A 288,358-nucleotide genomic window follows, 5' to 3' on the forward strand; every position below is an offset into this window, starting at 1 on the left:
CCGCGGTGGTCTCGCGGTTCTAGGCGCGCAGTCCGGAACCGTGCGACTGCTACGGTCGCAGGTTCGAATACTGCCTCGGGCATGGATGTGTGTGATGTTCTTAGGTTAGTTAGGTTTAAGTAGTTCTAAGTTCTAGGGGACTAATGACCACAGCAGTTGAGTCCCATAGTGCTGAGAATTTACTTGCTAACTGTCGCTCTTGCACGGAACATCACTCTGCTCTCTGTCAGCGCTTATTTGCGTGGCCGACTCCTACTGCGCCTTGGAAGCGCGTTCACATTGATTTTGCGGGTCCTTTCTGGGACACCCGCTGGTTGATAGTTATTTATGCGTACAGCAACTTTACTTTTGTTGTCCCAATGTCATCTAATAAATCTACAGCACTATTTGGGGTTTGACGTCTATTTTTTGCATTGAGGGCCTTCCTGAATTTATTGTCTCCGCCAATGGCCCCCAATTCATGTCCGCAGAGTTTGAAGCGTTCTGTGCTGGTAATGGCATTCGCCATCTGACCTCAGCCCCGTTCCACCCCCAGCCGAACGGCGAGGCTGAACGATTTGTGCGTATGTTTAAGTCGCAGATAAGCAAGGTGCGCGCCATGCACTCTCTCAAGCGCACACTCTGGCCTTTCCTTGCTTCCCATCGCTCTCAGCCGTGCGGCAACCATTCCCCAGCGGAATTGCTACATGCCCACGCCCATCGGTCGCTCCTGAAGCTATTGCACCCGCCGCCGCTCTCTCCCGCTACTTCGCGTCGTTCTGGCTTGGCGCCGCACGATTTGGTGTTGTATTGCGTTTTCTCTGGCAGGCAGCGCCGGGAGCAGGGGGGCATTCTTCGTCAGCTTGGCAGCGCCTTATTTCTCATTCCTGGACCCTCCGGCACCGTCAAGCGACACTCGAACCAGATTCGTTTGTGTCATACTCGGTTTCCTGCCGCTGGTTGTTTTCCGGCAGAATTGGAGGCTTCGCGGCTTCCGCCGCCTCAGCCCACGCCTCCACCGACGGCGCCTCCGACGCTCGCGCCTCCGTGAGCGCGCCTGCCGTCGTCGCAGCTGCCGCTCTGTTCACCGGCTCCGAACAGGCGCCTCCCGCTGCCGGCACGGCCCCACCTCCGGCCACCGCCGTGCCACCGCCGCCGTGTCCCTCCGCGGTGCTGGAGCTGATGGACGCTGAGGCTGCTGTCACGCCGCCGCCACTGCCGCCGCCATCGCCCATGGAGGTCGTTGCTCCGCCTCCTCCTCTGAGCATACCCAGTAGTGGGGGTGGCCTGGGCAGGTTTACCACGGGGTGTTTTCCTCGCCCCCTCGCGAGCAATTCGGGGTCGCGGGTGGACAGCGCAGCCCGGCAGTTCCGCTGACCGCCCCCTCAGCTGCTGCCCCCCTGGGCCCTCCACCCACCGTCGGAAGCCATACTCGACGAAGGTGTGTCGTTTCAGGGAGGAGGGATGTGGTATCGATAGCTAGCATGCCATGGTGTAGCTGCCAGTTAAGTTTGCCCTCTAGCAGGCGCTGTTCAGCTCTACGAGCACCACTGTAGATTCAGCCCATTTGATCAACAGCAGATGGCCGGGACACTTAGCTTCAGCTTGAGACTATGCTCATCTGTACAAGTTATGTATGCCTCTGTATATATATTCAGGCTGCAGTAAACCGCATTTATTTACATGCAGTACCTGCGTATTTTTCCTGCTCCTGCTCCTACCCCCGTGGCGCCTTCCAGGTGGGATACAAAAGAGACTAATACCACCCTCTGGAGTTATCTCACCATTAGGCTGGTCCAGGGCAGTAGCATATGAGTTGAGGACATTGTCAGCATCACTCTGCAAGTGTACATGTATGATACTAGGGCATCTTCCATCAAGGCATGGATCCTCTCATGGAAGTCAAGTAGCTTCTATCCGATTAATGGGGGTCCAATAGCTTGTATCCAATTCACGACAACCCGTTTACTGTAAACCTCTCTACATTCACTGACGATGCAACACAGAATTTTCGTAGTGATTGAAAACTACAGGCTGTATGCCGACATTTCTCCAAACGACTAATGCAGCTAAGGTCACCCTGTGGAACTTCTTCTGGGAGTCAAGTAGCTTGTTTCCGATATACCACTGCCAGTTTACTGTAACCCTAGCATTGATGGCTTAACACAGAAATTGCGTCGCGATTCAGTACTACACACTCCATGCCGATTTCTTTTCAAGAGACGCATACCACCCTCAGGAGTTATCTCGCCATTAGGCAGGTCCAGAGCTACAGCACATGAGTAGAGGACATTATTTGCGTCACTCTGCTAGTGTACATCTGTGATACTGGGGCGGATACGGTCAATGCATGGAACCACTCATGGCAGTCAAGTTGTTCATATCCAATTAATGTGAGTCGAGTTGCTTGTATCCGATTCATGACTGCTGGTTTACTGTACCCCTCCCTATAAGACACTGACGATGCAACACAGAAATTCCATCGCCGTTGAATACTACAGTTTACTGTAACACACGCACCCTCACATTGACGATGCAGCACAGAATTTTCTTCGTGATAGAATATTACAGGCTCTATGCTACTTCGCTCCAAGTAACTAACACGGAAACAGACACCGTATGGAACTTCTCTTGGGAGTCAAGTAACTTGTTTCCGATGCACCACTGCCAAATTATTGTAGCCCACGCGTCCTCACACTGACATGCTACACAGAAATTGCGTCGAGGTATAATACTACAGATACCATCACCTGTTCTCTCCAAGCTACTAACGGTGCTACGGACAACGTATGGAGCCGGCCGCGGTGGTCTCGCGGTTCTAGGCGCGCAGTCCGGAACCGTGCGACTGCTACGGTCGCAGGTTCGAATCCTGCCTCGGGCATGGATGTGTGTGACGTCCTTAGGTTAGTTAGGTTTAAGTAGTTCTAAGTTCTAGGGGACTGATGACCACAGCAGTTGAGTCCCATAGTGCTCAGAGCCATTTTATTTTAACATCTTATGGAACTTTTCCGGAGAGTCAAGTAGCTTCTTTCCGATGCACCAATGCCAGTTGCTGTAACCCTCGCACCTTCACATGGACGATGCAATACAGAAATTTCGTAGCGGAGTAATATTACCGGCTCCATGCCGATTTCTGTCGAAGCGAGTAATGAGGCTACGGACACGCTATTGAATTTCTCCTGGGAGTCAAGTAGCTTCTTTCCGATTCACCACTGCTAGTATACTGTAACCCTCGCACCCTCAGATTGACGATTTAACACAGAAACTGCGTCGCGATAGAATACTACACACTCTATGCCGATTTATTTTCTAGAGACTACACTCCTGGAAATTGAAATAAGAACACAGTGAATTCATTGTCCCACGAAGGGGAAACTTTATTGACACATTCCTGGGGTCAGATACATCACATGATCACACCGACAGAACCACAGGCACATAGACACAGGCAACAGAGCATGCACAATGTCGGCACTAGTACAGTGCTGGATGTAGTCCTGTGGAACGGCTTGCCATGCCATTTCCACCTGGCGCCTCAGTTATACCAGCGTTCGTGCTGGACGTGCAGACCGCGTGAGACGACGTTTCATCCAGTCCCAAACATGCTCAATGGGGGACAGATCCGCAGATCTTGCTGGCCAGGGTAGTTGACTTACACCTTCTAGAGCACGTTGGGTGGCACGGGATACATGCGGACGTGCATTGTCCTGTTGGAACAGCAAGTTCCCTTGCCGGTCTAGGAATGGTAGAACGATGGGTTCGATGACGGTTTGGATGTACCGTGCACTATTCAGTGTCCCCTCGACGATCACCAGAGGTGTACGGCCAGTGTAGGAGACCGCTCCCCACACCATGATGCCGGGTGTTGGCCCTGTGTGCCTCGGTCGTATGCAGTCCTGATTGTGGCGCTCACCTGCACGGCACCAAACACTCATACGACCATCATTGGCACCAAGGCAGAAGCGACTCTCATCGCTGAAGACGACACGTCTCCATTCGTCCCTCCATTCACGCCTGTCGCGACACCACTGGAGGCGGGCTGCACGATGTTGGGGCGTGAGCGGAAGACGGCCCAACGGTGTGCGGGACCGTAGCCCAGCTTCATGGAGACGGTTGCGAATGGTCCTCGCCGATACCCCAGGAGCAACAGTGTCCCTAATTTGCTGGGAAGTGGCGGTGCGGTCCCCTACGGCACTGCGTAGGATCCTACGGTCTTGGCGTGCATCCGTGCGTCGCTGCGGTCCGGTCCCAGGTCGACGGGCACGTGCACCTTCCGCCGACCACTGGCGACAACATCGATGTACTGTGGAGACCTCACGCCCCACGTGTTGAGCAATTCGGCGGTACGTCCACCCGGCCTCCCGCATGCCCACTATACGCCCTCGCTCAAAGTCCATCAACTGCACATACGGTTCACGTCCACGCTGTCGCGGCATGCTACCAGTGTTAAAGACTGCGATGGAGCTCCGTATGCCACGGCAAACTGGCTGATACTGACGGCGGCGGTGCACAAATGCTGCGCAGCTAGCGCCATTCGACGGCCAACACCGCGGTTCCTGGTGTGTCCACTGTGCCGTGCGTGTGATCATTGCTTGTACAGCCCTCTCGCAGTGTCCGGAGCAAGTATGGTGGGTCTGACACACCGGTGTCAATGTGTTCTTTTTTCCATTTCCAGGAGTGTAGATGTCTAACGGAGTCAGTTTCCATTTGTCCATAACAGGTTGTTTTCACGGGTAAGGGGTCATGTGAGATCCAGTTAGTTAGGGCAGAAGCAGAAGCTTCGAAGTGTCAGAGAATAATAGTGAAGTCTACGCCACATTTTCAGCAAGTTGTGAGGCATTGGTTGTATTCAGTATTCGCTACGGAGAGGATATCAGCCAAGTGTTATGACAATGGGAATTTGTCAGCAACCATGGAGATGGAATTACGGGACAGTGCTTTGCTAATCAACGGGACAAATTGCGAAATAGTAGGGGATCATTTCAGCTTACCAGCAACAGTCCGGGAGTCACCAAAGTTACAGGTATTCATCTGACGTTGTACTGGCCAGATGCGTCACTCAGCATTGCTCCAGGAGAAAATTTGATGTATATTAACAACACCTTGGATGCTACACTATTGCAAATGATAGATAACCTAGTAGACTCGGAGAAAGGTCAAATTTAAATGCAGAAATTATTGAGGCATGTGGAGGGGTACAATACCAGGTGGAAACGTAGCATAGTGACCATTGGTATTTCAACCAGTACTACTACCATGTTGATTGTATTTATCGGTGTGGTATATTAAAACGGAGAATTCAGCATGTTAATGCAAGACCGCTCCATGTGTTCCCTGTAGAATGGATTACCAGTAGGGCATGAGTCAGGGCAACCTGGATGTATATAGGGAAGAAGTAGAATATAGGATAGAACTAGAGTTAGCGTATAGAGTAAATTCGAGGATGAATTTAATTTTTAGGAGGAAGTAGTGTTGCGGCCACATGTAGCAAGTGTTACTTCACGCAGTAGAGAATGGCAAAACAGAGGCAGCCGGCGACTGAGGCAATGCGAAGTAAGCGTGGCACAGATAGCCTTGCTGACAGAAACAGTCTACCAACCGGCTGACGTAAGGACTCATACAGACCGAGCTCCGAGCGAAGCCTGGAGAGTGCTGAGTAAGGGGAAGTGAGGCCAGCACGCTAAGTTACGGTGCAATATACTGCGGGAGTAATAACAAAAAGCTAAAAAAACGTCCTCCTGCCAGATATAAATAGTGGAGCGCAGGCAGCAACAGACAGAAGCCATTAGGAAGCAGTTCTGATCTGAGGACGGACATGGTCGATGTCCAAATGTTCAATCTTTGTAGGTGATGATTCCGGAAGCCTATTCCAGCTCACAGGAGTCATCCGTTCACTGCCAGATGTCAACTTCAGCTCTGGAGGTCGCCCTGCGTTCGGTCCGCACCATTGCTGACTAACTACAGTGAGAACTTCCAGCAGGACCGGCTGCAGCGCGGTCTTGGACAAGGACGCCACCGAGGACTGACGCCTGGACTTCACAGCAACCCGGCCCACGGCGCATGGTCCGTCCATGACAGAACCTCGCGGACATCGCCACTGACGGCTTCCCACCAGCCAGTGCCGCAGACATCGGCAGCTGACCTCACGATGACGCGGCTCCATGGCCGTGCCGTTCCGGTCTCTCCAAGCGGCGACGAGTTCATCTCAACCACAGGGCATCCTGGCTTCAGCGGAGCACTGGTGGCCTGAGGCTTCCGAGTGCGATCAGTGGCGCGCATTGTCGGAGAATCTACACAGCAGCAGCCAGGCGGAGGGATCCGCAGGGCTGCGCAGCGATGACGAGGGAGAAATTGTAAAGAAAGTTCAATAAATAACTGTAAAACTCCACGCCGTCTCAGTCTTCGGCGCACCCACTGTGTCTGCTGCTAACAAATTGTGCAGAAGTCGTAACAAGTATCAAATGGCCATAACATTACTGTGGCTCTCGCTCCCTTACATTGACGATGTAACATAGAAGTTGCGTCACGATTCAATAATACAGGCTCCATGTCGACTTCTCTCCATGCGTCTCATGCGGCTGCAGTAATGGTATTGAACTTCTAATGGGTGTCGTGAAGTTTGTTTCCGATGCACCACTGCCAGTTTACTGTAACCCTCGCACACTCTCATTGACGGTATAACATGGAAATTTCTTCGCAATTGAATACTACACCCTCCATTCATACTTCTCTCCAGCGCACTAAGACGGTTACGGAAACTGTATGGAACTTCTCGTGGGAGGGGAGTAGCATTTTTCTGATGCACTGCTGCCAGTTTACTGTAACACTCTCACCCAATCATTGACTATGCAACATAGAAATTGAGTCACAATTGCATACTACAGGCTTCATACTGCCTTCTCTCAAAGCGACTAACGCGGCTTGCGTTAACCTTATATAACTTCTCCTGGGTGTGACGTAATTAGTTTCCGATGCACCATAGCCAGTTCCAAAATGGCTGTGAGCACTATGGGACTTGACTTCTGAGGTCATCAGTGCCCTAGAACTTAGAACTACTTAAACCTAACTAACCTAAGGATATCACACACATCCCTGCCCGAAGCAGGATTCGAACCTGCGACCGTAGCGGTCGCGCGGCTCCAGACTAGAACCGCTTGGCCACTCTGGCCAGCCCACAGCCAGTCTACTCAACGCTTGCAACATAGAAATTGCGTCTCGATTCAATACTACAGGCTCCATGCTGACATCTCTCGAAGGAACTTACGCGGCTGTTGTTATTATATGAAACTTCTCCTTGTAGTCACGTAGCTTGTTACCGATGTTAAACTGCATGTTTACTGTAATGCTCACACCCTAACTTTGACGATGCAAAATATAAATTGCCTTGCCATTGAATACTAAATGCTTAATTCCGACTTCTCTCCAAGGGAATAACTCTTCTGCAGTAACTGTATATAACTTATCCTGGGAGTCAAGTAGATTTATACCGTTGCACCACTGCTAATTTACTGTATCAATCGCACCGTCACATAGACGATGCAACATAAAAATTGCATCGCGATTGAATAAAAGAGGTTCCATGTCGACTTCTGTTAAAGCAACTTTTGCAGCTGTGGTAACCGCGTGGAATTACTCCTGGGAGTCAAGTAGCGTGTTTCCGATGCATCACTGCTAATTTACTGGAACCCTGGCACCCTCACATTGACGACGCAACATGAAATTTCTTCATGATTGAATACTACATGCTAAATGCCGACTTCTCTCCAAGCAACTAATGCGGCTGCGGTAACCAAATGTAACTTCTCCTGGGAGTAGAGTAGCATGTTTCTGAACACCACTGCCAGTTTAGTGTAACGCTCGCACCCTAACATTGTCGATGCAACACAGGAATTTCGTCGCAATTGAATACTACAGGTTCCATGCCCACTTCTCTCCAAGCGACTAACGTGGCTACGGTAACCGTATGAAACATCTCCTGGTAGACAAGAAGTTTTTATCTGATGCACCACTGCCACTTTACTGTAACCCTCGCACCCTCTCATTGACGATAAGAAATAGAAGTTTCCTCCCGATTGAATACTACATGCTGCATTCACACTTCTCTCCAAGCGACTAACACGAAATGTAACAGTATGTAACTTCTCGTAGGAGTCTCGTAGCTTTTTTCCGATGCACGACTGCCAAATTACTGTAGCGCTCGCACCCTGTTATTGGCGGTGCAACATAGAAATTGAGTCGCGAATGATTAATACAGGCTCCATGACGACTTCTCTCCAAGCGACTAACACCGGTGAGGTATTCAAATGGAACTTCTCCATCAATTCAAGTAGCTTTTTTCCAACGTACAACTGCCTGTTTACTGTCACGTTCGCACCCATTTATTGACGATGCATCATAGAAATTGCGTCGCGATTGAATACTAGACGCTCTATGCCGACTGCTCTCCAAGCAACTAATTCTGTTGCGGTTACTGTATGGAACTTCTCCTGTTAGTCAAGTAGCATGTTTCAGTTGCACCACTACCAGTTTACTGTAACACTCGCACACTACCATTGACGATGCAACATAGAATTTGCGTCGCTATTGAACATTACAAGGGCATTTCGAAAAGTAAAGATACAGTCCTTAAATAGAACATTTATTTAGAAAACGTCAGTTACATCTTACTAACTGGATTATTTTTTATTTTTCGACATAATCACCCCCGTCATCCAAACATTTGTTAAGTCGGTGCACAAGCTTTTGTATCCCACAGTCATCTTTGATCTCTTTATCGTCATGGAATGATTTTCCACCAAGATGTGACTTCAGGTAACGGAAGACATGGAAGTCGGTGGGTGCAAGGTCCGGGCTGTATGGCAGATGGTCATACATCCCATTTGAATTGTTTGAGTAGTGCTTTGGTTATGACCGCTGTGTGAGGCCGAGCGTTGTCATGAAGCAAGGGGACTCGACTTGTCAGCATTCCCCTGTGTTTGTTTTGAATTGCCCTTCAAATACGTTTCAAAGTCTGGCAATACGCAGCAGCATTAATTGTCGTTCCAGGAAGCATAAATTCCAACAGAAGAATGCCTTGTTTGTCCCAAAAAACAGAAGTCATGATTTTCTGCGCTGAAATTGACGTTTTGCATTTCTTGGCTTTTGGGAATTCGAATGGCCATTGCACTGATTGTTGCTTGGATTCAGGTGTATGGTGATGAACCCACGTCTCGTCGCCTGTCACAATGTAATCAAGGAACTCATCACCTGCTTCAGTATAGCACGTGAGGAAGTCGAATGCAAAGCCCATCCTTTTCTTTTTGCGTTCTTCTGTTAACAGTTTTGGAACCCACCGAACCCACTGTTTGATAATTTTGTCCAAGATCATGTTAAATAAAAAAAGTGAGAGCCCATTTTCTTGTCTGACACTTGCAAATATCTTGAATGGTTCTGGATTTTCTCCCAAAAATTGGATTTTGGATGTTGTACCTGTGAGTGTCTGTAGTATGTGTGCCCTAGTTTTTCTGTCTGTTCCATATTCTTCTAGAGTGTCCAACAGAGTCTGCCTGTCCATGTAGTTGTAGACCTTCTTAAAGTCCACAAATGTGACTACAGCATAGTTTATCTGCCTGGTCATCAGGAGTGTTTACAGGTTTCAAATTTGTTCAATACAGGATCTTCCTTTTCTGAAATCGGTTTAGTATTCACCTATCTTTGTATCAACTCATGGTTCTAGACTGCTGGGTAATGCCTACACACACACACACACACACACACACACACACACACACACACACATTCCCACAAACATTGACTGCTGGGTAATGCCTACACACACACACACACACACACACACACACACACACACACATTCCCACAAACATTGTCTCTGGCTGTCAGTGCCAGACTCCAAGCAACTGTGCATGATGGAGAAGCAATTTGAGTGGTGGAGGTAACTGGGGCAGGAAGGGGAGGGAGAGCAGGGTACAGGTGGGGGACAGTAAAGTGCTATCTGTTAGAGCATAGAAGGATGTGATGGAGAGATGGCAGGGCAGCTAGGTGAAGTTCGGGGGTTAACCGACAGAAAGGAGGGATAGGGGGGCAGTTTTAGTATAACAGACTCTCTCACATTAAACCTATTCATCCCTACATTGGTGCCCACCCTCCTCTCACCACTCCACCCCACCTACACTCCCTGCTCTTAATTCCCCCTGCTCCATTTTATAATTTTACTGTTTCGTTCCACTGTTTACACTTTAGCATTTTAATGAGAATTTGTAGGCAATATAACTTCTAGAAATTTTTAGCAAGACCACTACACCACTTCCCCTCCTTGCCTCCTTGTAAAATATTAGTCAGTACATACCTGGCTTTACTTTGTTTTAGATCTGAAGATGATCTAGAGTGATTAAACACATCATGCAATTACAAATTTGGGACTCAGACTGAAATTTAAATGAGAATTACTTTAAAACATAAGTGCTTAAAATCAAGTATTTGTTTAATACTTGTGAGGGCCATCAAGGCCATCTATAAGGTTAGTAAACCTTGTCAGATGCTAGGGGGCCGGGGTTTTGGGTGACCTGTGCAAAAAGTTATGTCTCTATTTGTACATTTCTTCTTTATTCCATTGTGATTCTTTGAAGATTGAAATTTTGCTGAACTGTCTGTACTGGACTATTGTACAAGCCAATGTTAATAGCAATGCTTTTGTTAGATTATAAATTTAAAATAACAGTTAATATACTGACACAACAAAGAGATTTTTATGAGATGTCAGGCTTTTCTTGGGGCAATGACACCTAATACTGCTTTGCATTCATTGACAGAATTCAGTTTTGTGATACTTGCCACTGCTGACAATCTGTTTGAGCTAACCCTTAGTGGCACTGCAGTAGCTATTATGAAGTACTTTGCTTATTGTTTGAACTTGAGCCGTGACCTTAATTTACCTTAATATCACTTTCATAGCTACAAATAGATACCACATGTCCAGATTAATGTCATTTTAATTTGCTTTCATGAAACCTCATTACTTCCATCCATCATTTCCTTTCAACAAGTGATCAGAATGTAGTGTGAGCTTCAAATGTTGTCAGTACTCCTGGACATATTTCTTGTCCAACATTCCTCACACTGAAGCCATCATAAAGATTTCCCCTTTGTGCCCCATACTGCCCACTGACATGACTCAACAGAATCTGGACAAGCTAAAGCCGTCAACTGGTCAAAATCAATTTTACAACACATATTGATAACCAATTGCATGGGTGACTGAACACCAATATCGCCAAAATAAAATGATGAGTTCTCACATCCAGCATTTGGCATGTTTGTCTGTGACTAATGGTCATATCTATTTGAGAGATTAAATATATTAAAAACAAAGACTCCAAGACTTACCAAGCGGGAAAACGCCGGCAGACAGGCACAAGAACAAAACACACAAACACACACACAGAATTACTAGCTTTCGCAACCGATGGTTGCTTCTTCAGGAAGGAGAGGGAAAGACGAAAGGATGTGGGTTTTAAGGGAGAGGGTAAGGAGTCATTCCAATCCCGGGAGCGGAAAGACTTCCCTTAGGGGGAAAAAAGGAAAGGTGTACACTCGCGCACACACACACACACACACACACACATATCCATCTGCACATACACAGCAAATATATTTAAATATATTTAAATATGGATTGAGTTACTTTCTACAGCCCCTATGGTGACAACAATAGCATTTATTCCATTGATAACAGGCCTACAGGCATTTAGAGACTCTAGCATTATGACTTTGTTATTTTCATAAAAATGTCATTGACAGCAACACTCTGTCTTCACACTTGGATCATTGTCAGTGTGCTGGTGTTTTGCATGTGGTATGTTTCAAATTAAAGTACTGTTCTTATTTTCATTTATTCAATTAGCATTAGGAGTGTTGGTAGTGTGGAAGTTTTCATGAAAATTATGCTTCTTAGCTTGGGCAGGTATTAGCAGTATCTGTGAATCTGCCTAGCTATTTCCTTTATATTGTTTTTAATCTGAGGTACGTTACAAAACTTAATACTACGACTTTGTCACTGTTGTTTAAAGCTTTTCTTATTTGCGTAAAAATATTTTTGTAGGTATTTTAATTATTTACTTTCAGAATAGTGTCAGGTTACGCACATAAATCTGGTGCCCAGAAGTGATCAGAAAAACGTAAATGGAATGAAAAATTTGTGAAAGACCTGCAGAAAAAAAGATAGGTACCTACTTTTTGCTGAAAGATAATGCAGTGTCAAATGTTTTTTGCATCTGATCAAGGACAGATAAGCAAACAGAAGTTGGAGTCTGATGGATGTAGTTACTATCACTGTAATCCACATGACCGTTGGCAATTGTCATATTCATTTAAGAACAGTGACAGAGACATAACTGTTCGAAAGGGTGTTTCAAATATTGATCTTCAAACACTTCAATGGTCTGTGGACAAACAAAGGAGAAATTTTGTCAAGCATCATTTCTACTCCAAATGCTCTAACAACAAATCTTAAGAAAAAAGAGATTGGTTAGTCTGGACTGACAGCTAGCAAAAACTCTGCTCTTGGCCATGCCTTTTATTTCAGAGTGATCCCATACAGCCTATTTGATCTATGTTATCGAAACTAGATGATGGATTTGACTGCATGAAAATAACTTGGAAAGAGCTAACTCTATTCTACTCGACCGCAAGAATAGTTTGCTGCATAAAAATGATTATTTAACATGGAGATGTTATGAACAAATCCTGAATGTAGCAGTGTGCGCTCCATATTACAGAAACTATCACAGAAAGAAAGAGATTTTTATGTAAGTTGTTAAACATAATTTTAGATGTTATTACCTTTTTATCCTCAGGAGTTACCCCCTGTTAGGTGAAGTAGTCACCAGTTAAGAGAGTTAGATACTGTTAACCTCTTGGGGTTAATTGAGTTAGTGGCTAAATGTGATCCATTTTTAAGACTGCATACAATTTATGTTAGAAGCTGTGAAGAGAAACATGAAAAGATAGTGCACTATTTACCTTGGACAGCATAGAATGAATCTTTTTGTGGGGACAATACATTAAAAAAACCTTAGAAGAAAGGAAAAATTGGCTTTTTCCCATTTATTTGCAATTCTACTCTAGATCTGTCTAAGACTGAAGTGAGTGCAGTTACTTCTCCAGATATGACAAAGCCAGCAAAAAGCAAAGGGCTTCCATTGCTTCTTCTAAATGAAATTTATAAGTTGAAGTTATAAATTTATAAGTCATAAATTTATAAATTGAAGTTGTAAATTTATAATTTAAAGTTACAATGTGTTGTGACTCCCTGATCTTTCAAAGTGCCGCCACACAGCTACGCGCAACCTCTACATACGGCGCTGGTTGCCAGACATGCAGCAGCAGCACCACCACCTAAGCGGCCAGCCAGCCAGCGGCCGCTAGACTCGGACTCAGTTATGATTTGACTGTTAAAGTGACACACGTATTACTCTGTTTAATTAATCTGTGACTTTCATGTATTGCGTTGTCCTTGAAATATATTTGTTCAACTTGAAGTAATAACACAATGTATGTTTCCTGAACTTTGCATTGCACTCAGGATTTTCATTATCTTACAAATAACTATTGCTTCAGATGAAAGAGTATTCAGCATATTAGCATTTATGAAAGTCATTTAAGGTCAACTTTAGTCCATAGAAAAATGTAATATTGGTACACTGTTATCATAGAACATAAACTTGTTTCTAAAATGAGCTTCAACAATGTAGTGGATAATTTCATAAGCTGCAAGCATAGATGATTCAGTGTTCTATCTATCATTGTCTGAAACTGTTCAGCTGACATAGTGACAGTTTCAACCAGACTTTTAAAATCAAGATAAAGAAATATGCTGCAAAGGTTGTGCACTAAATGTTAGGTTTGGTTCTTTTAGCAGCTAATAATTATTATTGTTATTCTTTGTACTAATATTTGTATCTCTTCAAATATTGTACATTCAGTCAATAAATAAATTACTGACAGTACACTGTGCGGGCATGTGTGAAACAACATACTAAAGAATCAGTATTTGTGATTGTTGACTCCCATGGACTGAGAGGGCTTGTGGACCCTCACAAAAGTTTGACTAGGGCCCACGAAATCTATGGGTGAACCTTTTGCCATTATGAGGTTGGTCTGAGATTGTAAATTTCCATGAAAGAATTGAAATTTTTGTTGCTCCTTCGTGCTTGGTAAGCTTGATTATTGCAAGGATCATATAAAGAATTTCAACAATATACAGTGTACAGCTCATTTTTGGCAGCTGTCTCAGTTGGTCAGTTTGTTGAATCCAACTGAAAATGGAGGAAAAACAAGTTTTGTGTTTCTGTTAAATATTTTCAATTGAAAGATTTTACTGCTGCACAAATCCAAACAGAACTAGACAAAGTTCACACAGACTCTGCACCATCATTGAAGACCATTTACTTTTGGATTAATGAATTTAAATGTGGTCAACAAGCACTGAAATTGGAATGTGCTCTGGTCATCTAGGTCCAGTCACCACAAGGGAAATCACTATCAAAAACCGTGATACATTAATTCAAGAACAGAATAAAAATTTGTGAGATTTCTGAGACTGTAGGCACCTCCAATAGGTGCCTGCATAATATCCTGCAAGGAGAATTGGCTGAGAAGGAGCCGTGTACTAACTGGGTGACACAATTGCTCACAGTCAACCAAAAGTACATCCAGCACAACATTTCAACACAATGTCTGATGATGTTCAATCACAATCCACAAGACTGTGCTGATTTGTGGCAGCTGATAAAACCTCAATCCATTATTATATGTCAGACTGAAAATGGCGGTCAGCTAGTTACGTGATGGCCACTGCGTTTTGGGATCCCCAGGGAATTACCCTAATAGATAACTTGGAAAAAAACCAGAACCACGACTGGACTCTATTATGCTTCATTGTTCGCTCATCTGAAATGTGGTTGGCTGAAAAAAAGACCAAGGTTGGATTGAAAACAGGAACTCTTTCACCAGGATAATGCAACATCCCACACATCAGCAATATCCATGGCAGACGTGCATGGATCTGCTTTGAACTGGTTCCACACCAACCCTGTTCACTAGGCTTAGCCCCACACGACTTCTTCCTGTTCCATAACTTGAAACTTTGGCTATCTGGGAAGAAATTTTCATTAAATAAGAAAATGCTAGTTGCAGCCAACGAGTATTTTCCAAAGTATAACAGAAACTATTTCACGAATGCAATGAAAAAGCTGGAGGATGACTGGACCAAGTGTATTTTCCTCAGAGGAAACTACATTAAGGAGTAAGGCAAGTTGTTTAAAAAACTAACATTTTTTTCCTTGATTTTTTTATCAGATTTATCAAACAGTATATGTATAATTTCTGAAATATTAGCTTTCTGTGCTGCTTTGAATGTTACTGACACTGTATCATATGTCATGCAAAAGTATAAAAATGTGTGCTTAAAAAGTTCTTTCTTTCTCCCAAATACTCTGTGTCAAAGCCGTTCTGAAACCATTTTCTCTTCCTTAATACATTGGTACAAGGCAAAGTTTTGGATTCAGAACCATACAGAAAAAATAAATATAAAACAACAGTAAACACACATCAATAAAAAAAGAAGACAATTCTCTCAAGAGATTTTAGTCACGATTTGTTACAAACATTATTGTCAAATACAAATACATTATATACAACACAGTTTACATAGACATTCATTGTACCTGAGATGGGAAAACACTATTATACAATGTCTTAATTACAATACACAACTCATTAAAAATATTATTCATGAAAAGGCACTTAATAAATTGTATAACAAATTTCCTGTAGCGGCAATAATGCATAATGCTCCATGATACTGAGAGGGTTGGCCACTAGTATCTATGAGCCTGGTACAAATTATGAAGTGGTATCCACTCAGGTCCTTCATTACTACACTGTGAATTCTCTTGGATTTTTGAATATGTCAATTCTGTACAACAGTCAGGCTGAAAAAATAAAATGAATGATGAGTTAATTTGGCTGCCATATTATCTTCCTGTAAAATGAAAATTGAGGTTAAATTATTGCTCTTCAGAAATGATAACACTAGGTCAGCAACAAAAATCTCTTGGAAACACTGTAACTGCAGGTACACAATTGATAAGTTATGTGACTTACAGCTTCCTATTGTACATATTTAATGAACCCGATTTTACATGATCCCACTACTCACTCCTCAGGGCATGAATAATTCCATCACATCAAGGTTTTTCATATTTGCTGGTGTGATTGTTTTGTCATACTTGTTTTCCTGTTTAGAACAACTCATTGTCACACTTGTAGTCACACTTATTTGATTTTGTAACTTCCCCAGACAAGGGATCTGGTCTTGAATGCCCTAGTTTTTTCTGGCTAACTTTTTCTGCTAATTTTGTTTTCTGTTAGCACTTAATATGGGTTTGGTAGAGCTCATGTTGACACTTTGCAGGAAAGTCAATTCCTGCACAGTAGACAGCCAACGCCAAACACAAACTGCTGTTTACAGAAATGATTAAATAAGTAGCACTATCTACCAATGAGTTAACTTCATTAGAATGCAAATGAGGCACTGAGGGCCATAAGGGCCAAATCCACACCATCTTCAACCCCCTATATTTAAGTGAATATCAGAGAAACCAGTGAGACACTTTTTCGTGAATGTTCAGATATATCTGCAATGTGGGCCTACAGTACAGATAAACCTGACCCATCAGAAGATCAACAGATGTCATAAGCATGTCTCAGAATCAATAATGATGTGCTTTATGGTTTTCGGTGCCTCAGATGACTTACTTTAGGATAAAATCCAAAACTTAATGTACTATATTTCACTCATAATTCCAAAAAAATACGTTATTTCATCGGTATAACTACAATATACACTGACATCTGATCTAATTTTACTATATAGAGAATGCATTCGCATAACTGGTGTGTGCTACCGCCTAGCAGGATTTATTCAAGCAAACATAGATAAAAGTATGCTGCAGTGTACTACCACCTGTTGGCATTGATGTAAACTTGTATTTGAGTGGTAAGGGCTAACAGTGCACACAGTGAACCATGCACATTGTTTATCAAATCCGTATGTATTTGGCAATTATGTCACACCAGTTGCACATGTGCAGAAGCTCCTTAAAATGTGCACAACTGAAGATGTGCTTGTAACCTTGGTGCCAAGGAGCAACATGTTGCACAGTGTAGTAGATTTAGTGCCATGTATTTCAGATTACCACAGCTACATTATGTTTAACTGCATTCAAAGAAAAATAGCCAATAAATCTGCAAGGTGACAAAAGTTAGGGTGTTCACATACTCTCGTGCTCTTACATAGCAGCTGCCACTGCTATTATGTTCTTTGTATCATGTTTTAAAATTCCTGTATGTCATGCTTATGGATATTGTATCACAACTTTGACATTCAAGTTTATATATTCCTGATCCCTGGAATTTACCCTCTTGGTTGTTGGATGCCATAAGTTTGACTGGAGGGTATGCACAGTTTTATATGCTATTTGGAAGCCCTGTTTCTTTAGTATGTTTGCCATTCTGTGTGTTAATTTATGTGTGTAAGTCATAGTGTGTCATCTGCTTCTTTTCTGTGTGATGTTGTCATTGTGTGTGTCAAGTGTGTTTGTGAGTTTGCAACTTGTGAGCTATCTTGTATTCGGGAAAGATTGTGTTTGTTTTTTATTTGTGTTTCTGTTTTTTGGATGTGTCTGTGTACTGCAGGTATGTCATACCCTCTGTTCCTTGCTATTTGTAGATAGAAACAAGGAAAAAGATAAATTGAGAATAAACAACCATGACAAATACCTTATACAATTGCAAGAAAACTTCCACATTCAGAAATCCATTGCTGAAAACAAACATGTGATAAATTAGCAAACAAACATCAGTACAGACTTCCTACTACATTTAATAACAGAAGTGACAAGATGAAAATCATCCCTTTTGCAAGTGCAGCCACATTAAAACAAGTACTGCCTTCCGCCCCCCTCCCCCCTCCCCCCCTCTCTCTCTTTCTCTCTCTCTATCTCTCTCCCTCCTGCCTTCTGGTTGCCGCCTCCCCCTCCCTCCCTCCATCCCTCTCTCCCTCCCTCCCTCCCTCCCTCCCTCCCTCCCTCCCTGCCTCCCCCCCCCACACACACTGTCCCAAAATGTAAACCAAATCGTAAAAATATGTACATAATCCAGGCCACTGAAGATTCCTTGCAGAGAATAATGGTGAAATGCATACGGCACAAAAATTGTGTTTCATTCAGTTGTAGTTAGATGGTCAATAAGTAAAACTTAACAGTATATCATAATATTACACATAACTGAGAAAGACAGGACTACAAAAGTTGAAGACTGATTCAACAGTTTGCTGTCCTGCTCTCACAAACTATGTCGAAAGGGAGGCGGCAGACAACCTCCACTCCAGTGACCACTTTCCTATTAACAAAAAACCACCCAAGTTCATACTATGTGAAGAAAACTGGATGCTCTATAGCCAGTTTGCTGTGCTTGAGCATAGAGACAGTGTCCACGACTGGGTAGGTCACATTACCAATGTGTTCCACTCTGCTGCTGATGCATGTATATCTAAATCATCGGGCCATCACAAAAGGCAACCTGTTCCTTGGTGGAAAGAGCATTGTTATTGTGCTACACAGGACAGGTGGACAGCATCGTGCAGCTTCAAGTATAGTCCAACAGCAGAGGACCTTCAAGCCTTTTGGTTAGCAAAAGCAAAAGCCAGACGAACAGAGAAGGAGAGCAAGAAGTAATCATGCCACAAGTTTCTGAAGTTCATTAATTGGTCCGCTTCCACCACTGCAGTATGGGAATCTATAAGGAAGATATCTGGGAAAAGGATGTCATGTCCATTAGCTCCCATACAGGACAAAGGAGTCCTAAAAGTCGCACTTGCAGATATTGCTCAGACAATGGCATGGACCTTTTCCAGTGTCACATCACCCATGAGTCTGGTTGCAGGTCTCCACACCTATCATTAAATTCAAGAGAGGAGATGTCTTCCTTTTGCCTCAAACAATGCAGACGCATATAACCTTCCATTCTCCATGTGGGAATTGGACACAGCATTATCCAAAGCTCACAAAACCAGCCCAGGGACACAGTTAATAACTTATGTAATGCTGCAGCACCTTAATCCTGAATCCAAAGAAATCTTTCTTAATTTCTTTAATAAGATATGGAGAGATAGGGAATATCTTGTCCCCTGGAGGGAGTCAATAATAATCCCCATTCTTAAGCCAGGGAAGGACCACAGACTCCCAAGCAGCTATCAGCTGTGTACGAAAGACATTAGAGCAGATGATCAACTCCTGACTAGTTTGGACTCTGGAATCTAGAAATCTCCTCAGTCATTTACATTGTGGATTTGGAAGATACTGTTCCCACTTTTGATATCCTCACCCTACAGGAAGCAGCTATGCATGAAGCATTCCTAGGAAAGCAGCATGTAATATCCATCTTTTCTGACATTGAAAAGTCATACAACACTACATGGAGATGCAATATACTTTGTCAGCTACTTCAATGGGGTTTCATGGCCACCTCCCCGTTTTATGTGGTCTTCTCTTGTTGAACACTATTTTCAGTATAGAATATGGAATACACTTTCCGACAGATTTTTCTCAAGTTCATGGTATACCACAGGGGAGTGTTTTAAGCATAACTGTTTGTAACTGCAATCAGTGGCATATTGTCTGCAGTGAGAAGTCCTGTGCAGTGCTCATTGTTTTTGGAGGATTTTTCCATATTCTGTTCCATTTCTAATCCCGTATATTCCTCTTGTCAGTTACAGCTTACTGCTTGAACAGGTTTTAATTTATCTCCATAAAAAAGCAGCATGTATTGATTTTAATCATGATCATTCCCTTTTTACACTCCCAGAACTAAGGTTGTGGGACACTGTTTTACATTTTAAGGAGATGGTGTGGTTTTTAGGTATCTTATTTGATAGCAAATTTACTTGGCTGTCACTTCTGAAGAAGCTTAAAATAAGAGCCCTGAAAGTGATGGATATCATGAAGTGCTTGAATGGGAAGAACTGGACTGCAGATAGATCCTGCTTCCTGCAGCTTCATATGATCTCTTCTTCAGTATGGTTGAACAGCCTATGGCTCAGGATGACCAACATATTTAAAGATGCTGGACTCCATACACCATGAGGGTATCAGATTGGCCACAGGAGCTGATAGGATAAGCCCATACTGAGCTTGTCTGCAGAGGCAGGTGTGCTGCCATTAGCTGCTTGGTGGCTGTTTCTTGTGGCTAAACAGGCGTTCAACCTCTGATTTGTTTCCAACTTCACTGCTTTCCTTGCAACTATTAATTTCCACAAAACCTAGAACAACTCTGTAGCACTTGTCCATGAGGGATGAAAGCTTTGGGTATATAGACAAAACAGCATTTATTGGATATAGGAATGTTTCCAACAAACATACAGAGGGAGGTTTGGTGCAAAGTACTGCCCTGGTTGTTACTGAAGCCTAGAACAATTTTAGATTTGACAAACAACAAATTGTTCACTTCCAACTATGTTATTAAGAATAAATTAATTAACATTTTAACTGAGTACCAGGACTCTAGCATAATATACACTGAAGCAACAGAGAAACTGGTATAGGAATATATATTCAAATACAGAGATATGTAAACAAGCAGAATATGATGCTGTGGTTGACAACACCTTTATAAGACAACAAGTATCTGGCACATGTGTTAGATAAGTTACTGTTGCTACAGTGGCACGTTATCAAGATTTAAGTGAGTTTGAATGTGGTGTTGTAATCGGTGCACGAGCGATGGAACACAGCATCTCTGAGGTAGCGATGAAGTGGGGATTTTCCCATACGACCAATTCATAAGTGTACTGTGAATATCAAGAATCTGGTAAAACATCAAATCTCCATCATCTCTCAGGCCAGAAAAAGATCCTACAAGAACAGGACCAATGATGACTGAAGAGAATTGTTCAATATGACAAAAGTGCAACCCTCCTGCAAATTTCTGAAAATTTCAGTGCTGGGCCATCAACAAGTGTCTGCATGCAAACCATTCACCAAAACATCATTGATATGGGCCTTTGGAGCTGAAGGTCCACTTGTGCACCCTTAATGACTGCATGAGACAAACCTTTACATCTCAACTGGGCCCATCAACACTGACATTGGACTGTTGATGACTGGTCGGATGAGTCTTGTTTCAAATTGTATTTGGCAGATGGACATGTACAGATATGGAGACAACCTCATGAATCCATGGACCCTGGAGGTCAGCAAGGTACTGTTCAAGATGGTGGAAGCTCTGTAATGGTGTGGGGCATGTGCAATTGGAGTAATATGGAACCCCTGATATGTCTAGATATGACTCTGGCAGGTGGTACATACATAAGCATCCTGTCTGATCACCTGAATCCATTCATGTCCATTGTGCACTCCGATGGACTTGACAAATCCAGCAGGTCAATGTGACACCCTACATGTCCAGAATTGCTATAGAGTGGCTCCAGGAACACTCTTCTCGTAAGTTTAAACATTTTTTTCTGACAAACAAACTCCCCAGACATGAACATTATTGAGCATATCTGAGATGCCTTGCAACATTCTATCCAGAAGAGATATTCACCCTCTCATACTCTTATGGATTTATGGACAGCCCTGAATGATTCATAGTGTCAATACCCTTCAGCACTACTTCAGACATTAGTCATGCCAATGCCAGATTGTGTTGTGGCACTTCGGTGTGCTCACGGGTACCTACATGATGTTAGGCAGGTGTACCAGTTTCTTTGGCTCTTCAGTGTATATGCAGATGGTCCAAACAGTAGGATGCTATCAGTTGTTCTGTCATTTTTCGTGCCTGTCTTCAGGTTCTGCCTGCCTAGGGTTTTTTTTACCTTTGATGCTGAGCTCTATGCGATTCTTCAAGCTGTGGACCAGATGAAACGTGATCATGGATCTAAATTTCTCATCTGCTCTTATTCACTTAGTGTCCTGCAGACAACCCAGTATATGTTCCCGGTAGATAGAACTGTTCAGAACATCCATGATGCCATTCTGCACTTACAGGGACAAAGAAAGGAGGTCTCATTCTGCTGGGTACCAGGAAACATGGGTATCCATTGGAATGAGTTAGCCAGTACCACAACCAAGGAGGTATGTACCCTTCCCAACATAACACACTGTCCTATCCCTTGGCGTGCTCCACTGTCATTTCTGCGTAGGTCTATCATGCATATTTGGGAGGAAGAGTGGCTGGACGTGACGGATAAGAAGTTGCGATCAGTAAAAGAGACTGTGAGCCATGACCCATCTCCTTCTGGGCAGTTAGAATTGATGAAATCCATTTAACATGACTTTGAATAGGACACAGTTCAGTGACCCATCACTTCCTTTCCAGATGTGAAGAGCCACCTTTCAGAATTTACTGTACTGGTCTTGCAGTTTGCAAAGTAATTGTGTCAAATGTAATTGTTGGCTTGGACATACCAATGCCTACTGAAATCAGAATGACTTTATTTCCACCCATTGGGCACTTTTCCTCTGCAGACTACAACATTTATGTCGCAAATGGCTAAAGTTAATAAGTATTGTACATTAAACCTTCGACCTGTATATGCTGGGCAAGGTTGTGATAGATGGCAAACACATGCAGTGGTTTAAAACTCCTGTTGGAAAGGTGGTGCAAAAGCAAAGAGAGCTTCATCACCAATTTACATGAATTCATAGACTTGCTTATGAATGAAACCTGCAGAAAGCCAAAAAGAGAGTGAGAAGAGCAATGTGAGTAGTGTGCGATGAACTCTAAAGTAAAATATTACTGAAAAATCAGTGTAAAATTCCTAAGGATTTACAGTCTTATTTAAAATTACTAAGCAGGTCAAAATCAATTATTGAGCCTCTCAGTGACTATACTAGCACCAAAATGGAAGATGACAGAAAGAGGACCTAAATACTCAATTCATTGTTCCAAAATTGGCTCACTAAGGAAGACTGTCATATGTTGTTTTTTTTTTCTATGAACCATCACAAAAATGTCAAGATAGTGGATATTGAGATAAGTGATCACAGAAAACTAAACTGACTAAAATTTCTGAACAGTGGGAGATGACCTGGACCATATAAGCTACCTGCAATATTCTGCATTATGCGAAAGAAATTGTTCTCATAGTAGCAGTTTATTGTATACAGCTGCAGCAATGGATGATAACAGGTGATGGGACAGATCACAGATCACTCACATTTTTAAGAAGGGTCATCAGACAGATGCTCAAAACTATAGGCCTGTACCATTGACACCAATATGTTGTAGAATTATGTTCATGCAATATGATCTTTTATGTCTCTTGTACAAAAATCAACACTGATTGAGCAAACAGGGATAATGTGAAACTCATTTTGCTCTGTTAGTAGCTGGCCTGAGAATGCCATAGGCAACAGCATGCATCTTGATTTCCACAAGACACTCGGCACAATTCTCCATTGTCATTTAGTGAACAAAATACAACCTTATCATGGATTGGACCAGATTTATGACTTGTGTTAGGACTTTGTAGCAGATGGAAGTCAACATGTAATTTTTAACAGGGCAAAATGGACAGTTGTGAGGGGGTGTTGGAAGCTCTGTGAGACTGATCATGGAACATACTACTGCCTACAGCAGGGAAACACAGACCACAGCCCACATGGGGGCCACCATTGTTCTGATGACTCGCCTCTCACTGTTCATTCTTATAAAGTCTTGTTTTGCTCTTCTTTCATTTCCTCCCAGAAAGGAGAGGGCAGGCCTTTGTAGAACTTTGTGTAATGAGCCATTCCATTCTATTTGACACTGAAGCAGGGAGATCCAAATTTGGAATAATAACTCATCTAAAGGCACAAAAGTTTTGAAGTTGTGGAACAATGCAGTTGCAGCAAAAAAAGCTGCATCTGAGCCTGCAGAACATGACATCGTATAGTTGTCAGTGTTTCATGTATTCTACAGACAATATCTTACATTAATGATTTTCATCAGTCTACTCACTAGCATATGGTCCTTTTTTTTGGCCCTTACCTAATCACAGTGAGGGGTTTATGGCCCACAGTACTAACAAGTTTGTACACCCCTGGTCTACAGTAATGGTTCCCAACCTGGACGTGACTATACCCCAAGTGGGGAAGATTTAGTGACCATTCTAAATTAATTTGTTAAAAGTAGTCTCTATCATCAAATCTTCACTACACTCTAACACATTTCATCACCATCGTCATCATTGTCGTCATCATAACCATCATCATCAGCCATCTGAAATCCACTGCTGGACAAGAGCTTCCTCTAGATGTTTGCATGCGCTATCAGCTTCAGCAATATGAATCAGTGTTGCACCTGCATATCTTCTCATGCCATCTACATACCTCCCATGAGTATTTCTTCTCAGTATTTTCTTATTTCTTGGAATCCTGAAAATAGTTTTCTTTGGAATGCTGCTTTCCACCTTCATGAGAATTGTCCAGCTAACCTCTATTTTTCTTTTATCACTGTCATAATTATGTTCCCCATGCTAATTTGTTCCCTGATTCATTTATTTGCCATCCTGTCTCTCCCAGTAATTTGTAACATGTATCTCTCCATATGTTTAATGTTCACATCTCACTCTCACGAGAAAAAATTGCTTACACAAAGTGTTTGTTAATGTTCAATTCCATTGACATTAAAAGTCTCATTTTCAAAATTTATTTACTTTAACAAGGTCAGTTTTACTCTTGTATTTACAGCTTTTGGTAGTCATCCAGTAGCAGCAATCACTTTCCATCAGTAATAGATTTTAATAGCAACTATTTTTTCAGATTTGTAAAACTGTATTGGGCTTCTAAGATCAGTTTCAGAGGATAAAGGAATATTTTCAGGTAATGAAATTTGAGCCAAAGTACAATTTCCTGGATACTGTACAGGCTTTGTTTAGGATATTGCATGACATCTGATAATGTTAAGGGGTAATGGTCTCAGCAATGTCAGGAACCACTGGCTTTAATACCAGAAGACTGTAGTGAAATGCAGGAAGACCTGTACAGGATCGATGACTGGTGCAGAGACTGGCAGTTGACCTTGTGTATAAACAAAAGTAATGAACTGCATGTAAATAGATGGAAACAGTACCACCTGTAAAATACCTATCCATAACAACCTGTTATAACGACATAAAACTAATTACAGGAAATCAGATACCATATAGAGATTCACTGGGAGAATATCAACCAAAAGTAATTCATCTATGGAAGAAGTTGCTTACAAAACATTCATTTGACCAGTTCTTTAGTACTGACATCAGTCTGTGATTCTTACCATGGTGGACTAACAAAAAGACAGGGACGATTCAAACAAGGGAAGTATGGCATCATTTAGTACAAGAGCATTATGCTCAGAAAACTGCAGAGGAAAATGCTATAAGAGTGATATTGTGAATCATGAAGAGATCTGCTGTTGAGAGTCTGAGAGCTGATGTTTCAATAGGAGTCAGCCAACATATTACTTCTTCCCACATATGTCCCACAAAATGACCACAATGAGATAATCAGTGAAATTAGAACTTGTATGGGGGTTTACCAACGATCATTCCTCCTGTGCACCATTCTCAAATGGAAGAAGAAAGTGGGAAATAATAGTGCTACCTCCACCATACACTATAAAGTGACTTATGGAGTACAGATACCGTCACTGAAAAGATCTTTGTCACTAGGACCTGCACTGCCGACCCCAAAATCATCTACATCTACATCTACATCTGTACTCAAAAAGCAGCGATAGTGTTTGTACCAGAGAATATTTGTTGTACTATATTTATTTATTTCTCCTTACTATTACACGGGAAGAAAGACTGCTGGAACTCCTTCGCATGAGCCCAAACTCTGTAATTTTGTCATTATGATAATTAGAACATTTTGAAGAAGTAATATGTTTCATGCCCTGTTTCTTAATATGGGCTCTTGGAATCATGTCAGTAAGGCTCATTATGACAAACAGCCCATTTCTTGAAATGTCACCCACAGCAGTTTCTTGACCATTTTTGTGACACTCTCATGATGACTAAATGAATCCATGATGAACTGCAAGGCTCTGCTTTCAATCTTTCTATTGTCTCTGTTAATCCAGCTTAGTAAGGGTCCCAGACTGAGAAATAATACTCAAGAATGCAGCGTGGTGACATCAAAAACCACTGATATTTTGACAATGTCACCTGGCTGCATTCCTGTGAGTTATTTGAACACTGTATACACCAGAAGAAACTCAGGTCTCACATTACTCAGGAAATCATCAAAAACGTATTTTGTGAGAGATCTCTTTTAGCATGAATTACACTTTCTTTGGACTCTTCCAATAAATCCAAGTCTGGTATTTGCCTTCTACATTTATAGTGCTCTGGGTACACACACACACACACACACACACACACACACACACACACACACACACGTGTGATTTCAGTGACTGATGTGCATATGTGCATTCAGCAAGACCAAATATGAAGGATTTCTATGGGAAGATATACTGATTCAGTGTCACAGAAACTTTTAATGAATTACATTTGAAACTATTTCCCTGTTCCATATTCTAATGTTGAGATAGCCATTCATTTGGCAGTAACAGGAGCAAGTTTCTCTGACCCTGGGGTGTGAGGGATCTACCAATTGAGAGGACAGGAGGTCTTGTCATTACAGCACCATTAGGTAATTTTCAGACAGAAACATTATAGCTATTTCAGTAAATGATACCTTAACAAATAAGAAAAACTCACAAAGAACACATTCATTTCCTATTGTCCAAAAATATACTTACCTTTTCTGAGATCTTAACATGTCCAGTGTACTGAACAGATCCAGATGACACACATGACTCGATATTTTCAGCATTTTTCATTGATCCTTCTAAAGGAACTCGAAATGTTGCATAGGGGCTTATGCCTTTTCTATGAGAATGTGAAACTTGTAGTGGTGTAGGCAGGTACACAGACTCCTGTGGTGTTGTACTTAGTGCGACCAGTCCATCATCACTGTCATAAATGGGTGCAACAGTCCTCTTATCTGCTTCTGACATTAAATCCTTCTTCAATGGTTTATCTGGAAGACATGAAATATAATTGTCATTAATCTGTTCCTAAAAACAACACATCGTAGACATATTTTTCTCACTGATATGTAAAGGATTGCCCAGTTATACTCTGATTATGATTATTACAACAAAAATAATATTAATTGTTGTTAATATGTTTGTTTTCCAGTTGCCATTTTTCTTTAATTTTGACATATTGGTATGATTTATGTTTTATGGTTAACCATCATAAAATTTCATACAAGACCTTATGACAGGTTGGACTGTACAGCATGACATTTATAGACCACCAATGAGAAAATATCAACATATTTATATACAACAAAATGAATTAGGATAGACTGCTTCTGAGCACATAGAAGAGGCATCGAGGGGCTGAGAGGCACATTTAAAATGTGTCCGTCCGTCATTCAATGCCTCTATGAGGGTGAGTAGCAATCTATCAAATTCGTATTGTTGCTATTCACCCCCAGATTTTCTGTTGTTCATTATATTATATTAATTATTTTTAGGTTATGTTTGTCAGTGCATAGTTGATAAATGTAGTTTTCAATTACATACATGTGATCCAGTTTACTTTATTGAGGCATCTTCAGTGGCCTGAAACTTCAGTGGGGAGTTGAAGTGACTAGACTACAAAGGCCATCAGTCCCTCCATGATCATGAAACACCCACAAGGAAGAAAAACAAGCAACATAGATGACACAGAACATGAAAGACACAGAAAAAAGGAATTAAAAGCACACAGAGTGTTAGAGTGGTAGGCCAACCAAGGAAACATAAACGGAAAAGCCGACCACCAAGAGACACACTAAAAATACCAATGTAAAACAGTAGGCCAAAGGCAAGACACAATGCACAAAAGAGACACGCCCTCAGATTGTTGAAAAAAGCCCCCTGCTCGAATAAAACTCAAAACTCAGCCTGCCATTGCAGCGTCATCCTTTAAAAGTGCAGGGAGCATATCAGGCAGTGGAAACGTCTGCCTGAGCACAGTTAAAAGCGGACAGTCCAACAAAATGTGGACCACTGTCAACATTGGATCACAACAACAGAGAGGTGGGTCCTTGCGGCACAATAAATAGCTGTGTGTCAGCCACGTGTGGCCAATATTTAGCTGGCAGAGAACAACATAGTTCTTGTGAGAGGCCTGCAAGGAGGAGCACAGCACACTGGTAGTCTCCTTGATGTCCCAAAGTTTGTTGGGTGAAGGCAGGGTGCATCATTCATCACTCCAGGTACCAATGACCTTCTGCCACAAAACTGACTGGAGATCACACTCCCAAAGGCCAATCGCCAGGGCCAGTGCATCGACAGCCTGTTTGGCCAGCGTGTCAACCCATTCATTACCAGGGATACCACCATGACCCAGGGTCCACACAATGGGCAAGAGTATTGAGGGAGTCCTGGATAGCCATCACCAGATGAGAGTGAGGAAAACACTGGTTGATAGCTCATAAACCACTCAGGGAGTAAACTAGAGATAACAAAGGAATCACCTGAACAAGAGCAGATATACTCCAGTACGTGAGAGATGGCGATGAGCTCTGCACTGAAAACACTGCAATCATCCAGCAACGTGCATTGTTCAGATTGTTCCCTAAGAATAAAAGCATACTTAACTCGACCAGGAACCATTGAACTGTTGGTATAGACTATGGCAGAGCCAGGAAACATGGCAAGGATGGAAATAAAGCAACAGCAGAGGGCCTCAGGAAGGACTGAGTCTTTCGGGCCATGTGCCAAATCCAGCTGAAGGCATGGACGGGGCACACACCATGGGGGTAGACGTAGATGGGCCCATGAAAGAGATGGGAGAGGGAAAAACTCAAGCCCAGAGAGAAGAGCCTGGATGTGAACTGCGATCATACACCCTGACCAGGGCCGCCATTCTGGAAGATGGATGACTGAGGTGAGGAACATGAGATGGTAATTTGGATATCCGGGAAAGCTACAAACATATGCAGCATAAGCGGCTAGTATTCACTGGCACTGGATCTGCAATGGAGGGACACCAGCCTCCGTAAGGGTGCTGTTTATAGGGCTTGTGCGGAAAGTGCCATTTGTGAGTCAGAGCCCACAGTGAAGTATGGGGTCAAGCAACCGCATCACAGAAGGCGATGCCAAATCTAAGCCAGGCTCCCATAAACAAGACATCACTGAATCAACACCTGATAAAGTCGTAAAAGGGTAGACCAATCGGCACCCTAGCTGGTGTGACTCAAGCAACATAGAGCGTTAAGATGCCGCCAGCATGTTTGTTTAAGCTGCTGAATGTGAAGGAGCTAAGTCAACTGGGAGCAGGCCCCTAAGACCCCATCCATGAAGTGTAGTGAGGGTATGATGTCCCCATGTTGTATCATATGCCTTCCGCATGTCAAAAAAGATGGCAACCAGATGCCAATGGAAGGCAAATGCCGTACAGATGGCAGACTCCAGGCAGACCAGATTATCGGTAGCAGAGCGGCCCTTACAGAACCCAGCCTAGGACGGAGCCAGATGGCCCCGAGACTCAAGTAGCCAACTCAACCTCCAGCTCACCATGCGTGCAAGCAACTTGCACACAATGTTGGTGAGGCTAATGGGGCGGTAGCTGTCCACCTCCAGTGGGTTCTTGCCAGATTTCAACATGGGGATGATGATGCTCTCCCGCCACTACGATGGGAACTCACCCTCAAACCCAGATACGGTTGAAAAGGTTGAGGATGGGTCGCTGGCAGTTCACCGAGAGGTGTTCCAGCATCTGATAGTGGATGCAATCCGGCCCATATCAGGGCAAGCGGCTTGGGCACTTTGGAATTCCCATTCACTGAATGAAGAATTGTATGATTCAGGGTGGCTCATATGGAATAAAAGGCTCCGATGTTCCAAATGCCCTTGCAGGGAGTGAGAGGCTAGTGGGTAATTTGTGAAAGCGGAACTCTGAGCATAATGCTCCGCTAAGAGTTCGGCAATCATGTCGGAGTCAGTACAGACTGCTCGATTCAGGGAAAGACCAGGTACACTGACGGGGGTCCGATAGCCATACAGTCACCTAATCTTGGTCCAAACCTGCAATGGAGAGGTATGGATGCCAATGGTGCAGACATACCTTTCCCAGCACTCCTGCTTCTGCTGGCAAATAAGGCACTGGGCTCAGGGACAGAGTTGCTTAAAGGCAATGAGGTGGTCCACTGACGGGTGCTGCTTGTGACGTTGAAGGGCTTGCCTGCGATCGCGAATCGCCTCAGTGATCTCTGGTGACCACCAAGGCACAGTCCTCTGCCATGGGAACCCATAAGAACAGGTAATTCCAGATTCTGCTGCAAAAACAATGCCGGTGGTGACCGTGTGAACCACTACATCAGTGTCATTATGACAAAGAGGCTCAATAGTGGCAATGGAGGTGAACGAGTCCCTATCAGCATTCATTCGAAGCCGTTCTGGGGAGGCACCTAGAAGAGTGATGTTGTGGCAGTGACAGAAAGCTCAGAAAGTGGTCACTACTGCACAAGTCATCATGCACATGCCAGTGGACGAATGGTAGAAGTCCAGGGCTGCAGACCAAAAGATTGATGGCTGAGTATGTGCCATGTGCCACACTGTAATGTGAGGAGGCGCCATTATTTAAGAGAGAAAGGTCAAGCTGTGCCAGCACTTGCTCAATGACAGTGCCTCAGCCAGTTGCCACCAATCCACCCCAACAAGGGTTATGGGCGTTGAAGTCGCCCAGTAACAGAAAAGATGGTGGCAGTTGGGCTATCAGTGCAACCAATACATGCTGTGGGACAAAACCATCCAGTGGGAGATAGACACTGCAGACAGTAACAGCCCGAGGTATCCACACCCAAACAGTGACAGCCTCTAAACGTGTTTGAAGAGGGACAGACAGGCTGTAACGAGAGTTAAGGACGTAGACGCACACTCCACCCGATACCCTCTCATAAGCTGCCTCATTCTTATAATAACTCTAATAACCACAGAGGGTGGGGGTTCACATTGCCGAAACCAAGTTTTCTGGAGAGCAATGCAGTCCGGAACCGTACAACTGCTACGGTCGCAGGTTCGAATCCTGCCTCGGGCATGGATGTGTGTGATGTCCTTAGGATAGTTAGGTTTAAGTAGTTCTAAGTTCTAGGGGACTAATGACCACAGCAGTTGAGTCCCATAGTGCTCAGAGCCATTTGAACCATTTGAGAGCAATGCAGAAGAAAGGGTGAAGGCTGATAAGTTGGCAGAGCTCAGCAAGGTGGTGGAAAAAACTGCCACTATTCCACTGGAGGATGATATTATTATTAGGCTCTAAAGCCATGAAGTGCTCAATGAGGCAGGTTACACCTCAGGGTCACCTGCTGCCACTGAGTGAGGATCTGTGTGAGCAACATCCGTTGTGTCTAAGGGTCTGTTGAGATCTAGGTCGTCAGCGGACGCCAGAATCTTCACCTTATCCTCAGATGCAGAGCTTGTAGGGAGTGGAGGTATGGGCACCACCGCAAGGTCGGTATTCTTTGGTTCTTTCTTCGTTTTTGGTTTCTCCCACTGTTCTTTCGGTGCTTCCGGCTGGGTGGGCTTCACTGGGTCAGTCGCAGGGACTGAGGAGGACCATGAAGCCCTACGACCAGCTACCTGTTGTTGCTTCAGCCACCGGCAGGCATTCACTTTTTCACTAGTCAGAACCTGGGAAGGGAGTGACCCAAGGGACCCCTTCCTGGTGAGAGGAGCCAAAGAAGACATATGCTTCTCCGGATGAGAGATGGGGACTGGTGTCCCTGATGGATGAGGGGGGGAGGAGGGGGGGAGGGGGAGGGGAAGGTGTTGCTCCTGAAGTAAGTAGTGCACGAGCAACAGAGAGGGAAGTGACCCTCACCATCAAGGCGGCAGGTAGAGTCTGACGGCTCAGAGAGCCAACTGTACACAACGAAATGGGAGACGGTAGAACCGTTGTCACAGCAGTGGCATAGGTAGATGTCATATGCACAGGATGGAGGCTCTCATATTTTTGCTTAGTCTCAGTGTGGGTCAGGGAGTCCAGGGTCTTACATTCCATTATCTTCTGTTCTTCCTGTAGAATCCTACAGTCCGGTGAGCAAGGGGAATGGTGCTCTCTGCAGTTAACACAGATGAGTGGGGGTCACATGGAGTATTGGGATGCAAAGGATGTCCACAATCTCCACACGTGATGTTGAAAGTACACCGGGAGGGCGTATAGTAAAACTTCCAGTATTTAAAACACCGCATTGGGAGGGGGGGGGGGGGGATACATGGCTTCATATCATAGCAGTAAACCATCACCATAACCTTTTCCGGTAATGCGTCACCATCAAAGGCCAAGATGAAGGCACTGGTGGCAACCTGATTATCCCTCAGACCCCGATGGATGCGCCAGAAGAAGTGAATACCTTGTCATTCTAGGTTGGTGCACAGTTCAACGTCAGACTCCAAAAACAGGTCCCTGTGGAATATAGGACCCTGAACCATATTCAAGCTCTTATGGAGTGTGATGGAAACAGAAACATCTCCCAGCTTGTCACAGGTAATGCGCACCCATTACTGGGCAGAGGATGCTGTTTTGATAAAGACTGACACAAAGCACATTTTGGACAAGCACTCCATCACTCAAACTTGGCCTCTAGATGCTCCACAAAAAACTGAGGCTTTGTGGACATGAATGATTCCCCATCAAATCACGTGCAGATGAGGTACTGGGGGGAATAAGCTTCACTGTCATCCTTAGCCCTGTGTTCCTCCCATGGTGTGGCCAGAGAGGGGAATGATCTTATGTCATATTTTCTTGCATTGAGGTTAGATCTCGATTGCTTAGAGACTGCTGGCAGCTGGCCACCAGCAAGAGAAGATGTGTCATGCTGCACTGCGTGTCATCCGCCCTGATGCCACCCACTCCGAACAAGGGCCCTCCCTACGGCGCCACCCAGCCGCAGCAAGAGCCACTTGGCAGAATGGCCATTGCCGGGAGTCTTGATGCCCCAGGTAGACAGGCATCTACTCCTTGGCATATGTGGGGAGTTAACAGTGCAGGCATCAGCAGAGCGATCCCTGTGTTAGGGGGCTACACCCAACAGGGTACATTGTGGCCCCACCAAAATGGGCTGGCTACCATGCAGAGAAGTCTATGGTCGTCATCAGCGCAGAAAGCAACACGGCATAGCGCATGGGAGGAACCAAGGTATCCTCACACAAGAGATGGAGAATGAACGGGACTGCAATGTCACAATGAGAAAGGGGCCTAAAGATCTTAACGCACTATGGACATGGTGCACCATGTAAGGTGCCCTTCCCCAATTGGCTTGCTCTTCAGAAAAATGTAGAAGAATGGAGGTCAAACCCTACAGTGGTCAACATAGAAAGGCTGAAACATGTGAGACTTCTTTTAGTCACCTCTTATGACAGGCAGGAATACCTTGGGCCTACTCTTAACCCCAAACCCGCAGGGGGGAAACAGATATAGATTCTCACTTAAATGCAGCACTTTTGATTCACATATCATGTTATTGTGTTTATAAGCCACAACTTGTGCATGTTAAGTTGACAGTTCATGAGGTGGCTGTGAGGAGTGGCAGGAAGTGTACCTTGCTCCCAAACTACAATTGCCGAGGTCAGAGGAACAGTGAGAAGAAACCAGTGCCAGCTGTTTGCAGCAGTGCTGACATTATTACATGTGTTTATTGCCTTTCAGTGTGTATAGTAATACTCAATGTCTAAGGCAGCTTAAATTTGGCAGCACTCAGAGAAAAATGGATATCTTTCAACTAGTGCAAATTTCCTCTGTTTCTGGCAGCACTAGGAAAATCATCCAGTTATTGTGGATAAACTGTACACACAGTTTTGGTCCTGAAATTTTACTGATTTGTCTGTGCTGATACGATTTCTTAGTGTTGAAAGTGTAAGATTAGCTTCACCAGAAGAACAGCAAGACACATGTGAAAGACAACAACTCATATTGTAAGTAATAAGCATACATATTGATTTATATAGTGTTTGTAGCTTATAAACAATGTAGCACAATACAAAAAGTTGAAGTACTGTGTTTAAGTGAACACACATAAATTATCTCAAATGACTGAAGACACCTTGCTAAAGTAAGGCAAAATGAGCCTGGTAGCACAAAATTACATTTATCAGTAGCACAGAGACCAATATAACATAAAAATCATTAATGTGTTACTAATAACTTAGGTATCCACACAAACAAATATTACAGATTAGCATAGTGACATGTCATTATGTCACTGGTCTCATGAGCATGGAGAGTTTACAAAATAGACAGATAGAATGGATGTAGACATTTAGCTCCCACTCATTTTCTATCTTTTTTCCATTCACTCTTTCTTTGTTCTCACAGTGGGAAAGAATCCTCAAGGATGTGGAGTAAGTCTCATTCTAGTCTCTAGTACTGTATAATTAGCAGAAAACATTATTGTGATAATATAAATTACACTCATTTTTAAGAAGTTTTTTTAACCAGTCACACATTTCATTAAGAAGTAAACTAAGTGGGAAGGGGACGTAAGAATGTAAGATTTTCTGTAGAGGCCTTTGCACAATGCAGATTTACTGACATTGCATGAGACTTCTGCAATCCAGTTTTGCAGAATAATTATGTCATTCATAATAGCTGCATTATTCTAATATAGTGCCACTCATGGCAGTCAGTGAAGTTCGGGATTTTATAAGAAAATAGTTTACAACTGAACATATTAGGTGGTTTTCACAGTCGTACTTCATTGCCAAAAATCAGTTGCAATTGCAATGTTATCCTTAAATCACAGAGTTCAGCAAATGAAAGAACAAAACAAGTCTGAATTATTATTGGTCTACAAACACTGTGAAGTACTTCACTATCAACTCTTCCACTGGCCAGGTCACTTGCAGAGGTTGCCAGCTTAAACCATGAGATCTGCTGCCAATCTACATACTATGGTAGGGAGGGCCTTTGCAGGTAGAGACTGCAGTACCCCATCAAAAGAGTTGAAAAGATGTAGACAGGCCAGATAGCAGGCAGTCTTGGTTCAGTCTTGGGGTCATCTACTTTCAGTTATATAGGCCTGCTAATCAGTTGTCATTACTTGAACTTCTGTGACCTCCACCTGAATGGATTGGATTTGAGTTGCTTTACTGAACACTTTGCTTGTATTGCGGCTTGCTGTGTATATGTCCACTGCATCTAATGAAGTTAAGAAATATCAAACTGTTGCTTACTAAGTGGTGTTTGTCTCACTACCCTTTTGTGTTCAAGTGCCACCTCATGCTCATCACTTACTGCTTAGATGACACAACACATCAGGTGATGACAGATCTTTAAAGGTTAGCTGCTTTCTTGGTGTCAACACAACAGGATTCAAAATTTCTGCTTGTTACATGTCACTGTTGCTTTTTGCTTGCTCTCACTGCTTACATTGATTTACTATTTGTTTTTGTGTGTATTTGTGCTTGCTTTTGCTGCTGCATTTATTGCAACTATCTTGTTCTACAGGTTGCACACACTCACACTGCTAACCTTGTTCTTTTAGCTAATTTCTTTTACATTCTTTGTTCTTGTTATTGTGTAATGATGGCTAGCAATTTGCAAAACACAATCCAAGAACCCCCTTTAACTCAAGTATTCCAGTTTAAGGCCCAGAAAAGGCAACAATTAATACAAATAATGACCCTGATCCTGTCAAATCAAGCAGCAGCAGCACCAACCTCCCCAAACTACAGCTCATCCACAACAACTCCAAGAGCTAAAATTTGTGCTTGAGCAAACATGGAGGACTGGACTGAGTATCACACTCAGCTCAATGTGCATTTTGCAAAGCATCAGGTGCAAGGTACATTGATACCTTCTTACTTTCTGGCTATGGTTGGTGTGTTCACTTATGGTCTTACTATTCCCCACCATGCACATTTAAAGTGTTGCCTATAAAGATCTGATAACTGTGCTAGACAACTACGATAATTCTCAGGTTGATGTGGCTGTGGTGAGGTATAAGTTTTTGCACCTCTGTTGACAACCATATCAGACCTATAAGCAGTGGGTAGCAGAACTGCAAGGCTTAACCTCCCACTGTAAGTTTAACTGTGAGTGTGGTCAGTACTTTAGAAATGGAATGATTAGAGAAGCTGTCACACAAAATGTGTCTGACTCTCGCATTTAGGATCAGATTTTAAACTACCCCACCCCCACCCCCAAACAACTGCTTAATTTGATTGAACATCAGGACTCATGTTACATTGCAGTGGCTAGTTTTGATTCCACACCAATTTTTGGTGTACAGAACACTCGTAAACAGTGTGTGCCCATTAACAGCCAGCCGAAGCACACTAAGTCTCAGTCAGTGCAACAAGCACATACATGCCAATTCCATGACACTAAGTGCTTCCACTGTGGAAAACATGTACTCATACAGGTAGTTTTCTTGCAAAGAAATGAAGTTGAAAAACATTCACTGTATTCAGTCAATACAGTTTCTTCAAAGTCTTGTTGTGATTCTCCAGTACCCCAGCCAGATTCTAGTGAACCACAGAAAAATTCATATGCTTCTTCCATTCAAAATCATTTGTTACATTGCAAATTGCCAAACACAAAATTTGCTTGCAATTGAACACTGGTGCTACAGTTACTTTCCTCAATAAAAAGGCATATAAACTGCTAGGCAAGCCACAATTATGTCAGTCTCAGTCTATGTTTGTTTGCCAACAATGAAAATGACATTCTGGCATTAGGTGTGTGCAGCCTCCCCACTACTTTTCACAATGTCACAAAAACAGTTTCATTTATAGTTTTGTGTTCATGTGACTGTAAATATACTTTTGGAATGGATTCTTTTGACTTGTTTGGCTTTAAAGTACAAGACATGTTTCATTTGTTAACTTGTTTGTGACTGCCACTCCAGTAACTGAACTTTGCGAGAAATTTAATGGCTTATTTCAAGATGCTTTAGGCAGGGCTAACAATTCTGAGGCCCATATCCATATGAAAGACAATGCTCAGCCTTGCTTTGTTCCCACTTACAATGTTCTCCACACCATTTGGAACCAAGTTGCTCAAGAACTATCAGCTTGTCATCAAAGTGGAGCGGTTGCATCCATTGCAGCCAGCCAATGAGCATCGTCATTAGTCATCATAAGGAAGCCATCAGGAAAACAACAGACTTTAAGTCAACAGTGAACCCACAAACTGTGAGTGACTCGTTTCATTTGTCATGTCCTGAAGAATTAATGGACAAAATGGCTGCTGGTCACTTTTATTCAAAGACTGATCTGTGAGATGCTTACTTGTGCAGTTACCTCTAGATGAACAGTCCCAGTGCATTCTGGCTATCAGCACCCATCAAGGGTTACTCAAATTTTTGCATTCGCCATTTTGAAGTGCTTCCACACCTGCTATCTTTCAATGATACTTTTAACAGTTAACAGCCCAGATACTAGTTTGTACAAATTACTTAGGCAATATTGTTGTTTCTGTATGTACTTCTGACAAGCAGTTACATGGAAATCCCAGCAACAACACAAATAATGTACCAGGCATTAGATCATTAAATTAGATTAAGAATACAAAATTACTTTAAAAATAAAAATTAGAAGAAAATAATGATTACAAGAGAGAATTGCTAGCCAGTTATCATCTTCAGAAGAAAAAATGCTTAGTGTTAATGACAAATGCATGTAACAGTCAAAGTGACAACACTGTCGAAGAATGAGAAATACCTACTTCTGATGGGTGGGCCCTTCACAACCTAGGATCGCAGTGACTTGTGTTTCCTTTTTAGCCTTCCCAATCTACATTTACATGGATAACCTGCAAGCTACTGTATGATGTGTGGCAGAGAATACCATGTACCTATGCCTCTCTCCTCCTCGATGGAGGTACTAATAGTTCCAAAAGCTATGATAATGTCATCACTTTTAGATGTTTAGGTTTCCATCATCAGTACATAACATTTTAGTGCATGAAGGTAACCAACAGCCAGCAAATCTGTCTTATAATTTATTATATTTATCAAATAATTTTTCCTTTCATATCATTAAGATGAAAATAATGTCTGATATGATGAACACAATAGGATTGTATTCTGTGCAGAAATATGAATAGAGACAATAGCATTTCAGATTTCATCTATTTAAACACATGAAAGCTTACACAGACACAAGCAGACATATTTAAAGGCAAAGAGTTAAGGGCAAGGATGTCAGTCGAGGCGGAAGTACAGAGGCAAAGAAGTTGTTGAAAGACAGGTGAGGTATGAGCGGCGGCAACTTGAAATTAGCGGAGGTTGAGGCCTGGCGGATATCGAGAAGACAGGATATACTGAAGGGTGAGTTCCCATCTCCGGAGTTTGGATAGGTTGGTGTTGGTGGGAAGTATCCAGATAACTCGGACGGTGTAACACTGTGCCAAGATGTGCTGGCCGTGCATCAAGGCATGTTTAGCCACAGGGTGATCCTCATTACCAACAAACACTGTCTGCCTGTGTCCATTCATGCGAATGGACAGTTGGTTGCTGGTCATTCCCACATAGAAAGCATCACAGTGCAGGCAGGTCAGTTGGTAAATCACGTGGGTGCTTTCACATGTGGCTCTCCCTTTGATCGTGTACACCTTCCGGGTTACAGGACTGGAGTAGGTGGTGGTGGGAGGGTGCATAGGACAGGTTTTACACCGGGGGCGGTTGCAAGGGTAGGAGCCAGAGGGTAGGGGAGGTGGTTTGGGGATTTCATAGGGATGAACCAAGAGGTTACGAAGGTTAGGTGGACGGCGGAAAGACATTCTTGGTGGAGTGGGGAGGATTTCATGAAGGATGGATCTCATTTCGGGGCAGGATTTTAGGAAGTCGTATCCCTGCTGGAGAGCCACATTCAAGGTCTGATCCAGTCCCGGGAAGTATTCTGTTACAAGTGGGGCACTTTTGGGGTTCTTCTGTGAGAGGTTCTGGGTTTGAGGGGATGAGGAAGTGGCTCTGGTTATCTGCTTCTGTACCAGGTTGGGAGGGTAGTTGCGGGATGCGAAAGCTGTTTTCAGGTTGTTGGTGTAATGGTCGAGAGATTCAGGACTGGAGCAGATTCGTTTGCCACGAAGGCCTAGGCTGTAGGGAAGGGACCGTTTGATATGGAATGGGTGGCAGCTGTCATAATGGAGGTACTGTTGCTTGTTGGTGGGTTTGATGTGGACGGATGTGTGCAGCTGGCCATTGGACAGATGGAGGTCAACATCTAGGAAAGTGGCATGGGATTTGGAGTAGGACCAGGTGAATCTGATGGAACCAAAGGAGTTGAGGTTGGAGAGGAAATTCTGGAGTTGTTCTTCACTGTGAGTCCAGATCATGAAGATGTCATCAATAAATCTGTACCAGACTTTGGGTTGGCAGGCTTGGGTAACCAAGAAGGCTTCCTCTAAGCGACCCATAAATAGGTTGGCATACGAGGGGGCCATCCTGGTACCCATGGCTGTTCCCTTTAATTGTTGGTATGTCTGGCCTTCAAAAGTGAAGAAGTTGTGGGTCAGGATGAAGCTGGCTAAGGTGACGAGGAAAGAGGTTTTAGGTAGGGTGGCAGGTGATCGGCGTGAAAGGAAGTGCTCCATTGCAGCGAGGCCCTGGACGTGCGGGATATTTGTGTATAGGGAAGTGGCATCAATGGTTACCAGGATGGTTTCTGGGGGTAACAGACTGGGTACGGATTCCAGGCGTTCGAGAAAGTGATTGGTGTCTTTGATGAAGGATGGGAGACTGCATGTAATGGGTTGAAGGTGTTGATCTACGTAGGCAGAGATACGTTCTGTGGGGGCTTGGTAACCAGCTACAATGGGGCGGCCAGGATGTTTGGGTTTGTGATTTTTAGGAAGTAGGTAGAAGGTAGGAGTGCGAGGTGACGGTGGGGTGAGGAGTTTGATGGAGTCAGGTGAAAGGTTTTGTAGGGGGCCTAAGGTTCTGAGGATTCCTTGAAGCTCCGCCTGGACATCAGGAATGGGATTACGTCACCTTCTTGGTTATCCAAGCCTGCCAACCCAAAGTCTGGTACAGATTTATTGATGACATCTTCATGATCTGGACTCACAGTGAAGAACAACTCCAGAATTTCCTCTCCAACCTCAACTCCTTTGGTTCCATCAGATTCACCTGGTCCTACTCCAAATCCCATGCCACTTTCCTAGATGTTGACCTCCATCTGTCCAATGGCCAGCTGCACACATCCGTCCACATCAAACCCACCAACAAGCAACAGTACCTCCATTATGACAGCTGCCACCCATTCCATATCAAACGGTCCCTTCCCTACAGCCTAGGCCTTCGTGGCAAACGAATCTGCTCCAGTCCTGAATCTCTCGACCATTACACCAACAACCTGAAAACAGCTTTCGCATCCCGCAACTACCCTCCCAACCTGGTACAGAAGCAGATAACCAGAGCCACTTCCTCATCCCCTCAAACCCAGAACCTCTCACAGAAGAACCCCAAAAGTGCCCCACTTGTAACAGAATACTTCCCGGGACTGGATCAGACCTTGAATGTGGCTCTCCAGCAGGGATACGACTTCCTAAAATCCTGCCCCGAAATGAGATCCATCCTTCATGAAATCCTCCCCACTCCACCAAGAATGTCTTTCCGCCGTCCACCTAACCTTCGTAACCTCTTGGTTCATCCCTATGAAATCCCCAAACCACCTCCCCTACCCTCTGGCTCCTACCCTTGCAACCGCCCCCGGTGTAAAACCTGTCCTATGCACCCTCCCACCACCACCTACTCCAGTCCTGTAACCCGGAAGGTGTACACGATCAAAGGGAGAGCCACATGTGAAAGCACCCACGTGATTTACCAACTGACCTGCCTGCACTGTGATGCTTTCTATGTGGGAATGACCAGCAACAAACTGTCCATTCGCATGAATGGACACAGGCAGACAGTGTTTGTTGGTAATGAGGATCACCCTGTGGCTAAACATGCCTTGATGCACGGCCCAGCACATCTTGGCACAGTGTTACACCGTCCGAGTTATCTGGATACTTCCCACCAACACCAACCTATCCGAACTCCGGAGATGGGAACTCGCCCTTCAGTATATCCTCTCTTCTCGATATCCGCCAGGCCTCAACCTCCGCTAATTTCAAGTTGCCGCCGCTCATACCTCACCTGTCTTTCAACAACTTCTTTGCCTCTGTACTTCCGCCTCGACTGACATCTCTGCCCTTAACTCTTTGCCTTTAAATATGTCTGCTTGTGTCTGTGTATGTGCGGATGGATATGTGTGTGTGTGTGCTAGTGTACACCTGTCCTTTTTTTCCCCTAAGGGAAGTCTTTCCGCTCCCGGGATTGGAATGACTCCTTACCCTCTCCCTTAAAACCCACATCCTTTCATTTTTCCCTCTCCTTCCCTCTTTCCTGACGAAGCAACTGCCAGTTGCGAAAGCTCGTAATTCTGTGTGTGTGTTTGTGTGTTTTGTTCATGTGCCTGTCTGCCGGCGCTTTCCCGCTTGGTAAGTCTTGGAATCTTTGTTTTTAATATATTTTTCCCATGTGGAAGTTTCTTTCTGTTTTATAAACACATGAAAGACTAGATATAACTATAAATATGTAAGTTTCTTTTTATTTATAATATAACAATATAAGAATCCAAGAATGTTACTCGCCATGTAAAAATTTTGAATCAATATAAATATTTTCAATTTACATGTACAATACTTGACGTTTTGCTTTTTTAAATTTAATTTGATGAATTATTTTACACTCATATTTCAACATTTAGAACATTTTCGTGTAAAAAGTTGTTCTGCAATCAAAGATTTATAGGTCCACATGATGTTTGATTTTATAATTAAGAAAAGACTGTTTAATGTTAATGAGCTGTCTTTGTCCCATAAGTAGAAGGAATATAATATCATAAATGTACAGAGGGGTAGAGTCAAAATACCAAACATTCTGAAGTGCTGTTGACATGGTTAGTTTCATCTCAGGTATTATTAATTGACACTTATGTGTAGCTGTTTGATAACAATACCTCCAAATGGACTTGATGAGAACATCTCTTGATTTTTCCTGAGATACATGAAAAGACCAGTGGCAGCTGCGAGAAGAACAATAACTGCTGATGCTGTTGGTCCTATTATCAAAAGATCACTATAAAATGTTTTGTCCCCAGATACTGAATGCTCTGCTGTATCGGGTGAAATTGTGGCTGAAAGTAAATTTGACAACAATTAAGAAAATATATAAACTGGATTTGTAAAAATACCTTATTTCTGGAGACTCTGCACAAGTTAGAAACATGGCTAAACTAAAACTGTGTAAACAGAAATATTAGCTCTAATACAGAAGTAGCCATTAATGTTAACCTGCCATCATAATGATTCATTTCCACTGTTTCCATCAATGGTTTCCTTATACACAATTTGAAACTCTTAACAATCCCTGTTTTTTTTCAGTTTATCCATTTCCTCAATTTCTTGCCTTTCTACAATTTTTCACAAAATGATTCAAATGGCTCTAAGCACTATGGGACTTAACATCTGAGGTCATCAGACCCCTAGACTTAGATCTACTTAAACCTAACTAACCTAAGGACATAACACACAACCATGCCCAAGGCAGGATTCGAACCCACAACCGTAACAGCAATGTGGTTCTGAACTGAAGCACCTAGAATTTTTCAGTTTTAACAGGCAAATCATAAGTAAAGTCAGAGTCTACATCTGCCCCTGGATATATTTTGCGCAGTTTAAAATTTGGTTTTGGAATATCTCTCTCTCTCTCTCTCTCTCTCTCTCTCTCTCTCTCTCTCTCTCTCTCTCTCTATCTCTCTCACTCTCTCTCTTTCTCTCTATTATCATTAAATAATCTCTCTGAAAACTTCTGATGTCTCCACTACTCTTCTGCATATATGATATTCACTCATAATTCTTAATCCAAGTGATACCAATGATTAAATTATTCTCTGTACAAAAGTCAACAATATGGCTTTTCGTTCATTCCTTTCCCCTAGTTCTTGCAGTCCTACATTTTTTCTTTCTCTCCGTTTTCTTATTATCAAATTACAGTCCCCATCACAATAAAATTGTCTTCTCCATTCATACATTCATTTATTTAGTCACACATTATGTTCAGCAAAACCCATCCTGAAAGAGAGCCTTCAGAAATGTGGAACAATCCAGATTATACATAAATAGGCAGAAACAATCATTGAAGGCTATTTCTAATAGGTATACTGTACTAACACCAACATATGTCTCTTCCTTAACTATGTGAATAATTTCTTTATCTCATCATTGAATGCAATTGACAAAAAGAGAAAATACAAAAGCATAACAAGCTAAGCAGTCAAAAGGCAATAAGGACATGTAGAAAATGAGACTGACAGGAAATGCAAAATGGCAAAGCAGGAATGGCTAGAGGAAAAATGCCATATATATGAGGTTCATTCAAATGAAACCTGGTCAGTGTATCGACATTTGCCTTACATGTAATGTGGCACCACATAACTGCAGGTATGGTGGTGCCATCTATTGGTACAAAGACTGATGTGTGCGGACCATTTGATGTTGCATGGCGCCAGTGTGGTTTCACACCGACGAGAAGGTGGTCACACAAGTTATAGTCCGCTGCTGAACATGCAGGCAAATAAGCAGGAACAATGAGGAATAATTTGATTTTTGGTGGCAGAGGGAGTACAGTGTGAGTCATTCAACTGTAGTGGAATGACACAAACGATTCCTTGACCACGGTTTCGGAATATCTAAGTATACCTTTATCAGAATCAAAAATACACCTGAACAGGAAGACACCTTCATTAGCAAAAAACTTAGCAACATAACTGAGATAGAAAAAAAACAAGCACTTATACCTTTAAGTAACCATGAAAATTACCAAAGTATCATGAGCACAAAAACTTTTAGTCACTTACTACAATCAAATCCTGCAATGGAGATGCGTAAAACAATCGTGCAAAAGGTATCATCAGTAGTTAAAATTAAAATATCACCTTCATTTGTACAGCAAAATTATGATGAGATAGGCAATGCGAACATGGCATACTATCAGTACTTAGCCTGTGAAGAGGGTGTGGAAGCACTAGGGCAGACAGTTTCAACAAGAGAGGCACTTGTGGTATGTATGAGACATTCACATACATTAAAACCCGGGATACATACACATGCACATAAATTTTTTAAATGTTGTGTTAATTCAAACCCTCTGTTTTAATAAATAAAACATATCATAACCAATTAAAAATATGAACACCAATTTTCTATGTCCTAATGTCAAGCAGGTGAAGTTTGCACTAAGGAACATATCCAATGAGAGAGGGCACTAGTGTTATGTGCGAGAATCTCATGTATATTAAAGACTAGGATACATACTAGCAAAAACAAACAAAATGTTGTAGTAAATTGAAACCATTGGTTGTCATGAATAAAAACCTAACACATCATTTAAACAACATATACACATGGAAAACTGTGAACAACAATCATCAAAAATACATCAAATCCCAACAAGACAGGAAAGGAGCATTTCACCAGCATCAACAGACAAGAAAACTAGCTTCTAGTCAGCCAGACTATATTACTTTAGAGCAAGAAGGGATTTGAAACAATCCAGAAAATTTTTGTTTCCAAGCTGCACCTGTTTGTTAAGAATAAATCCATCTTTTTGAGATAGATGTTTGAAAATTTCTAATTCCTCAAACAAGTCCAGGTTTAACACTTACTCAGTTCATGAAGCAATTCTACATCATCCAGTATATGTGGTGTATGATGTAAGAGCATTAGATGTCTAGCAAACGTGAAATTGTACATGTTTTCCCCATTTTTACCTAGCATGTGTTCTTTATATCTTACTTTAATGGTTCCACCTGTCTGTTCAACATAATAGTTGGGGCAGTCGTTACAAGTAATTTTGTAAACTCCGGATTTACTGTCAAGTTCTTCCCGTGTCCCAATAGTATGAAGCACTCTTTGTTTTAAGCTATTGATTATGGAAAAGCCAACTCTGTAACCATATTGCTTCTGTAGAAGTCTCCTTATCTTGTATGATCCATTCCCCAAAAAATGCAATAAAAATAAAGTTATTACCCTCACTCTTTATTGCCTTGTTATCTCCTAAGGATGAACATTTTACAGCTGTTTTTTTTCCCCTAACAATGTGGTCAATTAACATAGGGTCTTATCCATTGTTCATAGCTATGGATTTTACTAAATATATTTCTTTTTCTAAACAATCCTGTTCTAAAGGTGTGTTCATGGTACGATGGACTGCAGAGTGAACAAAGGCAATTTTGTGAGTGTAGTAAAATCCATAGCTATTAATAATGGATACGACCCTATGTTAATTGACCAAATTGTTAGGGAAAAAAAGCAGCTGTAAAATGTTCATCATTAGGAGATAACTTGGCGATAAAGAGTTAGTGTAATAACTTTATTTGTGAGTTTCATTTTTGGAACACAACCTACGACCAGCTTAGAGACAGAAGTGATGACACTTTGTGCAGGACCTGACCATTATTTTGCAGGACAATGCTCAAGCACTTACAGTGCAAGTGGTAACTGATTTGTTTCACTGATGGGGCTGCTAATTGCTATGTCATATACTGCTCTCCCCTGACGTAAGCCCTCGTAAGTTCAACTCAATTTCTAAACTGAAGGAAACACTTCACGGCATTTGATTCAGAACAGCTACAGATTTGTTGGGCAATGGATTGTTCCACTCTAACTGTCACCACAACTGACACTGCTACGAGTATCCTACAACTTCCACATCACTAGCAATGGGTTATACACAATGCTGGTGACTACTTTGATGGCCAGTAAAACTTTGAAACATGTATCTATTTTGTACAAGCTATTAAAGTTCCAACCCTCATATTATTCCAAATTAGGACGCCCCTGCTCCAATGTCTAAGCATATCTTCAATGAATACTACACCACGCCTTGTCTGGAGCTACCTGTGGGCCTGGAAGGCTGAAATTCCACAAGAGATTCTTGAGCAGAGAACTCACTGAGCCTCCAAATGACTATTCTCCACTACAGAGGATACCAACTGGTGAGAACTTGAGATGGAAGATTAAGAGTAGCCTCAATCATGTCAAGACGGGAGTAGCACCAGTGAAGGCAAACCTGAGCAAGTGGGGCCTCACAAATGAACATGATGACAGATGTGATTGTGGTGAATATCTGGATATGGATTTGTTGTAACTGTTCCAGTTGATGAATTAAGGAAGAGAAGTGAAGAAGCATTGGCCACAGTTCCTATTTTGGGTTGAAAAATTTTGATCTCTGGACATAAAAAAATTAAAATAATGTAAGTCAATAACTGGAAATTTTCATGGTAGTTAACACCATGTATTACAAATGGATTTATTAAATTGATTGTTGCAAATATGAATGCATATAATATGCAGTAGAGTAACTGATCAACCAATTTGGAGAACAGCACATTGAATGTAAGAGCTATTTTGAGCTTGATGTATTTAAAGGTTTCAAATACATTAAGTATTTTACAAGTCTACAGGTTTAGACATTATAATTTGTGATGACAGCTACTGTGCTGCACTATCACCTCCTGTCACCAACCACACCGGCAATTTCTTTCTGCTTCATTATAAAACAGCATGCCCATTTCTGTTGTACAGACACAACAAGTACAACTTTCTGTCCCATCCTCGATGTTTATAGGTCTAAAACACCTGTACAACTCTCCATTTGACTAGGGATGAAATGGTGACTGTGTAAAAATACTGAATATCACTATGTTTATAGAACTGTTTGAACAGTGGAGATGAGAACTGAGCACCAATGTCTGCAAAAATGGTTTGAGGTAGACCTTTAATGTCCAAAATTTTTGTCAGTGCCTGGATAGTGGTCTCTGGTGCAGTAAATGCATTTTTACAACATAAGGGACAGATGGACATCACATCCACCACCAATGATTATGTGGAATAGATCCGTAAATCCACTGTGGAACCTGTACCATTGTTTCATGGTGTAGGCCAAGTTTCCAAAATATTACTAAGAGTTACTACTTGATTTTTTGCATATCATCCTCAGCCAAGGGCCGCACTTTTGATGTCCCTATCTACACTGATACGCCAAAACATTATGACTCCTGTTTAATACCACATTTGTCTACCTTTGGAATGTAATAGAGCTGCAATTCTGTGTGGCACAGATTCAAAAAGACCTTGGTATGTTTCCAGAACTATGTGTCACCAAATGTCTGCACATGAGACATGTAATCCCTGTAAATTATGGGCCATTTGTTAGTAGGCTTGAAGCTTGCACCCAATAGCATCCAAGATGTGTGCCATTGGGTTTTGATCAGGTGAATTTCCTAGCCAAGACATCACTGTGAGTTCACTATGATGCTCCTCAAACCACTGTAGCACAATTTCACCTTGTGACATGGACAGCTATTCTGCTGGAAGAAGCAACTGTCATCATGGAGGACATCAAATATGAAGGGACACAGGTGGTCTACAGTAATGTTCATGTGGTTCACAATTGCCATGGTGCCTTTTATTACTATGACAGGCCCCATTTAAGCCCAGTTGAATGTCTCCTAAGATGTAATACTGTCACTATCAGCTTGCATCTGCAGTATGATGCATCCTTCAAGTAACTGTTCATCTTAATGATGGCATACTGGACAAGACAAAACCTGATTCATCAAGCCAGGCAATACCTTTCCATTGATTCAGCAGCCAGTCACAATGATCTTGTGTCCACTTCAAACATAACTGACTATGTCATTGGGACAGCAACCTGTTGGAAAGACTCCATGCTAGGACAAATATCAGTGGCCTGTCAGACATGTTTTCCACTAACTATGATGTTGGAAAAGCTGCTGCTTTAATTTTATATATACAATCCAATTTAGACAGGGTGCTTTACTTCTGTAGTTGTTTGAAGGAGGGTGAGAGGGATGAAAAATTTCCACATCATTCATAACTGAAATTATTATTTCCTGAAAAGCAACTGAAGTTATTTCAGTGTCTTAGGCACACTCAATTTGTCAAAGCATACTAAATACTGATGTGTCATATGCATAACTTCTTGCTTAGATAAGCCCCAGATTTCCAACACCTTGTATTGGAAAAGCTTACACTAAAGGTTGCACTCCTGCAGTTTGTGGAACAGTGTATGGAGATTAACAAGATATTCCTATGCCATAGACCTGGTGGCATACATGACACACTAGGGGGCAGACCAAATAAGCTGTTTGACTTTGAAATTGCCACAGAGGCATAAATTCCTCATTGGTTTCATTGATGACGACAAGTGGGATGACCTATTGCTTGATGAGACTAGTCCAGTGGCTCATTCTTCAAGACAGACTGCCTTGGATTTCTAGGCCTCCTTAAATGCACATGAACTTTTTATTACCACAAAGGGCTTTAGTATTATTTGAGCCTCATAATTTGTTGCACAACCCAAACCTAGAGGAGAAGGGAGGGTAAATTCTTGGCAAACAAACAGGATTGATGAAGTAGGTTTATGTACACTCAAACACATTACACAGTAACAGACAGCATGTGCACACTCACTGGCAAGAACAGTAACAAGAAGATCAGTAAAAATAATGTTAACATCCAAGCAAGAAGAAACTTTAGAGTTTCATGCAACCATACAGGACATCAGAGTTACTTATCAAACTGCTGAAAGGGATTCCTTATTCTTAAACAAGAATCTTTGTACCTGACTGCAAATCAACACCTCTTCTATTAGTGAATAGCAATCTGTCCTCTCTGAATTGTTATAATTATACAAAGAAAATACTACTATAAATATTTAAGTTATCCTCAGAAGTAGAGCTCTCACACAACAAACTTCCACCACACGTGCGCCCATGCGCAGACACACGCACACACATACACATTCACACACACACACACACACACACACACACACACACACACACACACACACACACACACACACAAGCTCATGGCTCTGGGTACTACAGTCAGTCAGTCCTTGGCACCTGGAGCCATGGACATGAGATATTGTAGTGTAAATGTGTGAGAATTCAACCTCTGAGGAAGGACTTCATCTGAAAGCTTAAATGTTTCTTGTATTATTTTCAGTGTGCCTATCTGCGACTCAACATCTCTCCTGCATGGTGAGTAGCAATCTATACTTTCCATATTGTTGTTATTTCACCTAGAACTTTACATTCTTTAATATTTAAGAAAGCAATATTCACACGGAATATATTGTCATTTTTTACTGTAATTAGCTATTCATTGTACTAGATTTTTATTATGAGGCACACATAATGATACAAAGAGGTCTTTAAGGAACCTCTGATATTCAGTTGTCTACTTTTTATACAATGTTCTTCATTTTTCTATAACAAATTCTATGTCACCTTTAGCTATATTTACCACACATTGTGATTTTTCAAGAAATTAAATAATGTAACATGAGCTAGCATTTGTATCAAGACACCTGAGTTCCTTTTCAGATCTATAGTGCAGATTTTTTATGAGACCATTGCATCCCGTTTTTAGGGGAGGCTGCATAAACAAAAGTAGTTGACTTAATGACATAATATTTTAGTTTCCCCTAGCAGAATTGTCTCCACAAAAATCAAAGCCTTGAAAAGTTTGTGGAAAAGCCAATAAGACAATATAGTTTTCTATATTCTAAAAACAACTGTACAAATGTTTGACTTACATCACCTTTATATATACATTGCTGAAGACAAAAAAAGATGCTCATGACCATTGCCACAGCTACAGACTTAAGTGTAGGAAATAACCAACATTAGGTATATTTGATCAATACTGACAGAAAGTCAATATCAATATGTCTGAAAACTATGGCTTTCCAGTTAATTCTGCATGATGTTATTAATTCATTCTCATAATGCTTTTTGAGTTTTAAAATATGTTACATTTAAAATAGGTTATTTTGGTGGCTTATATTCGATATTTTGGTTACCCACTATAGTAGCACAGAATAGTGCTGCCAAGCATTATAGTCACCAAGCTGTAGGAAATGGATGCACAGACTATGACTTGTCTGCCATTGATATGGTGATGGCTTGCCTCTCACCTTTCAGTTCTTGTAATTTTGTTTGCTTTTTTATTCTCTTCTTCCATCTCCTGCCAGAAAGTAAGAGTGTAGGCCCTTGTAGGAACTATTTTAAAAAAATATATTGTGCTGTCCTGTGCTGTGCTGTGAAAACACGTGGGTTCATTTTCTTTCTCTCATTCAGTTTTACTTATGACTGCAAGGCATTTAAATTATTACACCAACTGTTTCTGCAAATATTTTCTCCTTACATATCATTCTATGCAAAAACTGTATACACAAGAATGTGCTGTTTTGTTTTCATCCTCACAGTCAGCTTTAATAGAAAGCATGAAAGTTGTATTTATGGATTATCAGCTCATGATTAGTATACTGCTATGGTATATGAATCATCCATCCAGATTGGAACTGTGCGAAATACTATAATTGAAACTACAGTCAGTTTTAACAGAAAACCTGTACATTTTCATTTAAAAAATATACAGTCTCTGTCTGTCTGGATGTTTATTAGAATATTGTTTAAAAATTTGAAGTACATTAGTCAAAAACTTGCTGAAATTTTTGCTAACAAAGTTTTCCCACTGTATATTACTAGCTTAGTGCCCACTGCTTCACTTGTGTAGATTGTATGGGCTGCACAGAGTGTTTTTTTTCTTCATTCATATTTCTATGTTGTTTGCAAATTGCAGTTCCTTCTAAGCATTTCTCAGTAATTAAGGCCATGGAAGCATGGTCTATCCTGAATATATTTCTGGCCAAAAAGAGATTCTTTTGGCTGGATTCCAAGGTTTTTGTTAAGCATGACTTTTGCATTCTAGTGGTGATACTTCCATAGAAACTCTTATCTGTTGACACATATTTCTTTGTATCTAACTGAGAATTGAAATACAAATTTTCATAGGTTTAGCTTTAAATTCTTTTTTCAATGTAAAGAAATATTTTCTTAAAAACTTTAATTCCCTATCCCACTTCCATAGAGGTTAACTTTCCAGAAACATTGAAACACATATTTTTTTATTTCTAACCAAGACGCTAAATACAAATTTTTATTTATTTAGCTCTGAATATTCTTCCATAATGAAATAATTTCATATAATGCATAAGGCGACATATTCTTCAAGAATGTATTCTGAACTGATAATATTGTGAATCATGTACCGTCAAGAGCGACGTTCAGCATTAATTGATTAAAGTTAAGTATCAAACTAATTACGTCCACTTTCTGAATTCTAATTCCTTGTCATGTTCCAGATCTCACATCAATATAGTCCTTCCCTCCTCATACCAGCCTGGGTGAGCTAAAACGCTTGCATTTCGGCCTCCTCTAGTAACACGGTGTTGGCTCTTCTGCCAACAAAACAAATTTACTTGCTCTTACCTCATTAATGATTGATTTTGCAAAAATGCTTAAACACATGTTATTTCTGACTGAGAAAGCAAACACTAATTTTCGTAGTTTTAGCTTCAAATTTGCCTTAGTAGCAACACATTTTCAAAAAAACCTTTTATCTCCTACTCCAATCCCTTAGAGACGGAATTTAAAAAAACCCTTTGTAAACAATGCTTACAGTGTAAGATCAACTTCTCCAAATTTCAAGTTTCTGTTCTTAGTGTTTTGAATTGGATGATGATGAGTCAGTGGATCAGTCAGGCCCTATTTCACCCCTTTAGGGATTAATTTTCAAAAACCCTGAAATATGTATTTTTTTTATTTATAATACCAGTTTTCATAAATGTAGCTTTAAAATACTTTAGTTGTTCTTTAATAATGATTTATTTTAAAAAATAAAATAAAACTTTCACTCCCATACACGTAAAAGCTCCCAAAATGAACATGCATTTCCTTATTTCTGACCAAGTAACCAAATACCAGTTTTTGTAGGTCTTGCTTTAAAATTGCCTTAATAGTAATATATATTTTCATCTCCTACTCACCTCCTTAGGGAAGGAAGTTCAAAAAATCTCTTCTTAAATCATGCCTACAGTATAAGATTAACACCCTCTCCAAATTTCAGGTTTGTTTCCTTAGTGGTTTAGGCTGGGTGATGATGAGTGAGTCAGTCAGACAGGACATTGCCTTTTATATCCAAACATTTATTAAAGTACCACATAAAAATCTGAAGTAAATTGGTCAATTTCTTTATGTTCAGCATGAACAGTCCAGTGGGAAAGAACTTCAGATTAAGTAAAACTGATTTTGGCTATTAAAGATGGAATTTCCATCTTGGAAAACTTTGCATTCAATATCTATATTTTCATGCTATGTTCACATATAACACATGTGTGTGTTTTTTCCTGCAGATTTGGTCTTGACTGCTAAATTTTATGACTCTCACGCAAAATTTGTGACAAGTGGATGTAGCAGTAACATAATGTAAAAAATGTCTTTGTTTTTCAACAAATAATGCATGTTTTAATGCTGCTGATCACATCTAAATACGCACTGCTGCCACATCCATTTATAATTCATGCGATCACTTACAATATAGCTAACATGTATGTAAGAGCTTAATGTCTACATACCTCCTCCATATGTAAGTGTTACGAAGTTGTATTCCTCTGCAGTTGATCCAGCACTATTATGAGCTGTAATGCGTAATGTGTACCAGGTTTCTGGATCCAAATCCAGTACTAAGAATTCTGCTTTTTCTACTTTGATATTATTCGAAACAAGTGTCCATGTTATTGCTTTCTTTTGTTTATACTCTACAACAAGTGATGTTATTGGACATCCACCATCATTCCAAGAAGTCAAGTTCAAAGATATCGAGGTAGAGTTCACTTTGATCAAGTCTGCACTGCTTGGAGCCACTGGAGCTGAAATTTATTTATTCATTTACTAATCCAGAGATCATCTGATAATGATACAGGATTTATCAACAAAAAACAATGGAAATAGATAGTTGAAACACACAAACACATTGAATATACAGCCTGAGTCACTACCTATTGCCACCTAGAATAACTCTGAAAGTATGATAGTATCTGTAAAGTTTGTGGGACAAATGTTACATGAGACAATGAGGAGAGGGGGAGGAGGGGGGGTATAATATGACATTGGGTTTTTGTTGCTGTGTGGAGTCGTGTCAGAGATATGAAGGTCAACTTTGTTTTTTTAAATGCCATGCTATAGATTGGTACTTATTTTCTATTAGTGGCTATTGAAATGAATCCAATGATGTGTAACAGTAAAGTCTTTGGAGGTCAGCAAAGGTCAAGAAGGTGCCATGAATGTCCATTTACAGAAGATATTCGAAGTGATGACCATTGGTATCAATGCAGTGCTGCAATCTTCTTATCATGGATTGAGAGGCATTTCTTATCACTTTGGCACTTATCAAAGCACATACCCTGACAATTCTCTCTCATATTACATGCAAATAGTAAATATTTGCCAAATACATCGTATCCATCTAATGTGCCATTGACATGTAAACATCATTCAACAGTTTCGCAATACAACACTAATTGGAATAGTAAGACTAGTATTGTCAAGTCAAGTGAATGTGAATGATGTATTCCTTCAAAGAATAAGTTGATATGCTTCTCATTTATGGAGAATGCCAACGAAATTCAGTGAGAGCTAGAGACATATATGTTGAAAGATGTCCTCACCTTACATGTCATACATTTAAAGGTGTGTATGATAAATTGAGGACAACTGGATGTTTAACGCATCAGAAACATATCTGGCAAAGGAAAGTTACTAATGAAGAAATGGAAATTGGTACTCTTGCCACTGTGGTTTGAGATCCTTGTGTTAGTTCGCATCAAATTGCAAGGGAATCTGGCATGAGCCAGAGTAGTATTGTCCATGTTCTGTATCACCATAAATATCATCCTTACCATATCAGTCTCCACCAAGAATTAACAGGTGTGGATTGTATGCGTCACATTGAATTCTGCTGATGGGCCCAACTTCAGATTCAGAGGGATGACACATTTATTAATTTGATTTTATTTACTGATGAGGCTACATTCACAAACTGTGGAACTGATTAATTTGCATAACATGCACCATCGGGCAACTGAAAATCCATGTTGGCTGCAGAGAGTTGCACACCAGAAACTGAGGTTGGTGAATGTATGGTGTGGGATTCTGGAGGACAGAATTATAGGCCCCTACTTCATCAAAGGAAATCTTAATAGTAGGAAGAACACCACATCCTGCAAGAAACATTAGGTCTCTTATTGGAAGAAATACCTTCAGGAACAAGGAACAGAATGTGGTATCAACACAATGGGTGTGTGGCACATTTTTCACTGATGGATAGAAATGAGTTGCAGAGACAATTCCGAAAACATTGGATTGGACACAAAGGAGATGTGTCATGGCCATCTTTGGATTTTTTCTTTTGGGGATTCGTAAAAGACATTGTTTATAAAGATGTTCCAACTACATCTGAAGATATGGGAGAGAGAATTGTCAGAGTATGTGCTTCAATAAGTGCTGATGTGATAAGGAATACCACTCAATTCATGATAAGAAGATTGCAGCACTGCATTGATACCAATGGTCAACACTTTGAACAACTTCTGTAAATGGACATTTGTGCCACCTTTGTGACCTTCATTGATTTACTCTTACTCATCACTGGATACATCTTGATAGCCACTATCAGAAAATAAATACCCAACCATAGCAGGGCATTTGAAAAAGCAAAGTTGACCTTCATATCTCTGAAGCAACCCCACCTAGCAACAAAAAACCATCATATTATGGCACCTGTTGTGCCATGCAACTTTTGTGCCACAAACTTTTCTTCAGCTCCTATCATACGTTCAGAGTTATTCTTGGTGGCAATAGTTAGTGACTCACCCTGTATAAGGCTACTTTTATGAGGCTAGGACGGGCAGTCTGCTGTGGCCTTCCTGTGAAAACTACGATCTATACCAGCATTTGCTTGAAATTATATTTAAAAACATAATCAGGGTGGCTAGACAGAGCAAATTCAGTGCTCCCAAATATGAAGTCATTGTCTTAGCAACTGCACTGTCTCATGTGGTCGATCCATATTGTACAATGTTCTTTTGTTCCTATATGGTTTGCACAAACTAACTTACAATATAAGTTTTGCACTGTTTCTTCACATCTCTCTACACTACCACTGCACACACTAGGAATACCCATTGATGACTCCAAGAACATGAACATACTGTTATGCCTCTTGCACTCTCTTCTGTATGCCCAGAAAACTGACTCCAAGACCATAAATTTGCTACTATACAGATGCTGAGATCAGGAGAATGAAAATGCATTAATATTATGCACTAAGGATCTTGAATTCATGATTTTCTTGTAAAAATAATTACAATATGATCAAGCATTTTAATGTGACAGGGCGTTGTATCTGCCCCTTCCACACTTAACCCATACTCGAAGTGTTATCTACTACTGGGTCACAATAGGAAGAGCCTCTTTACTGGTGCTGCCTGTAGTGGACGAAATTGACACTACACCGAGGGGGCTCACCATTTTTGGTGAGTTCATGCATGGCTGACACAAGGCCCTAGCCTTTGCAGCATCTTCTCCTTTTTACGCCGCATGTCTATCCTCTTGCTACTGCTTTCCTCCTCCCTTTGGGAACATAGCTGGGATGTTTTTGGGAATGAATTCTGCATTATCAGTAGAATGACATCAGAACAGTTCCTTGACTGTCTTTATTGTTCTTTTTTTCTTTCTTTGTTTCTCTTCTCCTATCCTTCCTCCGATCTGGTGTTAAAGGTTTCTTTTTTTCTCCTTCCTCCCCGTGAACTCCTGAGGGCTGGACCAAGTGTCTTACATGTAACAGGTGACTGGGTAATGTGTGATTCCCAGCCCCAGGTTGACAGGTAATGTTCGCACATTCCCCTGGTACAGGCCAGGCCCAGGAAGGAGCGACTGCCTTCCCAAATTGCCAATTGGTCCCTCTGTCAGGTGTTTGGGAGGTGTGACCTGAGGTATGAACAGTCACCTAAGACAGGTGAGACCCGCTCTGAGTGGACCCCCTCTTGGATGGAGCATGCCATCAGAGATGCTGACAATCATGGTGGATTCTTTCACAATGAGCAAAACATCATCTTCACATTCTAGGTCTAGAAAATATAAGTGGAATGAGGCTAACAAATCAAAGACCCTCCCAGCTGCACCTTGGTTCCTCATAGTTTCGTGTACTGAAGATGGTCAGATCTTTGCTACGGTTAATCCATTTATTATGTAGAAAGGTGTTGATGTCATTGCTGGCCCTGTGAAATCCCATTCTTGTTTACACAATGGCACTTTGCCTTTGGAGACTATTTGTGATTCCAAAGCACAACAACTGCTTGCTACTTTGCTCCTCCATGGCTATCATGTTCTTGTTGAGGCCCATCGAACACTGTATTCCTTGCATGGCACTATTTACACTAGACTGCTCAATGGTCTGATTTAGTCAGAAATCCAAACTTACTTCTCTCATCAGGGTATCACTGCAATCGATAAGGTGATGAGAAAGGTAGTATGTCATTGTGTCCACACATACTCTTTTTTTCACGTTTGATAGAGTAGTGCTCCCATCCAAGATGAAAGCAGTCTATGAAGTTATCACAGTGCAACCATACCGTGCAAACTTCATGTGCTGCTCTCAGTGTCATTGTTACAACCATACTTGAATGTCCTGTCAACACCCAATCAAATGTGTAGCTTCTGGTAGGAATGCTCACTAGGGCGATTGTCCACCTCCTCCTCCCTTCTGTATGAATTGCAGTAGCGGCCGTGCAGCCTCCTCCCAAGATTGTCCCATATAATTTGATGAGCTGGCCATCCAGGAGACTCAGATGAAGAAGAAAGTGCCTTACCCTGTTGCTTGCAAGTTGTTGTGTAATCAGAAAGCCTGCTTTTTAGCATATGGTGCTTGCAGTACCATTCTTGCTAGGCCTTGCTCTGTGAAGGACATGGCCACACAGAAATGTGGTCGCAAATTCAGCACTGCAGTTGTAAAATTGCTCATTGTAATGGTAGCATGTCCATCTCCTCCTCCTCCGGCTGCACAAAAAGCAACTAAATTTTCACCCCACATGGTGAAACAACGTGTTACACAATCAGCAGGCCAGAAATGGCAGAAGGAATACTCCCATGAAGACTTTTTGCGTCCCTCCAGCCAACAAACATCTGAATCATCATCTGACAACCACAAAGGCTCCAAGAAATCAAACAAAGGCACTTATTCACCAACTTGGAGATCCTCTTCAACTGCATCATACCCTCACCTGGCTGACCTCCGTGTTGCCAGTGTGCACTGTCAACCATTTTTATGCCCTGTACTCTGAAGACCAACCAAAGGAGAATGCTGATGCCTCTGTATATTTCAAGGAGCAAGATCCTCCAGCCTCTGTATCCTGTAGCAGAGAGTCTTTGAAGACTGTCACTCAGCAGTCACCAAGGTGACACCCCTTCAGTTATTCCCACTTCCCTTTCCTCATCATGACTCTCCTCCAATGGAACATTTGCAGCCTTAGATTCAACCAGGAAGAATTATGGCTGCTCTTGGAATCATTGCGTCCACTTGTTCTCTGCTTCAGAAAACAAAATTCCACCCTCATGACTGCTTTGACCTCTCACATTTCTATCTGGTCCATTTTGATCTCCCACCCCCCTCATGCCCCATCCCCAGAGGACGGCATTGCATCTAATGATGGAGTCCTGCTGCTCATCCGGAATGATGTTCATAGTCACACCATCTCCCTGAATACCTGGCTGCAACACCAGTTCTCTTTGTACCATTTATATGTCTCCGTCATTCAGTGTCACCAGAGCAGACTTCCTCTGGCTTAAGGGCAGCTCCCTTGCCCCTTTATCATTGCTCGGTGACTTTAATGTACACCATCCATTTTGGGGCTCTTAGAGAATTTTTCCAAGAGGTGCCTTCTTGGCTGACCTTTGCAATCAATTCAACCTCATCTACCTTAACACTGGAGCACCCATGTTCCTTTCAGACTCCACATACACCGATTCCCATTCACATTTGGACCACTGCCCAGATTGCCCATCGCCTTGAGTGGTCCATTCTCTCTGTCATGTACTTGAGCAACCATTTCCTGTGAGCTATCCATTTGCTGACTCCTACTCCACCTATGTGCAAACCCAAATGGCTGCTTTCTAAGGTCAACTAGTGCCTTTATTTCTCCATGGTGACCTTTTATGAATGACATTTCCACAGTTGTGATGACCAGATGGAATACCTTACCAACATTATCCTTACCATCACAGGACATTCCATTCCTTGCACTTCATCATACCGCGCCATGTTCCAGTCCCTTGATGGACTGAGGCATGCTGTGATGCGGTTCATGCATGGAAAAGTGCTCTCTGCATTTTTAACTGTCATCCTAAGATGGCAAACTGCATTCATTATAAACAGTTGTGTAACTAGCATAGTCGCATTCTTCAGGATAGCAAAAATCTAGCTGGATTTCATTTACTAGTTCTTTTAACACTTCTACTCCCTCTTCTATTATGTGGACCAACCATCGACAATTCTCTGGGGCCAATGTCCATTCTGCCATTTTCATCCTGACTGTAGCAGATGATGTCATAGTGGATCCTATTGCTATCTCCAGCACCTTGGGCTATTTTGTGGAGATTTCGAGCTCCACCCACTGTCTCCCTGTCTTTGTCCATTGGAAATGAGTGAAGGACACTCGAGTGATACTCTTATCTTCTCAGAATTGTTAGTGCTACAATACTGTTCTTACAGTGAGGGAACAAGATAATGTTCTTACTTCATCCTGATCCTCTGCCCTACGGCTGAACGATGTACAAATTCAGATTTTGCAGAACCTTTGTCTTGTGGGCAAGCACTTTTTCCTTCATATGTACAATGGCATCTCAACAAATCTCATATTTCCCAGACGTTGGTGTGAAGCCATGGTCATATTTATAGTTATTGCCATGATGGAATGTATGATATGTGCCAAGCTGGTATGGTGGCTTGAGTCTCACAATTTACTAACCACTGCACAATGTGGATTTTTAACATGCCTTTCTACAGTTGACCACCTTGACACATTGTCAACCCATGCCATGAATGGTTTTCTGCAGAAATTCCAGACTATGGCTGTGGTTTTCTATTTGGAGAAAGTTTACCACACCTGCTGGAGGACTGGTATCCTTCATACTCTTTACATGTAGGACTTATGAGGCTGCATGCTCCATTTCCTTCAAGAATTTTTAAAAGACAGAGTTTTCAAGGTACATGTAGGTTTTGTCTTATCAGACACCTTTATCCAGGAAAACGGTGTGCCTCAGGGCTCCATCCTAAGGGTCATCCTCTTTGCTATCGCCATTAACCTTATTATGCCCTGTCTCCCACTGGGCATCTCTGGCTCCCTTTTTGTTGATGATTTTGTGATTTATTACAGCTCTCCACAGGCTTGTCACCCTGAAGGGCATCTTCAGCAATATCTCAATCATCTTTATTCATTGAGCATCGACAATGGCTTTCACGTTTCCACTGTTGCTCTTCTGTTCATTGAAACTACGAATTTCCTGGGGCTCATGCTCAATAGGAAACTTTCTTGGTCCTCCCACATGTCTTCCCTGGTCACTCGCTGTATGTGTTCCCTCGATGTCATACACGTCCTCAGTGGTACATCCTGCAGAGTTGATCAGATCATCCTCCTCTGTCTGTACCAGTCCCTTGCCCATTCAAAACTAGACTATGGCTGTTTCATTTATGCACCTCCACATCCATCCATCTTATGCATTCACACTACAATCCATTATTGTGGCATCCTTTGAGCACTGGTGCCTTTTACACTAACCTGGTTGAGAGTCTGTATGCAGGAGCTGCTGAACTACTGCTGCCATACCAACATGATGTTCTCCTCAGCAGATGCACATTCCATTTGCTTGCTGTGCCTCGTCACCCATCCTATGCCTCCTTCTTCGATGACTCCTTTGACTGCCAGGATGGGGCACATCCCTCTTCTCTGTTACTTCCTCGAGTTCACTTTCAGCTACTACTCTGGCAGCTTAACTTCATGCTACGTGCCATTTTCCCAATGGGTGTGAATCCTTCACCACCTTGGTTTCATGCAGCGGCTTGTTTTCACCTTGGAATTCATTCGCTTCCTAAGCACACTACTCCTGACTTGCTATATTGATGTAAGTTTTTTGACCTTTGCACGGAACTTCACGATAGTACAGCTGTGTACACTGATGGCTCTTGGACTGACCTTGGTGTCGGGTGTGCCTTCATCAATGGCATCTATGATTTTCAGTACTGGCTTCCGAGACATTAACAGTTGAGCTTACCCCCCCCCCCCCCCTCCACCCTGCCCCCCCCCCCCCCCCTGCCATCAGGCCATGCATTTTGAGCTGTGTCATTTGCACTGACTCTCTCAGTGCCCGTCTGAGCCTGTGTGTGCTATACACCAACCATCCCTTAGTGCAACAGATCCAGAAAAGCTTTCACTTGCTCATTCTTGATAGAGCCACTGTGATGTTTATGTGGGTCCCTGGTCACATTGACCTGACAGGAAACGATGTCACTGATGCTGCTGCCAAGGCTGCAATCCTCCTACGTCAGCCCACTAGCTCTTTCATTCCCTCTGATGATCTCTGTTTTGCTGCCTGTCAGCAGGTGATGTCACTTTAACACCACCACTCGTCTTTCCTTGATGGGAACAAGCTCCAGGGAATTAAACCTTTCCCAGCAGCTTGGCCGACCTCCTTCGGCCCTTGCCACAAGGAGATCATTTCAGCTAGGTTGTGTATTGGGCACTGTCTTTTCAGCCATCGCCACCTGTTAAGTGCTGATCCCCCACCACTTTGTGCTCACTGTCCTCAACCTTTGATGGTTCACCATTTACTGACTGAATGCCCCTTTTGTTGACCACTTTTGTTCTAATTTATGTGTGCCATCTAAGTTATCAACCATTTTAGCTAACAACACCCAGGCTGTCAACAGCCTTTTACTTTATATCCATCATAGAAATATGGTGAAGGGCATTTAATCTTTCATTCAGGACTTCCATTGTCTTTATGGTGTTATTTATGGTGCTTTCTCCAAGAGAAAAAAATTGTTTTTAGCTGTCTTCCATCCATCAATTGGGCTTAACCTGCAGTCACTTTTAACTCCTTTTTTGTCTTCTATGGTTCTGAGATGGGCATGTATGACCAAAAGTTGTTTTTGTGCTCAAAAAATAATTGTCACTAGTCGGAAGATATTCATTTGTTTCTGAATGCTGCCAGTATGTCTGCATGTTTCATCTCTGCTTTCATATAAGCATAATACATGAGTAATGGAGCCTGCACTGCAGGAAGGTGTCAGTGCTACTCATATGGCCAAACAAAAATAAATCTTTAATTTTGTAGAATGCATCGCTTGTAAAGTATGTTTTAACTGCCATTTTAAATATGTCTGTTTTAGTAATTTTCTTCATAAGGAATTTGTGTAAGTAGAGAAACACTGAGACAGTTCTAAGATTTTCAAACAGAAATTACACGAGACATAAACACCCCGTGGATAGGCAAGGTTACATTTTCCTCATACGTTTACAGTGAATGGAGCACAAGATGCCCTCTATCTGTCCTCTAGTCACATCAGGACTTCAATAAACTAACAAAATATAAATATATGCCATATATTCCACCTTTAAACTCTCAGGTGTTCAAATCACACCCAATTCAGTTCCCAACAATCAGTCTTTTCTTCCATCCTATCCAGTAAGTCTCCCCTGACCCAGGGGTCTGGACAACTTTTCTGAACTCTACCCCTTTTCCTAAACGTCACCAGTCCATTTCCTTCACCATTCTCCCTTCTACTTCAATCCTTCTGGCAGAAGAAGGAGTCACTGGCTCCAGAAGATAGCAAACTCTAATATCTTTCACATGCGTGTACTCCAGCCGTCACTTGGTGAGTAGATTTTTTATCTATCCAGTTACATATATTTTTCAAAAATTGATAGGTTTTGATGATATAAAAAAATATTTAGTTGTATGGTCATGTCAATGCCAAAATGTTTAGAGTACGTAATGCTGCAAAACTTCAGTTTCAATACGTATTGCGTCCAAGACAAGAAGAGCATCATGCCTAGCATCTTGATTGACGATATTCCTAAGCATGTAAATGTAAAAGTAGGAGACAAATTTTACTCTACTATGATTCATCTTTCTGTGGAATATTAAAAACTTTGAAAGATAGGGACATAAAATTGTTTGGGGTAGTAACTGAGGTTAAGGAGAGTAATAAATTATGTCATACAGGTGCTGAAGATGTAAGTACTGGTCTTCTTTCACATTAAGACTGTGAATACAGTGGTTAACAGCATTTATATAAAAATTTTACCTGTAACTATCATGATTTTTTGTCTTTGAGACAAAGAGACATCATTTTAAAATTGAAAGAAAGGAGAAAGAAAAGAAAAGAAAAAATAATAATGAATGTAGAGCACTGAAGCAGATATTTTCTGTCTTGGTCTGCTGTCTGTGCACTGCTACCATCACAACCAACACAATCACATTTCATTACTTTGAGCCTTTTGGGCAAAAATGGGAGAAGCAGAAGAATTTTATGAGGATGGTTTTAGAAATCTTCTTTCATGGCATGAAAGATGGTTGGAAAAATCAATCTAGGATGTACATATATTGGACTACTTATATATAATTTATTAACTTCTTGTCTATTTTTTAATAACTGACTAGTCCCAGATTTTGAAAAGCAGCCAGTTGCAAGCATTAAACCTCTCTGGCTCTAATGGACCTGAGACTGTCTCCCCATTATCACATTTTCGTTGTCTTTGTAATTGTATGACTTTTTACTTGTTATTAATGCTGTACCCAGCACACCCAGTGATTACTCTGGAATGCCCATAGTCAACTCAGCACAGTGGTGCTGCATGCACTATCAATGCCAAGAGTGTGGTGCTGCAAGCGGTTCCATGCCTCCCACTGCTAACCAGATATCAACAATCTGCCACCAATATTTGTGCTTTGGCAGCCTTTGACAGGTAGTTCCAGTCAGCCTATAAGCCACCAACTCCGTCTACCTTCAGCCATCAATCCCAGATGTCACCACACCTTGTAATTTTAGACTTTGCTTTATACTGTGATTTAGACTACTTTTGGCAGGTGTTGATGCTCTTGCTTATTATTGTGTGTGCTTGAGCAAAAAATGTAATTTCATTCACTCTCCAAGTGGGACTATTTGAGTGCTCTGTATATGTGCATTTATTGTGTTCAATAATTTAAGCCTGTCCCAATATAATATTGGTGAAGAGAACTTCTGGACATTCAGTGAGCTCGTGGTTGCAAAACTATTCCATAGCTTGCAACCTCAGTTGCAGCAGATTACTTCTTAAGTAATAGAACCCAGTATGTTGTCCTCGATGGTGAGTGTTCATTGGAGGTGAGGGTATCATCTGGAGTGCCCCAGGGCAGTGTGATAGGTCCGCTGTTGTTTACTATCTACATAAATGATTTTTTTGGATAGGATGGATAGCAATGTGCGGCTGTTTGCTGATGATCCTGTGATGTACGGGAAGGTGTCATCATTGAGTGACTGTAGGAGGATACAAGATGACTTGGACAGGATTTGTGGTTGGTGTAAAGAATGGCAGCTACCTATAAATATAGATAAATGTAAATTAATGCAGATAACTAGGAAAAAGAATCCTGTAATGTTTGAATACTCCATTAGTAGTGTAGCGCTTGACACACTCATGTCGATTAAATATTTGGGCGTAACATTGCAGAGCGATATGAAGTGCGACAAGCATGTAATGACAGTTGTGGGGAAGGCGGATAGTCGTCTTCGGTTCATTGGTAGAATTTTGAGATGTCGTTCATCTGTAAAGCAGACTGCTTATAAAACACTAATACAACCTATTCTTGAGTACTGTTTGAGCATTTGGGTTCCCTATCAGGTTGAATTGAGGGAGGACATAGAAGCAATTCAGAGGTGGGGTGCTAAATTTGTTACTGGTAGGCTTGATCATCATGTGAGTGTTATGGAAATGCTTCAGGAACTCAGGTGGGAGTCTCTAGAGGAAAGGAGGCATTCTTTTCATGAATCACTACTGCGGAAATTTAGAGAACCAGCTCATACAGAGGCATATAGGCATTAATTTTCCCTCGTTCTGTTTGGGAGTGGAACAGGGACAGAAGATGCTAGTTGTAGTATGAGGTACCCTCCGCCAAACACCATATGGTGGATTGCAGAGTATGTATGTAGATGTAGATGTAGATTCAGCAACAGGTGCAGAGTTGGCAGATACACTTATGGTGTCAATAGGTCACATCGACTACGTAAAGCATGATCTTTGAACTCTAACTGCTCTGACGAGCCACCATATTAATGTTCCAGTCAGCCTTTGTACCTTGTACAGTGTACACGTGTATCTTTCTTTGTTCTGAAATATATGTATGTATAGACATTTATTGGAACAGTTTGTTGCATATACAGTAATTCATATTCCCGTTTCCTATACTGGTGGCCCCGAATTTTCTATATCTTCCATGACTTCTGTGCCAGCTGTGTGGAATCAACAGGTTTTATGTTCGACACCATGGCTGCCTTTCTCAATGTTTTATACAAGGATCTGAAGGCTCAGCTACTACTACAAGGCCGCTCCAATCCACTGCCAATGGTTGTTTCACCGTTAATGAACAGTGATTTGTGATCTTCAGTGAAGTTAACCTCAAACTTTGCAGCTCTACAACGGCCGAGTGTTATGCGGGTACCTCAAATAATGGACTCAGGTTTTGCACACCAACATGTGAAAGTTTAAGTGGACGATTTCCAGAATCATGTAAAGATTGATTGCGTAGCGTTCAAAGGCACCCAAATTCGCACTCTATGCGCTGCAATTTAGGTTATAATAGTTCCATGTGCAATGCCGTCATTCATGCAAAATGCACACATGGTCAACTGCTATCAAGCTATGCCAGTTTTGCCTTCCTCACAATTTAATAAGAGACATTTTTATACATCAAATTCGCCAGGCTCAACCACCAGATCTGTCTCCCAGTTTCTTGACCACGTGGGTTCAAGCACACCCGACGGCACTTCGCCATCCAGTAATGTTGTACCATGACAATGTGACCACCAGCAGGTTTCACCAGTGATTTATTGTCCTACCACATGGGGTGCGTCTCTGATGTGCACAGAAAACTCTCGCTGTAACTACACCAAGTACCAAACTAACCCCCCCCCCCCCCCCCCCCCCCCAACCACCTCTCGCTCAAGGGGGGCCTCGATTCCCACCATACAGCCGCTCGTTCCTTCCACAGTACTGTCTGCACCTGCCGTGCTGGACTTCCTTTTTATTTCCAAAGTGGCCAATTTTATTATTGTGCCTTTCACCTCCGGTCCAGTATACAGCCCTACCTCACGCACCATTCACCCGTTCATTGCCACGGTACGGACCATGCCTGCAGCATCAAAAAATGTGTGTGATATCTTATGGGACTTAACTGCTAAGTTCATCAGTCCCTAAGCTTACACACTATTTAACCTAAATTATCCTAAGGACAAACACACAAACCCATGCCAGAGGGAGGACTCAAACCTCTGCAGGGACCAGCCACACAGTCCATGAGAGCAGCGCCTTAGACCCTGCTGCATCATGCTTCTGTGACTCATCAGGGACATGGCAACCAGCCATTGTTCAGGACGTGTTTGCTAGTAACATGCCCACACCAGTAGTGCTGGGTTACAGGACAGCCTATCCTACCATTGGACAGCAGGCGCACCGTCTGAAAGGGCAGAGAAGCCATAGCAAATTACATCTACACACCATGTGAAAATGTGGAGCTAAAAAAGTGGTCAATGGACAATGTTCATTCATTGAAACTAACAAGGGCATCACAAACATTTGTGGCTGATATGACTATGAAGACTTTCGCAATGGAGTCCTTTCATAAAAAGTTCTCGGTTTACTTGTTGCATCAAATTTGGATAAAATCTCGAGCTTTCAATGACTACCTCTGTCATCTTCATCAGGGGTAAAACTGACTGTCGTGGACTGGTGAGGCTTCCACTTTTATAAGCAGTGGATGGTTTCTCATTGGCTGGATGATGTCACGGTGAAAACGGCGCATATGGAGGTGGCAACCTCTATGTCCATAGATTTTGTTAGCACGTTTTATCCAGTATTGATTGCAGTGCTATCCATCGCAACAGGTGAAGAACTGCAAGGAATGTAAGAAGTCTCCCTCTGCACTCTTTCTGTAGCAACTGTGCACTTGTATGCATTGCTGAGTGCATATCCGGAGTCTCTGTTTAAATTATTTTTACATAGTATAATTTCAACTGCTTCCCTGATGACAGAGTCCCAATAGTTTGAAACGTGAGCAAGTATTCTTGTTTCATTAACAAACTATGCTCATCCACCACCGTTTTTTGTAGATACCTGTATTTCAGGTGACACTGATGTTCCACACAGTGATCGGCAACAGTTCTTATAGACTGGCCCACATAATTTTTGCCACAATTGCAAGGAATGTTCTAAATTCCTGGCACTCTCAGGCTGAGATTATCTTTCATGTGTTGCAACGTTTCCTTAATCTTCCTGGATGGCCAGATGACTGGTCTGATTAACTGCCGGTTCAAGACTACTGATCTTGCTGGTCGTTGCACCGCAAAGTGGTAGCCACACAATGTGTTGGTCCTCTTGATCTGTTTGAACAGCATCCTTCCTAGGTTTCTTCGCCAGAGTAGATATGATAGCAGGTTCAGAATATCCATTTTTTCTGAATACCATCGTCAGATGGTTAATCTCAGAGACGAGATGATCCTTGTCTGAAATAGTCCTAGCTCTGTGTACCAAGGTATTCAGCATAGCTCTCTTCTAAGCTAGGTGGTGAAAACTATGTGTGTTTGGATATAAATCTGTATGTGTCAGTTTTCTGTACACAGAATGTCCGAGATGTCCATCTGATTTTCACTCCACCAGCACATCTAAGAAGGGTAACTTCCCAACCTTCTCCACCTCCACGGTAAATCTTATGTTCTGGTGTATACCATTCAAATGATCAACAAACTTCTGCAGTGCCTCATTGCCATGTGGCCAGATTAAAAATGTATCGTCAGCATACCTGAAGAAGAAGGATGGACATAAGGGAGCACTGTTCAACCCTCATTCTTTGAAATCCTCCATGAAAATGTTAACTATGGCTGGTGACAGTGGCGAACCCATGGCTGTTCCATCAGTCATTTCATAATGTTTTCCACTGTACAAAAAAATAGGTGGTCGTCAAAGTGTGTCAAAATAACTTCTGTATTTCAGGATAGAAATGAGCAGCCAACAGTTTTAACATATTTTCCACAAAGAGACCACATCTAGGCTGATCATGATGTCATTCGGACCTATCCTCATCTGCTTTATGATATCAACAAACATTTTTGAGTTATGATGGCTACAGTGTCCGACTATAAGTGCTAATAATTTGGTTAAGTATTTTGCCAACAGATATGTAGGAGACCCAATAGCACTAACAATAGGTCTCAATGGGGCCCCATCCTTATGGACCTTTTGTAATGGAAGCCATGTGCTCAAAAGTATCTGGACACCTGGCTGAAAATGACTTACAAGTTCATGGCACCCCCTATCGGTAATGCTGGAATTCGATACGGTGTTGGCCCAACCTTAGCCTTGATGACAGCTTCCATTCTCGCAGGCATATGTTCAATCTGGTGCTGGAAGGTTGCTTGGGGAATGGTAGCCCATTCTTCACGGAGTGCTGCACTGAGGAGAATTATCAATGTAACCATGCTGCTAAAGGCTGTGCATTATGAACAGGTTCTCGATTGTGTTGAAAAATGCAATCTCTATCCGCAAATTGCTCTTCAATGGTGGGAAGCAAGAAGGTGCTTGAAACATCAATGCAAGCATATGCTGTGATTGTCCCATCCAAAACAACAAGGGGTGCAAGCCCCCTCCATGAGAAACAGAACCACACCATAACACCACCACCTCCGAATTTTACTGTTGGCACACAACACGTTGACAGACGATGTTCACCAGGCTTTTGCCATACCCACATTCTGGCATTGGAACGCCACATTATGTACCATGATTTGTCACTCCACACAATGTTTTTCCACTGTTTAATTGTCCCATGTTTACGCTCCTTACACCAAACAAGGCATTGTTAGGCATTTACTGGCATGATGTGTAGCTTATGAGCAGCTGCTCGACCATGAAATCCAAGTTTTATCACCTCCTGCCTATCTGTCATAGCATTTGCAATGGATCCTGATGCAGTTTGGAATTCCTGTGTGATAGTCCAAATAGATGTCTGCCTATTACACATTACAAACCTCTTCAACTGTTGGCGGTCTCTGTCAGTCAACAGACAAGGTCTGCCTGTAGGCTTTTGTGTTGTATGTGTCCCTTCACGTTTCCAATTCACTACCACATCAAAAAATGTTTAGGAGTGTGGAAATCTCACGTACAGACATATGACACAATGACACCCAATCACCTGACCATGTTCAAAGTCCATGAGTTCCGCAGAGTGTCCCATTCTGCTCTCTCACAATGTCTAATGACTACTGAGGTCGCTGATATGAAATATATGGCAGTTGGTGGCGGCACAATGCTCTTAATATGACAAATGTATGTTTCTGATGTGTGTTCGGATACTTTTGATCACATAGTGTATATTCATTTGAAGCACATATACAATTGTTCCCCTCAGCTTGGCCATGCTTTATTTATTTTATGGTAGGTTGCCCAGTGCCACACTTGTTTAAGGAGGACGCAAAGGGTGAACTAGACCAACTGAAGGAGTTAGATGTTATTGACCCAGTAGCTGCTAGTCCACGGGCCACACCACTAGTCATAATTCACAAAAGTAATGGCAGACTAGGCCTCTTAGGTGATTTCAAGGCCACAGTGAACTTACAGTTAGTTGTGGACTCCTATCCATTGCAACAGCCAGAGGACTTGTTTGGCAGACTGAAAGGTTATACCTGCTTTTCTCACTTAGACATATCAGATGCTTATCAGCAATTGCCCTTGATGATGAGTCACAAATTTACTTGTGATTAACATGCCTTTTCATTTATATGAATACAGTCAATTGCCATTAGGAATTACCTGGGTTCAGGCAATATTTCATCATTTCTCGAACAGGTAGTTCTTCTGGATCCTTTTTTGCACCATCTACACTGGTGACAGAGCTTTAGGAGCAAACAATCAATAACACATTCAGAACCTGTGAACTTTTTTCATCATGTTCAGCAGACAGATTTAAAATGTAATCTTAGATTGAAATAGAAGCCCTAGCAACTTTTTTAGCAATGAAAAGTTCCATGTTTATCTTTATGGTGCAAAGTTCATCTTACTTACACAACCATTAGCCTTGAATTCCACTTTTGGCCCAAAAGCCATGCTCCCTGAGAGAACAGTTCAAATACTGCAGGGATGGACATTACTGTTAAATCAGTACCATTACCAAATCATGTACCAGCCAACATGTTAATGCTAAAATGTTATCTAGGGTGCCATTGTAGTTAATCGCAAATTTTGACTATCAAGAAGTCACTTGCTTTCAATTTGACAAAAAATTCATTCAATTGGTGCAAGATTTCTTGGTCACTGCATCATGGGTCCCCACTTTTACAGCTAATTATCCACTTCAGTCCCCACAATGCTGTATGTTAAAGGGGGGCCAGAACAACTGCGCATCATGACTGATCCAACATTGCTGGCATTCTTCACTGTCTGCCACCACTTGTAGAAAAAGGTCAGGGAATGGTCATGCTGCCACTGCTCTACCCCCACATTCTTCAGTTTCTTCACCAAAGCCATTAGGGAGTTGCCAGAATGATGCCATTAGCCTGGCGACGTGTCTACACTCAGGGTTGACAGCCACACACCTTGCTGCAAGTCTTCAGAACAGCATCCCACCTGCCTGCTGAGCAACACAGCAGGTGGATATGTAGAGAAGCTCCAGTCTTGACCCCAACCTTTGGTTAAAAAGACCCAGGTTAGCAGGAAAAGATTATCTCACAAATTCATGAGCAGCACCTCTTCACTACTGAGAGAGAGTAGGACTTGGAGACACAATCAAAATCAGCTCAGGCCCCAAATGATGAGGATTTGCATGCTGAATCCACTGCTGACTCTTGGGCTTCAGCAGCTGTCACCTTTATCATCAGCAGTCCTGCAGCCACGTTGCTAGCCTGTTACAAGTCCTGGCCAAGACCACTCACAGCCTCTACACAGCCACTGCTGTCTCACATCTCACCAGAAGCATCATCACTCTTGGGCACTTGTGAAGGTTGACATCACACTGCCTGTATACAGACATTATCTGAATACATAAATAATTCAAAAACTTTTATTTGTAAATAAATTATTTACAGATAAAGGACCACTGTGATCTCTTTGCATATGAGTAATTATTTGTTATTCATTATTAATTGCTTAATAATGAACAACAGGAGATTGAAAACATATTTTCTATGTTTATTTATCAATCAACACTGATTCATATAACCAGTGTTTGTTCCTGAGGAACAGTAAACTTTCTTTTCGGAAATACTTAATTGATGTTCATTGTAAGTGTTAGAGAAATGTCCTTTCAGTGACACTGTAAATATCACAGGTCACAATATCCAATACCCAGCACACTTTTGAATCACTGAACATACACTAAATTTGTGCACCTCAAGCGATAGCTAATCACTTTTATCAGAACCCTGATGAAAATGGAGAATACATAGCATTTCTGGAGTGTGTCAGAAAACAATACACAAATATAATGCTTTATAGAATGCAGCTGGATCTCCAAAGCTATTTAAAATATCTGAAAGTAGGATTAACTCTGATTAGGCCTGGTGTTGAATGGCAGAATACTTTTTAGAATGCAGTGAAACAAAATTATTTGATATAGAATAAGTGATCCAGTTACATAGGCTTGAAAAATTTCATAAGACACACTGAGTTCAAATACATGAAAGAGTTTGTAACTTGTTTGGCGGCTATTGCTGAAGTACTGGATATACAGAAAGGTGGGAAAAAAGTATTATGGACTTTTAGTTCCATGCTTGACAGCTGTACTAAAAATGATGCAAAAATTGGAAGATAGTCCCTTAAATATTGCAGCACATTGGCAACTTCCTACTGAGAAAGTGTTGAGAGACAATTTGAGGATTTTTTTGCCTTTCTGCACTAAGGGAAGAACATGCAGCTAATGCAGTACTGCCTTACCAGCATGTGCATGGTCCATCTGCATTGCTTTCTATGATCAAGGGAGACTTAACAACAAAACACAGGTATACATTAGTCACAAAAATGTCACAGAAATTGTGTGTCGAGTCTGAAAATGAAGTTGTGACAGGAAAATAAAATGTATATTTTTTATTCTGAATTAGATTTTGTAGGAGAAACTGACAAGAAACCATAAAAAAGTTCTTTACCAAAACTAGAGCAGTGTTGATGAGTTCTCAAGAGAAGATAGTGATCTTAATGTCGTAGATTGTTATCCTGAAATACAGGAGATTTTTAGAAAATATAACATGCCATTGCCTTCTTCAGCATCTGTATAATATGTTTCTTGATGTGGCACAATGGGAAATCATACAAAGCCAAATAAACTGTCTGATGAAATATTTGAAAAACAAATTGTTCTGAAAAGTAACATAAAAGAAGAATCAAGTTCATCTGTGTTATAAATGACAGAGAAGTAGAGCAATTAATATTCATGGATTTGAAAATTACATTTTATTCACAAATAACAAACAAGTACTTTCAGTCAAGCAAATTAATGCTCACCTGAATAAATATTTTTATTTGTTATTTATGAAAAATGAACATTAATTTTTATCTGTATTTATTATTCAGAAAAAAATTGCCCAATTCTGTCTGCTTTGTGGATACCACTAGATCTGTTCTGCTATATCTCTTCTGTGAAAAATGCAAGTGCGGGCACAATTGAGTCACTACCAGTCTTAATGATGCTGCAATCTACAACAGGCTGCCCCAGTCATGCCTGTATGCCTTCAATCTCGCATGCCTTTAGTCATCGATCTTGGACTTTTACATGCTGTTATTTTGAACTTCTGCTTTGGATTGCGATTTGGACTTAGTTTTCCAGCAGCTGACTTGTTTGCTAGTTATTGTGTGTTCCCAAGTGGATGGTCTAATTTTGTTTATACTCCTAGCAGAGACTAGTCCTATGCTATTGTCACTGTGCATTCATTGAGTTCACTAAATTTGAACTGCAATGATATAACAATTAATATAGTACAAGCTTATGTTTTTGTGTATGCCTGCTTTAAAGTGTAAGAAATCTGAACTCTGTGACTGATCACAGACAGAGTAAAAGTTTTTGTCATAACCAGTCACAGCATCAGTCTTCATTCTTCCTCATATAGTGTGACAGAGACATTTTCACCAGTATGTTAACCCCGAGTAATTTTACGCTCTTATTCCCATTTTACAAACAAAGGTATAAAAAATAGTGCATGGTATTTAATCTGGATTTGCTTCTCCTATTATAACTTCATTCCTCAGGTAAATTTTTGCTTCCTTTATTTAAATAAACATGTACCTCAAAAGTTATATGCTACAGTAAGCTCTCATTCACATTATGGGGCAGAATCTTCATGTAGGCATTCTTGCTGCAGGCAGTCATATCAGTCTGTATCACACTCACGGTATGCATTCTGTTATTAAATTAACTGTGCCCAGGTATGTCTTATACATGAGGTAAAAGTTTAAATACCAAAACGTGAAAGGTGCTGAAAACTGACACACAGTTTACACAGGTACTGATAAAAGTGACGTGAACTTTGTGCCTAATCGTGATATAAAGTTAGAGAATGAAGTAAGGCTCACACATATCATCACCAATTTCTCATGATAGTTGCATTTATCATGTGTATAATACTTCTATCCATACAAGAATTGGATAGGAAAAATAGTAAATTAATTACTCATATTAGATACGATTTAAAAAACCAAATAACTTCAAAGTGGCTCAGAGGGTACAATACCAGTCAGAGATCAATAGAAACATGTCGTACACAAGCCTGAAAGAGAGGAATAAGCATATGGTAAAATGCAGATGGGGGAGGAAGACAAAATAACCAAATAAATAGAAAGAAAAATGGAAATAGATGATAAAAGAAGGAATATGAACACCAAAAAAATTGGCATACATCGAGGCTATGAGCACAGTGGGAACCAAGTGCATGCCATGGAACGATTTCCCATTGCCAATATTTTGAGGAAGTTATATTAAGAGGGAGAATAATGGCAACTGTTGTGGCAAAATAAGAACCAAAGCATGACTAGTGTCTTGCACTGGATGCTTTGCGTTCGAGTAATGCATTTTGCCAGCATAAATTTTCTGTTGTACCAATTCATCAAATTTTAGTCAAGCTTGGTGAGCAGATTTTCTTTGTCTATATTACATAAATTTTCACTTTAAATATCATTTTTAGAGCAAACAGAAATGACTTTAGGATGGCCTTGAATAAATTGCAAATGCCAAAACTCACAATCAGTAACGCTCACAGTGATGTGGATGTGATACAACTGCTTTCAACGTAACACAGTGTAGCCATTACAGCACACTGATTATATTATAAACCAGCCGTTCCACTTTATTACACTGCCTCTGTAACTTTTAGTTGGGCCAGATTTTGAGGCGGTGCCACTGTGCTGTGGCACCATTTGCATGAAAAACAGAGAAATCTAAATGAATTGTGCTTAAAACATTGTTTCGGAGTATCTATTTTCTGATTTGAATAGGTATGTTTTGCCACGTGCGCTCTCGTGGTAGTCTTCTGAAGCTTGTAGCATACAGCAGATTGGCACCATCTGCTCTCATAAACATTGTGTGAAAGGCTCAGCCATTGGTTTCTACACACTTCTTACGGTGGAGATGGAACCACAGCTGGTCTGACTCAGAGCTTTATGTTTCTTCTGTCAGAAAGCAGTTAAGTGCAGAATCTATAGAAGCACAATCTGCCATCTACCAGTCATGTTAGAATACATCAGGGCACAAATTTCTTGTAAGCCAGTACACAATCTTTCTGCAAGTTAATGCTAATGCATTCATAAACACAAATTAATGCTTAATTAAATTGACTACATAAATAACACACTTAAACAGCATATAAATAGCTATATATAATTTGAATATAATTATGCCCTTAGATTTTGAAACTAACAGGCATTATTTCAGTACTGGTATATTTCACAACAGTGGTTGTATTGCTACAGAACAAAAAACTAATGTATTCACCACCTGTGGAGCATCTGTTTTCCGAACAACACTGTCATATTTATGTTTATACTCATTACATTTGTGTAATGCAGTTCTGTACAAATACATTGTAGTTATTGTGAGGTCAGGTAATTGACCATATATAGCTGTGTGCACGGTGTTATCTGCAAAGGAAAATTCAGCTGACTGTGAAATTAACAAACATGGACAAAATAAATGAATGATTAAAAATGCCATTTAGTGACAGGACTCACAATGAAAAAATTCAATAAAAAACACTATGTAGGCCACTCTTGTATCTGAATATGCAGCAGCAAAAAAAAAAAAAAAAAAAAAAAATAAAAAAAAAACCATAAGTTCAATCTAGAAATTTTACAAAAGAACAAATGTATTTGTGGCTGAGAAGAAAGCAACACCTTGTTTTCCTTGTGTGTTATTTGGGAGAGATGTTCATTGGCATAAGACCGGAATAACTGATATTGGGCATATTTGGTTTAAAGTGAAAGTATATGAAATACCAAAGCCTTACATGAATATTGTGCTTAGTCTTTCATTTCTAGGCAAAACCAACGTTCAGCAGAAATTAGATTTCCAATATTGACAAACAATTGACAGCTGTGACAAATGAGTAGAAAAGAATAGATATACATTGAATTTAATTGTAAATGGTATATGGTTCTGTGATGGTTGGTTGGTTTAAAGGTGAGAAAAGGGACCAAACTACGAGGTCATTGGTCCCTTGTTCCTAATAAAAAATTGCCACAAATGTGAGAATAAAATGGACGAAAGATATAACACAAAACGAAAAGAAAGGAAAAGCCACAAGAATGAAGGGAAGGCAGCTAACACCAAAAGGAACAAAATAGGACAAGAAAACAACACAGACACACTGAAAACAGAAGAGAATAAAACATGAAAGCAGATTACAGTGACTGGCCAACCATGAGAATAAAAAGGAAAAGACAGCCACTCTGCAACACATTCCAACCTCCACCTTAAAAGCACAAGAGGGAGAAAGGACGTGCACTAAAACCTACATAGAAGTATAAAACCCACTCTCACAGATAAAACGTACAACTAAAGCTGCTGTGGAGGCATTGTCACCCAACACCAAAAGCAGGGTGCTGGGAAAGTTAAAAGTCTGCCGCAGAGCGGCTAAAAGTGGGCAGTCCAGTAAGAGGTAGGCGACTGTCATTTGGGAGCCACAGTGACACTGAGGTGGGTCCTCGCGATGGAGTAGGTAACCATGCATTAGCTACATATGGCCAATGCGGCACCGGCAGAGGACAACTGATTCTCTGCGAGAGGCCTGCATGGAAGTCTTACCTATCTCCAGAAGCGGTTTCCATGTCTCCTGTTTGGCCAGCCTGTTGGCAAGTTCATTGCCAGGGATTCTGACATGTCCTGGGGTCCACAAAAATACCAAGGGCATACATGGACTCCTGAATGGACGCTACCAGAGGGTGGCAAGGATAACACTGTTCGATAGCTTGTAGGTTGCTCAATGAGTCAGCACAGAGGAGAAGTGACTTGCCAGAGCGAATCCTACATGATCATCAGCCATTGAGCCGTCAGTGTAAACCATTTCAGAGCCCCCGGAACATGTAAAGAATCGAGAGGAATTGACAGTGTAGAGTGGTGGGGTTAACGGAGTCCTTAGGGCCATGCAAAAGGTCCAGATGTAGCTGCAGCACAGGTGTACACCATGGAGGCATACGTGAACGGACTGCAAGTAGAGGTGGTCAAGGGAATGACTCCAGTTCAGAGAGAAGGGACTGTACGCGAACCACAATCGTTAGCACTGATCTGGGCCACTGAGGCAGAAGGTGGACTGCTGTGGGCAGGAAAAAGAGATGGTTATTCGGATGCTCAGGGGAACTATGAATGTGTGCTGCATAACTGGTGAGAAGTTGCACATGTCTGATCTGTAGTAGAGGGACACCAGCCTCCACCATTACACTCGCCACTGGACTCATCCTAAAAGCTCCTGTCACTAATCGAACCCCACAGTGGTGCACAGGGTTGAGTAAATGCAATGCCCAAGGAGCTGCTGAACCATAAACCACACTCCCACAGTCAATTCAGGATTGGATAAGGGCTCTGTAGAGCTGCAGCAGCGTGCAGCCATCTGCACCCCAACTGGTGTTGCTCAGGCAACAGAGGGCATTGAGGTCCTGCCAGCACTTCTGCTTAAGCTGACGAAGGTGACGGAGCCAAGTCAATTGAGTGTGGAAAACCAGGCCTAGGAATTTATATGTCTCCACTAAAGTGAGTGGATTGCCATTAAGGTAAAGTGTGGGTTCTGGATGAATGGTACGATGCTGACAGAAGTACATGACACACGACTTTGTGGCTGAAAACTGGAAGCCGTGGGCTAGAGCCCATGACTGCGCCTTGTGGATGGCTCCCTGGAGGTGTCGCTCAGCAACAACAGTACTGGAGCAGCAGTACGAAATGCAGGAGTCATCTGCATACAGAGAAGCTGAGACGGAGGGCCCAACAGCTGATGCTAGATCGTTAATGGCCACTAAAAATATAGATACACTAAATACAGAGCCCTGCAGGACTCCATTCTCATGGATATGGATGGAACTATGGAAGTCACCAACTTGGACACAGGAGCGACAGGAAGTTTTGGATAAAAATCGGGAGTGGCTCTGGAGACCCCACTCATACAATATGGCAAGGATATGATGTTGCCAAGTCATGTTATATGCTTTACGTAAGTCAAAACAGACTGCAATCAGATGTTGCCATCTGGAGAACGCTGTTCGGATGGCAGACTCGATGGACACAAGATTATCAGTGGTAGAGGGACCCTGGTAGAAGCCGATCTGAGATGGAACTGGCAAGCCACGTGACTCCAGGACCCAACCCAACCGCCGACATACCATATGTTCCAGCAGCTTAGAAAGAATGTTGGTGAGGCTGATGGGCTGATAGCTATCCACATCAAGCGGGTTTTTAGCGGGTTTGAGCACCTGAATGATGGTGCTCTCCCACCATTGTGATGGAAAGATGGCATCGCACCAGATTAGGTTGAAGATGATGAATGAGAAGATGTCGCATTTAGTCACATGACAGATGTTTAATCATCTGGCTGTGGATGCAAGGGCACTGAGGAGCTGCCACTCTGTAAATGAGACATTATAGGATTCACTGCAGCATGTAGTGAAGGAGAGGACTTTTCCTTCCAGCAGCTGTTTGAGTGTGTGAAAGGCTGGGGGATAATTCTCCCACACTGAGGCTCAAGCAAAGTGCTCAGCAACATACAAGGTACCAAGGCAAATAAGATTCGCTGCCATCCTTATCCTGATGTTCCTCCCATGGTATGGCCAGGAAGGGGAACAATTTGGAGTCATACTTTTGTGCACTGAATTGAGCTCGTGATCACTTAGAGACTGCTGGTGTTTTACCACCAGCAATAGATGATGGACTGCCCTTCATCGTTTGTCATCCACCCTGATGCCACTCACTCGGATCAGGGGTCCTCCCCACAGGTGCCACCCAGCCGCAGCAAAGGCCACCTGGCAGGATGGCCATTGCTGGGAGTCCCGATGCCCCAGGGGAATAGGCACCTACCCCTTGGAATATGTGGGGAGTTAATGGCACAGGCATCAGTAGGGCGATCTCTGTGTGGTCAGGGGGCTACAACCAAAAAGGTTCATGGTGGCCCCACCACAACGGACTGGCTACCATGCTGGATATCAGGTGCAAAGATGTCCATGGTCATCTTCAATGCGGAAATCAATTCTGCATAGTGCATGATGGAAAAGACACCTAGGAAGGTGTCCTTGCCCAAGAGATGGAGAATGGGCAGGACTGCAATGTGATGACGAGAAAGTGGACTAAAGATCTCAATGCATGATGGGCATGATGCACCTTGTATGGTGCTTTTCCCCAATTGGCTTGCTCTTCAGGAAAATTTTGAAGAATGGAGATCAAACCCTTCAGGGGACCATCACATAAAGGCCAAAATGTGTGAACCTCCTTTTAATCACCTCAAATGACAGGCAGGAATACCTCAGACCTATTCTAACCCCCAGACCCACAGGGAGGGTGGTTCTGTAGTGCTTTGGAACTAGCTCTCTAGTGGCCACGATGAATCTGGTGCCTCTCAAAAAATGGGGGTTTTTGTGAACTAATTCAGTTCAGCACAGAATTGTGAGCTTCAAGTCTTTTATGCTAGGCCTCAGTTGTGAGCAGTTTCTGGTGCAGTTCCATTTCTTACACTGATTCTAGAGGATGAACTTTGCGCCACACTTGATGGACTAGTTTTGAAACTGCTAATCACAATTTCTATCTTGAAATCAGAAGCTGAGCGGTGCCTTTCAATGCTCAAGACAATTAAAACATTCCTATGAAACACCATGAAAGAAGAACAACTGATTGCATTAGGGATGGTATCCTGTGAAAAGTCACTCATCTGTAAAACTGAAGATTTCAATTTTAGAGTGACAGATTTATTTGCTAACATGGGTTTCCAATACCATTCTTGCTAATTATTTTGAAGCCATCTTCCCAAAGTCTTGGAGTTGCTGCTTTTGGTGAGGATAATGCTTTTAGTTTAAAATGCTGGTAATTTTATTAAATTTCATTTCCAAAATCCATACTATATGTCTGAATAATTTATACATGGTCTATTACATTTGTATTTGCACTGATGTTGTAGCAGACACTTTTCTGGCAGTCGGCCATGAACACAAAACAAACAAGGAGCGATGGATGTCAAGGGGAGAAGGGCGAAGTGGGGTCACAAGCCACATCTCCCTCTCACATTGTTGGCAGCCTACATCCATGTTCTGTGCTCCTGGGAAGGCAGAACGAAAGTAATAATGGACATATTGATCACTGATTCTGTCTTGTGTTGTGAGAGTCATATTCAAACTCTCTGACAGAGCAAGATTGCTCTCTGCACTCATTTCAAAATAAGAAATGGGAACAACCAGCATTCACAACTCATAGCAAAGTGGAGCATATAAATCATTCGGTAATGGCTAAAGCACAATAATTAGCTGAGGTTGGCAGTGTCATTAATGTGGTGGTTGAGGCCCAATCTCCAGTGGTATCCATAAGCAACCATACATCAAAACACCTCCTACTTATGACTGCCACATAAAAGTGACCGCACATACTCTGTGAGCAGTAAAAAAGTGTGCTGTGCACACTCATCCATTTGTGTGTGCTAGAGAGATTTTCGGCGTTAGTGTTACTATTTATATCTCATGCAGACATGCAAAAAAGATGGCTAAAGCAGCCCCCCCACCCTTCCTTCTCTCTCTCTCTCTCTCTCTCTCTCTCTCTCTCTCTCTCTCTCTCTCTCTCTCTCTCTCTATCTCTATCTCTCTCTGTTATACAAAGCTTTGCTATCATGTTCTCCATGAACATATCAAAATCTTACTGTTCATAACAAGGACGCTATTGTAATAAATGTTTATTTCTGTTTCCCTATACATTTTGTTTGATACAATATCTTATGAAATATATGAATCACTACCAAAATTCTGTAATATTTTCAATGCTACCAGACTATTATTATTATTATTATTATTATTATTATTATTTGCACTGTCAGCGGAATGCCTCAGCAGCAGCCACTGCTTTTAGTATCATACTCAAGGATAAAAACACAAGGGAAGTATTGTCAATGTACTTATATATTCCACTACTTAGAAAATGAGAAATGTTTCAAATGATGACTTTACAAGAATAAACATAAATAACACAACATGACAGTTTACCTGAGCCTTGAGTGCGTGTCATGATTGTGGGTGTAGGTGAACTTTGCCCCAGTTGGTTGAATGTCTGCAGATACAAATAATATCTGGTTCCACATTGGAGATTACTCAATAAATAACTCAGATCATCTGCTGTTAATACTATTTTTTCCCATTCTCCAAATTCCCTTTTGAAATGCAAAGAAAACCCTACAGAGAAAAAATTCACATACATTTGGTAATGGTACTTTTAGGCATGTAGGTCAATACATTTTTAAGACTGTCTCTACACATTTTTAAATATATATATAGTATTTCAAAATGTTAAGAGCATTCATGAAAGAAAAATATAAGGAGCAATCAGATGAAATGAATCAAATGAAAAAAAGTAATTAAACTGTTTATTATTTCAGAAATAATTGGCATAAGTAATTAATATATTTAATCCACTGTAGGACATATTCTTGTAGCTCTCAAAAGCTTTTGATAGAGTAAATCAAGACATGCTCTTATCAAAAATAGAGGTGGTGGTGTCACTGGAGAACTCACTCAATTACCGGAAACATTTTTGAAAGGTAGACAATAGTGTACAGAAATTATATACGATAATGGTTAAATATTGGAAGGGAGATAGTCAAGAATATGAGATATACATTATGGTGTTCCTCAGGGCTCTATTGTAGGTCCATTCCTACTTATGTCTTATGCAAAAGATTTCTCTAGGTAACAAGCACTTGATCAGTATGTATGCTGATGACACACCTGGTGGCTGTTGTGCAACCAGTGAGCTTAGCCCAATAGAAGAGGTTCAAAAATTCACTGAAAGAGCCGGAGTCCACTTTGAAAGAGATTACTTAAAAGTAGACACAGAAAAAATAAACATTATTTACTTTAAAACGAGTGGTCCAAATAGGTAAAATATGTTGATTGATGAAGTTCAGTCAAAAATCTGTTTGGAATGCAAATTTTTGGGTTTATACATAGATGACCAATTTTCACAAAAGCAGCAGGTTGACCAGTCTGAAAAAAATCCAGTCTATAGGTGTTTATGAGACTATTACCATACCTTAACTCTGAAAACATAACCACTGGATATTTTGGAATAGTATACCCTTTCTTGTCTTATGGAATAGTACTATGGGGTAGCACTTGCCACACCGATATGAAAAGGGTTTTCATATTGCAGAAGAGGGCCTTCAAGATCATAACAAAAGTAGGCTTTTGCATGATTTTTCCTGCTTTTATTCAGTAGTTTCAATATTCGAACAGCTTATGCCATGTAACTGATGAGGAAACACTGAATAGCGAAAAAATAAATTGGTTTCACAACTTGACTACAGGAAGGAATCAGTTGATAGGAGAAATTCTGAGACATCAAGGATCACTGATTTAGTACTGGAGGGAAATTTACGTGGAAAGAAGGGAGGAGGGGGACAGGCTTCAAATCATAGAGGGAGACCAATAGATGAATACAATAAACAGATTTAGAAGACTTTTAAGTTACAGTATTTATTTGGAGATGATGAAGCTAGCACAGGATAGAGTAAGTAGCATGAAGAGCTGCATCACACCAGTCTTTGGATTAAAGACCACAACAACAACAATGTCATGTATATGCTGGACACCATTACACTAGTGAAAGATGATACTATGGTCACCAAGAGGAAAATGAAATTCACTACCATGAATATGAAATTCACTACCATGATACAAGGCACAAGAAATACTTTCACATGGTTAAAAGAAGATTAACTTTCACAGCATTGAAGGAGTTGTCTTTCATAATTCATTACCAAATGAAGCTAATATGTTGACAGGGATACTTTCATAAAGTGACTATAGCAGAGGCTTAACAAAAATTGCCCATGTGATTTGGATTTAACATGAATAATAATATAAGAAACAATACTCTATTAGAAACAAGTTTAGTAACTGTAGAATATTGTAAAATATTTGTAATTTGCAATTGCAAGAAGTTTATACATTTTTAACAATGTCATGCATTTAAAATTATGTGTTACCAGCAGATAACAAATAAATAAAAGATGGTAAATGCCTTCATGGAAAAATTTTTGCACTTGCCAAGGAACCTTGACTGTACATAGGCATCCACCTCTTCACTCAAAGCAAATGTCTTTTTTCAGGGCTCAAAAATATGGGTATCACATGGGAGAGATTGGAACAGTATGAAGGATGTGCAAGGGCTTCCTAGAGGAAGTGACGCAGTGTAGTTGAAACAACAAGAATGCCAGTTTCAAGAAAGTCATGATGACCTTTTTCTTTGACTGCAAGGGCCCACTGCTTGTTGAGTTTCTGAAACATAGTGCACATTTAATACACAGCAGTACATGGACACTTTGCAAACCTTAAAGCACGCCATCTAGTTCAAATGCCCAGGACATTGATGGACAGAATCATTCTGTTGTGGGATGGTGCCTGCCCATCTGTTGCTAAGATTGTTTTCACTATGCTGTGAAATTTCACTGGGAAGCAGTTACACATCCTCCACACTGTCCCAATCGCTTCCAATGTGATTTCCATATTTCTGGAGGCATGAAGAAAGACATTCGTGGTTGTCAATTTGCTTCAGACAAAAAGGTGCACATCTGGGTACAGTCTTGTTTATGTCAGCAACTACAAACATTTTTCCATGAAGGCACTGATAATTTGTCTCACAGTGGCATAAATGCATTAACAGTTATGATGATTACTTTTGAAATGATAGACTGTTTACATACTTATTTCCATCTTTCTCAGTTTCATTTGACTGCCTCTTACATGTAAAACACTTCAACATTAGATACAAATACAGAATATTTATAAGATTTAGACGCTGCATGTCAGTATATTACCAGATTTAAAGAGCAGATACTTTTTTTTCATTACCTTTATTGTATAATTTGTCATCTCAGCTATGCTCCAGTTTAGCCAAACCATCAGTTATAGCTATGCATGGGAAACTAATACAATAATTATCACAGCAGAAATGAGTAACTGCATAGACCCCACTGTTATCTAGTAATGATGTCTGATCTTTGCTGTTTTATAGTTTATCAAGCATAGGTATATTGATTGAACTTGGGTATGGCTGCAGATTCTCCTCATCTAAATTTCATCTAATTTTTTTATCACCAAATATCCATCTTCTGGCAGACATTGGGACAATATATGTTATATTTATGATCAATAATGATAAATGATATATTTGCTGTATCTAAGGACTTGAATATGGTGGAGTGTACCATCAAAACACATCAAAAATAACTAAAAACTAATACACATAGCTGATACTGTTATTATTATTGCACAAAATTTCCTTATTTCTTCAAGCTTCTCTTGCTGCTCCATTGTATTAATCCACTTTCTTACAATTTTCAATTTTTCATATATTTCAAATTTCTGAGCAGTCTGCTCTTTTGCCATATGAAGAGTGGAAGTGTCACACGTTCCAGAGCTATTTTTTCATAAAATGTGTTTTCAGTAATGTTGTGTTCTTGGTTCTCTGTTGCATGTTCCTAGACTTATTCCAAGTGTCAACTCAATGAGAGAACACGTAAAATATTTGTTACTAGATGGTGCATGGTCTTTTTGCCAAACTGTGCTTATGTTTGGACTTCTAAGCATCATGTATCAAGTTCTTATCCATTTAGTTGATGCGCAGTTTGTGTGCTAATCAGAGTACATGTAATCTTTTTTTTGTATCAATAAAACATATTTGTAGTGGAAAGAGAGAATGTGATTTTCAGAAACAGTAAAAAAAGTGGAGAAGTGAAGAGACAAAGTAATTTCTTCCTCAATAGTACGGACAGTTCTACATAAAAACTTTGCAACATTTGATCCTGGGACTGGAGATGTGTAAGAAGTAAAAGACAATACTGCAAGATTTTTCTTTTTGAATTTAATTTTGTTTTTCTCTTGTAAAAAAATTAACAGATATGGTAATGCTTTTACTGACTACAGTTCTACTAGTTAAGACATAACTGCTATATTCCCGTACTTGTATTACCACAAATAAAATGTAGTGCCTTAGTGTTAATGGCACTTGGAATAAAAAGTTTCTTATTGGCACTTAGAACCAGACAGTTCCATGGTATGGCATCTAGATTGCTCTTAATACATTATTTGTTTTCTAATTTGCCTCTTTACTTTTTGCAGTGATGAGGTGAGCACCATAATTCTGTGGTATCAGAATATCATCTCAATTTTTTGGAAACAAATAAGCTATTTAGGAAAAGGGATGGACTGTTTTCTCACTATCTTCACCAATGTGCCATTTGGCCCGTGGAACATTTCACATTTGCAGTCTTCATGTGTGTATCTATTGTGCAGTAATGCGGAACTCTGTTTCCTTAGGCTACTCTACATAAATAAACACACACTGTAAACAGCCCAGGTGGAATAACAGTATAGGGCACTGATATTTGTAGATATAATGAAATGTTTTAGTACAATAGAAAATTTGACATGGAGGGAATGAATGGGTGCTATTATACAAATTAATGTAACACAGTTCTGGTAAAGATCAATCTTTTCTGGATTTTTTCTTTGCAGGGAAACACTGTTCAAAGCTGTTCTCATAGATAAATGTTAATCACTTTCACAGTCAAACTACACTAGTCTACTGAATGCTCATTTTTGTGCATAATCACAATGTTCTCAATTCAGTGAATGTGTCACAGGAGATGTATACAAATACCAGTTTATAATATGGACCAATCAGCTTAATGTTTGCACTGAATATGTTGTCTGCACTATTACACAGCACACAAGTTCGCACACTACCAAGAATTGTCTTTTACCACATAATTCACCTTCTGCCTTTGCACAGCAACTGCCACCACTAGTGCACTAGAGAACCAAATTCAATGCTTACATTGGACTATCAGTATATATGATATGCAGCTTACAACATCTCTATCTTTAATTTACCAAACCACCAGTATTTTATAAGGATAGAATCAAAGTAAGGTGACAAAAGCCATGGTATAGTGATATGCACATACAGTGTGAATAAAAAGGACTTCACAAATTTATTTATTTATTCACACATCAAGTTCTGTAGGACCAAATTGAAGAGCAAATCTCCAAGGTTATGAAATGTGTCAGTACATCAAATTACAACATAAACGTACTAACAGATAAAAATAAAATTTTTATTAAGCCAAAAAGAGTCAATCCATAAGTTTAAATAATCACAATCAACAATATAACATCATCTTAATTTTTCAAGGAACTCCTTGACAGAATAGAAGGAGTGACTCGTGAGAAAACTCTCCAGTTTTGATTTGAAAGTGCATGGGTTACTGCAAATATTTTTGAATTCTTGTGGTAGCTTATTGAAAATGGATACAGCAAGATACTGCACACCTTTCTGCACAATAGTTAAGGAAGTCCGATCAAAATGCAGGTTGGATTTGTGCCAAGTATTAACTGAGTGGAAGCTGCTTATTGTTTGGAATAAGCTAATATTGTTAACAAGAAATAACAATAAACAATATATGTATTTAGGGGCCAGTGTCAAAATAACCAGAGTAGTGAACAGGGTTCGACAAGAAGTTCACAAATTTACACCACTTATTGCCTGAACCACCCATTTATGAGCCAAAAGTATCCTTTTAGAATGGGAAGAGTTACCCCAAACTATAATTTGATATGACATAAGCAATTGAAAATAAGCAAAGTATACTAATTTTTGGCTTGAACAATCACTTACTTCAGATACCATTCGAATAGTAAAAATGGCAACATTAAGTCTTTGAACAAGATCCTGAACATGGATTTTCCATGACAGTTTACTGTCTATCTGAACACCTAGAAATTTGAACTCTTCAGTTTCACTAATCATAAACCCATTCTGTGAAATTCAAACATCAGGTTTTGTTGAACTGTGTGTTAGAAACTGTAAAAAATGAGTCTTACTCTGATTTAGCATTAGTTTATTTTCTACAAGCCATGAACTTATGTCATTAACTGCACTATATTACACTGAGCTAATGCTGCACACAACATCCTTTACTACCAATCTAGTCTCATCAGCAAACATAAATATTTTAGAGTTACCTGTAACACTAGATGGCATATCATTTATATAAATAAGGAACAGGAATGGCCCCAACACTAATCCCTGGGGCACCTCCCCCCCCCCCCCCTCCTCACCACCCATTTGACCATACCCCACTCAGACCCCACATCACAGCCATTCTCAACACTATAAATAATGACCTTTTGCTGTCTGTTGTTAAAGTAAGAAAATGCACCAATTGTGAGCTACTCCCCGCATTCCATAATGGTCCAACTTCTGGAGCAATATTTTGTGATTGACACAATCAAAAAATATGCCTAGCATTTGAAACTCCAGTTGTTAAATGACTTCTAAAGCCGAACTGCGCATTTGATAGTAAATATTGTGATATAAAATGATCAATTAACCTGACATACACAGCCTTTTCTATAACTTTAACAAACACTGATGGCATAGAAATAGGTCTAAAATTGTCTACATTATCACTTTTTCCCTTTTTGTAAAGCAGTTTTACTGCTGAGTACTTTAATCTTTCAGGAAACTGACAATTCCTAAAAGAAAAATTACAAATGTGGCTAAGTACAGGGCTAACATGTGCACCACAGTACTTTACCATTCTGCTTGGCACTCCATCATATCCATGAAAAACCTGTCTTCAGTGACTTAATTATTGGCTCAATCTCCCCGTTATCTGTATCACAGAGGAGGATTTGATACATCAATCTCGGAAAGGCATCTGCCAAGAGAGTTATATGATCCCCTGTAGAAACTAAATTTTTGTTTAATTCACCAGCTATGCTCAGAAAATGATTGTTAACTACTGTACATATATCTGATTTATCAGTAACAGAATTATTTTTGCTATGCACTGACTTTATATTGTCGTGCTTGTGCTACTGGCCAGACACTTCCTTCACCACTGACCATGTGGTTTTAATTTTATCCTATGAATTAACTATTATATTTGTGTACCACATACTCTTTGCCTCCCTAATAACATTTTAAGCACCTCAAAATACTGTTTGTAATGTGCTACAATAGCTTGATTGTGACTACTTCTAACATTCTGACATAATTCCTTCTTTGTTCTACATGATATCCTTACCCACTAGTCAGCCACCCAGGCTGCATTTCACTGCTAGTATCTTATTTAGAACATTCTAATGGAAAGCATCTCTCAAACAGCATGATACATGTGTTAAGGAAAGCATTGTATTTGACACCTATGTTATCGGCACTATAAACATCCTGCCACTCTTGTTCCTTGACAAGTTTTAAAAACTCTCTGTTGCCAATGGATTAGCTTTCCTACATAGTTTGTTATTATATGTGGCATTTGTTTGAGTACAAATGCCTTTTAGTGTTAAAATTTGTGCATCATGGTCTGAAAGGCCATTCACTGTTTTACTAACTGAATGCCAATCTAGTAATGAAGAATGAATAAAAATACTGTTTATGTATGTAACTAATTTCTGGTACTTCCTATAAAGTGAATCAAGAACCCTATCTAGCCTGAGCAGAAATGCTCTTAAGTCAGAGTTAGGGGACCTATAAATAACAACAATTAGAAGTTTAGGTTCACTAAATTCAAATGCCAACATTCAAATATCTGTTCAGTGCAGTGCCATGATATGTCTATGGACTCAAACAGAATACTGTTTTTTACATACATGACCATTCCACCACTCCATAAGGAACTCCTTGAAAAATAGACAACTAATCGGTATTCTGGTAAAGAAAGCCTCTGAATTGTCAAATTATTTAAGTGGTGCTCCAATATACCAATAATTTCAGAGTCAACATCTATAAGCAGTTCACTAACTTTATCTCTAATACCTCTTATATTTTGATGAAATATGATATTACCTTCTCTACTTGAAAACATGATGTCCTCTGAAGGTAATTCCTTAGTTAGAGGGACTGCCTTTAAGCAGGAAAACCTGTCAACTGACTCCAATCTAAAAAAGGTGCAGCTCTAACATCAAATACTACAGGAATTTTTCCGTGAGTGATCCCACCACCATGCACAACATTTTCACCTATAAGCTTTGCCATCCTCCCTTTCCTATACCTACTGAGGTGCAGGCCATGCCAAGTGAAATCTGATCTACTAATAGACTCAACTGGCACCACTGCAATGTGACCCATGTCCTCTACCATCAGTGCCTTCTCCAGCCCCATGTTAACACACCTAACAGTCACATTAAGATGAGGCCGATCATGATGCTGAAATAATTGCATGAAATGCACATTAGTGTCACCAGTTTGGGTAACTATCATTACCAGGTCACCACCTGCATCATATTCCTCATCCGTATCAAGACTATTCCCTGATTCACAGACTATAACTACCTGATCCTCCTCCATAAAATTCCTACATAACTCCCCTATGCTCTCAGTCACCTGAGCCAACCCTGCACTAGGCTTCACAATGCTGGCGACATGGTACTCACTCCCCACCACTTCCTGCAACTGCTGGTCCACACCTCTACCATGTGAACTACCTAGCAGCAGAACCTTTTTTTTCTGTTACACTTTGAAATGACTTAGGCCTAACTATTGAGGACTGCTGCATGTTTCCAACACCTACATGTGTCATTGAGATAACTTACAGAATTGGTAGATGTCTCACTTTGGAGGAAAAAATCTCAAATTTCACATAAAAATGTCAAATGTCATTTTGGTCTGGTGTGACTACACCACTCATGATGTACCAAACATCCCACCAGTAATCAATTTCTTACCACACCCATTGCAGCAAATAGGGTTAACTTGTGCAACAGCACTGTAGATTTGATTGTTTAGGTTAGCTAAATTATTAGGTTTTGGAGGTACATACACACAGTCTTCAACGAATCCCCCTAGAAAGAAATCCAGAGATGTGAAGTGGCTGTGACTGAGGTGGCCATGCAATTGGCCCTTCGCATCTCTGACCCTACATGTCACAGTGAACAACCCATCTCAATAAAGTTCTTGTGCCAAGAAAAAATTATACGCCTGCCTGGAGATTATTTAGCATATTCCGTGCAAAATTTACACTGAAAAGTTGTTGAAGAGTTCATTTTATGAAATCAAAACACAGAGCAAGCATGCTCTGCTCCAGTGAAAGCAACCTTTTAATTGTGCACTAAGCTGGCACTCCTGGTTGCACAATGTGGTACTGATGCACCATGCGAATCAAACTTGAAGTTGTTTGCTGAAGAATGGCAGATCTACCAATACTGTAAGCTACCTCAATAAATTTCTATATCATTTCAAAGTTGTAAAATCCTCTTTGACTAGTATTGCACACATGAAGTGTAAAAGGCCATTACATTGAAAAAGCTGTCATTCGTACTCAGGTGATTTATGTGAACAGGTATCTGACATGATTATGGCAGCATGACAGAAATTAACAGACTTTGAACGTGAAGTGGTAGTTGGTGTTAGATACATGGGACATTCTATTTTCAAAATAATTAGGAAATTCAGTTTTCCATGATCCATATTGTCAAGAGTGTGCTGTGGTAACCAAAGTTCAGGCATTACCTCTCACCACAGACAACGTAGGGGCCAATGTGTTTATGTAAAGATGTCTGTGCTAACAGACAAGCAAACCTGCATGAAATAAGCACAGAAATTGATTAGAGAAGTATGATGAATGTATCTTCTACCACAGTGCAGTGAAATTTGGTGTTAAGAGACTATGACAGCAGACAACTGATGCGAATACCTTTGCTAACAGCATGACATCCCTGCAGTTCCTATCTTGAGATCGTCTCCATATTGGTTGTACTCCAGATGACTGGAAAACTGTGGCCTGGTCAGATGAGTCCCAATTTCAGCACTTTCAATTGGTAAGAGCTGATGGTAGGGTTCAAGTGGGGTGAAGCCATGGACCCAAACTGTCAACAAGGCACGGTGCAAGCTGGTGGTGTCTTCATAGTGGTGTGGGCTATATTTACATGGAATGGACTGGATTCCCTGGTCCAACTGAACTGATCATTGACTGGAAGTGGTTATGTTCAGTTACTTGGAGAACATCTCCAGCCATTCATGGACTTCATGATCCCAAACAATAACAAAATTTTTTTGGGTGACAATGTGCTATGTCACTGGGTCACGATTGTTCATGTTTGGTTTGAAAAACATTTTGGACAGTTCATGCACATTTTTTGGTCACCTAGACTGCCCAACATGAATCCCACTGAACATTTATGGGATATAATCAAGATTAAGTTGCTTTCCATTAGGATTGTGGAATGCACTCAATGAATGTGATACGACTTTCAAAATGATGGAACACAGCAGTCAGTTGTCCTTTCCTTTCAGGTTTTATTAAAGGAAATCTAGATTTTAGCTAGTGACTAGCCATTATCAATGCTCTGTTTCATAGTTCCAATATGTCTCCTAGTACATCAGTCCCCTGTTGTTTGGCCTTCTGTCACAGTTCATTCAAGACTGAATGAACTGTGACAGAACCCTGAAAACAGGGGACTGATGTCCTAGAACATGTGTTGAAAATATGAAATAGTGCAATGCTAATGCCTAGGCACTAGCCAGAATCTAGATTTTCTTTAATAAGGCCTGGAAGGTTGGTTGGTTGGTTTGTGGGATTGAAGGGACAAGACTACTAGGGCTATCGGTCCCTTTTTTCACGAACTTTAAACACCGACAAAGAATGGAGATGAGAAGAGATGACACAGGACAAGAAAGACACAGACAGAAACCAGACAAAAGGAATTAAAATCACACAGAGTGTGACAGTGGTTGGCTGACCATAGAAACAAAAAAGGTAAAGCCAACTACCAAGAAATGCACTACAAGCCCCAGTCGAAAATCGTAGTCCAAAGGTCAGACTCAACACAAAAAAGACAAACACTAAAATGAAGTGATAAAAACTCCCTGCATGAATAAAACTCAAAACTAAGTCTACCATTGCAACATCATCTGATAAAAGTTCGGGAAGCGCATCAGGGAGCGCAAATATCTGCCTGAGTGGAGTTAAAAGCAGGCAGTCCAACAAGATGTGGACCACCGTCAAAGCTGACCCGCAGTGACAAAAAGGTGGGTCCTCACAGCAGCCAGCAAAGGGCAACTGAGTCCTTGCGAGAGACCCGCAAGGAGCATCGCCACGCACCGGTAGTCTCCTTGGTGGCCTGAAGTTTGTTGGGTGAAGGCAGGGTGCAACATTCTTCACCCCAGGTGCCAAGTACCTTCTGCTGTAAAAATGACCTGAGGTCAATCTCCAAAAGGAGAATCTCCAAGGCTGGTGCAGCGACAGCCTGTTTGGCCAGCATGTCAACATGTTCATTTCCTGGGATGCCGACATGACCTAGGGTCCACACAAAGTCCACAAAGTGGCCGCAAGAGTATAAATGGTCTCCTGGATAGCCATCACCAGATGAGAGTGAGGAAAAGACTGATTGATAGCTCATAAACCGCTCAGGGAGTCACTACAGATAACGAAGGACTCAGCTAAGCAGGAGCAGATATGCTCTAGGGTGCGAGAGATAGTAACCAGCTCTGCAGTGAAAACACTGCAGCCAGCCGGCAATGAGCATTGTTCATAATGATCCCCCAGAGTAAGAGAATAACCGATGCGACCAGCAACGATTGCACCATTGGTATAGAGCACGTCAGATCCTTGAAACGCGACAAGTATTGAAAGAAGGAGATAGCAGAGGGCCTCAGGAGGGACTGAGTCCTTCAGGCCCTGTGCCAGATCGAACCAAAGGCATGGGCGGGCACACACCACGGGGGTTGACATAGAGGAGCCCACAAAAGAGGCAGAAGAGGGAAAACCTCAAGCCCAGAGAGAAGTACCCTGATGCAAACCGCGATCGTACACCCTGGCCGGGGCCGCCATCCGGAAGATGGACGACCGAGTTGGGGAACAGCAGACGCTAATTGGGATGCCCAGGCAAGCTGCAAACTTGTGCAGCATGAGTGGCAAGCATTTGATGGCCCCGGATCTGCAATGGAGGGACACCAGCCTCCACAAGGGTGCTGCTGACAGGGCTTCTGCAGAAAGCTCGAGTGGAGAGTTGAATCCTGCCGTGAAAGAGCAACTGCAACACAGAAGGTGATGCCGAACTGTAAGCCAGGCTACCACAATCAAGACATGACTGAATTAACACCTGGTACAGCCATAGACGGGTAGACTGAGTGACACCCCAGCTGGTGTGACTCAAGCAACATAGAGCGTTAAGATGCCGCCAGCATATTTGTTTAAGCTGCCGAATATGAAGGAGCCAAATCAACCAGGCATCGAAATGCAAACCCAAAAACTGAAGCATCTCCTCCACAGCAAGAGGTATGCCATCAAGATAAAGACATGACTCAGGGTGAACAGTGCGACGCTGGCAAACATGCATGACACAAGTCTTGGCAACCAAAAATTGGAAGCTGCACGATACGGCCCAAAACTGGGATAGCACCCTGTAGCTACCATTCAGCAACTGAAATGCCAATGGAGCCATAGTACAGGCAAAAGTCATCAGCATACAAAGAAGGTGATACAGATGTTCCCACAGCTGCAGCGAGCCCATTGATAGCATCTAAAAAGAGGCAGGCACTCAAGACAGAGCCTAACGGGACCACATTCTCCAGGACTTGGGAGGAACTATTGGAGGCCGCAACTTGCATGCAGAAGGAACGAAGTGACAGAAAATTTTGTATGAAAATAGGGAGCGGACCGTGAAGACTCCCAACCATGAAGCGTGGAGAGGATGTGATGTCACCATGTCATATTGTACATCTTCCACATGTCAAAAAGACGGCAACCAGATGCTGATGGTGGGCAAAGGCCATACGGATGGCAGACTCCAGGCACACCAGATTATTGACAGCAGAGCAGCTCTTACAGAACCCACCCAGAGACGGAGCCAGAAGGCCCCGAGACTCAAGTATCCAACTCAACCTCCGGCTCACCATGTGTTTGAGCAACTTGCAAAGAATGTGGTTGAGGCTAATGGGGTGGTAGCTGTCTACCTCCAGGAGGTTCTTGCCGTGTTTCAACATAGGGACTATGATGCTTTCCCACCACTCTGATGGGAACTCACCCTCAACACAGATTTGGTTGAAAAGGTCTAGGAGGCATCGCTGGCAGTCCACCAAAAGGTGTTTGAGCATCTGACAGTGGATGTGATCTGGCCCGGGAGCCATATCAGGGCAAGCAGCTAGGGCACTTTGGAATTCCCACTCACTAAATGGAGCATTGTACGATTCAGGGTGGCGCATGTTAAAATGAAAAACTCCGACGTTTCAACCACTCTTTCAGGGAGCAGAAAGCCAGCGGGTAATTTGCAGAAGCAGAACTCTGAGTAAAATACTCTGTTAAGTGGTTTGAAATTGTGTCAGAGTCAGTACAGGTCGCTCCTTTCAGTGAAAGCGCAGGTACACTGATGGGGTCCAATAGCAATAGAGACGCTTAATCTTTGCCCAAACCTGCAATGGAGAGGTACAGAGGCCAAAGGTGGAGACGCACCATTCCCAGCACTCCTGCTTGCATTGGCGAATGAAGCGTCAGACTCACACACGGAGCCGTTTAAAGGCGATGAGTTGTTCCAATGAGGGATGCTGCTTGTGACGCTGGAGGGCCCGCCTGCGATCTTTAATCGCCTCAGCAATCTAGGGTGACCACCAAGGCACAGTCCGCCACTGAGGGGAGCCAGAAGAACAGGGAATGGAAGATTCTGCCTCAGTAATGATGCTGGTGGCGACCGAGTGAACCACCACATCAATGGTGTCAGTGGAAAGAGGCCCAATAGTGGCAATGGAGGTGAACAAGTCCCAGTCAGCCTTATTCATAGCCCATTGACAGGGGTGCCCAGAAGTGCGATGCTGTGGCAGTGACAGAAAGATCAGAAAGAGGTCACTACTGCACAAGTTGTCATGCATACTCCATTGGACAGATGGTAATAGGCTAGGGCTGCAGATCGAAAGGTCGATGGCTGAGTTTGTGCCATGCGCCACACTGAAATATGTGAAGGCACCATTATTTAAAAGAGAATTGAGCTGTGCCAACACTTGTTCAACAGTGCTGCTTTGGCCTGTTGTCACTGGTCTACCTCACAGAGGGTTATGGGCGTTGGAGTCACCCAGTAACAGAAAAGGTGGCGGCAGTTGCGCTATCAGTGCAGCCAAGACATGCTGTGGGGCATCACCATCCAGTGGAAGATAGAGACTCCAGACAGTAACACCCTGAGGCGTCCACACCCAAACAGCAACAGCCTCTAAAGGTGTTTGTAGAGGGACACACTCACTGTAAAGAGAATGGACATAGATGCAGACTCCACCAGACACTCTATCATATGCTGCCCAGTTCTTATAATAACCCCGATAGCCATGGAGGGAAGGGGTTTGCATCGCCGAAAACAAAGTTTCCTGAAGAGCAATGCAGAGGAAAGAGTGAAGTAGTCAGAGGTCAGCAAGACGGTGGAAAAAACCGCTGCAGTTCCACTGGAGGATGGCATTGTTCATTGCCAAGAAAGGTGTGAAGGGACCAAGGATGCAGATTACGCTGCTGGGTCACCTGCTGCCACCGATTGAGTACCTGTGCGAGTGACATCCATTGAGTCTGAGGGTCCACCACAATCTAGGTGCTCAGCGGACACCAGAATCTCTACCTTGTCCTCAGATGCAGTGCCTGTAGGTTGTGGTGGGGTGGTTGCCATCACAAGTTCCTTGGCCTTAGAGGTCTTCTTCTTGGACTTTTCTCACTGCTTCTTGGGTTTCACCGGCCAGTAGGCCTTCACTGATTCAGTCTCCAGGAAGGAGGAGGATTGTGAAGCCCTACAACCAGCTGCTTGTGGGCACTTATGCCACTGTCGAATGTCATTCTTCCCACTTGTGGAATCCTGGGAAGGAAAGGGCCCAAGGGACCCCTTGTGAGCGAGAGGAGCCAAAGAAGTTGGACACTTCTCTGGCTTAGAAGCAGGGACAGACGTCCCCGATGGGACGGCGGTAGAAGGGGGGGGGGGGGTATTGCTCCCAAGGTAGGTGGCGCAGGAGCAACATGGTGGGTAGTGTCCCCCACGGTTAAGGGGGCATGTGGAGTCGTACAGCTCAGGGAGCCGGTTTGAATTCGCTGAACTGATGGGGCTATCATGTTTGTCATAACGGCAGCATATGAGGAAGTCATTCGCGCAGGACGGAGTCATTCGTATTTCCTCATAGCCTCAGTATAGGTCAGTCGGTCCAGGGTCTTATATTCCATGATTTTTCCGCTCTTTCTGTAAGATCCTGCAGTCTGGCGAGCAAGGTGAATGATGCTCTCTGCAGTTGACACAGATGGCAGGCGGGGCACATGGAGTATTGGGATGTGATGGGCGTCTGCAATTTCAACATGTGAGGCTGGAAGTACAGCTTAAACCACCACGTCGGGGGAGCGATATAGGGCTTGACATCACAGAAGCAGACCATCACCTTGACCTTCTCTGGTATGTATCACCCTCGAAGTCCAAGATGAATGCACTGGTAGTAATGTGATTATCCTTCGGAACCCGATTAATGTGCTGGACAAAATGAACACCTCTACACTCTAAATAGGCGCTCAGCTCGTCATCAGACTGCAAAAGAAGGTTCTTATGGAAAATAATACCCTGGATGATATTTAAACTCTTATGGGGTGTGATGGTGACTGAAACATCTCCTAATTGTCACAAGCAAGTAACCTTCGTGACTGGGCAGAGGACGTATTTTTGTCAATACTGACCCAGAGTGCATTTTGGACAAGGCCTCCATCTCTCTAAACTTGTCCTCTAAATGCTCTACAAAGAACTGAGGCTTCGTTGACATGCAAGACTCCCCATCTCCTCTCATACAAACTAGGAAACAGGGTGAATAAGTGTCGCTGCCGTCCTGGGCCTTTCACTCCTCCCACGGTGTGACCAGGGAGGGGAACGATTTGGGATCATATTCTGAGCATTGAATTGAGCCCGAGAACATTTAGAGACTGCTGGTGGCTGGCCACCAGCAAGAAATGATGTAACACGCTTCATTGCAGGTCATCCGCCCTGATGCCACCCACTCCAACCAAGTGCCCTCCCCACGGGTGCCACCCAGCCTCAGCAAGAGCCACCTGGCAGGATGGCCACTGCCAGGAGTCCTGATGCTCCAGGGTGATATGCATCTACTTTTTGGCATATGTGGGGAGTTAATGACACAAGCATCAGCAGGGCGATCCCTGTGTTGTCAGGGGGCTACAGCCAACATTGTACATGGTGGCCCCATCACAACCGACTGGCTACTGTGCTGGATATTAGGTGCAAGGAAGTCCGTGGTCGTCGTCTCTGCAGAAAGCAACACTGCACAGTGCATGGTGGAAATCACACCCAGGAATGTATCCTCACCCAAGAGATGGAGAATGAGCGGGACTGCAATGCGATGATGAGAAAGCTGGCTAAAGGTCTCAATGCACGATTAACCCAATGCACCATGTACGGCACCCTTCCCCAGTTGGCTCACTCTTCAGAAGAATTTTGAAAGATGGAGGTCAAATCCAAGAGGGAACCATCACATAAAAGCCAAAATGTGTGAGACTCCTTTTAGTCACACCCTACAACAGGCAGGAATACTGCAGGCCTATTCTTATCACAACAGGCAGGAATACTGCTGGCCTATTCTTATCACAACAGGCAGGAATACTGCTGGCCTATTCTTATCTCTGAACTTGCAGGGGGGGGGGGGGGCTGAAAGGAAAGGATGACTGATTGCTGTGCTCCATCATTTTGGAAACATAACAAAGAGGTCCGTTGTGTACAAAATCCTGCACGTGCAACACTTTCACAATAATGATCAGCTATAGAGGGAGCATGGCTCAATATTTCTGCAGGAGACTTCCTACAACTTACAGAGTCCATGCCACATTGAGTTGCTGCACTATACTGGGCAAAAGGAGTCTGACACAATATTAGGAGGTATCCCACAACTTCTGTCACCTCAGTGTATATATCCTAATGTGACATGTTTCTCACAGACTCATGGTTCATCTGTACACAGTGTGTATGTTGGTGTTGGATCACCTGAGACATCTGATGATTGCCTCTGTCACAATGGCAATGCTTTTAAGTCCCTACTTCTTTACCAGGACATTCCAGCTTCTTTTTAAGAATGTTGCCTATTGGTCTGAAAGCTGTAGCCCATCATAGTATCATATTGTGGTTGTGAGCTGTGTAATTAAAATGAAGATGAAATATATGCCATGTTGGCTCAAGAGCACACAGCATTTATGACAAAGGATCTGTATGTGAACATGCAACATTCTACAGTTCACTGTTCTATTGCTAATGGAATGGTGTTCAGTCTCAACATGAATGACATATGATAGATATATGATAGAGATGGCATGCATCTCTATCCCAACACTGACAATAGTATACTAGTCAAAAAAGTCTGCTTCCTGTAGGCCACCATGTAAAAACCTGTGTCATTATTTGTAAATTAGAGGAATAAATAATTCTTTCATCAGATATTTGAATTTAACTGCAGCAACATTTGTAAGTATGGTCTAGTTTGGTGAAACTTCTGACACCTCACACCACCACTCTCCCTTTGCATTCATTTACCACTTTGTTTAGACTTTTTTGTCATAAGTCCTCAACACTATAGCAAGTGTTGTTTATTATGCAAGTTCTTACAACACATCTTCTAATGTATGCTTTCAATATACAAAAACCCCAGTGAACAAGATTAATAAATACTGTAAATAATTAATAATCTTAGTTTTCATAAGTAAAGAGCATCATAATGCTTATCATAACCAATTCAATATGTAACATTTTTTTAGTCTGATTTAAGTTTGTTAGTTGTGTGTCAGAGAGAAATCTTCACTGCAAAAACTAGTTATAAGTACTTCTGGTTTAGATACATTTTAATAAAACTGTGTGATTTTACTTACCTTGAATAATGTTATTAATTTCCAAAGAAATGTTCCAATGAAGCAGAATGCTTGAAATGCTTCTGGAAGTAACTCGTAGATCACTTGGTGTGGGCGGAACTGAGAAAAACATGTCATGCTTACTGACAGCTTCGCATGTAAAGATCCTTACAACAAAAATTAGAGATTGTAATTATGAAGCATGAGTGTATTATGGCAACTGTATCTTTAATTTGATTAAAAATAGTTTATTCATTATTCATGTACCTTGTGAATGTCTCACAATTGAGATTTTTTCATATTACACATGCATTTCTTGTAAGCTAATAGCGTGAGAGCGGGTAATTGATTATTTCCATTATTGCACACAGTGTGCAATCTACCTCTTGACATCTTGATTGCATTCACAACCTTTCAGAGAGTGGTCCTTTCCTGGGCTTTCCTGTATGTTACGGTCCCTTTTTTTGTCAGATTTAGCACAAAGACCAAGTATTAACAGTTTTTTCTGGGGATTCAGAGAGTATGAGAAAGCCTTAAACTCAAGTTCAACAAAATCTGTACTAACACCTTTCAAGAAAAAGGACACTGATTCAACCTACATTAGCATGCTAAAAAATGCAGGTATGATCACTGCCACTTCCAACACACTTTATCAAGAGCACTTTGCCTTCAGGCCACAAGTGGCAAATTGGGACCATCCAAGTGCCGTGTCATCCTCAGTTGAGGATGTGGATACAATAGTACAAAATTCAGAATTGAAAAAGGAATTTGTCAGAGAGAGTCTATGTCACCAAAAAAGTTCTCAGAAACCCCAGAAGTAGTTTTTGGATCCCTGAAGCGAGGAATTGAAAAGACAAACTGTTGTAATGGAATATTCCTGAACCTTCATCTTGCTGAAGACTGCTCCTGCTGTAGATAAATGTGAAAACTGAATGTAAGGGTTTGACAGATCAAGATTGAATGTAGGCCTGAAAATCAATTACAAAAATACTATAACAGTTTATAACAACCATAGATGAGGGCACAAATAGAATTTCCCAGAAGGTTGCAATATTTACTTGCAACTGGGAATCCTCTGTGCAATGGCCAAAATTCTATAAAATTACCAACTGACTCTTTCAATACAAAAACATCCGCTGTAATGAAAGATAATCTTCCAGTTAAACTTCAGCCTTTGTCAGGGTCAAAATCACAACAGAAGGCTCACCTCCAAGCAAAGCAGGTTTGTTGAAGCAGCTATGCCTCGATCAGAAATGTGATGTCATGTGTATCCAAGACACACACAGAGAAAACTGTTAACTATGCCCCGGGATCATTGGTTTGTCTCTCATTGCTGAGAGCTCCTGTTGACAATGCAGGAGTTCAGTGTTCCCACAACCGGATATTAAGATTATACTCACTGATGTCAGAGAAGGAAACAACTTACAGATCACCACTGTTGAACTTTGTGTTATTTCCTCTTTATAAAAATCTCCAGGTAACATATTCGGTTTTGATGAGCCTGAGCACTTTCATACAGGAAAAGATAGGTCCTTAAATGAAAATTTCAACAGTCATAGTACTGTATGGGATTATAATGATGACAATGAAAACTGTGAACATGTTCGCCATTGGGCAGATGCCTATTAATTAACATTAATTCATGGCAACAAACGATCTGCATTGTTAAATTTGCAGCAGACAGATGTGCAACTACAATCCTGACCTTTAATTTGGTGATGATAATATTGCTGAACAATATGATAAGTCCATATGCACTTCCATCCCAAATACCCAACATCAGGCAATAATATGTCCATGTATATTGGAAACAGACCACAGGTAGCACCATTGTACCTAAGGTTTAACTTCAGAATGACTAATGAGGAGAAACTGAAAGTCATATTGGATCAGAAGATAATTGAACTAGACCCCACACCTGAGTCCCATGATTAACTTGTTGAAATAATACAGAGATATTCACACATGCGTATTCTTGAGTTTGCAAAATCCGTTATATATAGGGACTTCTTAAGCTGTTGCCTTGTGCTTGGAGTATCTTAAACCTTTCAAGGAAACAATTATAGGTGACCAACACCTTAACAAACTTAGTCACTAAGGTCAAGTTAGAGAAGTGAATAGAGCTAATGGAAGAACTCGAGATACCCAGAAGCAGTAAAAAAACATAGGGACTGCTGAAGAGATAAAATAATGGTCCGGCTAAGAAATTTGTACACACCAACATTTCTGCTGATCAGATTGCTATTACTTTGCTTAAAAATGGTAAATGAGACAGTCATATGCATAAGTCTTCAACTAAAATATGTAGACCTCTGGAGGAGGAACTGAGTGATCTTTCTAAACCATTAGCCCAAGAAGAACTGAAGAGGGCAATATCAGGTGCTAAAAGTGGTAAAGCTGCTGGATTAGATGACACAAGAGTCAAACAAATAAAACATTTTGGTTCAAAAACATATTATAGCTCCTATGTGTCTTCAACATTTGTCTCAGTTACGAAAGTTTTATGTAGTTGCCATTCTGAAACTTGGCAAGTGTGTTGAAGAAACAAGTAGTTACAGATTAATGTCTCCTCTACATCACATCTGCAATATCTGCAAGATTTTTGAACTAATGACCCATAATGGACTCTTAGATGCAGCTGAACCCTTCTTAATCCCACAGCATGCTGGATTTAGTCTGGGTAATGACTGTACACCACAGGTATCAAATCTAAATGACTTTGAGACAAGAAAGGTCACTAGGATAGCATTTATTGATCTAACAGTACCTTGCAACACAAACAACCGTCAACTGCTCCTGGAAAATGTACATGGAATAGCTAAAGATTACAACCTTACATGAATGAGTCAAGATCTCTTTCAAAATAGAAGGTTTACCATACAATTTAAAGGTCTGCACACTCAATGGATTACCATAGGGCAATGTTTTGGCTTATCTGTTATTTTAATATTTATATCAATGATCAACCCCAGCATAATAACAAATGAACTTACATCTATGTTGATAATCTCATCCTCCCTTCTCACCATGACACCTTTAAACAGGTGGAAACAAATCTAAACACTGTGTTGGAGAAGTTAGATAAATGCCAATGTAAGAACCTGTGAAAGCCAAATCCAACCAAGGCATAAGTGTGAACATTCCATCTGAGTAACAGACATGTCTTCCAAAATCTCTGAGTGCTTAGAGAGCAGTGCAGCTGGAACACAGTTTCTCACACACATATCGTGGCATCGCTATTGACTGTACATTGACTTTCAGGCAGCAGTGTTTGAATGTAAAAGAAAAGGAATTGCAAGAAACAATAAACTGCACAAAATTATGGGAACATCCTGGGGTGCAGCACCAAAAGCAATGAAGACTACAGCTTTACGTTTCGTCCCACAGCAGGTAAATATGTTAGTCCTATTGGGTATTTTAGGGTCTGCACTGGTGTGGCAACACTGCTTCACTACACTTTCATCATGGGCACTTCACGGGCCAATGACAGCTTCGAACAGAACCTCATGACAGGAAACAACAACTCACCATGTGAGTCAGTCTATGGGAAGCACAAAATCTTAACCCTCATAGAGATGGGCACAGGAATAGCTCAGCACACACCAAGTGTGGGCAGCTGTTGACTGACCTCTCAGTAACAACACTCAACATGATGCACAAGGTGGGATCTGCAGTAGCTGAACTTGGTGTCAGCTCTAGCCAGCTTGGCTTACTGTCACCTACCTCTACCAGTGGGTCTGCCCATACTAGGCACTATGTGCAAACCCATGGCAGGCTTCTGCACTATTCCACAGAACCACTCAGACCAACTCATTTGACTCCATTGGGATGTCCACTGGTGGGGTACTAAAGGTACAATCCTGAACATGCTAAACAAGAGGATATCATTCTTAATGAGTCATTTAGGCTTGTTATCAGATGTCTGAACCTACATCATCAGATAAAGTCAGCCATTTAGTTAGAACTCACTGCAGACATCAATGTGAAGTAGTTGCAGGCAGACAAAGGTATACAATATCCACCTCTGATAAACACCCATTATACAGTCACCATTCTACTCCTTCAAGACTGACATCCAGGGAAAGTTTCATAAGGCTAACAGACAATGCTCGCCAAAAGATGTGTTATCAATTATCTATCAGGAATATGAGGTCTGAAAAACATTGGATTACAACTTTGGAAAATTTATCTGCTGGTTTTTATGAATAATGGCTCTTGTGGAAAACTGAACAAGCTAAGAACAGGGGTTGCAAGGTCAAAAAACAATTTACAGAAATGAGGTTATTCCACATAATCACACTTTGTGACTACGGAGTTCAACAAACTATGGAGCACTTACGCCAATGTACACTATGTCCTGCAAGAATTTCCATTGTTGACTTGATGTCTGCAAGCTCTTAAGACATAGTGATTGCCAAACAATGAGCTAAAGTTGATTACACAAACACCTTCATCTTATGTGTCAACATTCCTTTACTATATTCTTCAAAGTCCATAGTAGTATTACTTTATATGTGACTGTGACTGGAGTTCAACAAACTATACCAGTCAAGACTACACCCTGCAAAATGAATTACTGTCTTCAAATTTTAAATTAGCAGTTACTGTATTGGTGCTATTTCTACATCTACACCCACATTCTGCAAAACACTGTAAGGAGCATAGCAGAGGGTATGTCCCATTGCACCAGTTATTAGGTCTTCTTGTTCCATTCATGTATGTAGCATGGGGCCAATGACTCAATGACTATTTAAATGCCCCTTTGTGAACTTTAATTAATCTAATCTTATCCTCATGACCCCTAAAGGAGTGATACATAGGGAATTATATTATATCCATAGAGTAATCACTTAAGCTTCTTATTGAAACTTTGGAAGTAGGCTTTCTCTCGATAGTATTTCATCTATCTTCAAGTGTCAGCAAGTTTAGTTTTTTCAGCATCTCTGTGACACTCTCCCATTGGTTTAAGAAACCTGTGACCATTTGTATTTCTGTTCTCTGTATATGTTCAGTATCCCCTTTAGTCCTATTTTCTACCATTCCCATGAGTGATTTGTAAGCCATTTCCTTTGTAGACTGTTTGCAGTATCTTAATAAACTTGCTGGATTATTTTGTTTCTGAAATTGTGCCAATAAAACAATGTGATCATTTATCTTTACCAAGTGTTGTATATGTATTTGTATGTGCCTTACATGCTGAAGTTGGATGATTTTGATACAAATAAATAAATACCAACATATCAAAAGAAATTGTATAGATTATAATACTTTAGGCTGAGCACTGATCATTTCAATGAGGCAACTGCTCAGGTATCACACTATACACTGCCTGTTACTGTGGATTGGGTTGTTTACTAGCATTTTTTATACTCAGATGACATCATATATAATTTTTAATTTGAATATACTCATTGATATCTATACTTGCACAATATTATAATATTTGTTTGTATTATTATCGTTAGAAAAGAAAAGAAGCAGTTTTAGCAAACCATGATTACAACCACATTTGCCATATCCAAATGTTCAAAACTAATACAGTGTACTGCAAAGCAATTTAAGTATGAATAGTATTCAGTATACTTTGATAATGACCAGAACTTCCAGAGGAAATCTAAAAAGCCACATTAGCAGTTCCAGTATATTAATGAAATGTAATTTAATGAAATAAATAACTTACAAATTTGCTTATTTACAAAAAGCAACTACCTTCTTTGAATTTATAGCTCCTCAGAAAGTTTAGGTGATGGAGTATGCTGAATGCATTTTATATCTTATTAAACTTGCTGGATTATTTTGTTTCTGAAATATGAAATATTTAAATTGTGTCATAATTCAGAATTTATAAAATTGTTGATATCCGAATTCTGGTTGGATTTTTTACACTATTATTATAACACCAACACTTAATAAATCATGTTCAGAGAAAAACAAACTTATAACATAAATTTCACATGTAAGGGGTGATCAAAAGGTTTCTGTCTGAAGTCTGTACAGTCCATAATTGATATGCCAATCAGGCAAAATTGCCAACAGCACTAAGGAAACCTTCTCACAGATACACCTGGTTGAAGCTACCTGCTTGGTAAAACAAAGTGGAATGCCACATGAAGAAGTCCAAACCTGCCTGCTGCACATCCGTGTCAGGCAAGAATCAACAATCCTTTGAGGCTGTTCTTAAGGAACTGAAGGGGTTAGTGTCAGGCAAGAATCAACAATCCTTTGAGGCTATTCTTAAGGAACTGAAGGGGTTAAATCACATGGGGAGAGATCAGGTCTATAAGGTGGGTGCTCAAGCATCTCCTACTTGATCAATAGATAGGCTGGCCTTTGAGATCAACCCGTGTCTTGCATCGAACCGCGACCAGTGTAGAATTTGGCACACCATTCCACAATGGTAGTATAAGACAGACTTGCTATCCCATATGCATACTTCATTCTCTGATTGACGTATACCATTTTTTTTTAAGTCAAGGAAATAATAACAGCACATTGGTTCTATTTGGACATATTTGGTAATAATGTTGCCATAAGAAACTCCCTGGCAGATTAAAACTGTGTACCTGACCGAAACTCGAACGCGAGACCTTTGCCTTTCATGGGCAAGTGCTGTACCATCTGAGCTACCAAAGCACGACTCACGCCCGGTCCTCACAGCTTTACTTCTGCCAGTATCTCGTCTCCTACCTTCCAAACTTTACAGAAGCTCTACTGCAAACCTTGCAGAACTAGCACTCCTGAAAGAAAGGATACTGCGGAGACATGACTTAGCCACAACCTGGGGGATGTTTCCAGAATGAGATTTTCACTCTGCAGTGGAGTGTGTGCTGATATGAAACTTCCTGGAAGATTAAAACTGTGTGCCCGACCGAGACTCAAACTCGGGACCTTTGCCTTTCGCGGGCAAGTGCTCTACCATCTGAGCTACCGAAGTACGACTCACGCCAGGTCCTCACAGCTTTACTTCTGCCAGTATCTTGTCTCCTACATTCCAAACTTTACAGAAGCTCTCCTGCAAACCTTGCAGAACTAGCCTAGCTACCAATAGCGTGCCCTGCCATCGCATCGCTTGCCACAGTTTCCCATTGTGACTGCTGGCAGTGCATGGCATTGCCACTGACTGAAAACGTTGCATCATTGCTGAGCTGGGGCCTACAGCACCCTCTGGCTACACGATATAACAGGAGTGCTGGCCCCAAGTCAGCAGTTTTGCAGACAGCCATGAATCAGCAATATTCTTTGGACACTAATTGGAACTGTATCTATGGTACACTCTTCACTGTCAATAAAGCTAAGTAACTGTTTTATACTAGCTGGCACTTATTTCTCACTAATCGTTTTCCTGCCACCAGATGTTAGTCACAGGCTGTTCACGTCCTACTCCATATCAAAATTATGGTTGCCACACCTGGGCAGCCATAAAACTTGGTTCTTCCCTCAAATTTGAAGTCTGTTGTGCTGACCTCACACACAGCGTGAGAGCTCTTGCTGACTTCAGTTGAGATTTCTGAGTGCCTTTTCAAGATTAACAATGAAATTATAGAAATAGTTGATTTTTTTGTATTTAGGGCAATTGGAAACCATGATGGGATGGTCAGCAAAAGAAATAAATATACCATTAACATTTGATAAACCAAACAGAGTTTGAAAAACTAAGCTTACATTATGTCTGGAAAAGAAACTAATTGGAAAACTGAGAAAGATTCCTATGACTTAACTGAACTTTGTACCACATAACATACAGAATAGCACACAGCACTGTACATGATATCTGACTGAAAGTTTAGGCACTGCAATCAGAACCTGTCAATGTAGTGATGTTAAAATAGAAAAACCTGGGACAAACACTCTACATGATTTGTATACATGTCCACAAATCATCTACAATGTTTGCTTGAGGACTGTAAGGAAACAGGTTCATGATCAATCATATCCCACATATTTAAGGAGCAACATCTTGACTGTATGTAGGAAAAAATGGACTTACACACACAGTTTTACTTACACATTTCTCCTCACATTTGTCCAGGAATTGCTGTTTCGACATGAGATAGGTGGGTTTGCTTGAAGGAGTGGCAGTATCTGGGGTTACGTTCAAAACTGGTTCAAAGGGTTCTAAGCACTATAGGACTTAACATCTGAGGCCATCAGTCCCCTAGACTTAGAACTACTTAAACCTAACTAACCTAAGGACATCACACTCATCCATGCCCAAGGCAGGATTCGAACCTGCAACCGTAGCAGCAGCACGGTTCTAGACTGAAGTGCCTAGAACCATTTGGCCACAGCAGCTGGCATATCTTGGGTTATGTAGCCTCCTTGATGTAATGGTTCCTAATCATAGTTTCTCAGCAAATAAAGGTTGAAACAAATGTTGCATATAATTTTTCTGCAAATCACTACAACAGGCACTTGCCAGCTTTTGGCACCCAATAAATCAGGCTGATATTGTGGTCAGCATAGCAGCATCAAGCTATAGGTGGCTGAAATGGGACTTCTGGATAAAGTACATGATGGCCCTAAAGTCACAAGTGCTAACATTCTGCAGGGCCATCCAAGGTGAAATGGATTGACAAAATCATCTTTTGTTATCATGGGCATGATAGTATCACACTGAAGCTACATTTCAGAAGTTTAGTAAGAGTCGAGATACTGCAGGAAGCCATATTTTAAAATTTCTGGACTGTGCCCTTCTCTCATAATGGAGCATCAAAGCATGTGGCAGGTAAATTGTGTACCTTTGTCTCAAGCAGTGGAATTTCATTATTAACCACTCCAAGTAGGGGCTGTGCTTTGTTGGTGCTCCAAGATTTTCAAAAAGACACCATGGTTTTCATTTTTGGCATGCTAGTGTAGAAGGTGTCACAAATTCATTTATATAAAAATCTGTGGACTCTACACATTTTTTTACATATATGAACCAATGTTTGGCTTTCCGTATACAAGGCAGTTCCTGGATTTTCCTTTATGTGAGATCACATATGCCAGATAGATTCTAGAATTTCTCAAATCTAGAAACAACTGTTATTCTTATTGTTATTGTTTGTGTCTTTTCTGATAATCTTTCACGGACTGTGTCAAGGCATATATATATCATGATATATTGTGTATCTGTGAACATCTCCGAAAGTCATGCAAAATTCATATTACATTGTCAATTGTAAACTATTCTTATAAACATTTGGCAACAGTATCCTTGTTGCAAAAAGGTAGATTTTTGAGAAGTTTGAGACACTTATGAGTGTTGTGTGTAACATATTTCATAGCATATTGAAAACTATAGTTTTGCACTCAGAAAATTTTGTCTTCTATGCATTTTCAAAACATCAGTTCACCTTATACCAGTCCATTTAATTACATGATTACTGTAATATTTCCACTTTTTCTGCTCGTTTACCTGATTCTTTTCAGTCAGTGTTTGAAGTTCTATGATTACAGTATGAATTCATCTGCTGTAGTGTTTTGTGCTCATTGTAGCCATGATATGTCACATTTAGTTTCCCCTTCAACAGTAGTGCACACTGACAACATTTGTCATACATTTGCACTGTTATTGACATTGTTACCAATTGTTACACAACTCTGTTATTGAATGTAGCCTCAACAAAAGTACAGCATACAGTTATCTTTAAGAAATGTGTAAATTTGATGCCACATTTTTCTCTTGTTATTTACACAAACCATATCATTGGGTGTTGTTTGCCTCAGGTCTTGAAAGGAATTTGCATTCCTTTCAGTGCAACAGATCGTGAAACTGAAACAATGCCAGTGAGGCTAATTTAAAGTTATTTATTTAGTGTTCAGATACAAACTGCACTAGTAAAAATGCAGCCCCACTCTGAGAGCTGTTGTTGGGCATGGGATGAGCTGGTTCCTTTTCATAAGCTGCTGGAAATTCCTCCAACTACTCTTGATGAAGTGGCGGCTGCTTCAAATAGGGGTGTTGGGCGAGCTGCCCAGGATCATGCATCAGAGATACCAAAGGTACTTCAAATACTTCCCTCTTCAATGGATGCTGTTTCCTCTGCAGCATGTGGGGCATCTATCAGTGCTTTTCCATTTGACTGTGAGTGATGCATTGGTGACAGGTCTAGGGGCACTGTACAGAGGAGGCAGGGACCAGGATGTTACATTCATCTCTCTAATCAACAAGTTCAAGGTACTGTCTGCCGCAGAAACTTAAAATGCGCCAATGAAACACACTTCACCTATTGGGTAGCCTGCTGTGTCATGTACCACAGAAAGTAAAGCAAAAAAGTGTACAGGTCTGTTAACTACCAGAATTTACAGTGAATAATGATATTCCCTATGGAAACTAAAGCAAGGGATCAGAAGGATCACCTTTTGCACTAGCTGTGTATGAATGGAAGCCAAATTGAATATGTTGGAGTGACTGTTCCAGCAGCCATTGAGGGACCAGGATGCAACCAACTGCAGTCTGTACTCTCTCTCGTACTTGGAATAAATGATGCCCGTCATCTGGGTTCTGAAGTAATGCTTCAACACTATAAGGAAAAGTTGGATTGCTAATCACCATAAAGACATATTGAGTTGCAGAGAGGCACAACGAGAAGACACTTATGCATTAGCTTTCAGCCAAAGCCTTTTTTAGAAATAAAAGACACACAATTCATTCACACAAGCAAGGACACCTCACACAGACATGGCCACCATCTCTAGCAGCTTGTACAGGAATGCAACTGACATGTAGAATGGAAGCAACAATGTGGAAGGGGAAGTGATAACAGGGCACAGGTGGGGGGAAAGAAGAGTACTGTCTGGTGAAGTGTGAAGGGACTAGACTGCCAACAGGCACAGCATCAGGAGGCCATGGGGACGGGGGAAGGGGAATGGATAGCAAAACTGAAGAGCACGAGGGAATATGAAAGAGGGTGGAGGGGGGATTTGGGGGGGGGGGGTTCATTGGCAAGGGTGGCACATAAAGAGGATGTGAACATAATTGTTTGATTTCAATTGCTGCTTCACTACCTGAGCCATATAGACCCTCTCCTCCATCATCAGCTTTTCTCAACTGCACAGGTGGGAGTCATCATTACAACCCAATAGTTTTCACCCCCTCTGTCTCATCACCTCCACCCTATTCTTGCCTCTCACCTACTATGTGTGCTACCCTCTGCCAGTGCACCCATCTGTCTTTCCCCTTCCCTGCTCCTCTCTTTTTGCACCCTGTTTTCCCCTCCCTCAGTCCCTGTCCCGCAGATGCTGCTCTTGTTGGTGGCCTAGTCCCTGCACACCCCACCACATAGTGCTCTTCTCCCCCCCACCCCCACCCCCCCCCCCCCAAACCCTGCTATTCCTTCCCCTTCCCCACCCTCTCCAGACTGCTGCTTCCATTCTACATGACAGCTGCATTCTGTTCTGAGCTGATGAAGATGGTGATCTGGAGTGCACAAGTTATGCTTCCTCGTGTGAATGAATATATATGTGTGTGTTACCTTTTCTGAAGAAGGCTTCCACCAAAAGCTAATGTGTAAGTGTCTTTTTGTTGTTCCTGTCTGCAACTCAATGTGTCATCTTCATAGTGAGCAGCAATCTACCTTTTCCTTATATTGTTTATATTCCAAACTGGATTTTGCACTGTTTGAAGTAATACTTTAAACATTCCTGCAACTGACAGAGAAGATTGAGAAGACAAGCTTTGCTCAGAGAATTTCAAAGCAGCTCATTATCCACAGCTTTTTCCCAAGAATTTATTAGGGGTATCTGGTTCTGAGCAGAGTGGAAAGTTGGAAGCAGAGACTTCAGAGGTTCTATGACAAACTACTCTGCCACTTCCTAGACTTTTGATGCAGGTCTGAAAACTGTAGGGTTGAAAACTGTAGTGTCTCTGAATGGTTCAGGAGTGAGCTACACATGAGTAGTTGCTACCCATGTAGCTGATTGTGTGTGGGGTGCACACAAGGGCTTTTTAGGTTAGTTGACTCTTTGATCACTCCAGATAAAGATAGCTGTAAAAGGCCCAGAGATTTCTGTGTATGATCCAATGTAATGCTCACAACAGGCAATAGTACAAAAATCTTAGTATTTAACTGCTGAAGCATTCTCAATGAAGTGCCCAGATTTGAAGTGCTCTAGAAAGCAACAGAGCTTATAATAGGAGATACAGAAAGCTGACTAAAATGACAGCAGTTAGATATTTGCGGTAAATCTAAGTGTATATGGAAAGGGCATTCTAATGGGAAATGGAGGTGGTGTATTTGTTGCATTAGAGAAAAACCTGAGATTCACAAGTGTAGAAACAGATGCTGCATGTGATATTGTATGGGCAAGACATAGTTTCAAGGGTGAGTAAAAAATTGTAACTGGATCTTTCCAGCAGACTCACCCAAGATGTTACTGTAAATTTTAGAAATAAAACTCAGTTTGCTAGTATTTGTGTTCCCCAATGATACTGTCATCACTAATAATTTTAATTATCCAATAATTGATTGGTGTAATTTCAGTACTGTAAGTGGTGGTGGTGGCTAGATATCCTCCAGAATGTTACTAAATGTATTCTGTGAAAACTATCTAGATCGATGGGCAGAAGCCCATTCACATCCGAAATATTTTACACTTAAAGGCAACAAAAATAAATCTGATCTCTCCAAAATGTCTATACTGAAACTGGCATCAGTGACCAAGAGGCAGCTGTAGTGACAATGATTTCTAAAGTACAAAGGGCAGCAAAAAATGTAGGAAGAATTACATGTTCCGTAGGCCAGGTACAGAGGCAGTCAAGTCATAACTTAAAGAAGAAGTCAAAATATTTTCCTCAGGGTAGGGGTATGTAGACGAATTAATCTCAAATTTATAAGAGTAGCTGATCACGCACTGGACCGATATGGATGTAGCAGAACAGTTCATGACATGGGAGACACACTGTGGTATACAGTCACTGTAAAGAAACAGGGATTACAGCACAGAAGCATAAAATAAAGAATAGGGTTACAGGAAGAGAAGTGCTAAATGAAACACTTTTGGTTCTTCAAAGGAAATATGTGAAGCTTTTATAACTATACTAGCAGAATCTTATCAAAAGACATGTCATGAAATCTAAAGAAAGTCTGGTCATTTCTCCAGCTTGTCTGTCACACCACAGTTGGTGTCCAGACACTCACTGATTGACATGGGAACTACAGTATAAATGCTGAACTCCATTTTCCAGTGTTCCTTTATTAAGTAAGTTATGTATTACTGCCCCAGTTTTTCTACTCATGGCATCAAAAATATGAATGATGTAGATATTAATATTAGTGGCTTCAAATTAGCTAAAAAATGCTGAAATTAAACAAGCCCCAGTTTATGACTGAAACCAATACTGTACAGAATTTTCAGGTCAGTTAGCATTCATTTTAACTATAATATACAATATTTTCTTTGAACAAAAATCTGTGCCCAGTAATAGAAAGCAAACATGGGTCACATCAGTCAACAACAAGGATAGCAGAAGTGATCCACAAGACTGCCTTCTAATCCCATGTGTTGATGAATCCCAGAATATATTCTGACATCAGACAAATGAAGTGTCTTGAACAGAATGACATCCATGCCAGCCGGCATGAATTACAAGTGATACTCAACTCTCACTTTTCTCACATGACATCCTGAAAGCCATGGGTCAAGACACTCATGTGGATGCGGTATTTAATGCCTTAGAAAAGTGAGATTATATGAGCTACCAAAAGAATTTGTGAATGGACTGATGATTTCCTGGTAGGAGACACAACGTGTCATTGTAAGAAATAGTAGCAATTTCAAGCATTTCTTACTGTATTGGACCCTTGTTGTTCATGTTGCATTGTAATGATCTGGCAGACAGTTTTAATAGTAACCCTAACAGTTTGAAATTGATGCAGTTGTCTATAATAAAGTGAAGTGTGGAAAAATTTGCAGAGTTATCCAATCTTTTAAATGTTGAAAAATGCATAACTGTGTACATTGTCACTTGCATAGCCAAAAAGACATGTCTTGTGAACAATCTTAAGAATTAGTAAGCATATGGATGGAACTTTGAGTGCGGCATGAAGAGCCAGAAGGACTGCACGTATTGGGCAACTGGAGCTGGCTTGTGCAGCCTACTGTGAAAAAGAAGTAGGCTGGGCTGGCTATATGGGTCAGGAGAGTGACACAGGAGGCATATAGAGATAAGGGGCAGAATTAATGAGGCAACAATCTTAGCCAGTTAATATTAATTAGATGATAGAACTAATGAAACAAATGCAATAATTGCAAGAGTGCGAACTAAGCTGTGAAAGAAAAAGAGAGTGAGTTTTGTGGTGGAGGTAACAATACACCATGTGAACTCAATGGAAGGCCTAGGATGAACTTGGTGGACTTAGAGCGAAAAGCTTCCTAACTCCCCCACAAAAAGTGATATAGCCAATGAAGCCTCAGATGCTAAGTCATGTCAGGGAGCGGTGGGGTCTATAGGGAAATGTGAGCAAAATTCTAGGACTGAGGGTCCAGTGGAGATTCATAGCAGGCAGTAACAGAGAGAAACAAACAGCTTCAGTGAAGACAGGTGGGGACAGAGGCAGCCAGAGTGTTAGGCTGATGTTGCTGGGCTGGAATTAGATAGCTGCAAGGCTCTGTTGATCCCATATAGAGACAAGGGTTTCAGTTACTAGATGGAAAAGTGACAGACAATTACTGTCTCTGTGAAAGGACTAGCAGGGAAGCACCTCAGCTAGGGAAGTCAGTTTGTACAAAGATTCAATATTAATTATTTGTTTTGAGTGCTTATTCTCCTCATCATCCTCCCATCTCCTATGTCCACGTCAAGGAAATTATGTTACACAATCAAGCCTCCCTCTCAGTTTGGTAAACTGAATGAATTCCCTGTAGCAACAATCCCTGTTGCTCAGTCCCAGGCAAAAAACATGCTCAGGACACAAAAACTTCACAGTATGCAGAAAAGTAGTATCCTATGAGTATAGTAGCAGTGAGTCACAACTGGAAGCAGTCAAATCATACAAATACCTTGGTTTAACACTTTGTAGGGATATGGAAAGGCATGCTCACATAGGCTCAACCAGAAGTAAGGTAGGTGGGACACTTTCTTTTCATTAGCAAGATACTTGGAAAATACAATTAGTCTACAAAGGAGACTAGATAAAAATCATCTTTGCATCCCCCCTCAGAAAACTGGGAAGTGTGAGGGGCCAAAAAAAAGTTACATAAATGAAACCACCTGGTTATATTGAATGTATATAAATAAAGGTGGTGCAAAAACTCATAGGTTTGTCTGACCTAAGGAAGAGCATCTTGGAAGTGTTGAAAAACATAACTGGCAGTTGCCTGAATATAAATATGACAATTATCCCATAAAGCCTATTTTTAAAGTTTCAAGAACCAGCATTAAGAGACAACTGAAACACTTTGGTAAGTCTTGGCCACATTATTTATTTGTGCACTATACCTTACACATTTTGGATATTGCCATTTTCAAAGGCTACAAAAATACATAAACTGGTATTAGTGAAGGAATATTGTGGTAGTACCATAAGATGTAAATTACAGAGTAAAATAAAGCACTCACCAGAAACATATAATATCACTCATGCATATTAACTTGAATGGATTTCTCCAACATGAATATGAACTATCTAGTCAACATTAAGCAACAACAAGCACATGCAAATTGATTTTACAGTACAGTGATGGTGTAAAGTGAAGAAAGCTGCTAGGTTGCATTGTGATACAACACAATTTTTGAAATAGAAAAGTAATGCATAATTAATGAAATACTAAGCATTAACAAACATTTTCCAAGTGTTCATCTGTCAATTAAATTAACATTACACCACAAAGAAGTTAATTGGAGTCTGTTTTATATTGTCTATTGAAGGTTTCACTTGTTTCAAAGTATTTCTCGAAAAAAACAAAAACATATCCTAAGGGCCATTACCCGCGTACTTTAGACATTGGTTTACATCAAATTTAAGACATTTCTTTAAGAATTAAGTGAAGAATTTAGTTTCTTTCCATTACACATATATTTAGTAGTGGCGTAGCTACTCAAGGAATTGAAGGTTTTAAGTTATATCTTTTATTTCCCTTCAAAACGTGTAAAGTACATATCACGCATACACGATCTTAGCCCTAATTTTTCCGGTATACAAGTTTTGATTTTTGACGTTAGTTTAACTGCATTACATTACTATATTAATAGTATACATGTATATTAGTGCTCCACATAACTTTAGTGACTCTTGTGACCTGTAGTTAATAGAGTATTACTGTTATTGCCTAGATAAATTTTGTAAAAATATTGTAAACAACCATGAGCAAGAAGTGTTTGAGCTGCTGTAGAAAATTCAGTTCTGGGGTTCTGTGCAGCTGTTGTAGCAGATGGTTACATTGGGGTGAATGTAGTGGCATGGGAATTGGGGAAGTAAAGGGGTCTCTTCCATGGTATTGCAGGTTATGTTCAAGGGATAGGAAAATAGCGGAAGATTAGAGCTCTTCAGGCGGAACTGCATAGTGCTAGGGAGGAACGGATGAGGTTAAGGGGGAGTGGGAGCAAGGAACAGGTGTCACGAAAGAGAACAGTATCTGGCAGTCTCATCATTGGCACAAACAATAGATTTACCTTGATACCTCAGTCAACTAAGGAAGAGGCTCAAGTAGATGTAAGTGTAGTTAGCACTCAACAGACTTTTACTAGGAAACCAACTGTTGCAAAAAAGTAGAAAGTAGAAGGAAAGTTCTGTTGTTAGTTAGTAGCCATGGAAGAGGTATGGGCCACATCATTCAGGAAAAATTGCATGACAGGTACCAGGTCAAAAGTATTTTCAAGTCCAGTGCATATCTTAGCCAAGTGATAGAGGATGTAGGATCATTGTGCAAGGGTTTTACAAAGCAGGATCATGTTGTGGTTGTGGGTGGAGCAGGAAACAGTATTGATAGGAATCAGGGCTACAATATTGTGACCTGGTAAAAATGGCATCTGCAACAAACCATACAAATGTTGGCTTGGTTCCCTGCTTTCATGCAGTATGATCGGCCCCAATTGAAGAGCTCTATCAGGAGGATCAATATGGAGCTAGATCAGCTGATGTTGATAATTCTTCCAGGTTATATGGCCGTGGTCCATGGAATTCTTGTATTCCTTATGTTAAACTTCCAGAAGTCTAACTGATTTCAAGACATTCTCCCCGTAGAGTCTTCTAATCTAACAATGAAGGCTTTCACGAGTGGATGGTACTGTTGTTGATAATTCTTCTGGGTTATATGGCCATGGTCCATGGAATTCTTATATTCCTTACGTTAAACTTCCAGAAGTCTAACTGATTTCGAGACATTCTCCCCGTAGAGTCTTCTAATCATTCAATGAAGGCTTTCACGACTGAATGGTACTGTTGTTGATAATTCTTCTGGGTTATATGGCCGTGGTACTTTATTGACACATTCCTGGGGTCAGATACATCACATGATCACACTGACAGAACCACAGGCACATAGACACAGGCAACAGAGCATGCACAATGTCGGCACTAGTACAGTGTATATCCACCTTTCGCAGCAATGCAGGCTGCTATTCTCCCATGGAGACGATCGTAGAGATGCTGGATGTAGTCCTGTGGAATGGCTTGCCATGCCATTTCCACGTGGCGCCTCAGTTGGACCAGCGTTCGTGCTGGACGTGCAGACCACGTGAGACGACGCTTCATCCAGTCCCAAACATGCTCAATGGGGGACAGATCCGAAGATCTTGCTGGCCAGGGTAGTTGACTTACACTGTCTAGAGCATATTGGGTGGCATGGGATACATGCGGACGTGCATTGTCCTGTTGGAACAGCAAGTTCCCTTGCTGGTCTAGGAATGGTAGAATGATGGGTTCGATTACGGTTTGGATGTACCGTGCACTATTCAGTGTCCCCTCGATGATCACCAGAGGTGTACGGCCAGTGTAGGAGATCGCTCCCCACACCATGATGCCGGGTGTTGGCCCTGTGTGCCTCGGTCGTATGCAGTCCTGATTGTGGCGCTCACCTGCACAGCGCCAAACACGCATACGACCATCATTGGCACCAAGGCAGAAGCGACTCTCATCGCTGAAGACGACACGTCTCCATTCGTCCCTCCATTCACGCCTGTCGCGACACCACTGGAGGCAGGCTACACGATGTTGGGGCGTGAGCGGAAGACGGCCTAACGGTGTGCGGGACCGTAGCCCAGCTTCATGGAGATGGTTGCGAATGGTCCTCGCCGATACCCCAGGAGCAACAGTGTCCCTAATTTGCTGGGAAGTGGCGGTGCGGTCCCCTACGGCACTGCGTAGGATCCTACGGTCTTGGCGTGCATCCGTGCCTCGCTGCGGTCCGGTCCCAGGTCGACGGGCACGTGCACCTTCCGCCGACCACTGGCGACAACATCGATGTACTGTGGATACCTCACGCCCCACGTGTTGAGCAATTCGGCGGTACGTCCACCCGGCCTCCCGCACCCACTATACGCCCTCGCTCAAAGTCCGTCAACTGCACATACGGGTCACGTCCACGCTGTCGCGGCATGTTACCAGAGTTAAAGACTGCGCTGGAGCTCCGTATGCCACGGCCAACTGGCTGACACTGACGGCGGCGGTGCACAAATGCTGCGCAGCTAGCGTCATTCGACGGCCAACACTGCGGTTCCTGGTGTGTCCGCTGTGCCGTGCGTGTGATCATTGCTTGTACAGCCCTCTCGCAGTGTCCGGAGCAAGTAAGGTGGGTCTGACACACCGGTGTCAATGTGTTCTTTTTTCCATTTCCAGGAGTGTACATATTTACATTTACTAGAGTTTTCTGTCTCTGTACTTGAACTTTCTGTTGTTTCGTCATTGTTTTACCTTATGTTTCTGATTAGGTTTTACTGCACGTGTCCCTATTATATTTTTACACATTTTTCAAATTACAAGGTTTTATAAAAAGGTATGGCCAAACTTTCAGGAAACATTCCTCACACACAAATAAAGAAAAGATGTTATGTTGACATGTGTCCGGAAACACTTAATTTCCATGTTAGAGCTTATTTTAGTTTCGTCAGTATGTACTGTACTTCCTCGATTCACCGCCAGTTGGCTCAATTGAAGGAAGGTAATGCTGACTTCAGTGCTTGTGTTGAGATGCGACTCATTGTTCTACAGTACTAGCATCAAGCACATCAGTACATAGCATCAACAGGTTAGTGTTCATCATGAATGTGGTTTTGGAGTCAGTGCAATGTTTACAAATGCAGAGTTGGCAGATGCCCGTTTGATGTACGGATTAGCACAGGGCAATAGCCGTGGTGTGGCACATTTGTATCGATTTCCAGGACGAAGGTGTCCTGACAAAAAGATGTTCGAAGCAATTGATCGGCGTCTTAGGGAGCACTGAACATTCTGGCCTATGACTCACGACTGGGGAAGATCTAGAACAATGAGGACACCTGCAATGGATGAGGCAATTCTTCGTGCAGTTGACGATAACACTGATGTCAGCGTCAAAGAAGTTGCTGCTGTACAAGGTAACATTGACCACGTCACTGTATGGAGAGTGCTATGGGAGAACCAGTTGTTTCCGTACCATGTAAAACGTGTGCAGGCACTATCAGCAGCTGATTGGCCTCCACGGGTACACTTCTGCAAATGGATCATCCAACAATGTGTCAATCCTCATTTCAGTGCAAATGTTCTCTTTACGGATGAGGCTTCGTTCCAACGTGATCAAATTGTAAATTTTCACAATCAACATGTGTGGGCTGACGAGATGCTGCACGCAATTGTGTAATCACGTGATCAACACAGATTTTCTCTGAAAGTTTGGGCAGGCATATTTAGTGATGTCTTGATTGGCCCCCATGTTCTTCCACCTACTCTCAATGGAGCATGTTATCATGATTTCATATGGGATACTCTTCCTGTGCTGCTAGAACATGTGCCTTTACAAGTACGACACAACATGTGGTTCATGCATGATGGAGCTCCTGCACATTTCAGTCAAAGTGTTCGTACGCTTCTCAACAACAGATTTGGTGACCGATGGATTGGTAGAGGCGGACGAATTCCATGGCCTCCACCCTCTCCTGACCTCAACCCTCTTGAATTTCATTTATGAGGGGCATTTGAAAGCTCTTGTCTACACAACCTCGATACCACATGTAGAGACTCTTTGTGCTCGTATTGTGGATGGCTGCGCTACAATACACCATTCTTCAGGGCTGCATCAGCGCATCAAGAATTCCATGCGATGGAGGGTGGATGCATGTATGCTAGCTAACGAAGGACATTTTGAACATTTCCTGTAACAAAGTGTTTGAAGTCACGCTGGTACGTTCTGTTGCTGTGTGTTTCCATTTCATGATTAATGTGATTTGAAGAGAAGTAATAAAATGAGCTCTAACATGGAAAGAAAGCATTTCCGGACAAATGTCCACATACATTTTCTTTCTTTGTGTGTGAGGAATATTTCCTAAAAGTTTGGCCGTACCTTTTTGTAACACCCTGTATGTATGCTTTCTGAGTTGCATATAACACCATAATTTGTTTTACATTTACTTATATATTCTCAGCAATGTTTTTGGTCTCAGATACCTTCTTTTTAGAAACTGGTTTGTATATCATTCACAGTTCATAGTTTTGTAATAACTGTCCATTATGTCACACATAATTATACAATAGCATCACATAGTTCTGATCATATGCACTGAATTCCTACATTGTTTTATACACTCCTGGAAATTGAAATAAGAACACCGTGAATTCATTGTCCCAGGAAGGGGAAACTTTATTGACACATTCCTGGGGTCAGATACATCACATGATCACACTGACAGAACCACAGGCACATAGACACAGGCAACAGAGCATGCACAATGTCGGCACTAGTACAGTGTATATCCACCTTTCGCAGCAATGTAGGCTGCTATTCTCCCATGGAGACGATCGTAGAGATGCTGGATGTAGTCCTGTGGAACGGCTTGCCATGCCATTTCCACCTGGCGCCTCAGTTGGACCAGCGTTCGTGCTGGACGTGCAGACCGTGTGAGACGACGCTTCATCCAGTAGCAAACATGCTCAATGGGGGACAGATCCGGAGATCTTGCTGGCCAGGGTAGTTGACTTACACCTTCTAGAGCACGTTGGGTGGCACGGGATACATGCGGACGTGCATTGTCCTGTTGGAACAGCAAGTTCCCTTGCCGGTCTAGGAATGGTAGAACGATGGGTTTGATGACGGTTTGGATGTACCATGCACTATTCAGTGTCCCCTCGACGATCACCAGAGGTGTACGGCCAGCGTAGGAGATCGCTCCCCACACCATGATGCCGGGTGTTGGCCCTGTGTGCCTCGGTCGTATGCAGTCCTGATTGTGGCGCTCACCTGCACAGCGCCAAACACGCATACGACCATCATTGGCACCAAGGCAGAAGCGACTCTCATCGCTGAAGACGACACGTCTCCATTCGTCCCTCCATTCATGCCTGTCGCGACACCACTGGAGGCGGGCTACACAATGTTGGGGCGTGAGCGGAAGACGGCCTAACAGTGTGCGGGACCGTAGCCCAGCTTCATGGAGACGGTTGCGAATGGTCCTCGCCGATACCCCAGGAGCAACAGTGTCATTAATTTGCTGGGAAGTGGCGGTGCGGTCCCCTACGGCACTGCGTAGGATCCTACGGTCTTGGCGTGCATCCGTGTGTTGTTGCGCTCCGGTCCCAGGTCGACGGGCACGTGCACCTTCCGCCGACCACTGGCGACAACATCGATGTACTGTGGAGACCTCACGCCCCACGTGTTGAGCAATTCGGCGGTACGTCCACCCGGCCTCCCGCATGCACACTATACGCCCTCGCTCAAAGTCCGTCAACTGCACATACGGTTCACGTCCACGCTGTCGCGGCATGCTACCAGTGTTAAAGACTGCGATGGAGCTCCGTATGCCACGGCAAACTGGCTGACACTGACGGCGGCGGTGCACAAATGCTGCGCAGCTAGCGCCATTCGACGGCCAACACCGCGGTTCCTGGTGTGTCCGCTGTGCCGTGCGTGTGATCATTGCTTGTACAGCCCTCTCGCAGTGTCCGGAGCAAGTGTGGTGGGTCTGACACACCGGTGTCAATTTGTTCTTTTTTCCATTTCCATGAGTGTATAACGTAAAATTAGCTCTATTATGTAATAGCTGAACCAAAGAAAAAATTATTTTCTGTTAATGCTTAGTATTTTCATTAATTGTACATTTCAAAATCGTTGCTGCAATGCAACCTAGCAGCTTTCTTCGCTTCACACTATCATTGTAGTATAAAAATCACTTTGCACTTGCTTGCATAAGGTTGTATTCAAACTGGACAGATCTATTTGGTTTATTACACATGAATGATATTATGTATTTCTGATGACTGCTTTATTTCACTGTGTAATGTTCATCCTTTGGTTTTACTTCACTGATAGCCATTTATGTATTTTTGTAGCTTTTGAAAATGGTTAAAGCCACAATGTGGAAGCAAAAAATACTGTGGCTGAGACACATAATATTGTTTTAGTGCAATCAATGGCCACACCATTTCACAGTGCATTTATGCAAATTATAGCTGTTATTAATGAAGAACTGAGAGAATTTTATAATCCCCTATACATAATTCTCTTAAGAACTACAAAGATGAAGTTAGAGCAATTACTTAGCACACAGTGACATTTAACCAGTGATTCTTTCCATGATCCATATGCAGTTGGATTGGGATGCTATTCTAACATGTGGTACAATGTTAAGTACCCTCTGGCATGCATTTCACTGTGGTTTGTAGAGTATATACATAGATGTAGACGGTGACAGCAGTGATGATCACTGCATATCTTATGCTTCTTGTACCTTTATGTTTTTTATCCAGTTGATAAACCAGAAAAATGACAGCAGTTAAAATTCAGTCAGAAAGCCTGTATTCTCATATTAGCTAACAATCATTTCTCTGTTCGTGAAGCTGAATATACAAATAATTCCATATCAATGGTGTCTGCTAAGAATGACATATATTTTCAGGTTGCCATTTAGCACCTGGAATGTGTGTTCAAAGGGTTAGATAACCAACAGAAACAGCAACAAAATCAGAGATGTGACAAGCTACACAAAGGATGCTATTGGCACACTGCACACACCTGGAGTCTACAAAGACAGCTTGAAGTATGGGCAGATAAAACAGAAAGTTATTAGTGAAGAACATCATAATGAGTGCAGGAAAAATATACACTTCTGAGAAATTTGCTTACTAACTAGAAAGCCATATCCTATCAAGAGAAAAACATGAGAGGTGATTGAAACTGTGAAGCAGTCTGCCAACATAAAAGGTGAGCAGTAGCTGGCTTATTAAGCCAACAGTCCCTCAGTCCTTATGAAGTCTTGATACACATAATGAATGATATTGTGCCCCAAAAGCCAGTTAGGGTAATCTTTCTATTCTCAGACTGATTTCAGCCAAATGACCATTTTCAGTCTTTATGAAGTCTTGATACGCACAATGAATGACATTTTGCCCCAAAAACCAGTTAGGGTAATCTTTTTATTCTCAGACTGATTTCAGCCATATGACCATCTTCTAGCAAGCAAACATCCTAAAACATTAACAGTTTACATTCAAGTTTTTGTATGGACATTGACACAGTGAAATATCATAGGTTTAAGGAATAGGTCAAAAGTTGAACTATTTGTAGTATATTATAACTGTAGTGAACAATTGTTTATATGTATAATATCCAATAACTATTTCTGTTTCAAAATGGTGGTAGGAAGAAAGATTAGGGTATAATGATCCACCGATAAAGATGTTATTAGGGGTGGAACACAACTCAGGACATGAATTTTCTCTCAGTCTTTTCTCAATAGGAATTTCAGCCTTCAATTTAAGGAATCTAGGAAACCTAAATCTTAATCTGCATATGTGGATTTGTAACTCACTTCTTCCTAGGGTTAACTTCACTTTCCAGTAACAAAATTTAACCAAGTGTGGAGTTCTTTTCTCCTAAATGTGTGCCTTGTCTTTCTCTATGATAAAGCTGTGCTACATAATACCTTTTTCTCCATCATTCTTGCAGTCAAAACTGTGTGACTGTAAATGTTCTTTACTATATTCAGTGTCTTATGAAGAGATCATTAAAAAAAAGATTACTGAATGTTCATTATCCAGAAAACAGTATCCATAACTGTTTAGGAGTTAATCTTCCTGTGAGAAAGGTCACTTGTGATTTTTTGGACATTCACATCACCCTGACAACCTCACAAATAACTTTATCCAGTTGCATTAGTTCTCATCTGCTGTGCAGTGTCCATAAATTTCAGCTAGAGTTCCCAAAAAAGGCGAACATCGTATGTTGAAACTAACATTGCTATCTGATCGAAAAGTCCACAGATTTACTGCTAGTCCATTATTATGCACACTGTTTTGATGAAAAGACATGCTGCTATAATTAGGTAAGCTGACAGACTGACTTGGGTGTGAATGGCCACCTTACATTACATACCCAGCCCTTACTGGCCACTCCCTATGCAATCAACATCCAAAGGCTTACATTGGAGACCAACGAGGTGACTGTGTTGGCAGCTGTTGTTGATGACACTCAGTGTGGAGCCCTGGCTCTAGAAACATGGATGTAGGCACTTCATCTTCCCTGGCTGCCAGCTAGTTATGTTTGCTGGATGACTTCTTAATTGGACCCACTGCTGGATATCGAGCCTTGGTGGGACTACAGCTGCAGTTCCAGTTGACGAAACTTCCCTGGTGTGTGTCTGTAACAATGCTGTATTAGTATTTCAATATTTGTGCTAAAATTCTGGTGCTGTAGTTATGTGAGTCCCAGACAAACAGTGTTTTGTGACTACAGACTTGGCAAGATACATCAGCCAAGTGTGAAAATCACTGTCAAGAAGACCAGCAACAATAATGCACACTGTTTGTTCAACATATGTCTTGCCACAATGGCACAGAATCTGGTGTGCCCTAGCCATTTGAAAGCCAGAAACTGAGGTTCAATTGACACTATTAACTAACAGTACACCTGTGGACTGTGCAACCAATTAATATGCCAAGAGAAACTTAAGAACCACTGTGTTGCCAGTGCTTCCCAGGCAAATGCCTAACAAATGTTCATTTTCCACTTAAGTTATAGTACCGGTGAGCCCTGAAGATTTTAGATGAGATATTACTTATAAGTAATGATGCCAGACAAGCTGTACAATAGACAGTCAATAGCAGAAGTAATAAAAACTGCAGGTTCATTGGAAAAGAAAAATACTTACTTCCTTTATTTCTGTTTCCTGATGTGCATGAAAAAGAGATCAAGATATACCATTATTCAAGCAAACAGAAAAGAAATTACTATTCTCCAAGATATTTTAAAATGATGTGTTAAGTTTCTACACACACAAAAATGTGGTTTTTCAATTTACCTTGAACTTTCACATAATATGTTATCTCATCTTTCCCAAATCTGTTTTCCACAGAGCATGTGTAGTTTCCAGCATGTGAAGGTCTTACTGAGCTGATGTAAAGCTGCCATTCATCATTAATTTTCACACTGCTGTCTTGCACTGGTTTGTCACTGATTGGCAGAGAGTTACATTTTATCGTTAGTAGTAATGTTCTTACAACTAATGCAAAGTCATATACTTTGTCTTACATGGTAATATAAACTATTATGTCAAATTTGCAGTTAAAAAATATAACACTGGGTGATTGTAATAGGTTTGGAATGGTAATTCTATAGCCACATCATGTTCCTGATGTTTTTCTTTCTGTTTGAAGCTCATGGTCTGTGAGCACCTCATTACAAGCTCATTTTATCAAAAAGTTATTGAGACATAACGACAAATTACAGCAACAGAAACTAACAAAAATTGCAGTGAAACAGGTAAAACACATGCAAGAGAGGTCCAATATGTAGCTGACTATTATAAATTAATCACTATGAAAGTCACAGATAGGCACAACAAAAAGACTGTAACAAAATACGATTTCAGCCAACAAAGCCTTTGTCACAAACAGACAATAGACACACATACACTCACTAGCACACAAATGCAACTCACCCACACATGACCATAGCCTCTGGCAGCAGAAGTCACACTATAAGCAGCAACAGCAATGGATGATGGGAGAGGCAACTGGGTAAGGGTAAGGAGGAGGCTGGGGCAGGGAGGGGGAGGGATAGCAGGGTAGAAGTGGGGGACGATGAAGTGCTGCTGGGGAGCATGCAGGGACAAGGTGGAGAGAGGGTAGAGCTGTTAGGTGCAGTCGAGAGGTTAGACGGTATGTGGAGGAGTGGTAGGATGGGGGAGGGGGTAGCGGGAAAGGAGAGAAGTAAAAAGACTGTCTGTGTTATTGGAATAGAGGGATATATATTGCTGGAATGGGAATATCGTTACATTCTATCCTGGATTTTCCATTGTTTTATAAATTAATCACTCTTTGTTTCTACAGGAGTTCACATTCATTTCTGTAGTTGACGTAGCTCTTTCCAAAGAATAGATGGATTTGACATGATCTGGGTCCCTACAAGTATAAATGTGAACAATAACATGGAAGAAGAACTCTACACGTACCTATTAACAGTGAAAACCGCAGAAAGATACTTGAGAAACAAGTGTACATGATACCTTAAAACTAGAAATGTGATTTGTAAAATAAAGAGATTTCAGTACTCCATCAAAATAATAAATCTTATGTTAAAAAGTCAAACATTGAAACAACTGACAAATTAGGTAGTCAAGTTTTGCTCTCACACTCTAACACTTGGATCTTTTATGCATTAATTTATTAATTCCTCTACTAAAGAAATCAATATGTGGTGTTGACTATGGACAATTGCAAAGAATTTAAAACTAATAACATTCACACTCAGTGAAGAATTTCTTCATACTAGCAGAAGATAATTAGTATAATCATTCAGAAAGTTCAGAAATACATCAGGTCATTCTTGAGAACAAAAGTTTTATTCTAAAAGTCAGTTAATAAACTATAATACAACCATGAGAATCAATAAGGGAGAAAAGGGTGTACTTTCTCCTCAAGTTTCTGGGATACAGACGTTTTATCCTCAGGAGGATGACGGTTCAATCCCACATCCCACCATCCTGATTTAGGTTTTCCGTGGTTTCGCTAAATCGCTTCAGTCAAATGCTGTGATGGTTCCTTTGAAAGGGCACAGCTGACTTTCTTCCTCATCCATCCCTAATCCGATGAGACCGATGACTTCGCAGCTTGGTCTCCTCTCCCAAATCAACCCAATTCAACCTTTTATTCATTACAAAATTCTTATTCCTTTCCAAAAATAGCTGTCAAATATACAGATTCATCATTGGTGAATGCAACATAAAACATTGTGAGTTTAGTTAATATTAAAAAACTTGACTTTGCTTGATTGCCAATCTTTCCATGGGAGATCATGCCATTCCCTACATGTGGCAGAGATTTTGGCACTGTTTTGCAGTCATCACAGTTGGTAACATTGTCAAGATTAACCTTTAACTAATGTAGTGGCAAACATGGGACACTAACACCGTGGTGCAGTCAATCTGACCTCTTAATTATAGGTGGATGTTATGTTAACAATTTCAATCCCTTTGAAATTCTCTGTTTTGCATATGACAGAGTCTTTAATACATTGCAAATAAACACGAAAATACAAAACATTAACATTAAATAATTACTGATAAACTGGCATTCCGATATGTTTACTGCACATCTTGTAAACAATACATTTATATGTTAATCATTGGCAAATAACGAAATTAATGCTTTGATAGATTTTGTATTTCTTCTTAAAGAACTAATGAAACAAAAAATGTAACATTTTTAACCTGAAAAAGTACCTCATGAAAAATCAGAGCCCTCCAAATCACAATTTTTCACAACAGTGCTTGGAGACCTGGGAACAGTACTGCATGCACATTGGTCTCTTGCAGATGTAGCAAACATGCAAACTCTTCCTTATCTTACTGGTTAGGCAGATTCTGTACATTTTCCTATTCCTAGGACCTAATTCTGCTTCCACTACTTCTTCTGTTGGAGCATCGGGCCTATAATCCGGCAGGTCATTAGTTGTAACTCCTGAGGAAGTTGTGGGTTCTGAGCTTGTTTTTGCATATATTTCAGCACAAGACTACAGGCCAGCTATTTCAAGAAGATACCTCTGTTGACAGGAGCTTCATCTGATCCACTCTTCTGAAGAACAAATGCAATTACTGTAGAATAAATACTTTGGTCAACGTTGAGTTCTTTGACAGCAGGAGTTCATGGGGCACTTTTTGTCCAGTTCATCGACACCTCCTTTAGTGGCATTTTAGTATGATATCATTTCTGGTTTCTGAGAAGTCAAATCCTCAGTGGGGCTATAATGCATGGAAGAGACATGAAGAACTGCTTTGTTTGTCTTTGGCACAGGCAACAACAGAGTGGTACCTTGCGTAAAACCGTACAAATACAAACCAACTGGTCTATGCTTTTTTGGTTGTAAGGCTTGTGGAATCTCTCTCTTATTCTTTTTTAGAGTTACAACAAAAGTCAATTGTCTTTTCCTTAACTAACTATAGCCTGTATTGAGCTGAAAAAATTGTCAGCAGTAATGTTGCGATTACAGTTTCTTATCATTGTCTGGCAAAGTATCGCCATCAGAGCCTTTTCCAGTGTACATATACCCATTATAAAAGTGACTGGTTCTTGCATCACACAAGAACATTATTTTTAAACCATATTTACCAGGCTTCTTTGGCATGTAATCCAAAAATGAGCATTTACCATGGAAGGAAACTAGTTGCTCATTTAAAGTAGCACATGTGCCTATATTGAAATATTTTTGGGAATATTCAAAAATTTTTTTACAGTGAAATGAGACTGCTGTCATTTTGTCAACTTTGAGACCCTCTTTTCTGGTTCAAAATTCATCAAACCATAAGCAGTTCAACAGCATTAGGAAATGGTTTCTAGACATGACACGTCTGAAATTTCCCAACCTGAACCATCAGTTGCAAATATATAATTTACATTTTCGTGATTGGATTTAAAGACAGAAGAACATATCAGAAATCCTAGCAAAGTCAAAAGTTCATCCAAATCCAGGTTCTGAAGTTCAGCTTCGCTTTTGTCATATCACTTCCACCTGATGCAATCTATTTTAGCATTTGTCCATAGTAGGATGTAATTGAGAACTTTGCCATCAAAATAGAAATGTCATAATGAAAATGGGACTTTTGGATCCCCTGTAGTCAACATGGTGGATGGAAATTTCATGATGATGTTATGATGAGGAGTTCCAACAGCTCGGATCGGAAGTGCTTTGGCCCATTTGTACTGATTCTTGCTTCTCTGTTGCTCAGCACATTGATCACTACTTTCACTACTTTCATCAGAGTAATTTTCTGTTGCACTTTGTTCTGACAGTGTGTCATGCTCCCTCACAATGGGTTCAGTTTCTTCAGGATTATCATCATAGTCACTACTGTCTGATTTCTCCAACCATCTGCTCACAGTTTCCTCAATGTTTCAATCTGAAGCATTCACGCATTGTCTGCTACTTGCATCAGGTTCTTTACCTTTAGAATTACTAGGTTCTGCCATATTTCAAAAGCTGTGAAATGGAATATATTGAGAATATGTAAGGAAAGAAATTGTAGAAGAAATTACACAAACAACGTAGTATGGTCACAATGACTGTGAGCGATTTTCAGAAGGATGTCACTCACAGTCTAGAAGCTCTGGGATAACACCACATGCACTGCCAGTCCACTCACAATTAAACTCAAAGCTAACAAGCCGACAGCCATGATAATGGGTAGGGAACTGGCTAAATTGCAAACGTTCACAAAAGTGCAAGGTCAAATAGACTGCACCATGTTAGTTAAAGGTTAAGTCCCCACCTGTCCTCTGTCCCTTCCTTACAAAGCCATTAGCAATATGTCAGCCAGCACAAAGTAAAATATAGTTACAGTATACCTGCCCTGACACCCTTCCTAAAATCCCACAAGGATAGTCCCTTCATATGGTGTACAACACTGTCATCAAGTAGCTTAACTTTTGTCTGAGGACAAAGAAGACAACCAAAGCTTGCCCAGATTACTTTGTATAAGATTCTGAAGAAAATGGCTAGTTTATTTATTTTTGGTATGTTCATTTATGCATCATTTATCATCACAAAGCAACATGCAGCTATTGAGCTATGATTTCTGCAGTCCAGTTTCCAAGAATGCACAATAATTTGCCAAGCTGGTAAGATCTGACATTACTGGTGCAGTCACATCTGCTCTAAAGGCCAATTTCATGGCTATTTTGGAAGGAGTTGCATGTTCATGCTGTCAAATTTAAACCTTGGGTTACCCTTGCAAATATAGCTGCCAAAACATATTTTGTTCAAATTTTATGATATGCTCCAGCATAAAAAAATAAAAGCTGTTAAAATATTCATTTAATTAATCAACATCAGATATTAAATTTCATACCCAATAAAAGTGTTATTCTTGACATCACAGTTAAACAAACATTTATTTTTTATTTTTTAACATTTATTCTCTTACTTCACTTTAATGACTATGAATCTGTGGCATTTGTCACTAATTTTTTATTTATTTCTTTTTATTTCCAAAAGGATTTCCTGAATGAATCTGATTTTTATGTCTATTTCAGATGTTTAATTTTCAGTACATGAATAATATTTATGAATATCTTCTAGCTTTATTTCCTAACTTGCTAGGAGGAACATCAGGGCTTATTATCTTGTCAGTAACAGTTTCACTAGAGATAGAGTATGAATTCTAGCTGGGGAAGCATGGGGACTTAAATTGGCTATGTCTTTTCAAAGGAAATGTCCCATCATTCACATCAGTTGATTTAGAGAAATTACAGAAAACCCAACTCTGGGTAGGTGGATGGGGTTTGAACAACCATGAAATGGATTACCACTGCACCACTTTTCTCAGTAAACTCGTTGGATACCCTTGATTTAATTACATGAGAATGCAAAATGGCTCTGATCACTATGGGACTTAACAGCTGAGGTCATCAGTCCCCTAGAACTTAGAACTACTTAAACCTAACTAACCTAAGGACATCACATACATCCATGCCCGAGGAAGGATTCGAACCTGTGACCATAGTGGTCACGCGGTTCCAGACTGAAGCGTCCTAAAACCGCTTGGCCACACTGGCCGGCTGAGAATGCAATTTCAGATGGTTAAATTAGACTTTTATATTCCCACTAATAATGTAACAACATGTACTCTGCACAGACCAATGAGAGAAGCTTATTCTTTTAGTATCATACTAATCTACCTTTGAAGAAATACTGAATGGTAACTGTCAAATATTTGAGTATTGTGTAATTCTGTTTATATTTAGTTTGTGAGGCACAAAATGTATGAAACTTACCAAATCAGTTAAATCTAAACTGACAGTTTTTGAATCTTGTCCTCTCTTGGATAAGTGTCAGCAGACATCCATTATTACAAGTATTCTCATTTCTTTTGTTTGTCAAATGATTCAATACATTCTGAAACATATGTTACTCACAGAAACAAATACTTACTTCTTTCTCCAGTGGCGAAGTGGTGCCGGTTCTCCAACATAATTGCAAGACAGGTGCAAGTCTTCATGAAGTACAGCTATCACCTGTTGTGTGAAAGATGCTATTTGTGCAGGTACATGACTTGCTGGAGCCTGCACGATATGTCTGGACCCAGCACTTTCTCCAACTGCTGTAAATGCTGACACCCAGAATTCATAACGGTGGTGCAACTCTAAATGAGTGATAGTGTAAAAGGTCTGCTCAGCAGGAATGTCAAAGCTGTCCTTGTCCTAGAGTGTAAGATTACATATTAATCAATAAACAAATAGATATCATATCCATAAGACAAATGGTACTCAGAGTACTAGATAGAAAGGAGAGAAACTAAGTTTCTTCTTGATACCATAAATATAAAAATACAATTAACATGCTTTCTAATGAGTGATGCACACAATAATAAATTTGTAAGAAGGAGGATACTGTTCAAATCCTGCCCCAACATTTCTGATTTAAGGCTCCCACAACATTTCCAAATAAAAATCACAATGATTCTTTTTAAATCCTACAACAGCTTTTTGCCTCACTTTTCTTTTTTTCATAATTTTTCAATTTCTTTCAATTATTGCTCTATAGTTAATGACCTTAAAGTCAAATGATGTAAATTATAAGATGTAAATAACTGTAATTAAGATGCTGCTTTTGGCTTAACATTTCAAGAATAAATGGGTGATATTTGTTATCATGGATACAGATTTAATGAATGGAGGATATTGCAGTTTGATGCCCATTTACTACAGTCCTTTCATGCAACAAGGAATAATTCAGCATGAGCTATTTAGAGTAATGCACATATTGCAAATTTTTATGAGAAATATGATGACCTTTTAGGTCAGGAACCAGTGCCACAATTTTGACCACTCAGATATACATTCTCTTGTTTCGAGTTGGATAAAAACTGTCAAAAATGGTGATTATATTCAAAGCTGAAAAATGAATTCCGAATGTTGTAGCTGTCATCCTATGTATATGGTATATACTTTTCTTGTAAAACAAATACAAAATGTGTGACAAGTGTTAAATGCTAATGCACAACTTCCACTGGTTAAAAAAGTAGTTGTAGAATAAAATCTGTAAGTAATCATAGAGAGGATTCAACTTTGAATTAAATAACAATGCAATTACAAATGTAGCAACAGACAGAAATACAGAATGTAAATCTGAAAAATTTTGAGTATCACTCAGAAAGCAACAAAACTGACTTCATTATGTTACTGGTGTGAGCAGGTTTGATAGTCAATTTCTGGTGTACATAGTATAAGCTATGTCAGCAAAAATATTTATACTTCAGTGAAATCAAATTGCACCATACTAACCAAACCTATTCCATCCAGTGATCTCACATACACTTTGTACTTCTGGATTCTGCCATTTGGGTAGTTTGGAGGTCTCCAAGAGACTAGAATTGTTCTTGAATCCATTATAAGAGCCTTTATGTCTGCAGGTTCACTGGGTACTGTAACATATTTGACAAGGATGGTCAGTACTGCCACATTTGTAAAATTTATTTTACATATTGGTTGAAAGGTTGAAGGGAAAGGAGGAGAGATGAAGGGAATAAGACTTGCAGAGTTTAGTAAATGGAGATAGTCACAGACAAGTTGCTCAGAACCATGGGTCTGGGAAGACTTACTGGACAGGATCAGAAGGAAAACTGATTGTTGGTGGCTGCACCAGACAAGATTTGAAACTTGAGATCTTCAACGTACGGTGTAGGGTAATAAGTAAGACACAGGTTACTACAAAACATTGCACAACCTGCTCTATGTGTGGTGGACAAAATGTCAACACAATGGATCTCATTTCAGGGCACAGTTTTAGGCAGTCATAGCCTTGTCAAAGCAGCTGATGAATACATTTAAGAACAGGATAGTACTGACTGACAAGAGGTGAAATCCTATGTTGTTTTCTTGGAGGGATCAGTGGTAACAGTATTGGATGTGATGACCTGGGAAACTTGATTTTCAACTAGGCTGACTGGCCCCTACCCATGTGACATCTCTTATACAAGACTTGTCAAATGCAGCCTGCTACCACCATCTGTAGCAGCCCTATAACTGACAAATGAATACTACCAAAGGGAGAGTCACCTGTGAATTGACACATGTTGTGTACCAGCTATTATGTAAACACTGTTTGCCCTTACATACTGGTATGACTACCATGACGTTATCAGCTAAGGTGAATGGTACAGACAGAGGATGTATAATGGTAAAAAACTCTGTTGTGGAGCACACTTTACAACATAACAATCATGACCTTGATACCTGTTTTACCTCACATACTATCTAGATTCTCTCTCCTGACAGCAGTTTCTCAAAACTCCATAGGTGGGGACTGGCATTACAACATGAACTTGTTTCTCATCACTGACCTGGCATAAATTTAGATTAATTTCTATGGACTCAGCATTTTTTCAGTAACTATTCCTTTCCATCACTCCTTTTTATTTTTCTATATCTCTTATTTTCCAACCAATCAAATTAACCCTATCTCCCTCACCTGTTTACCACATACAATGCACTTAGCTTTCCACTCTTATTGACTCTTGCACAATGATTTTTCAGTAATCTGTGTCTTGCTTATGATCCTACTGTCAACCTCTAAATTTCCAGGTTTTCAAATCTTATCTGGTGCAGACACCAACAATCACTCATTCCTTCTCATCCCTTCCAGTAAGTCTCCCTTGACCTGACATTGTGGGCTACTTTTCCACAACTCTCTCGATCTCCTGAACATTGCTAACTACTTCTTTCATCCCTCTTCCTTTCCCTTCAACCCTCTGGCCAGGAGGAGCCACTAGCCCTGAAAACTTGTGCATTTCAATATCTTTTATATGTGTTTTTTTCCTACCACCACATGGCAAGTATATTTTTAAATTTATCCATTCTATTTTACATTTTCAAAGACTGATTATTTTTGTTTATTTATTTTACATATTGTTTCATAACAATACAAATACATCTACAAAGATCATCAACATGACGGTGGAAGGATCCTCACAAATTATTTACGCAAAATAAGCATAAGGTGAATGATTTCAAACTTAAAAATCACCTGGTAGTGAAAAAAGGTAGTGAACTTCCCTCATTTACCCTTATGGAGATTTTAAGGACATTATGTATTGAAAGATCCATATACCTCACTTGCTAACTGACATTGTATTGTATGGAACTGGGCAGGTAGAAATGACAAAGAGGCTTCATCCCCACTGTAGCCCTCAGTGGTTTATAAACCCACAACAGGCTACCACCCCACAACGTCTCACACCAGTCAAGTGTAACCCCAATGTTAATGTGGTAGAGTAATTATGGTGTACATGTACATGGAGAAATTGTTTGCGTAGTAATCGCCGACATAATCTAACTGAGGCGGAATACAGGGAAACAGCCCACATTCACTGAGGCAGACGGAAAACCACCCACAGACTGGCCAGCACACCAGACCTTGACACTCATCTGCCAGGCAGATTTGTGCGGGGGACTGGCACTCCTTCCTGCCAGGAAAGCAGTGTGTTAGACTGCACAGTTAACTGGGTGGACCTAACTGACATTACATTAATTTGGTAATTCCTGTTCTAAGATAATTATAATTTTTGTTATTTCTTTGGGTCAACAGTTTGTTACTTGAAGATGTGACTATAACATCATGATACTAGTTGTGATTAATAAATCATTTTGAAGCAGGTGTTGCAGTTTTCACCATTTCAAACTTATCTAAATCCACTGGTTTTCAAAGAATCATGTAAACATTTATGGTGTACACTTAAGGATAAACAGAGGATGAGGTCAATGTGTGTGATTCCTCTAACACACAGAAACAGATAGATACACACACACACACACACACACACACACACACACACACACACACAGAGAGAGAGAGAGAGAGAGAGAGAGAGAGAGAGAGAGAGAGAGAGAGAGAGGGAGGGAGGGAGGGAGGGAGGGAGAGAGAAAACTTGTTGTCAACAACACACAACTTAATTTAGGAATGCTTGTACATCTGCATCTACATCTACCTCTATACTCTGCAAACCTCTGTGAGGTGCACGGCAGTGTTTACGTCACATGGCACCAGTTATTACATTTCTTCCCTTTTCATTCACATGTGGAGTATGGGAAGACTGATAGTTTGAATGCCTCTGAGTGAGCAGTAATTATTCTAATCTTATCCTCATGGTTCCTATGTCAGCAATATGTAGGGGGTTGTAGTAAATTCCTACAGTCATTGCTCAAAGCTGGTTCTTGAAACCTTGTTAACAAACTTTCTTAGGACAATTTGCTTCTATCTTCAAGAGTCTTCCAGTTCAGTTCCTTCAGTATCTCTGTGACACTCTCCCAGAGATCAAACAAACCTGTGACCATATGTTCTGCCCTTCTCTGTATATGTTCAATATCCCTTTTAGGCCTATTTGACATGAGTCCCACACACTTTATCAATATTCTAGACCTGGTCACATGAGTGATTCCTAAATTCTAGAACTGGTTACATGAGTGATTCGTAAACAATGTCCTATGTAGACTAACTGCACTTCCAGAGTATTCTACCAATTAACCGAAGTCTACCACCTGCTTTAATTACAACTGAACTTATCCCTACAAAGTGTTCCACCCAGATATTCATATGAGTTGGGCAATTCCAACAGTGACAATATATTTCTGAAAATTTAAAGCAGGATGCCAATCTTTGCACCACTTTGAAATCTTATCAATATCTGATGGAATATTTAAGCAGCTTCTGTCAGACATTACTTCATCACAAATAACTGTCTCATCTACAAACAGTTTGAGGTTACTTTTAATATTGTCTGCAAGGTTATTGATACACAACATACACAGAAAGGGTCCCAACACTTCCTCAGGAGACTGCTGAAGTTACTTCTACATCTGACACTGGCAATGACTTCCATAGTAAATTCCAACTTCTTGCTATGTTTAAGAAGCAGCTTATAATATTTAGCTGATTCACTATTTATAATACTCAGTCAGAGAGGTAAGCATTTAAACCTTTTTTTCCAAATTTTATTTGCATTTTTGATGATTTTATTTCCCATCTCAATATGTGGAAAACACAGATGTTACAATGGAGCATCCACATAGTCTTAATGGTTCAACAAGGTTTCTCCTGCCTCTTTCACATTCTTGAGTCTTTCATTTCACTACATATTTCTGCCATTATTGTTTTCAGTGCCTATAACTGTATTTCTAGAAAGTCTAACTCAATTCCCATTATCCCCTATTTACACTATGTGATCAAAATTATCTGAACACATGGCTGAAAATGACTTACAATTTCATGGCACCCTCCATTGGCAATGCTGGAATTCAGTGTGGTGTTTGCATACCCTGAGCCTTGAGGACAACTTCCATTCTTGCAGGCATACATTCAATCAGATGATGGAAGGTTTCTTGGGGAATGGCAGCCCATTCTTCATGGAGTGCTGCACTAAGGAGAGGTATTAATCTTGGTTGGCAAGGCCTGGCACAAAGTCGGCATTGCAAAACAACCCAAAGGTGTTCTATAGCATTCAGGTCAGAGCTCTGTGCAGGCCAGTCCATTACAGGGATGTTATTGTCATCTAATCCCTCCGCCACAGGCCATGCATTATGAACAGGTGCTTGATCATGTTGAAAGATGCAGTCACAATCCCCGAATTGCTCTTCAACAGTGGGAAGCAAGAAGGTGCTTAAAACATCATTGTAGGCCTGTGCTGTGATAGTCCCATGCAAAACAACAAGGGGTGCAAGCCCCGTATACGGAAAAAAAAAAAAAAAAAAAAAAAAAAAAAAAAAAAAAAAAAAAAAAAAACGACGCCACCGTAACACCATCACCTCCGAATTTTACTGTTGGCACTACACATGCTGGCAGATGATGTTCACCGGGCAATCACCATACCACACTCTGCCATCAGATCACCACATTGTGTACTATGATTTGTCACTACACACAATGTTTTTTGACTGTTCAATCTTCCAATGTTTATGCTCCTTACACCAGCAAGGCGTTGTTTGGCATTTACTGGCACAATGTGTGACTTATGAGCAGCTGCATGAGAATGAAATCCAAGTTTGCTCACCTCCCACCTATCTGTCATAGGACTTTCAGTGGATCCTGATGCAGTTTGGGATTGCTGTATGATGTTCTGGATAGATGTCTGCCTATTACACTTTACGACCCTCTTCAGCTGTTGGCGGTCTCCGTCAGCCAACAGATGAGGTCAGCCTGTTCACTTTTGTGTTTTGTGTGTCCCTTCACATTTCCACTTCACTATCACATGAGGAACAGTGGACCTAGGGATGTTTGGGGGTATGGAAATCTCACACTCAGACATATGACACAAGTGACACCCAATCACCTGGCCACATTTGAAGTCCATGAGTTCCGCAAAACACCCCATTCTGCTGTCTCACAATGGAAAATGACTACTCTGGTCACTGATGTGGATTACCTGGTGGTAGGTGGCATCACAATTCACCTAATATTAAAAACTTATTTTTCCAGATATGTATGTCAATCAATTATTTGATTCTTGGTTTATTTTGGAAAATGGTAGAAATAAAATTTTATATCAAATACAACTTTTTTCCTATAGTGTTTGCCACATGATGTTATTTAACATTTTTGTGATGCTATCACTGTAGAAAAATAAACTTCTGGTGAACTGCATAGCAGTTTTTCAAACTGTTCCTATCTCCTCTAGTAAGTTCAAATGTTCAAATGTGTGTGAAATCTTATGGGACTTAACTGCTAAGGTCATCAGTCCCTAAGCTTACACACTACTTAACCTAAATTATCCTAAGGACAAACACACACACCCATGCCCAAGGGAGGACTCGAACCTCTGCCGGGACCAGCCGCACAGTCCATGACTGCAGCGTCTTAGACTGCTCGGCTAATCCCGCGCGGCCTCTAGTAAGTCCTCCTGGTGATGCTTCTACACTGATGAACAATACCCACGTTTCATCCTAACTCATTCTGAAATAATATGCATAGATACTTACAATGTAGGAAAAGACAGACTGCTACTTACAGTAAAGATGCCACATTAAGTTGCTGACAGGCACTATTAAAAGATGCTTATACATAAGCTTTCAGCCATAGCCCTCATCAAAAAAAGAAAGAGAAACACACACCACTCATTCACACAAGCAAGTACACCTCATGCACACATCACCACCAACTGGTATGTGTTTCTCTTTCTTTTTTTGATGAAGGCAGTGGTCAAAAGATTATGTGTAAGTGTCTTTTCATTCTGCCTGTCTGCAACTTAATGTGTCATCTTTAGAGTAATAACCAATCTATCTTTTCCTAATTGTTAATATTTCATAGTTTGACAAATAGATTTTTGATGCTTGTAGCTGATTTAATTGTGTTGTTCCAGTGAAAGTTTGATAAAACAATGTTGGGTCTGCTCACCTATTCACTAAAATTAAATCCACATGGCTGGTCAGCTGCCAGTCTGCACCAGCAGCTAATCATCTGAAGTTTTCCTCAATTTTGCAATTATTATCTAATGATAGAACCTTCAGTTTATAAATATTTGCAATCGTGGAACAGCTCCTGAAAGCTATTAATGTTATTATATGTGACAATATCCACAAAACTCTACTATGAATCATAAATCCACATTTTTCCTTTATTGTGTGCTCTCACACTATTTCACCTAAGAAGCTATTTTCTGTGAACTGGAAGTCTCTAGCTTTAGTGTGTACTATTACTCTGACAACAGATTCTGCTGATTGTCTTGAAAATCAAATTACACATCTGCCTGCATGTGTAGGGTCATTAACATTAGCAACACCACTCACTACACAGTTTCCATGGTGGTGTGAAGTATCTTTGAGCAGTGCTAGCAAGATAGTTTGGTGTATAATCTAGTATAATCCTGGTATAATGTGGTTGTGGTGTGCAATACTTTGTAGACACTGACCTACAAAGGGAGAAATGATCATCGCAGTAAAATAAGGGAAATCAGAGCTTGCATATAAATATGTACCGGTAGATGTTTGTTTTTTCTGCGTGCTGTTCGAGACTGGAATAATAGTGAACTATTGTGAAGGTTCTTTGATGAACCCTCTGCCAGGTACTTAAATGTGATTTGCAGAGTATCAATGTGGATGTAGGTGTAGATGTAGTGCTCTCTGTATCAATAAAAGTGTTTGCAGAGTATCAATGTGGATATAGGTGTAGATGTAGTTCTCTCTGTATCAATAAAAGTATATCACACTACGTCATGTCAGCTACATTAATGGTACATCCCTGTATACCAGTTAGGGAAATCCATCACATTGTGACCCACAATTAGCATGACAGCCTCAGCAAGGGAACTTTTCATTCTATTCCAAGTTGCTATGCACTGAAAGTGCAGACACCTTGTACTGTGCCTATATATTATACCAACTGCCTCACACGACTGTGCCTCAAGGATTCCATCAAGTGATGTGTATCTCCTGTGTTCCTAATGCCTTAACTGACAAACAGTGCTGAAATCTAAACCATGTAACATACTTACACAATGTTACTTACCCTGGCATGCTACAACAATGGCCACCACTGATTTACCTATTACAGGACTTGGTGCAACATTCATCCATGTACTTTAGTTTCAGAGTCTGGTGCTTGGCTCGCACTCATTATGACTAATCCCATGAACTGCTATTTGACAATGCAACCACCATGAATAATGTAAAGCACCAGTCTGTGCACTACTCAGATGCCATAATGGTGCCTGTAACCATGCCGTGAGTACTTCATGACACCTCCTCTGCTGTATTGCTTTGCAGCTTGTTTTGTCCACATTTGACCTGCACGTCACTTTGAGAGACTGTTCCTCATCCCAAGGTGCCACTTTTCAACCAGAACAATTGGCCCTGTGGTCTGAAAAAGTTGAATGTGTATTTTGATCACTAGGAATTTTGGGCAACAACTCTACGTTTGTGGTGTTGATTAGCCACACACTAAGCATACTGACATCAAATATGCAATGGCCAAATCTGCCTTGTTTCAGCTCTTATCTTGCATCCCTGAATAACAATTTCAACAAGCAGTCTATGATGAACACCTCACCAATAAAACACTGTCTCAGCTGTAGTGCCAGCTATGAACATTACTGGGCAAAAATTTGATGCCAGACACCGCATTATGGACACTTTGGACTGTTAAACTTTTACCTCAGCTGCAGTTTGCTATGATTGTATGTGAAGCAGAACTGCCTGCCAAGAAACTCAGCATCATCAATAGGATGTTTACTGTACTGCAACATAGGCAGCACATTAATTCCAAGGACACAATATCCCTGCACAATGTTAGATCTCTGCCACCGAGCAGCCCCAACCTGAGCCATGATGGTGATGCTGCCATTTCCAACCTAGGTGCAATCCTGTGAGCTGCATGCAGCACTACTCTCTTGGTTGATAACATCACACTGCCTGCCACCATCACCTCAAGTTTTGCTGGTATCATGCTCAGTTTGGTGATCTGCCATTCTCCGTGTGGCTTCCCAGACTACCAAATGTGGGCTACCACGGGCACTCTAGCTCGTGCTGTATGTCAAGTCGTGTTGATACAGGATACAATGTCAGCACAGTACTGAAGGACATCTTTCCAGTGCTCCCTGGCACAACAGAGTCACAGCTCCATGGCACCAACAATTCTCAGATCTCCATGTACAGAACAGCACATCATGTTTTACAGTGCAGCATGGATTTGCAGTGGCTATGGACATCAGCAAACCTGTGGTGGGGGTTCACTTCCTCCAATATTTTCATCATTCACTGACATTGGAGCACACTGCTCTTTTCACCACAAAACCCATTGTCTCATCTTGTGGCTTTCTGGTCTGATGCCACCACATAGTGCACACACCACTGACATTCCTCCTTATTTCCTAGCCACAACAATGACACATACTCAGTCATGTTAAGAGTGCATTGTGACTGTATGCTATCATATCAACATACCAGCTTTATCTGGAAGCACATAAGGCTTCTGAGATGCTCATGCCCCACACTGAAAATGCAAGCCTGTACCAACATATTCATGGCATATCTGCTGCATTTGCACGAGCTGAATGAGGGGCTCCCGTTTGTAGCTGCCATGACCTCTATGTCTATGACTCTAACCATGGCCCTGTAACATTGCCTTGATCTCAGGCAATTCTACCACTGGTGCTTTTGGCCACACCACAATCACACTCAGGTTAGTATGGCACTTTCTCCATGGTAACCAGTGCATTGCCTGAGTGTCCCACCCTCTCTCCCTTGCAAGTAAATGCTCAGTAATGAGACATCCACAACAGTATAATGCACTGCATTCTCACGACCTCTGGCTCACCCACCTGCCACAAAGTATCCCACATCACCCTAGTTCCTCTATGGGCAGTGAAAGTGGCAGTCAGGGAACTGCTGTAATCAAGTATAGTTTGCCCCTCTGACAACTCCTGGGTCTCCCCTATCAAACTAGGACCAAAGAAGGACTGCTCTTTTAGACTTGGTGGTAATCACAAGCTCTCAATGCTCAAACAAAACATGACAGTTAACTCTCCCGAACATTCAAGATCTTACACATTCCCTTGTAGATGCAACTGTCTTTAGTGTTTTTGACTGTAGAAAGGCCTACCTTCAAATACCTATGCATTGGAACAATGTTTCTAAGACTGCTAGTAACACACCTTTTGGCCCCTTCACGTTTATTTTCATTGAAAAATACAGCTTGAACCTGCCTTATTCCATAGTGATGCCTCTAATGTTTGAATCAACTGGCAAGTGACTCATGACACTCATGCCTGCATCCTCTGTGAAGTCTTACAAAACAGAATCCCCATGTCCACATGTGTCACCCAATCTTCAACCAACTTTACAACCTAGTGTTCGACAAATGGGGGATCAACCAATGGTATGGCTTGTAACTGAATGATTTGCTTGACTGAACATCAAACGTGAATGGTCACCGGCCTGTTTGGTCTGCCAGCGTAGCAAGGTCTGTCACCATACACAGCTTCCTCTCAGTTGCTTTGACATACCATGCACATGATTTCTACTTGTGCAACTCAATCTCATCGGCCCCCTCCCAAATTCGGTAGGCAACAAATACCTACTGCCAATAACTCATTGTATCTCATGCTGGTTTGAAACTATGCCTCTGAAAGATATCACAGTGGAGCCCACTGCTTGAGCTTTCATCAATGCATGGATATCTCACTTTGGTTGCCTGGAAACAATTACCATAGACCAAGGGAGACAGTTCGAATCCTCTCTATTTGATATAGTCTGCCACCTCTGTGGAATTTCCTGCAATTGTACAATGGCATACCACCCGCAGAGTAATGGGCTTGTAGTGCAGCAGCATCACACTTTGAACACTATGCTCATGTGTCATCACACACTGTGGACAGAGGCATTTCCATGGGTGCTGCTCTGCATTTGTGTGGTATTTAAGAAGGAGATATGGGCTTTTCATGAAAAAGTTCTGTATGATGAACTCCTTATACTCCCAGCAGGGTTCATCCTTCTGACACCACCTTCCAGCCTGGTAGACCTGGCATGATTAGTGCAGTGGATGAAGCACCATATCCACAATTTGATGATGCCACCACCTACCACACCCACTGCCCCAAAAACCTCAGTACACAAGGTGCTGTCAGATTGTGATTATGTGACACAATGTGATGCCATGCTTCAGCCAGCACTACAACTGCCCATTTCCGGTCTGCTTCCCATTGTCAAGTGCAGGTTCATACCTTCGACATCTTGCTCAATGGGAAAACAATGGTGGCCTCCTTGCACAGGCTCAAACTGGCATGGGTCCTCTGTGACTCTGTCACTCCAAGCCCCATGAATTCTGACCCCATCAGAGGCCAGGACTCTGGTGAAAGCAGTCATATCACATCCAGTCTCTGCTGCAGTCAATGCATATTTTTTATGTTCATATAAATAGCAACCAGCTGTCCATCAGGATGAATGGTCACTGCCAAACTGTTCTCAAGAGTAAAGTGGACCACCCTGTGGTACATCAGCTGAACACAGCATGCTTGATTACGATGATTGAATCACAGCCCAGGCTATCTAGATCCTCCCCTCCACTAGTACCTTTTCTGAACTGTACAGATGAGAGTTATCCTTACATTGTATTTCCTGCTCCTGAAATAATCTGGGCCTCAACCTAAGGTAGCCTCTTCTCCTCACACAATCCACCCAATTGTTTCTGCCCGCAATGTCCTATTACCTCCTTCCAAGTCATGTCCCCTCCCTCTCATTGTGTGTCACTCTCTGTCAAAGCACCCACCAGTCATTTCCCCTTCTCTGCTCTTCCTATTTTCTGCTCCCTGTTTCCCCACCCTCTCCATCCCTCACTGCCTCCTCATGTCGCACACAGCAGCCTTGCCTTGCCACCATCTAGTCCCTGCACACTGCACCAGGCAGTGCTGATTTCTTTCCCCCCACCCCCCACCAATACCCTGGTATCCACCCCATTTCCCACCCCACTCCAGAATGCTGCTTCCATTCAATGCAGTTGCATTCTGGTCAGAGTAGCCAGAGACAGTGGTCATATGTGCTTGAGGAGTGCTTGCTTTTGTGAAAGTGTGTGTGTTTCCTTTCTGAAGAAGGCTTTGGCAAAAGCTCAATCGATAACAGTATTTTAGTTGTGGCTGTCTGCAACACAACATATCATCTTTATGGTGATTAGCACTTTATCCTTTTCATAATATAGTTTATAAAGTAACTGTTTTTTGATTTTTTGCAGTGGTTTATATTTGCTTCATAATTTTAGGTTCTGTTTTCCAGCACGTATTATACCACTCCCTATAGCTTCTTTTATATCTTCTTTGACTGCTTACAATAAACTATATGTGCGCAGTTTTTGTTGCAAAGTACAATTTAATTTCGTTGTCTAGATGTCATTCTTTGGTTCATTGGTAGGATACCAATAAAATACAGTCACTCTGCAGTGGAGATTGCTTATGGTAGGATACCAAGAAAATACAGTCACTCTACAGTGGAGATTGCTTATATTACACAGGTGCATCTCACTTTAGAATAGTGATCAGGTGTGTAAGGCTAATACCAAACAGTATTACCTCAGGATTTTTAATGTATTTAAAGACAGGCAGCACTAATGGTCACAAGTTTGTCTGTCTCTTAGGAGAGCATCACAGAAATGATGAAAGACCTGAACTGTCAGATGCTTGAATATAGATGCCAATTATCCCTTAAAAGCTGACTCACAGAGTTTCAAGTATCACTAATATGTGAAGAATATGCATCAGACCCTTACATATCACTCCTGTAGGCACTGCAGAGATAAGAGTAGACTAATTACAGAACTTACAGAGGCATTTAAGCACTAACTGCTCACATACTCCATACCTAAATATAATGGAAAGAAACCCTAATATGTGGTACAATGCTGAATAACATCTGCCATGCACCAGACAGTAGTTTGCAGAGATGTAGGAAAATAAAATTTTCTTGTAGTTCACTACCTATCAAAAGTATGTGGACACATTGTATAATGCAGAACTGCCCACTATAAATCACAAGATGCAGACCTGTCAGTATAAAAGTAGGTGGGGAATATTTTGTTGTCAGTAGAGAAACAGTAATAGCAGAATGGGTTGGTCACGTCAGCTCAGTGACTTCAGACAAGGACTAGTCTTTTATGTCACCTAACAAAACCATCAGGGATGTTTCAAGTCTTGTAAAGCTCTGCAAGTTGGCTGTTGGTGATGTGATTGTGACTTGGAAATGTGAAGGAATATTCACAGCTACTGAAGGACACGAGTTATCGAGCATAGCAGAGTGTAGTTATAAAAAATTGCATGAAATCAGAAGGAGGAATCAGTCCACCGATGACTGTACGTAGGTAGTTTAAAGGAATTGGTTGCAAAGGTTGAGCAATGAATATTGAGATACTAGTAAGTTACTCAGGAGCCACGCATCTCTGTAGCCAGTGGTGAGTCTCACTTGAGTTAGTGCACAAAGCAGCATCAATGGATAGTGGATGACTGAAAATGAGCAACTTGGGGTCCTCCTAGTGCCTTGGGACAATGGTCATGTGTGTCTGAAGGCTGTTGTTGTGTGAATGTGTGGGATTTCTAGCTCTGAAGAAAGACCTTCTCTGAAAGCTGAAAATATTTCTAACATAATTTTTCATTGTGCCCACCTATCTGAGACTCAACACCAGCTATTTGTGGTAAACAGCAATCTATCCTTTCCATATTGTTGTTATTCAGTCTTGGGATTTCTATTGTTTAATTTATTATTTATTTATCTTTAATACCAAGATTTCAGAATCAAGCACCACCATATGACTGTAAATATCCCCTGTATTAGACATCTCTTGTATCAGTGAATTATTTTTGAGATTTATTTTTAATAAGTTATAAAGTAAGTAATACTATATTAACATTTGTACTCAAAACACTCCTGTTCTGTTGTTCACTGGCATGTGACAAAAGCTGTCAAGAATCGACCCCACATGGCAACACACTGCCATCAGGTTGGTTGCCAGCTGAGCCCCTGTGACTACACAATTTTCTGGTTCAACCATTCACAGCATGACCTGCAGAGCGGCTTTGTGTGCACCAGACCAAAGTACAGCAGGTGTGTAAATCAGCAAGAGAAGTCTCTCCTGCCATGAACCTTTTGCTGCATCCACCAAAGTCACATGCAGCCAATCAGGAGGAAGTATACCTCCATCGTGTGGAGATGCCAACCAGAGACAGTGGTCATGAGTGTGTGCGTAAGTTATGTTTGTGTGTGTTTAAGTAATGTTTGTTTTTTGTGTGTGTGTGTGTGTGTGTGTGTGTGTGTGTGTGTGTGTGTGTGTGTGTGAGAGAGAGAGAGAGAGAGAGAGAGAGAGAGAGAGAAAGAGAGAGAGAGAGACAGAGAGATCTAATTTGGAAGAAGGCAGTTTTGGCCGAAACCTTACTTGTTTGACAGTTTTTGTCATACCTATCTGTGAGTCAACATCTCCATTATATGGTGATTAGCACTCTATTCTTTTCATAATATTGTCTTTAGTCTTTATTCCATCCTGGATTTTCCATTGTTTCATTTTGCCTTAAATATTTTGTGTAGTTCATAGGCAGCTCTCTGTTGGCATTTTTCACTGTTCTCTTTATGAAAGAAGACTGGCTGTATACAAACTCATAGTGTACAATACTGTTTCCAGAAAAGCTAAAAATGACATAGGGTATGAAGGTATGACTAAATGAGGATTAATCGAAGAAGCATCATATATATTTCAAGGAGAGTGGAAGATGGTTGTCCAGTTGTTTTATTCTCCAACACCTACAGAGGACAGAATTGAAATGTCAACATGAGCACCATGATTCTTCATGCTGTAGAAACACTGAACCTCATCAATACTTCTTTGAGCTTTGCCATTCTTTAATGGAGTATGATTCAGTCCATGAAAGTATAGAAAGAGCTGCAAGAAATGTTAATATCTATGACCCTTCAGGGCAGTATACTGTGTTAAGACTGCTGCAAAATGAAGACTAGGAGGACCTCCTGGATTCTAGTGCTATGCAGAAGGAAAAGTTGAAAAATACTAAAATTGACAGTGAAGAAAATCAAATACAATGGATTAAAGTGACACAACTTTAATATCTTTTTCACACATTTCCATCAACAACAATTGAAAAGTTTAACAGTTCCCAGAAAATCCTGAAATTAAAATACAATCATCCAGTTTGGACCAAAATACTGTCGAGTACTAAAACTTCAGGAATAGAAGGTAAAAGACCTTCTGGATCCGTGCTGCACTGGCATTATCAAGGAACAGTATCACACATTTTACAAGAGTCTACAAGAAGAGAAAGCTGGATATTCGGACTGTGGTGGCAACAGATGTGATGAAGTTAGCTAGAAAGTGAACATTTACTGGTGAAGTTGGTACAAACATCCACTAATTTGCTGTTATTTGAACTGCAACTGATCCATTTTTAATGAGTTTATTAAATTTTTATATTATATTTTGGCAAACTGAGTGGGTATCTCCAAAGTGTGAAACCTCTATGTAGATTGATTCACTTAGAACAGTAGTGACGTATCTCCTTAGCACTATATTAAGCAATTACTAACAGTAAATCAGTAAGGATTATTTTTATAGGTATATTACCATCTAATAGGTTTTTAACCGTATTTTTGCAGTGTAGAAATTTTTCAATGATGTTTGTATTACATCAGTGAAACACGAAATTTACATCTTAAAATACTTTTTTTCATCTCTCCTGTAAAGTAACTAAAATGGAGCTAAATTCCTTTGATCCTCATACAGTGAAAAATTTACAGTGCATACATATGTAAATTTCTAGTAATGTTCCTCTTCTCAGTGTGCTGCTTATTTTTGTACAAAATGCTTTTTTATTTTTCTTAAAAATTTGTGTGTGCAACTTATATGTAGTGGTGCCTTATTATCAGGCTAATGAGGTATGTAGAAAGGGTTTTAGGAAACAGACAAAAATGGATATCCCATCTGTTGTGAGTGCAGAAGTCAAGATTACCGCAACATTTTTGCAATACATTCTGCAAAGTAAAAGATGCACTGGATGACCAGCAACAAGATGGAAGAGCCAAATGCAGCTGAAACAGGTCAAGCAAGGTCTAATCAATGACAGAAGAAGTAGAAAACCAATTGTAGGTTATTTTGTTTAAATATACACCAGCAAAACTAAAGCTACTCTGCAAGAGACCCTGCTCTTCCTCGCATTACTCAGTTAATGTTTTTATCTAATACTTCATATAAAAGGTTTATGTAACTTAACAAAGAATGCTATCACCTATTTACAGCATACATTAAAACATATTTCATATGAAATTTGTTGTAGAAAAGTTCACATAGAATGAAAATACTTTTGGATTAAAGGAGATCACTCATTGAAAAGCAGGAGTGCTGAGTCATCGATAGGCACACACAAAAGAAAGAAAACTTACCTGCCAGAGTTATCTGTTGATGAAACAGAGCAAAATAGGGGTATAGGAATATATCTGTGTGTGTTTGTGTGTGTGTGTGTGTGTGTGTGTGTGTGTGTGTGTGTGTGTGCACCCACACATGCATTTTAGTGTAGCTCATCAAAGGATAACTCCAAAAGCCAGCAAGTTTCTTTATTTTGTTTGTATCTGTCTACAAGTCAATGTTTCTATTTTTGGTACATGGTCTCCTTTGACCCAAAAGTATTTAATATGAAACTGTAATATTAATTATGATAGATTGTTGCTCACCATATAGAGCAATCATGAGAATGAGCACAGAGGCATTCAAGCAATCATTCTTCCTGCACTAAATACTTGAATGGAATGGGAGGAAACTCTAATAACTGGTATAATGTGATGAACCCTCTGCTGTGCACTTCATGGTGGTTTGCAGAGTATGAATGTAGATATTGGATGAAAGATAAACAAAGATGACAACGACAGCAGCAGCAATTCCTGTGTAGTTTGTGTATGGAGATGGTACCCAGTTGTGTCCCAGGTGTGTTCAATTGGGATCATATTGGGCAAATTTTGTGGCCTAGACATCAATGCCAGTTCATTATCATGCTCCACAGACCATTGATGATTCTAGTGTTGTAACATGGACAATTATTCTTCTATAGTAGGCCTCCTCTGTTAAGCACAAAAGGATGTAGGTGATCCAGAGTAACATTCACATAGTCCATGCTTGTCATGTTGTCTTTGATTACTACCAGAAGTCCCATGTAAGGACAGGTGATTTCCCCCATAGCATAATACAGCTCGCACAAGCATACATGCTCAATGCTGTGCATGTTTCAAACAGCTGTTCACCTGGATGGCAACATCAGGCATATTTAAAAGCAGACTACGCTACTGGACAAAGTCCTTCAGTTCAAGAAAACACAAACACATTCATAGTTACCATTGTCTCCTGGCAATGAGGCCTGAATACAGTGAGTAGCACTTTCAATTGGGGTGGGTAGTGGGGTTAAGGAAGGGACATGGCACAGGGATGGAAAAGGATAGCAGGATAGGACCACCTGTGAAAGCAGCCATGTATTCTGCCAACTTAGCTGCAAACACTGTATGGTATTCCATGTCTACATCTACATCTACATACATATTCCAAGAGCCACTTTATGGCATGTGGCAGAGGTTAGCCAGTACCATTACTAGTCATTTCTTTTCCTCGTCCAATTGCAGACAGAGCAAGGGAAAAACAACTGTCTATGTGCCCCCATATGAGCCCTAAATTCTCATATCTTATCTTCATGGCCCTTACATGAAATGTATGTTGGCAGCAGTAGTATTGTTCTGCAGACAGCTTCAAATGCCACTTGTCTAAATTTTCTCAATAATGTTCCTCTGAAAGAACATTGCCTTCCCTCCAGTGATTTCCATTTGAGTTCCTGAAATATTTCCATAACATTTGTGTGTTGCTTAAACCTACCAGTAACAAATCTAGCAGCCCACAATCTCTTCCTTTAATCTGACCTAGTGTGGATCCTAAACACACAAACAGTTTTCAAGAATAGGTCACACTAGCATCCTGTATGTGGTCTCCTTTACAGATGAGTAACATTTTCCTAAAATTATCTCAATAAACCGAAGTAGACCATTCGCCTTCCCTACAACAATACTCACATGTTCGTTACATTTCATATCACAATGCAACAGTATGCCCATATATTTTAGTGATGTGACTTTGTTAAGCAGCCACAATAACTTAGATTTTTCTGCATTTAAAGCTAGCTTCTATTCACTGCATAAACTAGAAATTTTGTCAAAGTCATCTTGTATCATCCTACAGCTGCTCACCTTTGACACCTTCCTGTATGCTTCAGCATTTTCAGCAAACAACCACAGATTGAAACTTCCTGGCAGATTAAAACTGTGTGCCAGACCGAGACTTGAACTTGGGAACTTTGCCTTTCGCGGGCAAGTGCTGTACCAACTGAGCTACCCAAGCACAACTCACGCCCTAGCCTGACAGCTTTAATTCTGCCAGTACCTCATCTTCTACCTTTCAAACCACCCACCCACCCACCAAATCATTTAGGTATATGGCAAATAATAGTGGTCTTATCACACTTCTCTGGGGCTTGCCCACTAACAAGCTCTCTACCTGCTTGAACAACCATGGAAAAACTGACCAACACCTTTCTGAACCACACAGGTACTGAGCATGCCAATTGATGTGGAGCACTTGACTTCAGTGACTCACTGCCTGTATCACCTGAAGTCTTACAATCACCATTAGCTTTTCAGAATTGCACTGTTTTGAACTTTTCCTGCAAAATATCATTCATTCAAGTAAACCTTCTGACCTCAACCTTTGCTAGCCCCTCGCTCACCCACATGCCTCCATCCTCTTCCCTCCTCCCATTCCAGTGTCATGAACACCTTCTGTCTCCCCAACTCACCTGCACAGTCTTTTCCCTTTCTCTGCTTGCCCCATTCAGCACAGCTCTAATGCTGCAACTAGCTGCCATGTCAGCCTGGTAAATATTTAGAAACACATCATTATGAGCAAAATTCATGGCCCAAAAATGAGTCGGTATATGAGGTGATCAAAAAGTTTCCATTCAACGGCTGTACAGTGCAGAGGCAGCGTGCAAATCAGGTAAAATTGTCATGATCATTGAGGCAATCTTCCCACCGAAGCACCAGGTTGAAGATACCCATTTTGTAAAACACCATGTCCTACAATGTGGAGAAGCCTGTAACTGCCTGCTGCACATTCTTGTCCAGCATGAACTGTCAACAGCTCAAGGCCTTTTTAAGGTATGAAATGCACAATAATCACATGGCGAGAGTTCAAGACTATAGAGTGGGTGCTCTCATATTTGAGTTGGCTGTGGTTTGGGACATGCATCATCATAAAGCAGCACCACACACTGACGCAGTTTTCCTGGACATTTCGCCTTACTTGCACACCATAAATTCTCCAGCGTTGTGCAGTACCATTCTCCAGTGATGTACAAACCAGATTCCTTGAAATCAATAAGCAGTCCAACCTGGCAATCAATGACCAGGGTGAGCACCACCTTTCCAGCAGATGGCTGGCTCTTGAACTTCTTGGGACAATGGGATGATGGATGAAACCACTGCACTGTCAAGCCTTTCGATTCTGGTTACCAGTGGTGGGACCAATTTTCATCACCTGCAACTACATGCTGAAGGAATGTGTTGCCTTCAACATTGAAGGCAAACAGGCATCTGGTTTGCTTTTTGATAGGCATTCAATGCCTGAGGTATCCACTGGGTGCAGACCTTACAGCAGCCTACCTCCTGCTGGTATGTGTGTTGCACACTATTGAGACTGATGTTGAGACCTTTTGCTAGAGCATGTATGATTGCAATTCTATTGATGCCAATGTACATTTCACATAAGGACAATGAAGATAAAATCAGAGATATTAGGGCTCGTATGGAGGTATACAGACAGCTGTTTTCCATTATCCTTTTTGTGAGTGGAATATAAAAGGAAATGACTAGTAGTGGTACAGGGTAACTTCCACCACACACCATAGAGTGGCTTGCAAAGTATGTACAGCGATGTAGAGGTAAGTGTGCCAGCTACCCTAATTGCATCAACAACAATATACTCACTGTTGTTGTGCATAATGGATGAGGTTGGCCTCCCAGATCAACCAGCATCTTGTGTCAAACTGTGACCAGCATGGAACTTCACACATCATTTCACAATGGTGGTTTTTGACAGTTATGCTGTCATATACACATTCTTCATTCCTCAATGAATGTCTAACAGTGTTTCTCCTTCAGCAGCCAAGAAAAGAGTAACAGCACTGCAGACCTGTTCACATACATTTGGTAACAACGTCATCATAGTTCACATTTTCATATTTACCACACACACATGATGGAAAGACATGAGTGCCACACTAATCCCTTGCCTACATGTTGATGCTTATACACCTGCAGTGGAGAGCTATGTTGCAGACACTGATCAGCCAGAACATTATGACCACTGACCTAGTATTGATATAAACACATCCAGGAGATAGCAATGTCACCTGGTGAAGAATGACTGCTACTCAGACATAAGCACAGTGCATTTAGTATCAGTTAGAAGGCTGTCCATGTGTAGAACAGAGAAGGTGCGCAATCTGTCTGAGTTTGACCAAGGGCAGATTGTGTTAACACGGATACTGCAGACGACATTTTGGAAACTGCAAGACTTGTTGAGTGTTTGATGAGTGCTGTGGTGAGTGTCTTCAATGTGTAGGAAAACCAAGGTGAAACCCCATCCAGACATCGTGGGGTTGGCCAACCACCTCTTACTACAGATGTTGGGCGTCCTAGGCTGGGTAGATTGACAAAACAGGTCATCCAGAGAACTGTGGTGGAAGTAACATCAGACTTTAATGCTGGCTAGAGTACAAGTGTTTCTGGACACACCATGCACTGAAAACTCCTAACAACGGGCCTCTGCAGACAATGACCCATGCATGTACCACCACAACTTGAGCAACTACACCACAACACCAGCAACTACAACTGAAATGGGCAAGTGACCATCGGCACAGCACACTGGTGCAATGTCAGAGCACTGCATGGTCTGATGAATTTTAATACCTTCTTCATCATGTTGATTGGAGGATGTGAATCCATCACCTTCAAGGGGAACAGCTCTTTGACACCTGTACTGCAGGATGGAGACAAGCTGGCAGTGGCTCCATTACGCTCTGTGGAACAGTCATGTGGGCATCCATTGGTCCAGTGGAGCTCATGCAAGGCAATATGATGACCAAGGGGTATAATACACTGGTTCTAGACCATGTACACCCATTCATGATGCTCATGTTTCCCGACAGCAACTGCATTTCTCAGCAAGGTAATGCACCATGTCACAAGGCCAGGAATGTGATGGAGTGGTTCGAGGAACACAGAAGCGAGATCCAATTGATGTGTGGCCCCCACAGCTCACCAGATCTGAACCCCATCAAACACATCTGGGATGTGATGCCAGAGCTCATCACCCACCTTCCAGTAATTTATGGGAAATAGGTGATGTCTGTGCAGATGTGGTCCCAACTCCCTCCAATGACCTACCAAGGCCTCACTGTTTTCACACCATTATGTGTCGCCACTGTTAGCTGCGTCAAAGGTGGACATACTGACTATTAGATAGGTGGTCATAATGTTCTGTCTGATCAGTGTATATGCTGCAGCAACGCCCTCAAATGGGAACATTTTGACCACTGCTTACATATTTAATTTTGTCACAAAGATGATGGGGAATTCTTTGAATGTTTAGCTACTTGCTATACAGAGCATCAACTGAAGATATCTACAGTATTCATGAGTGCATATTATTTGAGGTATGAAATTATGGTTTAACTTTTAGCCAAATGTTTAAATACTGCAGATATATGGTCATAAAAGACTAAAGCACTCCATATTGCTGACTTGAATCCACCACTGCTGAAGAACCTCAAGGTCCTTATTCTTATGAAGAATGTGTGAGAGACAGTGTCACATTTGATTAGTAACAGTCTTTGAAATGTAAGTTAAACCTAAAAGCACCTTGTCAGACAAGGGAAAAGCAGTACTGTACTGGATGAACATAGATGGTAAAATATCCACACATTACGATTGTTAAAAAAGAAAATTCAATTTGTCCATTCTGAATGTGAAATATAGGCTGAAAAATGGAACTGCAGTAAGACATAAGAGTTCACCAGAAATAACATCAGTCTTAAAAGCATCTATCTTTGAGCTTTTTTCTGAAGCCAGACAAAAGTTGTTTAGTGTCAGTAATAGCACATTTCATGACAATGCTTTAGATATACTGGTAGCTAATGATATAGGAGTAAAAGAATTTATAGTTTCCCTAACTTGGATTACTTGCTACAAGAAATCACATAAAATTTCATCCCGCTCCAGACAGGATAAGGTATGTCTCCGACATACTAGATTCCTGTCGGGGGGGGGGGGGGGGGGGGGGGGGGGGGATAGGAAAAAGAAACTAAAACAAAAATTTAAATTTATTTCTGAAATTAGACTACTCTCATAGTCCATGTACCTAATCTCTTCTTTTTTTTGGCATGCCTGAAGGAGCGTTAAAAACAACAATTCCAGTGGTCAGTCTGTATTGTTCAGTGTTATCTCTGCAATATGGTTCTCTTCAAAAATACATCACCTGTGGAAAGGTGAATACTACTCAAGGAAAATCTTGCATTAGTCTCACTGAAGAATAAAAAGGAGGGAAAGAAAAATGTTGCAGTTTTTATGTGTCACTCTTATCTTCCATTCTGCATAGTTATATCCCTTCTCTTTGTACATGAGAATTCTGAACCACTGTTGGTTGCATTTAGAAGTCACACTGAAAAAGGAATAAAGATTCCACTTCAACCATTAGACCAAAAATTTTTTGTTGGTGCAGTTTTCAGTCTACCAGTAAGACAACATTCTAAAGTCACAATTGCAACTGCCAGTTCACTATCAGTCTTCCTCTCCTCCATTTCAAAAACTAATTAAATATGGCACTCATCAAAATATACCAATATTAGGTCACACTCATTCCTATTCTCAGCTCAGTTTTATTTAAAAAAAGAAAAAAAAAAAGAAAGATAAAAGTCTGCTGTGATTCACAGCACTCTAAATGTCGTCCTTAATTTATGTTCATGGTGCACAAATAATTTATGTTTGGGGCAATTTATCAATATTTTGCAGTATCACAACGGTTATAGAAAATAAAATTAATGTTAGCATCTTGAAAATCTTGTATTTATTTGCATTTACTCTTTATGCCTTTGGAAAGAACGTTATGAATAAAATGTAAGTTGTATTAGTCCTCAAATATTAGCCCTTTAAATGCTCTGGACATGTTAACGTGTGCAGCACATGCCTTTGTACCTGTCCCTGTGTGCTCTGAACGTGTTTACGCGTGCCACCCGTCCTTCTATCTGGTACTCTGAACGTGTCTATGTGTAGACACATTCAGAGTACTAGGTAGAAGGACTGGTGGTGCGTGTAAACATGTTCAGAGCACACAGGGACAGGTACAAAGGTGTGGGCATTAACATGTCCAGAGCAGTTAAAGGGTTAAGTGTTAAGTCATGTTTCACTCACTTATGATCTGTGATTCAGTCCTTGTCTCAAAAACATATGGAAGCAGTGACAGAGCAATGCTCATAAAATGCAAGAAATCAAGGCTGTACTCCAGACAGTTTCAAGCACTGAAATAATGCAAAAAAAATTGAAAATTCAAATTTTTTTCAGTAAAATTCAGTTCATGTTAGCAACTAAAATTTAGTACAAGGTATTTTTAAAAGTTCTGGTAATGTGTCATGACAGATGTTACCACTCTACAGTTTTTAAAATATTTATTCTAACAGTCTCTGTTGCAGTCTGTCATGCAAGATATCTAGTTTTAATAACATAATGATCATCTTTAGATGTGATTAATCAAGAGTTGTCAAAAGCCAATTTTTTTATAAAACAACACAGTCATTAGCTGTAAAATAAAATGATGGACCCACTGACTCACGTTACAAATCTGCTTTTTCTTTTGTCATGTTGACAACTTCAGTTCCTCTTCTTCCTTTGTTGTTGTTTGCTATTTTTCCAGTATTCCCTCATTTTCTCCCCACGAAGTCTCTTCCTTTCTTCTGTCCATTTTGATCCAAATTTTTTATTTCTTCTACTTTGAAAGCCTTCCAAATTTAGTATTTTATTTTTAAAATGGTTTCTTTCTGCTATTTCTGATTCTTTGATGTCGTTTCTTTCTACATCTTTCCTTACTTCTGTAATCCATACTACTGTCAATTTCTTCTTCTAGATAATAGGAGTATTTGTTTTGTTAGTCTATTTCCATCCATTCAGTAAAAGTGACTAAAAAGGTTAATCTTCATTTGGCCACTACTTTACATATTTTCTCTATATTTTTGTAGATCTCCTCATTACTTCTTATTTTCCAACCATCTGCATTTTTATTGTGCCCATTGTTTTTCTAATAATCCTTCTTTCCAGTACCTCCAGTTTGTCCATCTTATAGTTCAGTTTTAGGCATTCAGATCAATATAAACATTCTTTTTGTACCACTGTGGTGTAGTGTTTTAGTTTTGTTTTTCTAGATATACATTTATTGTAAATATTTTTGGTCAAGACCATATGCTCTTTCCATTTTGTTAATTCTTAAATCTATTGCAGATTTTTCTAGTCCATTCTGTTGTATAGTTTCTCCAAGATATTTAAATTTATTTACTCACTCTATTTTACCTATTTGTGTTTCCATGAATTTTGGTGCATTATTTTATATTTGTCATGAATTTTGCATTTTCAGCTGAAATTTTGAGACCAGTTCTGTTTGCTATTTTTTCCAGAAGGTTGATTTGAATAATTGCTTCTGTCATGTTTTCTGAAAGTATTGCAAAATCATCTGCAAAAGTCAAGCAGTTTACCTTAATTCCATTTGTTTTCCTTCCCAGAGTTATTGCTTCAATTTTGTGATTTTTTGGCTTCAAATTCCGGATCCTTACAATTTTTTATAGAACACAATTAAACAGTAAAGGTGATAAACCATCACCTAATCTAACACCAGTTTTTATTTCAAATGGCTGCAATACTCTTCCCATAAATTTGACTTCAGATATTGTACCTGTTAGCATTTCACAAATTATATTTTCTAATTTTTGCTTTAACACCAAATTCTCTAATGACCTTTTCTAGTGTTTCTCGGTCTATACAATCAAATGATTTCTTGAAATCAATAAATGACACTATTATTGGTTTGCTGGTTAATATTCTATGGCAAATTATTGACTTTAAGTTAAAAATCTGATCTGCACAGTATCTTCTGTTTCAAAACCACCCTGATATTCTCTCAGTTGTTTGTTGACTGTGCATTTATTTAAAAAATCTAACTTTTCACAACTGGCGAGTAATCAGATCTGAAGATGATGTTTAGGTGATTGAAACTAGTTATCATGTGTGACCAATTGCAACTGAGACTGTTAGAATAAATGTTTAAAATTTTTTTTAAAAGCTGACTGACAATGAGAAATAAATTAAAACAACATTTGACATAGCTTGTCTGATTATTCTCTTATCAGTAGATGGTTTGCAATTGAACTGTTTCAAAGCCACATACCTGAGCCTAATTGTGGAGTGACACTCATTGTTACACAATAATACATGATGCCTCTAAAGCTAGCCTGAGAACTTTGTTACAGATGCATCAACAGAATTGCTGATCATACATGTAATGTGATCCACCCACTTCAGGACAATGTCTTTGTGTTCAAAACAGCTAGTTGGGTGTACTACATGTAGTTTTCTCTGTTGAGGATCCATCATGGTGGTTCCCTCTGAGGTACTGCTCTATGTCAGATTGCTGATGGAACTTTTTGCCATCTAGGAACCCTCAGCTACATTAACTGGTTCCAAAGTTAGTTTCACTGTCTGATTCTTTGGTGTTACTGTTACCTGATATATTCACTTTATTATCTGAGCACTTTCCAATAAAATGCATGTGGTAGCAAAAAAGCTAGGATTCTTACATCATCACAAGTCAGCTGCTGTAAGTTATGCATCTTGGACTGTGGATGTGCAGATGTTGTGTCAGAAATGTAAATTCACATGTGAGTGTAGTGAATCATACACAAAAAGCTTACTTCATGATATAGTGATTTGTTTAGCCCCAGATAAGGAGGTCTGTCTTCTCCCTGGCTGAAGTGTTGCGAATTGAGCATGCATTTCAAATAATACAAGTGTTACAACAAACATTTTGGCAGATATGTGATCTAGTTTCCCAGCATATTTCTAATTTGTGGAATTCTTGGATGACTGGTTGACTCATGTTTTAATTACTACATGATATTTCAGCAAACAGACTTGTCACCATCTTCAGGTTGTCTTGATATTTCACAGGTGGACAAGAGCTATGTGATACAGTGCAGCAGGTTTCAGTCACAGATTCTGAAGTGGTAAACAAGTTCTCTTCACCAGTAGCCATCTCTCCGTTTTCTCTGCAATTCCAGGCTTGTACCAGGTATTGTTTGCAGCAATTCTCTTTGTTTCAAATTTTCTCAAACTGGTTTTCTCTGGAATGTCTGCATTTTGAGGACAAGTGCTATAAATGTTTATGTAGAGGTCACATTGCAAAAGTATGCTGCAGCACAGCAGGCACTAGACCACCCCAGCCAACGCAAAATAACATTTCAGGCTGTGACCAAGTGCTGGCACTGTCTAAAATTTCATCATTACTGGCAACAGTGTAAGACAGTCTAGTGGAGGTGCCACTTTTACATTGTGTGTAACTGATGGTAACATATGATCATGTATTGCAGACAATGGCATCATTGGTTGTGGCAGGTCCTTCAGGTGAGAAGATATTTGACCTCAACGCATACCCCACTTTTGGATTTTCATTACTCCATGCAGTGCTTTCCCTCAGCTTGTCATTACCCTGTGCTGCCATTGATACACTTCATTTGTACCACTGCCTGGGCCTGGATTGGGCAAAGTAGTTGACTATCAGATATACATTGTCTTAAAGTGGAAAGCAAGTCCTAGACTTTATAACACCCATTCAAGTCTGTTGACTGTTAAGGATGGGATTAAGATGGAACTAAATGAACTAGAACACCAAAAAGTTCTTGCCACCCACTTCAAAAGTCAGTGGGCTTCACTGTTAGTAGTGGTCAGGAAACCTGGGAGCTCTCAACAGTTGTGTTGAGACTTTAAGGAAACCATTAGTGCTCAAGTGGACATTGATTCATAACCCTTGCCTCGTTACAGATTAAATCTTTTCTAAACATTAAGGAGGTAAACTGTTCTCCAAAATCAATGTTACAGATGCATATATACAGTTGGCCCTTGATGAAGATTTGCAGAAGGTATTACTCTTGCAAACACCATTCTATCTTCATCAAAATTAATAGGTTGCTTTCTGATGTGGCTAGCGCCTCCATCATATTGCAGTAGCTAGTTCAACAGAATATTACTGATATTCTATATTATGTAAGTGAATTTGACAATATTCTGATCACTTGTCATACAACAGGCAGACATTTGCTCAGTCTCTACCAGGTTTAAAAGCTTTACTTTGTTATCTACCATTTACAGCAAGAATTGCTGTCTAATAATAGTACAGCATCATGAGGTACATAGCTAATATTTAAACACAAATAAAACAGTTTTTTATGTCAATCGTTTATTTATTATACCATTAAGCACTGAATGGTCAACACCGTAGCTATAAGATTATGCAGTTATATCCCTAGTATTAGTGAGAAGCATAGGCATGTTTTTGCAGCAGCAGACGAAGTGGACGACAGGTTATGTTTCTTCTTTTTAGCTAAAGGAAAATTTAAAACAGATGTTGCACATTGCTAGGTGCTGAATGCATTCTTCACTGAACATGAGGTTACATCAGTGAGTACTACCAGGAATATAACTGCGTAATATTGCACCTGATGATGATGATGGTGTGAACCACTGAAATGCTTAGTGGTATAAAAAATGACTGGTGCAGAAAATTGTTTTACTTGCATCAGGAACTGTTTATAAAAGTTAAAAAGAAATATCTTGGTGAATGTAAAACTGTTGTGAAAACTAACATATGCCATACCATCCTCCAACGTCCTACAAAATATTGGCCGGCTTTTAACACCATCACCTTTGTTGGTAAATGCACAAACTTCTATACTGTAGTTACAGAATCGATCAAGATTAGCTAATTCCAATTTATTGTCTCTTGTTATTTGTTCCACAGGATGTGAGAAGTCTGGAAATAAAATTTCAACAAAATGTTACAAATTACTGGAATATTTCACAGTTAAGGTTAATAAGTCCAGATTTGTAAAAAAACTAGTTACAGATATTGTGCTCTATCAGACCATACTTTAAAAAAAGAATGGGTATTTTCATATGCTGTTACTTATTAAGATTTTAAGAATTTCAAAGTGATAGCTGACAGTCCTTCAGTGTGAAACTTACATTACTGGTCTTTAATTTTCCAAAAGTATACACTGACAAATGAGGTGATGCATAAGCCTGCTACATCAGCTTGCATAAGCACACAAAACAGAATGAAGCTTGTGGTTCCTGCTTGCAACGATGCACATCAGTTAATGACTCTGCATAGGTCAATATGAGTTGAAGGTACATGCTTTGCCTATGAAAGCTGATGTTTAGCACAAAAAATTATGCACTTCACAAAAAAAAGTATCTTATGCCCATAACAGCAATGAACTACAATTAGAATCAGACACCTCACACAAATACTTGATGTAACTATTTGTAGGGACATGAAATGGAATGATACCATAAGCTCAGTCATGGGTAAAGTAGGTGACAGACTTTGGTTTATTGGTAGAATACTCCGTAAATTCAATAAGTGTAAAAAGGAGTTTGTTTACAAATAACTCATGTGATCCATTCTAAAATAGTGTTCAAGTGTGTGGGACCCATACCACATAGTACTAACAGGTGACACTGAACATACACAAAGAACAGAAGCACGAAAGCTGACAGGTTTGTGTGATCAATGGGAGAGTGTCACAGAGATGCTGAAGAAACAGAACTGGCAGACTCTTCAGGGTAGACACAATCTAAACTGGGAAAGCCAACTTACAAAGTTTCAAAAACTGGCTTTCATTGATGACTCTTGGAATGTAGTACAGCCCCCTATGTATTGCTCACATTGGGGTCATGAGGAGAATATAAGATTAATTACAGCAAACACCGAGGCATGTAAACAATCATTCTTCCAACACTCAGTATGTGAATGGAACATGAGAAAGCCTTAATAAATGGTACAGTGGGGGATTTGCTCTGCCACACACTTCACAATGGTTTGCTGTTTTTATGTGCAGATTCCAGGTTATGGGCCCATTATCACTGATCCTCAGCAACAGGAACCTCCATGTTTGATACACAGCAACGTAACGAGCGTCTCTGGCCCACAATCTCACAGCAGAGTGAAATATGTTTTCATATTAGTTGATGATTGTTCACGATATGCAGTAACATGTTTGCTAAAAGTCAAAAGTGAAGTATTTCAGTCATTCAAAGAATACAAAGTGTATGCAGAAAATTTCCATCAGTGGTAAGTTACATCATCTTTGCTTTTAGATATATTTTTCCCACGTGGAATGTTTCCCTCTATTATATTCATATAATTATATAAAAAATTATACAGTAAATTCTTTGGGTAGCAATACAGAAAAAGAAAATACATATTTTCTTAGAATCATTAAAGCACTACAGAAAACAGATACAGAGCACACACAGACACAGAGCTTAGGATAAATAACATTCTTAGCAATACTAGTTTTCCAGCCTTACAAAAATATGCAAACGATGAATTCAAAACTAGTGAACAGAAGTTACTAGTTGGCCACAGACAAGTTAGAAAGATCAGACACATAAAAACATTTAGGGGCAGTCCACAAAAGGGACAATGGGGAGAAGTTCACCACAAAAGCATAGCAAATGACAAATTTATTGACCTCTTTTCTTTTAAATATCTTCAAACCAAATTCATCATAAAAGAGCTCAATGAAAGAAAGAATGGCACAGGAAAAGGGATACTGTATACTTATGAACTTGGGCTATGTTCTTATAATGGGCCATCCAGAAAAACACCAATGGAACTTACTTAGAATTAACATCTTATTCCATACTATGACTCAAGAAATAATAACCAAAAGTATATCTGGCTATAGCTTTTTCAATAAACAACATAAAATCATTATACAAATCCACAATCACAGTATCACTAATTAAAATAATGTTCTGTTTTGATGACTTTTTTCCATAGTCTGATGCAAGTTGTAAAGTCTATTAAAATGAAATGAAAACAAGGCAGAACATTAAATTAGTTATTGCTAAAAACAACTACCATACTTTCTACACCAAAAAGTCCATCCACTAAGGCTTTAACTGTCTCTCAACATGTGTTGAAATGAACAATATCCTCCCAAAACCCTTACTACCTCTCCCAAAGTAGCAGCCTCCTGTCCACTCAACCTATGAAATACTGTGGACAATTCATGTTCAGCTCCTTCTTTGAGCCCTTTGATATGAAATACTTGTCACATGCATACACCCAACATGTCCTGCTCTAGTATATTTCATCTTATTAAATGCAGTGCTACAACGGAAAAGCACCTTCCATAGACTTCCATGGTCAGTTTCAATTTGGAAAGAAAGAAAAAAAAATCATTTTGGGTATTAGGCCACCTTGCTATGAAAAACTAAAAACAAAGAAAATACCAACATTTTGAACATCTTTGCAGTGACCCAGAAGAGGAGAGGAAGGCCAAACCATTATGAAACACTAAAAACAGCTGAAATATCAACATTCCATCCTGAAGAGGACCATTGCAAGTATGATCAAAACATCAGTATTTTAAACAATGGAAAATCCAAGGTGGAATAATGATAACATTGTGAAAAAGATAAATTGCTACTCATTTCCGCAACCTATCCTTTTCATAAATTGCCATTTTTTGTAGTGTTTCATAATGATGTGGCCTAATACCAAAAATGATTTTAGTCAAATATCAATTTGTTTTCAATTATTTTATGGCTTTTATGTGGGCCTGAGGATCAACCAGCTATTTTCAGTACATATGAATGGCCACTGCTAAAAGGTTGCCTAATGCGAATTTGATTACCTAGTGGTAATGTACACATTTGACCACAAGATAACTTACTCCAGTTACTGCTTCACTACATGTATCATCTGGATTAACCTGGCCAAGAAAATTCTCAAACGAAATAATATTCAAGAATCATAAATAAAATTAATAAATTTCACTAGGAAAAGATATGAAACAGCCATATTCCAAGGCAGGGAACACAAGATCGTTATGGATAGAAGGAAGAAAGTTATATGCAGAGGTGAGGGATTTCTGGAAGAACTTGTAATGACAGAAAAAGAAAATTAATTGAAGCTTGAATGTGGCCACAGTTGGTCAATATGAAACAAAAATAAATTTGTAGTAACAAATAAAATTTTGATCAATTCATTCCAAATTTATGAATGCATTATTACCTTTTAACTTTTGGTCCACAAAATGCTAATAACTCTGTACTGTTATTCAGTAGACTAAGAAGAGACTAATTGGAAGAAGTTATGCCAGGACTACATGAAATGATGATCCAACACTGTAAGTCTTATATCTGCACTCTATTGTTTTTTTGTCACATTACAGCATTATTAGAATATTGAAGAAAATTACCACTAGTTAACAAACATATAATTATGTTTTTCTGGGACAATGTCTGACTGAGCCTTCCACCACTAATGAAATTACCATGTTTTAGCAATATCAACTGATGCAATAGCTGAGAACCTCTTTGGAGTGAAACATTTATTTACTACTTGGCTGGATACATGGAAAAATATCAAAAGTAAGCAACACAATCAGTAGCTCTAGAAAACTTTATTTCCTTCCTCTGGCAAAACAGAGAACAACAGAAAGATGTGACAAAGCTACAATCCATTACCTCATTCTAGAATGACTGAAGAAAAACTTCTAAAACTAAACTATGAATCTGTCAAAAACCTGTGCTACAAGAAATAAGCAACCACTTTATCATTCACTGCCTTTCTGAAAATTTTTGAGCAGACAAGTAACAAAAATATTCATTTATCAATCATGCATGACGGAGTCTGCTTTTACTGTACACACTGCCATCATATCCTAACCTGTGTTACAGTTGCTCATGTCTGCCATCATTTTTTTCCTTTAATTTTGGTCATCATTATCTACACTTCCTAGAAGAAAATATTCCTGCATTTGCTCATTTGCACTTGTTGTGACTTGGAACACACCGAAAAACACAATTACAAGAATTCCACAGTTTATTATGTCACAAATGGACAGGTCTACAGAACAGGTGCAGACTAGAGATGGTAACAGATTTGCAGATGCATAGGGATTATTGGGGGCAAAAGAGTGCATGGGGAAATTTCTTTAACCAACCTAAATTGGAAAATGAAGAAATAAGAGAAAAAGAAAATCCTCAGAATAGTACTCGTATACTCATGAGCAGAACGAAATCCAAGAATCTTGTTCTTTAGAAGCATTGTATTTTATGTTGTTTAATTACTATACAATACTGTTAGAATTAGCATACACATTAAAAGGAGGGTAAAAATTATAGAAAGAATAACTCTAGTTTATAAAACAACTTTTTTTTACCTTCAAAGTCTGCCAGTGAGCGGTAGAGTACTTTGTAACCCTTCAGTATTCCATTGATAGCAGATTCTGGAGGACTAGACCACAGCACTAAAATTCTCTGTGAAGACAATGCTGTGCACTGAACATCACTAGGTGGTGCTCCTGGCACTGAAACAGAAGCCCAGACAAAATTCAGATTAAAATAATAATAATAATAAATTAGCTGTACAAAACATAGTCTCATGAACTTAAAAGTGTGTAGGCCAGTATCAATAAACTCAGCAGTTTTGTCATCCTGAAGAGGAACACTGTAAAGATAGTCAAAATTTCAATTTTGTTTCATTGTTGTTTTTAACATTATGATTTGGTTTAATAACCAACAGGATTTTATTTGACTGTACACTGAATGTCGAAACCTATGCACACACTCATATATTAGTGATCTGTAGGGGCAGGAAGTTTATATTGATATGTGTACATTGAAGTAGCAGAGGAAGACAAAGGAGAAACTGTTTGAGGATCTCATCTTTCTGATGAGATGATATCATACTAAAATTTCTTTAGCTGTCATCACACTTTGGAACAAGAGAAGTAAATAACTTCTATAAACTTGCAATACATCTATTACTTAAGGAAAGAATCCAGCACCTATGTGGTACAATAGAATTTTTCAACAGCACATGAATAGGGTGATATCTATGGCTGGCCTCCGAGTTATTGGCAATTTACTCGGACCAACACATAGACATGCTTGCATGTGAAACAAACAGTATAAAACCACCAAATGAAGCAGTTTAACACACTCACTCCAGAGAAAGGAAATGCTCTGCCCAAACAGGAAACATTTTGGATAGTGGCGAATCCATCACTGCAGATGACTGACAATGCAAGAATTTAAATTATTCAATGACACTCCAGTACATGTTAGCAGAGGACATCATAAAATGTGTCAAAGTGTTGTTACCTTCACTGAAGGCATGGTCAAAATATCAAAATATCAGAACTTCGAGTGAGACAACACAGCTAAAATGCAGGAAGTGCAGGAAACCTTAAAATGGAGATGGAAAGGAGTAACACTAATTTTGCAAGAGTTTTTGAAATAAAATAGTATGGCTGTGGAGAGTTGCAGGCAGATTAGATTAATACTTGTTCCATAGTTCATGAATACGAGTTTTCAGAATGATGTGTAACATGTCAGTTTAACAAAAGGTTTCTTTACATGCTGTAATTTACGAGGTTTTTTTTAAGATTACTATTTATAGCTAAACATTCATCTACCAAGTACAAGGAGTTGTCATTCAGACATGATTATAATTTGTTTTTAAGTTTTGGCTGGCTGGCTTTCAGACTTTTGATGCTATTTTGTAGGTGATCAAAGATTTTTGTGGCAGTATAATTCACCCCTTTCTGTGCCAAAGTTAGATTTAACCCAACGTGGTGAAGATCAGCCTCATTCACTGGGCTCCAGCTATTATTCTGATTACATGCTTTTGGGAAATGAATAATTTTTCCCTTAATGATGAATTACCCCAAAATATGATTCCATACAAAAGTCGGGAATGAAAGTAGTCATAGTAAGCTAATTTACTACACTGCCAAAATTTGCAATAACCCTAACAGCATAAGTAGCTGAACTCAAACGTTATGTCTTTCTTGCAACTCAATCTCTCATCAATGCACAAATCCAAATATTTGAAATACTTTTCCTTAGCTGTAGATGCCCGTTCAAACTCTATATTTATCAATGGTGTTGTGCCATTTATTGTACAAATTTGTATATGCAGTGTTTAATCAAAATTTAATGAGAGTCCCGCAATGTAGGAAAAGAAGGATTGCTTTCTGGCCTGAGCTGCCAGAGTTGGTGGTCATATGTGTGTGAGGTGTGTTTGCTTGTGTGTACAAATGGTGCGTGTATCTCTCTGACTGAGGCTGAAAGCTTTGTGTAAGTGTCTTTTAATTGTGCCTGTTTGCAACTTAACATGTCTTCTTAATGGTAAGTAGCACTCAGTCTTTTCCTACATTGCTGCTATTCTTACATGGCATTCCAATTATTTGAAATTAAAGAGAGTTCATTTGCAGAGAACCACTTAATAATTTTCTGAAAGGTATTATTTACAATTTCCCCACCTTGTTTGTTGGGTGTGAGTCCCATGCTTGTATCATCAGGAAAAATAACTAGCTTTGCATCTTGGTGAATATAGACTGGTAAGTCATAAATATAAATTAAATACAATAAAAGACCCAAAACTGAACATTAAGAGACCCTAGTCTTTGCATTTTCTCAGTTTGAGGAATCTGCTGATTTTTGCATGTTATGTGAACTGTTCATTTCAACCTTCTGTCCTCTTCCAGTTAAATGCAAATTAAACTATTTGCACAGTGCCCTACTCATACAGCAATACTTAAGTTCATCTAGAATAACTCCATCTTTACACAATCAAAAGCCTTTGAGCGATGACAGAAAATCTCAGTTGGTGATGTTCAGTTATTCAGTGCATATAATATTTGATTAGAGAAATCATATATAGTATTTTCTATTGGAAAGCTTTTCTGAAAACTAAACTGGCATTTTGTTAGTATTTTACTTTTACAAATATATAAAGCTACTCTTGAATACATTCCTCTTTCAAGAATTTTGGACAAAGCTGTCAAAGGTGAGATTGAGCAATAGTTGTTGACATCAGACCTATCCCCTTTTTATACAATGGTTTAACAATAGCATATTTCAGTGCATCAGAAAAATGTCCAGTTTCAGTGGGCTATTTCATATGTGGCTGAGAATCTTAGTTGCCTGTTGGGAACAAGCTTTCAGTACTTTGCAGGAGATGCCATCAATTCCATATTAGCAACTACTTTTCAGTGAGTTTATTATTTTCCAAACATCAGAAAGAGAGGTGGGCAGAATTTCAATTTTATCAACCTGCCTAGGTATTGCCTCTTCCATAGATAGATTTGCCTTTTCTAATGAACATCTGGATCCTATTTTCCCCACAACATTTAAAAAATGATTATTAAAAATATTTTCTACCTCTGACTTCTTGTTAATAAACTTTTCATTCAATTTGATGGTAATCTAGTCTTCCTGTGCTGTTAGTTGCCCTGTTTCCCTTTCAACACTATTCAAATTGTTTTAATTTTGTTATTGGAGTTGCTAACCTCATACATGATACACTTACTTCAGGACTTTGCAATAACTTTGATTAATGTAGTGCAACAGTTTTTACTTTGGGTCATTACTTTTTCTTGCTATTAGATACATTTCCCTTTTCTAGTTACAAGATATTTTTATTCCTTTAGTAACACATGGTATTTTACATGATTTCTTATGGTTATATTTCATGTTTTCTTAGGATAACCTGTTTTCAGAAATCCTCACTAACATATCATGAAACATGTTATATTTTAAATTAGCATCAGGTTGCCGGTGCACCTCATCCCAGTCTAACTGCTGCCAGCTTTCCCTAAAATTTGTAGTCATTAAATTGTTAATTGGATATATCATTCTGGAGGACTGTTTTGCATTACTGTATGAAGCTTTGTCATATAATGTAACTAGCTGTGCATCCTGATTAGAAAGACCATTCTTCACAGGATAAATGTTTATTTGATTAAATTTATCTTAGTCTATGAAAATATTATCTATCAGTGTTCTGCTTTCCTGTACAACCCAAGTAGGAAAATCAATAACTGATGTCAAATTGAAAGAACCAAGTAGTACTTCAAGACCATTCTTGCTATCATACTCTTTCAGGAAATCGACATTGAAAGCCCCATAAATATTAATTTGCTTCTCTCTGTCTGACAGATAGCGCAACAATAAAACCAAGTTTTTCAGAAAGTGTTCAAAATCTCCAAGTGGGGAACTATACAGGGTGGTCCTTTGATAGTGACTGGGCCAAATATCTCACGAAATAAGCACCAAAATAAAATAAAAAAAACTACAAAGAATGAAACTTGTCTAGCTCAAAGGGGGAAACCAGATGGCATTATGGCTGGCCCACTAGATGGGCTGCCATAGATCAAACAGATATCAACTGCATTTTTTAAAAATAGGAACCCCCATTTTTTATTACGTATTCGTGTAGTACGTAAATATATATGAATGTTTTAGTTGAACCACTTTTTTCACTTTGTGACAGATGTTGCTGTAATAGTCATAAACACAATGTATGCTATTTCCTATGTAATGTTCTACTAATGTTACTACAAGATGTTTCACTACATGACAGAATGGCGATGTACTTCCAACATCATGGATGTCCGGCACATAGCTCACATGGAGTTGAAGCAGTATTCAAAAGCATATTTCATGACAGGTGGATTGGTCATCGAAGCACCATACCATGGCCCGCACATTCACCGGATCTCACGTCCCCGGATTTGTTTCTGTGGGTAAAGTTGAAGTATATTTTCTATCATGATCCACCAACACTGCCTGAAACATGAGTCAGCACACTGTCATTGCATGTGTGAATATTACATAAGGTGAACTACTCGCTGTTGAGAGGAATGTCGTTACACGTATTGCCAAATGCATTGAGGGTGACGGACATCATTTTGAGCATTTATTGCATTAATGTGGTATTTACAGGTAATCACGCTCTAACAGCATGTGTTCTCAAAAATGGTAAGTTCACAAAGGTACATGTATCACATTGAACAACTGAAATAAAATGTTCAAAAGTACCTATGTTCTATATTTTAATTTAAAAAACCTACCTGTTACTAACTGTTTGTCTTAAATTGTGAGCCATATGTTTGTGACTATTACAGCACCATCATAAGGAACCACCTAATAATGTACATGGGGCTGAAGCATATTAAAGATGGAATCACAAAATCTGGGCAGGAAAGTATGGGATATTTGATATGGAAAAAAAGGGGAAATGATTTCACAGATGGAAGAGAAAAGAGAATTCAGAAACAAGAACAATGAAACTGAATGAAAGATGTACAAGAGGTTGAACAATGAATTGTATCAAAAACAGAATAAGCTATGAAAAATGGCTAAAAGAAGAGTCTGACACAACTGAAGACTTGGAGAGGAACTGAAGATATGATTTACTGTACCCACAACAGAGAAAAGTGACAACATGGCATTTGTTGTTATTTGAGCTCTAAATGAAAATGTGCTTATGCAGATTGTTGCATAAAATCATGATCTATGTAAACTGCTACAATGGATATATCCCTTCCTTAATTACTGTATTAAACACAGAGGCCAGCTGAAATTAAAACATAGTATAGCTTAATCCATTTTGATGTTCCAACAGCAACTTCCCTATTTCAGTCTGTAGACTGCTTTCTTAAGTCTTTTAATGACTTCATCTTTGAATGTTTTTGTAATGTAGCCAACCATGGGAATTTACACATAAATTTCTTCTTTCAACTTGCCTTCTAAAGAAGCTTTCACTATATCAATGTGCAAAGGATATTTAGGAACTAGACTAAATAAATATCTGAGTTAATTGTCTCATATTATTGGTGTGCATGTTTCTTCATAGTCAAAACCTCTGACTTGTGCATAGCTGTTAATTAACAGATGAGCTTTATGGTGAATTATTAGCCCTTTAAAGCCTCTTTTTAGCTGAAGAAAACACTTGGTATCAATTGTTTTTTGCTTGGAGTCAAGACTGCTGATTCCCAACTTTGATTTTCTAGGTAAGATTTTAATTCATCCTGATTTGCTTGAAGCCATTTCTTCAACTCACTAGATTGCAGTCCCTCTTCCAGTGCTGATGGTTCTGACTCTTCTGAATCTTTTGTATGATAGGACATGAAATCATCCTTTTTCTTTGACCCTGGTATTTGAAATATCTTCTGAGCACTTGTTGAGATGTTTCAGAATATTCTTTTATTTTGACTGAGGCTGATTCTTCTGAAATTCTGTTATCCAGTGTGGCATCCCTCGAATCATCTTGCACCTCAGAGCTTTCCTCCTTACCCTTGTTGGTGGAATGAATACCTGGTTTGGTTCCAGAAAATGATCAGATGTTTGTGGCTTGTCATTAATCTTATGAATTATTTTTTCTTTAAAGATTACACATCTTGCTTTTATAATTCTTTGATGAACAGGATGGAACAATCAGTATGCCTTGCTATCTTCCCAATATCTGACAAGAACGCACTGAACACATTTCTTGTACCATTTGTGCCTATTGACTCTTGGTAAGTGAACATACGCCTTACTGACAAATAATTTCAGATGTTGAAGGTCAGGTTTCTTCCCCAAGAAAGCTTTCTCTGGGATTATGTTGTTAAAAGCATTTATCAGGACTCTGTTAATAAGACAAACTGTGGTGGAGGTTGCTACTTCCCCAAATTTCATAGATAATTTTACATCGAACAGCACACATCTTGCCTCCTCCATGATCGCACTATTATATCTCTCTGCTACACTATTTTGTTCTGGAGTGTAGGGAACCATGGTTGGATGTCTAACTCCTTCATCCCTTAAGAATTTTGTCACCCTTTTACTTACATATTCATTTGCATTATCAGTTCACAAGACACAAATTCTTTCACCTGTATGATTCTCTGCAGTTTTTTTAATTGTGAATAATCTCAATACTTGGTACTTATACAAAAAAAATCTCAAAAAATTATCAATTAGAGTTAGAAAATATTTAGCTCTACAAGTTGATGTGGATTGCATTGAACCACCCAAATCTGAATGAACCAACTCTAGAATCCTTTATCTCTAGAAGCATAATGTGGGAAGGAAAATCTGGTTTGTTTATCTTCTAGGCATGCAGTTCAGAGAATGTCAATGCCTCCTTTGCATCCAATGCCATTAACCAAACCTTTTTGTAATTATTCTGTTGCATGTGAGTGCAGGTGTCCTAATATTTTATACTATAATTTTTGCATCATTAGACAAGGATACACACTTTGCTTCAAAACAGTGATCACTTGGTTGCTCCAGTCTATACATTTCATTGATTAATGATGCTGTGGCTATTAATTTCTTCTCTGCATCATGAATGCAACAGACCCTATAATAAAAAACGATAGGGTAGCCCTGTTGTGCTTAAATAAAGTAAATTTGCACTAAACTGAGGCACATAGAGCTCATCTATCACTCTAACATCTGTTGTCTCTCTGCCTGCTAGTGCTACAATGTGTGTGTTCAGCCTGTCCCTTTAATCAATAAGTTTTCATTGTTAGTCACAACCATTTGTGAATTGGGCACTGACACTGTGAAACTGATATCACCAGAAGCACCAGAATCCACATATCACCATTCTTTACATATAGCTTTAGCTGATGCTTATGTTTTTAAGAATGTCTTATAACTTGTTTCCTTCATGGCAGATTTTTCACTTGCTTTGTTTTTGTTTTGTTGCAGTTGTAACACCTCTGATCTCTGGTGCTGTAATGTGGGTTTATTGCAGCTCCACTTTTTATTTTCTTGAAGGGCTGCATCATTAAAACATGAACTGCCAGTTTCATCATCCTTTGCTTTCAGTACAAAACTGTTTTTATTGGAATATCCATTATCAACATTTTGGAGTTCTCTAAAATCATTATCACTGGATTTTACTCTTTAGGCAGCCCATATAACCAAATACATACTACCCACTCATCTTGCACTTAGAAGTTAAGATCATTTAATTTGTTTGATAGTGTAATTATTATTGACATTTATTCTTCCACAGACAAACAGTTCTACAGCCTTGTTGTTAAAATTTTTCTCAACAGTCCCATTCTTCAGTAAAGTCCTGACTCCTCATAAATTTGTTTTAGTCTTTCCCATACTTCTTATGTAGTTGGGGGTGTTTTGTACATGCCACAAACAGTGGAGTGAACCGATAATTTCATTTTAGTCCTTGCGGTACATATCTCAATCTCATCTTTGATCTCTCCCACTACACACTGCCACAATTGTTCCTGTTGCAAATAAGTTTTCATTGCAAATTGCCATGTGTTGTAGTTTCATCTTCTTTGTAATTTTTTGATTAATGGAAACACATTAGCAGTGCCAGAATTCATTATGTCGGCATTCTATGTTTATGTGTTGAAATGAACTTTCTTGGCATTATGGAGACACACACAGTTTCTGTTTGTTTCAAATAATCTACTGTTTTTATGATATACTGACAGAGTGGGTAGATGGACCCACAACCTGTTGTTATTTAAGCACTAAATTAAAATGCAGTTATGGTTTGGAACTGAAGAATAAACTTTAACTTTACACGGAATGAATGTACATGATCAATGACAAGCCCAAATTAAGGAAGCAAACATACATAAAAAGTGCCCATTGTAGCAACACCAAAGATGAATTTTCTAGTAGGGTGATTGATTATAAATGACACCTTCCAACACTATCAAAATAGACCAAGAAGTTCTAGTAAGGAAATTCTCAGTAAAACAGAAAACATAGTATACAAAGATCAAAAGAAAGACCTTAAAGGATGGGAAGACAATTGGAAAGTGCTATATGACAAAGGTCACAAACTGAGAACTCTGTAACTTGAATCCTTGAATGATGTGGATGATGGTTACCTGTTTTCATTACATTTGTAATGTTTGACTCTTTGATCACATTTTACTGCCATATGCACACATATCCTGGCTGTATGCAGTCAAGAGCAGAGATTTCCATACCCTCTGTCTTCCCTACTGTCTTATAAATGTACACTGCCCCACATATCTCTCCTTCAGAGCAAAATCCTTTATGTTGCACTCCATCATTCAACCGCTTTCTCAAAGTCCTTCTCAGTAAGTATCCATCTCTGTAATGACCTCCCACATTCTCTTAGAGGACTGAATGCCATCTTCAGCTTCAGAAGACTGTGAATGAGATATCTACTAAAGCAACAATGATGATCACCATTTATGCAGTCATTATCCCTGTACGTCTGGATTTCCACACTGACCTTTCTTATTTCCCAATATTCTTAGCTCGTGCAGTCTCCTTAACCCTTTATGATCTACTATCAGACAATGCCTGACACTACGATTTTCTGCTATGGCTCTGATGTTGACTGATATGTGATGCTTTTCCATTATTGTGCCTTCTATATCTTCCATTGTTGGAATTCAGTAGGCACATGGCAGCACTTGGTATGATCTGACTACCCAAAGAATATTGTATTCACACATTTCTAGAACGATAATGGGTGGTAGAAAACATGTAAGTGATAATGCTATTGTCAGTTTGGCAAGTACATTGGAAGTTTTATCATGATGGCAGTGGTGATCTCATGAAGTTTCCTTTTCTTTCATGCAGTGAGGTTTCAGCATTCCTCATGGTTTTCAACCAAAATCTGGACTTGAATATTTCCAACTCTTCTTCACTGATGATATTAGTGTAATTGTGAGTGCTACAAATATTTATAAGGAGTCACTCCACTTACGAAACACTTGTTGTGGTATTCATGGAGAGATATTTCATTAGAAGAACTGAAGGCTTACCTTGGTGTAATATTCAACATGGCCTTGAATTTAAAGACAGAATTAGTTGAATATTTTATAGAATACTCAATAGAATGAACACAATTTTAATGATGTTTTATTCTTGTCTTCTTTTTTCCTAAATATTTTGAATGCTGCATTTAGTTCCTCCTGTCACAGCTCAATGGTGTCAATGTATAAGAGGGAGCACGGTGAAGAATGTTAATGAGTACACTGACAGTAAACCCAAAGAACTTTACATACCAAAAAGAAAGGCAGCAATAGATGAGAGCGAAGTAGGATTCAAAGGAAGAATTAAATTCAAGTGCTACAATCCAAAGAAGCCTATGAAGTGTGATTTATGAATTTTCTCTCTATGCGCTCCAGAAAATGGTTATGTTTCTCTTGCATTCCATACTGTGGAAAGACAGCTACAAAAATTCCAATTTGTTCTTATTTACATTAAGCAACCCAAGTAGTCCTTCATATCACATCTTTACTGACAGTATCTGCACAAGCCATCAACTTGCTCAGGAACTGCACAAATGAAATTTCATCTGTCAGAAGGATTCAGTTTGAAGAAGATGAAAGTTGCTTAACATGAGTTACATGCATATAAATTGTGTCTTCCATTCCATGACAAGAGGTTAGTGACCATGCTGAGTGCATTCTTTGGTCCTTACTACCCAATTGGTTACAGGAAGAAAGAGCCTGTGCAGTTCCTAAAACTGACTGTCATTTTGGAATACAATGGTCATCATATAAGGGATGGTAAAAATTCTCCTTCTGGCTGATTGAATTTGCTGCAGTGAACTGATGTATTCTTTAGTCAATAAACAACAATGAATGTGGAGAACAATTGCAGATTCACCTTTCCCATGGAAGAAATCTAACCAGATAGCTAGTCAGTCAGGTGAGAGATACAAATTCAAAGGAACGAAGAAGACCAACATCATCTGACATCAAGGAAAGACTAAATGAGGAGATTCATGTTATAATGCAAAATGAAAACCAAATCAGCAGAGGTTTGCATGTTTTACAGCAAATGCAAGGAGAAATGAGGGAACAGAGAAACAATTTTCTACTGTGAAATATGCAAGAGGAAGCCTTGACTACAACCTGAAGAATGCTTTAAGAAGCACCATACACAAAAAATTATAAACAAACATCAACATAGTTTCAAAACTAGTCTAAGAGAAAATAAAGTTGTCAAGTGACCTTATATTGCACTTTATTTTTTAAACAGCAGCATTATAACCTATAATGCCTTACATCTTTACCTGCATAAAATAAATAACAGTTGAGGAGAATGCAGTGATCAGAAAAACTGGACTGGAAAGGATTAAATTTCCTTCCCTCAAAACTTGCTATATCAGAAAACATCTATTTTACACCCCGATAAGATCTTTTTTATATATGCCACTATCACTATTGTTGTTATAGTTATCATCACTGTCATTATTATTATTATTATTATTATTATCATCATCATCATCATCATCATCATAATCATCATTCATGGCAGCAGCAGCACAAGAAGAAGCACTGCAAGTTTTAACTTTATTAGTTAAAAGTCAGTATTATTAATTCACATTGTCACTACAGACACTCAAATTATTTCAGCAGTATTTGTCATATTAAAATTGATATATATTAGGTAAATATGACATACTGTGTGTGATAAACCCTGGTCTGATTTAGGAGATTGTCTGATGGGTCTAATGAGATCAAGTTAAATAAATAGATCAAATTAATGAGAAAAAAGCACAAACCATATGAAAAGACATGTGGAATAGCTGCAATGAAAAATAAGTTTCACTGAAGTATAAGAACCAAGAAGGAATACGGAAAATACTCAGATTATGTAACAAATATATGACAGGAGGAATTTTGACAGTGGTAATGATTCCAGTATCAAATAGAAAAGTAGTGTGAACACTGGACAAATAGTCTGACTTCAAACACACTCAAATTTCTGTTAATAATCACAAATAAAACACTGGAGAAGATAAAAGGAGGAAAATTTGGCTGAGAAGTAGTGTGGTTTGAGAAGGAATACAGGCACAAGGGATGCAATAGGACTCTTTGTCTAAAAGGTTTATCAGGAATGAAAGAGATTTACATATGTATTTTATAGAGCTGGAAAATTCATTTGACAATGTGGCTTGGAATAAGCTTGCAACTATATTGAGAACTGGAGAATGAGACAATATATAAATTCATTATATACAAACTGAAAAACATCAAAGTGACAGAAGGAAGAACAAACTGTACTGAACTAGGAAGAGGACTAACAAGGCCACTATCTGTCTCCTACTTTTTTCAGTCTGTATTTAGAGTGTATGACTGAACGCTGCCCACCAGATGACACAGGGATACCAACTACAGGAAGAAAAATATGGTGCCGGTGGTACACAGATGACATGGGCCTTTTACCAAACAGCTGACAAATAGCTGCAAGAAATAGTGGATGTCATTGAAGCTAAAGTAAATACCTACGAAATGAAAATCAACATGAAGAAAATGAAAGTGATGGCACTAGGAGGAAGAAAAGGAAATATGTAGAGCTGAAAGGAGAATTAGTAGCACTTTTGCAAAATTTTAAATACCTAGGAAACAGAATAGAAAGTGACTGGAAGCGTAGCACAGAAATTAAAAACATAAAGTAATGGCAAAATAGGTTTTCTGTAATAAGAGACTTTTTTGCAGTACCACTAATGAACATTTGAGGAAATGACTGATAAAGCATTTTGTACAGAGCATCCCCTGTATGGTGCTGAAATTTGAACAAGAAAGAAAGACAGAGCAAAGCTGGGGCTTTTGAGATGTGGATGTGGCAGAGGATAGAAAGAATAAGTTGGATGGACAGCATAACAAATGAGGTGGTACTGAGAAGAGTGGGAGAGCAGAGATAGTTACTGAATGTAACAATAAGAAGGAAAAGAAACTGGATAGACATATGCTAAGAAAGAAGGAGTGGCTCATAAAAGCAGCCTTAGTGTGCTAGACAACAGAAAATACAACAGCATTAAGGAAATGATGGACCATGAGAAATGTTTACGTTGTTATAAAAGGCTGGAAAGCAATGGATCACTGACAATGTAGATGCAAAGAACCTGCTAACACAACAGAAATCTGATGATGTTGTCATGTGTGGGTGATATAAGGTCTGCAATTTGGTTTCATGTTGACCTTCTCAGTATTTGAAACACACACACAGTGGTGTTGTCATGCATTGTTTTTCAGCTGATGGTGCAGTTACTATGAAACCAAGTGGTAGATGCAGTTTAATCTGTCAAGAACAATACTGATTAAGTAATTCTTGAAGACAGTTATCTTACACATGTTATATTTAACCAAGTGTGATTGGTTATAATGTCTTCTCCATGTACAAAACTCTGGAAAGATACAACCACAGACTCAGCTTAGCCACTCACAAAGGTTATGATTTGTGTTGTAATGATTAGAATGAAATATCTTACAAATACTTTTTGTTAATAATGCATAAATGTCTAGAGAGATGAAAGAAATGAGAAAAGACAAAGTAAAAGTTCTATTCTTTTTAAAAACAAATAGTTCCTGTGGTTTAGTTAATGATCTGAATAGCTTATTTGTTTTTCAAAAGAACAAATGCATTTCACATTTTTAAAGATACATGGCAAGTTCTTCATTCTGTTATCAAAACCTCTAAGCACGGTCACAATGTACGAAAATAACACCTAGCATTATATTACCATCTTCCTCTGTTGTAGCAGTGACTTCTTTACTGTGCGGGCCAGCACCAGCTCTGTTATATGCTTGAACTAAGACACTGTACTCTGTAAATTTCTGCAATTCATTCAATGTATTTCGCAGTTCCATTCCAGGGGTTACTTCAAAAGTTTTGTAATGGAATGGCTCTGATGAATTACTGATCTTATACCCGATATAATATCCCAATATTTCTCCATTTTGTAGGCTTTCATCAGGTGGCTGTAATTAAAAAAAAACCGTTATTCAGTTTCTCTATACAGTTTATCCCAATATTTCTCCATTTTTAGGCTTTCATCAGGTGGCTGTAATTAAAAAAACAGTTATTCAGTTTCTCTATACAGTTTCACACAGCATTTTTTTTATATATGTTTCAAATATAAGTTATGCCTAAATTCATGTATGGTATTACATTTGTAAACAAAAAATTCAATTGCAAACAAATTATATTTTTTGCAGTGTTACATTCAGTGAACAGAACTTAAACAAAAAATACTGATATAATTGAGATAATCATCTATGACAGTCTGTTTTAAGAACTGTTGATTGAATAGCTTCTAGACAATGCTGCTATGGCATGTTTTTTATCTCTATTCTATGTGTATTGAATGTGATATGTTGTCTTATTGTGAGATGAAGCACTGATTAGTAATGGATCATGGAAAAATTAAATAATCATCCTTTAAAATCATGTAATAAACTAGGTGATTTGTTGGTTTGTTTGTTTATTTAAAATGATAAATGTAATTTATCAGACTGTGAACATATTAATGTATAAAATAACATTATAGAAAACAATGTTTGGTATAATTCTAAATTTCAAAAATATTTGTACATATACCAGACTGATGTAAACACTTTACAAACCACAAAATAAATACAACTTAACAGTTTCATAATAATCTCACCAGAGAAATTAATGTGCCAATACATCAGCAACCCATTTTGATTAAAATGTGATGGTGGGAACCCCTTACAGAGACATAAACCTTTGATTCCCCAACATGCAGGTGGGAGTTGTGGCCCAGCCCATGGAAACTGAGAATGCAGGATGTGAGGGAGGGAGTTCTGTGAAATGAAAACAAAATACTGAGCAGAGTAGGGCAAGAGGGAAAACAAGGATGATGAAGTGGGGGGGGGGGGGGGCAAGAAGTAGGGGGCAGAGGGTAAAATACCAAAATGATAGTTCCCAAAAGTGACCAATAGAAAAATGTGAAAGTGATAGGACTGGACCTAAAAAATAGCAACAGTGTCATAATAAAATAAACTTCCCCTCAAGAAAATCTGACAATATATTCAAAATCATATATGCCTTTTGATTCAGTCACTTTTATTAAACTAAATTGTTTAGCATGATCTATATGTGACCACATATTCTCAGTACATTATGCTGTATAGAGCACAATTGTCTGAAGTATTGGTTCACCTCTTACTTTAGCAACAGACAGCAAAAGGTCATTCAGAATGGCTGTAATGTGGGGTGTGAGTGAGGTAAAGTCAATGGGGGGGGGGGGGGGGGGGAGGTGCCTGGGATCAGTGTTGGGTCCGCGACTGTTTCTTATTTATATAAATGATATTCCCTCTAGTATTACGGGTAACTAAAATATTTCTGTTTGCTTATGACACTACCTTTGTAGTAAAGGATGCTGTGCACAACATTGGCTCAATTTCAATTAGTGTAGTTGATGATCTAAGTTTATGTCTTGTAGAAAATAAACTAATGCTAAATCACAGTAAGACTCAGTTTTTACAGTTTGTAGTGCACAATTCAACAAAACTGATGTTTTAATTTCACAAAATGGGCATATGGTTAGCAAAACTGAACAGTTCAAATTTCTAGGTGTTCAGATAAGATACTAAACTGTTGTGGAAAGTCCATGTTCAGGATCTTGTTCAAAGACTTAAAGCTGCCATTCTTACTATTCAAATGGTATCTGAAGTGAGTGACCATTTGACATGAAAATTAGTCTAATTTGTTTATTTTCATTTGCTTATGTTGCAGGGTATTATATTTTGGGGTAACTCTTCCCATTCTAAAAGGACATTTTTGGCTCATAAATGGGTGGCTCGGGCGATAAGTGGTGTAAGTTCATGAAACTCTTATCAACCCCTGTTGGTGAGGCTGGGTATTTTGACATTGGCCCTTCAATATATATATCCCTTACTGTAATTTCTTGTTAACAGTATTAGCTGATTCCCAAGAATAAGCAGCTTTTCACTCAGTTAATACTCCTCAGAAATCAAACCTGCATTTGGATCGAACTCCCTTAACTCTTGTGCAGAAAGGTGTGCAGTGTACTGCTGCATCCATTTTCAATGAGCTACCACTCAAATTTAAAAAAATCTTAGCAGTAATCCATGTGCTTTTACATCAAAACTGAATAGTTTCCTCATGTGTCGCTCCCTCTATTCTGTCGAGGAGTTCCTTGAAATATTAAGCTGATTCTTGTTGTCTTGTTGATTGCGTTTACTTAAACTTATGGATTGACTTTTTTCAGGCTCAAACATTTTATATTTATCTGTTATTACTTTTATGTTGTAATTTCATGTACTGACACGTTCCATGACCTTGGAGATTTGCTCCTCAATTTGGTCCTATGGAACTTGACATGTAAATAAATACAAGGGTTGGAACTTTAATAGTGGCAACTATTTATTTACAGCTCATACAAAATAGATACATGTTTCAAAGTTTTACTGACCTTCAAAGTAGTCACCAGCACTGTGTATAACCTGTTGCCAGTGATGTGGAAGTCGTAGGAGACTCTTAGCAGTGTCAGTTGTGTTGACAGTTCGAGCGTCACGGTCTACTGCCCAACGAATTTATAGCAGTTTTGAAGTTAATGCCGTGAAGTGTTTCCTTCAGTTTAGAAATCACATGGACTTTAAGGGCTTAAGTCAGGTTAGTGCAGTAGGTGGTATAGCACTTAGCAGCCCCATCAGTCAAACAAATCAGTAACAGCTTGCAATGTACATGCTTGAGCATTGTCCTGCAAAATGATGGTCAGGTCCTGCAGAAAGTGTCATCACTTCTGTCCCTAAGCTGGTCATAGGTTGTGTTCCAAAAATGAACAGCATAGAGACAGAAGTGATGACACTTTCTGCAGGACCTGATCATCATTTTGCAGAACAATGTTCAAGCACATACAGTGCAAGCTGTTACTGATTTGTCTGACTGATGGTGCTGCTAAGTGCTATACCACCAACTGCACTGCCGTGATTTAAGCCCTTGTAAGTTCAACTTGATTCTAAAGTGAAGGAAACACTTCACAGCATTCGTTTCAGAACTGCTACAAATTTGTCAGGCAATAGACCACGCCACTCAAACTGTCAACACAACTAACAGTGCTAAGAGTATCCTATGACTTCCACATCACTGGCAGTGAGTTATAAACAATACTGGTGACTTCTTCAAAGGTCAGTAAAACTTTGAAACACATATCTATTTCGTACGAGCCGTAAATAAATAGTTGCCACTATTAAAATTCCAACCCTTGTAAAATAAATGCATAAATGAAATTCTCTCTTAGTGTGCCAGTTAGGAAAAATGTAAATGACATATAGTGTTGTTGGTTGAGATATCTCCTAGGACTGCAGAATTGTAAATCATAAAGGGTTTCTTTATTCACACCTCAGGGGTACATTTCTTTTGTAAAGTGTGCCTGTTGTGTCATAAGTGTATTAATTAATTAATTCCACAGACCACATCAAAACAGAGAACTTTCCAGGACATGAAATGAACCAATGTATACTTTAACAAAAACAACAACAAAACATAAGCAAATCATAAGAACTTAATCTGCGCACTCTATTAACAAAAATGTAATGCTAAACTGCTCAATGCTATTCATGCTTATGTAAGTGACTGTGATAAATTTGTGTGGAGTGTAGTGCCATGTTTATGTGGTTGATTGTGCCTAGAAAATAGAAAGCAGAAGATGATACCAAGTGTTGGGGCATATTCTACTCTAGCACCAAGGTGACAGTAAAGTTGAACATCCCCATCAAATAGACAGATCATCATCAATAGTGTCACATGGTCAGAATCACTGAGGCAGTGCATACAGATTTGGAATTTAATGCACAGCATTGGCAAAAGGCATGGTGACCAGAAACTTTGTGCTGCCATCTCACCACCCCCCCCCCCCCCCCCCCCCCGCCCTCCCTCCATAGTCACCTTTGTGGCTCAATACTGGCAGATAAAATTTCTTCCACTACCCGGATTTAAACTGGATACCTCAGAGATGAGTGACACTGCACAAATGTACTTCAGTGGCTTTAACTGTGGAGGTTAGGTCATGGGAGAAAATACTGATGTTTGTGTATAAAGGAATATAGAATCCATCTCTGACACACAGTGAATAAAGGTAGTCCAGAAACAGAGGAAATAAAATCTTGGGTATAATCTGTTTCTTCAAACTTACTGACTAGTAGTCCAGTCTATATGTGCTATTTCATACTTACTGAATTACAGGTTAGTTTGTGTACTTCCGACTATGTTACAATTATCAAATATGCCTTTTACTCTGTTTATGCACAATTTTGAAGTTATTATCCTATACTCTAGAGAACATATTTTGTATTATTTTATCACAATTGAGAATTTAATTTAAACTGCTATATATTCTGTTGTTTTAACACATGTACATCTATTCTTATGTTGAGTGCAATTCTTCATATTAACATAAATATAGCCCTTATAACTGTTATAAATTTCAATGCAGGTGTAAGCATTATTTCCTTTTTAATCATACTGCCATCTTCCATTACACCCCATCCTTGTGCACATACTATTATTTTCTTTTTCCCCTTCTAGTATTTAGTCTTATGCACACACTATTATTTTTTCCCCTCTAGTATTTACTCTTAATGTTTTTGATATGTTCTCTTAACATTTGTTTACTGTTTAGCTTAAATATTTGCAATATGTTGCAACTCCACAGTCAAAGATGATATTTACTCAACTTTTGAGTCTCGCTCTTCATGTTTAAAATCTTTATCAAAGTTGTTTACTAAGACTGTATCCTCTTTGATGATGATAATTATTGTTTTCTGATGACATTGTACAATGAAAACTGCTTAACTGAAAATGTGAATACTGTGGGACATCCACATTTTTGTGGTTTCTGATTTACAAATATTACGTGCAAAATTAATATGAAAAAAAGGAATAATTCCAGATTCACCAGCAAGATTCTACATAGTAGACACTTCTTCAGGTTACTGCTGATAACTACATCACACTGAAGCTGTGTTGTGTAACAGCGGAATTTGTTAAGTAGGCACAGTAGAAATTTACACAAATACACTTCAAAAATGTTACCATAATGTTACTTTTATCCCTGGTCTTTTCTACTAACAGAAGAAGAAAAATGGTTCTCATTACTCTGTGTCACCTGCCAATTTTCTGTGCACAATCCCTGCCTTTGCCCTTTCTAATCACACAGTTTACAACCTAAGATATCACTTAACCATAACTCAAAAGCTTGATTTTGACTTATTCTCTGATTACATAGATTTCTTTCTTTTTAGTGCATGATACTATAAGGTTTGCCTGGAAGGTAATGTCCTAAGTCAATAAAAACTAATTTATCAATCAGATTAGTACAATTCATAAAATTTCTTCAATATAGAACCCATCCTGCTTCATGTTTTTACCAGCAAGGTACCTAACCATTGAAGGCATTCCTGGCAAGCCTGGGATGGAATGTCTTTTAGGGTATGTGTTACAGCAGCTCTCACATTGTCTATGGTCTCAAAACAGAGTACTTTCCTGTGTCTTGAGCTGGGGAAACAAAATAAAATCTGCTGAAGTGAAATAGAGACTGTACGGGGAGAAGGGGAGTGGAGGAGGCTGGGACAGGACTGCTACATCATATTTGACCAGATAATTCCTCACCAAGAAGCCAATGCACTCAAAATTTTTGGGACCCATTTTGAACATGTTTTCTTCATCTGCAATTGTTCAATTACTGTCTCATGGACAATCGTTTTGGATACATTAAGAGACTGAGGTATCAGCCAAACACCCATTCTACTGTCAGTATTCAAAAGTTTATATGCACAAGCCACACTGTCTTTGTCTTTCAATGCTGAAGGTTATGCACAGTGAGATTTGACCTCATCATCATCCCAGTATTCATTCAAAAATATCCTATTCCACCAAATTATCTGCCATTTTAACAAACATTCATTCCAAAATGTTGCTGAATCATTTGAAACATTCTGATAGCATACTTACCAAGTTTGATGCATAATTTGATTGCATTCTGTTGTTCAAGTGGATGCTACAAAGCAGCACGAACATGGTCACCAAACAGAGGTTCACATAATGACACTTCCTGACTCTCCAGGAGCTCAGAAGAAACTATATTGGTAACTGTTGGAACCTAACAGCTCCAAAGGACTAGAACATGTTCCAGTCAGTAGGAGCTTCAGAATACAATTAGTGACATTACTTTCCAGATAAACCATGTGTCATTTCAAAAAACAGTCAGTATTTTATTTTATTCATGGTTAATCTGCTGAAATGCCTCTCTGAGGAAGGACAACTTGAGTGTTGAGAAAGTGAATTTAAAAGTGACTGCTATTTCTAATCCGCCATATGTGTATGGTAAACTGTTTCCTACTGCTCGTTGTGCAGACCTACTCTACATACTTTTTTGGTTGATTAGCACCATCAGACAGAAAATTTGTCACAGTATAGATTTTGTTTTTACTTCATGGTAGTATGTAGAATCAAGAAACAGATTGTAGGCTATTATCTCCTCCAACCATCCCCTCTTGGTGGAAATTTTATGGAGACACCATATAAAAAGTATGCATAAATAATTATAAATGATGGCTGTTACTATCAAATACAAAATAAAAATTAATGCTATTCTTACAGTATTTAATGAGGACTGTTTCTAGGTGTGTGTGAGGAACTTGTGTACATGTGGAACCAAATGTTCTCAGTGAACTTGTTACATTAATTACCTAATAATATGTGTGCTTTCAGCAATATTCATCATTGTGTGCATCAGGAATTCAATTGACACTACAACACAGGCTATTAATGTTTGTATTTGCAAGGGTTGAATGAAAAGTAATGCCTCCACCTTCATTAATTGGGTTTGGATGAGAATATTTTAATAAATCAAATGCAAAATTAATCCTTACAATGTGATCTTCAATTACCAGTATTCACTTTTCCACATAATCACCAGCCAATTGGATACATTCCTACCAATGATGAACAAGTTTTCTGAAAGAAGGTGACACTCTGTTCCTCAACCACAGTCTCAGAGTTCTCTCAAAGTCTTCACCAGAAGTATAATGATGGCCCCTCAGATCATCTTTCATTATCAGGAACAGATGGAAGTCAGATGGTGCTAAATCTGGACTGTATGGAGCTTGATGAGATTCAATCTCTGAAGTTCTGCAGTGGTGGCACATGAAGTGTGTGGTTTGGCATTGTCATTCTACAGGAAAACATTTCCCTTTTCCTTTTGGACCCTTGTTAGCCATCATTTCAGAGTTTACAGCATTGTGATGTAATGCTCTGAATTTATTGTTGTTCCACGATCAAGGAGATCAACATGGATAACACCATCTGTGTCCCAGAACACTGTGGCCATGATTTTTCCAGCTGAGGGCTACGTCTTGAATTTATTTTTCTGGGGGCGAGTCTTTGCGTCGATATTCCATAGACTGACATCTCCTCTCCTGGTCATAATGGTGTACCTATGGTTTGTCTCTTTTCACATTTGAATGGAGAAAGGCATCACCTTCATTCTCATAACGTGAGAGGAGTTCCTCACAAATTTCAAGTCTGTGCACTTTTATTTCAGGAGTCAGCATCTGGGGTAGCCATCGTGCACAGATCTTCTGAGAGCCAAGTAAAGCAATAATGAGACACACACGTTCTTGTGAAATGCTGATTGTGCTTGCCATTTCTCTTTGAGTGATACAATGATCATCCTGAATCAATCTGTCAACATTTTCCTTGTGAAACTTTTATTGGTGGTTGCTGTCACAGGACGTCCAACTCCTTGTTTGTCACGCAGGTCAGATATTCCCACCTCAACATCCTGAAACTTACTCACCCAATGATGCACAATACTCACATCAACACAATCACCATAAACTGCTTTCATTCTCTGATGAATATCCTTTGGGCTGACACCTTCAGCTGTCAGGAATTCAATGACCACACGTTGCTTAGATCGCCCTGACTGACCGTCTGTGCAGGGTTCTATACTTTACACTGTAACAACAGAACTGTTCAATGCTAAGGCTTCCTGCCAACTGGAGCTGAATAGAAGAGGCTATGGCACACGTCAGTACCTGCCACATGCCAATGCTGCCAACTGTTGAAGAGTTATTGGAGGCATTACTTTTCAATCAACCCTAATACATCTTTGATGATTTTTGTTTATGGGCACTATGTCATCATCTAGGACATTTTTCTATGCAAAATGTTTACTCTCCTAATGCTGAAGACATCATCAGAAGTTATAAAGATTCAGATAGTAGTATCAAACATAAATAAGCACATCAAGCCAAAATGTTTACACGTGTCCACATAAAGGTCATGTGATAACATCTTTAGACTGCTGCTTAAGATTGTAGAGTTGCACTGCCATGTATTATGGAGCTTGTAGTGCAGAAAAGTTGGTGCATTATTTTTATTTAGCGCTAAGGCACTTGTTTAAGTTGTTTCTATGGCCTCACTTCTGTACATCCTAGCATAGTTAGCTTAGCATAATAAGGATTGGATCTTGACAAAACTACACTGTCAGAGAAATAAAATTGGTGGTTGCCTCCTACCAGTGCATGATATGCTATTGACAATTTATCAGTATTGCCCAGACAACAATTCCTTAAGCTGAGTCTTATAGCTTCTTTTAGTAGATACTATGCACATGTGATCACATGTGCAAGGACTTTACTATACTCCTGCTGTGGCAAGTAGCAGGCACAGGTACTTTGTGGTGTTCAAATATTCACACGCCTTTCTTATTTGTTTATACATTGTATCAATGCTGTGTCTTCTTAGCATCCTGCTGATGTAATCTGTGACTATTTTGTTATGAATGGGAGAAAAATTTTCCATTTCAGCAGGGATGCATTCCTATGCAGTGTGTTGGAAGGAAGTTCTTACTTCCACTCGGTGCTGAGTGCATAACCAGTTTTTGACACACACAATTTCCAAAGCCTCTTTGAGTCCAAGTAGCTTGAACTGCAGGCTAGAAACTGTCTGTCCTTAAATAAGATCTTGTGCTTATTCATGATGCTGTATGTACTGTGCTGTATGTACTACTGATGGACAATATGGGGTTGAGAAACAGCTCAAATGGACAGTCTCACATAGCTATTGCCACATTTACATGGGACATTGTAAACACCTTGTACTGAGGCCATGGGTATCTTTCACAGGAGACATGTGTTCTCTGATTTTCTTAGGCAGCTGAAAGATCATTTTAATCCCTTTTCTGTTTAAGATTCATCTGATTTTATCTGATATTGTTCTACAGATCATAAAGAATGTAGTATGCTGATCTCAGTATGTTAATTGACTGGATTTGGATTTTTGTTTTCTGGAGACAGCTGACTTGATTTTATGTCTTGATCAACATTTTGTCTGATTACAGAAGTCAGATGATTTATTTCAGCACTTATACAATTCTTCTTCAATATGATTTTAGCTCTTTGTATAGAGGGTCTATGCAAGGGCGATGTACTTGAGGACAACATTATGGAAATGGAAGAGGATGTAGATGAAGATGAAATGGGAGATACGACACTGCGTGAAGAATTTGACAGAGCACTGAAAGACCTGAGTCGAAACAAGGCCCCCAGAGTAGACAACATTCCATTGGAACTACTGACGGCCTTGGGAGAGCCAGTCCTAACAAAACTCTACCATCTGGTGAGCAAGATGTATGAAACAGGCGAAAGACCCTCAGACTTCAAGAAAATATAATAATTCCAATCTCAAAGAAAGCAGGTGTTGACAGATGTGAAAATTACGAAACCATCAGTTTAATAAGCCACAGCTGAAAAATACTAACACTAATTCTTTACAGACGAATGGAAAAACTAGTAGAAGCCGACCTCGGGGAAGATCAGTTTGGATTCCATAGAAATAATGGAACACGTGAGGCAATACTGACCTTACGACTTATCTTAGATGAAAGATTAAGGAAAGGCAAACCTACGTTTCTAGCATTTCTAGACTTAGAGAAAGCTTTTGACAATGTTGACTGGAGTACTCTCTTTCAAATTCTAAAGGTGGCAAGGGTAAAATACAGGGAGCGAAAGGCTATTTACAATTTGTACAGAAATCAGATGGCAGTTATAAGAGTTGAGGAGCATGAAAGGGAGGCAGTGGTTGAGAAGGGAGTGAGACAGGGTTGTAGCCTATGCCTGATGTTATTCAATCTGTATATTGAGCAAGCAGTGAAGGAAACCTAAGAAAATTTCAGAGTAGGTATTAATGTCCATGGAGAAGAAATAAAAACTTTGAGGTTTGCCGATGACATTGTAATTTTGTCAGAGACAGCAAAGGACTTGGAAGAGCAGTTGAATGGAATGGACAGTGTCTTGAAAGGAGGATATAAGATGAACATAAACAAAAGCAAAATGAGGATAATGGAATGTAGTCGAATTAAGTTGTGTGATGCTGAGGGAATTAGATTAGGAAATGAGACACTTAAAGTAGTAAAGGAGTTTTGCTATTTCGGGAGCAAAATAACTGATGATGGTCAAAGTAGAGAGGATATAAAATGTAGACTGGCAGTGGCAAGGAAAGCGTTTCTGAAGAAGAGAAATTTGTTAACATTGAGTATTGATTTAAGTGTGAGGAAGTCATTTCTGGATGTATTTGTATTGAGTATAGCCATATATGGAAGTGAAACATGGACGATAAATAATTTGGACAAGAAGAGAATAGAAGCTTTCGAAACGTGGTGCTACAGAAGAATGCTGAAGATTAGATGGGTAGATCACATAACTAATGAGGAAGAATTGAATAGGATTGGGGAGAAGAGAAGTTTGTGGCACAACTTGACCAGAAGAAGGGATCGGTTGGTAGAACATGTTCTGAGGCATCAAGGGATCATGAATTTAGTATTGGAGGGCAGCGTGGAGGGTAAAAATCGTAGAAGGAGACCAAGGGATGAATACACTAAGCAGATTCAGAAGGATGTAGGTTGCAGTAGGTACTGTGAGATGAAGAAGCTTGCCCAGGATATCACAGACGGAATCAACATGTTACAGATTGAAAACTTTTGTTTAGCTGCCCACTATTGTAGATCTAGTATGGGAAAGGGTGGTGTCACAATATTTATTAGGAATAATGTAGTGTATAAATCTCTAGATTTAAGCAAATATTGTGTGGAACAGCACTTTGAGGTGTGTGGTATTGAGATAACAACATACAGTGCAACAGTTATTGTGCTGTCAATTTACAGGGCTCCTGCTGGATATCTGAACGTTTTTATGGGAAATATTGAATCACACTTGTTCCGCCTGTCTAGAAAAACTAAATCAGTCATTGTAATGGGTGACTTTAATGTGGAATTTTTAACAGTAAACAGGAATAGAACAGATCTTGAACACCTGATGTGCTCTTACAATTTAGTGTCAGTGGTAAACAGTCCAACTAGAGTAACAGCCAGTTCTAGTACATTAATAGATAATATATTTATAGATAAGGATGCATATAATAATTTAAGTGTAAAAAATGTTACAAATGGCCTATCTGATCATGATGGACAGTTCCTCACCATAAACCAAATAAATGTACAAAGGAGAGTAAATTTCATTTGGAAAAACATTAGGATTACAAACACACACAACATGGAAAACTTTAAACGTAAACTACAACACATGGACTGGTCTTCTGTGTATGCTGCTGTTGATGTAAACTCCAAATTTAATATATTTATCAACGAGATTACAAGTATTTTTGAAGAAACATTTCCAAAAAGTTAATTAGAGAAAATCTGTATAAATCAGATCACAGGCCTTGGGTTACTAAGGGCATCAAAATTTCCTGTAGAACAAAACAGGAGCTTTATGCAGGAGCCAAGACATCAGATGATTCACATAAGATTAAGAATTACAAATTGTACAGTAAAATTCTTAACAAAACCATACAGGCATCAAAGAACATGTTCTTAAAGGCAGAAATTGGTAACTCGAACAATAAAGTAAAAACTATTTGGAATTTTGTAAAGAAGGAAATGGGGAAAAGTGCAGTTCACAGTGAAAATATTCAAATAAAAACTCAGGATCATATTGTTAGTGATACAAAAACAGTTGCTGATATGTTCAACAAAAATTTTTAACAGTAACAGAACAAATTGGATCGCAAGGCTCCATAAATCAAGCCATTAGTTTTCTGCAAGCCAGCGTACCTGGCACAGTACCACAAATCAAAATAACAGCAGTCACTATTCCAGAAATTGAAAGAATAATTAGATACCTGAAAAGTAAAAACTCCACTGGAGTTGACAACATATCTAGCTAATTATTAAAATACTGCTGCGGCCACTTAAGTTGAATCCTTTGCCACATTTTTGATGCGTCACTTAAGCAAGGAATAGTGCCCAAAAGACTTAAGTATGCAGTTGTGAAACCTCTGCATAAAAAGGGAGATAAGGCAGATACCGCTAACTATCGGCCAATCTCACTACTGACGAGTTTTTCTAAGGTTTTAGAGAAACTAATGCATGCCAGGATTGTTAATCACCTCATTGAATATAAGATCATCAGTAAAAGTCAGTTTGGATTTCAGAAGGGGTTATCAACAGAACATGCAATATTTGCATTTGCTGTCAATGTTTTGGAGTCCATCAACAAAAAGATGAAGATAGTTGGAATATTTTGTGACCTCTCAAAAGCGTTTGACTGCGTCAGTCACCAAATACTTTTGCATAAAGCTTCATATCTAGGCATAAGTGGGGCAGTAGGGAAGTGGCTCCATTCTTATCTTTCAAACAGAAAACAGAAAGTTGTACTGGATAGTCAAGAAGGTGCATCAGCATCATCGGAATGGGGAAAAATCACCTGTGGAGTGCCTCAAGGCTCCATTCTGGGCCCCCTACTTTTTATTATTTTCATTAATGATCTTCCTCTATGTACAGATTTTTGTAAATTCACCATCTTTGCTGATGACACTACGCTACTGGTTGATAACTCAGTGGATTAACTTGAGGTGACAGCTAATAAGGTTTTTAGTGATATTGTGAACTGGTTTAATGTAAATGGTCTTTCTATTAATCACAGTAAAACAAACTATGTTCAGTTTCAGGCAGTCTCTAAAGAAGGTGAACAAGAACATAAACTAGGTGACATGCAGATAGCTAAGGTCGATAGAACAAAGTACCTTGGCTTACATATAGATAGCAAACTAAACTGGTCAAACCTCATCTTGGATCTCTGCAAAAGGCTGAATTCAGCAACTTATGCTTTACACATTATCTGCTCTTACAGAAATACGGAAACCAGTAAACCAGCTTATTATGGTTATTTTCATGCCATTATGGCATATGGAATCATATTCTGGGGAAATCAGCCACTTGCTAGGAAAGTGCTATCTGCACAGAAAAGAGCCATAAGAATCATGAGTGGAGCCCACCCTAGAGCCACATGCAGAAATCTTTTTAAAGAACTTCAAATCTTCACATCCATTGCACAATATATATTCTCCTCGATGTGTTTCATAAAGAAAAAAAAGCCCCTCTTCAAACCTAATAGTGTTTATCATAATCATGATACTAGAAGAAAAGATGATATCCACTATGAGCATGCAAACCTGAGTAAGGTACAGAAGGGGGTCCACTTCAGTGGTTGTAAGATTTTTAATGCCCTCCCTTCACACATTAAGTGTTTAGTGGATGATGAGTTCTCGTTTAAGAAAAGCTTAAGGCAGTTCCTATTGCAAGGGTCATTTTATACTATAGAAGAGTTCCTGAACCATGATGAATAGTACCCTAGTACCTGTACAGATAAGTCTCAGATACATTTCCCACTCTTCATTTGTGATCCTGTATATCTATTACTCGTAAACATCTTAAGTTTTCAGTAGTATATTTTCTATATGTACGTGTATAGAGTCTGTAATACTTAACTTTGTAACATTTATTTTTTTTGTGATTTTAATTTGTAATGTTAATCTAAGCCATATAATTTTAATATGAATAATAGCAATACCTACGAAACACCATAAAAAGTTTGTAAAACTGATACGTTCCATATCCTGTGATGTATACACAACATGGATCACCGGAACATGAAATAAATAAATAAATAAATAAAATAAATAAATATAGTAGTTCATGGTGACCAGAAAGGAGGTTGTAGGTTTGCATGTTGGGAAAGGTAGTGTTCAATAGCAGTAAGGTCATGGGTATCAGGGATGTTAGTGTAGAGCAGGGGTTCCCATACTCTTCCTCTGAAGGAAAATTTTGAGAATCCTGGCACTTTCTTTTTTTTTACTTTGAAGATTAATAAAATTTTTAGAAATGAGAGAAAACCATGTTGTTAATAAAACAATGGAAATACACAACTCAATAGCTCCACTATATGGTGAGTAGCAATCCAGCCTTTTGATAATATTGTCATTATACCATGTTGTTCATAGTTTTTCATAAAGCACTTAGTTACTTCCTGTGGAACACTAACATTTGGTGGAACACACTTTGGGAAACCTTGGTGTAGAGGGAGGTAGCATCGATAATGACAAGCAAGGCACCATGTGGTAAAGGAACATGAACTGTGGACAGTTGATGCAGGAAATGGTTGGTGTCTGTTATATTGAGTGGAGTACTCAGTCACAATGAGGCGTCCTGGGTGTTTGAGTTTATGGACTTTAAGAAGCATGTAGAAGGTAGGTGTGTGGGGAGTGGTATGGGTGAGAAGAGAGAAAGACTCACAAGACATGTTCTCCGGTGGGCCTAATGTTTTGAGGAGAGACTGGAGATCTTGTTGGGTTTCTGGAATGGGACCCTGTGGCAGGCTTTGTAGCTGAATGACTCTGACAGCTGGCAGAGTGCCTCCAGTGGGTAATCACTGTGGCTCTAAACCACAGTGGTGGAGACTTTCTTGGCAAGTAGAACAGTTTTTAGGCGGTGGATTATGATTATTTCTGTGGATGAAAAGTTAGTATCTATATTGAGGGATATGGGGAATGATGGTGAGGCAAAATTTGAAGTTAACAAATTCTGGAATGTTAATAGGTGGTGATTTGGGGGCAGTGGGGTGGATCACAGTTGGCTGGAGGAGTAAACTGAGTCAGGCAAGATTCAAAATTGACTTTGGCTTGAGTCTGATTGGTAGGGATGATGGTGAGAAAATGTTTCCATTCTATGGACCAGGAGAAGGAGTGGAATTCCTCAACTAGCCCTCCCCCCTCCCCAGTTGCTGAACATGTTGCCAAACACAGTGTGATTTGCTTTAATGACTGCTTCACAGCCTACTCCATTTGGATCCTTCCTACCAACACCAACTTTCCTGAATTGCTCAGATGGGAATTCTCCCTGCAATATTTTCTAATTTTCCATAACCCCCCTGGTCTAAATTTCACTTGTTCCTCTCCTTCACCAACTTATCTCCTTCCCTGATCCCATTCCAGCTCTATGTAGCCTTCTTTCACACCAATGCAGCCACTAGTCTTTTTCCCCTTCTCTACTTCTCTCATTTTATACCCCTCCCTCTCCCCTCCCCCTCTGCCCCCCCCACCAATCTTGCCACTGCACCTAACAGCCCTACTATGTTTCCACCATGTCCCTGCATGCTCCCACAGTCAGCACTACCCCTTCCCCACTTCCACCATGCTATCTCACACCCTCCTTGCTCCAGCCTACTCCTTACCCTCACCACCCACAGACTGCTTCTCCCAGCAGCTCCAGTTGCTGTGTGAAGTCTATCCTCAGGGGCCAAAGACAGTGGTCAGGCATGTGTGAAATGTGCTTGTATGTATGTGTGTGTGTGTGTGTGTGTATGTGTGTGTGTGTGTGTGTGTGTGTGTGTGTGTGTGTGTGTGTGTGTGCAGGTGCACATGTGCATGTATTTTCTACTTTAGAAGAAGGTCTTTTGGCCAAAATCTCAAACGTATAGCAGTCTTTTTGTTCTGCCTGTCTGCAACTCAATATATCCTCTCTATGGTGAGTAGCAAGCTATGCTTTTCATAATATTGTTGTTGTTACATGCTGGATTTTTCATTGTTTAATTTTCAGGGAGAAGTAGCTCGCAACAAAACCCATGATATCATCAAGACCTATTTTCACAAATAAAGATACAATTGCAGTTATCCATATTTGTTTGATGATGCCAATAAACATTTAGAAGTTCATGACGTGGTGTTTTAGAATGGCCAAAAATGAATATCAACTATTCTGCTAAAGTGGGCACTTGATACTAAGAGAGTACATAGGAGTGTATCTCATATTATACATCATGATGGAAACAAAGGTATTACTCTGTGTGCACTGAGAACATTTAATACAACAAATCTATTGCAAAGCCTTTGTGATTGGAGCTTCTGCTTGTATTTCACTGACATCCAGCAAATTATTCTGATAAAGAAAATTTGTACTTTGGTCTTAATTTGATTAGACAGTGAATATAAAGTTGTTCATTGCTGGGTTCATGGAAAATGATGTAAAGTCTGATTCACATTTAAATTATAACAACTACAAGAGTGTGCCATTACAACACAAGAGCTAAGTTATTAGTGTTATATGTATTTCCATTAAAATTATCTAGTATCCTAATGAAGCTGTCATGTACAATGCATATCAGGATGTATTTTGTGCAATTATTAGATAGAAATCAGCAATTACTTTCATACAACAGCCTTATTACATTCTTATGAAATATTATTATGTTGCAATGACTTTTGCTTGGATTTCCTATAGCTTCAACCCATTTCAATTTCTCTTCACAGTAGTTATTTTTACGTGTGTTCTGCAGTTACTTTGTGTTTCAACTTAATATCATTTGTAATAACTGCCTCACTGTTCCCCTTCAGTAATTCAACATTCCTTCACAATCAATTATTGAGGGATCAATGAAAGATAATGTAAAAGTGAATGTGAGCTGGTTGGAAAAAAAGTGTTTGGGGGAAAAGGAAAAAGAATGCAGTAGCACAAAAAACCAGCTTAAGTTGCAAAACTCATATTATTATTCACTCAATGACTAGTTTTGTGCTGACACTTGTTCTCAAATCATCATAACAGACAGTCAAAATGATATTTCAAAAATGCAGAAACCATGTCAAAAATGTATACATGTTATTAAGTGCAGATGACCAGTTACAGCACATACAGGTTACCTATATCTGCTGTAACTGCTCATTTGAACTGAATAACATGTACACATTTTTGACAGGGTTTCTGCATTTTTGGAAATACTATTTTCACTGTCTGCTATGATGATTTGGAAATGTGTCCCAGTGCAAAACTAATCATCCTGTGAATAAGAAAAGTGAAATTTGAATAAAAAAGGGAAATTTGCAACTTCACTTGGTTTTTTATTGTACTTATTAACAGAAATTGCTGACTTACAATTATTCCAGTACGTTGGAAGTTCATTCAGAAAAAAGAATTGATTGATTCAAAATGGCAACAAAAAATACTAACAACACACACACACACACACACACACACACACACACACACACAAACACACACATACACACACACACAATGTTCTGTGGAACTGGAGACTCGTTTTTAGGTTATTAGCTAAAAAGAATTACCAGTACCAGGAGTGCACATAATCAAAACATTTATCAAAGGACTGTGTAATAGAATATTGTTCCACGTAATTTTTGAATTTTTTCAGCTTACTGGGGTGTTATTGGTGTTATATTTAATGGCTGCAGCTGTTTTATTCCAGACCTGTGCATCAGCACACACTAACTGATACTGAATGTTGGGAAGGACTTAAACTATTTATGGAAAAAACTTATATCTGTTTACTGAAAATTATGGTAGGGAGCTGGGTACTTATTTCATTACCCAAGACATCTGAATACCATCCCTACACAAAAATGATCTACACTCCAGATATGACATACAGGGATCTCTATATGGTCTTCCTGCATTGTTGGCATCACATCATCCTCTTGCCCCAACTTTGCTGCACTCTCTTCCACAACTTTCACTATATCTCCTTTTTATTTTATTTTTATCTTTCAACATCTCTGTTAGTATGTTTCTCATTTCTTATGATTTTCATTAATTTGTTCCATTTCACCCCACTTTGTTCATATTTAGTTTCCATTTTCGTTTCTACTTTAAAGTTCAATCCTCATCTTTAATCTAATAATTACTAAAAATTCAGAATAAGAAGAACCCTTGATTTAAATCTAACTGTGAGTCTGCTGTTAAACTACACTAAAGCGAAAAAAGTCATGGGATACCTCACACCACCATGTTCAACCTCCTTTTGCCTGGCATAATGCAATAACTTGATTAGGCATGGTCTCAACAAGTCATTGGAAACCTCTGCAGAAATATTGAGATGCTGCCCCTAAAGACATTCATAATTATGTACGTGTTGCTGGTGCAGGATTTAGTGCATGAAATGAGCTCTAAATTACGTCCCGTAACTGTTCCATGAGATTCATGTCGGGCAATCAGCGTGGCCAAATCATTCCGTCAATTTGTCCAGAATGTTCTTCAAACCAGTCACTGTTTGGGAACATGAAGGCCATAAATGGCTACAAATGGTCTCCAAGTAGTTGAACGTAACCCTTTCCAGTGACTGATTGTTCAGTCCATTCCATGTAAGCACAGCCCACACCATTATGGAGCCACCACTAAATTGCACAGTGCCTTGTTGACAACTTGGTGTGTGGCTTTGTGGGATCTGTGTCACACTCAAACCTTACCACCATCAACTAAAACTGGGAGTCATTCAACCAGGCCATGGTTTTCCAGTCATCTAGGGTCCTACCAACAAGGTCATGGGCCCAGGAAAGGTGCTCCAAGTGATGTAATTCTGTTGGAAAAGGCACTCATGTCAGTTGTCTGCTGCCATAGCCCATTAACACAAACTTTTGCTGTGCTGTCCTAATGCTCATCGTGTGTCCCACACTGTGGGGTCTTTTTCTTTATCTTACCCCCCCTCCCCCCCCCCCCCCCCACCCACCGCAACCAGTGTTTCATGTCTGTTAGCACTGACAATTCTATGCCCGTCCATGGTGAGGTAATGCTTAAAATTTGGTATTCCTTAGCCCACTCTTGACCCCGTAGACCCCGTAAACATTGGAATATTGAATTCCATAAGGATTTCTGAAATGGGATGCCCCATGCATCTGGCTCCAACTACCATTCCATGTTCAGAGTCTATTAATTCCAGTCACACAGCCATAATCATATCAGTAACCTTTTCTTATGAATGGTAACTTTGTCAATGCGCTGTCCTTTTCTACCTTGTATACATGATACTATCATCAACTGCATATGTGCATATTGCTATACCATGACTAGTCACCACAGCATATACCATTTCCTTTATCTAGACTATCTCCTGTAGAGAATTTGTTGTGATCCATTCTTTTATTCAGCACATGTACATTTTATTACCTATTTAAATATGGTGATGAAAAGTCCTGGTGGACTCTAGCTTGAAAAAGGATTCATCCAAAAGCTAGCAAAGTTTTCAGGTCTGTTTATGTGTCTGTTGGTGAGTTAATGACTCTACTATCTGGCGATATGTTAACTTCACTCCTGAATTATTTACTATCTGTTTAATTTCTCCTTTCCTACAGATGAGGAAATGAATTTCTTTCTTCTTTTGTTTGAGATTTCACTTCATTTTGAATCTGTGTGTGTTGTGACTCTACATGCGGCGCTGTCTGCCAGCCATGCAGCAGTAGCACCACCTAAGCAGCCAGCGAGCCAGCGGCCGCTAGACTCAGAATCAGCTATGATTTGACTGTTAAAGTATACACATGTCTTACTCTGTTTACCTGATCTGTGACTTTTATGTAATTCGTCTTCCTTGAAATATATTTGTTCAACTTGAAGTTACAGCAATTGGCGACAAGGTAGTGATTTTTCTTTTCCATCATTGAGCCACATGTTTCCATGGCTACTTTAGAGCAACTGTTGCAAGCTCTCACAGAACAGCAAATGCTCCTCACAAATGCAATTTGTGATTTCGTTGCGGCATCAAATGCCTCCTTTTCCTCCTTACAAGACGGCAGAAGACTGGTCTGATTACGAAAAATGTCTTTGACAGCACTTCTTGGCATTTCATGTCACGGACAAACATGTAAGTCTCTGTTCCTTTCATGGATTTCACCTGAAATATATCGGTTGTTGTTGCAATCGGCTCCTTTGAAAGATCCTGCGTTTTTGTCCTTTGCTGAAATGTGCTCACTTCTGTTCGTCTATTTACAAAAGCAAACGCATGTGGTAGCCCCTCGTGTTGCCTTTTATCATTGTCAAAAACAACCAAATCAATCCTATCGCACTTGGGTTGCTGAACTTCGCGGCCTCAGTAGAAAGTGTCAATTTGTTACTGAAGTTCACAAAGAATCCTACGTCGATTCCATGGTATGGGATGCTATTATCCGATCGGCTCCCGACAAAGAAGTTAGGCAACGTGGCCTTTAGTTGGCAAATCTGAATCTAGATGAAGTCCTATCCATCGCTCAGTCATTTGAAATTTCTTGCACCGCTGGAGCGCAAATACAGGCATGGGGCGACGTCGGGGAAATACAACCTCTGTGCGATGTGGCGGAGCGTGTGGCATGTCCCCGCCGGCCAACGTGGCCACAGTACACTCCCAAGCACAGCCTCGGCATACCCATAAACAAACATCTAAGAAACTGCAGCAAAACTCACGGCATCTTCCTTCATGTCCGCTGTGTTTTGCGAAACATTCACGAGAAGATTGTCCACAACGTTGGGCCATGTGTGACAAATGCAAAAAGAGGGTCATGTGTCATCCGTTTGCAAATCCGACCACATATGTGATGTTCATGAACATGACGCTGATTCTGATTCTGTGTCGTCTGTCAATTGTACTTCTTCCCTTTCAGGGAAGTTATTCCTCACTGTCCAAATACTTGGTCGAGATATTCGCATACAGGTGGATACTGGTTCTGCTGCCACTATCATCAATTCTCAGGCGTATATTCAGTTGGGTTCTCCAATCCTCTTAGCTGTCACTAGGCAATTACAGACTCACAATAAACAGAAGACTTCTCTCTTAGGACAATTTGATGCTGAGGTATCTTACAAATCTGTCGTTCACACTGTTCCCATATTTGTGGTCGATCATACTAATGCGGAGAATCTTTTTGGTCTTGATGCGGTTTGCGTTTTTGGGTTCTCCATAGATGATTTTGTCAATATCCTCTCTGATGCTATTCCTTATGCTCAATAGGATTACTTGTCGACGACATTTTCGTCCCTTTTTTCTCCTGGGTTCGGCCGTGCAATTGACTTTGAAGCTCATATCATGCTCAAACCCACTCCTCGGCCTAACTTTTTTCGGGCTCGGCCCATTCCTGTGACCTTTCATGATCAGGCCAAATGGAAGCTGGATCATCTCACTGTTTCAGGAGTCTGTCTTCCTGTCACTTCCAGTGAGTGATCCTCTCCTGTCATTGTCGTTGCTAAGCCAAATGGTGATATTCGCCTCTGTGGCGATTTCAAAGCCATTGTAAATTCTCAATGCCTTATCAACACTTACCCTAAGCCTTGACCTGAAGAATTGTTCACTAAACTTGCTGAGGGCCAGTACTTTTCTAAACGTGACTTGCAGGAAGCTTAAAATCAACTTCCTCTCCATGCTGCGTCCCGGCAGTTTCTGGTCCTTAACAAGCCTTTCCGACTCTATCAATACCAACGATTGCCATTTGGGGTTGCCAGAGCCCCTGCTCTCTTTCAACGATTCTTGGAGCAATTATTGCTCACTGTGCCTGGGTGTATAAATTACCAGGACAACATTGTTGTCACTGGTTCCACCACTGACAAACATCTTCAAAATCTCAGCACACTTTTTCATGTCTTACGGACTGCCGGTCTTAAGTGTAATCTTCAGAAATCAAATTTTTTCAGGCATCTATCACGTAATTGGGGTTTCAACTCTCTTGGGATGGTATTCATCTGCTTCAGCAAACTGTCGCTGCAATTGATGCCCTTCCTCACCCTACATCTGTTAAGGAACTGCAGGCATTCTTGGGGAAAATAGCATACTATCAAGTTTTTACCATCTGCCGCTTTGGTGGCTCAGCCATTGCATTGCCTGTTGCATAAAAATGTGCCTTTTCACTGGTCTGTATCATGTGATGCGGCTTTCCAGAAATTGAAGACTATGCTGAAACAGGCCCCGTGCCTGGCTACTTATTGACCTGGCCAACATCTTGTTCTTGCCATGGACGCCTCTCAATATGGGGCCAGTTCAGTCCCTGCGCACCGTTTTTCTGACGGTTCTGAACAACCCATTGCTTATGCCTCCAAAACGCTCATGGATGCCCCACAAAAGTATTCTCAAATTGAAAAAGAAGCTTTGGTCATTATTTATGCTCTTCACAAGTTTGGTGTTTTTCTCTATGGATCCAAATTTCATCTTGTTATAGATCACAAACCACTTGCTTCCTTGTTTCATCCATCAACGTCACTTCCTGACAAGGCTGCACACCCCCTCCAGCACTGGGCTCTTTACTTGTTTCGTTTCAATTACGAGATTCATTTCTGGTTGCGGCTCAACATCCTGATCTGGCATTCAATAGGGATGAACTTTTGTGTTTCCACCTGGATGTTGCCGAGCAGCAGGTTGTCGATGGGTTCCCCAACACTGGGAACCAGCTGGCAGCTGCTACGCATTCTGATCCTACCCTCTCCCAGGTTTTACGCTGCATTCAGAAGAGTTTGCCAGATCATCCGTCCACTAAGACTTCTGATCTGTTGCGGAACTACTACACTTTGCGTTACTGCCTCACAGCTAGGGATGGTGTTATCCTCCATTCCACTGAAAATGCTTCGCCGCTTGTTTTGGTAACTGCATCTTTGCATGCTTCAGTCTTGTGCCTCCTTCACCAAGGGCACTGAGGTGTCTCTCGCACAAAATTTCTGGTGTGCCACCATGTGTACTGGCCCAGCATCAACTCTGAAATCGCACACATGGTCGCTGCCTACGGCACTTGTGCATCACAGGTCCCTGCCCTGAAGTCATCTTTGTCACCGTGGCCTTTGCCTGAGAAGCCCTGGGAGAGTATTCATGCTGACTTCGTGGGACCTTTTTTAGGTACTTATTGGCTTCTCGTTATAGACACCTACTCTAACGTTCCTTTCATTGTCCATTGCATGTTGCCTACCACCACGGCAACCACCAATGCTCTAGCTTGTGTTTTCTCTTTGGAAAGCCTTCCCTCTACTCTTGTAACTGATAATGGTCCACAATTTGACTCTTCCGATTTTGTGGATTTTTGCGCCCGTCGCGGTGTCATGCATATCATGGCCCCTCCATTCCATCCACAGTCAAATGGTCAGGCTGAATGGACTGGTCTGCAAATTTAAGGCTCAGATGAGGAAATTCCTGACTTCTTCTGCTGCTGATGATGTGCTTCTCCAATTTCTGGCTTCTTACCATTTCACCTCCCATGAGCGACCACAGCCCGTCCCAGCTCTTACATGGCCGACAGCCCCGCACGCTACTTCATCTTCTGCGGCCTTCCACCTCATGGCCTCGGGTGCCTTCACTTGGCTGGTTCACCGCCGACGACCTTGTATGGGTACGGGGATATGGCAGGCAGCCAAAATGGAGTCCTGGCTGCATCTTACAACACCATGGCCAACACCTGTATGAAATCCAGACGGACATGGGTATTGCAGTGGGTCATTTGGACCAGCTTTGGCCTCGTGTGCCGGCAACGCCTATTCTGAATGCCGCTACACCACCTTCAGCTCTGCCTGATGCTCAGGATACTGGAATCTTTCATTACTCACAACACAGTCCTCTCACAATCATGTCGGTGCCAGCACAAGAACTGACGCCACAAGGAGACATGTCCATGCAGGAACCAGATGACCATCATCTGCTGGAGTAACTCCACTCGCTTCCTTCTCCTATGGACGTGGACACATTGCCCATGTCTCCTGTTATAGCAACCGGACTTGCCACAATGGACAGATTGTTGCATGGGGCCCCAGCAGATTCGACCCCCGCGTCTTCTGTCATCTTGACCCGTTATCGTTGGGGACACTTCCATCCGTACGGGAAGCCTCCTCCTCGAGACTTTACAGCCAGTCAAAAAACACCTATGGACGTTAGAAATCTACAGGCCACCTCCATCAAGACCTGTGCAAAAACTTGAAAGGGGGAAAAGTGTTGTGACTGGCCGATCTTTCAAAGTGCTGCCATGCAGTTACGTGCATCCTCTACATGTGGCGCTGTCTGCCAGCCATGCAGCAGCAGCACCACCTAAGCGGCCAGCCCACCAGCAGCCGCTAGTCTTGGACTCAGTTATGATTTGACTATTAAAGTGTATACGCGTCTTACTCTGTTTACCTGATCTGTGACTTTCATGTATTGCGTCTTCCTTGAAATATATTTGTTGAACTTGAAGTTATAACAGTGTGACTGTGAGCTCACTCCAGTTTTTCCTGTTTTGCTAATTGATAAGTAAGATTTTCTTCTGTTAAAAATTCCGTTGTTAATTTTTAGCTCTCATTTTAAATGAATAAAGACTGTTTAAGTTAGTACTTACCTTCCAGGTCACTAGAAGTGTTTTGGAATCTTTCACTTTAATCTCGATGTCCCTCGGTGGTGCTTCTGGTATTTCTTCCAGCGTAGTCAGAGTTACTGTTTCACTTGCATTGGATACACCAACAGAATTTTCTGCTCTAATTTGGAACTGGTAACCATTTGCAGGTTTCAGATCTTTGAGGGTAACATTCAGCTGATCTCCTCGAACTACAACCTGGACAACATTCTGGTGCCAAGGAACTGCTAACAGATGTACACACTGCTAGAATTACGCAGTGTTATAAGTTAATGTTTTTAAACAAGTACAAATAAGAGAGACATTTCATTAGGAAACAGTATCGATGCTTACCTGTTGTGTTCTTATACTGCACTATGTAAGCTCCAATGGCACTGTTTCCATTATATGGCTGCTCCCAACTGAGAGAGACTGATCGGCTTGTGAAGTTATTTACACGAACATTAGTAGGTGGTTCAGGAGTTTCCTGGACAATAAGTTTCATTTCTAATTGGTCCTTTCCATATTTGTTTGAGGCAACACAAATAAAGGATGAAGTATCTTCTCTGCGAACATGTTTGAACATGAGTGTTGATGTTACTCCTTTGCTTGTATTCTCTTTTTTAATATTTATTTTTGGGTGTTGCTTAGGCTTAAGTTCATGATTATTTTGGTACCAGGTAATGGATATTGGTTTGTCAGCAGCCACTGTGCAGTTAAGTATAGCAGTGCTTCCCTTTGGTACTGTAACATTTGTAGTGTGTGTGGAGAATCTCGGAGGAACTGAAAGTTAAGAAAACATTAGACTGGCAAATGTTTGGAGGTACTGTATCCTCTCTCTTTAGGTTATATTTTTCATGGATAAATCTCGCCACAGGTAATACTTATTCAACCTGACATATCAGTGGCAAGAAACATGCAATATGATGAAGGTTAAAATTGCTCATGTAAAAATTGTATTTTTCCTCAGAAAGGGTAAAAGAACATGATGACACCAGTGCTATGTTGAAAGTCATTAATCAGTTTCTGTATGGAGTACACAGTTTTTGAGTTGTATGTGCATACATAAACAAGTCAATAGATGCATAATAAGTATCATATTTTTATGTCTCTGTTCTTCTGTGCTGTGAGTGGTGGTCAGTGCTCATACAGTATTTACAAAAATTTACATTTAATATTGTCACATTATTGTGAAGTAGCCACAAGCAGATTGAACACTGGTTTATTTCTCTATTCCCTCCCTGGAGAACTTTTTATTAGTGTTATACAATTGTGCTTTACAGAAGCAACTTCAAAAAGCCAGAAATGATGATAAAATATCCATTGTTATAAGATGTTTTGAAACTTTCAGAAACAATGAAGTTTTTCTATAAAGTATTTGTTTTACTGTGACAACTCTAATAAAACTCTGGTTATCATTAACAATATGGGCAAAGAAAAATATATTCATGAATTGTCAGAACACATCGAACTGCTCTCTCTCAGAACTAAAATCAGAAGACAGGAAATGGTTGGAAGAAAGTGGAGTAGTAAGGCTCAAGAATACAGAAAGATTCACAAGAGCAATTGTACTGACTCTGGTTAAGTTTCCCTTTGCCTTGGTGATCTCACCTATAACCTGAAGCATTGCCAGTCTCTTTGTATTGAGATTTTTCCTCGCTTCTTCCACCACTTTGATAAAAGTCCCTTAACTCATATTTAAAAAAATCCACTATTTACTAATATTTATCACATCTCACTTCACTTCACTGGAAGTGGGAGAAACACTGACACCAATGAAAAATGATCGTAGATTTTCCATAACAATCTGTATGTAAAATGTGACTCATAGTAACTCGACACATACAGTAAAATTGTTTTTTACTATTTGCTAAAATAGCTTTCATGTATGTAGAACAATACTTTGGTCACAATTCATTGTTAGTAGCCATAGAGAGTTTTACTGTAAATAATAATTTCCATTGAGATTGCTTCTATACTTGCATTAAATTTACCAAGGAAAAAAGTTCACTCAGCATTGTGTGAATCATCTGAGAATATGTAAATTTTTAAGAAAAGTAAAATCAACATAAAGTCTTGTTTCATTCATGTATGATGTGCAAGAAGAATGGCTGTTGGTAATCTTGCAAATGACTGCATACATTCACAAAAAGCCGTAGCCGTTCAAAGCTGCTTTAATAATGGTTACCTATTATTTAGCTACTATAAACTATTTCTGTTTACTCAGGCTAAATTTAACATAGCAATACTATGAGGGGAAAGGGGGACAGAAGGGGGGGGGGGGGGGATAATTTCCTACTCTAAATATGTAGGAACTTCATGAATTGCTAGATTCTGTGATATTGGTACAGAGATGGTGGCAAGCAAGGGACTCTCTGCAGAAGACTGTTACCATTATCAGAGTAAGGAGAATTCTAGTCCAGAGGCTTCTTCCAAATGATTTTCAGATATGATTTGAAGTGATGAAATTTTATTTCATGTGAAGGATTTGTAAACCACTTTAATTCCCATTCAGGGCTAGGGATTCTCTATATGCCACCACTGTTAAATTGCAACACACCTCAAAGTAACAAAACAACTTACTGGTTTGTTCCTTCGACAATCTCATGCTGGTACCTTGCTATTCTGGTAAATCATGGCTGGGCCAAATGTGTCCATGTATTCGAAAATATCAATCGCCTCTTAATCATGCAGGATGGTACCCCACCATATTTAATTGACAATTAGTGTAATAATGGTTTGACTATCATTTCCTGTGATGTTGGTTGGGTCAGTGCAGTCCTCATGAGTGGCCAGCACTGAGCCCAGATCCTATACTATGTGACTTCTCCTTGTAGGGATGGGCTAAGAGGAAGTTAATTGGACAAAACGATTAGAGTTCCTTTTCAAGTCAGTTGAAAGCACCCCCAAACAACTGGAGATGGTAGAAGATGCTGATGTGTAAGTAAAATTTGAAATGTAAAAACAATTTTTATAATTCTAAGTGTTGTAATAAATCTTGTTTCAATAAAATAGACCATTTATTTAGGGAAATATTGATATTTTCAAATGGGCACTTACTTCCTACACAACCTGTTTGTGGAAGATCATTAATTTTATAAAGCTGCTGCTTATTCAGTTCTATTACCTACCTATTGTTTATCCCATATTGCTAGTTTAGTATTGATATGACCACACATGTATTTACCATAGAACAACAGTAATATATGTGTCATTCCATTAGATTAGAGGCCTATCTGCAAAGCACATTGCTACTTGTCATGCAGCTAACAGCCGTGTTCAGTAATTGGATATGAATCTTTTTCTTGGAACATTCCTTCATCTCCTCCTCGGAGAGGTCATGGCATCACACAATGTCCTCCACATGGTTGTGGACAGATCAAGTCACACTCTTAAGTGACGTGTGATGCTAAATATAAACTATGTGATTGCTCTGATAACTTACTAGGGAATATTAATCAACAGACCTGGCTTAATTTTATGCATTTCTACACTATTAATATCAGTCTAAATAAGGCTTGCCAGCCCTTTTTTGACCCTTGAGACAGGGTTCACTTTGTCATTACACTAAATCCAGTAATTAATGCCCTGTAGCTATGTAGCTGCATTCAGAAAGTTTCCAGTATACAACCACAGGACTGGAAACGTAAATCGCCCTCAATACATAGCCTCCAGCTGGTTTCAAATATTTACATGGATAATCTCCACACAAAACATAGAAAAGAGTCCAAAGCCAACAGGTAGAAAGTTACATACAAGCACCACACTTTGAGTTTCCACAGAAGCAAGTGATGGTTTCAATTAGTGCTAGAAAGTCCATATCTGCAATTAGAAACAATCTCCTACTACCTAAGGCCAGATAGGAGGCCTCTGCATACAGAAAACATCACAACACTTCCATAAAAAAAACAAAAACTGACAAATCAGAACTCCACACCCACACATAAGAAGACACTTTTGATTTCCTGTGGGTTTTTCATATTGGGATTTGTTATCACTAACTAAAGAGTTCAAAAATGTTAAACCCCATAACACACCACCTACATTCTAGAAGGCACACCAATTCCCTGCTGCAACATAAAGGGATGTCATGGGCCTTGTCAGTTTCATGAGCTCCACAAAATTGCTTCTGCAATTCAAACACCTCAGCCAGTCATCTTCAGCTTTGGAGGCATTTCCATTGATCAGTGCCTGTTACTGCAATAGCCCTCCTCTGGAAAATGCTGCTTCCTGTCAGGACGTTTTGCAAGTTTATTTACTGCCTTATTAGGAAACTCATTAAACTAAAAGTCATCACAGTAGGCTCCAACAACTAAGCAGTTAGGTGGATTACAGAAAGGCTGACCCATCATATCTGGGCTAGGCAAGGCCACCTCCCACAAATTACCATAAACTCTCTCTGATGTCCCCAACAGCCTGTCCACAGACTGAAAGCTGCAGTAGGACAAGGAAAGATATGAGGTGTGAACACAAAGCAATGAGAATTTTTCTTTTTCTTAAAGAATCTTTATTTATTCATCAATATCAATTTTGTCTCTTTCTAAGTAATGGCCTCAGATATAATATACTTGACTTGTACCAGCACTTTTTCCAATTTTGGAAGCACTTCTGGAATTCACTTTTCATTATGGTGCTCAGCTCCTTCAGCAATTCTGCCTTTATGTCTTCAGTGATGGTAAAAGGATGTCTTTCATGGTTCTCTTCAGCCTTGGCACTGAAATGAAGTTGCAAAGGGCCATGTATGGTGAGTATAGTGGCAGCATGACAGTTTTGTTTTTCACCAAACAATCATGTATAAGTATATAGGTGAGTGGGATTATTGTGATATAATTTCTATGAGTGGTTTTGCCACAATTCTGGTTGTTTTCTTCAAATTGCTTCACACAAATGGAACATAAGTTCCAAGTAATATTCCTTATTGACTCTATTATCATAAGGCAGGAACTCATGATGCACTATCTCATTGTAATTGAAGAAAGCAATGAGAAGAACTGTCACATATGATTAAACTTTGTGAATTTTTCTGTCTTGGTTCTTCACGCAGTGTCCATTGGAACAATTTGGCTTTTTTTTTTCAACATCATACTTTTTACAGTTTTTGGAGCTTTGTCAGTTTCATTTAACATTTCTTGAGCAATGACCATGTGAAGTCTCTTTTGATCAAAACTCAGCAATTATGGAACAATCTTTGCTGCTACACATTTCATGCTCAAAAGTCTGAAAAGAATGTGTGGCATGAGCCAAATGATACACTGACATAATCAAAACCCTCTCTGATGGTGATTGGGCAATTTTCCAGATTCATTTTCTTTACTTATTCCACACTGTCATCAGTAATTGATGTGCTAGGGTGTCCTGGGCAGTCAACATCTTCAACCTCTTTTCAGCCCTCTTTGATACATTTATACCACTTGTAAACTCTTGTCTTACTCATAGCACGTTTTCCAAAAACCACAGTCGACATTTTGAATGCAGTGGTGCACTATTTTTCAATTTATCAGGCAAAATATAATGGATTTCCTTTGATATATCGTTTTTGAAGGTAAAAATTCACTGAGAACTGAAACCACGTATAACCTTTGCAACTGTCAACATTACACTAGATATTCAAAACATCTGAAAATGCAAGCATACATCAGAAGCAAGTGTAACAACAAGATTGTTTTTAAACTCAGATGTATAAAGCCCATGTAACTAAAAAATTTCAATTACTTTTTGATCACACCTCATACATTACACTCTCCTCTCATCCCCAAAGGAGAGGTGGCCCTTAATCAACCTGGGGCCTACGTGACCTGCTGTTGCTTCTTCAGAACGTTTTAGAACTTACCCCTCACTTCTCTCTGCAGAAGGAACTAATAGTTCCCAAAGATAGGTAATAATTTGTTTCTACTTAATAATGTAAATGTATCATCCATTTCTAGATGCTGAACACTGAGACTGTGGCTAGATTGATTCATTTATTTATTCATTCATTCATTTCCATTTTCTTTGCCTGGAGTCAACTCAAAGGTGGTTTTTGTAGCATCAAAAATAATAATATGAACAATAATTATATTTACAAAATATGTTGCACACCACAATAATTATTATTGGATCATAAATCTGTTTTATACATTTATTACTTTACAGCTGATATGCTGCTGGTTCATATCACAAGTTTTGTAATTCACTGAATAAACATGCACATTTTTCTTCAGATAAGATTTTAATTTTGTGTTAAAATCAATCCTCTGTTTGAAAATTTTGTTCTTTACTGAAAGTGGTTATATTCAGTTCTGGTGTTGCATTCATTTACAGTACTGCAGTTGGTAAATTCTCTTGGCTGACACATAAAAAAGTAAACATAAATGAAATATTCATAAAGAATATATTGTTAAGTATCCGTGCTGTACAAACATTTTATGACAGGATTTTCAACAGCCTATCCCTTGAGTAAGTCTTACTGCTTGTTTTTGTAACTGAATTATTATTTTTAAGTGGACATCAGCTGCAAAGCCCCATAATTCAACTCCATACTTAATATGGGAGTAAACTGTTCCATAGTAAACCACTCTGTTTCAAATTCTGAAGGTGGCAGGGGTAAAATACAGGGAGCAAAAGGCTATTTACAATTTATACACAAACCAGATGACAGTTATAAGAGTCATTTCTGAAAGTATTTGTATGGAGTGTATGGAAGTGAAACGTGGACGATAAATAGTTTAGACAAAAAGAGACTAGAAGCTTTTGAAATGTGGTGCTAATGAGGAGGTATTGGAGAGAAGATAAATTTGTGGCACAACTTGACTAGAAGAAGGAATCGGTTGGTAGGCCCTAACCGCCGTCTGCTTCACATCTGCTGTGCAGCGAGCTACCTTAATTTAAGTATTAACTGTATGTTTCTTACTTGTCACTTCTTCTTCGGTGTGTTTTTGCTTTTAGGAAGCTTTAATTGTCGAGTGCTAGTAATAGTGTTCCATAGATTTCGTGTTTGTTTTGAATACAGTCAGAGAGAGTCCCTTTAGTCAGCCATAGTGCTCCCTGCCGCCGTTGGATAAGCAGCTGCAGCAGCAAGTCGTATAACCCTAGCTTACTTATTTGTTAGATAGTTTAATTAATTTCTTTGCGTGCTTTTGGGTACTTGCATTGTTTAATTCATATATTTCGGGCTTATTATAGTATTTGAGGGTTGTAGCATCGCGCCTTAGTACCTGAATAGTGTAAATTCGCGTAGTCGTCTGTCTTCTGTTGTTGTTTTGAACAGCCAGTGTCGGTATGTCACAGCCATTGTACTCCCTGCCGCCGTTGGATAAGCAGCTGCAGCAGCAAGTCGTATAACCCTAGCTTACTTATTTGTTAGATAGTTTAATTAATTTCTTTGCGTGTTTTTGGGTACTTGCATTGTTTAATTCATATATTTAGGGCGTATTATAGTATTTGACAGTTGTAGCATCGCACTTTAGTGTTTACTTGGTAGATTCTTATTTCAATTGCGTGTGAGTTTCGTATAGGAGGTGCAATTTCGAGTTTTAGTTACTGTAATCGTAAATTCAGCAGATTGTAGCACAGTCGTTAGGCATTTGTACAGGTTAGTTGATACATTCTTTGCGTGTTTCGCTTGCGTTATCTAGGCACGGACTCGTGTTTCAGTAAATGTTGTTCAACATAGACTAGAATGGACAGGGACTGCGATTGCTGTATTCGGATGAGGGCTGACTTGGCATCCCTTCGCTCACAGCTGCAATCGGCGCTGACTTCGGTCGCGCAGCTTGAGGCTGTTGCCAATGGGCACCACTGTGGGGAGCCGGACTTGGGTATCACGGGGATGTCAACCTCGTCCCGTCTGTCCCCAGATCGGTCTGCTGCTGTGGTTGCCCCGGTTGCTGCCTGCAGTGGGGCTGAGCCCTCGCCTGTGGTTGATTGGGAGGTCGTTCCAAGGTGTGGCAGGCAGCGAAAGGTGTCCCCGGAGGCTGATCAGAAAGCCTCTCCGGTGCGTCTGACAAACCGGTTTCAGGCACTGTCTCTGGCTGAGCCAGATGCAGCTGCCTGCCCTGTTTCAGAGGATCATTCTCAGCCTTCAAGGTCCGGGCAATCGCAGAGGGTGGGCTTACTGGTAGTTGGGAGCTCCAATGTTAGGCGTGTAATGGGGCCCCTTAGGGATATGGCGGCTAAGGAGGGGAAGAAATCCAGTGTGCACTCCGTGTGCATTCCGGGAGGAGTCATTCCTGATGTGGAAAGGGTCCTTCTGGATGCCATGAAGAGCACAGGGTGCAGCCAGCAGCAGGTGGTGGCACATGTCGGCACTAGTGACGTGTGTCGCTTTGGATCTGAGGAAATTCTCTCTGGATTCCAGCGGCTATCTGATTTGGTGAAGGCTGCCGGTCTTGCTTACGAGATGAAGGCAGAGCTCACCATCTGCAGCATCGTTGACAGAACCGACTGCGGACCTTTGGTGCAGAGCCGGGTGGAGGGTCTGAATCAGAGGCTCAGACGGTTTTGCGACCGTATTGGCTGCAGATTCCTTGACTTGCGCCATAGGGTGGTGGGGGTTCCGCTGAATAGGTCAGGAGTTCACTACACTCAGCTGGCGGCTACACGGGTAGCGGAGGCTGTGTGGCGTGGACTGGGCGGTTTTTTAGGTTAGAAGGCCTCGGGAAAGTGCGGTATGGGCTGCAATGTCAAAGGGTGCTTGGCAATTACAGGACGTGCTTGGATCAAGGAACAGTCGGAATTATAGTTGTAAATTGTAGTTGTGCTGGAAAAGTCCCTGAGCTTCAAGCGCTAATAGAAAGCACAGAAGCTGATATCGTTATAGGTACAGAAAGCAAGCTAAAGCCTGAAGTAAGTTCTGCAGAAATTTTTACGAAGTCTCAGACGGTGTTCAGGAAAGATAGATTAGGCTGAATTGGTGGTGGAGTGTTTGTGTCTGTCAGTAGTGGTTTATCTTGTAGTGAAGTCGAAGTAGATACTCCATGAGAATTGGTATGGGTGGAGGTTATACTTAACAACCAAATTAAGTTAATAATTGGCTCCTTCTACGGACCCCCAGACTCCGATGATACTGTTGCGGAACAGTTCAGAGAAAGTTTGAGTCTCGTAACAAATAAATACCCCACTCATACGGTTATAGTTGGTGGGGACTTCGACCTACCCTCGGTATGTTGGCAAAAATACTTGTTCAAAACCGGTGGTAGGCAGAAAGCGTCTTCCGAGATTGTCCTAAATGCTTTCTCCGAAAATTATTTCGAGCAATTAGTCCACGAACCCACGCGAATTGTAAATGGTTGCGAAAACACACTTGATCTCTTAGCCACAAACAATCCAGAGCTGATAGAGAGCATCATGACTGATACAGGGATTAGTGATCACAAGGTCGTTGTAGCTAGGCTCAATATGATTTCTTCCAAATCCATCAGAAACAAACGCAAAATAATTTTATTTAAAGAAGCGGATAAAGTGTCACTAGAAGCCTTCCTAAAAGACAATTTCCATTCCTTCCGAACTGACTATGCGACTGTAGACGAGATGTGGCTCAAATTCAAAGATATAGTAGCAACAGCAATTGAGATATTCATACCTCATAAATTGGTAAGAGATGGAACGGATCCCCCGTGGTACACAAAAAAGGTCCGAACGCTGTTGCAGAGGGAACGGAAAAACCATGCGAAGTTCAGAAGGAAGCGAAATCCCGAAGATGGGCTACAATTTACATACGCGCGAAATTTGGCATGTACTTCGATGCGAGATGCCTTTAATAGGTTCCACAACGAAACATTGTCTCGAAATTTGGAAGAAAATCCGAAGAAATTCTGGTCGTATGTAAAGTACACAAGCGGCAAGACGCAGTCAATACCTTCGCTGCGCTGTGCCGATGGTACTGTTATCGACGACTGTGCCGCTAAAGCGGAGTTATTGAACGCAGTTTTCCGAAATTCCTTCACAAGGGAAGACGAATGGAATATTCCAGAATTTGAAACACGAACATCTGCTAGCATGAGTTTCTTAGAAGTAGATACCTTAGGGGTTGCGAAGCAACTCAAATCGCTTGATACGGGCAAGTCTTCAGGTCCAGATTGTATACCGATTAGGTTCCTTTCAGATTACGCTGATACTATAGCTCCCTACTTAGCACTCATATACAACCGCTCGCTCACTGATAGATCTGTACCTACAGATTGTAAAATTGCGCAGGTCGCACCAGTGTTCAAGAAGGGTAGTAGGAGTAATCCATTTAACTACAGACCTATATCATTGACGTCGGTTTGCAGTAGGGTTTTGGAGCATATACTGTATTCAAACATTATGAATCACCTCGAAGGGAACGATCTATTGACACATAATCAGCATGGCTTCAGAAAACATCGCTCTTGTGCAACGCAGCTAGCTCTTTATTCGCACGAAGTAATGGCCGCTATCGACAGGGGATCTCAAGTTGATTCCATATTTCTAGATTTCCGGAAAGCTTTTGACACCGTTCCTCACAAGCGACTTCTAATCAAGCTGCGGAGCTATGGGGTATCGTCTCAGTTGTGCGACTGGATTCGTGATTTCCTGTCAGGAAGGTCGCAGTTCGTAGTAATAGACGGCAAATCATCGAGTAAAACTGAAGTGATATCAGGTGTTCCCCAGGGAAGCGTCCTGGGACCTCTGCTGTTCCTGATCTATATAAATGACCTGGGTGACAATCTGAGCAGTTCTCTTAGATTGTTCGCAGATGATTCTGTAATTTACCGTCTAGTAAGGTCATCCGAAGACCAGTATCAGTTGCAAAGCGATTTAGAAAAGATTGCTGTATGGTGTGTCAGGTGGCAGTTGACGCTAAATAACGAAAAGTGTGAGATGATCCACATGAGTTCCGAAAGAAATCCGTTGGAATTCGATTACTCGATAAATAGTACAATTCTCAAGGCTGTCAATTCAACTAAGTACCTGGGTGTTAAAATTATGAACAACTTCAGTTGGAAGGACCACATAGATAATATTGTCGGGAAGGCGAGCCAAAGGTTGCGTTTCATTGGCAGGACACTTAGAAGATGCAACAAGTCCACTAAAGAGACAGCTTACACTACACTCGTTCGTCCTGTGTTAGAATATTGCTGCGTGGTGTGGGATCCTTACCAGGTGGGATTGACGGAGGACATCGAAAGAGTGCAAAAAAGGGCAGCTCGTTTTGTATTATCACGTTATAGGGGAGAGAGTGTGGCAGATATGATACACGAGTTGGGATGGAAGTCATTACAGCATAGACGTTTTTCGTCGCGGCGAGAACTTTTTACGAAATTTCAGTCACCAACTTTCTCTTCCGAATGCGAAAATATTTTGTTGAGCCCAACCTACATAGGTATGAATGATCATCAAAATAAAATAAGAGAAATCAGAGCTCAAACAGAAAGGTTTAGGTGTTCGTTTTTGCCGCTCGCTGTTCGGGAGTGGAATAGTAGAGAGATAGTATGATTGTGGTTCGATGAACCCTCTGCCAAGCACTTAAATGTGAATTGCAGAGTACTCATGTAGATGTAGATATCACCAATTTGGTATTGGAGGGCAGCGCGGGGGTAAAAACCATAGAGGGAGACCACGAGATGAATACACTAAACAGATTCAGAAGGATGTAGGTTGCAGTAGGTACTGGGAGATGAAGAAGCTTGCACAGGATAGTATAGCATGGAGAGCTGCATCAAACCAGTCTCTGGACTGAAGACCACAACAACAACAACAACAGTAAACTACTTTTAATGTTTGACCAGAAACTATATTTGCAAGCTGGCCAAGCATATATATGCCATTGCTGACTTTTCCCCGATATGAAGCTAACATGATCTGTCCACCACAGATTTTCATCAAAGTATACACCTAGAAATTTACAGCTGCCAATCTGTGTCACCAAGATGTTATGTAGATTATATACATTTGTGTGGTGAGACCTACATTTTTTGAATGGTAGTACATGAGATTTGCTGACATCACCTTGATGCCCAGATAGTTGAAATATTTTGTTAATTCTGTTACCCCACTAGTAGCAAAAGAATCTAGCTTCTTATATGTTCAACCATAGAATAAGACTGAGGTATATCTACATAGTTTTTAAATGAGAGTTAAGGGTATGAGTCATGTCATTCATATACAACAGGAAGAGAAAGGGACCAAGAACCCAACACAGAGGTAAACACTGTACTACTGTTTCACTGGTGGATTGGAAGTTTATGATCTTCCATCTAATTTGTATGTCACTTAAATGCATTGATGTATTGTTTATGATTCAGCCCAGAGGTAAACACTGTACTACTGTTTCACTGGTGGATTGGAAGTTTATGATCTTCCATCTAATTTGTATGTCACTTTAATGTATTGATGTATTGTTTATGATTCACATAACATATATGTTACTATAGGAAGCATGTGTGGATCTCCTCTACAAAATGACTCAAGGTTTTCTTAAAGAGAGAGAGAGAGAGAGAGAGAGAGAGAGAGAGAGAGAGAGAGAGAGAGAGAGAGAGAGAGAGAGAGAGAGAGAGAACCTATGGTTTACTGTGTCAAATGCTTTTGTCAGGTGGAAAATGTATCTGCAGTCTGTATCCTCTAATCCAATAGAGAGTACACTTCAGGAATGAATTGTGTAACTGCTGTCACTGTGCTTAGCCCTTTTCTGAACTCACAATGAGAATCTATAGCAGTTTGTGTTTTGTGAAAAAGCCACTACTTTCAAATACTTTACTAAATATGGGAATTAGCAATATTGGTCTAAAGTTAGAGTCATTTTCCTTACTTTCCTTTTCATACACTAGTGCATGTTTTCCCTGATGCTGTAATTAATCAGGTTGGTAGAGTCCAGTCAACAAAGGAAAAAAAAGGGGAAAAATCTTGCAGCCACAAATTTCTGTAATACAGGGCTGGTGGGGTGGGGGGGAGGGGGGGGGATGTTGTTTTTAATAGTTTCATGACTAGCTCAAAAACTGCAGCTTCTGACAAAAATGTTACATGGTACAAAATTAAACTGCATTAAATTTCCTACAAAAATGTTCTATTATTTTTTCTCTGTGACTAATAGTTTCTGCATTGCAGGGGACTAAAAAATCAGAGATCATTGAAAGCAATGTTTTTCATTTTGTAGACAAACCATACCTCCCCATAATTTTCTGTACTGTTCTATTGTATGGGGACTGACTTGTAGTTTTTATGTGAGCTCTTATGTAAAACATGTTCCTATAAATAATGGCTGAAGAGTGTGTCATTGTTAAGGGCATTGTTGTGACATTTGTAGTGTTAGTGGAAAAGGGATTTGATTGAAAAATGTGGATTCTTGCTGCTGTCTATCATTGACAGAATGTTATAAAGTTGTGTAATTGTGTTATAGCCACTTGTTGGTGAATTAATGAATGATCAGAAAGTTACTGCACTTCACTCACCATTAATTGTATTAGTGGCAGGCTGCATTCCATTCAGAAATTGCTGGCAGTCATAGGGGGCCGAGTGAAGCCTCTTACCATATATCCACAGTATATATTCGGAGGTGAGAATAAACATGTCTGATGGAATGGGACTGATCATGTACAAGTCTAGAATGGTAATCTGCTGTAATACATTGCGTGATCTATGTTGAAATACAAAGTTTCGTAACACTTAGGTGACCTACTTCTGTTGTAGAGGGATCCTATTTTAGCCTCTGGAACTCTTCAGACATTGGGAGAGCTGAGGCTGGGTTATGCATTTGATACCCCTCATGCTGTGTAAAGTATTCAGCCTTTGACAGTGGAAACAATGAAATGAGCATTGTCAAATAGATATTAACAGCATGCTACACTCTGGCACGCTATTCTATTTGGCAAACAGTTGACTGCTCCAGCTGTTGAACATTTTTCATAATTGCTCACATAACAACTGCAAATAAGTAGGCCACTCACTTAACAAATTGAAAATAACTCTGCTATATAAACACAAACTGAGTGGAGTTATTTTTTCTCCTCACAAAAAGTAACTGGACAGGACATGCTTGGAAGGTATAATCTGTATGCAAAATGAAAAGTGAGCAATGCTTGTGGTGATGGAAGTTGCCTTTCCCAAAAGAATGCTACAGATGCTGTACAGAATGACACTCTCCCCTCTAGCAGTGTAGAACAGTGTGCAGAGATTTAAGTAGATTCTGTCCATATGAGTTTCTTGTGTTAGTATTATTAGTAACTCATATCTTCATTCCATGTAGTGTTAACACACTTTGTGGAAAATATGCATCCACTGGCTATGTCTGTGCAAAGCACTGGCAGTGGTTCATAAGGCAGAGTGTCAGTATAACATTGTGAAACACCCTGTAATTGATACTTGTGATGTAGTGTGATAGACAGATCCTCTTTAGTATGCAGACCTACTTAGGATCATGACTACAATCTGGTGACCTACCTTCCCTCACACTTCTACCCCCTACCCCCACTCCATCCACCCAGTCACACCCACATAACACAATTTATCCCTAAATGGCTCTACTATGCTCAGATGTGGTATACACATTTAATATTTGTTCTTAACATACTTGATTTAACAGTAATAATTACTTTTATACCATTAAAACACTATTTTTAATAATCTTTTTTTTCCACTAACTATTTATCCTAGAGAAAAAATGAACACGACATTTTCTGTAGGAAATGTAATGTATCCAGAATGAGAAGTTGCAGCTTTAAAATTATTTCAGAAAAATGTCAAAACATGACCTTTAAACACCTCCCTCCTACCACTGCATAAAAATTTGTAGCTATCCAATTATTTCCCATATCTGACCTTTATTTTCTTTGTCGGCTGGACTATTAACTGGCTCTGAGATTCTTTTAAGTACACCTTAGTAATTTCGCTCTATATGCCATCCCATCCACATGAACTTTTTCTTTAGCAGGTACATTACATTGCATACTTCTTACTCATTCACCTATATGAATTCAAACTCTGTACTTTCAGTGAGCGTCTCAATCTGTGCATCTATAATATTTATAATATGAGGTGACTAGTCAGTAGAAGCAGTGAAATGGTTACTGAAAATGTTACATATATTATCTGGGTTTTCACAATGTTAGCATCAAGTCTTGCGCTGAATGGTTCATTTTCATTTTGGGACCTTTATAGTACATGTCAATTAATGCCCAGGATGCCTTACTTATATTACCAGACTGCTCTTTTCATTTATTGTTAATCTGCTCCCTAATGAAATAAATTTAAGTTTTAAAAGTTTTCTTCTTCTGATTGTGTTTTTCCTTAAAAACAGGTAGAGTAATAACTTTATAAAGCAGGTTTAGATCGTGTATACTCTGCCTGCACCTAATCAGACTTGGTGGGATTTTCAGTCTAGGATTATTTCCATGTTGGGAATGTTTAACTACCTTCTAGATTTCAAATCTTGTCCAGTGTGGGCAACAAAAATCAGTCTTTCTTTCTCATCATATCCAATAAGTCTTACCTGACTCACGGTTCTGTGTGACTTCCATAACTCTTCCCAATCCTTAAATCTCACCAGTCTTTTTCCTTCATCCCTCTTCTTTCCCCTTCAACCCTTCTGCCAGAAAAAGGAGCCACTGGCTCCAAAAGCTTGCAAATTTCCATTTTCTATATATACATTTTCCCCTGACACTGCTTGGTGAGTGGAATTTTTTATCTACTCAGTTACATTTTATTTTTCTCTGCACTTACCAAACACTGACAGCTTGTCCATCCATGTTCATTTTTAGTATGTTTCAGGTTTATTTGTCCATGTTTACTGTGTTACCAGCACTTGCAGTCAATGCACAGGGTACCTATTTTCAGCAATTTTATGCAGATATCACAAACATCACTGTCACTTTTAAGATAGCAAGACATAATTAAACAAAAAGCATTCAGTCACTGCTGTCTTGAGGCACAGAACCCCTTTGTAAGGAAACTGTGACTAATCATTTTATAATATTTTTACCTAAAATTTACACCCTAGCCAGCTTTCGAATCACCTCAGGATCCCAAGTGCAGCTAGTTGCTGGGATTATGGTGACGTCATGTAATCTCAGAAGTTTTGCTGAGTTGCAGATAGGTACAACAGAAAGTCTGTCATAAAGTAAGCTTTTGGCGAAGGCCTTTGTAAAAAATAGACAACACACACACACACACACACACACACACACACACACACACATGACCACAGTCTCTGGCACCTGAAGCTGGTCTGGCTTCAGCTGCCAGAGCCTGTGGTTCTTGTGGTGCGTGGGTGGGAGGGAGGGGGCAGAGGGGGGGGGGGAGGGGGGCACGCACAGGGGTGCCTGTCTGTTGGTTGCTTTTGACAAAGGCTTAGTTAGCTGTAAGCTTTCTTTGTGACAGTCTTTTTGTTGTGCCTGTGACTCAGCATCTCTGCTATATCGTGAGTAGCAACTATCTTTTTTATAATGATGTTACATTTCATCCTGCATTTTCTATTGTTTGGTTTTCCCTGAAGTTTTGAAAATTTTTATGATTTTATTTTTCAAAAGCTGGTCAACAAACAAATTAGAGATTTTAAAAAACTGGACACATATATATTTATTGCGTCTTTCGGCAGTAATGAGATTTCATTTCCTGAAGGTAGTATTGGCCACTCAGCTCTAAGTTGGTTCTGGAAAAATATCAACTGCACAATCCCAAAGATAGCAAGAGCTGACAAGTGCAAGAATTATTGCAAAATCAGCAAGCAGCTCATGCATATAAGTTGTTGATAAAAATAATATGCAAAAGAATGGAAAACAAAATTGGGGATCTGTTAGGTAATGATCAGTTAGACTGAAGAAAACTCAATGCACATTCACAGGATTTGCCGACCTAGAAAAAGCATTTGACAATGAAAAATGGTGCAAGATGTTCAAAATTCTGAGAAAAATAAGGATAAGCTATATGAAAAGATGAGTAATATACAATAAGTGCAAGGATCAAGAGGGAACAATAAGACTGGAAGACCAAGAACGAAGTTCTGGGATAAAAAAATGTGTAAGGCAGCAGTGAAGACTTTGTAATGGTTCTTTATTTACGTAACCATTACGGCACTACAACCCAGTTGTTGATACCAGTAATATCATACTACTTTTCTGTGAAGTAACAGACATATTTTTATGACAATATTCACATTTGGTTTTATTAATGTATAGGTACTCCGATGTATCGATATATTACAGTGATATGGTTCTTGTGTGTATTCATTTCTGTGAGACTGTCATAATCTTTGCCTTACTTGTAACCATTTGGGTGCAAATGCGCACAGAGCAGTCTTTGTTTCACTTTGCAGAAGTTAAGGTGTTATTTCACTTTGTAAAAGAACAGTTTAGTCTTAGGTTTGGTTAAAGCGGAAATTAAATATATGAACTGTTTTCTTGATGATGTGACAATTAAGAAGCAGTATATGTGAAGTTACATGAAGTTTAATAAAAATGTGGATCATGAACACCAAGTCAAAAATTATTTCCACCATACCATTGTTCTGATCCGGTATTGTTTGATCATTAAGAATTTCCTGAAAAACGCATTTGTTAGGTCTTCAAATATTGCTGAAATACAGATCCGGACCTTCTAGCAGTCAAAGTGGAATCACCCTAGAATCAACAATATGAACCATAACAACTTTGAAGAAATCTACATTGGAATGCATTCAAGATAAGTGCCAAAGTTAATGACTTTTTACAGTGACTTCATTATTTCCATTCTGACAATACCATCCACAGTCAATAAAGCAAACATATGCTGCGTGAGCAACATTATTAATCTGATTTCTAACCTACTTTGCAAGTGGTGGTATTGTTAGAACTTTCCCCCCTACTGTTTAACCTACACACTGAGAAGCAATGATGGCAATAAAGTAATTGAGGGTGAAAGGATACCAATGATAAGATTTGTTGATAACATTACTATTCTCAGTGAAAGTGAAGAAGAATTACAGGATTGGTTGAATAGAATGAACAGTTTAATGAGTACAGAATATGGATTGAGAGTAAATTGAAGAAAGATAAAAGTAATGAGAAGTAGTAGAAATGAGAACAGTGAGAAACTTAACATCAGAATTGGCTCTCATGAAGTAGAGCAATTCTACTACCTATGCAGCAAAATAATCGATGACAGACAAAGCAATGAGGACTAGCACTGGCAAATGGCTATTCCTGGCCAAGACAAGTCTACAAGTATCAAACATAGGTCTTAATTTGAGGAAGAAATTTGTTAGAATGTAGTCTTGGAATACAGAATTGTATGGTACTGAGACATGGGCTGTGGGAAAACTGAAACAGAACAGATTCAAAGCCTTTCAGATGTAGTGCTACAGAAAAATTTTGGAAATTAAGCGCACTGGTAAGATAAGGAATGAGGTTGTTTTTCACAGAATTGGTGAGGAAAGGAACACATGGGAAACAATGACAAGAAGGGACAGGATGATAGTGCATCTTATAAGACATCAGGGAATAACTTCTGTGGTACTAGGGAAAGCTATAGTGGGCACAAACTGTAAAGAAAGAGAGATTTGAATATATCCAGCAAATAATTGAGTACATAGGCTACAAATTGCTATTTTGAGATGAAAAGTTTGGCATTATAGAGGAATTCATGGCAGACCACATCAAACCAGTCAGAAAACTGATGACTCAAAGAAAAAAGGAATCATAGACAGGTCTGTTTTCCTCACTCCATCTGTGAATGGAACAGTAAAGTAAATGACTATCAGTGGTGGAAGGTACCCTCCCCTATGTGCCATATGGTGGCTTGCAGACTATGTCTGCAGATGTAGAGGAATGTACGCAGGGTGCTAAAAATAAATTCCATATTTTGATAAGTGGTAGTATGAACCAAAACAAAGAAAAATGTATAGTAAACGTGGCTCTAAAATGCACACCTTAAGACTTATGCACACTTGTTCTTCACTACTATGGAACATATCTGTTCTCTGCAAGCTCTTTATAAACATTTTATATATTATAAACAACCTGCAGAATGGAGTAAATATGTAAGGATGCATTCCTCTGTTACTGTACGTGTATATAGTAAGCAATAAACAATCTGTTAGTGTTGTTACTGTAAACCATATTCACAGTTCTGGGTAAGTGTAGTGCTCACATTAGTTCTAATGGAATCAGTTTGTGGTTTGATAAGTTTGTAAAATGATTTTGTCTCCCTGGTCCTTTCATTCCTTAACTTCTCTAGCTTTGTTAAACTTATAGAGCTTCTCAGATACTTTATCTCACTTTTTCATACCTTAATTTTTCCTTTTCCTTCATAACACAGGTCTGTGCAATGTACAATAAAACTGGTTCATAATATAATGTTTGGTATAACACCACCTTAATTTCATGAGATTCTTCTTTACTTCATTTCATTCCTCTCAGACTACTTATAATGCTACCAGGTTACCTTGCCTGTGCACATATCTCTTGGTCAATGGTTCCATTTTCCTGTATTATATTGCCCTGGTACTTGAAACCTCAATTGTTTTCAGCTGTTCCCCAACCACTCCCATGTTTAGTACAGTTCTATCCTTTTTCCGTGTTGTGGCCACCAGCTTACACTTCTTTGCATTAAATTTTAGGTCACATCCTTGCACAAGTTCTTCCCAAACATACTCCTCAAACAGGAATTCAAAAATGTAAATCATGAGAGTTTATTTGTCAAGGGTTCACCAAATTTAATCACACAAAAAGTCTAGAATTCTAGAAAATGAAGGATGACTGAACCAAAGGCATGTGCAGTTGAGAAAAATAATAAATTTTGATACAGAATCTCTAACCAGAACTTATCGTCAGGAGTCAAGACTTATAGTTCTGCTGAAAGACACAGATAAAAGTAAAAGGGACACACCATGTAGCTTTTGGAGCTAACAGTTTCTTCATGAGGATGGAGAGAGTGATATTTTAGGGAATGTTAAAAAGGAAAGGCAGGTCACTAGAACCTCAAGATGAGAGGTCCACCTGAAGATGAAGGTATACTGAGGTAAAGACCTTACAGACATATATAATTTATATAACAGAGGTACTTATGTAAACAATGAAGCAGAAGAAAGGAAAGCTTAAAAACAATGCATGTATTAAAGAGAAGGAGAGAGTTTTAACCAAATGGTACATAATTAAACATAACTATTTATAAATGTTTCCAAATTGAACATTTAGTAAGAGAAACAAATGAAAATAAAAAAAAGAGCATGAAGAAAAATAAAACATAACCCAATATAAAGCAAACACGAAATCTCACTAACAAAGATGAATGTGACACAGTAACTAAAAGCAGAGACAACATTCATTGTACAGTCTTACCAGGATTCATTTAACTGTTTCTACTGATGAAGAGATAAGTAAAAAAACACTGGTAGCTATTAATGAATACAATAACTTACCAGTATCAATGCAAGGTGTAGTGTATAACATCATTCAAAGAATAAAAAAGGAAACAGGCTTGGGAACAGGAGGAGGAGGAGATTAGTGTTTAACGTCCTGTCGACAACGAGGTCATTAGAGACGGAGCGCAAGCTCAGCTGAGGGAAGGATGGGGAAGGAAAGCAGCCGTGCCCTTTCAAAGGAACCATCCTGGAATTTTCCTGAAGCAATTTAGGGAAATCACGGAAAACCTAAACCAGGATGGCCGGAGGGCTTGGGAACATTAATGGTTCATGAGAAGTGCCCAAAGCTAGGGGTAAAGTAATACAAATGGAATTTTCAAAACTTTTTACCTATTGTTTGTGGAGGAAGACAATCCCAAAAAGCTGGAACAATATTGCAGTTACTCTACTTCACAATAAACATGAAGAATGAGATATGTTTCCTCTTCATAACTGACATTTATTATTATTACTGACTGTGGAGAAAGAAAAATGAATTTTAATCAGAAAAGAAACAAGCTATCTTTAGAAGTAGCTAGAATGCAATGAACCACTTGTAAACTGTGAAAAAGATTACACACAGCTATATTACGTATAAAATTGCTTCGCTTCCCAACCATGAGAGTGAGAGTGGGAGTGGTAGAGATGGGGCGGGGACACATGGTAGAGCTCCATCAAAATGTCCTAGTCCTGCAATACAGCCACCAAAGATGGGACTACAAACTGCTTTAGAGAAAATTTCTATTCTAAGACAGACAAAACTTACTTTTACAACCCTTTCATGAACAGAACTTTTTAAGTCATAAGCAAGATACAACTTAGTACTATCCCCGATTTTAAAACCATAAGAATACCCTATGCTTACTTCATAATGACTGAATAAAAGAATGGTCATTTGTTATCTACTTAAAGACCAATGGAACACTCTTACCATGAACAGAAAGATGTGCCACTTTACTGAGACCTGAGTCAATTCCATTTGATGCCTGGCACAAGTAATATCCTCTGTCATCTGGTTGAACACTATGGATCAGAAGACTTCCATTCTGAAGAATCCTGGAAAATATCAAATACGTTTATTTTCATTCTAACAAAGTTTTGGGAATGAAAAGGTCTCATGAATCCAACATGTAAGACATAACATGAAATTTTATGTCAGTATATTTAGCCTGTATTCTATGGAGCCAGAATAATAGTAGGCATTTGGGTTTCACGAAGTGAGTGAAACAGATTTTAACTGTAACCAAAACAAGCTTGAGGTCTTTGACACCAATGTATGATAAAATGAGTTTGAACAACATGAGATAATATTTTACTATTACATTATAGTTGATAAATTAAGGGCCTCATTTCCTAACTTTCTTTAGAGACTATATGTAGTAGCTGTCAGATCAGGATAAATCAAGCTCTTGTTAGTCCACATCGGAGTATGAAGTCATAATAATGATTAGAGAGTCTTTAGAGTAATATCAAACATCTGAGATTGTATCTCTTACTTTAGTAGAAAACCATATATCAAATAAAATACATCATCATCATCATCATCATCATCATCATCATCATTTAAGACTGATTATCCCTTTCAGCATTCAGTCTGGAGCATAGCCCCCTTATAAAATTCCTCCATGATCCCCTATTCAGTGCTAACATTGGTGCCTCTTCTGATGTTAAACCTATTACTTCAAAAACATCCTTAACCGAATCCAGGTACTTTCTCCTTGGTCTGCCCAACTCCTCCTACCCTCTACTGCTGAACCCATGAGTCTCTTGGGTAACCTTGCTTCTCCCATGCGTGTAACATGACCCCACCATCTAAGCCTGTTCGCCCTGACTGCTACATGTATAGTTAATTCCCAGTTTTTCTTTGATTTCCTAATTGTGGACATCCTCCTGCCATTGTTCCCATCTACTAGTACCTGCAATCATCCTAGCTACTTTCATATCCGTAACCTCAACCTTGTTGATAAGGCAACCTGAATCCACCCAGCTTTCGCTCTCATACAACAAAGTTGGTTGAAAGATTGAACGGTACACAGATAACTTAGTATTGGTACTGACTTCCTTCTTGCAGAAGAGAGTAGATTGTAGCTGAGCGCTCACTGCATTAGCTTTGCTACACCTCGCTTCCAGTTCTTTCACTATGTTGCCATCCTGTGAGAATATGCATCCTAAGTACTTGAAACCGTCTACCTGTTCTAACTTTGTTCCTCCTATTTGGCACTCAATCCGTTTATATTTCTTTCCCACTGACATTACTTTCGTTTTGGAGATGCTAATCTTCATACCATAGTCCTTACATTTCTGATCTAGCTCTGAAATATTACTTTGCAAACTTTCAATCGAATCTGCCATCACAACTAAGTCATCCGCATATGCAAGACTGCTTATTTTGTGTTCACATATCTTAATCTCACCCAGCCAGTCTATTGTTTTCAATATATGATCCATAAATAATATGAACAACAGTGGAGGCAGGTTGCAGCCTTGTCTTACTCCTGAAACTACTCTGAACAATGAACTCAATTTACAGTCAACTCTAACTGCTGAATTTACAGTCAACTCTAACTGCTGCCTGACTATCCATGTAAAGACCTTTAATTGCTTGCAAAAGTTTGCCTCCTATTCCATAATCTCATAGAACAGACAATAATTTCCTCCTAGGAACCCGGTCATATGCATTTTCTAGATCTATAAAGCATAGATACAATAATAAAAAATTCTATTTGGAATGAAAGCAATGGAATGCATAAAGGAGGGAAGTGCACGTGCTAGTGCACGTGCACACATACATCCCCTTCGCCTATCTCCCCCCTCCCTCCCCCATATATATATATATATATATATATATATATATATATATATATATATATATATATATATATACACACTCCTGGAATGGAAAAAAGAACACATTGACACCAGTGTGTCAGACCCACCATACTTGCTCCGGACACTGCGAGAGGGCTGTACAAGCAATGATCACACGCACGGCACAGCGGACACACCAGGAACCGCGGTGTTGGCCGTCGAATGGCGCTAGCTGCACAGCATTTGTGCACCACCGCCGTCAGTGTCAGCCAGTTTGCCGTGGCATACGGAGCTCCATCACAGTCTTTAATACTGGCAGCATGCCGCGACAATGTGGACGTGAACCGTATGTGCAGTTGACGGACTTTGAGCGAGGGCATATAGTGGGCATGCGGGCGGCCGGGTGGACGTACCGCCGAATTGCTCAGCACGTGGGGCGTGAGGTCTCCACATTACATCGATGTTGTCGCCAGTGGTCGGCGGAAGGTGCACGTGCCCGTCGACCTGGGACCGGACCGCAGCGACGCACAGATGCACGCCAAGACCGTAGGATCCTACGCAGTGCCGTAGGGGACCGCACCGCCACTTCGCAGCAAATTAGGGACACTGTTGCTCCTGGGGAATCGGCGAGGACCATTCGCAACCATCTCCATGAAGCTGGGCTACGGTCCCGCACACTGTTAGGCCGTCTTCCGCTCACGCCCCAACATCGTGCAGCCCGACTCCAGTGGTGTCGCGACAGGCGTGAATGAGGGGACAAATGGAGACGTGTCGTCTTCAGCGATGAGAGTCGCTTCTGCCTTGGTTCCAATGATGGTCGTATGCGTGTTTGGTGCCGTGCAGGTGAGCGCCACAATCAGGACTGCATACGACCAAGGCACACAGGGCCAACACCCGGCATCATGGTGTGGGGAGCGATCTCCTACACTGGCTGTACACCTCTGGTGATCGTCGAGGGGACACTGAATAGTGCACGGTACATCCAAACCGTCATCGAACCCATCGTTCTACCATTCCTAGACCGGCAAGGGAACTTGCTGTTCCAATAGGACAATGCACGTCCGCATGTATCCCGTGCCACCCAACGTGCTCTAGAAGGTGTAAGTCAACTACCCTGGCCAGCAAGATCTCCGGATCTGTCCCCATTGAGCATGTTTGGGACTGGATGAAGCGTCGCGTCACGCGGTCTGCACGTCCAGCACGAACGCTGGTCCAACTGAGGCGCCAGGTGGAAATGGCATGGCAAGCCGTTCCTCAGGACTACATCCTGCATCTCTACGATCGTCTCCATGGGAGAATAGCAGCCTGCATTGCTGCGAAAGGTGGATATACTCTGTACTAGTGCCGACATTGTGCATGCTCTGTTGCCTGTGTCTATGTGCCTGTGGTTCTGTCAGTGTGATCATGAGATGTATCTGACCCCAGGAATGTGTCAATAAAGTTTCCCCTTCCTGGGACAATGAATTCACTGTGTTCTTATTTCAATTTCCAGGAGTATATATATATATATATATATATATATATATATATATATATATATATATATATATATATATATATATATATATATCACACACTTGCACAATCTGAATGTTTGTGTCAGACTGAGTCAGGGGGAGAGGGAGAGCAAGGAAAGTGTATGGGAATATGATGACAAAAAGAGGTCACAGGAATATGACACCAAGAAGAGGTCACCACCATATAGGCATGGTAGTAGCATATTGTTTATGGTGATACAGGGAGCAGGAATTGGAAAGGAGACAACTGTGGCTTCTCCAGATATCATGGTGCCACACCACATTTGGCAACATGAATCAATATTGCAGGCACTAGAGAGGGCTCACTAAAATCTGCCACAACCAATGGCAGGCATTCTTGAAGACCATGCCTCCCTCTCAGCATATCCGCACCCTCACACTGAGGTCAATATAGAGCTGATCTTGGAAGGACTTTGCCCCAGTTCGAAATCACAGCTACAGCATTCAACATCATCATTTAAGACAATGATAATTGAAGGTTCTGATGAAATGTACTTTTGCAAATCTTGCATTTTGTACTGGAAGAGAACATTTTTTTAATTGGTGCATAAAGTGCTTTCCTGGTCAGTGACAGTTGTAAATTATCAAGCAATCCTGTGGCAAAGAACTGTGTCAAAGTTAAATAATTTATGTAATATTTCAAATGTTCTAGTCTGATGAGAGAGTAATCAAAGAACCCACAGTCATGGCTGGAGAAAGTAGTTACATCTGGTCACAACAAGAAGAGTGAAAGAACAATGTGAATGGTGGATCATTGTTTCATAGACCTATAAACTAAAATAAAATAAGGAGATAAGGAGATCAGGGTGAAAGTACTAAGAGCTAATAAGCTATTAGCTGATAAAGCTGATAAGCTGATGAGAGGAAAGGATAGCTGGGTAAGGGGGGGTATGAATAAAGAGAGTGGGAAAAGAGGCAGTGAAAAGTGTAGGCCACAAAATGCAGAATTGTAAAACTTACGGTCACAGGGATAGTGGGACTGAAGAATATGTTGTAAGGATCGTTCCCACTTATGCAATACAGAAAAGCTGATAATGGAGTGGGAGGACACTGAGGACATATTCAGAGGGAGAAACTTGTGAAGTACTCATTGAATATGTTGTGCTTAGTAGCATGGTAATCATTGTTAGTATTCCCAACCAGGAAATTGTACTCCATATTTTATATTGTTCTGTGACATAGGCTAATGCTGCAGTGTTCATCTTTGGCATGCTAATTTAAAAGGTGTCAAACCACCAGCTACATGAAAATTTTATGCAATTTGCACATTTATTCACTTATATTGATGTAAATAATCTGACTTCCAGCACTTTCTTTATATTCAACTAAAATCATGACTGTCAGATAAATCAGCTTTCAAAACCTAAGTACAAAAACTTCATGTACATTTTAAATATGTTTTTTATACTGATTGTATCAAAACTCGTGGGACAAACTGTGCTGTCATGTATTTTCATTATGTTGAATTTGCGAAAAATGTATTCCTTGCTAGCATCAGTTGCCTGTGCTTATACAATTTTTGCACAACAATCCCTGTTTAAAACAATGTTTACCCCAAGTTTCAGTGTATATCTATGTGAATAAAGATATACTTTTCAGAATTTTCTGAAGTTATGTGTGTTGTGCATAACATATTTCATGGTAAATGAGTGATGGTGATTTATGGTTACTGTAGCACATATTATAACTAATATTTCATGTTACATTTATTTTTTCCTTTCCAACGTGAGTATATATTGCCTGCATTTATCATAAATTAACATTATTTTGAATTTTGTCAGCAATTATAACTAAAAATGTTTCAGAAAATAAGTAACTTTTATCTTGGGTTTTTCTGTTTTCTAAATAGTATTCTTTTTCTTTGTGTTAACTGCTTCAGTTCTGAAAGAGAACCAGTAGTACTTTTAGCTTAACAAAATCAAGAAATTGAAAGCATATCAGCAGGTCTTATTTTAAAGTTATTTGTTTAATGTTCTGCAAAACAGTGCACCAGCCACAATGCAGCTGCACTAGATGAGTTAGTTGAAGCTTGTAAGAATCTGGAAATTGCCCCAACTACTGTCAAGCAATTGGAAGCTGCTGCAAATGAGTGTGTTGGGAAGGCTACTGAGAATCATGTACCAATGATACCAAGGGTACCTCAGTCACTCTCCTCAGCTGTAGATCTTCTCTTCCTACAGGAAGTACTAGATCAGTCACTATTAATCCATTTTGCTGTACAGAGGAGACAGGGACCAGGAAGAACTCATGGTGTTACTCCAATCACCCTAACCAAATAGTTAAAAGTATTGCCTTCCACTGCAACCAAAACTCAACCAGTGACACTCAGTTCACTTGTTGAAGAACCTACTATGTCCCATGTCAAGAGGATGAAAATACAACATGGTAAGAGTATATTAATCACCAGCAATTCAATCTTTTGGCAAATAATGAAATGGTAGTGTGAGACCTGGAAGAAACACCAGGTGCACTCAATATGTATACCTCAGGGCCTCATTCAGTGTTTTTAAGAGATATGCTGGGAGCCATTGAGGGAACAAGGTGTAAACAACTGCAGATTGTAGCACTTGTTGGAGCAAAAGATGCCTGTCTCTGGGATCTGAAGTCATACTTATATCATTCCAGAGACTAGCAGAGAAGGCTGAGAAGACCAACCTCACTCACTACATACTGAGTGCATAACCTCACTCAATGAAGCTCATACTTGGCAGCATTGTCACCAGAACTGATCTTGGCTCTCTGGTTCTCCATGGAGTGGAAGGCTTGAACCAAAGACTGTTGTGTGACAAGCTAGGCTGTGATATATTATGACAGCTGTAGGAGGTCAGTTTGTGATCCATAGAAACACCAACTACAGGCCAGAGTATTAAAATCCTTACAATTAACTGACAAAGCACTCACAATGAATTCCCTGAATTTGAAGTACTCCTAAAAAGCAGTAGATCTCACATAATATAAGGTACAGAAAGCTGGTTAAAACCCAAAATGATAGCAGTGAATTTTCTGGGGAAAATCTAAGTTTGTATTGAAATAATAGGCTAATAGGAAATAGTGGCGGTGTATTTGTCACAGTAGGCAAGAAACTTATACCAACAAAGATAGAAATTAAAGCTAAATGTGACAATGGAAAATCAAGGATGGACTAATGACAGTATTATACACTACTGGCCATTAAAATTGCTACACCAAGAAGAAATGCAGATGATAAACGGGTATTCATTGGACAAATATATTATACTAGAACTGACATGTGATTACATTTTCACGCAATTTGGGTGCATAGATCCAGAGAAATATGTACCCAGAACAACCACCTCTGGACGTAATAACGGCCTTGATATGCCTGGGCATTGAGTCAAACAGAGCTTGGATGGCGTGTACACATATAGCTGCCCATGCAGCTTCAACATGATACCACAGTTCATCAAGAGTAGTGACTGGTGTATTGTGATGACACAGTTGTTTGGCCACCATTGACCAGATGTTTTCAAGTGGTGAGAGATCTGGAGAATGTGCTGGCCAGGGCAGCAGTCAAACATTTTCTGTATCCAGAAAGCCCTGCACAGGACTTGCAACATGTGATAGTGCATTATCCTGCTGAAATTTAGGGTTTCACAGGGATCGAATGAAGGGTAGAGCCACGGGTCGTAACACTTCTGAAATGTAAAGTCCACTGTTCAAAGTGCCGTCAATGCGAACAAGAGGTGACCGAGATGTGTAACCAATGGCACCCCATACCATCACACCGAATGATACGCCCGTATGGCAATGATGAATACACACTTTCAATGTTCGTACACCGCAATGTCGCCAAACACAGATGTGACCATCATGATGCTGTAAACAGAACCTAAATTCATTCGAAAAAATGATGTTTTGCCATTCGTGCACCCAGGTTCGTCGATGAGTACACCATGAAAGGTGGTCTTGTCTGTGACGCAGCATCAAGGGTAACCACAGCCATGGTCTCTGAGCTGTTAGTCCATGCTGCTGCACACATTGTTGAACTGTACGTGCAGATGGTTGTTGTCTTGCAACCGTCCCCATCTGTTGACTCAGGGATCGAGACGTGGCCGCATGATCCATTACAGCCATGCGGATAAGACGCCTGTCATCTTGACTGCTAGTGATTCGAGGCCGTTCAGATCCAGCACAGCTTTCCGTATTACCCTCCTGAACCCACCGATTCCATAGTCTGCTAACAGTCATTGGATCTTGACCAATGTCGCAATACGATAAACTGCAATCATGATAGGCTACAATCTGACCTTTATAAAAGTTGTAAACGTGATGGTACGCATTTCTCCCCCTTACACTAGGCATCACAACAATGTTTCACCAGGCAACACCGGTCAACTGCTGTTTGTGTATGACAAATCAGTTGTAAACTTTCCTTATGTCAGCATATTGTAGTTGTCGCCACCGGTGCCAACCTTGTGTGAATGCTCTGAAAAGCTAATCATTTGCATAGCAAAGCATTTTCTTCCTGTCAGTTAAATTCTGCGCACGTAGCATGTCATCTTCATGGTGTAGCAATTTTAATGGTCAGTAGTGTAGAAAGGATAGGTTACCACTTACCATATAGTGGAAATGTTGAGCTGCAGACAGACACAACAAAAAGATTGCTAAACAAATATACTTTTGCCTAAACAGCCTTCTTCTACACACACACACACACACACACACACACACACACACACACACACACAACATCTACATATGTAGAAGAAATGCAGCACACACACACACACACACACACACACACACACACACACACACACACACAACACACACACAACATCTACATATGTAGAAGAAATGCAGCTCACTTTTGAAAGAATATTTTAGCAATCAGTTGACACATATGTACCTGGCCAAACAGTTCATGATGGGAAGCATACTCCACAGTATACAGTCACCATAAATAAATTTCTGAAGAAACAGAGACTAGTGCATAACATGTATAAAACAAAGTACAGGGCTAAACAGAGACAGATGATGAATGAAATGTGCTTGGCTGTCAAGAGGGCTCAGTGTGAAGCCTTCAATTACTACTGTAGCAAAATATTACTGAGAGATTTCTCATAAAACACAAAGAAATTCAGGTCTTATGTAAAAGCTGTTACTGGCGCAACAGTTAATGTCCATATGCTTATGGGCAAGATGGGAAATAAAACTGAGGGTAGTAAATGAGATGCAGAAATGGTGAACTCTGTGTTCAGATGCTCCTATATAAAATTAAAACGCTGGAGTATTGCCACAGTGTGATTCTCATGGCATTGCAAAGATGAGTGAAATAGATTTTAGCATCAGAGGTGTTCAGCAACAGCTGGAGCTGTTGAAACTCAAAAAAGCTCCAGGGACTGATGGAATCCTCATCAGATTTTATTGCAAATTAGCACCTGAGTTAGCCTCTCTTTCAGCCATAATCTATCACAGAACCCTCAAACCATGCCCAGTAGGTGGTATGAAACACAGGTTATATACATCTAAAAGAAGGGTAGCAGAAGTGACCCACACACAAGCTGTCCAATATCCTTGACACCCATCATGGAACATATTCTAAGCTCAACTATAATGAGGTCTCTTGCATAGAATGACCAACTCCATGCAAACCAGCATGGATTCCAAAAACTTTGATCATGTGAAACTCAATTCACACTTGATGAGTTATTCTCGGGTTAAGAGCCGAGTGGTGGCATCGTCTTGTCACAACATTTTGAGGAGTTTTGTACCCATCATCTTCTGGCGAAGTTTTGGGATGCTGTGTTCTGCATATCCATATATTTGCTTGGCCATTGTCCACTTCTGCAGGCCAGCCAATCACATTCTTCTGGAAGGGGGGTACCACGTCAGTGGTAGTGGGGGGCCGCGGCATGGCCCAACGTCGAGACTGGGTGGCTATCCAATCTGTCTGCGGACGCCACTGCCTTCAGATTGAAACGTTCCTGATGTATTTTGTCAATTGTGGGATTCCACGCTGCACTGAGCTGAAAACTGCTATCCCTGTTTACTAAATTGTTGTGCAGACATATCTCCACTGCCTCTTTGAAGATTCAGTCCCAGATGCACAGCTTCTTCGTTTTTTCGAGTTGGAAGTTGTGTCCCTCAATAATGCTATTTTCTGCTACATTGGACTTGTTTGTCTGTCCTAGTCATATGTTCCTGATGTGTTCAGTACAGCACTGGGAGATACATTGTTGTGTCTGCCCGATATATTCCATCCCACATTTGCAATCAATACTGTAAATGCCCAGTGTCTGCAACCCCAGCTGGTCTTTGATTGAGCCAAGTGTATCTTTTACTTTCTGCGGTGCATGAAAGGTGGTCGTTATTTCATGCTTCTTTAATATTCTTGCCAGGTTGGCTGTCGGTGATCCAGCAAATGGTAGAAAGGCCACATGTTTTGCTACATCATCTTCTGGTTTCTCCTCCCGCTTCCTGTCTGCCCGCAAGGCGCATCTTATTTGTGTCTTGGTGTACTCGTTCTTTTAGAAGGTTTCCCACAGATGTGCTAACTCACGCAGCAAACTCTTGCTGTCACAGATCAACCTGGCTCTTTGTACTAAGGTGTTTTGTACCAAGTTATGATGTGCTGGGTGGTGGCAGCTCCGAGCATTGAGATATAAGTCCATGTGCATCTTCTTCCTGTAGACTGAGTGTTCCAACATATTGTATGGATTTTTCTTGATCAAAATATTCAAGAAGGGAAGGCAGCCATTCTCTTCCACCTCCATGGTGAATTTGATGCTGCCATGTATGCCACTGAGGTGGCGTAGGAACTACTGTAGTTTTTCCTTGCCAAGGGGCCACACTACAAAAGTGTCGTCTATGTATCTGTAGAGCACCTTTGGTTTATGGTGGGCAGTGTTCAGTGCCACATGTACAAGTTGGCAATACCTGGGGCCAGGGGGGAACCCATGGCAGCACCATCTGTTTGCTCATAGAATTTCGCACCACATTTGAAGTATGTTGTGGTTAACACGAGATGAAAAAGTCTGAGTATGTCCTCATCAAAGTGATCTTCCAGTAGAGCTAAAGAATCATCCAGTGGCACTCAGGTGAAAAGAGAAGTGACATCAAAGCTGACTAGTAGATCATTCTCATCCAGGCATAACCCTCGGAGTGTCTTAACAAATTTGGTCGAGTTCTTGACATGGTGAGGACAGCAACCCACGAGTGGTTTTAACAGCTGTGCTAGGTGCCTGGCTACACCATACACAAGAGAATTTATGGTGTTCAATATACTCCTTATGGATCTTCGGGAGGCCATATAGTTGCGGTGGAACCGGTGCTGAGAGTAAAGCTTCCTGTCAAGTCCTGAGCTGTTGAGAAGATCGATGGTCTTGCACATAACAGAAGTAGTCATGTCTTTCCCCACTTCTTTGAATGTTGGATCTTGCAGTGAGGTGTCGATCTTCTGCCAGTAATCTTCTGAATTCAGGAGGACTGTTGCATTCCCTTTGTCTGCTACTAAGAACACTATATGCTTGTCATCACGAAGGTTCAACAGGGGCTTGTGATCTTCTGCCATAATGTTGTTCCTCAGCATTCTTGCTTTCTTGAGTACCCTGATGGTCTCCCTCCTCACTTCCTTGGCTGCTCTCAGAGGGAGTCCACATATGGCTTGCTCAACATTGCTGACGAGGTCACATTTTGGTAATGTTCTTGGAATCAGAGCAAAGTTCAGGCCTTCCAACAGCACACAGATTGTTGGCTCATCCAGTGCTCTCTTTGTCAGATTGATGACAGTCTTAATATTGCTGGCTTTCTCCTCCTGTTGACGTCCACCTGGAAGTCTGAGGAACTTCTCGCACTGTTTGTTGGTGGATTTCTTCTTGTAGAGCTCACTGCTTTCATACATGTTGCCGGCCAGCCACCCGAAGTGTGTGCTGGGACAGTGGAAGCTAGGTACAGGTGGTGTTCTTGGCGTTCTTGTTGAGTTCCATTCTGGTAACACGTATGTGTTCCCGTACCAAGGCTGAACCAGCCAGTTGTAATATGCATTTTGTCCTCGTCGTGTGACAGGATGCCACAAGTTCACAAACTGCGGCATCACTTCCTTATCCCAACACCTCAGCAAGAAGGCTAATGTGCTGAGCAGCCTTCCCTTCTTGATTCGTAGATTCTGCAGCATCTTGTAGATGCACTGGATATCCTCCCCATAGAGGTGTGATATATGCAACTGAAGTCTTTCTCAGCATATTCCACTGATGAATTCTTTTCGGGTCTGAGTGGTGGTGTCATCTTGTCGCAACGTTTCAATGAGTTTCGTACCCATCATCTTCTGGTGAAGCGTCGGGATACTGTGTTCTACATATCTATATAGCTGGTAGGCCATTGTTTGCTTCTGTAGGCTGGCCAATCATGTTCCTCCGGAAGGGGATAAGGGGATACCACATAGGTGGTAGTGGGGGGCTGCGGCGTGGTCTGGCGTCGAGACTCGGTGGCTATCCAATCTGTCTGCGGATGCCGCTGCCTTCAGATCAGAACATTCCTGACGTATTTTGTCAATTGTGGGATTCTATGCTACACTGAGCTGAAAACCGCTATCCCTGTTTACTAAATTGTTGTGCAGACATATCTCCACTGCCTCTTTGAAGATAAAGTCCCAGAAATCGTCTGGGACTCGATCTTAACAAAGGTAAATAACATTTCACTTCCTGTATTTTATCCCTGCTACCTTGAGCATTTAAAAGTATGTAGCCTAGTCAACATTGTAAAAATCTTTCCTAGAAATTTTGTAAACACAGCTTTGCCCTCCTTCAGTCTTCCTTCTACCATAAATTATAGGGTCAGTTTGATCTTTTGCATTTTTCTGGGACCCAAACTGAACATGCCCAACGTTGACATCTAGCAGTCTTTCAGCTCTCCTGTAAATAATGAGTGTTACTGTTTTGCAACCATTACTTATGAAACAAATAGTTCAGCAGTATTCACACCTGCCAATACTTGCCTTATTTGGGATCAAGATTACTGAATTCTTTTTGAAAAAAAGTCTGAAGGTAAACCGTTTGTCACATACCTTCTGCATACTATGGGGAATAGTTTTATTATGGCTGGTATCATGAATACAAAAAAGAAAAGTGTTCTGCTTATCTGTCTTATAAATGCAGATACATTTGAGAAAGATCATATGGTGATAGATTTCAGGAAACTATATTCAGTTAGTAGTCAATGGTAGAGTTTGTAGACCCTTCATGAACTGACAAGAAATTTCAAAATTTATACTAAGCACTGTTCTATTGGGTAATTTTATATCTAAGGAGATCTCATCTCACATTGTTAGCATTTCTTACAGTACAATAAATGCATCATGACATTGCCTGTTAGCTAAACCACCTATCTGAGCGCAAACACAGATGACAAAATAGATATAATATACATTATCAGTACTGACAAGTGTCTTTCTTAATTATCTGTATTTTTGACACATTAACATTTAAATGTCAGCCAGGAGATGAAGTTGGCCATAAATGTCATGGGGACAGTTCTAAAAATGACTTCACAGCTTTGATATTACTGATGGAGAGGTGTTCTGCCGTCCACTGAACCTACACAATATACTCATCCATCCTTACATAACCCCTGCTCCCAACCCCCTACCTCATGGCTCATATCCCTGTAGTAGACCTAGATGCAAGACCTGTCCCATACATCCTCCTACCACCATCTACACCAGTCCAGTCACTAACATCACCTATCCGATCAAAGGCAGGGCTACCTGTGAAATCAGTCATGTGATTTACAAGCTAAGCCACAACTACTGTGCTGCATTCCATGTAGGCATGACAACCAACAAGCTGTGGCCACTGACAAACTGTGGCCAAGAAACAAGTGGACCATCCTGTTGCTGAACGTGCTGCCAAACATGATATCCCTCATTTCAATGACTTCTTCATAGCCTGTGTCATATGGATCCTTCCCACCAACACCAGATTTTCTGAATTGCACAGGTGGGAACTTTCCCTGCAATACATCCTACGCTCCTGTAACCCTCCTGGCCTCAACCTTCGTTAGTCACTGTCCTCACCCAGCCAGCCCCCTCTCTGTTCCAATTCCAGCACTACACAGCTGTCATTTCACCACCATACCCCGTCTTTTAATTTCATTTTATATCTGTCCTTTCTGCTACTTCCCTTCTCAGCTGCCCTCTGTCTAAACTGCAGCACTTTACTGTCCACCATTCCCACTACACTATTCCTCCCCATCCCTGCCCCAGCCTCCTCCTTACCCCCACCCAGTTGCTACTCCCATCATGCACTGGTGCTGCTGCTTGCAGTGTCGTTTCAGTTTCCTGAGACTGCAGATGTGTGCAGTTTGCATTTGTATGAATATGTGTGTGTGTGTGTGTGTGTGTGTGTGTGTGTGTGTGTGTGTGTGTGTGTCTATTGTTGACAAAGGTATTAATGGCCAAAAGCTATAATTGTGTGAATCTTTTTGTTGTGCCTATCATGACTCAGCATCTCCGATATATGGTGTGTAGCAACTTTCCTTCTCTAATATTGTTACATTCCATCCTGGATTTTCCGTTGTTTGATTTAAGCATAGATGCTGTAACAACAAGCAAGATTATTGCCATAAACTTTGTCTGTTAATTTTGGGACACTTTGGACTGCCTTACACACTTGTAGTTCATCTTGTGTTATCCAGTTCCTGATACTGAGGAGGCAGGGAACCCGTGTCCTTCATCCAGTGGAATATGTGGTGCTGGAGACCCCTCCGCAGCACAGGCCAGTGTGACACGTTGTCCAGCTATTACCTCCATATCGTGGGGGTTCCACTCTCCATGTAGGTGGTACTGCAGAAGAAACTGATATGTGATAATATTCTGTACAGCACAATAAATAAGATGTTATGAATCACTCAATTTTCTGATTATTAGTTTGATGGATCAACTTAAGTCTTAAATTTTTATTTTACCTAGCTATCATTACATGAAGAAACTTCATTTTCTAAACATTCTATAATCCACACTTATCAGTCCAAAACAGTAGAGAGAAAGAAGGAGAGAAACAGAGACAGAGAGAGAGAGAGAGAGAGAGAGAGACAGAGAGAGACAGAGAGAGAGAGAGAGAGAGAGAGAGAGAGAGAGAGAGAGAGAGAGAGAGAGAGAGGAGACAGACAGAGAGAGAGAGAGAGAGAGAGAGAGAGGAGAGAGAGAGAGACAGAGAGAGAGAGAGAGAGAGAGACAGAGAGAGAGAGAGAGAGAGACAGAGAGAGAGAGAGAGAGAGAATTTGTGGTGTGTGTGTGTGTGTGTGTGTGTGTGTGTTGGGTGTGTGTGTGTGCACTGCTTGCACTGTGGTACCACAGTTTGAAAACTTTATATATACCGTGTTATATGTAACTAAGTGCCACCTATCACCTACTTGTCACCTGTACAAATGTGGTTGCATTTCTACATTGCTTCTTAGGATGAAGTGTGAAAAACAAAGCACCAGCATATCACAAAATTTCTACAGAACAGTAGAAATCTGGCCTGGATTAGGTTTTTTTTTTGATGCATCAGAGTCAATAAATGTAAGATTATAATCCTCAATATAAATACATTTATCTAATTTTAAACATCAAGTAAACAAAATTGTATTTCAACAAATACCCTGTATGAACATGTCTTATGTGAAAAAACACTCATACAGAAACATTTTCATACACCAACACTTACACATTCACCCAACTGCTTACATTCTTGTGTGAAATGTTCTACTAACAATAAAATATATACAGCTATACATAATGGGGAAGGCAAAGGAAGGGAAGCTAAAAACATAACACGATCTGCACCATGGAATGTTGGTAAATTATGATCTATGATCTGAAATGATGCATAGTAGCCCTGAGAAGTGCTACATTTTCTCATTCAATCTGCAGAAGGCTCCAATGTGTACAGTATTCATGGTCTCATTACATATTTTGGATATAGTTCTTGGTCCATTTCCTGTTTATTCATCTAACCATTGGTAGATCTTCCGTGTAGTCTTCAATCAAACTTAAGCAGCATGAGATAGTTTTCTATCAAACAAAGCATATAGAATAATTTGCACTCAAAAAGACTACCACTGCTTTCAGTAATCCATGCAATAGGGAAAATGTCAACAAGTATGCCTGTCTTGAATGTTTGTTATTAGTTATGACACACTGATGAGCCAAAACAATATGAATATCTGCTCAATACTGTGTTGGTCCAAAATTGGAATTCAATACAGCAGCAATTCTGCACAGTACAATCTGGCAAGTCTTTGTGAGATCTCTGGATGTGTTTGGCAGCATATGTCTATGCAAGGGTCATGCATTTCCCATGAACTAGGGGCTTGTGGTTTGATAGTGCAGAAACAGCAACCACAAGTTTTTTCTGACCTGTTCTACATGGAAGTCCCAAAGAAACTGATTTAGGCATGTGTATCCCAATACAGAGATATGGAAACAGGCAGAATGCAGCACTGTGGTCGGCAATGCTTATATAAGACAACAAGTGTCTGGCACAGTTGTTATATTGGTTACTGCTGCTACAATGGCAGATTATCAAGATTTAAGTGAGTTTGAATGTGGTGTTATAGTGCATGAGCAACGGGACACAGCATCTCCGAGGTAGCGATGAAGTGGGGATTTTCCTGTACGACTATTTCACAAGTGTACCATGAATATCAGGAATCTGGTAAAACTTCAAATCTCTGACATTGCTGTGGCTGGAAAAAGATCCTGCAAGAACAGGACCAATGATGACTGAAGAGAATCATGCAATGTGACAGAGGTGCAACACTTTCGCAAACTGCTGCAAATTTCAATGCTTGGCCATCAACAAGAGTTAGCATGTGAACCATTCAATGAAACATCATTGATATGGGCTTTCAGAACCAAAGGCTCACTCACACAACCTTCATGACTGCATGACACGAAGCTTTATGCCTTGCCTGCATCCATCAATACAGACATTGGACTGTTGATGACTGGGAACATGTTGCCTGGTCTGACGAGTCTCATTTCAAATTGTATTGAGTGCATGGATGTGTATGGGTACTGAGACAATCTCATGAATGGAAGGACCCCACATGTCAGCAGGGACTGCTAAAGCTGGTGGAGGCTCTGTAATGGTGTTGGGTTGAAATATGCTCACTGTTTTTATATACTTGAATTTAGCATATTTTGTGACAGTACTCACTTTTCCATGGATGTTTATAAGATGATATTTGACTTTTTTGTATTGGCCTTAGTCGTCTAGTGAAAGTATGATTCCATAATGCTGTTTCATCGGCTGCGGAAATGTCCTGGTTCAATGCGTTTGCCTCATTTTTGGAGCTTCAAATACCATTTTTCCAAATGGGCTTCCTTCTTGATGTTTATATAAAAAAGTAGTAGAATAACTCATTTTTGCTGGTCACTTGCAAATTGTTATAATGGGAACCTGTACATTGTTGCACCGTCACACACCGAGTGTTTACTGTCGACTGACTATGGTCAAAGACGACTCCAGCGTCAAAGACATTTCACAAAACACACACGCTTCCACTTGTAACCTGTCTCTTTGATATTATTTGTCATATCTACTAATATTAATCAATATGCTCTCACTCTTGAACATATAAGCAAATTAGCATAAAATAAGGCAAATTACAATTCACAAAAAATATTCTGACAAAAATATAAGAAAACATTTACAACTTCCCTCATTAGATTTGGGATCGACAAATCTGATAGAAAATAACACATCTCTCAGATCCACTACAGGGTGTGTGCATCTGGATATGACTCTGACAGGTGACTCATATTAAGCATCCTGTCTGATCACCTGCATCCATTCATGCCCACTGTGCATTCCAACAGACTTGGGCAATTCCAGCAGAACAATGTGACACCCCACACATCCAGAATTGCTATAGAGTGGCTCCAGGAACACTCATCTGAGATTTAAACACTTCCACTGTCTACCAAAGTCCTTAGACATAAACACTATTGTGCATATCTGGGATGCCTTGCAACGTTCTCATACTCTCACAGATTTATGAATAGCCCTGCAGGATTCATTATGTCAATTTCCACCAGCACTACTTCAGACATTAGTTGAGTCCATGCCATGTTGTGTTGTGGCTCTTCTGCATGCTCGTAGGGACTCTACATGATATTAGGCATGAGTACCAGTTTCTTTGGCTCTTCAGTGCATTAGCTTCAGAACAGGAGAATTTGGTAGCTAAGACATCAACATTATTATGCTCCTCAAAACACTTATCATGATTCTGGTCTTGTGACACAGACGGTTATCCTGTTCATAGATGCCATTGCCACTGGGGGGAGGGGGGGGAGACATCTAGCATGAAGAGATGCTGGTTATCTGCAGTAATGCTTACGTAGTCTACATTTACCATGGTGCCTTTGGTTACTACCACTGGTTTCACAGAAGCCCAGATGAATGTTCTGCAGAGTTATTGCAGTCCCACCAAAATGAATCCATGGCATGGTGCTTTCTTTCAGTAGCCATTCACCTGGATTATGATGTATCCAGACATGACCATTAATCTAGTGCAACAAGAAATGTGGTTCATCAGACATGACATTTCCTTTGACCCATGGACCAGTCTCAATGATCAATTTATTGCAAGGTCTGTTCATTCACCAGCCATCCTGGACAGGCTGCATCAAATTTACAATATTGATTTACATAAATACAAATAATATATGGTGTTACAACTAATGTAACAAATTAAACATTTTAGTACAGCATACATTTTTGATGAACATGTATTTCATTTACAGATTTAGTAACTTTAGAGAAAGTTCATTAGATCCATTCATTGTCATTAGAGTCAAAAATTTCTGTGTTGAGTATAGCAGCCATTGCTTTAGTCTCTTGCAATTTTTTCTTGAACTTATCCAGTGGTAAGATCTGCATTTCCCAAGGTATTGAACTGAACATTCTCATGATAATCTTTGAAAAGATATATCTTTCTTTCCAACAGTTAACAGCTAGGTCTCTCTGATTTGAGTGTTTTGACTGTATATCTCACTCCTATTGCTGAATGTACCTACATTTTCCTTAACATGGATGAGGAACAATAATACACAGTAGCTGTAAACAGTAATTATTCCCAATTTAATGAATACTGGCATGTGGTGCTCCTGCTTACTACTTGGTGTATAATTCTTACCACCTTCTTTTGCAGTTAGAGAATGTCCTTGTAGGGTGATGAATGATCTCAACAGCTACAGTCCATTGCGAATATGTCTCTGGAATACAGAATGACATATAATTACTAGATACTCTACTGTAATTACTCTTTTCTACCTCCTCAAGAGGTATATTGCACATGACAGTTTCTTACGTACGTACTGTATCTGTCCCATGAAAGTTTCTGATCTATCACAAAATCCAGTATTTTCAGTTTTTACATGGCCCAGGCACATGTTTTCTGAGGTTGCCAACAATATTCTGAGTTTTTTCTTTGTATATTTTCATTTTATTTGAGATGAACAACTACTTGTCCATTCCAAATAGCACATCGGATCCACCATTAAAAACATCACATCTGATTGGAGGACTAGCTGGGTAGAATTATTTCCTTTGGAAATAAGAGTAGTGTCACTAGCAAATTATACTGCGTGAGCATCTTGTATTAGATCATTTACAAATATAACAAAAGGAGAGGGCCTATCACAGAAATTCTTGGCATGCTGTGATATAACTTCTGCTTCTGGGATGTTATTTGTTCAACTGATACCACCTTCTGTCAGTTTTGTAAGTAACACTGATAGGTAGCTAGTACAGTGCCTCCCACACCTCTGTATATTTACTGTTTAAATAATGTTTTGTGGGGGGTGCAGTCAAACACTTCACTGAGGTTACACAATGTGGATGCCACAGACTCTCTTCTCAAATGACAGCTATATTTTTGTGAATAAATCCAATGCAGCAGCAGTAGCTTTTTTTGAAAAGCATGGTTTTCCTCAAAGTAATACAAAATCTGATTTTTCATACCACATTCCATTACCTTGGCTAGGACTGTAATAATCGAGCCTGGTCTACAACTTGTAGATGTAGATACTTGACAGAAGTCTCTGTTTTTGTAAACTAATGCTGTCTGTGCCAGATTCAAAAAGTTTGGGGACACTCCTGTGAATATGCAGTTGTTTATTGCTTTGGCTAATAGCTGTGCTGGTTCAGTGACAATTTTATTAAGGATAGTACAGGATATCACATGGATGTCTACACTTCCCAAAAGTTTTGAAGTTTTCACTATTTACTCTGTCATTAGGTTGCACTTTCTTCCAGTTTTCCATTTTGCAGTGAGTTTTATTTGATAGGGTAAGCACAGGGTCCACTCTCAGGTCTGGTATTTCATTTACAATGTTTTCAATAAATTTAATGAAATAGTCATTAAAATCATCAGGCTGATATCATTTAAGCAGCAAGTACAAATTTTCCTCTTCTCTATTACTATTATTATTATTATTATTATTATTCTGTTCCTTTATTTATTTTCTGTATAGCTTTTTAGCCTTTAAGAAATTACAGAAAATTTAGTTTCAATGTCTATGGCTGCCTTGGAACAATAATTCAAGATTTGCATAATGCTTATTAGTTTACGGTAGCTAATTAAAGTGTGTACTACATCTTTGCTTTGACAGTTTTTTGTCTTTCTTTTGATTTGAACTTATGAACAGTTGAAATATATCTTCATACTTCGTTTTCAGTGTTTGGAACAAGCACTTTAATGCATCATTAGGTACCATTTACATGGCTTTCTGTTACCATTCAATTTCAGACAGTCAGGTTCTAAATGTATCTTACTTTCCCTGTGTAACAACTGTTCTGAGAAATTTGTAACCTTCTCACTATGTATGTGGCTGCGGATTTCTCACAGTCGTTTTGTGTGTCCCCATAGCTAGTGCACTGGATTTGTGCAAAGGATCAACTAAATTTGTTTTGTAGGCTGAACTATCATTATTTGTTATAATGGTGATAAAAAGCCGCCACCTCTAGTTGGAAGTCTATTTACTACAAAGAGCCCATACCTGATTACCAGATTCAAGAAAACTCTCCTTTGTACCCTTCTGTCACCTATGCATGTATCAAAGGCACTCCACAATAGTTCTGTTAACTTAAGACATGTCAGCTGACATAACAAATATTCCATTTGTGTAATTCCTTAGGTCGACTTCCCTCACATTGATATTTGTTTTGATGTGCACAGACACACCACCATAGATGGTAGTTTATTGGTACCATGAACTCACCAGCCAAAGTTTATCACTCTGTTGTACTCATCCTCTTCTTTAGGCAAATAGTGCTTACATACCTATAATATATCTGGCTTCAAGTATTCTACAAATATTGATAACAGATCACATGTGTTTAACAAACACTGCACATTATCACTTGGAGTAACTGCAAGAAGATAGTTTTAACATAAATTTGGTGAATCTCTTCTTGTAACTGTAGAATCCATTATGCTGCTGCACTGAACAGCCTTTGTCAGTCCTGGTGGTTCAGTGGTAAGACATGTGCCTCAAAACTGAGAGGTTGTGGGATCAGATCCCATTCAAACCATGGAAATTTTCAGTTTGCCTTTGATCTAGCTTTCACCTCTCAATGCTGTGAAGGAACATCACGAATGATACATGGTTCAGATTCCATGTCAAACTGTAAGTCCTCTTTCCCCAGTTGGATACTGGGTATGTATTAGGAGTACACAAGTTGCCAAAGTGATGTCCAGTCAAAATACTAGCATCCAACCACTGAGATACATGAAATGGCCTCTAGAATAAAAAAAAATCATAATACATCATTCTTGGACCATGCAGAACTATCATGACATGGTTATTTAGGCATTTTGTATCTAACTTCTTGATTTTGGAGTTACTGATCTGGAAAAGTATTTCACAGAAAGAACTTACATTTTTAGTTGGTTACAGATTTTAACTTTGCTCAACTGGTACTTTTTCCCCACATAGCTTGTCTTTTTTTACCTGTTGTACATGTCCTGTTTTTAATACTGAAACTTCTTGCAGGTGGCATAGCAGACGTCTGAGGGATGGACCTTTTGGTGTTTTTATTGTGTTTGGGATTTTTATCTGCTTTTTATAAGGCTATTTGTACTCTGCATGTGTGTTTAGGAAATACTCTTTGAAATAACTTGTCTATTAAGCCCAGTGCAATGAGGATTGACATTGGTACTATGTCAACATGGGAACACAATAGGGATCATGTGCTGCAGAGGCCAATGTCCAACAATGTCAACTGAAGATATTAAGTCCATAAATGAGTCTGATCATATTGTGACACTATATTTATAAAGGCCCATCTTGATCACATAAGTTGTACAACAGATCTTTATAAATAACATCCAAAGATGTGTACAGAACAGTGTTCTCCAAAACACTTGTACCTGCACAAGATTGTGCTCTGTCAACAAATCTGCCACAGATTACTGCCTGTCCTGGTTTACAGAGCTTCACTGTATGACTAGAAGAGGGCTGCTATTAATCAGTGGGACAGGTCTCAGCAGCATCTCAACCAGCCAAGCGTAGTGCAGTGCACATGGTGTATCACAATGGTATTGGAGTTACCCAGCATCAGCATCAAATACTGATTTCACAGATGTGCATGGATGTACACTTTCATACAAACTGTCTTTATTTTGGTTATTGTTTTGTTTTTATCTCACAGTAGAGCTATTTTTTTATGTTTCATAAACCTTATACTTTCATTCCATGTACAAATCAAGGTGAGGCTGCTTTCACACCTCTGTTATACAGATCGCTGTACAGTAAGTGCAATCACATTAGAGGGGTATCTGTGCAGGGGCCAGACAAACATACAAAAATTTTCAGTTTGCCTTTGATCTAGCTTTCATCTCCCAATGCTGTGAATGAACATCAGGAACAGGAGAAGCAGCCTATTCAGTATTGCAGGGGCACCATTCTGTATGATTGACTGATCTGGACTTGTAAGGCTGAAAGTATGGAAGACTAGAGTGATCATAGTTCCTGAGAACCTGAAGTTGTGCTGTATAGCTTAATTATGATGGCATTCCATTTGAGAAAATATTACAGAAGGAAAATAGTGCCCCAGTCACATTTCTGGATGTTGACTATGCAGGAAGATGTTGGATGTTGTCTTTAGGAGAAATGAAACTGGTATTCACCATGTCAGACACAGGAATGTAAGATCCCTCATCCAGTCTGGTAGGGCAGAGCATTTAAAAAGAGAAATGGATAGGGTGAGGTTAGATATAATGGGAATAGTAAAATAAGGTGGGAGGAAGAACAGGGCTTCTGATCATGTCAGTACAGTGTTATCAACACAAACGAGACAGGGATAATGAAGGGGTAGGTCTCATAATGAATAAGAAATGATGAAGAATTTTTGATGATTAGAGGCATCTGATTTTCACAAAATATGCAATTGTCAAATATTTACAAAATTTTCTTCAAAATGAAAAACTATTTATCTTTAAGCAATATTTTTAAATAATCAATGAAATAGTGTGGAATCACATCATCTGAAGTTAATGCAGAAGTTCATTTCGAGTTATGGCAATGAAATCTTTATATTGATGACTTTAGTACACTGTATATTGATATATCATACTGAGTATTCATTTCCTGCACTGACAAGTAGGGCATTCTACCATGTCTGTTGCATTATTTGACATGGCTCTGTATTGCATGTTGGAAATTGTCATATTTTGTGATTTGTCTTTGTGCTGCCATTTATTAATATGGTAGAGAGGGTTTTTGCTTGAGAAAAAGAACTTTCATCAGAAGGATTTTAGGTGTTTGACAAAGCTAGAAAGATATTTATGCGCAAATATTGCAATGTGGAAATTGAGTAGCACAGAAAGGTCAAAGTCCTAAAACATATTAATAACAGTTCTTCCCATAAGCAGAACAAGGAGAAAGTGCTAACAATGACAGGTGTCAAAAAACAAGTTACTCTCATAGACATCTGTGCAGTGACAAAATGAGCAAAAACCAATGAAGAAGAATTCATTATATCAACAACTCAAGCTTTGAAGGAGGCTAATATTCCACTGGAAAAAGCTGATCATCCAAATCTGAGAGAATGGATGAACAAATATGTACCAGGTGTGTGTAATATTACACGCTTTTGGAGCAGAAGAAATATGAGTTTAACTTACACTAGTGACGGTTTGATTGCAGGACTTTGGAGCAGCAGTTTCCATGGTGGTCCTGACAATATACACATGTGGTTGTATGTAACAAAATGTAGTTGGGAGGGAAGATAATTCCTTCATGCTTCCTTAGAGCCCACCTTTCCACCCCAACAAACTATTCTTATTTGCTTAGCAGGAATGAGACTGAACCTTGCGAATCAGCAAAATTTTATGTTTTCTCTCCTGCCAACTGTTATGTAGCAAGAACATTAAAAGTAGAGTAATGTAAATAGAGTGACCTACTCAAACTTTCATGTGTCAGGATTTTATGATTACAGCATTTACAGGATTTAATGTTTACAGTCATGGGATCATATATCGAAGTTGGCAATCCTCTATTTAGACGATTGCTTATCAGCTGTGCTGACGTGCGATTGCTGTACAGTTATGTCAGCAATCAGAAGCCCTACAGTTGACCAATACCCATATTTTTTCATAGTATCACTTACTACATTTACATGGGAACTGGAATCGAATTGAATATGCTTCCCATACATACACAGTACATTAATTGTTACACTACTAGCCACTAAAATTGTTACACCACAAAGATGATATGCTACAGACATGAAATTTAACTGACAGGAAGAGGATGCTGGGGCATGCAAATGATTAGTTTTTCAGAGTATTCACACAATGTTGGCGCCAGTGGCAACACCTACAATGTGCTGTCATGAGGAAAGTTTCCAACCAATTTCTCTTACATAAACTGCAGTTGACCGGTGTTGCCTGGTGAAATGCCGTTGTGAGGAGGAGAAATGCGTACCATCATGTTTCCGACTTTGATAAAGGTCAGATTGTAACCTATTGTGAGTGTGATTTAACGTATCCTGACATTGCTGCTCGCGTTGGTAGAGATCCAATGACTGTTAGTAGAATATAGAATCGGTAAGTTCAGGAGGGTAATATGGAATGCTGTACTAGATCCCAATGGCCTCGTATCACTAGCAGTCAAGATGATAGGCATCTCATCCACATTGCTGTAACGGATCGAGCAACCACGTCTTGATCCCTGATTCAACAGAAGGGGACGATTGCAAGACAACAACCATCAGTTTGATGGCGTTTGCAGCAGCATGGGCTATCAGCTCGGAGACCATGGCTACAGTTACCCTTGACGCTGCATCACAGACAGTAGTGTCTGTGATGGTGTACTCAACGACAAACCTGGGTGCATGAATGGCAAAACATCATTTTATCGGATGAATCAAGGTTCTGTTTACAGCATCATGATGGTCGCATCTGTGTTTGGTGACATCGCGATGCACACACATTGAAAGTGTGTGTTCGTCATCACCATACTGGCATATCAGCCAGTGTGATGGTATGGGGTGCCATTGGTTACACATCTCGGTCACTTCTTGTTCGCATTGATGGCACTTTGAACAGTCAATGTAACATTTTAGATGTGTTACGACTCATGGCTCTACCCTTCATTCGATCCCTGCGAAACCCTACATTTCAGCAGGATAATGCACGACCACATGTTGCAGGTCCTGTATGGGCCTTTCTGGATACAGAGAATGTTCGACTGCTCCCCTGGCCAGCACATTCTCCAGATATCTCACCAATTGAAAACATCTAGTCAATGGTGGCCGAGCAACTGGCTCGTCACAATACGCCAGTCACTACTTTCGATGAACTATGGTATCGTGTTCTAGCTGCATGGGCAGCTGTGCCTATACACGCCATCCAAGCTCTGTTTGACTCAATGCCCAGGCGTATCAAAGCCATTATTAAGGGCAGAGGTGGTTGTTCTGGGTACTGATTTCTCAGGATCTATGCACCCAAATTGTGTGAAAATGTAATCATATGCCAGTTCTAGTATAATATATTTGTCCAATGAATACTCGTTTGTCACCTGCATTTCTTCTTGGTGTAGCAATTTTAATGGCCAGTAGTGTATTATGATATTAAGCAGGACCAAATATGAAGACTAGTGAGCTGAAACCATTAAACACAAATGCAATTGCCAGCACAATACATGAGGCACAAATGACAATCAGACAACTGCATAAGCATTTTCAAATCAATTTCAGTACCCCATCGAGCAGTAATAACTGTGTGGTTCCACTATTTTTCCCTTTCAGTGATATTCAGGCTTATGTAATGCGTGATGGATCCCTCACTCATTTCAAAGGTAAATAAATTTATAATGTAATTCCTTAAATTGTATTAAATAGTACTCTAATACCAGGTCTACTGAGATTTTTAAGGTGCTGGCAACTTGCCTTCACCAGGAAGACTGTGAGAAGGTACTGTATCTTGAATCATCAAAGAGGAGCAGAAAAAGTTAAAAGAAGCTGTGAAAGATGAGATTGTTTTAATTCTTTATGATGAAATGACTGACAGAAAAGGGGAGTATATGTTCATGGTTCTGATAAAAGTTTGGGTTGGATTCAGGGTGGTTTTCTCCAGAGAATACAACAACATGTTGATGACTGTATTTTATTGCCCATCATGGCAGAACATCACATACGGAACTCATCTTTAACATGGCTGGAAGCAAAGAAGTCAGAGATGAAGTACAATGCAAAGATGGTTTGTTTATGTATCGATATTTCTGGTGATGAGTTTATCGACGCTACATAGCCCCCCCCCCCCCTCACCCCCCCCAGTACGGAGTACTGTTGAGCTGTTGAGAGACTGGAGGAGGGGTAACTATGGCATCAGGCATCAGGTGGAGTTGTGCAAGGTAGACGAGCGATAGTAATCTCGACGGAGTCCTCTGGTAGTGGTGTTGGAAGTCGTCGAGCTGGGAGGCTTAGCCAGTTGACGTGGAAATCGTGGAAGTGAGCCTGTTGTCATACAGGCCGAGTGTGTTGCGAGGAGATGGACCTGTATGGAGCAATCATGACTATGTCAGCCGAAGGTGTTGCGAATGCCCAGATCGTTTCAAGGTCGATGTCAGGTGGCAGAGGGAAACACTTAAGTGGCATGGTTGGTAGAGGTAGGCACATGAGGTGGCAGGAACAAAAGCATTTGGTAACCAGAGTCATGCGTGTTCCTAACATCACTTGCTGTTACAGGCTCGAAAATATCAAGCGACTCCAGGGGAGCCGTCGAAGGAGAAACACAGTGTTGCAATCCTGGGGGGTGTACATTGCCAGCAACACGGTGCATATTTGTCACAAAATTGGGTATTGGGTGTGGAGCCGAAGTCATTGTTTGAACACTGTTGTGGTAAAACACATGAAAATAACCAGTGTGTTCATTGTGGGCACTGTCAGAAAGTGAAAACAAATAACGAAGAAACTTGGGGTTACCACTGTGGTGGATTCAGGGTGGTTTTCTCCAGAGAATACACCAACATATTGAGAACTATATTTTGTTGCACATCATGGCAGAACAACACATATGACTGAACGAGTTTGTGCAGTGGTTAGTACACTGGACTCGCATTCGGGAGGACGATGGTTCAATCCCGCGTCCGGACATCCTGATTTAGGTTTTCCGTGATTTCCCTAAATCGCTTCAGGCAAATGCTGGGATGGTTCATTTGAAAGGGCACGGCCGACTTCCTTCCCTAATCCAATGAAACTGATGACCTCGCTGTTTGGTCTCTTCCCACCAAACAACCTCAAACAACCCAAACGAAACAACACATACAGATCTCATCTTTAACATGGTGGGAAGCAAAGAAGTCAGAGATGAAATACAATGCAAAGATGGTTTGTTTATATGTCGATATTTCTGGTGACGAGTTTATCGGTGCCACAAGTTCTTAGTTGTGGCAATGGTACAGTTCAGAAGTTGTTTGTTGAGTGACTGAAAGTTATTGCAAATATTGTGAGTGTAACTTAACTGTAGTTTCTATAACTTCAGATCCACCCCATTATATGGGAAACAGTATAAATGCAATTAGGGTTTTAGTTTCAGAAGTGTTAGTATAGAAGCAGAGCCGGTCTCATAAATTTAATTTGATGGGCAGTGTGTGGGTTGTGGAACTCGGAGATTTGAATGTTTGTGGTATGCAGGTAAATCACATTTTCCTTAATGCCCAAAAGACAAAGCATGCATACATACATACAATTCTTAAATCAGAAATATGAAGGTGAACACACAAAAACTTATTCCTGTCATCACTAGGTAAAACTCGTGGTTTAAAAGACCCGAGTACCTTGTAGAATGTCTCAGTGCAGTTGTTGAGTTCATAGAACTTAAAGATGAGAGTGTTGCTGTGAACTATTTTAAAGCCTTGACTTGTTGAGCATTGCTCAAAATGTTGCAATTTTCTGCTGACATTAGAGAGCTCCTGGATACTATCAGTTCATGTTCTACAATCTAAACTTAAAGACTTTTTAAAGAGCTTCAAATTACTAGAGGGTGCATTATTATTATTATTATTATTATTATTATTATTATTATTTTCTAAGACAACCTCAGATAAACTTCATAAATTGCTGAAGCAAATGCAAGTACATTTAACATCACTGTTCCATTCTCTGTGTACAGCAAGCATGATAAATCTGAACCACTTGATGGGATGTTTCACATGAATGATTGTAGTTTCTTCCAGAAGTAAATTTTTTTTATTCAAGAAATATAATGAAAGATGATTTACACAGTGTTGAAATCTCTCAGGTAATGAAGCAAATGCCCATTCTACAAGAACTTTGAACATTAGAATATCTTGAACCATACACAGTGTTTAGGGATTTAGTTGCTAGTTCTTGTAGAGAAGGTAAAGTTGTTGATATGACTTCCATTCTTGCCTTGAAATTAGAGTATGGGGCATTTTGTGGTAGCTGCAGTGAAGGCTTTGTGGATCACAGTCAGTAATGTTGATAGTGAGAAGTAATTTTCAACAAACTGTAGTAAAATATCTGACAGAAGAACAGCTCTGGCTCCCAGTACTATGGAAGTCATGTGAATTCTATCCTTCTCAGATTGAATTGCAGATTATTTATATAGACTAGGCCCTACTTATTTAAGTGGTAGGACAAATATTTTCCAGACCTTCATGCTCGGATGTATGTTTTCATCAGCTATATAATGTTACATTTTTTGAATTTACATAAAAATAAAAGATGTTTCACTGAAACTAGCCTATCAATGACGTTTTTAGGTTTTATTGCTGAAAAGTGGAAATAAAATTTGGCAAAACTATTGATAAATGATATATAAACACAAAATATGTACGAAAATAGCTATTAAAAATAACAAAATTAGGCAAACATTTTCCCTACAAATATGTGCCTCTAATGATGATATAAACAATATTATTCTTGTGTTTAAGGAAAACAACAATTTAATTGTGATGAGGGACTGAAATTCGATAGTAGGAAATCGAAGAGAAGGAAAAACAGTAGCAGAATACGGATTGGGTTGGTTGGTTGGTTCAAAAGGGGAGGGGGGGGGGGGGGAGGGACCAAACTATGAAGTCATTGGTCCCTTGTTCCTAATAAAACAGTGCCGCAAGTGTGACAATAAACCAGATGAGACATACAACAGAAAACGGAAAGAAAGGAAAAACCACAGGAATGAAGGAAAGGCAATAAACACTAAAAGGGACAAAAGAGGACAAGAAAACAACAGACGCTAGAAACAGAAACGAGTAAAACAAGAAAGCAGGTTACAGTGGCTGGCAGACCCAAGAATAAAAAGGAAAAGCCAGCCACTTTGGAACACATTAAAACCTCATTCGTATAAGCACTAGAGTGGAGGAGACAGAGGGACAAAGGACATGTGCTAAAACTTAGATCAAACGATAAAACCCACCCTCACAAATAAAACGTAAAACTAAATTAGCGAATGAGGCATTATCAGATAAAATGAGTGGCAACGAGTCTGGTAACCCAAGATTTTGACGCTGGGCAGTCAAAGTGGGACAGTGCAGTAGAATATGGGCCACTGTCAACCGAGCACTGCACCGACACTGAGGCAGATCTTCATGGCGCAAGAGGTAACCATGGGTCACCCAAGTGTGGCCAAGGCAGAGCCAGCAGAGGACAACTGATTCCCTGTGAGAGGCCTGCATGGAAGACTTCCACACATTCGTAGTCTCCTTAGTGACACACAGTTTGTTGTGGTACCTGTTAAGCCATTCCATCTCCCAAAGCCGAAAAACCCTGCAGCAGAACGCAGAGCACAGGTCAGGTTCAGAGATGCCCATCTCCAGAAACAGTTTCCGCGTAGCCTGTTTAGCCAGCCTGTTGGCAAGTTCGTTGCCTGAAATGCTAACTTGTCCTGGGGTCCACATAAACACCGCTGAACGACGGACAGGTCCAGGGCATAGATGGACTCCTGGATGGGCGCCACCAAAGGATGGTAAGGGTAGCACTGGTTGATAGCTTGTAGACTGCTGAAGGCGTCACTACACAGGAGAAACGATTCCTTGGGGCATGAACTGATATACCGAAGAGCACGAGATACAGCCACCAGCTCTGCAATGAATACACTGCAGCCATCAGGCAAGGAATGCTGTTCAATGTGGTCTCTGTGGACAAAGGCAAAATCGACATTACCATCAGCCATCGAGCCATCATGTAAACCACTTCAGAGCCCTGGAACACTTCAAGAATCGAGAGGAAGTGACAGGGGACAGCCGCAGGGTTAACGGAGTCCTTAGGGCCATGCAAAAGGTCCAGGCAAAGCTTCGACCTACACCTACATTACGGAGGTGTACGTGAATGGACTTCATGGAGAGGTGGTGAAGGGAAGGACTCTAATTCCCACAGAAGCAATTGCACGTGAACAGAAATCATTAGCCCTGACCTGGGCTGCCTATGCAGGAGCTGAACCACAGTGGTTGGGAAAAGAAGAAGGTAATTGGGATCTTCAAGAGAGATATGATTGTGTGCTATGTAGCTGGCGAGCAGTTGTACACGTCTGATCATCAATGGAGGGACTCCAGCCTCCACCAGTATGCTTGTCACTGGACTCATCTCAAAAGCTCCTGTCACTAGTCGAACTCCACAATGGCGCAATGGGTCGAGCAACCGCAATTCTGAGGGTGCCGCCGAACCATAACTCACACTCTCATAGTGTGTCCGACCTAAGAATTGATAAGTCTCCACTGCAGTGAGTGGATCGTCATAAAGGTAAAGTGCTGGTTCCAGATGAACAGTACGACGCCGACAGAAATGCATGACACACGTCTTCATGGCGGAAAACTGAAAGCCATGAGCTAGAGCCCATGGCTATGCCTTGTGGGCGACGCTCAGCAACACCAGTAGTAGAGCAGCAGTACGAAATGCAGAAGTCATCTGCATACAAAGAGGGTGAGACGGATGGCCCTACAGCTGCTGCTAGACCGTTAATGGCCGCTAAAAATAGTGATACACTCAATACAGGGCCCTGTGGGACCCCATTCTCTTGGATATGAAGGGAAGTATGGGAGGCACCAACTTGGACATGGAAAGTATGGAGCGACAGGAAGTTTTGGACTAAAATCGAGAGCAGGCCCTGGAGACCCCACACATACAACATGGCAAGGATATGATGTTTCCAAGTCGCGTCGTATGCATTATGTAAGTTAAAAAAGACGGCAATCAGATGTTGCCGTCTGGAGAAGGCTGTTCGGATGGCAGACTCGATGGACACAAGATTATCAGTGGTAGAGCGACCCTGGCGGAAGCCGCCCTGAGATGGAACCGGCAAGCCACATGACTCCAGGACCCAACCCAATTGCCAACACACCATACATTACAGCAGCTTACAAACAACGTTGGTGAGGCTCATGGGCCAATAGCTATCCGCATTGCAATGGAAAATCGCCATCGCACCAGATCTGGCTGACGATCACGAGGATATGTCACTTACAGTCAGATGAGATATGTTTAATCATCTGGCTGTGGATCCGATCAGGCCCAGGAGCTGTGTTGGGGCAATGTGCAAGGGCACTCAGATGCTCCCACTGTGTAAATGGGGCATTATAGGATTCACTGTGGCGTGTAGTGAATGAGAGGACTTTCCCTTCCAGCCGCCGTTTCAGATTGCGAAAGGCTGGGGGGTAATTCTCCAATGCAGAGGCTCGAGCAAAGTGCTCAGCAAAAGGCTCAGAAATCGCGTTTGTGTCGGTAGATAACACGCCATTTATGGTAACACAGGGAACAGCTGTTGGGGTCTGGTACCCGAAAAGACGTCTGATCTTTGCCCAGACTTGGGAAGGTGACGTATGGAACCCAATGGTCGAGACGTATTTCTCCCAACACTCCTACTTCCGTCGTTTGATAAGGTGGCGAATGTGGTGGGCATGGAGCCATTGAAATGCTATGAAGTGCTCCAGGCAACGGTGCCACTTATGCCGCTGTAGAGCTCGCCGACGCTCCTTAATTGCTTCAGCAACTTGTGGCGACCTCCAAGGGACTACCTTACACCAGGAAGCACCCTAAAGAGCGAGGGATTAAGGTTTCTGCCGCAGAAACAATGATTGTAGTCACCTGCTCAACTATAACATCGATGTTACCATGTGGAGGAGATTCAACGGTGACAGCAGACGTGAAAGTTTCCCAGCTTGCCTTGTTCAAAGCTCATCTGTGCAGGCGTCCATGGGCCTGATGCCGGGGCCGTGACAGGAAGATGGGGAAGTGGTCACTACCACTCAGGTCGTCATGTGTTCTCCAGTGGATAGATGGGAGAAGTCCTGGGCTGCAAATTGATAAATCAATGGCTGAGTAACTACCATAACCTACATTGAAACGTGTGGCGGCCCCGGTATTTAAGAGGCAGAGGTTGAACTGAGACAATAAAGTTTTGACATTACTGCCTCGGCCAGTAACCACAGTGGCACCCCACAAGGGCTTATGGGCGTTAAAATCTCCCAAAAGTAGGAAAGGTTTAGGGAGTTGATCAATCAGTGCAGCTAATACATTCAGGGGTACTGCACCATCTGGAGGAAGATATACACTGCAGACAGTTATTTCCTGTGTCGTCCTTATTCTGACAGCCACAGCTTTAAGAGGAGTTTGAAGGGACACAGTGTCACTACAGAATGAGTTGAGGACATAAACGCATACTCCACCTGACACTTGATTAACGTCGCTATTGTTCTTGTAATATCCCCTATAGCCATGGAGGGCAGGGGTCTGCATTGCCAGGAACCAGGTTTCCTAAAGGGCAATGCAGATAGCAGATGTAAAGCTTAAGAGTTGCCGTAGTTCAGCCAGATGGTGGAAAAAACCGCCGCAATTCCACTGGAGGATAACGTCATCGTGAGACTGTGAAGGCATAGAACATTCAATGAGGCAGTTTACGCCTCAGAGTTACCTGCTGCCTCTGATTTATTGCCTGAGCAGTTTATATCCATTGTGTCTGAGGATCTGGTGAGATCTAGGTCCTCAGCAGACGCCAGAATCTCCACCTCATCCTCAGATGCAGAGCTTGTAGGTAGCGGTGTGGGTGCCACCGCAGTTTCCTTGGTCTTAAATGTCTTCTTTTTGGATTTCTCTGGCTGCTCTTTGGGTTTCCCCAGCTGGGAGGACTTCACTGGCTCAGTCTTCAGGACTGAGGACTGAGGATTAGCGTGAAGTCCTACGACCAGCTGCTTTTGAGCTCTTCAGCCACTGGCGGGTGTCAACTTTCGCACTAGCAGAAACTTGGGAAGGGGGTGACCCAAGGGGTCCCTTCCTAGCGAGAGAAGCAAAACAAGATTTACGCTTCTCCGGCTTAGAAGTGGGGACAGATGTCTCCAATGGTTGGTGGGGAGGGGGGGTTGACAGGGGTCGAGGGGGGGGGGGGGGGTGTTGCGCCCAAAGTAGGTGGTGAAGGAGCAACAGGGAGAGAAATGCCCCCAGCATCAAGGGGGCAGGTGTAGTCTTCCAGTTTTGAGAGGTGACTGGTGTTGATGGAGCTGATGGTGCCAGAACTGTTGTAGCAGCATATGTACAGGATGCAAGTGTTCAAATTTTCTCTTAGCCTCATTAAAGTGGCAATCATTAACACAAAGGCATTTTTCGTTGCAATGGGATCTTCTCATGAAATTTCAATCACTAGTTTTCTCCTATGATTGCAAAAACATTCTGTTGCCACCCACCTACATAGGGAGAAATGATCATCACAATAAAATATGAGGAATCAGAGCTTGCACAGAAAAATTTAAGTGCTCGTTTTTCCTGCGTGCCGTTTGAGAGTGGAACAGTAGAGAGACAGCTTGAAAGTGGTTCATTGAACCCTCTGCCAGGCACTTTATTGCGAATAGCAGAGTAATCACGTAGATGTAGATAAGTCAGTCCAGGGTCCTGTACTCCACGATTTTCCTTTCTTTCTGGAGAATCCTGCAGCCTGGCGAGCAAGGCAAATGGTGCGCTCTGCAGTTGACACACGATGGGAGGCAGGCACATGGAGTATTGGGATGTGATGGGCATCCGCAATCTCAACATGTGATGCTGGAAGTACAGTGGGAAGATGTATGGCTGAACTTCCAGCACTTAAAGCACCGCATGGGTGGAGGGATATAGGACTTTACATCACAGCACTAGACTATCACCTTGAACTTCTCAGGCAATGTATCACCCTTGAAGGGCAAGGTGAAGGCACCAGTGGCAACCTGATTATCTCTCAGACCTCAGTGGACATGTCGAACAAAATGTACACCTCACCACTCTAAATTGGCATCCAGCTCATCGTCAGACTGCAAAAGAAGGTCCCTGTGAAATATGATACCCTGGACCATATTTAAGCTCTTATGGGGTGTGATGATTACAGAAACGTCCCCCAGCTTGTCACAAGGGAGTAACGTCTGTGACTGGGCAGACGATGCTGTTTTGATGAAGACTGACACAAATATCATTTTGGACAATCCCTCCACCTCCCTAAAGTTGTCCTCTAAACACTCAACAAAAAACTGAGGCTTCATCGTCATGAAAGATTCCCCATCAGCTCCTAAACATACAAGGTACCGGGGCGAACAGAATCCTCTGCCATCCTTATCGTGACATTCCTCCCATGGTGTGGCCAAGGTGGGGAACGATTTGGGGTCATACTTCTGTGCGTTGAATTGAGCTCGTGAACACTTAGAGACTGCTGGTTTCACGACAAGCAAGAGATGATGGACTACGCTTCATTGCACGTCATCTGCCCTGATATCACGCACTCCAACCAGGGACCCTCCCCATGGGCGCCACCTGGCTGCAGAAAAGACCACCTGGCAGGATGACCATTGCCAGGAGTCCTGATGCCCGAGGAGGATGGGCATCCACCACTTGTTCCCAGTAAAATAATTACACAAGGGAAAGAAAGGAGACACATAGCACAATAACAGGAGAATGGATGAACCAGAAGAACGACAGAAGGACAACCAACACTAGTATAGACAAAACAGGAAAAGAAAACCACAGAGAGAAGCAAGAAACAGATAGAAGGGATAAAAACAAGAGAGCAGAGGACTGTGGCTGACCAACCATGAGAATAAGAAGGAGAAGCCAGCCACTCTGCAACACATTAAAATATCCAGCCTAAAAGCATTAGAGTGGAGAACACAAAGGGAAAAAGGACATGCACGAAAACTTATATAGAAAGATAAAACCTACCATCATGCATAAAATGTAAAAGTAAATTATCCAATGAGGCATTGTCAGCTAAATTAATGGCAATGAGTCCGGTAACTGAAGAGTCCATTGGAGGGCAGCCAAAAGAGGACAGCTCACCAAGATATGGGCCACTGTCACCCAGGTGCCACACCGACACTGAGGTGGGTCATCACGGCACATGAGGTACCATGTGTCACTCAAGCATGGCCAATGCAGAGCCGACAGAGAACCACAGAGTTCCTGCGAGAGGCCCGCATGGAGGTCTTCCGCACATTCGTAGTCTCCTTAATGGCACACAGTTTGTTTTGCATATTGGGGTTATGCCATTTCGTCTCCCAAAGCCACAAAACCTTGCGGTGGAGTACTGAATACAGGTCAGTTGCAGAGAAGTCAATCTCCATAAACAGTTTCCGTGTAGCCTGTTTGGCCAATCTGTCAGCAAGTTCGTTGCCTGGGATTCCGATGTGACCTGGGGTAAAGACAAACACCACTGAACAACTGGACCATTCCAGGGCATAGATGGACTCCTGGATGGTCGCTACCAAAGGATGACGAGTTTAGCGCTGGTCAATAGCTTTTAGGCTGGTCAATGAGTCAGTACACAGAAGTAACGACTCCCCAAGGCATGAATGGGTGTGCTCAAGAGTACAAGATATAGCCACCAGCTCAGCAGTGAAAACACTGCAGCCATTGAACAAGGAATGGTGTTAAATATGTCCTCCATGGACATTCACAAAGCCGACATGATCATCAGCCAACGAGCTGTCGGTGTAAACCACTTCATGGCCTCAGTAAATGTCAAGAATCGGGAGGAAGTGGAAATGGAGAGCCGCAGGGTTAACTGAATCCTTAGGGCCATGTGAATGGTCCAGGAGATGCCGCAGCTTAGGTGCACACCATGGAGGTGTACGAGAATGGACCTCAAGTATAGGTGGTAAAAGGGAAGGACTCCAGTTTAGAAAGAAAGGATTGGACACAAACTGCAATTGGAAACCCTGACCTGGGCCGCTGATGCGGCAGATGAACCACTGTGGGTGGGAAAAGGAGATGGTAATACAGATGCACAGGAGAACTACGAACTGGCCAGCAGCTGAGAACGCCTAACCTGTAATAGAGGTATTACGGCCTGCACCAGAACACTGGTCACAGGACTTGTCCTAAAAGCTCCTTCCGCTAGGTGAACACCACAGTGGTGTACTGGGTTGAGTAAAAGCAACGCTGAGGGTGCCACCGAACCCTAAACCAGACTCCCATAGTCAAGGCGGGACTGAACAAGGGCTCTGTAGAGCTGCAGCAGCATAGAGCGATCTGCACCCCACTTGGTGCTGCTCAGGCAGCAGAGGGCTTTGAGGTGCTGCCAGCTCTTCCGTTTAAGCTGACAAAGGGGAAGAAACCAAGTCAATTGGGCATCGAAAACCAATCCTAAGAAGCGATATGTCTCCACTACAGTGAGTGGATCATCATTATGGTAAAGTTCAGGTTCCAGATGAACGGTACAATGCCGACAGAAGTGCATAACACATGACTTTGCGCCCAAAAACTGGAAACCATGGGCAAGGGCCTATGACTGCACTCAGAAACACCAGTACAAAATGCAGAAGTCATCTGCATACAGAGAAGGTAAGACAAGTGGTCCTACAGCTGCTGCTAGACCATTAATGGCCACTAAAAATAGAGATACACTCAATACTGAGCCTTGCAGGACCCCATTCTCCTGGATATGGAGGGAACTATGGGGGGCACCAACATGGACATGGAAAGTACGAAGTGACAGGAAATTTTGGATAAAAATCAGGAATGGGCCTCTGAGACCCCAATCATATAATGTGCCAAGGATATGATGTTGCCAGGTCATGTCATACGCTTTTCGTAAATCAACAAAGACGGTAACCTGGTGTTGGCATCTGGAAATGGTTATTCAGATGGAAGACTTGAGGGACACAAGATTATCAGTGGTAGAGCGACCCTGCCAGAAGTTGCCCTGACATGGAGCCAAGAGGCCACGTGACTCCATGACCCAACTCAATCGCTGACACACTATACATTACAGCAGCTTACAAAGAATGCTGGTGAGGCTGATGGGCCAATAGCTATCCAATTCAAGTAGGTTTTTACCAGGTTTGAGCACCAGAATGATGGTGCTTTCCCACCGTTGTGATGGAAAGACGCCATTGCACCAGATCCTGTTGATGTCAATATGTGTTGAAGTAACATGCAGCAGTAAGAACTTAACACCACAAGTATTATACTGATTGCACATACAGAGTGGTAGTTCTTTGTACTGAATAAGAAACAGCATCAAGTATCATTAGATTATATTAAATACTGGTGAATACTTCCTTAAATTGCTGGAAGTAAAAACGTACCATTTACAATTATTTCCACAGAGTAGTTCCGGGATGCAGCAGCATTTGAAGCGTGGCAGGTATAATTTCCATTGTGTTTAACAGCAAGACTGCTGAAACTCAGTGTACTCGAGTACTCATCTAGGATCTTCTCAGCAATGTCTTGATCCTCTGGTATGGGACTTCCATCTTTTAGCCAATGAATCCGTATCGGGAAGTCCCCTTTACTTACTACACAGACAAGACGCATCCGCATGCCCAGTTGCAAGTCACGTTTGATTACAATTGGATCAATCTCTGGTGCCTCTGGAAGCACAAGTATTAGTGTTTATCTTGTTACCAGTGGTATAAGACTCACTCTACAAAGATTTGATTATCAAAAATATTTACTTATCTATTGTGGCTCTTTTATGAAATGCAGTTTCTCTTAACAAGGAGGCAATAAGGATTTGCTACACCTATAAACAACCGCAGTATCATTTTTCACAATTAATGTGTGGTTTACTATGTACATTAGTCATAAGTAAAACACAGCTTTTGTAATGAGATACAATTCACACACATGAAAACACATTATTAAAAATGTACTGTGGACACACATAGGCCTACAGGGTGTTTCCATAAGAGCATGCAAAAATTTAACAGGACATAGAGAACACTCCACTGAGCAATTTGAGGTAGGGAACATGAGGTTGCAGAAGTCAGCTTAAGGAGATAATAGGAATAAAATCACATTACTGTTTACTTTTTTTATTTACATTAGTTAACTGCAAATACTATCACTGGCATAATGAACACACCATTTGTACTATTTCTTACAAAATTTGCTGAAACTGGCGGCCATCAATTTCAATGCAAGCATAGGTTCAGCAAACAAGATTCTGACGTGCCCTGACAAATATCCTGGTGTGTTTTGAACCACATCATAGGCAGCTACAATTTTAGCAACCAATTCTGTCTCCATATAAATTGGGGTCTCATACACAAGTGCCTTTAGATATCTCCACAGGAAATAATCACGGGGATTTGGGTCAGGTGAACTCGCAGGCCAAGGAGTAGGACGTCCCTTCCAAACCAGCAACCAGGAAATGCCATACCAGTACTGCTCCATCATATCGTATTGTACATCTCTGAATAGCACTGACTAATGAACAGTTCTGTCATTGACTCATAGCACATTCTGTCATGGGACAGTGTAAATACAATACTTTAAGAATGTTAGTTTTAAATAAGCTGGAAGACAGTAATTGTAGACAAAGTGGTAGACAACTTTACTTCCATATCTGCTTAAGCTGGCTTCTCCGACCCTAGGTTCCCTACCGCAAATTGTTCAGTGGAGCAGTCTCTATGTCCTCTTACATATTTACACACTCTTATGGGAACACCCTGTATACAATCTTAGCATCTGGAGCAGTGTCTTTGTGAGCATATACAATAATAATTAGACTTTGAAATGATAATATCAATTAGTTTCAATGGAAAAAATCTTATGTCGATCATGCAGAGAAAAAATCAGATCTCAAGAAATCAGCTGTCCCAAAGTGAAATGATAATCATTTAAGATGTGAATACTTGACTCAGATGGATAAGGACCAAATAACTGCAGGTAGCATTTTCTACAACAAGCCCCCACACGATATAAATAGCAATGAAATGCTTTCAGCTTTTGAAACCAAGTTAAAATACTGGCCAATTTTGACTTGCCTATAAAGTAAGACAATAGTTGCACTTACACCAAGGTAGCACACAAGAGAGATGAACTCATAATTAAATAGTACCATCGAAGAAGCATTTTTCTTTATACATATATACGGGGCCTATCCACAAAGTACATTACGTTTTGGAATAAAAAAACCATAAAGTATTGGAATTTTTTTTATTATATACAGATGAGAGCCACACTTAAATACTACTTTTCTACATAGTTGCCATTTAAATTAAGGCACTTATCGTAGCGATGGACGAGCTTGGGAATTCCTTCGCCGTAAAATGCGGCCACCTGCGCCTTCAACCACGTGGTTACCTCTTTTGGGAAAGAAAAGGTGTGGTTTTTGGGGATTTTCTGGAAAGAGGCACTACAATAAACTCTCAAAAGTATTGCCAAACTCAGCACTACCTCAGAAGAGCAATACAAAACAAGGCAGGGGAAAGTTGGGCTCAAAGATCTTGCTGATTCACGACAACGCCCGGGTCCACATGGCAAATGCCACTCGTGAAGTTCTCAAATCTTTTAACCTGGCACCGAGGGACTTTCTCTTACTCCCAACAATGAAGAAGTGGTTGGCTATGCAGCGTTTTGATGACGACGCACAGCTTCAAGAAGAGGTAACCACGTGGGTGAAGGCGCAGGTGGCCGTATTTTACGACAAAGGAATTTCCAAGCTCGTCCATCGCTACGAAAAGTGCCTTAATTTAAATGGCAACTATGTAGAAAAGTAGTATTTAACTGTGGGTTTCATTTGTATATAATAAAAAAATTCCAATACTTTATTTATTTTTAATTCCAAAATGTAATGTACTTTGTGGATAGCCCTCGTACTACATGTTTACTTCATTTATGTAAACACTGCACTGGTACCTAGATACTTTACAAGTGATCTATTACTACTACCTCCACTATTGTCAAACATGCACCTATTTCATGCACTGGTTTTACTATTTGCTTTTAAATGAATTATGAGTAATACCACACAACACAGAACTAAATGCAAGTAGAGTCAAATACATGATGATACAAAATTCATGACAATATCCAGCTGACTTTTAGTGAGCTAAATGTCCAAGAGGAATGAGACATACAGAGAAAAAAAATATTTGTCAAATTACTACTGGTATTTCTAATCCGAAACTGAATCTAGAAACAAAATTATATTTTTTCCTTAAGTATATACATCACCTTCCAAATACACAGCAAAAGTTCTGTTCCTCATGATGAACCTGTAATATTTTTATTATACGCATTCTCTCAAGCTGACACTTAGAAAGTTGGGTGAGGGTAGTTGCATGATGTCAGAAAGAATTAACAGTTTTTCTGGTTGCTGCACACCTTAGCTAGCAGACAAGACTGTGTTTAGCATTCCTATGTCTAAAAAAGCAGAAGTGACATGAGCAGTCAATAATTACTAAGACATTTGCAGTAACCATGTTTGAAACACATAGTTAACACTTTATATGCATGAAACAATACGTTGCCAGTTGGCTAAGTACAGCAGTAAGGGCCACTGTTATGCACAGGCTAACTAGATTAGGTTACAGCCTACAGCATTCCAGTGGGGCTCACACAAGAAAAAGTCAAACTGCAAAAATATCTCTGCTTTAATACTGTGGTGCTGGCCCTTTCATAATCCTAAAAGACAGACATAATATGGGCTTATTAAGCAGAATTTTTGAGTGGATGTACCACATTAATCAAGTCAACATTTACCTCTCAAATTTCACACTACTTAGTGTAAAATTCCTCATGGCATCCAGACCAAGGCATGGCCATTCAGTTTGTAAAGCCACTGTGTTTTTAACAGAATAGTTAATGGTATTTTGGCAGTTTGACATGGGCTCAATATCACAGGAAACCAATTTCTCCTGTACCTCATTTCTTTCAAGCCAGAACTTATAAAATGTCAAAGATTATTTTCCTAAGATAGAGTTTGCTCTAAGAATGTACCTGATACTTGTGATGACAAACAACGTCGGGAAAACATCATTTTCAAAAAAGAAGTATATCAAAAAATGGCTTGAAGCTTCCATGTTTGAAGACATGCTCAATGTTTTCATTTCACTCAGAACTGTAAACGATATTTTAGGACAACGAATGTATGAAGATAATGTAAGCTGCTTCATTACTATGAAGTGTTGGTGTCAACCATTTAGACAATATGTTTATTAAAAACTTTCATTTTCAGACTGATTACTTGGGAACAAACTGTATTTTAATTTAGCATAGGCCAAATATGCTATGTTTATAAATTATTTTTATCTTGAATTTGTGTAACAAATTTGTGTGTTTACAGTTTCAATATGTTACTTTTTGAAATTGAAATACTGTGTTATGGAAACTCAGGAATGCCTATTATGAAAGCAACTGTTCTTTTCAGTACCAAAACATGTGTTAGCACCTTCATGCCATCATAATCAGGTACTTTTGTTAAAAGCAAAATGATAATTATTAAAATATTGAATTTAACAACAACATGAACCTCCCCCACTTTATTTCATTGCAATTTTAATAAAAGCTTTGAGTACTGGTACCTTAATGGTTTTAATTCTGTTCAGTTCCTTTACTTTTGTCAGTTCATTAAATCTCAAGTTATATAGTACAATTTTATGCAATTAAGTATGGTAATAAACCTTAAATGCTGCATTATACACACAAATTAGAAAATTGCTATAAAATGATGTTCTCTGGGTCAGGTTCAGCCTAGAGGTGCACATATCTTAAATGTAGCTATGATGACAGTATCCGCCAATGTTAATTGCTACCTGACCAAACCTTGTTGGCCACCACCTTGTAGAATATCAACCTAGGTGCACAAATACCGTAAAGTACTTGCTTCTTCAGGAAAGTTGACATGTTGGATGGAAATGTACACCACTGGGCATTAAAGTTAACCAACAAGAATAAGATGCTGTTATATGCAAATGATTAGCTTTTCAGAGCATACACACAAGGTTGGCGCCGGTGGTGACACCTACAACGTGCTGACAAGAGGAAAGTTTCCACCAGATTTCTCATACACAAATGGCAGTTAATCGGCGTTGCCTGGTGAAACGTTTTAGTGATGCCTCGTGTAAGAAGGGGAAATGCGTACCATCATGTTTCCGACAAGGTTGGATTGTAGCCTATCACGATTGCGATTTATCGTATCGTGACATTGCTGCTCGAGTTGGTCGAGATCCAATGACTGTTAGCAGAATATAGAATCGGTGGGTTCAGGAGGGTAATACGGATCCCAATAGCCTCGTATCACTAGCAGTTGAGATGACAGGCATCTTATCCACATGGCTGTAATGGATAGTGCAGCCATGTCTCGATCCCTGAGTCAACAGATGGAGAAGTTTGCAAGACAACAACCATCTGCACGAACAGTTCGACAATGTTTGCAGCAGTATGGACTATCAGCTCGGAGACCGTGGCTGCGGTTACCCTTGACGCTGCATCACAGACAGCAGCGCCTGCAATGGTGTCCTCAACGAAGAACCTGGGTGCACGAATGGCAAAACATCGTTTTTTTGGATGAATCCAGGTTCTGTGTACACCATCATGATGGTTGCATCCGTGTTTGGCGACATCGCCGTGAACACACATTGGAAGTGTGTATTAGTCATTGCCATACTGGCGTATCACCCAGCATGATGGTGTGGGGTGCCATTGGTTACACATCTCGGTCATCTATTGTTCACATTGACAGCACTTTGAACAGTGGACGTTACGTTTCAGATGTGTTACGACCCGTAGCTCTAACCTTCATTCAATCCCTGCGAAACCCTACATTTCTGCAGGATAATACACGATCGCATGTAGCACGTCCTGTACGGGCCTTTCTGGATACAGAAAATGTTCGACTGCTCCCTTGGCCAGCACATTTTCCAGATCTCTCACCGATTGGAAACTGGCTCGTCACAATACGCCAGTCACTACTCTTGATGAACTGTGGTATCATGTTGAAGCTGCATGGACAGCTGTACCTGTACACACCATCCAAACTCTGTTTGACTCAATGCCCAGGCATATCAAGGCCATTATTATGGCCAGAGGTGGTTGTTCTGGGTGCTGATTTCTCAGGATCTATGCACCCAAATTGCGTGAAAATGTAATCACATGTCAGTTCTAGTATAATAAATTTGTCCAATGAATACCTGTTCATCATCTACATTTCTTCTTGGTGTAGCAATTTTAATGGCCGGTAGTGTACTATGTTTAATGTAACTATTTAATTCAGTATTCAATACTCAGTTTATTCACCATTGACCACTTACAGCGGAATAGGTCTGAACATTATATATACAATTAACAATAACTTTACAGTAAAGTTTTTACAATTTAATTCCACTTCTTTTAGGAATATTCTTATATATTAATGTCAATGATTATTTCAAAATATTGTTATCTTATAAAATGGGTGTTTGAGTAACACGTCATAAATCTTACGTTTGAAAATATCACTGGTCAGTGACTATGCAGATGATGGAAGTTTATTGAAGAGTTTTAAACTCATTATTTTGTGTGAGTTTGCAGTCTTTGTGAGCCTGTGTCTTGGTATGTCGAAGTCCAGTTTGCCTCTGGTGTTGTGGGGATGTATGTTCTCTCTGGTCTCGAACTCATTTACATTACTTTTGACATAAAGCAGTGCTGTGTAGATGTATAAATTCACAACAGTTAATATCATGTGCTTGATAAAGAGGGGGCAGCAGTGTTGTTTAGGCTTAACTTTGCTCATTGTTCTGATTACTTTTTTTTGAATTTTCAAAATTTCACTGACAAAGCAAGAATGTCCCCATAACAATATGCCAAAGGAAATGTGTGATTGAAAAAGGCCAAAATATACCACCTTTAAATCATCATCAGTGACTACATCTGTCAGTCTTCAGATGAGATAACACACTCTTCCTATTCTGTTGCAGATATGGCTAATATGTTCCTCCCACTTTAATTTTTAGTCAGTGTGGAATCCTAACAGTTTTACTGATTTTCTTTCAACAGCTACAGTTAAACCCAGAATTAGTTCTTGTGTTTTATCAGGATTACATGAGTTCATCAGAAGAAAACCAATTCATTATTAGTTCTAGTTTTTCCTGTGTTGCCTGATGCAGTTCTGTTGTGTCATAGTGTGTATTGAGCAGTGTTGTGTCATCTGCATAACACACAATTGAATTTGCTCCTACATGGTTAGGTGAGTCATTAATTGCAATGATGAATAGAAAAGGACCTAGGACCGAGCTCTGAGGCACGTCTGTTCTAACTTCCTTCAGCGAGGAGCATCTATTTTTAATTGATACAAACTGTCTCCTGTTACTTAAGTATGATTCCATTACATCTAAAGATGTTTTGTGTATGCCATAAAATTCCAGTTTTGCAAGTAGGGTGTTAAATGGTATGCAGTTGAAGGCTTTTCTAAGATCAAAGCACAACTGATACTAGATCCTTATTTTCAAATGCAGTTAACATCTGGTTAACAGCTTCACTGACAGCAGTAGTGGTATTTTTACCATGTTGATATGTAAACTGTCTGTTGGAAAGGAGATCATGCTTTTAAAAATAGTTATTTAGTTGGTTGTACATTAGATATTCAAAAACTTTAGAGAAAATTGGGACAATAGAAACTGGTCGATAGTTTTGGGGCAGATGCTTATCTCCCTTTTCAAAGAGTGGTATCGCTTTAGCAGTTTTGAGTGCATCTGGGAAAACTCCAGATTCTAAACACATATTAAATATGAAATTGAAAGAGGTTGACAGATGAAGTGTATTGCTCTTCATTACATAGTTAGGGAACCAATGACAGTCGTTACTTTTGGAGTTGGTGAACCTTGCCACAGCTTTTACAATATCCTCTGGGGTGACAACATTCCAGTCGAAAGTTTACCTCCTATGGGTCATAGCACCAAGTTGATCTAGTGCACAACTGCCAGTTTGCTTGATTATGTTTTTCAGCTCACTCACTGAGGTTAGGAAGTAATTATTTACTTCTTCTGGGACCAGCATTGCATCTTGCATGTTGGTTTGTGAATTATATTGGTTGATGATGTCCCATGCTGCTTTACATTTGTTGGGAGCACTTTCAATGTAATGTTCACATGCATGTTTTTTGGCCAAGGGCAGTTTTGTCTTTATAGTTTTTTTACATTTTAGATAAGCTCTATAAGAAGAATTATCTAGCTCAGGTACAAGTTTACAAGATTTTTTATATATTCTGTACAGTCTGAGCATCTCCTCCCTAGTGAGAGCTAGCTCATTTGTATAACATTTTAGCTGAAAGGCACCCTGCATTATCTTGTTATCATAATTATAGAATTGTGACTTCACCAAGAGTGTATACATATTTGTCAAATGTTCAATTCAATAAAGGATTTCATGTTATTATTATTATTATTATTATTATTATTATTATTATTATTATTATTATTATTAAAGATATGATTTCTAGAACTCTGAACATTATGGAGCCATTGTTTTCACTGAAAGTTACTAATATCATAATTTGAAAGAAATTCATTACTATGCAAAAACATATGTACCAGAACTGAAGAAGACCCAAGTACCTAGCAAGTGTTGTAGGTCATTGTTCCTGATTTGAAGAAAGTAATTACTTTAGCTTAAGTTTCCACAGTTGAAAAGTTGTTAATTACATACATACACAGTTTCAAGGTGAAATCCATTTTCATACTCTTTCATGCTTCTGAAATCTACTATGATAATATTGAAGCTTACGAGTTTCTTTGATTTCCCATATTCTGGAATTTAAGGGAATAATTCAATCTTTTTTTTTTACTTTAGCTAAATATTTTATAAATGACAGGCCTCTTGGAATCGGGAGAAGCTTTTGGAACATGGAGTTGCAATGTCAAAATATAATGCTCTGCATATTTGCAAAAAACAAGGATATAATTGGTTTGCTAAATGAAATGATCAGTTATAAAATCTGGTCTGCTTACATTTGTAATGTTTCTCTTTTTGTATTTTTAACTTTACCAATCATTTTACTAAAGCTGATAAAAATGCACAGTTTACCAGTTGTGAGGAAAGGGTGAGCTATAAACAGTCAGAATGGAGAGTGGACGAATTAGCTGAGCAGTGTAGCCATGAGAGCACTGGCTATGTTCATCATAATGGTGAAATACCATGCGAACATTGCATAGTGCGTCACACAGGTATGCTAAACAAGTTATCGAAGACTGTATTATGTAAGACAATGATGGGCAAGCGATTAGGTACTGAACCATCATCAATGTGTATATGTAACCAAGCAGAGAACATTATCATTATTTTGAAAAATGAAATATTCATGTTGCGGCTGCCCTGATTTCAAAATTGGCTCCATATTTATTAATATTTATGTATTATGAGACTATTTGTTAATTCGATCTGGCATGATCAATATAATAGATGTTGTGGGAATAAACTCCCTAGGAGTAGCAATCGTTTGTGCCAGTGTTTTTAATCGACATGCACAGAATTCTTTCATTATATAAAAGAATTTCTATTTTTGCAATAAGTGAAAGAGGATGGCAGTAATTACTGATTTACATCTATATTAATTAATAAATAAATAAAGAGAACCGAACAGTAAAGCTTGACAGATTAAGAATCGATAGGTTTCAATTTGATTACATATTTTCATGTATGACTGAAATCTGAAACATTTCTGTGTTCAGCAGCCTCACTTCCATTAATGTAAACTTCTACATACCAGCAATTTGCTGTGTGTTGCATTTGTATAGATATGTATGTCACACTGATAATATTCCGTATTAACTGCATAGCAGATTGTATCTATTTGATGTATGACACTAATAAAAATGAAATAGGAATATTTCTGTCTTTCTTCTGTTACATGAAAAAAAGATGTTTTCACAGTCTAATGACAGACATCAGGGAGGAAACTGAGAGTCCCCAGATCTCCAAAACTAACTCGCAGCAGCAGGCAATCTTATTGGCCGTTTCTTCAATTGATCACAAAATTTGAACTCTGTTTAATTTTCAGTTTCATATTCAGCAGCTTTAACTTTTTCAGTACATCAACAACTGATTCAGTCCTCTATAAAGTTACATAAATGGCACACTTAGCATGAGGTAGTTCATAAAAACAGCAGCTAAGCAGTCTAAGTGGAAGTACAGTGGCCTTACACCACTAGTCACAATTTGTTGTTACTAAACGTTATCTGCTGTAGCTGTTTCTATGGGATTTACGGAAAATGCTATGTGAATAAATTACTGAAGTGGCTATGACAGAGAAAGAATAGTCCAAAAGTGGTGTTGAGGTGCGTGTAAATTCTATTGAAATAGATTGTTTACTATAATTTACCTATAAATTTATTTAACACTGTACTTAAGATGTATGTTACCAGTATATATGATATCAACACTTTGTTCTGCTTACAAGGCGACGGAAATAACTTTCGTCCAAAACGGATACATGTTGTTGATTCTTTCACTGCATAACAATACGTGGGCCAGCAGCAGATTACCTGAACATTTCTGGGATTAGCAGGACACTTGTATCATTATAGCAGTTTGCAAACTGCACTCGTTCCCCCGTCCCTGTAAGTTCTTCTCCTCTGTGGAACTAAGCAACGCGATGACTGAATAATGCTAATTAACTGATTAGGAATTACATCGTAAATTTTCAGTATTTTTCTAGCAATTTATACATGTTACGTGGTTCTTGCTGTGGAATAGTGATATTACACTATTAAACGGAAACATGAAACCGATATGTTAAGAGTGTTTTTACCGACTACACTTGGTTTGTAAGAATATCGATACCGCACCTGTGTCGCATAAGTTTATTCTGTTATTGTTGTGTTTGGTGTTATTCTTGTCCCTACCTGTTCTAAATAAATCATCATTTAAAAATAACTTGACTCATTCCTAGCCGGCCGTGGTGGCCGAGCGGCTCTAGGCGCTTCAGTCTGGAACAGCGCGACTGCTACGGTCGCAGGTTCTATTTCTGCCTCAGGCATGGATGTGTGTTATGTCCTTAGGTTAGTTAGGTTTAAGTAGCTCCAAGTTCTAGGAGACTGATGACCTCAGACGTTAAGTCCCTTAGTGCTCAGAGCCATTTTTGAACTCATTCCTAACATATTCAGTCCGCACACGGAGAGATTGGAAAGGAACGCAACGGATAGGTGATGCAGATCTGCTTGCCGACTAGCTGACAAGTAGATGCGCACACGGGGCAACTCAGAAATGAGAAACAGCGGTTGCCTTGTGCGAGCGTGAAGGAGAGGGAGAATCCTTTGGTTACACTCGGCATGCCGAGCACAGATTTAAGCTCACAGACAGATGCGGTTCTCATTATTACACACGAATAAGAAATCGAGGAAAATTCTGGATTTATCCTTATATCCAAAGGAGTTTAAACTGCAGGCTGTAACGTACCTAGCAGCCAAGGGACCGAACAGACAGATTCGTAAATTCATAGCTTTTTATAAAATGACCAAGCAGTGCTACAGTGATATGGCGCAGTTGACTTCATCCGCCATAGCACATCGTTACTTTTATTTTGAAAACTCAAATATCTTGACAATGTAATTTTAAGGAATGACAAAGGCTGCTAGCCACACAAGAGAGTACCATGGGTATGAATTACAATTTCCTGTACATTTTCTTCCGTCTATGTACCCGTAGTTTTATTTTAAACACTAGATGCACAGTACACTTCATACGAAATATGAAATTCTTTTCCCACTTCACACCATTCTTTCTCTGCCAAATTCTGCCTGGGAGATTTTAGTTGCATAAAATGCGATGTTACTTCGCTTCCTATACAAACCTAATGTTCGCTAACTGCTCATTCATGTTCAGAGTAAACCAATACTGAGTTGTGTTCGAGGACATGACGCAAATTAGGTCGCTTAGCAACGTGCGCGCAGAGCCACTGGTAACTGGTTGGCAACGCGCGGCATGCGATGTACTGGCACAGTCTAACCGTAGTACTGGTGAGTCACTATGCAGTCACAACGTCTGCGGAGCCCTATTTAACTACACATGAAGTGATTCGCTGCCGACCCATCACTAACTTATGTCTGCAACGAGTTGCCTTCGTGTCGCTCCGTATGCGGAAAGCCTAATAATGAAAACAGGGAAGTACTCTAACAAATGTATCATTCATACAACAGGGCCCGGAATCATCGTTGCCAAAACGAGGTTAAGCAATAAATGATAGTACTACAATCAAGTTTTGTAATCTCTGACAGAACGCGCGATGCTCCTGTCCCTACAGTATGTAGGCCTACGTGACACAGGGCACAGAATATTGAGTTTACATTATTATTATTATTACTGTTAACTTATTGTTGTATAATTATTATTGTCATCACCCTATGCATCACTGACGGTACAACACCCAAGGCCGCTGCTAATTGTTTTGCCGCACTGGGCGAGAATGGAAAGAATGGCGCCCACTCTTTTTTACTTCCATCGGTCCCCCCCCCCCCCCCCCCCCCGACCACCCCCTTTCACTAACACCGACATCCAACGCCACAACAATGCAAATTTACAGTTATACTTTTAATCATTAAACTAAGGCGACTAGCCGGCCTCATTGTCTGGTGACAATCTTCAATTTTCATGCTTCATCCATAATATCTTAAAACTGATTGAGGACAGCAAATGTCCTCAATTCCTTTTTTTGTCCTCAATTTTAGAAATTTCCCAAAATAACTGAAATAGGAATTACGCGCTGAATACTTTAAATTAGAACTCAGCTGAATGTACATGTGCATCCAAATTTGCCATCAATTACTTAATTTATTTAATTGCAAGCAAATAAGCAAATACAGGCGTGGAAACGTTTTCTTGTAGGAATGAATTTTTCCTTGAATTTAGAAATTATGCTATAATGGTGGGAGACATTGCACAGCATCACGATAGGTCATTTGGATAACCGTGGTGTTATTTCGTTTCTGTTTTTATTTTTAGAATGTGGAATAAATCTCATCTTTTTCATCATCTACTTTCTTGCAATTAAATAAACAAATGGCGCCTTGTTTGCATTGTCTACTGAGAGCTCTACAAGTCTTATAGGCCGCAGTGGTTTAAGCAATACAAATTTAAGAAATACAAATTTCAAATAATAGTTTTTTTCTGATAAATGGTACGAATGCTTTTTTGTAAGAGTCACATCTAAAGAAAAATTCTAAAATGTAGGATGACTGTCTCATCCACAAACTTACTATTTAGAGAACCATAGCAGGTATTGCAGTCTGTATATTGGAACTGAAAGAAAGACGTTAACCAAAGAAATATAGTATCGGTATTGTGCCCTGTCTGAACAGCGTCAATGATGTGTCGAAAGTAAAGAGAACGTTTCTCTTCGTATGTTGAAAAATGGTTTGTAGTCTTTACATAATCGGAAAGTGTCAAACATAATCTATCCGATATAGGAACAAAGTCTCAAATATAAACAATTGTAACTCAAATTTTTATTGTTTGTTGCTATAGTTAATATTTCACCTACTGTACTCGGTAATGTATCAATACGAGCTCAGTTTCGTTTCAAAGAGTGAATGCGTAATAATAATCAAGCAATCTGTTTGCAATTTTCATGTTAAGCACAGCGAGATATTTTCTTTTGGAAACAATGAGAGTAATTTAGTAGCTCTCAAAGACCTTTATTGCTTATGGTTCCTTGTTGTGAAACAATGGCTATACGCGCACTACAAAGTGTGTGTGCGTGTCTGGAAAAAAAATTGTGTGTGTGTGTGTATTGCTGGGAACGGAAGGCGTCCACTCCCTTAAAGTCCGTTTATATTCGTGCGCCTCGTGCCTACTGCCACTGCTTCAGTTGGTTGGGAACAGGTGAGTTCCCAGAAATATTTATCCCAAGCCGTGTCTATATAAATTTTCTTGCAGTCAACGATCATGAAACTCGCCAAGAGCAAGGAAACGTCTGTTTACCCATAACTACAGTCTACAGCTCTACCAGATCGGCACTACTTTCCTGACTATGAAACTATATGGAAACCATTACGATAAACGTGAGTTTCCATAAATATTTTATTCCAGCTAAAGCCCTGCCTACTGCTTACAACAGCCGCCATGCGCTTGTGTTTGCATTACAACACTGTCGCCACGTATTTCGCTGCCACTGCACTTTGCCTGTTAATATTACCATTACCCATTGGGCGGTTCAAATTCGCATTTTCACGCTTAGAAAATTATTCGCCAATTTTCTTTGCTTGGCCGACATTTTTCTTTCTTATTCTATAGCTCGTTTTCCTATTTTGTACAGTGTTTAGCAACTTCACGCAGCTAATCATGTTGGATACACCTTTTTTTTAAATATAAAAATAAAGAAGAAAGCAATGTCTACTTGCGCAGAGCAATTACAGGTCCCAATTCCCCCTATGTATTACCGGCCCCGGTAGCTGAGTGGTCAGCGCGACAGACTGTCAATCCAAAGGGCCCGGGTTCGATTCCCGGCTGGGTCGGAGATTTTCTCCGCTCAGGGACCGCATGTTGTGTTGTCCTAATCATCATCATTTCATCCCCATCGACGCGCAAGTCGCCGAAGTGGCGTCAAATCGAAAGACTTGCACCAGGCGAAAGGTCTACTCGACGGGAGGCCCTCGTCACACGACATTTCATTTCATTACAAAGATGTTAAAGAACTGCCGTTTCTTATTGTTGCAGCTGGTGATATACATCTAAATCATGATTGATGATTCCACTTGGACCATGATGGAACGGATCGTAATAGCACGCAATCTCACGAACAACACCATCATGGAAAATCAATGAGAGATGATCAGCATGATTTCACTGTAAAGTTTCAGAAACTTTCCCCAGCAAGACCAACAATTTTACGGTGGCAGGAAAAGCTCTTTACAGCTGTTTACATAAACAGGACTACCACTAATACGACTGGAAACCTGAAGGCTACAGCGTCTGTCGAATGTTTGCTAAAGAAGTCCATAAACATATTGTAACTCCCCACCCGTTGCTTGTCCGATTTTTGCTTGTGTTCGCCACTGACAAACAACTTACAGAGAAATTGGGAGTGGAACTGGATAACGCTAGTATTTAAATGTGGCACTGCCATCCCTAGTTAATCTACAGTGGTAGTGTTGACGATAAATTTTTATTTCCAAACATGAACGATCACGAACACTTAGGGTGTTCAATGACATCAAACACATACACAAAAATAAAATTAAGCAAAAGGGTGAATTCAGGATCAACTACTGAAAGTAAAGGTTCTACTGAATCACAATAATTTTATTATAACATTCAGATTAATGCTGAATAAAACACAATGAACAATTTACAAATTATCCTCCTAACTGGCACTGGCAGTAAACTGTGTTGAAATCGGTCCAAAACGCGATCTCTTATAACTTGGCTGACCGACTGACCGACACAAAAGGTAAAATACGAAGAACCACTACACCCCAAAGTATCGTGAAACCTCTGTGGAAACAGCAATTGCTTGTGATCCAACTATTCAACGTTACTCCTAACACAGGCCGAAGCGGGAGCGATCTCACCGTAATATTCCTGTTGCAGCGGCGGTCTCCGACGGCGACGGCGCGGCTGTGCGGTTGGCGTGTGGTGTCTCGGAAAGAACACTTCTACAATACTCGGACAACAAACCGCTGTCCGTAAACTTCTCTATTTGCAACAATCTTCCCGGCAGCAAAGAGCTGGCGCGGTTAACGTCCTCTCAGAGCGAAAGACCAAGACGGGAGACGACTTGGCTAACGTCCTCTCAGTACGAGATTCCAGAACGGAAGACCTCTACAGAGAGTCGAGCAAGATCGCTCTTCATCTCTGTTTTCCTACCTCAACTTTTACCGAGCGAATCACATCACTAGAAGCTCTCAAAATAGCCAGTTTGCCAGTGCCGACCAATGTACGGCCTGGGAATAGAACTCACAACTAAACTCCGTCCACGCCGGCTTGGAAGAACCACAGCTGTGGGCAATAACACGTTTACTGGAATTTTTCTCCTAAGAGACCACTCGAGATTCTCCCGGCAAGATTCCCAGTCGTAGTGAACACAGAGTCCTGCACTGAAAGTTTTTGTTATTCGGAGCTCCTGGCCTGCCCCACGTGAGTTACTCGAAGGCGTAAAATTAGTGGGACATGGGCGAAAGCACGCACAGAAAAGCCCGTCCAGCTATCCACTGCTCTGTTTTGGTAAACACTTGAAGACCTGCAGCCGCACTTCCCTCAGAGGCTGGAGGCCACTGTGCCCTGTGTAAACGGATTACAGAACTTCCCCAGTTCACCATTTATGCCGTTAGGCTGTGGCCTTCGGCGGCCAGCTGGGGAGGTAGCCGAGATCTGTCTCGCATACTGCGTCTCCGCAAAATCTTATAATTACAAAATCGCGTGATTCTCGCTGTATTAGCTAGCCAGCGTGCCGATGCGTTTCCACATAGATTTCGTACACCTTAATTTAGAGTATTACTCCAAAAAACAACAACTGCTTCTCTACAATGCGATTGCGCCGCTGTCAGTCGTTTTTATTGACCTAAAGTGCTCGCAAAAGTGATTACAGTCACGTTAAATGGACTCATGTAAGGTGCAAGACCGTTGCCGCCTTATAATATCAAGAATGATTTGAAGTTAAAGCATGCAAAAACGTCATCAGACGAGTGTGAAACATGTCGAGTGCAAAAGCGAGAAGTATTTATTTCTGGATTAAAAAAAAAGTTTTAATAAGAGCTTGACACAATCCACCACATGTCATGATCTAGACTGCAATATCTCCCATCCACTTGGTAGGTCAATATGTCTTTGACAGTACTGTGAATCACATTGCGTATCTCACGATGTTGCGATTGGTTTATTCCGCATCAGAAAGATGTGAGACTGGTGTGTCGTGTATGGTTCCAGCAGGATAGAGCACCAGCCCGTTATGCTATTGCTGTTAAGAGAATATCTCAATCAGGTATTTCCTAATAAATGGACTGGACGTGGTTCTGTTCATTTGCCTGCACCTATGGGGTGGCCACTACGAATTCTTGATCTGTCATCTTGCGACATTGCACTATGGGACTTCATCACACACAAGGTAGCCACCACACGTTACCAGACATTTAACAAATTTATGGATGCTGTTCAATTGGTTCAGATGACTCTGAGCACTATGGGACTTAACATCTGAGGTCATCAGTCCCTTGAACTTAGAACTACTTAAACCTAACTAACCTAAGGACATCACACACATCCATGCCCAAGGCAAGATTAGAACCTGCGACCGTAGGAGTCGCACGGTTCCGGACTGAAGCGCCTAGAACCGCTCGTCCACCGCGGCCGGCTATGGATGCTGTTCTTCGTGCATTTACTGCCACGGAGCCAGCAATGCTGAGGGGAATTTTACATCGTGCATGAAGGAGAATCACACTCTGCTACGAAAATGATGGTGTACACACAGACACTACCTCTAAGTTGTCCTGTGCCATGAACCCACACGTTAATGCAATACGACCACCTATGAATATGTGTACACGCAATAGGGGGTAATGGGAGTCTGCAATCACTCTGTACACTAAATCATGCGAAACTCAACTAGAGGCCTACAGCACTTAACGGTCAGTGACATCAATAAGCGTCCTCCAACAGGACTCAACAGTGAACCAAACGCTGTTGACTGCTGGCTTGTCTTTCATGTTTTCAAATTACATACATTCTTTTCGCCTTCTACCAAAAATACTAGCGGCCCCTTTCCTCTCAGCGTCCTAGGCAAGGGCCTACCTGGCTTACGAGTGAATCCAGCTCTGCATACAGCTTTTTTGTTCTGTGGGTCAAATGTCTCAACCAGCACTTATTTAGCATGTTGCGTAAATAACGAGATAATCTGTAACGAAAAAGTATTATTCGTCAGTTCTTTGACGATTTTTATATTTGTAGCCCGAGCACATTCTTGAAGAAGTAGACTATAATGCTGCGTCATGTTTTAAAGAAATCCAGCATTTATATTTATACTGAAAATATGACAATCCGTCGCATATGCCATACACATACTTATAAATTAAATTCTCTTACCCATTATCTGAACATTCATTTTGCTCCTCGAAGTCTGGCCTTGCGGATTAGTAGCGACACACACGTAGCCTCCTTCATCAGCATGTTTCCGTACATCCTTGATAACGAGAGTTCCATTTGGAAATACTTGCTGACGATGATTTTCCGGCAGAACCTTACCTGAAAAAAAAGACAAGTATTGTACGTATTATCTCGTTTTACTGCATTTACTGATACCTGATACAGAAGTAACAGGAAAAAGAAAATCATTAATTACAGAGTCGGAATGGTTATCTGGTAGAACTTTAGCTGAAAAAAAAACAAAGACACTTCGCTATGAATTGCAAAATTCGATACAGTTATGCACAACAGTGTGAAAAAGGTGAGGAAGAAAGTTGCTTCCACGTGATGTCTCTCTGCCAAGCAACATATCTCGATGAAACTTGGACCATAGATAGAAAGAACCGATACAATATAGTACGGAAGGTAGTTGAGAGAAATACACAATGAAACGAAAAGAAATGACAATTTTATTCAGAGACAATAATAATTACGATGAAGTCACTAGGATTTATGACGAACCCCTGGGCATTACAAAAGGGCGCACATGGTTCTGAATCGGCTGTGTGACCACCACAGACAATAATGCATGCTCCGCAACGTGAGCCCATGCCGCCCACAAGGCTGGTAAGGAGTTGTGGATGGAGTTCCATTCCTGTGCCAGCGCCGTTGACAGGTGAATGGTCGTTGTTGAACGTGGACGCGCTGCAATGCGTCTCTCTAGCGCATTCCATACCGCTCGATGTGATTTAGGTTTTGGGACTGGGCACGCCAGTCCGTTCGCCAAATGTCCTCTCGTTCCGAGAGCTCCTCTACCTGCACTGTTCGGTACGGTCACGAATTCTCATCCATAAAAATGCAGTCAGTGCCGAAAGACGCACATGGGGAAGTAGTAAAGAGTCAAAATAATTTTGGTTGGTAGAGTGCACCGCATTCAAAGATTTGGAGGTCAGTACGTCCTTGCATGGTTATTAGTCCCCGCACCATGACACTTGAGCCACCAAAACGATTATGTTTCACAACCAGTTGAAAAATGCACCTATCAGAGCACGTAAAAGAGAATATGCTCCTGCTAATATGCTCCTGTTTAAAAGACTGACTGCAAAATGGGACACCAGCTTTCTCATTCTACGCCAGCCGCGGTGGTCTAGCGGTTCTAGGCGCTCAGTCAGGAACCGCGCGACTACTGCGGTCGCAGGTTCGAATCCTGCCTCGGGCATGGATGTGTGTGATGTCCTTAGGTTAGAGGTTTAAGTAGTTCTAAGTTCTAGGGGACTTATGACCACAGATGTTGAGTCCCATAGTGCTCAGAGCCATTTGAACCATTTTTTTCTCATTCTACCTTCCTCAGCACCTTTAAAAATCATTCAAAAAATTTAGGCATGAGATATTTGCGTTTTTTAACATGCAACTCACTTTTCCAGAATGAGATTTTCACTCTGCAGCGGAGTGTGCGCTGATATGAAACTTCCTGGCAGATTAAAACGGTGTGCCCGACCGAGACTCGAACTAGGGACCTTTTTGCCTTTCTAGGGCAGGTGCTGCCAGGAAGTTTCATATCAGCGCACACTCCGCTGCAGAGTGAAAATCTCATTCTGGAAACATCCCCCAGGCTGTGGCTAAGCCATGTCTCCGCAGTATCCTTTCTTTCAGGAGTGCTAGTTCTGCAAGGTTCGCAGGAGAGCTTCTGTAAAGTTTGGAAGGTAGGAGACGAGGTACTGGCAGAGGTAAAGCTGTGAGGATGGGGCGTGAGTCGTGCTTGGGTAGCTCAGTTGGTAGACCACTTACCCGCGAAAGGCAAATGTCCCGAGTTCGAGTCTCGGTCCGGCACACAGTTTTAATCTGCCAGGAAGTTTCGTATCAGCGCATACTCCGCTGTAGAGTGAAAACCCCATTCTGGAAACATCCCCCAGGCTGCGGCTAAGCCATGTCTCCGCAGTATCGTTTCTTTCAGGAGTGCTAGTTCTGCAAGGTTCGCAGGAGAGCTTCTGTAAAGTTTGGAAGGTAGGAGACGAGGTACTGGCAGAGGTAAAGCTGTGAGTACCCGGCGTGAGCCGTGCTTCGGTAGCTCAGATGGTAGAGCACCTGCCCGCGAAAGGCAAAGGTTCCGAGTTCGAGTCTCGGTCGGGCACACAGTTTTAATCTGCCAGGAAGTTTAAACTCACTTTTCATTCCCACAAGCTCACTTAACTGTAACTCGTTCACACCCACTACTCCATTACTGTAAGACGCTCATACTCTTCCATTGTCACTTGGCCACCCCCACTCACTCATTCAGCCCAATTCGTTGCCATAATCTCTTTATGTCTCTCTAACTGTCACAGTTCCCTGTCTCACAGCGACAATCTCTTTCATTCTGTCTTCTCTCACTGTCAGTGCCTGCCCCTTGTTTCTCTCTTACTTCAACTATCTCATTCATCCCTTCCCACTGCTGCTGTCTCGACTCACTGTCACTACCTCTCTTTTCCTCTTTCTCATTGTCATAGACTCTGTCTCTCATTTTTACTCGTTCTCACCCACTTCTACATTCTGTCTCTTGATTTCTCTTCCACTGGCACTGTCTCCTTCTGTCTTTTCCTAGCACTGTTCTATGACTGTCAAGTATATTCCACTGTCACTGCGTCCCTCTATTTCTCCCAGACTGGCCACCCGTCCTTCTATACCACAACCACTGTCTACTGTCTTCTAGTATTTATTACTTTCACGTCTGTTTCCCACTGTCACCGTCTCCTTCTCTCTCAGCATAAAAAAGGGCGAATATGTTCGCACGTCAAATCTTTTGGGAAAGTTTTTAAGGACACTGAGGCAGCTGGTACTCCACTTTTTTAGCCACAGTCTTTTTAACAGAAGCATACTACCCTTTCTTTTCTTTTCTTTTTTTCGTTTTTGGCTCGAATAGGAGCATTTTTCCGCTGGTTCCTTATGTTTCCCTGCCATAGCAGGGCATCTCACTCATATGAAAAGAACGTTACTGACCGGAAAAATTTAATCGTTTACTTACGTGAAATTGAACTGACGCAAAACGAATTTTTCACATCATTCCGAATTTTGTGTGTAAAAAATTTTGCTCGTGCTTCAGTATTACAACACAGCGTTCCCAGAGCACTTCTGATGATGATGGAGATGCTTTACAGCATATTTCTCTGCGCTACGTCACTTTATAAACTATCTTTTCGCCCCACGCCAGATTTTACATGCACATATAGGGTAACCTGTGTGTCTCGGAAACAGATACAGATACAATGAAAATTTTCAAGGTTGTCTAAGATCGGGATCTTAGCAATATGTCTCCACAATTTCAGTTATTTAGTGTGCGTAGACGTCTTGAAATCCGCGGCTCGGTTTCTATGCGAAAATGGTAAAAAGAAAATGTTGTCTGGGTTTTCTAAGGAACTGCCTATGAAGTAAAGGTGCCTCCAGAAGCCCCTTAAAGAGCACCGTAGACCACATCAAACTCGAAAAGAAGCAAGCGATTTGCCCCATTTGCCTATGCAGGAAGACGTGTGTAATATTCATACGTTGAACCTCTACTGCAGGATGATGACACTAAGATGATCCTTCTGTTGGGTACAAAAATGGTCTCTATCACAAGGAATACCCAAAACACTTAACCCTACCTTTATATCACTAATAGAACCCGAGGTATGAGCCCCAGAAGAATCCCGTTTTTATACGCTGCATTTTGGAACATATTACGTAACGTATGATGTCGCATTCGTACCAGTATTGGAACTGGGGTAAAAACTTGATAGTGGCTACCCCAGCGAGCGTTTGAGATATGACATCAAAAATCTTTTAAAAAATAGATTTTTCAAAAAGATCTTTATTTTGTAGCGCACATTTTTCTGAAGAGATCGACGTGTAAAACATGTTGTTGTTGTGGTTTTCAGTCCTGAGACTGGTTTGATGCAGCTCTCCATGCTACTCTATCCTGCGCAACCTTCTTCATCTCCCAGTACCTACTGCAACCTACATCCTTCTGAATCTGTTTAGTGTATTCATCTCTTGGTCTCCCTCTGTTATTTTTACCCTCCACGCTGCCGTCCAACACTAAATTGGTGATCCCTTGATGCCTCAGAACATGTCCTACCAACGGATTCCTTCTTCTTGCCAAGTTGTGCCACAAAATCCTCTTCTCCCCAATTCTATTCAACACCTCCTCGTTAGTTATGTGATCTACCCATCTAATCTTCAGCATTCTTTTGTAGCACCACATTTCGAAAGCTTCTATTCTCTTCTTGTCCCAACTAGTTATCGTCAATGTCTCACTTCCATACATGGCTACGATCCATACAAATACTTTCAGAAACGACTTCCTGATACTTAAATCTATATTCGATGTTAACAAATTTATCTTCTTCAGAAACGCTTTCCTTGCCGTTGCCAATCTACATTTGGTATCCTCTCTACTTCGACCATCATCAGTTATTTTGCTCCCCAAATAGCAAAACTTCTTTACTACTTTAAGTGTCTCATTTCCTAATCTAATTCCCTCAGCATCACCCCACTTAATTCGACTACATTTCATTATCCTCGTTTTGCGTTTGTTGATGTTTATCTTATACCCTCCTTTCATGACACTGTCCATTCCATTCAACTGCTCTTCCAAGTCCTTTGCTGTCTCTGACAGACTTACAATGTAATCGGCGACCCTCAAAGTTTTTATTTCTTCTCCATGGATTTTAATACCTACTCCGAATTTTTCTTTTGTTTTGTTCACTGCTTTCTCAATATACAGATTGAATAACGTCGGGGATAGGCTACAACCCTGTCTCACTCCCTTCCCAACCACTGCTTCCCTTTCATGCCGCTCGACCCTTATAACTGCCATCTGGTTTCTGTAAAAATTGTAAATAGCCTTTCGCTCCCTGAATATTACCCCTGCCACCTTCAGAATTTGGAAGAGAGTACTCCAGTCAACATTGTCAAAAGCTTTCTCTAAGTCTAGAAATGCTAGAAACGTAGGTTTGCCTTTCCTTAATCAAGCTTCTAAGATAAGTCGTAGGGTCAGTATTGCCTCACGTGTTCCAATATTTCTACGGAATACAAACTGATCTTCCCCGAGGTCGGCTTCTACCAGTTTTTCCATTCGTCTGTAAAGAATTCGCCTTAGTATTTTGCATCCGTGACTTATTAAACTGATAGTTCGGTAATTTTCACATCTGTCAGCTTTTGCTTTCTTTGGTATTGGAATTATTATATTCTTCTTCAAGTCTGAGGGTATTTCGCCTGTCTCATACATCTTGCTCACCAGATGGTAGAGTTTTGTCAGGACTGGCTCTCCCAAGGCTGTCAGCCTATTCCCGGAGGCCTTGTTTCGACTCAGGTCTTTCAGTGCTTTGTCAAACTCTTGATGCAGTATCGTATCTCCCATTTCATCTTCATCTACATCCTCCTCCATTTCCATAATGTTGTCCTCAAGTACATTGGCCTTGTATAGACTATATACTCCTTCCACCTTTCTGCTTTCCCTTCTTTGCTTAGAACTGGGTTTCCATCTGAGCTCTTCATATTGATAGAAGTGGTTATCTTTACTCCAAAGGTCTCTTTAATTTTCCTGTAGGCAGTATCTATCTTACCCCTAGTGAGATAAGCCTCTGCATCCTTACATTTGTCCTCTAGCCATGCCTGCTTAGCCATTTTGCACTTCCTGTCGATCTCATTTTTGAGACGTTTTTATTCCTTTTTGCCTGCTTCATTTATTACATTTTTATATTTTCTCTTTTCATCAATTAAATTCAATATTTCTTCTGTTACCCAAGGATTTCTACTAGCCCTCGTCTTTTTACCTACTAGATACTCTGCTGCCTTCACTACTTCATCTCTCAAAGCTATCCATTCTTCTTCTACTGTATTTCGTTCCCCCATTCCTGTCAATTGTTCCCTTATGCTGTCCCTGAAACTCTGTACAACCTCTGGTTCCTTCAGTTTATCCAGAACCCATCTCCTTAAATTCCCACCTTTGTGCAGTTTCTTTAGTTTTAATCTACAGTTCGTAACCAATAGATTGTGGTCAGAGTCCACATCTGCACCTGGAAATGTCTTACAATTTAAAATCTGGTTACTAAATCTCTGTCTTACCATTATATAATCTATCTGATACCTTTTAGTATCTTCAGGCTTCTTCCATGTATACAACCTTCTTTTATGATTCTTGAACCAAGTGTTAGCTATCATTAAGTTGTGCTCTGTGCAAAATTCTACCAGGCGGCTTCCTCTTTCATTTCTTCCCCCAATCCATATTCACCTACTACGTTTCCTTGTGTCCCTTTTCCTGCTATCGAATTCCAGTCACCCATGACTATTAAATTTTCGTCTCCCTTCACTATCTGAATAATTTCTTTTATTTCATCATACATTTCTTCAATTTCTTCGTCATCTGCAGAGCTAGTTGGCATATAAACTTGTACTACTGTAGTAGGCGTCGGCTTCGTGTCTATCTTTCCCACAACAATGCGTTAACTATGCTGTTTTTTGTAACTTAGTAGCTTACCCCCACTCCTATTTTTTATTCATTATTAAACCAACTCCTGCATTACTCCTACTTGATTTTGTATTTATATCGCTGTATTCGCCTGACCAAAAGGCTTGTTCCTCCTGCCAGCGAACTTCACTAATTCCTACTATATCTAACTGTAACCTATCCATTTCCCTTTAAATTTTTTTTAACCTACCTGCTCGATTAAGGGATCTGACATTCCACGCTCCAATCCGTAGAACGCCAGTTTTCTTGCTCCTGATAATGACGTCCTCCTGAGTAGTCCCCGCCCGGAGATTCCAATGGGGGACTATTTTAACTCCGGAATATTTTATCCAAGAGGACACCATCATCATTTAACCATACAGTAAAGCCGCATGACCTCGGGAAAAATTACGGCTGTAGTTTCCCCTTGCTTTCAGCCGTTCGCAGTATCAGCACAGCAAGGCCGTTTTGGTTAGTGTTACAAACCAGATCAGTCAATCATCCAGACTGTTTCCCCTGCAAGTACTGAAAAGGCTACTGCCCCTCTTCAGGAACCACACGTTTGCCTGGCCTCTCAACAGATACCCCTCCCTTGTGGTTGCACCTACGGAACGGCTATCTGTATCGCTGAGGCACTCAAGCCTCCCCATCAACGGCAAGGTCCGTGGTTATTGAGGGGGGGGGGGGGGGGAGGAGGGTAAAACATGTATGTTCTAGGAAATGTAATACGTGTTATTTGGTCCTAAGTGTGCCAAAGTGCAGTGCCACGCCTCTTCACGCAGCATTCTTCAATCGCACGTCACTTCGCTTTGTGGTATTCATACTCGTATATTTTGTAATAGACTCCATCAGACCTATATTCAGGGCTGTAGGAATTAAAATATCCTGTAGTGCCTCTCCTGCTCCCAGTCGGTCGTTTTGACATCAACCCTCCCCCCTCCCGCACCCCCACCCACCGCTCCAAAAAACTCACCGTATTATTTGTAACTTGGAGAGTAAGAACTCTTCATAAAATTTGCACTCTTTGTTGCCTATTAGCTAATAATTTTCTCCTTTGTGTGAAACAGAATTTGATATAGGAAACATAAATCCACTGAAGACAAGAGACGAGCAAGACAGTACACATTCCTCCAATCCTTAGGTACCAACATTTTTCTTCTGCCTCATCTTGCTTCAACTTTACATGGTGTGCTTTCCTTTCTGCGAAAGAATCTATTACATTACTGGCCATTAAAATTGCCACACCAAGAAGAAATTCAAATGATAAACGGGTATTCATTGGACAAATATATTATACTAGAACTGACATGTGATTACATTTTCACGCAATTTGGGTGCATAGATCCTGAGAAATATGTACCCAGAACAACCACCTCTGGCCGTAATAATGGCCTTGATATGCCTTGCCATTGAGTTAAACAGAGCTTGGATGACGTGTACTGGTACAGCTGCCCATGCAGCTTCAACACAATACCACAGTTCATCAAGAGTAGTGACTGGCGCATTGTGATGAGCCAGTTGCTCGGCCACCATTGACCAGATGTTTCCAATTGGTGAGAGATTTGGTAATGTGCTGGCCAGGGGCGCAGTCAAACATTTTCTGTATCCTGAACGGCCCGTACAGGACCTGCAACATGCGATCGTGTATTATCCTGCTGAAATGTAGGGTTTCGTAGGGATCGAATGAAGCCGGACGTAGTGGCCGAGCGGTTCTAGGCGCTACAGACTGGAAGCGCGCGACCGCCGCGGTTGCAGGTTCGAATCCTGCCTCGAGCATGGATGTGTGTGATGTCCTTAGGTTAGTTAGGTTTAAGTAGTTCTAAGTTCTAGGAGACTGATGACCTCAGATGTTAAGTCCCATAGTGCTCAGAGCCATTTGAACGTTTTTTATCGAATGAAGGGTGGAGCCACGGGTCGTAACATATATGAAATGCAACGTCCGCTGTTCAAAGTGCCGTCAATGCGAACAAGAGGTGACCGAGACGTGTAACCAATGGCACCCGATACCATCACGTCGGGTGATACGCCAGTATGGCGATGGCAAATACACGCTTCCATTGTGCGTTCACCGCGATGTCGCCAAACACGGATGCGACCATCATGATGCTGTGAACACAACCTGGATTAATCCGAAAAAATGACGTTTTGCCATTCGTGCACCCAGGTTCGTTGTTGAGTACACTATCGCAGGCGCTCCTGTCTGTGATGCAGCGTCAAGGGTAACCGCAGCCATGGTCTCCAAGCTGATAGTCCATGCTACTGCAAATATCGTCGAAACTGTTGGTGCAGATAGTTGTTGTCTTACAAACGTCCCCATCTGTTTACTCGGGGATCGAGACATTGCTTCACGGCCCGTTACAGCCATGTGGGTAAGATGCCTGTCATCTCGACTGCTAGATATACGAGGCCGTTGGGATCCAGCACGGCGTTCCGTATTACCCTCTTGAACCCACCGATTCCATATTCTGCTAACAGTCATTGGATCTCGACCAACGCGAGCAGCAATGTCGCGATACGATAAACCGCAATCGCAATATGCTACAATTCGACCTTTATCGAAGTCGGAAAGGTGATGGTACGCATTTCTCCTCCTTACAAGAAGAATCACAACAACGTTTCACCAGGCAACGCCGGTCAACTGTTTTTGTGTATGAGAAATCGGTTGGAAACTTTCCTCTTGTCAGCACGTTGTAGGTGTCGCCACCGGCGCCAACCTTGGGTGAATACTCTGAAAAGCTAATCATTTGCATATCGCAGCATCTTCTTCCTATCGGTTAAATTTCGCGTGTGTAGCACGTCATGTTCGTCGTGTAGCAATTTTAATGGCCTGTAGTGTACCTCATCAAAGTTCGTCAAACGTTTTGCTACATGAAAAATTAAAATGTCGCTGTCTAATACTGAAGAAGCTATAGTTTCTCGATTTGATAACTTCAGTTTAGTTCCTGTCTGCTAGAGGAAACGAAATAAGCCAGTCAAATACTGCAGCAATTGTAACACACTCCATATAATCGACAATGTTTGGGCACAAATGGTCATTTTTATCTACTTCATTTACGCAAAAACATGACAGAATATAATGCACGAAGTACCAATATCAAATGACTATTAGGTCCACTACATGTTAAAAGTTTTGTGAAACTTCCTGGCAGATTAAAACAGTGTGCCGGACCGAGACTCGAACTCGGGACCTTTTCCTTTCGCGGGCAAGTACTCTGCCACGCGGCCCATTTCCTTCCGTATAGTTCCCCCATTACCACTTGGTCAAGCACTTTCCTGCGAACGGCAAATGTCCCGAGTTCGAGTCTTTGTCCGGCACACAGTTTTAATCTGTCAGGAAGTTTCATATCAGCGCACACTCCGCTGTAGAGTGAAAATCTCTTTCTAAAAAGTTTTATGTTGCGAAATAGTTTCACATCTCGTTCATACGCTCCAGTCACTCAAACATGAGAATGAAAAGTAGTAGTACGAACTTTTTATATAAATTTGGAATCGTCATATTCTTCCATATAATTTGTGTGATGTCCCCGTTTCTTCTCCTTCCTCGTTCTAACAAACAATCTTGTCCATTATTAATTCTGTAACTATTCCTACCATTGTCAAAACTTGTTGTTGTTGTGGTCTTCAGTCCAGAGACTGGTTTGATGCAGCTCTCCATGCCACTCTATCCTGTGCAAGCTTCTTCACCTCCCAGTACCTACTGCAACCTACATCCTTCTGAATCTGTTTAGTGTATTCATCTCTTGGTCTCCCTCTACAATTTTTACTCTCCACGCTGCCCTCCAATACTAAATTGGTGATCCCTTGATGCCTCAGAACATGTCCTGTCAAAACTTATTCTCCGGTTAACCTCACTAAATCTGCCAGAATCACCGGTTTATTTATCGCACGTTTATTCTCCAGTTAGGCGTTCGTACAACGCGTTTTCCGCGCTATTCTCAGAATTAAACTTAAGCAGCTGCTAAACGGGGACTGTAGAACTGGCCCTTAGCAATGTAACAATCTGGCAAAAATTTTCTGTCAAAATTTCATTTTGTTGGCTACACAGAGAAGATAATATGTAGTCTTTCTTACCCGTTAGTCCTGTTAGACGTTTATTTCCACTCTGGTAGTCTGAATCTACTGATTTCGCTAATAATTATTACAACGCTGATGATTCGCACGCCCAATCAACCATATAAACAAACACCGATTGGCATACAGTCGCTGGGGTTTATTTGGCTCTAATTGTAAAGGGTCGTCTCGTTTTGTCTGCGGGAAGTGTTTTATTTCTAGATGCGACTGGGATCCCCCTAGCAGAGAAATTATGTACATTATGTACGCATTCAAAAATCAATTTATAATTCGTTCAGAAATCAACTTAAAATTGATGGCTCTCGATCTTCCACCATAACCGAGTCCATCAACATGAGGTAGCAAATATGAGGCTGCCAAGGATATGGAATCGTGGGTTCTACAATGCCAAGACTGCTTGGTAGCTACAACAGGAAAGCACAGCTAATTAGCAGGAGTGCAAAATAATAATGTATTTATTACTTAACTGTGTTGCTCAGATAGCAGAGAATTTTGGACAGTCGTTTGAAACGTAGTCAGTGCTCCGCTGACAAAAGAAATTATGCGAAATGAAGGCAGCTGTCAGAAGGACAATGAGAGATTCTTTTAACGAATTTGAAAGCAATATTTTATCTGCAGATTCTAAAAATAACCCAAAAAATTTTGGTCGCACGTAAAATCTATGAACGCTACAAATAATTCAATACCTTCTCTTGCTGACAGAACGAGTAATGTAACTGATGATGATAAACAGAAGACCGAAATTCTAAACCTAGCTTTCAAAAACTCGTTTACGGTGGAGGACTGCAGCACCATTCCCCCTTTCAATTATCGAACAAACGAAAGGATGGCTGACATAGTGTTTAGTGTATCTGGGATTGTAAAACAGTTAAGATCCTTAGACACCAGAAAGGCATCTGGCCCAGACGGTATCCCTGTAAGATTTTATGTTGACTATGCTGCAAATATAGCACCATTCTTATCCATCATCTATCAGAGATCATTGGAA

General features: G+C 40.4%; 2 protein-coding genes across 2 annotated transcripts in view; one reads left to right on the forward strand and one right to left on the reverse strand.

Moving 5' to 3' along the window:
• The window catches only part of LOC126297911 (uncharacterized), a 1,434-nt gene extending 78 nt beyond the window's left edge, over positions 1 to 1,356 (forward strand). Inside the window, exon 2 of the mRNA XM_049989219.1 lies at positions 954 to 1,356. Within this exon, the coding sequence (XP_049845176.1) occupies positions 954 to 1,356 (403 nt within the window). The remainder of the gene's footprint in view (positions 1 to 953) is intronic.
• A 14,273-nt stretch (positions 1,357 to 15,629) lies between these two features.
• Positions 15,630 to 221,753, reverse strand: LOC126298390 (Down syndrome cell adhesion molecule-like protein Dscam2). The gene is made up of 15 exons (XM_049989697.1): positions 221,691 to 221,753; positions 200,806 to 201,234; positions 200,458 to 200,699; positions 175,721 to 175,958; positions 162,609 to 162,755; positions 158,024 to 158,179; positions 130,783 to 130,922; positions 129,431 to 129,699; positions 123,306 to 123,457; positions 123,156 to 123,173; positions 97,925 to 98,023; positions 80,046 to 80,231; positions 42,070 to 42,246; positions 26,827 to 27,107; positions 15,630 to 15,968 (listed from the first exon to the last, which is right to left on the reverse strand). The coding sequence occupies exons 2-15, from the start codon at positions 201,035 to 201,037 to the stop codon at positions 15,855 to 15,857; spliced, it is 2,451 nt and encodes an 816-aa protein (XP_049845654.1). The 5' UTR covers positions 201,038 to 201,234; positions 221,691 to 221,753; the 3' UTR covers positions 15,630 to 15,854.
• Between the last annotated feature and the right edge of the window lie 66,605 nt (positions 221,754 to 288,358).

The sequence above is a fragment of the Schistocerca gregaria genome, chromosome X (genome assembly GCF_023897955.1).
Source record: "Schistocerca gregaria isolate iqSchGreg1 chromosome X, iqSchGreg1.2, whole genome shotgun sequence".
NCBI classification, from domain to species: domain Eukaryota; kingdom Metazoa; phylum Arthropoda; class Insecta; order Orthoptera; family Acrididae; genus Schistocerca; species Schistocerca gregaria.

Excerpts from the sequence above, each read along its gene's own strand:
- LOC126298390 (XM_049989697.1), bottom strand. The coding sequence starts at position 201,037 with ATGTTCAAACATGTTCGCAGAGAAGATACTTCATCCTTTATTTGTGTT. Across the intron at positions 129,700-130,782 it reads CACTGGATGGAATAGGTTTG|GACAAGGACAGCTTTGACAT; the intron begins GTTAGTATGGTG and ends CTTACACTCTAG. Across the intron at positions 27,108-42,069 it reads CTCATCAAGTCCATTTGGAG|ATAAACCATTGAAGAAGGAT; the intron begins GTATTGTTATCA and ends CATGTCTTCCAG.